Raw genomic sequence first — 288,358 nt, forward strand, 5'->3', positions numbered from 1 at the left:
AACAATTGTACATGTATATAGGGCACAGTACGACTTTTATTGATAATCAAAATCCATACGCATCTAGATATAGGGCATTGTACAATCTAAAATTATAATCAAAATTCATACCGTGAAGTAAGTTATAAGTGGCCTTGGCATGACAAAATGTAAGACAATCCAATGGTCTATTTAAATCTCGGAACTTTATTTCCACTTTTAGGACATGAAATTTCATACGATGTCATGTATGCATAATTTACATATCTGAATCACGAACTTGGTCGTATAGTGGTGAACTTCAGCTTTGTAGATAAGGCCATATCTGGATATTTTAATATGTTTTGTGTCAAGTAGAATATACTATCAGTACGCCTGAAAGAAAACACACTCAAAAAGTAAAATCACAATAATACTGAAATCCGAGGAAAATTCAAAACTTAAAGTCAATCAAATGGCAAAATCAATAGCTCAAACAAATCAAATAAATAGATAACATGTGTAATACTACTGACTTGGTACAGACATTTTCTTATGTAGAAAAAGTTGGGTTGAACCTAGTGTTATAGCTAGCTTAACCTCTCACTTGAACGACAGTCGCATCCAATTCCATTATATTGACAACGATGCATGAACAAAACAAACAGACATAATAGATAAAAATGTCAAAAATAGGGGTACATAAGTCAACATTGTGTTATAATCTTAATAAAAATAAAAACAAACAAATATTTAAAAGACTAGATGTGTCATACAGCTGTCAACATTCTGAGCATCAACATATTTTATGTTTAATTATATTGTAACCAGTATAGTATGAAACATTCAAATTCTCCCTCGCCCTGCTCGTCCAAATTTAAAGTATTTAATCTTTAAATTCAATAGGCTATACACAAGACAAACACATATATAGGATTAGTTGCTCGCAGCAACATCTTATATTCTCTTGCGATACAATATTTTATTTTTCTTTATTGTACATATTTCTTCGATTGAAACAATATATAAATACATGACATGTAACATTGTTCCTCTTTCGCATCGTTTCCTCCCCCGGCTAATACCTCCAACGCCTATACGTACAAAAAACATAACAGCAACTGCATATATATCTTTGTGACCAACTTCAATTCGACATAACCGCGAGCGCCTTCGATACTAATACATTTAAATGTTAAACTTTATACAGTACCATTAAACCCCACCCGTAAAAACCGCCAAAACGTTCCTCGTGCCTTATGCACCTAACATCAAATTTATAAATAGTACATACTGTTACAAAACCAGTATCCGAACTACTAGTTCCCACTTATAATTACTACAAATAGCAAACGGGAAAAACCCTATTTCAAACGAAATAAAATACAGATAATCATACAATGCTTTTGTTTTGAAATCAGTATTGATTTAGAACATACTCTAGATATATATATGAAATAAGGAGATGAGGTATAATTGGTCTGAACGTTGCTCAAATTATCTAATGTTTATAAAGAGTGATGTTTCTTTATCAAAGCTGTTGTTTAAATGCAGAAAATACGAAACATTTTTATAGAATTATTTTATTTCAAATTTGTTCTCACTCAAAACTTAAAAATAAAACAATAGCATGAATATGGTATGCTAAAGTCATAAGAAACCTCAAATTAAAAAAAAATAAAGCAAATGTTTTTTATAACTCAATGGATACTTTTCATTATAAAACTGATGTACATTTACTTTTTTCTGAAGAAAGTTCTTTAATTTGTTCATATTTAGAAGAATTGTACTTTATTTTAATTGCTTCCTTTCAGGAAGCAATTTCCCGACATATTTTCCGTATTCAAAGTGACCTCAGTGTGACCCATCTCGTAAAAAGATGGTGATCATAATACGCATGGATGTCCTTAAAATAAACTATAATTTGATTGTACATGTTAAACACGTGCTTAAAGGGGCACTAGCTGTCAAATTCATGGTCACCAATTTGACTCAAATTCTCATATTTGATTAATAACAATGTAAAACATTTATCCAATCTATCAAACGTTTAAAATAAACAGTTTACAGAGCATGAGGTAGATGATATGTAGGTTCGTTTCGTGTGTATTTAAATCCAGATGCCATCTAATTAACTATCGATTTGACCTCAGATGACCATATAAGCGATGTAAACACAAATAAAGATATGAATAGGTTAAACCAGCACGTGCAATTGGATTTTTATAGGTCTGTTTGATTTGAATTTAAAGATTAAAAATATAAGTTTCTCATTGTTTTTTAACCGTATAAGAATGATTTATGTAGATCGAATTAGTAATCAAATGATTTACCGTAGATTCACTTTCATTGTTGACATTTTTTCTTCTTTAAATAACCAGTTCACGTACAATGCATGCGTTGTCAGTCTCTAGCTAGGGGTTAAATTGAAGTTCACATGAATACCGCTTAGAATGATGATGACGTATTCACTTGCAAGTGAATCAGTCAAAAATTATGTATAATCGCTTATTTCAACAAAATTAAAGCAAATTGATTGCTAAAAGCAAATTATTATTTCATCATTCCAATTTAATTAATGATTAATCTAAAAAAAATCATGCTTTATTTTTTTATATATATCGTAGCTAGTGCTCCTTTAATATCCACCGTTTTTTTTTGTTTGTTGACAAACAGGTGACAATCGTTAAACTTCGGCTTCAAAACACGAACTTTAATTACCTGCCATATTTTCACAACAACACTGACCGATTGAACAAAAATTGACGATTACGCGAAATTTAAACGAAAAAATAACAAAATCGTGCACAGAAGATTTAGTTTATGATGTTTGTATGCATGAATTCAAGCTCATGAATTGGAATAACCTTTTTCACCGGTCACGCGTTTCTATATGACTTTAAAAAAAAAAAACCTTTGGCAGATACTCTGTTAAATACACAATTTTTATGCCCTGTTTATAGGGATTATGTTTTCTGGTCTGTGCGTCCGTTCGTTCGTCCTTTTGTTCGTTCGTCTTTCCCGTTTCTGTTTAAAATTTTTGGTCGAGGTAGTATTTGATGAAGGTGAAGTCCAATCAACTTGAAAGATAGTACACATGTTCCCTTTCATATTTAATGCCAAATTGGAGATTTTCAAAGAGTTTCACGGTCCACTGAACACAGAAAATGATAATATGGATGGGGTTCCCGTGTACTTTGAGCACATGCTTGTTACGAAATAATAGGACAATGCATTTTTGGCATACTATAATTCTTGAATTTCATATTTATCATAAAATATCCCAAAGGTTCCCACAAATTTGTTCCAAAATGTACGTATTTCAAAATCCTTTTTCGCAAGTAAACAATGTTTTACATGATATTACATGTATAGACTCCTATAAAGTAAGCACATTTTGCAAATCTTGCCAAGATACGATCATTTTGTACATTTTTCTGACGTAAAGGGTTTAGGTAAAGCTTGGCCGAAAACCAAGTCCTGTAACCAAAAAGTTGCCAACTTTAGTGGTGACACACAGATATTTTGAATCGATAATGTCGGCCTAAGTAGTTTATGGAAAAATTTAACACAAACTATACATAATAAGGCACGAGAACAGTTATTAAGTAGTGCATTTCTTTAAGACAATAAATTTAAATTAGAAATTCACACCTGCTCTTTCTTAAAAAGATTTTTACAGTGTAGTGTACCACCAGTCAGACAAATAATTTAAAAATTATCGAAACTTCTACTAGCTCTAACTTGACAATTCTGTGTTAAAAGGGTGTAAAAATCAGTTTGACAGCTTCAGATGTGATAAAATTTGACCTTTTTAAACTGGACCAACTCACTACTTAACATAAAGATTCAGCACCCAAATTTTGTAAACATTTAGTTACTTAATATTTCATGCATTTAATATCAAGAAATAAATTGGGAAAGTGTATCAAATAAAACATGCAAGTTATACACTGTTTACACTAGTGACTATATTCGACAACGAAGACCAAAGGACGATAACTGTGTCCTTGGACCATAAGGCGAACAGAACTACATAATTTATTGTGTGAAGTGCCAAACAAAATTTCATTTTTTGTGTGCAAAATAACATAACAACTGTTAAATCTGTATAATATTTTGACCTGACAAAGAAAAAAATATAAGGGGCAATTTAAGCCTATCGAGAACCTCCGCATTCGAGTTCAAACTTGTCTATCTTTTGTTTTGCTGAGTGTGGACTAGTTTGAATTCAACCATAAAGAAACGTCAAATGATTGTGATATTAATTATCATATCAATCGCGGTTTCTATTAAAAAAATAATATGTTTACGTTTTTATGTAAAAATATGATTACATATGTGTACATAAATTTTCAATGTAATGGCGACAATCAATTAATTTTGACTGTTCGCATCAAAGAAATTCTGAATGCTGGCATTATTAAATGTTATTTCAAAATGATGATCATTTCTTGCAATTACTCGTTCAAAAAGTACAATAAAGATGCAAAACGTCAATTTTTAGGAAAAAAGAGAATAGCCAAACAAGTATAAAATCAGAATTATGCACAAAGGAGGCTATCCTTTATTTTTCGATGAATTACTCAATGTGTGACTGTCACTACGAATTTCCTTATTCAACACTAAAATTGCATGAAAATATGTTTTATATATATATAAAAAGAAGATGGGGTATGACTGCCAATGAGACAATTCTTCACAAGAGACCAAATGACACAAACACTAACAACCTAAACAACCCTAGGTATACAGCCTTCACCAATTATCATAGTCCATACTGCATGTATGTTGATAAACAAGTAAGAAATCCATACTGGAGACAATCGTTCGATAAATTTTTATTCTGAACATACATAACCATGATAACTGGAATATTAAAACTTTTATTCTTTTCTTCCACGTGCAGTTTTTATTGTTAAAGTGTAAACATAGCCTTACAAAAAATCATTAAGCAAATATAAATACTAGCTACTAATCTCAACAGTAATTTCACGAAGGGTTCAAATCGGTTCATAGATTTTGATGCTTTAATAATTAGGTCAAATCACTAAAACTTTTACATATAACTAGTTTTGTAATTAATATTATTACAAAAAAGCTTATTTTTGGCACACTATACGTGTCGCATTTGTAATTATCCTTTAACTATAATTATTTGTGCTGTATTGTCAAAATTTTCAATAATTCTTCACATTGTTTTAGAATAATTAACATTGGCCTCCACCCATGATCTAGAAAATGCCTGTGTCTAGGGATTCAATATCATTTTTTGAATCTTTTGATTACAAAATATTTCTGATCGTAGGTTGTGTCCCATGTGTTTCTCAAGCTTTAGGTCATACAATGCACAAAACCATCGCATTTTGAAAATATATCCAACTGTGCCCGTTTTGAAGCATAATATGTATTCTCTTGTGAAGATCTTTCTTCATTCTAGTAGTAATTCTAGATTTTGAAACATATCCATTGAAGAATCAAACTATGACCTATTTAATATTTTATGATAGAGTTGAAATTCAAGCCCATATTCGATCAAAAGTGAAATTTGTCTTTTGACCATTTCGGTATCTGTTTTGGCATATATTTTAAACAAGCCCAAATTAAAATAAAAGCAGATTAGTAATTTTGCTAAATTTATCACTTATTTTCTTTGAAAAATAAGAGATTCAAGATTGATCTGAATTTTGATCATTTTGGAACTATGACCTACATTTTTCTCAAATTAAAAATCACGATTTTTCATGTTTCGAATGAACTGGTTTGACAATGTATAAATATGAACTGATATATTTCTGAAGGTTTGTCTAGGTGATAGTCTCTTCGTCTCACCATGAAGTGGATCATTCTTGCTTGCTGTGGTAGGATTCAAATTAATTAAATAATTATACTTCAATTAAATTTCTACGTTGAATTCATATTTCCCAAATGTGTTATATTTCTTAGAAATTTCAAAGCACCATATAACCATAGTCATCGAATATTCAAAACTTTTTGAGTTCCACATTATTTTGATTTAAACGTTTCAACTTTTTTTTATTTGTAGTTGCTGTTGCATTTGGCGCTGCGAGGTATGCATTACAATTAGCTAGGTTTTATGTGTATATGAATATTAAAATAAATTGTAAAGGCCGTACATAATGCTGCATGGCTTACTTAACTTTCTATGTTGACCAACAGCTTTATGTAAGTTAAACGTTAACATATCAGGTTATTTAAATAGTATTGCTTATATTTCGAAATATATTACACAATCATAAATTACGTAAAAGGGCTATAATTTTAAGTTGATATATCAGATGCATAAGAAAGACATTATTATCAAAATATTTTTTTTTTTTATTAAAACTAGTTCAAAAATAATTAATGGTGTTTCAATGTTTCTTTCGATTGAGCACAACACATGTACAATTACTTTCAAAATCCTCTAAAGCGGCCAAATGTAACAAATAACGTATTTAACATGTGGGAAAATGTAAAATGATTAAACTATATTAGATAGACTCGAAATATGCGATTTCCCTGAGTTTTGATTATTTTTAGGTTAAAACTCTTATTCGACGAGTTAAACAAAAAAGGAAAATACGCCTTACCTGTTTTAATTCAACTTTTTATAAATGCTTTTTTCTCAATCGATTTATGAATTTCGAACAGCGGTATACTTTTATTGCCTTTCTTTAAGTCGTGATGTGTCTGCTTTAAGAAATGTTAAAAATTGTACTAAATTTCGTTTATACTTAAAAAAAAAAAAAGCTTAAAGGAAGAAGCATCTGAAAATAAGGAGAGTAAAGACGTTGCAGAAGGAAAATAACCACCATAGCCACATTTAAGAGCGATGAATAGAAAACACACCAATTCATAAACACTTCACACAAATCTGAAAATAGAACTGCTGGATAGAAAAGGCGCTGTTAATTAAGTGATAAAAAAGGACTACAATCCAAATAAAGATTTACATATCATGCTTTTAATTTCTCAACAACAAAAACCGAACACGAGTAGAGCAGAGTAAAGAACGAAAGTAGACGTATTATAAACGGGGGAAAAGAAGCCAGAGTTATTCTTTATATTAAAGCATAGTTTTATTTGTAATTTTCAATGTTGACTCGAAATTGATATATAAAGAAAACACACCATATATTACGTTTTGTTGCAGTTTTCAAAATATTGATAGTCGAGCAGTAAATTGTTGCTTTATTTGTCCTATTCTGTGTAATTATAGTCGTCGTGCTGTTGAATGTCATGTTGACTCTGACTGCTCATGTCCTAACCATGGCGAAATTGCATCTTGTAACCAACATATGTGTCAATGTTCACATGATCACGGAGGTGGTGGGTAAGTTTACATTGTGCAATTCTCCTCTTGACAAATTAACAACAGCTGGACCTGTGATTTTACAGACTTGGTCGGATTACACTATATTACAAATTTGACACATCAAGTTGATGTTTGAAATGACATCAAATGGCCGGCAATATATATATAGATTAATCACGACTTTTATGTATTAAACACTGTTATCCTTTTTATTTTATGAATTAAGAAAGAAACATCATTTCGAATTTGAATTAAAGAAGTGCGCTATTATTTCAGAGAGGTTGTTGAAAGGACAATAATAGCTCCTAAGATAATCAAATATGTAAATAGTAATTAAGGTTTATTGAGCTTGATAGCAAGTAGTTTCCAATGCAAGACAACGCAAATTATATTCTTTATTTTACAAAACTGAAAATTTCAAAACATAAAGCCTCGGTCACACCTTACCGGATAAGACGAACGGACACCTAACGGATGAAATAAAAGTTGTCCGTTGACAAAATTGTTATCCGTTGGGCGTCCGTTGATGTACTGACAAACTAAAACGGACACCTAACGAATGCATAACGGACATGAAACGGATATGCAACGGACGAGAAACGCAGACGTAACGGACAGAACGGATGTCGAACGTACAACATCCAACGGACGAGTACCGCATAAAACGAACACCCTACGGAAGCGTACCGGATAAAACGGAAAAACAAGAAATACAAAAAAATTAAAGGCGACAATAATCATACATGTAAACCGCGTTAATGTTTAAAATGTTCTGTGTAACTGGTTTTGGTTTGTTCTTCAAAATGCCGCTAAATGGCAGTGTCTGCCCTGAATAACAGCTGCTTGATTGTGAAGATGTGCCCTTACTATAAGATCGATTATGGTCCGAGACCACAATTATTTTGTAGTGAATTTATTTTAGAACATAAATGAAAATTAAAAAAAATCTCACCTGCGCTTTCTCAACTTTTACAGTGTGTTGTACTACTTTTTGGAGAAGTTATATCACAATTATAGAAAACTTCATCGGCTCTAACTCAAAAGATGGACAATTTTATGTTTAGGGTGTCTTGATATCTTTTGACAGCTTCCGAAGTGCTAATTTTCAACCTTTTTCAGCTGGACTAAATCACTCCTTTTCTTTAAAATTCTAGACCCACTACTTGCAATTTGAGGCATTAAACATGGAGAAATAAATTTGGAAGGGATATAAAAATTAATGGCAAGTAACCCACTGTCAACACTAGGGACTATATTCGAAAATCAAGAGACGACAATTGTGGTATCGGACCTTATATGAATAATAAGAATTCATGAACCTTAAGAAATCTAATTGGCATTTATCCGTTTCAGATCCGTTCATCGTCCGTTTTGTCCGTTATTCGTCCGGTAGAAGTCCGTTTCACATTCGTTTAACATCCGTTTTATCCGTTAGACGTCCGTTAGACGTCCGTTGATGAATTTATCTTACAGACCCCCAACGGATGTTTAACGGACACGTAACAGATACAAAACGGAAACGAAACGGACGAGTACCGTACAAAACGGACATACTGCGGACGTCCAACGGACATTTTATCCGTAGGACGTCCGTTCAAAGTTTTGAACATGCTCAAAATTTTCAACCGGACAGAACGGACGTCGACAGATAAAACGTACTCTTAACGGACATGCAACGGATATGGACGGACGCCTAACAGATAATAACGGACGTTTAACGGACATGAACGGATTGAAAAAAAACTATCCGTTAGGATTGTACCACCTCTTGAAAAAGTTAAATAGCTTGACTTGGGATTTTAAAGATCAATGAATTGGTAATGTTATAAGAATTGTCATTCCTTTTGCCGAATGAATAAAACTAGTTACAAATTATTACACATTTGAATACTTTAAAATCACTCTAATTGTGGTGCAGATTGTTTAGAAGTCAACAAGATATGAAAAGAATATCAAATATCACAAAATGCTATTTTATTGAGCTTGATAACATGAAGACCGAAATCTCGGCAATGCAGTTTGATTGCTGATTTGACGGAACCCAAAATTTCAAAACGATAATATATTTATATTTATTTCTAAGCGTATGTGCTAAATGGTATTAAAAGAGGTGCAAAATATACTTGAGATACTTTCAAACTCATAGATCGATTATAAACTGATAACGACATGTCAAAAAAAGAAAGCCAAACAGACAAATATCATTACGAACGACACACCATTAAAAACCATAGACTTAGTATAACGAACCCAACCAAACCCGGGGTAATTTCAGGTGCTACGGAAGATATTTCAATTATATATATCTTATTTTGTGTAATTTCAGTCGACGTGCTGTTGAATGTAAGGTCGACGCTGACTGCACATGCCCTAACCATGGAGAAATTGCATCTTGTAACCAACATATGTGTCAATGCACACACGATCATGGAGGTGTCGGGTAAGTTTACATTTTGCTCTTTCAAAAAAAATAGATAATTAATAAATTGTTCAAATTGACATCAAATTGAATAAAATATCGATAGAGTTCCATGAATTATTAATGTAATTAGTATGTGTATTCCTTTTACACTATGGATTTAAAAAGACACCCATGTCCGCGCATTTCACCTTTGAAATTAAGGAAAGAATTATATTGTTTGTGGCAGATTATTTAAACAGACAATAACATCTCTTAAAACAATTTAAGAACACTAGAACACTACAGAACACTTTGCGAAGCTTAATGATATACATAAGTTTTTTTTCGCATTACATTTCAAGGTCTATTGTTGATTATAAGAGACACAATGTTTAAAACAATTTGACATACTACTGTCATTTTTCAAGTGAAGATACGTATGCTTTTTTATATTTCAAACAATTTATTTTATTATCCCATTACTCCCTCATTGTGTTACAATGTAGCGATGAAAATTGAAAATATTGATCAATTCATTAAAATAACATTACATTTCTGAAAAACAACCCGACTACCACATGTTGAGTACAGAGTATCATTCAAATATTTACCAGAGGGACATGCAAACTCATAAATCGAAAATACACTGAAAATGCAATGGCAAAACAAGAAATAGACAAACAGATAAACAATAGGATTCAAAACACAACATAGATAACTAAATACTGAGCAACACAAACCCCACCCAAAATCAGAGGATCATGGTTCTACCGTTTTTGTTTGTCAGAGGAATATCAAATGATCTAAACGTAGCGAACTTTTCTGTTGCTATCGATATCGTGTAGTTATAACCCATAATATTTCTCTTTCATAAGGAAAAGGGAAACTGTTGCCTGCACTAATGTAACAACTTGTACCACTCTTTGTGCCCCAAACGTTGGTGAATGTAAGCATGACAAATGCCACTGTCATCACGAGACTCCGTAAGTTATAATTATAGAGCCATAGATGCAGGTAAACACCAATTGTGTTATACACTTAAAGAGACGTGTAATGATTTTCATTGGGATAACTATCCGCTAAAGACTAAATGACAAAAATTTAAACAACTAAATTTAATCAGGTTAATATATATAAACTCCATAACGGAAAGACACAACGTCAACACTTCAAAACAGAAAAGCAACAACATCCTTCATGCACACAACAATAAACGAAAAACAATTACGACAGACAGCCAAACAACGACAAACTGCTCTAGGCCTGTGAAAAAGATACTAGTATACAAATGTATAGTAATTAGAACGTTTATTTATAACCATTTCAATTTAATTTAACAGTTTCGTGATGATTGCAAAATGAGTTAACATTTCTTAAACATTGATGTTATATAACATGTATACTGATAGACTTAAACAAAATACTAAATCAATCTGAATTTTCATCCTTATGAACTGCTAATCTTAATTGTGTGGTGAAGCCAAGTGATTTTAAAGTGAAATTTGGCAAAATTATACTTTTTTATTACAGACAAAGTGCAAACGAAACAAAATTTCAAAACGATAATATATTTATGTTTAATTCAAAGCGTATTTGCTAAAAGGTACTAAAAGAGAGGCAAAATATACTACAGATACTTTCAAACTCATAGAACGATTATAAACTGATAACGACATGTCAAAAAAAGAAAGCCAAACAGACAAATATCATTACGAACGACACAACATTAAAAACCAAAGACTTAGTATAACGAACCTAACCAAACTGGGTGGGGATTTCAGGTGCTACGGAAGATATTTCAATTAAATATATCTTATTTTGTGTAATTTCAGTCAACGTGCTGTTGAATGTAAGGTCGACGCTGACTGCACATGCCCTAACCATGGAGAAATTGCATCTTGTAACCAACATATGTGTCAATGCACACACGATCATGGAGGTGTCGGGTAAGTTTACATTTTGCTCTTTCAAAAAAAATAGATAATTAATAAATTGTTCAAATTGACATCAAATTGAATAAAATATCGATAGAGTTCCATGAATTATTAATGTAATTAGTATGTGTATTCCTTTAACACTATGGATTTAAAAAGACACCCATGTCCGCGCATTTCACCTTTGAAATTAAGGAAAGAATTATATTGTTTGTGGCAGATTATTTAAACAGACAATAACATCTCTTAAAACAATTTAAGAACACTAGAACACTACAGAAAACTTCGCGAAGCTTAATGATATACATAAGTTTTTTTTCGCATTATATTTCAAGGTCTATTGTTGATTATAAGAGACACAATGTTTAAAACAATTTGACATACTACTGTCATTTTTCAAGTGTAGATACGTATGCTTTTTTATATTTCAATTAATTTATTTTATTATCCCAGTAGTCCCTCTTTGTGTTAAAATGTAGCGATGAAAATTGAAAATATTGATCAATTCATTAAAATAACATTACATTTCTGAATAAAAAACCCGACTACCACATGTTGAGTACAGAGTATCATTCAAATATTTACCAGAGGGACATGCAAACTCATAAATCGAAAATACACTGATAATGCAATGGCAAAACAAGAAAAAGACAAACAGATAAACAATAGGATTCAAAACACAACATAGATAACTAAATACTGAGCAACACAAACCCCACCCAAAACCAGAGGATCCTGGTTCCACCGTTTTTGTTTGTCAGAGGAATATCAAATGATTTAAACGTAGCGAACTTTTCTGTTGCTATCGATATCGTGTAGTTATAACCCATAATATTTCTCTTTCATTAGGAAAAGGGAAACTGTTGCCTGCACTAATGTAACAACTTGTACCACTCTTTGTGCCCCAAACGTTGGTGAATGTAAGCATGACAAATGCCACTGTCATCACGAGACTCCGTAAGTTATAATTATAGAGCCATAGATGCAGGTAAACACCAATTGTGTTATACACTTAAAGAGACGTGTACTGATTTTCATTGGGATAACTATCCGCTGAAGACTAAATGACAAAAATTTAAACAACTAAATTTAATCAGGTTAATATATCTAAACTCCATAACGGAAAGACACAACGTCAACACTTCAAAACAGAAAAGCAACAACATCCTTCATGCACACAACAATAAACGAAAAACAATTACGACAGACAGCCAAACAACGACAAACTGCTTTAGGCCTGTGAAAAAGATACTAGTATACAAATGTATAGTAATTAGGACGTTTATTTATAACCATTTCAATTTAATTTAACAGTTTCGTGATGATTGCAAAATGAGTTAACATTTCTTAAACATTGATGTTATATAACATTTATACTGATAGACTTAAACAAAATACTAAATCAATCTGAATTTTCATCCTTATGAACTGCTAATCCTAATTGCGTGGTGAAGCCAAGTGATTTTAAAGTGAAATTTGGCAAAGTTATACTTTTTTATTACAGACAAAGTGCAAACGAAACAAAATTTCAAAACGATAATATATTTATGTTTAATTCTAAGCGTATTTGCTAAAAAGTACTAAAAGAGAGGCAAAATATACTAGAGATACTTTCAAACTCATAGAACGATTATAAACTGATAACGACATGTCAAAAAAAGAAAGCCAAACAGACAAATATCATTACGAACGACACAACATTAAAAACCAAAGACTTAGTATAACGAACCCAACCAAACCGGGTGGGGATTTCAGGTGCTACGGAAGATATTTCAATTAAATATATCTTATTTTGTGTAATTTCAGTCGACGTGCTGTTGAATGTAAGGTCGACGCTGACTGCACATGCCCTAACCATGGAGAAATTGCATCTTGTAACCAACATATGTGTCAATGCACACACGATCATGGAGGTGTCGGGTAAGTTTACATTTTGCTCTTTCAAAAAAAAATAGATAATTAATAAATTGTTCAAATTGACATCAAATTGAATAAAATATCGATAGAGTTCCATGAATTATTAATGTAATTAGTATGTGTATTCCTTTAACACTATGGATTTAAAAAGACACCCATGTCCGCGCATTTCACCTTTGAAATTAAGGAAAGAATTATATTGTTTGTGGCAGATTATTTAAACAGACAATAACATCTCTTAAAACAATTTAAGAACACTAGAACACTACAGAAAACTTCGCGAAGCTTAATGATATACATAAGTTTTTTTTCGCATTATATTTCAAGGTCTATTGTTGATTATAAGAGACACAATGTTTAAAACAATTTGACATACTACTGTAATTTTTCAAGTGTAGATACGTATGCTTTTTTATATTTCAATTAATTTATTTTATTATCCCAGTAGTCCCTCTTTGTGTTAAAATGTAGCGATGAAAATTGAAAATATTGATCAATTCATTAAAATAACATAACATTTCTGAAAAAAAACCGACTACCACATGTTGAGTACAGAGTATCATTCAAATATTTACCAGAGGGACATGCAAACTCATAAATCGAAAATACACTGATAATGCAATGGCAAAACAAGAAAAAGACAAACAGATAAACAATAGGATTCAAAACACAACATAGATAACTAAATACTGAGCAACACAAACCCCACCCAAAACCAGAGGATCCTGGTTCCACCGTTTTTGTTTGTCAGAGGAATATCAAATGATTTAAACGTAGCGAACTTTTCTGTTGCTATCGATATCGTGTAGTTATAACCCATAATATTTCTCTTTCATTAGGAAAAGGGAAACTGTTGCCTGCACTAATGTAACAACTTGTACCACTCTTTGTGCCCCAAACGTTGGTGAATGTAAGCATGACAAATGCCACTGCCATCACGAGACTCCGTAAGTTATAATTATAGAGCCATAGATGCAGGTAAACACCAATTGTGTTATACACTTAAAGAGACGTGTACTGATTTTCATTGGGATAACTATCCGCTAAAGACTAAATGACAAAATTTTAAACAACTAAATTTAATCAGGTTAAAATATCTAAACTCCATAACGGAAAGACACAACGTCAACACTTCAAAACAGAAAAGCAACAACATCCTTCATGCACACAACAATAAACGAAAAACAATTACGACAGACAGCCAAACAACGACAAACTGCTCTAGGCCTGTGAAAAAGATACTAGTATACAAATGTATAGTAATTAGAACATTTATTTATAACCATTTCAATTTAATTTAACAGTTTCGTGATGATTGCAAAATGAGTTAACATTTCTTAAACATTGATGTTATATAACATTTATACTGATAGACTTAAACAAAATACTAAATCAATCTGAATTTCCATCCTTATGAACTGCTAATCCTAATTGCGTGGTGAAGCCAAGTTAGTTTAAAGTGAAATTTGGCAAAATTATACTTTTTTATTACAGAAAAGTGCAAACGAAACAAAATTTCAAAACGATAATATATTTATGTTTAATTCTAAGCGTATTTGCTAAAAGGTACTAAAAGAGAGGCAAAATATACTAGAGATACTTTCAAACTCATAGACCGATTATAAACTGATAACGACATGTCAAAAAAAGAAAGCCAAACAGACAAATATCATAACGAACGACACACCATTAAAAACCATAGACTTAGTATAACGAACCCAACCAAACCCGGGGTAATTTCAGGTGCTACGGAAGATATTTCAATTAAATATATCTTATTTTGTGTAATTTCAGTCGACGTGCTGTTGAATGTAAGGTCGACACTGACTGCACATGCCCTAACCATGGAGAAATTGCATCTTGTAACCAACATATGTGTCAATGCACACACGATCATGGAGGTGTCGGGTAAGTTTACATTTTGCTCTTTCAAGAAAAATAGATAATTAATAAATTGTTCAAATTGACATCAAATTGAATAAAATATCGATAGAGTTCCATGAATTATTAATGTAATTAGTATGTGTATTCCTTTTACACTATGAATTTAAAAAGACACCCATGTCCGCGCATTTCACCTTTGAAATTAAGGAAAGAATTATATTGTTTGTGGCAGATTATTTAAACAGACAATAACATCTCTTAAAACAATTTAAGAACACTAGAACACTACAGAAAACTTTGCGAAGCTTAATGATATACATAAGTTTTTTTTCGCATTACATTTCAAGGTCTATTGTTGATTATAAGAGACACAATGTTTAAAACAATTTGACATACTATTGTCATTTTTCAAGTGTAGATACGTATGCTTTTTTATATTTCAATTAATTTATTTTATTATCCCAGTTGTCCCTCTTTGTGTTACAATGTAGCGATGAAAATTGAAAATATTGATCAATTCATTAAAATAACATTACATTTCTGAAAAAAAAACCGACTACCACATGTTGAGTACAGAGTATCATTCAAATATTTACCAGAGGGACATGCAAACTCATAAATCGAAAATACACTGATAATGCAATGGCAAAACAAGAAAAAGACAAACAGATAAACAATAGGATTCAAAACACAACATAGATAACTAAATACTGAGCAACACAAACCCCACCCAAAACCAGAGGATCCTGGTTCTACCGTTTTTGTTTGTCAGAGGAATATCAAATGATTTAAACGTAGCGAACTTTTCTGTTGCTATCGATATCGTGTAGTTATAACCCATAATATTTCTCTTTCATTAGGAAAAGGGAAACTGTTGCCTGCACTAATGTAACAACTTGTACCACTCTTTGTGCCCCAAACGTTGGTGAATGTAAGCATGACAAATGCCACTGTCATCACGAGACTCCGTAAGTTATAATTATAGAGCCATAGATGCAGGTAAACACCAATTGTGTTATACACTTAAAGAGACGTGTAATGATTTTCATTGGGATAACTATCCGCTAAAGACTAAATGACAAAAATTCAAACAACTAAATTTAATCAGGTTAATATATCTAAACTCCATAACGGAAAGACACAACGTCAACACTTCAAAACAGAAAAGCAACAACATCCTTCATGCACACAACAATAAACGAAAAACAATTACGACAGACAGCCAAACAACGACAAACTGCTCTAGGCCTGTGAAAAAGATACTAGTATAAAAATGTGGCGGCGTTAAGCATGCTTACTTTATAAGCGCTTAAGTTCACTTAACTTGGGCAGTGATTCACCAATAGAAGTAAGAAATAGTCACATCAGTTCAAATAAAAAACATAACAATTTAAACAAACTTCTCAAGTAACTAAATTTTCCCAGATCTAAATATCAATCAGCACACGGATATGGAGTAAAGACACAACATTCAGTTTGGATAAAGCATGACTTTATGCGGTTCCAAATTAAAACTATCGATAGGACCATTAGAGTTGAATAACTGGATAGCAATACATGTTAAGTTATGTGTTAATCTAAGATAATCAAATTGATTTTATAGTGCCTAGTATCTTATATCAACCAGTTATTCAACTACAGACCTAATCTCAACCAAACTACATAAACACTGATACGAAACAGCCATATAATTACATACCAAAAACCCAACCACTAATAAAACTATAAAATCATCTCAACCAGTTATAAATTACATAACGAAACTCAAAATTGTTTTTAATTTTACACTTAGGGCACACAGAGCTGCTTGTACGACTGCTACTGACTGCGTAAACTGTCCTCACGGAACTATAGCAGAATGTGACGCACACCATCAGTGCCAATGTAAACATGACAATGGTAATCCAGTAGGGTAAGTTCAGAAATAGATGTAATCCACATATATGTAATAAGAACGTTTATCTAAAGCCATTTCAATTTATTTTAACATTTTCCCGATGATTGCAAAAAGAGTTAACGTTTCTCAAACATTGATTTTATGTAACATTTATGCTCATAGACTTAAACAAAATACTAAATCAATCTGAATTTCCATCCTTATGAACTGCTAATCCTAATGCGTGTTGAAGTCAAGTGAGTTTTAATTATACAAATTAGGCAAAATTATACTTTTTTATTACAGACAAAGTGATAACGATGTAGCCAAAATAATTTCTCAAATACGAATGAAAATTGGTTTATTATGCAATATAGTTAATTTGATACACATATGTTTCATGAAATTGATTTGATATGAGGCAGTATTTAGAATTTAATCAAATATGGTGACACGTGTACGTGGTTTATGTTATACAAAAGTAAATGAAATAAAGAAAATCTTTTCCCATACTAAAACAATCGTAAATGCAAATGTCATTAGATGTGTATTACTTTTTTTGCACGTGTTATTCTACGTACTTAATTTGTAACTTTTGAGAAGGTAGTTTTGAAAAATAAAATAATGTTCGTGTAGGAATGTGATGAAGCCATATGAATTAAATATTTTGAATTTCTGAAATACTAATGAAAAAAAAAATAAACTATGCAATATAATTGATCTATAAAACATGCATTTAGTTATTGATATGATATAAATCAGTTTTCTAAAATTTAATAAGATAGGGTGGTTTGTGCTATCAAAGCAAATTAAAAGGGTTTCAATCCCAAAAATAAATCGTAAATACAAATGCCATTAGATATGCATTCAGTTTTTGACCCATGTTAGTTTCAATTTCGAATGTGTTACTTTTAACAAGAATATTCCTACTTAAACATAAAATTGGACTACATTTCGTATTGTTGCCTATACTTGCTTACATGCATTTCGTTTGAACTGTGGTGGACAGTTGTCTCTTTGGCAATCAAACCACATTTTTTTTTATTATATTAAAACAAATCAAAAATGCAAAGTTTGTAATTTGTTACATAACCTTTTTTTTATTTTGTAGGAAAAGACAAGTTATGTGTCATAATAATGCAGAGTGTGCCGCTCATTGTAGTCCTCATATTGGTACATGTAATAATAATACGTGTCATTGTCATCAGCATTAGTGCTGGACAAGTAAGTTTTTACGATTCACGTTGTGGCTTATGGTTTTCGCTTGCAATGCCATACTGATTCCGCTTGATCGTGGTTAATATGTAGCGTAGTTTGTAAAACGATTTTCAAAGGACAGTAGATTGTTTTATTTACTTTATCATCCAATAAAAGACCATTATATACATTACACGATGTAGTACGCAAGTGTGGGTAGTTATTTTAAACGTTTTCCTAAGGTAGATGCAAAGTGAATTTTAAATTTCCAATAGCTTTTTTTCTTTTCTTTTTTTTAGATGGAAAAGAGGGGTCGGGGCACTGTTTATCGTAAAGGAATTATTTCATTTACTGCAAATTATTTTTTTTGCGTTTTGCATATCGATTGAAAAATTGTAAAATAACTAATATAGAATGAAAAATATTGCTGTATATTGAAAAATTAACCATCCTTAATATCGATTTAATTTATATTTCAGAATAAAGACAAAGGAGATATCTAACAAATAAATATTTTTCTACATTTCGTTGTATAGGATATTTGTATATATGACATGAACGAGAGTTATTAATTTATGATGCATAAACATATTTGAGTTCGATATCGTTTTAATTTTTATTGATAATACCAAAAACAACTAGAATTGTAAAAAGAAACCATGAGACAATATCTATCAAAATGGGAATTGTGGATACACATTTCTTGTTTTAGGTGACTGAACATCTTACTTTTTGAATGGCCACACTGATTCTAACAATACGCAGACATTTTCAAAATGCTAAACGTTTTATATCGAGTTGATGGATTGACATTCCAACTGACAGTCAGTATTTAAATGGTTAATTATTGTGCACCGCTTCTGGTCAGATTTTTCTACTCTTTACACTACACTTCCACACTATCTTATTAAACAAAAGTTTTCCTATTTAATTAAATGGTCCTTTGGTAAAGCTGAATGCAAATATATTTGCTGCAACTCATTTAACACCTTCTTCTCTAATGAGAAAAGTAAATATGATAGATATACTTACTGGAGGTGTGATGAGATGATTGAAGCTGTTAATGTTCTCCTTGTTACTATTTATGTACGTTTCAGCAACAAAGTTTATCGACAGGTTGTAGGTATCCCCATGGGCACTTATTGTGCCCCTTTAATAGCAGACTTGTTTTTGTACTGTTACGAATCACAGTCTATGACTAAACTCAGTAAAGACCCGTATAAATTGCATTTAATTGATAAATTCAACAACACTTACCATTATCTTGATGATATTTTTCGTTAAATAATCAACAGTTTTCTCAATATACTTCTGAAATTTACCCCAAGGAATTTCCTTTAAATCAATCAAATTTAATCGGAAATAACTGTCCTTTCCTGGATTTAGATATTTCGATTTTAAACGAGAAACTCCACACTAAAATTTACGACTAAAGAGAGGATTTTTCGTTCCCTATTGTTAATTTTTCATTTTTAGATGGTGATGATCCTTTGGCACCATCTAACGGTGTTTATATTTCACAGCTCGTTCGCTATGCCAGTGTCTGTTGTGACGTTTTTGATTTTAACGAACGCAATCTATGTATTACTTGTAAATTATTAAACTAGGGATATCGTTACCATAAATTACTTAAAACCTTTACTAAATTTTTCCATAGATTTTGAAGTTTGGTTGTACCTGTAGAAAACTTATTTCAAACGGGATAGCACATCCTCATTTTTACGGGAATGTTGTTAACCGTGCCTGGAAATTTAAAAATGATCCATGTAAACTTGTCGCTCCTTTAGATAAACTTATTCTAAAAGGTTACCTATTCAACACTGTAATAAGATCATTCAATATTGTTTTTATTAGCATACATATTTATTTTGTTATCAGTAAATTAAATGCTAACTAAATATTTTAGTATGTTATATACATGTACATATTCATGGATCTACAATCTGTCGATACTGGTAATTTAGCATTGTACAAGGTCATGTTTTCTCTGGCTGTTTATGACGCTATTACACTAAATCCATTGGGTGTTGGATGTATCCGGATTGATAGTTTAGTCTTAGATGCTTGATTTTCTTATTAGTTGTTAGTGGCTTTGAACTAGCTGTCAGATAACTGCATGTCTCTCAGATCTGTTCATTGTGTCTTTTTGTGTCGGGATGTATAAGTACATGACCACGTCCACTTGTATTTTTTGTCTATATGATGAGTTAAGCCTTTTTCAACTGATTTTTATAGTTCGTTCTTATGTTGTACTGTAATACCACTGTCCCAGGTTAGGGGAGGGTTGGGATTCCGCTAACATGTTTAACCCCGACACATTATTTATGTATGTGGCTGTCCCAAGTTAGGAGCCTTTAATTCAGTGGTTATCGTTTGTTTATATGTTACATTTTTGTTTTTCGTTCATTTTTTATATAAATAAGGCCGTTAGTTTTCTCGTTTGAATTGTTTTACATTGTCTTATTGGGACCTTTTATAGCTGACTATGCAATATGGCCTTTGCTCATTGTTGAAGGCCGAACGGTGACCTATAGTTGTTAATGTCTGTGTCCTTTTGGTCTCTTGTGGACAGTTGTCTCATTGGCAAACATACCACATCTTCTTTTTTTATATTATGTACTCATATGAAGCAGACAAGAAACTCTTTGTAAAGTTCGTTATTGTACACTCAGATATATGGATGATGTCCTGTCACTCAATAATCGTAAACTATAATGTATAAAAATGTTCAACTTACCAATCGCCAACCTATCTCTCAGAAGTAACACACTCTTAACCTGTTCAGGAGTAACTATCAAGCCAAGGGTCCCAACAGGTAGGGTGCAAGTAATTCCTATGGAAATATTTTACGGACTCCATTTAGAATCAGGTGACCGTTTCTTTTTAATATCTGTGTCACAGATGACTACGGTAATATACCAAATGGTTAAAACAAAATCCCCTCCCCCTTACGTCGATTGTGACGTCACCAAATGTTCATAAACATAAGAAAATAAAGTATAATCACCATGAGCATCATAAAGGGTGTCACTAGTTGGACATAATTGGCTGACCCTTCTAAAGCACATGATCCCATTGCCAGTATATGAATATGACCAACCGAATCTGACTGTTTACCGGCTTTATAAAAACATGAGCAACACAACGGGTGTCACGTGTGGAGCATGAACTGCTTACCCATCCGGAATACATGAAATCACCCAGTTTTTGCCTCTGTTTGTTTTGTTTAGGCATCATAAAAATGAGAGTAAAACCAGGTTCAATCCAGCATTTTCTACATAAGAAAATGCCTGTACTAAATGAAACTTGTGATCTAGTATAGTTATCAAATAGTCCATTGAATAGCCGTCTTTATGATGATAATCTATTAATGTGCTCTGAATCAAAACGAGACTTGCATAATGCTTTTAATAAGCTACAAATCTATTTGAAAATTAGAGATGAGAAGTTTATCATTAAATGCTGTTTTGTAATCCAACCATTACATCTGACCGTATTAATAGCAACATCATTAAACGTAACATTGGTTTGCGTTCCGCAAGAATACAGAACGTCCTTGAATCTGGTAAGTAAACGCTAATGTTTTTTACGTCTTTCAATACATTATCTTGGCATTATCGTTGTGGCAATGTAGGTTATTTGCTAGCATTAGCAAATATCAAAAGTACCAGGATTATAATTTAGTACGCAAGAAGCGCGTTTCGTCTACATTAGACTCACCAGTGACGCTCATATCAAAACATTTATAAGCCAAACAAGTACAAATTTGAAGAGCATTGAGGATTCAAAATTCCTAAACGTTGTGCCAAATACGGTTAAGGTAATCTATGCCTGGAATAAGAAAATCCTTAGTTGTTCGAAAATATATAAGTTTGGTAAACAGGAAATTTATTAAAATATACACATTTTTGATATTCATGTCAACACCGAAGTGTTCATTTTTAATTAAGATTCCCATGCCACCTTAATCACTTTTTTAATTACTGTAGGTTAAAACGTTCAACTTGGCCTTTTTAACCTTTTTGGATTCGAGCGTCACTGATGAGTCTTTTGTAGACGAAACGTGCGTCTGACGTATATACTAAATTTAGTCCTGTTATCTATGATGAGTTTATTTCAGCCTTTAAACCGCGCAAGAAAATAATCCGATAATATCAGCAACACAGTATATAACAAAGTACTGGACATGACGGATGAGATTGGGGATGATATATTAGCTTTTGGATAAAAAGTTAAGAATTCGGATGACCAAGACGGGGCGACATAGAATAACAAATTGTTGCACTTAACAAAAACAAGAGACATATAAAGTTACCAAAACGAAGCACTCATTTCCGTCCATGTAGAAGATATAATAAATCATATCAAAAAAATTAAATCAATTTTCGTGGTCAAAATTAATACATGATGTTGCTGTTTACTATAGATAATTTCCAACTAGTCAACTGAAAAAAAAACGAATTAATATCGCATTACCGCCAACAATCCTTGGATTTGATAACACATTTAGTCATCTTGAAGACAGTGTAGGACAAAATCAGGTAATGAATTTTCGCTGAATGAATGCTAATGTGTTTCAACTAGATTTTCATCCCTTTTCTGGTGAAGATAAATCCAGAAAAGTTCGATAAAAGCACAAAATGTAAAAAATGTTTTATTATTTGAAAAACATACTATCTCTTTTTCAGTTGAAAAAAATAGGATATGGGTTTAACATACTAAATTTTAACCAGAAATCGGATGTTTTTTGTTGAAGTGATGCATTGATTTGTTCTTCCATGTATCTTTATACTTCCAAAAGAGGCTGAACGAGGGAGTTAAGATTTTAAAATATAGTTTATCTCATTTCATGTTCATGTGTCTCCTCAATTGTTCTAGACTCAATGTGGCTGGTTTAAAGCTTTTGATACTGTACACACAGTTTTAAAACCGTATGCTCACATCTAGACGCCAAGTATTTATGTATGTATTTTTACATTTTGCCGACAAGATTATCAAAGCTGTTGTTTATTTTTGATTGACTTCATCCATGTAAATAATTTAAAGGATTGCCAGTGTTTTTGATATTAAGCATCGAATTCGAAATACAAATAGAGAATATAAAGTAAAAATGTAAGAAAGCATTGTGAGTATGAAATTATCCTTAAACGGAAACGATGAACTATTATTTGGTAAGCCCATGGTCGTCGATTGGAACAAATAGATATACAAAAACAAAAAAAAAACAAAAAATACGACAGTTAACTTTAAACTGCGTCATGTTCAAATAAAATAGGAAAAGATTTATCAAGGATACAATCATGTTGTCTCATTTTGAAAATCTTGACATTTAAAGAATGGTGTCATTTCCGATTGTTTGGTTATCACAATTAAACTCTGAACAGTATTCCTCAAGATATTGGTTGGTTTAACAACATTGTATTGATGTGAAGTGATAAGTTGGCGTTAATATGTTAAAATTACCCCATCCTAGAAATCAAGACATAGAAACAGAGAAAATATAAACGTTAACATTTTCCAGTTTTCTTTTCCGTAGTGTAAAGCCAATGTTATATATATAAAGATCCCACCACTGCAAAAAGTGTGTGACGATATTTCTCCAATCGAGACATTTAAGTTTTGATATCCAAAGCGCGAGGCTAGCTAAACATTCTAAATAATTAAAATTCCATTTTTGAGAGTAGAGAAATATCGTAATACTCGCGTTATAGCGGTGGTTTCTCGAATGATTGTAATTCTTCCTTTTCAAAGATTTGCAGCAAGTTGTGTTCTTTAATTTTGACGTCATCAGGTATGGTCATTTTTTTTCATGACGTCACAACGAGAAATGCCAACAAAAAAATTTGAAAAATTGATGTAACAATCAAGGGAGTAGGTCAGGTAAGAACCGATTTTGGCCTCAATTTCAGGTTCATCTGACGAAAGATTTTGAGCACTTTTTAAACACTTAAGTGTCTATTTTATTTGAATCAATTAGTTTATGTGAAAGATTTCAACTGATTTAGACATACAAAACGCACGGATTCAAGTTGAAATATGAAAAATCTACCTAATATGCCGAAAAATGTAATTTTTCAGGTGTTTTTTGTCAAAAATGAAAGTGACCGCAATTGTGTTCATCCTCAACCTTTATTTATGTTATGTATTATCATAAAATACAACATGCATTTCAATATTAAGGATGAACACGAATGCGGCCACTTTCGTTTTATACAAAAACCGTATAAAATTTAACTAAAATGTTAGAATTGTGAAGATTTCAGTAATATAGCATGTCTTAATGGTGCTTATTAAGTACTGGATATATGTGCATTGTATTGTCAAGATCAGCCCAAATTTATGTAGCAGAAGCATTCTACTGTTTAATGAATAACTAAAAGTTTACATTTTAACAATTTTGTAAAACTGTTTGCTGTTGTTTTTTATTTGGTCGGGTTGTTGTCTCTTTGACACATTCCCCATTTCCATTCTCAATTTTATTTATTTTGGGGTCAAAAATGGGTCTTACTGGACCTACTCCTTTCAACTAGTGAGGGAAAATATTTTCCTCACACCGTTAAGGAAATGTGAAAACAGCACAACAATAAGAGAATACTAGCTCTTTTGTGTACAAGGTGTCATGTGCAATTAAAATAACTATTAACTAGTATGTTACATGCCATAGCCTTTATATAAAACAAACTGGTTTACAATTGGAAGGTTACTAGCCAGAATAACTGGTTTAAACCACTGTTTTCAATGCCTGTGCAAAGTTAAGAAAATGACAGTTGTTTATCATTCGTTCCTTATGAATTCTCTAGTTGGTGAACGCATCTTCCCCATAAAGGATACAACAGATACATTTCTATGTAGCAACATTCCAGCGCATGCATACTGGGTATATATCTCCCAATTGATACAAAATTCCCGGGATTGTATTTCCTTTCATGATTTCCTGGATAGTGGATTGCTGCTCAAGGAAGCTATGAAACCAAAAGTTCCAAATGATGAAGTTGAAGTCATTTCTTCGTAAGCTGGTTGGCCGTTACGGAATATCCGTTTCACAGATTATATCAGATATGTTCCTTATGTCGTAACTACAATCCCGTTCCCTTTTCACGAATATGACCTACCAAAGGAATCATTTACCGGGTTTGTAATAATATGAGCAACACGACTGGTGATACATGTAGAGCAGGATCTGCTTACCCTTAAGAACCACCTGAGATAAGTTTTCTTTTAGGGTTCTTGTTGCTGAGTCTAGTTTTCGATCTGTGAGATTGAATTTGATTTTGGTATCTTTCGCCCCTTTTCAAAGTCGATAAGTTTGACTATGACAGGTTTTTATCAGACTTTAAATTTGTCTTATGCTTAGTTCGTTTCTGTGTGTATTATATTTTAATTTGTGTCGTTGTTTTCTTCTTATATTGTATGCGTTTCCCTCAGTTTAAGTTTGTAACCCAGATTTTTTTGTATCGATTTCTGAGTTTCGGACACTGGTATACTACTGTTGCCTTTTTTACCCAAACATAGAGTATACACCAGCCGAAGGCCACCAATGGGTCTGCAATGTAGCGAGAAACTTCCTACTATTTTAAATGATCTTGGAGTTAAGCATTATTATTAATACTTGTTACAGTCATTTTCGAAATGTTGATAAAGTTACTTTGCGTTCATGGGGAAGAGTTTCACCAAACAAGGCCTTGTTTATTTATTCATAGATATGAGTATCTTCATCTACACTGCATTCACGGAATGTTTGTGTCTTTATAGTTTGAAAATTTAAAGCGACAGTAGTTTGTCAATGTTAAAATTTCGAAAATCGACCAAGAAAAAAACCCTATAATACTGGGATCACTTAGAAATGCATGCACTACATAAGGAGCATGACCAGGTGCGTCGAAAACCTACATAGAAATTTACAATCATAATTCAACTTACCGGCTTCAATAATGAACAAAAAGAAGCCCGTCAACAATGAAGTTGTGAGTTAGAACACCACAGTTGAAAGATGAGTTTTCTCCAGCTTCCTTCATCAAAAAAAAGTGGCAATAAAAAAGCAAATAGTATTGAAAGTAGCGTTAACACGAATAAATCAATTAACCCTTTTAATTGTTCATAGACGTGTTATATTTCATTTGCATTCTTGAATAAAATATGTTTTAAATTCGTGAATTAGAAAATAATTGATGTTCAATTTTAAAATGTGTGCCTCCTAGTATTCCGCCAAACAAAAATGGTTTTCTCAAATTCAAATTGTAGAATGTACCTGAAATTTGTATCTTTTTTACATAAAAATAATATAGTAGTCTGTATATTAATTGACATATAATCAAACTACAATTCGCTGAAATATGAAAGACTTTAAAGATAAACATGTTGTATAATTCTTTACATATTTTTGAATATGGTATGTTGGCTTTAATATAGCTGTTTTGTCTGTGCTATGATTTGATTACAGTTTTCATTTACTTATTTACCTCATATATGTTTTTATTTCAATAAAAAATAAAATATTCTTAAGCTTAACGTATGTGTAAAATTGGTTTTCCTCTTATAATCTGATAATAGCCTTTAGCATATGTACCACAACATTAAACGTGCCCAGAGTGAAGCTGAGGAAACGATAGGAATTGTTCATGTTTATTAAATTATTTCCAGATAAAGACAGCTGATATAACTATCACGATATAATTATCAAGTTTGAAGTTTGAAATACATTCAAGCTGCTAGGTAAATGTTGTATTTCAACGATATAGGAAATATCTGTGTGTTCTGTATAATATGGATCTGATGAGTTAAGCTCTTTCTACTGATTGTTCAGTTTGTTTTGATGTTGTACTGTTACACCACTGTGACCTAGGTTCGATGAAGGGTTTGGCGCAAGCAAAGTAGTTAAAGACAGTAAAATTCTGTATATGCCTGTCAAAGGATTGATTGCCTTTTGGTATGTATATTTCATTTTTCTATTCTTATATATATAAGTTAGTTGTACAAGGGACGGACATTTAATCAAGAAAAATCTTTTCACTTATATACATGACCAGATCGGTCATGGCTTCATTTAACATAAACAAGACACGTTCTGTACGAGACCTGAAATCGGAAAAACAATGCTTATATTTAAACAATATATGTATAGTGTCTTGAAATATGAAATTTATTTGAATGAGGCTTAGAAACCACAGGCACTTGTCTCAAAAAAAAAATTCCTGTATACCTTAATATAACACAAGGTACTTAACTAATTTTTTGAATAATGACACCCAGTCCCAAATTCCCGTTATTTTTTTTATTTCTCGGTTGTCAAACCTTCTTAAACTTAATATGCCGTAAATCTAAATTGATTTATCTACACAATGGTATATGACACGACTATCATTGTTGTCGGGATCATTAGTAGCAGGCCTCAGAAGTCGGTCAACGGGATGTATTTTTGCATTCGTCTCATTTTTTGGCAACACCTAGCCCGCATGTAAGTTTATACTGGTTTCTCATTGGTCAATCGTCTGTCTAAAAATAAATGTGGGAAATTTTGGTCAATTTATAACTCTACATTAGTGTCGTTGTGTACACGTGTGTTTCATAACAAACTGATTTGTGTTTGTTTCGCATAATTTGTAAAGAATTTACAATAAAAGTAATAATTCATAGTCAGAGGGGAGCTGACAGTTTTTATTTTAATAACTTTTTATAATAATTCAATCACTGCGGGCTGGGTGTTGCCAAAAATTGAGACGAATGCAAAAAACATCCCGTTGACCGACTTCTCAGGCCTGCTACTAATGATCCCGACAACAATGATAGTCGTGTCATATACCATTGTGTAGATAAATCAATTTAGATTTACGGCATATTAAGTTTAAGTAGGTTTGACAACCGAGAAATAAAAAAAATCACGGGATTTCGGGACTGGGTGTCATTTTTCAAAAAAAATAGTTAAGTACCTTGTGTTATATTAAGGTATACAGGATTTTTTTTTTGAGACAAGTGCCTGTGTTAGAAACGGGGTAAATGCGAGGTTCTACCGAGCATTTCCCCTGTTTCCTGTCGAATACAAATAAATTTAGTATTTCAAGACACTATACTTATATTGATTTATACTGAAATCGATAAAAAATTAAAAATTAAAATAAAATATGTAACAAATATTGTGAAAAAAAAGTTTGGAATTTCCCTCTTGGGGTTCCATTTTGGGGTATTTCCCTATGACCGTATTCCAGGCAGGAGGACATTGACATTTTCAGAAATTAGAAAGGGAAACTGAACTTTATTAATAACATGTAATAAAAATGGTATATAAATTACTAATTTGAAGACATAACAAGTTAAAATTCATAAAAGTTTTACCATTGTTTTACCAAAACGTTGACATGGTTGTGACGTGACGTTGTTGATGAAATACAGTAGTTCCGGTAAGAAAGCGGGGCTTATAGGTTAGTTGAGGTCATTGACGTATAAAGCTAACGTTTATACGTATAGTTTTATCTTTTTAGTAAAATAGCTGATTGCAGTATAAATTGTAATAATTGTGTATTGTCACATATTGACTATCAATTAAGGCAACAGTAGTATTCTGAAGTTTAAATCTTTTAAATCGATAAGAAAACAAACAAACAAAACCGGATGGAAAAGTATGAACTGCATGTGCATCCGTGTCGACAGATATAACGTCTCATAATATACATACATCACAACTAGGTGAATCTGCACACATTCAAATTGGGAATAGGACATACTTGGTTATATGACATGCACGGCACGGCATCTCACGTAAGACTGTGAATACGTGTTGAATCGCATCTTCAACCAAATAATGACTAGAACCTTTGCATTTATGTAGTGATTTAAAAAAAAACATTTATCGTGTTTTCTGGTGGAACAGTTTTATGTTAGGTACACACCCCTGATATTGAAGTCTGAATACTGTTATAATACACGAGAGTTATATGTCAATGTAGAAATAAGAAGTTTACAATTGAAAAGTTGAAATCATCATGTTTCTCATAGATTCTAGTTTTAAAGGCCCACGACTTTCCTTATGCCCGCGTCACACTGTCCCGATTTTTATATACGATGGACACCCGAATGCGAAAATTGTAAGTTCGTACGAAGTTGGCCCCGGTCTCGTTAAAATACCAAAAAGTGACCGAAGCAAGTACGATGAATAACGAAGTCTATACGATGGTGCCGAAATGATATACGATAGCAAAAGATGGACATGCGAAGGTTAACCGAAGACGGGTATTCAAGCTTCATATCTCAGTTTAAGCCTACACGATGGATCACGAATGCTACACGATGGATTACGAAGGCTACACGACGGATTACGATGATGGCGCGATGGCCATACGATGTCTAAAAGACTTAGTTTATTATCCCATCGCTTACTATATGTAAGTTGCGTGTAGAAAAAAAATGTTATGGACACTCTAGAACCGAAATGCTCAAAACTTGATATGGTGTTACTCGTTAAGAATATCTTAAGCGCTATTGACTTTAAAGTTCAAAGGACAAGGTAACAGTTTCAATACAAGGCAATATCACCCTTGTTGACACTCTAAAACCAATATGCTTCAAAAGATTTTAACCACATTTGGTATATTGTTCCTCCTTGTAATGATTTGACATTTTTTTTACGTTCAAGGCCAAAGGTCAAGGTCATGCAGATGGACTTGTTTTTTCTCCTTCAAATAGCATAATACACAAGAAATTGGTTGCTCATTTTTTGAACTGCTGGTTCTAAAGACAATACTAAAGGTATTTCCAGTTACTGAGTGTTTAGTTTAATTTGTAAAAAAAATAGTTTATGTATCAAATATGCATATTCAATTTACCATTTTCTGCATGTGTCATAAACAAATTTAGTGTTCATATTTGTCCCAAATATGTTACATACATGGGGGTGACATGCTCGGCATTGCCTTGTTTGAACTGAAAAAGGTGTGCACTAGTCTGAATAATCACCCATAGTTATGCCCATGTTTACTGATCTATCTTAAAGGTAAGGTAATGGGTTCGTTGATCCCTTTTATTCAAAAAGAGCTCTTTCAGGCCAGAATATCATAATAAGAAAGAAAAAAGGAAGGACGTGGGGAAAGCAACAAATGCGGCTAAATATGACATATATACATGTAGAAAACAAAATGGTTATGGAGTGAACATTCGTGTGACAACAACTCAGACGATACATAAAAAATCAGCAGAATAATAAAGAAAACGTCGGTTCCCTATATACGTGTACCTGCAGTGTTGGTGTACGAGGCGCGTGTATGATTTTCATTATGTTACTTGATATGAAAAATTGACAAAAAATAATAATTTACTTGTAAAAGTAAATCCAAAGCCTGTAATATCTGCTCTTCTTGTTCCATTTGAATTAATAGAAACAACGCTGTCGCCTTTCTTGTTCTCATAGAATCATATGATACAAGCTCCATGTTTTGTGAACGTCTTTCTTAACTGTCGTATAATTTAAAGACTGACCAGTGCATATCGCGCATAGCACTTTAAATGTATTTTAGCGCGAAAATTAACTTACATTAAGCTGGATTTATTGCTGTCGTAGTTCCATCTTGTCGCCTTCGTACTTTTATTCGATGGCAACACGACGGGATTACGAGGTCGTCACGAAGTAGTGTTGCCATCGTAAGACCTTCGGGTAGCTTCGTGATTCATTCGTTTAGACGTAATGTCAAAACTGCCCGATGGAAACGATGGAAACACGAATGCAATACGATGTTCAAAGATGCATTCCCGGTGACATTACGATGGTGAGGATGGTGATACGAACTCAATACGAACCCTCAACATCGGACGCACCTTCGGGGATTTTTTAACATGTTAAAAAATTTAGAACCCTTCCCGAAGTTGTCCTCGAAGGCTAGAAAAAGTGACCGATGGTTAAAGATGGTAAAAGATGGCACAACGAATAGCCCGATCTGGATACGATCAATCCCGATTTTGAAAATTTCCATAATCGTGTTTGCATCGGCGTAAAAATCGCGACAGTGTGACACGGGCATTATCGAGGGGGATCAGGATTTGAAGCAGACTTTCTATATATATCTTTATCTTACAAAAAAGTTGAAATGAATTCTGCTTCATGTGGGTACAAAATAAGTAGGTCATAAGAGGTGCACAATTAGTAACTATTTGAATATCAGCTGTCTTGAAACTTCAACCAAAAACATATGATATGCATCCAAATTTGGTAGCATCGTCGGTATTTTTTAAACAAATAATTTATATCTCTAATTTCCATCTTTGTAGTTAAAAATAACATAATTTTTATGAGACAATGTCTTCTATCTCTTTATTCAACACAGAAAATCGAAGTATGTAGCGTAGAAAATCTTAAGTTTGATATCACTTCAAAATTGTAAAAATTAAAAAAAATTAAAAAGAATAAAGAATTTGCAGTAGAACTTAAGAACTTTTAGATATCCATATCAAATTATCGACAACCCTGCTTGACTATTCCTTATCAAAATATTGCTGAAGGTCATCTCTTACTGTTCATTTCACAATATCACAATTTTCTCTGGATATATACTAACTGATAGTTAAGTCGTATATACAAAATGTTCATTAGTTGGTATTGGCTTTAAAACGGATCTATCTACGAGATATATAAAAAATGTAAAGTTTGATTTTTTTCTGTTCAATCAAAAATGAAAGTGAAATAGTGAAATAACAATTCATTTTTTGCAGCTAGAATGTTTCAATTTTGTCAAATTAGGCTAAGAAACATTGATAATTAGTAATTCACTTGCAAGTGAATGAGTCGACCTCTTTAAATCCGTATTCATGTGAACTTCAATTTAACCCCTAGCTAGTGATTGACAACGCATGCATTGGACGTGTACTGGTTATTTAAAGAAAAAGAATGTCAACAATGAAAGTGAAACTATGGTAAATCATTTGATTACTTATTCAATGCACATAAAATCATTCTTATAGTCGGAAACCCGGTTGAAATAGAACAAAAGAATCGAAGCTCTTTGTTAGAGAAGGCGATAAACGCTTACTGTAATGCTATAGTGACAAAAAAATAATAGTTAATAGAAACAAACAAAATTACAATTTTCTTCTCAATTACGAAGTGTTTTATTTTAAAAACACCATTTGCATAAGTTTTCAATTTATCTAGTACATAATTAAGCAGAACAATTAGATATCAAGTCGACGACATGGGTATCTTTCAAGTTGGATGCAGAAAATTCATAACCTCCGATTTTTTTGATTTTTTTTTATCACGAACGGAAAACATAATGATATCAATCTATTAGTTCAGGAATTTTCGTGTCTGCCCTTCTGTAATGTGACTCATGAAAATATTCCAAAAAAATTAGTAACAATTGTATCGATAAGAGAAAATCGAGTGCTTCTTTTTATAATAGGGCGTGTTTGAGTTGAATATTTTGTCTTGATATCGTTCAAAGCAAGAATATATCATACATCGTCTCGCTTCCGATTCTATCATTTTTATATATCAAAGCTACAGGTTGACTTTATAACATCAAAAAAATCACAGTACTAAAAGATGAAATATATGGGTCAAGTGAAATACCTATCTAATGAATCACAAAAACAAAGTAGGTGTGTTCAAATAGCTATTTTTTTACTGAAAGTACTTGACAGAGTCTTTCAAGTTGGATGATGAAAATGCATATCTTTGAAAAATTAAGATGTTTTGTGTGTGATAACTAGGGTTTATTGTCTTCAAGCACTAAACAAATCTAATCTGCTCCTCCACGAAATATTTAATTAGAATTTTTTAAAATGTTTATTTACTTTCGAAAATTCCTCCTGAAAACCGATCAGACAATATTTTTAAGTTATATCAATGCAGACAAGATCATTAACTGATGCTCATTAGCTAGTTGATACATTTGTCTTTTAAAATACAATTGACATATAAGGATCGTAATAGTGCAATGTGGATAAATTTATTGGTTTCCAAGAGCAAAATTGGCAGCGCGTCATCCCTACAATGGCTTCCATTTCTACGATTGTGGCTGAATACGGTTAAAAACAATGAGAAACATTTATTTTTAATCTATAAAATAAAATCAAACAGACCTATAAAAATCCAATTGCACCAGTTGGTTTAATCTATTCATATCTTTTTTTATGTTTACATCGCCTATATGGTCATGTGAGGTCAAATCGAAAGTTAATTAGATGGCGTCTGGACTAAAATTCACACGAAAGAACCTATATATTATCTACTCCATGCTCTGTAAACTGTTTATTTTAGATTTTTGCTAGTTTGAATTAATGTTTCACATTGTTATGAATCAAATATGAGAATTTGAGTCAAATCGGTGACCATGAATTTGACAGCTAGTGCCCCTTTTAACTAGCTTTCAGCAAAGTAACTGAAAATACTCTCAGATCTGTAGTGTCTTTAGTGTTTGCATTAGTCTTTTTTGTGCTTTATATCGATCTAAAGAGTACATATTTTGAATAGTTTGTTCTATCGTTTCCCTGTTACACTATTGTTGCATGTATGCAAATATGATGTAATTGACTTTGAACTGTCTGTCAGTAACTGTGAATACACTCATATATGTAATTATTGTATTTTTCGTTGAATGTATACATACCCTGCAACGTCCGGTCTCAGTCTCTGTTACTTGTTTTCTATGCTTTACGTCGATCTCAAGAGTTGATCCTTTTTCAATTTATTTTTATAATTTGATTAAATGTTGTGGTGTGACATCCCTGACCCAGGTGAGGCGAAGGGTTGGTCGCTCGCAAACATATCAACCCCCGCCATATTCTGTGTGTGCCTGTCCCAAGTCAGGAGCATGTCAATTATTGTCATTTGTTGTAGCACATATATCTTTTGTTGGTGTTTTATTTTGTACATATATCTGATTGTGAGTTATATTGATTTGAATTGTTTTGCATTAATCATGGCCTTTGCAAATCTGCTAAGCGATATGGGTCTTGCTTAATTCGGCTGTTGTACGGTGACCCACAATTGCTAACTTATATGTCATTTGATCTCTGGTGGAGAATTGTCTCATAACAATCCTGTGTTTCTGATGTGTCGTAGTTTTCCTGTTATATCTGATGCGTTTTCCTCAGTTTTAGTTTGTAACCCGGATTTGTTTTTCTCTCAATCGATTTATAAATTTTGAACAGCGGTATACTACTGTTGCCTTTATTTGTATTTGTAGTTGTTGATGTTTTTTCACACAATACAAACAATGAAAAATTCAACAAAAACCTTTATGGTACCAGGATAAAAGTTGGTACGCCAGATGCGAGCTTATTCTACATAACACTCTCCAACAACGCTCAAATCATAATTGAGAAAAAGGCTAAATCAAGTATGACGTTGATGAGCATTGACCAACCAATTAATGCAAAAGCGTTTGCCAAAATAAAATAGTTTTATGCATCTTAAAGAACCCGAATCATGTCAAATCAAACAAATACTGTATATATCAAAATATAGAAAACATTTATTGATAAGAAACGCATGTCTCTGTCGTTTGCATTCTGAAATAGAATATAAATCAATATTAAAGATACTTGTTTTCAAACTAAACTATAAAGGAGACTTGAATGTCTAATTTAGATTAAGTGTGATTCGTCGTATGTACATGTGTCAACAAACCTTTTGCATCGAGGGATTTTAAGTTTTAAATTAGAAATTTGATTCAAAGATTTTTATTAGCGAATAGATTTTTTATTTATTTAATTGTTTTTCTTGGTTCTGTAGTAATTTATTGTGTATTGTGGTAGAAATCGTCACTACTTGAATCTTTTTCTGTTTATTATCTATAGGATACCCATAAACGAAAACCCTTTTTGTGACAAATGTTGACTGTAAAATCTGAGATAAAAAAAAAAGGAATATTATTCAAACATTTGATCATTACTTAACGTTGAAATTACGACAATCGGCAATTTATTTCAACTTCTTCTTATATCTATTTCCAATAAATTAACTATAATTATAATGCTATATTAACACTAAAGCAAACAGTAACTCTGAATGCATTTCGCCTAAGTTGGTTTCACAATTGGATTATTTAAAAAAAATTCTAACCGTTTTATAACAATCCAGTTGCATCTATATGGCATTACAGCGAAACTTATAAACACTAACGTGAATCAATACCGTAAAAAAACTTACATGTAGTTCCCTAATGCTGATGACAATGACATTTGTTGTTATTGCATGTACCAATATGAGGATGGCAATGTGCTGCACACTCTGAATTATTATTGCACATAACTTGTCTTCTTCTACAAAACCAAACAAAACGTTTTCATAACAAGTTATAAACCTGGATACTTTTTTTTTATGTAGGAATGTTTGTTTTAGGTATAAAGCAATAACAAACGACATGTTACATGTTTGATATCCTTCATACAAGAAATACATTTGGTATTAAAAAAAATGCATTACTTTTCACAGACATCATTCCTTTTTAACATTTAACACACGGGTTCTTCAGTATGCAACACATGTTTGATATTTTGTTTTCATTGATAGAACAAATATTATAGTCATTGCAAATCATTTAATTCTAAATTCCAGTTTTGAGGTGTAAATTTATGAAAAACACTCTTGAAGACATAAACGTAACATGAAAAAATATTGTCTATGAGCTAATATACAAAAACGTTTTAGCCAATAAGAAGACTTTTACATCTAAAACAATATTATCAAATGATATGTTAGATCTCGAAGGATGAGAAAAATGGCGTTCAATCCCCGGCTGAGTCAGATAAAAAAAAACTTGAAAATCATAATTGCTCTTTCAGTGCTTATTATTAACGTTAAAACCGATCGGCTGTTATCCTTTGTTATGCTACCTTGATAAATAACCCGTTGAAAAGACCATTCAACGTACGGAGCAGGGTTGATATATATATACATACATACATACATATTTTTCCCTACAGAATATGCAATTAATTTACATCTGAACGTAAAACACTAGTCTACTTCCACAATTGGCGAACTCAGTACGAGAACAAGTGTAACTGGGGTAAGACAAAAAGGTTCACGAATAAGATATCAGAATGCAATTTAAAGTGTCATATTCTGTCAATGAATGAAATTCGAGCTCATGAGAGTTTCAAAGGATGGTTGGAAATATAATTGAATGACATGATACGTTTCAATAAGAGCGACGGCTTTCTCAATACTAACTTAGATCAAATATTTATGAAAGAATGTTGAAATTACATAAATAGATAAGAGAAGACGTGATATGAGTGCCAATGAGAAAACATTCCATCCAAGTCACAATTTGTAAATGTAAACTATTTTAGGCCATAGTACGGTCTTCAACACGGAGCCTTGATTCAAATAAAAAAACAAGCTTTAAAGGGTCCCAAAAATGACATTATAAAACCATATGTACAGAATAAAAACTACATCTATATCTTAACTTACCCTACTGGATGACCATTGTCATGTTTACATTGGCACTGATGGTGTGCGTCACATTCTGCTATTGTTCCGTGAGGACAGTTTACACAGTCAACAGCAGTCGTACAATGAGCTCTGTGTGCTCTACATTTTGAAATAAAACAATGTAAGATATGTAATGTATAACTGACTGCATCGTTAAAATCAGTTAATATTTTATGACTGGTTGCTATTAGTTATGTAGTTTTATAACTGGTTGAGATTATGTATGTAGTTTTATAACTGGTTGAGATTATGTATGTAGTTTTATAACTGGTTGAGATTATGTATGTAGTTTTATAACTGGTTGAGATTATGTATGTACTTGTATAACTGGTTAAGATTACATTGATAGTTTAATAATTGGTTGACATTAGTTACAAGTATAAAGAAATATTTCTATATCTTTTTCTGCTTCGGAACATAATTAGTTTTATGATTGTTTCATATGAGTTTATTGTACTTTATTTGAGATCAGTTGTGTATTTTAATAACCAGTTCAGATAAGTTGTCAGACACTTAAACATTGATTTTGTTTTCCAAAGTTGAATACATATCAAAACATAGATTGCTATCCGTTTGCTGATTTATATTTATTTCTAAGAAAACATAAAATGTTGAATTTTGATTTTAAAATAATTCTTAGTTACTTCAGGTATTTTTACCTCAGTACTCTACCTCTGTTTTTCATTTGATAAAGTTTAATTTGTTGAACTGACAGGATCTTTCCCTATTCCTAACTTCCTTTAAATGTTTGTTTTATTGTAACACTTATATATGACTGTCCAATATTAGTCACATTGACCACCTAATGATTCGCGGCCCAAAATCGATATGTGACTTTACCAAGTGTCAGTAGCATTTAAATCAGTTACTGCCATTGGTTGCTAGCTGTCATAATTGTATATTGTTATTTGCATAAATAATATCGTTGTCTCAATGGCAACCATAACATAACATTTTGTTTTATAACTCAATTATTGTGTAACATCATCTCTCTAAAATGCTAACTTACGGAGCCTCATGGTGACAGTGGCACTTGTCATGTTTACATTCACCAATGTTTGGGGCACAATGAGTGTCACAAGTTGTTACATTAGTACAGGCAACAGTATTTCTTTTCCTAAATGAAAGAATCATCGTATGAATTATATTTACACGATAGTAGCAACAGACAAGTTTCCTTTGTATACAATCATTTGAATTTCATCTACTTAGTGTCATAGAAAAGCAGGATAAAGTAAAAAAAAAAAAGTCCTCCATAAATATGAACATTCAACTAACCTTCTTTGTCTTAACATTACATTTTTAAAAACAATGAATATTTGTTGACATGATGAAATTTGTGTTTCAGATGATTTTTATTGTACACACTATTACAATACGCGTGTTTTGTGATTCATGAAGACACATTAAATATAAAATTAAGTATTGGCTGATAAATGAGGATTGTTTTACCCATGATTATGGTGGCAATGACAGTGTCCATGAGCACATTGGGCGGTCTCATCTGCTCCACAGGTGCAGTCTGCTTCAGTAGTGCAAGTTGGACCTTGTCTATAAGATACATTTAAGAATTTTGAATGGATACATAGGATTTTGTTTTCGTGGTGAAAAATTCTAAGGAACTGCGGTTAATTTCAGAATTGTTCGTTTGAGAAAAAATAGAATAATGTCACGAAAACTGTTGATCAAATAAATGCTGTCGTCACACTCATAAAATAACACTTATGTACGTTATATTTGATAATTAGTGCGTGTACGCTCAAAAATGGCAGTTGTTACCTTATAGTTCTTTTCTGTGTGTTTTGTATTGTCGTTTGTACTTGTTCACTTCAGTGTTTCTGTTGTTTCGTTGTTTTACTCTTATAGACGATGTGTTTCCTTCAGTATTTAGTTTGTATCCCGGATTTGTTTTGTTTCAATCGATTTATGACTTTCGAACAGCGGTATACAACTGTTGCCTTTATTTACTAGACAAAATGTATATGCAAAATTAATAGAATAAAAGATTTGTTAAAATGCTGACCCTCCAGTGTGGTGACAATGACATGTTCCATCATGATGGCAGGTTGCGGTCTCCCCTGTCGGACATGTACAGTCTGCTTCAGTGGTACACTGTGTAGTTTGTCTGTAACACAAAATAAGATTTGAGATTCGAACTTTTAGTTGAGGTCAAGTAGAAAACAATGCATATTATGTCTCTATCTATAAATAGGTTAACAAGTACATTAAAAAGCAATGGATATTATACTAAAAAAAAAGGACGTTGGGTAACCATTTATGACACAAAATTAGTACATGCACAGAAAATACACACAAAAAAGCAAGGGAACATCGCTTTTATTGCTTTTATTGCTGTCCTCATCTCAGAGTCGCAGGGAGAACTTCAACACAGAACACAAAACCTCTCATCTCATTGCAAGACGACCAAAAGCATTGGTTTCAGTGGAATTCTTCTTTCTCAACTCATTTGTACAGAGGGAAGAAAAATTGAACCGAAAACATTTTTGGGTATTTGTTTCTTTTTTTTGGGGCAATTTATTGGTGTATTTGGTTTTTTTTATTTGTTTTTTTTATTTGTTGTTTGTTTGTTGTTTTGTCTCATATCACGAAAATAATCAGTTGATAACTTCTATTCACTTACCCACTAACAAATGCAACAGCAATACCTACAACATAAGATGTAATTTTGACTTTTATTTCTAATTATTTTATTGATGACTGTCACAATTCAATGAATGATTTTTTTTACATGATTCTATTCATCTGTTTGACGTTCATTGGAAATAATTTCGTGTTGCATTCGTCGTCAAGAAATATATACTTAATGTCCTATAGAATCAGTTGAAATTTAATATACTCTTAGTGCGGCTCTACCATCATGTGTAGACATACTTCCGATAAGTAATTATTTGATGCCGTAAGCGGTAAAAGAAGTTCTGATTGATTGGTGAGGGATCGGTTGTAAAGTAATGAGGTAAGTCAGAAAAATTATCTTGAAACCATTAGGAAACACTTAAACATGCTATTAAAAAGACATAATGGATGCCAGGATTATCATTTTGAACGCAAGACAAGTGTTTCGTCAACAAAAGACTCATCAATGTCCCTCGAATAAAAAAAGTTAAAAGCCCAAATAAATACGAAATTGAAATGCATTGAGGAATTTTTGCCAAATACATATATGTAACATATTCTTGTCAGTAAAACCTTAAATATTTCGAAAATTTAGAGTTTTGTAAACAGTAAATGTAAACCAAGGAAACTCGTTGAACCATCTCCTGACTTGTTTTGCGGCGCAAGATATTTCTTCTTGTTAAGAAATTAAAGTGGGCTGAACCCCCCTTTACCATTTGGTTCAAAATTCAAAATTTCATTTTAATTGTCCTTGTATCAACGTAAATTATAAAACATAACTGCCAGAAAAAAAAGTAACAAATACTGTCATAAATTCCAACAATCTGTTGCACAATACAGAAACAACAATAAATTTAAAAATATATCTGATCATTAAGGCAACCATTTTCTCGCTTGTAATTTTGTTTTAAAAAAATATTGTTACAAGAATTGGATAACTAACGTATCTGCAATACTAGTATATAAATCTGTTTTTTTACACTACAGACGAGTAAAAAGTATTAATCGCATTGACAAGAGCAGTTACTAAAAACAGAAGTATAGAAAATACATACGATGAAATTTTAAAAGAATATTTTCTTACCAACAACAAGGAATATAGTTAGCTTCAACATTGTGGAATAAAGTCGGAGAATGAATTTCAAAACAAATACCTGACTTATATAGTACCACTCTCATTTGGTTGTGACCTCTTTTGACAGAATCGTGTGTGATCTTTGGTCGAAATTCATGTCTACAGAAATTTTCATACTTTGGTCTTCATTTCGTTCTTATATTATCAGAAATGAAAGATATAACAAGAACAATCAAACTCATAAAGTCGAATACAAATAAACAATGACAAGGCCAAATAAAAAAAACAGAAACACGATCAAAAGACAAACACCCGTATGCTAAACACGACATAGAAAACTAAAGATGAATGCAAATTATATTTAAAATCAAAATACGAAGCGAGTGTTTCTCCAATATAATGAAAAAGGTGAATTCTTTAAAAACGAATGTCGTTTATTTTTCACTCACCGGACCTCAAGGAACAATTGAGCTTTTCTCATTACATAGTGTCGTTCGTCTGTCATGTTATTTTGAAAGCGTTAACAGATTAAGATTTTTTTAAGCTAATGAGATCTACTTAATTTTTTTAAACTGTCAGACAACTTCTAATAGGATTTTATGCCCTTTATCTCGTTTTGTCGGGGTTTTTCTTCCTTTTTTTCTATTTTTCTTCAATTATGATACATAGAAAATTATATAGCCAGGGGATAAAAAACAATGATTGGGGATAACTGGTCAATTATAATACATAGACAAAATATAACAAGTGAAAAAAATGCAATTGTTAAGGGTATCTTTTCAATCATAATAGATAAACGAAAAATTTAAAAATAAAACTGATCAGCAAAACATATATATATACCACTTTGCCTCATTTTCTTATTAAGAAAAAAATCACATCCCTAATTAACTGGGCATTTAAAAAGTCAGAATGCGAGTACATATGTTCAAACTCTTTTATGTCATTTTAAGTAGCAATAAACAAAAGAACTATGTCAATTGGACATGCTTTGATACTATATATGCGCTTGAAGGTTTACTGGATAACATTTTTGTTCGCTTTGGAGATCCGTATATCGTCAAGATTTTGGAGATTCCGCATATCGTCAAGTTATTGGAATTCCAATGGGGACTAACTATGCACCGCTTATTTCTCACTATTTTTGTATTTTGTATTGTTATGAGTTACAATGTATGACCAAAATTAACAAAGACCTTTCGAAACAACATTTGATACAAAAATTTAACAATACTTTTAGATGTTTGGATGATATATTGGCTCTCAACAATGACGACTTCAGTATGTATACTAAATATATATATATTTTATCATCGGTATAAGGAAATAATTCGTAAATATAACTCAACTTGCAGACATCTTATACGTTCAGGTATTTCACATCCAATCTTTTATGGTAATATTCTTTACAAAGCACAAACATGTCAGTATTCACCTCAAAAGTTTACAAAACCTTTAAACAGACATGTTAAGAAGGGATATAGTTACGATACTGTTGTCAGGTCATTAAAGATTGCATGTTTTGGCTTTAATATTGATTCACTTATAGGGTCTTTGCATCGGAACTAAACACATTTATTTAAAAAAAACAGTTGTTGACACGATAAGTTATGTTCTTCTCATACATGTTATACTAGTATGATACTAAACCCCTAACAGGAGGGCTTGTGCCTGATATTCTTATGATGAAGACATAATCTTTCAATCAGTTTAATTGAGGTCCGTAGCTGGCATGTCAGTTAACTGCTAGTAGTCTGTTGTTATTTATGTATTATTGCCATTTAATTTATTAGGTCTTTCACCTTTCAGATGAAAGACCTATTGTTTTTGTTCTGATTATTAGGTCTTTCCACTTTTCCGTGGAAAGACCTATTGAATTTGTTCTGATTATTATTAGGTCTTTCCACCTTTCCGTGGAAAGACCTATTGAATTTGTTCTGATTATTAGGTCTTTCCACCTTTCCGTGGAAAGACCTATTGAATTTGTTCTGATTATTAGGTCTTTCCACCTTTCCGTGGAAAGACCTATTGAATTTGTTCTGATTATTATTAGGTCTTTCCACTTTTCTGTGGAAAGACCTATTGAATTTGTTCTGATTATTAGGTCTTTCCACCTTTCAGTGGAAAGACCTATTGAATTTGTTCTGATTATTATTATTAGGTCTTTCCACCTTTCCGTGGAAAGACCTATTGTATTTGTTCTGATTATTAGGTCTTTCCACCTTTCCGTGGAAAGACCTATTGTATTTGTTCTGATTATTATTATTTTTTTTTTTTTTTTTCTTCCGCCTAATTTTTTTTCTTGCGTAGTATTGAGGTTTCAAAAGATGTCGCTTAGATATTTGAAATATGATATCATAAATTTTATACGCTTTAAAAATTTACAACGACAAAATAAAATACTTTACGTTGTAAGAGTTATCTCCTCTAACACTGTTTTGCTTGTGGCCACTACTCTTTCGCAACCGTAAAAGATTACGACAAATTTATTTTACCAAATTGCTCGTTACATCTTCAGGATAAGGATATTCATTTGGACCGAAGCTTTACGGAGACTCCATATGAGAGTTATTCCCCCTTTTCCCTTAAATTAAGTGATATGCATTTCTAAATGGTAAACCATAAGTGATAAAGACATAGGGTCTTTAGATTTGGGGTCCTTGGTCGAAAATAATAAAAATGAGGTCAAGGTCAAAGGTCAAGGTCATATTCCATATTTTGATTTTGGCTTATTTTCATTTATTTTCAAATACCTTATGACATATCGACAAATAATTTTTCATAAATTGTTAGTTGCGACATGTCCTTACTTGTATATTTTGATTGAAAGGGTGCGCAGACAATAAATAGGAGTTTTTGCCCATCTTACATTTAGAATTACGCGTAAAGTGATATTACTAATAAACCAAACATATTAAAGACCTTGGGTCTTTTGATTTAAGGTCCTTGGTTTGTGAACTTGAAATTGAGGTCAAGGTCATAGGTTAATATGACGTTCTAGATTTTGACCTTTGCTTTAAATTCATATAAATACATCATACAGCCATAGGAACTAACATTTTAAACTGATTTTTAATATTTCAATATCAAAATAGATCTTTTCTAGTGGAAAGACCTACAATTGTTCTCTGAACAATTGGTTTTTAATTATTATTTTTTTTTTTTTTTTTCTTCCGCCTAATTTTTTTTCTTGCGTAGTATTGAGGTTTCAAAAGATGTCGCTTAGATATTTGAAATATGATATCATATAGTTTATATGCTTTAAAAATTTACAACTGCGTAACAAAATACTTTGCGTTGTAAGAGTTATCTCCCCAAACACTGTTTTTCTTGTGGCCACTACTCCTTCGCAACCGTAAAAGATTACGACAAATTTATTTTACCAAATTGCTCGTTACATCTTAAGGATTAGGATATTCATTTGGACCGAAGCTTTACGGAGACTCCATATGAGAGTTATTCCCCCTTTTTCATTTGATTCAAGTGATATGCATTTCTAACTAGTAAACCATAAGTGATAGAGACCTAGGGTCTTCAGATTTGAGGTCCTTGGTCCAAAAAAATGAAAATGAGGTAAAGGTCAAAGGTCAAGGTCATTTTCTAAATTTTGATTTTGACTTATTTTGACTTATTTTCAAATACCTTATGACATACCGACAAATAATTCTTCATAAATTGTAAGTTGTGACATGTCCTTACTTGTATATTTTGGTTGAAAGGGTGCGCAGACAATAAATTGGAGTTTTTGCCCATCTTACATTTAGAATAACGCGTAAAGTGATATTATTCGTAAACCAAACATATTATAGACCTAGGGTCCTTTGATTTAAGGTCCTTGGTTTGTGACCTTGAAATTGAGGTCAAGGTCATAGGTTAATAGGACGCTCTAGATTTTGACCTTTGCTTTAAATTCATATAAATACATCATAAAGCCATAGAAACTAACATTTTTAACTGATTTTTTCATATTTCAATATCAAAATAGATCTTTAATAGTGGAAAGACCTTCAATTGTTCTCTGAACAATTGGTTTTTAATTATTAGGTCTTTCCACCTTTCCGTGGAAAGACCTATTGAATTTGTTCTGATTATTATTATTATTATTTTTTTTTTTTTTTTTCTTCCGCCTAAATTTTTTTCTTGCGTAGCATTGATGTTTCAAAAGATGTCGCTTAGATATTTGAAATATGATGTCGTAAAGTTTATACGCTTTAAAAATTTACAACTGTGTAACAAAATACTTTACGTTGTAAGAGTTATCTCCCCAAACACTGTTTTTCTTGTGGCCACTACTCCTTCGCAACCGTTAAAGATTACGACAAATTTATTTTACCAAATTGCTCGTTACATCTTCAGGATTAGGATATTCATTTGGACCTAAGCTTTACGGAGACTCCATATGAGAGTTATTCCCCCTTTTTCCCTTAAATTAAGTGATATGCATTTCTAAATGGTAAACCATAAGTGATAAAGACATAGGGTCTTTAGATTTGGGGTCCTTGGTCGAAAATAATAAAAATGAGGTCAAGGTCAAAGGTCAAGGTCATATTCGAAATTTGATTTTGGCTTATTTTCATTTATTTTCAAATACCTTATGACATATCGACAAATAATTTTTCATAAATTGTTAGTTGCGACATGTCCTTACTTGTATATTTTGATTGAAAGGGTGCGCAGACAATAAATAGGAGTTTTTGCCCATCTTACATTTAGAATTACGCGTAAAGTGATATTACTAATAAACCAAACATATTAAAGACCTTGGGTCTTTTGATTTAAGGTCCTTGGTTTGTGAACTTGAAATTGAGGTCAAGGTCATAGGTTAATATGACGTTCTAGATTTTGACCTTTGCTTTAAATTCATATAAATACATCATACAGCCATAGGAACTAACATTTTAAACTGATTTTTAATTTTTCAATATCAAAATAGATCTTTTCTAGTGGAAAGACCTACAATTGTTAACAATTGGTTTTTAATTATTATTATTATTATTATTTTTTTATTTTTTTTTCTTCCGCCTAAATTTGATTCTTGCATAGTATTGATGTTTCAAAAGATGTCGCTTAGATATGTGGAATATGATGTCGTATAGTTTATACGCTTTAAAAATTTACAACTGCGTCACAAAATACTTTACGTTGTAGGAGTTATCTTCCCAAACACTGTTTTTCTTGTGGACACTACTCCTTCGCAACTGTAAAAGATTACGACAAATTTATTTTACCAAATTGCTCGTTACTACTTCAGGATTAGGATATTCATTTGGACCGAAGTTATCTGGAGACTCAATATGAGAGTTATTTCCCCTTATGCATTTGATATAAGTGATATGCGTTTCTAACTGGTAAACCATCAGTGATATAGGCCTAGGGTCTTAGGAGTAAAGTTCCTTGTTTCAAAAAAATGAAAATAAGGTCAAGGTCAAAGGTCAAGGTCATATTCTAAATTTTGATTTGGCTTATTTTCTCTATTTTCAACAACCGTGAAAGGTATTGACAAATTATTTTAAACTAAATTGTGAGTTGCGACATGTTGTAACTTAGAAATTTTGGTTGGAAGGGTGCGTAAACAATAAATGAGAGTTTTCACCCACCTTATATTTAAAATCATGCCTAAAGTGATATAACTCATTAACCATACATATTACAGACCTAGGATCTTTTTATTTGAGGTCCTTGGTTGGTGACCTTGAAATTGAGGTCAAGGTCAAAGGTTAATAGGACGTTCTAGATTTTGACCTTTGCTTTAAATTCATATTTATACATTATAAAGTCATAGGAACTGACATTTTAGATTGATTTTTAATATTTTGAAAAAAAAATAGATCTTGACTTGTGGAAAGACCTTCAATTGTTCTCTGAACGATTGGTTTTTAATTATTATTTTTTTTTTTTTTCTTCCGCCTAATTTTTTTTCTTGCGTAGTATTGATGTTTCAAAAGATGTCGCTTAGATATTTGGAATATGGTATCGTATAGTTTATACGCTTTAAAATTTACAACTGCGTAACAAAATACTTAACATTGTAAGAGTTATCTCCCCAAACACTGTTTTTCTTGTGGCCACTACTCCTTCGCAACCGTAAAAGATTACGACAAATTTATTTTACCAAATTGCTCGTTATATCTTAAGGATTAGGATATTCATTTGGACCGAAGCTTTACGGAGACTCCATATGAGAGTTATTCCCCCTTTTCCATTGAATTAAGTGATATGCATTTCTAAATGGTAAACCATAAGTGATAGAGACCTAGGGTCTTCAGATTTGAGGTCCTTGGTCCAAAAAAATGAAAATGAGGTCAAGGTCAAAGGTCAAGGTCATATTCTAAATTTTGATTTTGGCTTATTTTCACTTATTTCCAAAAACCGTATGACATATCGACAAATAATTTTTCATAAATTGTTAGTTGCGACATGTCCTTACTTGTATATTTTGGTTGAAAGGGTGCGCAGACAATAAATGGGAGTTTTTGCCCATCTTACATTTAGAATTATGCGTAAAGTGATATTACTCATTTACCAAACATATTAAAGACCTAGGGTCTTTTGATTTAAGGTCCTTGGTTTGTGATCTTAAAATTGAGGTCAAGGTCATAGGTTAATAGGATGTTCTAAATTTTCACCTTTGCTTTAAATTCACATTAATACATCATAAAGCCATAGGAATTAACATTTTAAACTGATTTTTCATATTTCAATATCAAAATAGATCTTTACTAGTGGAAAGACCTTCAATTGTTCTCTGAACAATTGGTTTTTAATTATTATTTTTTTTTTTTTTTTTCTTCCGCCTAAATTTTTTTCTTGCGTAGTATTGATGTTTCAAAAGATGTCGCTTAGATATTTAGAATATGATGTCGTATAGTTTATACGCTTTAAAAATTTACAACTGCGTAACAAAATACTTTACGTTGTAAGAGTTATCTCCCCAAACACTGTTTTTCTTGTGGCCACTACTCCTTCGCAACCGTAAAAGATTACGACAAATTTATTTTACCAAATTGCTCGTTACATCTTCAGGATTAGGATATTACTTTGAACCGAAGCTATCCGGAGACTCCATATGAGAGTTATTTCCCCTTATGCATTTGATATAAGTGATATGCGTTTCTTACTGGTAAACCATCAGTGATATAGGCCTAGGGTCTTTAGATTTGAGGTCCTTGGTCCAAAATAATGAAAATAAGGTCAAGGTCAAAGGTCAAGGTCATATTCTAAATTTTGATTTTGGCTTATTTTCTCTTATTTTCAACAACCATGAAAGATATTGACAAATTCTTTTTACTAAATTGTGAGTTGCGACATGTTGTAACTTATAAATTTTGGTTGGAAGGGTGCGTAAACAATAAATGAGAGTTTTCGCCCATCTTATATTTAAAATCATGCCTATAGTGATATGACTCATTAACCATACATATTACAGACATAGGGTCTTTTTGTTTGAGGTCCTTGGTTGGTGACCTTGAAATTGAGGTCAAGGTCAAAGGTTAATAGGACGTTCTAGATTTTGACCTTCGCTTTAAATTCATATTTATACATTATAAAGTCTTAGGAACTGACATTTCAGATTGATTTTTAATATTTTGATAATAAAATAGATCTTTACTTGTGGAAAGACCTTCAATTGTTCTTTGAACAATTGGTTTTTAATTATTATTATTAGGTCTTTCCACTTTTCCGTGGAAAGACCTATTGAATTTGTTCTGATTATTATTATTTTTTTTTTTTTTTTTCTTCCCCCTAAATTTTTTTCTTGCGTAGTATTGATGTTTCAAAAGATGTCGCTTAGATATTTGGAATATGATGTCGTATAGTTTATACGCTTTAAAAATTTACAACTGCGTAACAAAATACTTTACGTTGTAAGAGTTATCTCCCCAAACACTGTTTTTCTTGTGGCCACTACTCCTTCGCAACCGTAAAAGATTACGACAAATTTTTTTTACCAAATTGCTCGTTACTTCTTCAGGATTAGGATATTCATTTGAACCGAAGCTTTCCGGAGACTCCATATGAGAGTTATTTCCCCTTATGCATTTGATATAAGTGATATGCGTTTCTAACTGGTAAAACATCAGTGATATAGGCCTAGGGTCTTTGGATTTAAGTTATTTGGTCCAAAAAAATGAAAATAAGGTCAAGGTCAAAGGTCAAGGTCATATTCTTAATTTTGATTTTGGCTTATTTTCTCTTATTTTCAACAACCATGAATGATATTGACAAATTATTTTTACTAAATTGTGAGTTGCGACATGTTGTAACTCATAAATTTTGGTTGGAAGGGTGCGTAAACAATAAATGAGAGTTTTCGCCCATCTTATATTTAAAATTATGCCTAAAGTGATATAACTCATTACCCATACATATAACAGACCTAGGGTCTTTTTATTTGAGGTCCTTGGTTAGTGACCTTGAAATTGAGGTCAAGGTCAAAGGTTAATAGGACGTTCTAGATTTTGACCTTTGCATTTAATTCATATTTATACATTATAAAGTCATAGGAACTGACATTTTAGATTGATTTTTAATATTTTTATAATAAAATAGAACTTTACTTGTGGAAAGACCTTCAATTGTTCTTTGAACAATTGGTTTTTAATTATTATTATTATTTTTTTTTTTTTTCTTCCGCCTAATTTTTTTTCTTGCGTAGTATTGATGTTTCAAAAGATGTCGCTTAGATATTTGGAATATGGTATCGTATAGTTTATACGCTTTAAAAGTTACAACTGCGTAACAAAATACTTTACGTTGTAAGAGTTATCTCCCCAAACACTGTTTTTCTTGTGGCCACTACTCCTTCGCAACCTTTAAAGATAACGAAAAATTTATTTTACCAAATTGCTCCTTACATCTTCAGGATTAGGATATTCATTTGGACCCAAGCTTTACGGAGACTCCATATGAGAGTTATTCCCCCTTTTCCATTTAATTAAGTGATATGCATTTCTAAATGGTAAACCATAAGTGATAAAGACATAGGGTCTTTAGATTCGAGGTCCTTGGTCCAAAAAAATGAAAATGAGGTCAAGGTCAAAGGTCAAGGTCATATTCTAAATTTTGATTTTGGCTTATTTTCATTTATTTACAAATACCTTATGACATATCGACAAATAATTTTTCATAAATTGTTAGTTGCGACATGTCCTTACTTGTATATTTTGGTTGAAAGGGTGCGCAGACAATAAAAGGGAGTTTTTGCCCATCTTACATTTAGAATTACCATGAAGTGATATTACTAATAAACCAAACATATTGAAGACCTAGTGTCTTTTGATTTAAGGTCCTTGTTTTGTGAACTTGAAATTGAGGTCAAGGTCATAGGTTAAGATGACGTTCTAGATTTTGACCTTTGCTTTAAATTCATATAAATACATCATAAAGCCATAGGAACTAACATTTTAAACTGATTTTTCATATTTCAATATTAAAATAGATCTTACTAGTGGAAAGACCTACAATTGTTCTCTGAACAATTGGTTTTTAATTATTAGGTCTTTCCACCTTTCCGTGGAAAGACCTATTGAATTTGTTCTGATTATTATTATTATTATTTTTTTTTTTTTTCTTCCGCCTAATTTTTTTTCTTGGGTATTATTGATGTTTCAAAAGATGTCGCTTAGATATTTGGAATATGGTATCGTATAGTTTATACCCTTTAAAAATTTACAACTGCGTAACAAAATACTTTACGTTGTAAGAGTTATCTCCCCAAACACTGTTTTTCTTGTGGCCACTACTCCTTCGCACCCATTAAAGATTACGTCAAATTTATTTTACCAAATTGCTCGTTACATCTTCAGGATTAGGATATTCATTTGGACCGAAGCTTTACGGAGACTCCATATGAGAGTTATTCCCCCTTTTCCATTTAATTAAGTGATATGCATTTCTAAATGGTAAACGATAAGTGATAAAGACATAGGGTCTTTTGATTCGAGGTCCTTGGTCCAAAAAAATAAAAATGAGGTCAAGGTCAAAGGTCAAGGTCATATTCTAAATTTTGATTTTGGCTTATTTTCATTATTTTCAATACCTTTTGACATATCAACAAATAATTTTTAATAAATTGTTAGTTGCGACATGTCCTTACTTGTATATTTTGGTTGAAAGGGTGCGCAGACAATAAATGGGAGTTTTTGCCCATCTTACATTTAGAATTACGCGTAAAGTGATATTACTAATAAACCAAACATATTAAAGACCTTGGGTCTTTTGATTTAAGGTCCTTGGTTTGTGAACTTGAAATTGAGGTCAAGGTCATAGGTTAATATGACGTTCTAGATTTTGACCTTTGCTTTAAATTCATATAAATACATCATAAAGCCATAGGAACTAACATTTTAAACTGATTTTTAATATTTCAATATCAAAATAGATCTTTACTAGTGGAAAGACCTACAATTGTTCTCTGAACAATTGGTTTTTAATTATTTTTTTTTTTCTTCCGCCTAAATTTTTTTCTTGCGTAGTATTGATGTTTCAAAAGATGTCACTTAGATATTTGGAATATGATGTCGTATAGTTTATACGCTTTCAAAATTTACAACTGCGTAACAAAATACTTTACGTTGTAAGAGTTATCTCCCCAAACACTGTTATTCTTGTGGCCACTACTCCTTCGCAACCGTAAAAGATTACGACAAATTTATTTTACCAAATTGCTCGTTACGTCTTCAGGATTAGAATATTCATTTGGACCGAAGCTATCCGGAGACTCCATATGAGAGTTATTTCCCCTTATGCATTTGATATAAGTGATATGCGTTTCTTACTGGTAAACCATCAGTGATACAGGCCTAGGGTCTTTAGACTTGAGGTCCTTGGTCCAAAAAAAAGGAAATTAGGTCAAGGTCAAAGGTCAAGGTCATATTCTAAATCTTGATTTTGGCTTATTTTCTCTTATTTTCAACAACCGTGAAAGATATTGACAAATTCTTTTTACTAAATTGTGAGTTGCGACATGTTGTAACTTATATATTTTGGTTGGAAGGGTGTGTAAACAATAAATGAGAGTTTTCGCCCATCTTATATTTGAAATCATGCCTATAGTGATATAACTCATTAACCATACATATGACAAACCTAAGGTCTTTTTGTTTGAGGTCCTTGGTTGGTGACCTTGAAATTGAGGTCAAGGTCAAGGTTAATAGGACGTTCTAGATTTTGACCTTTGCTTTAAATTCATATTTATACATTATAAAGTCATAGGAACTGACATTTTAGATTGAATTTTAATATTTTGATAATAAAATAGATCTTTACTTGTGGAAAGACCTTCAATTGTTCTTTGAACAATTGGTTTTTAATTATTATTATTATTATTAGGTCTTTCCACTTTTCCGTGGAAAGACCTATTGAATTTGTTCTGATTATTATTATTTTTTTTTTTTTTTTTCTTCCGCCTAAATTTTTTTCTTGCGTAGTATTGATGTTTCAAAAGATGTCGCTTAGATATTTGGAATATGATGTCGTATAGTTTATACGCTTTAAAAATTTACAACTGCGTAACAAAATACTTTACGTTGTAAGAGTTATCTCCCCAAACACTGTTTTTCTTGTGGCCACTACTCCTTCGCAACCGTAAAAGATTACGACAATTTTTTTTTACCAAATTGCTCGTTACGTCTTCAGGATTAGGATATTCATTTGAACCGAAGCTTTCCGGAGACTCCATATGAGAGTTATTTCCCCTTATGCATTTGATATAAGTGATATGCGTTTCTAACTGGTAAACCATCAGTGATATAGGCCTAGGGTCTTTGGATTTAAGTTATTTGGTCCAAAAAAATGAAAATAAGGTCAAGGTCAAAGGTCAAGGTCATGTTCTTAATTTTGATTTTGGCTTATTTTCTGTTATTTTCAACAACCATGAAAGATATTGACAAATTATTTATACTAAATTGTGAGTTGCGACATGTTGTAACTCATAAATTTTGGTTGGAAGGGTGCGTAAACAATAAATGAGAGTTTTCGCCCATCTTATATTTAAAATTATGCCTAAAGTGATATAACTCATTAACCATACATATAACAGACCTAGGGTCTTTTTATTTGAGGTCATTGGTTAGTGACCTTGAAATTGAGGTCAAGGTCAAAGGTTAATAGGACGTTCTAGATTTTGACCTTTGCTTTTAATTCATATTTATACATTATAAGGTCATAGGAACTGACATTTTAGATTGATTTTTAATATTTTTATAATAAAATAGAACTTGACTTGTGGAAAGACCTTCAATTGTTCTTTGAACAATTGGTTTTTAATTATTTTTTTTTTTCTTCCGCCTAAATTTTTTTCTTGCGTAGTAATGATGTTTCAAAAGATGTCGCTTACATATTTGGAATATGATGTCGTATAGTTTATACGCTTTGAAAAATTTACAACTGCGTAACAAAATACTTTACGTTGTAAGAGTTATCTCCCCAAACACTGTTTTTCTTGTGGCCACTACTCCTTCGCAACCGTAAAAGATTACGACAAATTTATTTTACCAAATTGCTCGTTACATCTTAAGGATTAGGATATTCATTTGAATCGAAGCTTTACAGAGACTCCATATGAGAGTTATTCCCCTTTTTCATTTAAATTAAGTGATATGCATTTCTAAATGGTAAACCATAAGTGATAGAGACCAAGGGTCTTTAGATTTGAGGTCCTTAGTAAAAAAAAATGAAATTTAGGTCAAGGTCAAAGGTCAAGGTCAAATTCTAAATTTTGATTTTGGCTTATTTTCACTTATTTTCATTAACTTTATAAGATTTCGACAATTTTTTTTACTTAATTGTTAGTTGCGACATGTCGTAACTTAAGAATTTTGATTGGAAGGGTGCGTAGTCAATAAATGGGAGTTTTTGCCCCTCATATATTTAGAATTATGCGTAAAGTGATATTACTCATGAACCATACATTATACAGACCTAGGGTCTTTTGATTTGGGATCCTTGGTTTATGACCTTGAAATTGAGGTCAAGGTCATATGTTAATTTTGACCTTTGCTCGAAATTCATATTTTTATATCATAAAGCCATAGCAACTGACATTTTCAACTGAATCTTAATATTTTCATATCAAAATAGATCCTTATTGGTTGAAAGACCTTCAATTGTTCTTTGAACAATTGGTTTTTAATTTTCTTTTAATTTGTTGCATCTTCCGACATCGGACTCGGACTTCTCTTGAACTGAATTTTAATGTGCGTACTGTTATGCGTTTACTTTTCTACATTAGCTAGAGGTATAGGGGAGGGTTGATATCTCATAAACATGTTTAACCTAGCCGCAATTTTGCGCCTGTCCCAAGGCAGTAGCATCCGGCCTTTGTAAGTCTTGTATGGTTTTCAATTTTAGTTTCTTGTGTGTAATTCGGAGTTTAGTATGACGTACTTGTATACATATTTTTTTAAGGGACCAGCTGAAGACCGCCTCCGGGTGCAGGAGTTTCTCGCTACACTGAAGACCCATTGGTGGCCTTTGACTGTTGTCTGCTCCATAGTCAGGTGGTTGTCGCTTTGACACATTCCCCATTTCCTTTCTCAATTTTATTAAATGACGATTTTCCCAATTAACAAAAATGATCAACATGACAAAAAGATAAGGAGACAGAAATCGGTCATCGACTTCTTATTGAAGAAATTGTCCTTTAGTTATATATCCCCCTAATTTTCATGATTGCCTTTTATCTACAATAGAAAGTGAAAAAAATATATCAGTTTAAAAGTATGTCTGAGCACGGAAAGTAATGTTTTTTTTTTCACAAGTTTGAAAAAAGTAAGAAAAATCATTTGTGTATAAAATGTTCAGTTAAAATACAGAACACATTGTATTCAACATAAATGTGAATAAGTTACATCAAAATCCAGATCTTCAGATCTTATACTTTGGAACTGCTTTTTCTTTGTATATGTGTATGCTAGTAAGACGTACTATTAAAGAAATAATAAACTATTGCGATAAATTTGTGTTAAATTTTATCAATATACATGTATATACATGTAAGTGCATGTTTATTTAACATTTTTATATGTATTTTTTTTTATTATGTGTATATGTATGAATTTGTATTAAAGAACACAACTCTTGTCAACTTTCAACTATGAATATAAAAAGAAGATGTGATATGGTGGCCAATAACATTTATAGGTGACCTATAATTTTTGATGGCTTTATCATTTGGTCTCTTGTGGAGAATTGTCTCATTGGCAATTAAACCACATTTCCTTTTTAGCTCACCTGGCCCAAAGGGCCAAGTGAGCTTTTCTCATCACTTTGCGTCCGGCGTATGTCGTCGTCCGTCGTCGTCCTGCGTCCGGCGTTAACTTTTACAAAAATCTTCTCCTCTGAAACTACTAGGCCAAATAAAACCAAACTTGGCCACAATCATCATTGGGGTATCTAGTTTAAAAATTGTGTCCGGTGACCCGGTCAACCAACCAAGATGGCCGCCATGGCTAAAAATAGAACATAGGGGTAAAATGCAGTTTTTGGCTTATAACTCAAAAACCAAAGCATTTAGAGCAATTCTGACATGGGGTATAATTGTTTATCAGGTCAAGATCTATCTGCTCCGAAAATTTCAGATGAATCGAACAACCTGTTGTTGGGTTGCTACCCCTAAATTGGTAATTTTAAGAAAATTTTGCTGTTTTTGGTTATTATCTTGAAAAATATTATAGATAGAGATAAACTGTAAACAGCAATAATGTTCAGCAAAATAAGATTTACAAATAAGTAAACATGACCGAAATGGTCAAATGACCCCTTTAGGAGTTATTGCCCTTTATAGTCAATTTTTAACCATTTTTCGTAAATCTTAGTTATCTTTTACAAAAATCTTCTCCTCTGAAACTACTGCGCCATATTAAACCAAACTTGGCCACAATCATCATTGGGGTATCTAGTTTAAAAATTGTGTCCGTTGACCTGGTCAACCTACCAAGATGGCTGCCATGACTAAAAATAGAACATGGGATAAAATGCAGTTTTTGGCTTATAACTCAAAAACAAAAGCATTAAGAGCAAAACTGGCATGGGTTAAATTGTTTATCAGGTCAAGATCTATCTGCCCTGAAAATTTCAGACGAATCGATAGTCAATTTTTAACAATTTTCATAAAATTTGTAAATTTTTACTAACACTTTCAACTGAAACTACTGGGCCAATCATTATAGATGGGGATATATGTACGCAGCAAGAATGTTCAGTAAAGTTAGATCTACAAACATATCACCATCACCAAAACACAATTTTGTCACGAATCCATCTGTGTCCTTTGTTGAATATTCACATATACAAATGTACCAAGGTGAGCGACACAGGCTCTTTAGAGCCTCTAGTTTTATAATACCACAACTATCCACCAGATATCAATGATATAAAAGTTAACAACTATACGTCACTGTACTGCCTTGTACAATAGGAAAACCAATACAAAATAGTCGGGTAGAAAATGCCCAGAATTGACAAATGTTAAAACAATTCAAACGAGAAATATTTTAGGCATATTCATTGCGACCTCCATTAAAATAAAATCATATTAATAGAACCATTGCTTGATTTTCCTTTAAATGCGTCGTTTTGCAAACCTGTAAATTATATACTAGTATACAAATCTAAATAAAAAACGATAGTTGTCTCATTGGCAATCATACCACATCTTCTTTTTCATAAAGTATATGTTAACAAAACGCATTTGACCTACAGGTCTAACAACTGATGTTCTTCAATCCTGCTGCCTGCCATTGGCTATTACTAAAAAAACGGATCATCATATAGAAGAACATGGATCTTATTATTAATTAAATAATTACCAAACAGAAAGCAATAAACTTGCGGAATAGATGGTATACCGCAAAAAAGGTGCAAAATTTGTACATCATATCAGGATTTCGACTGTTAATGTCTCTTCAGTCATGTTAGGAATCAAAAACGGTATTTTGAACGCCATATAATTTAACTCAATTTTATGATAGACTCTTGAAGTTTGAAAGAGTCGAAATAGAATGAACGGATCATATAAACCCAAAGTCAAAAACAGTACGAGCCCATACGAAAAAGATATGAATATATGTCTCGGTTAATGTATAAGTAAAAGTCAGACCAATTCAGACTGGTCGAGTAAAAATCAGTACAGTCGAGTACAGATATAGGCCATTTCAGACTTTAATGGTTTGTAGTGAATAAGAATATCTTTATTTAGAGAGAGAAACATTTGGATTACACCAATGTTCAATAAGGCTATAATAATTACATTATTTAGAAATAAACAATGCATCAGTAATAATGATAAATAAAGATTATATACAATTTAAAATACAATAAACAATTATGATATGGCATTACAGTTCAAGTTTGATGGTACTGTTAAAAGTACATAGATTTATATATATGTTGAAATTCTGATACTGTATTTGATTTTTTGATTGAAGTAGGAAGAGCATTCCACAGTTTTGTTCCAGTGTCCGAGAAACTAGACTTATACAACTCTGTATTTGGTTTTGGAGTTATAAAATTATCTGAGGATGAAAATCTCGTATTATATTTTTGGTTTGCAGAAGCTGATAAAATAAGACTGAATATATATTCTGGAGCTAAGCCATGTTTTGCCTTATACATTAGTAATGATTTGTGATAAAGTATTCTTTGTGTGATTGGCACCATGTTACATTCGTGAAATAATTCTCCTGAAGGTTTGGTGTAATCATGTTCGTCTAAAATTATTCTTGCTGCCCTTTTTTGCAGTTTAAGCTAGTAAACTATCTAATAGAAAGCTATTACAGTTTCTCCATATTGAACAACAAAAATATAATTGGGGTAAAACATAAGCGTTATAGTACATTTGTCTAGCTTTGTGATTTAAATATTTCTTTATCCATTTTAGTAAAGCTAAAGAAGAGTGAACTTTTTTTTATTATATAATCGATATGAGAAGACCAAGATAGAGATGCATCAATAAAACACCTAGAACCTTTTCACGTGTACTTTCTATAATTTGCTGTCCATTTAAAGCAAGATTAACGTTTTCATTTGATGTAACGGAAAGCTTTTGTTTAGATCCAATGCATGTAGCTTTCGTTTTGGATACATGGAAAAATATCTCGGAAAACCGTATTAAGTTTTTGACTTCTGCAACTTTTGTTTTGTCCAATGCTTGATATGGTGCTATCATCAGCAAATAAATCGGTGTTATGATTGGGATTAGACAAGGAAGATCATTCATAAAAATTAAAAACAACACCGTTTTTTGTTTTGTTTTTGTACATCTGATAATGTATTTTAAATAGATACTTTCTGATATCTGTCAGCCAAATATGATATAAACCAGCGTAATTTGGTATATGAAAATTTGTATTTGTTTAATTTTTGAATAAGTAGTTCATGATTGAGAAGATCAAATTGTATACAAATTTTCAATGTTATATTTAACTGTGCCATTAAAGTGCGAGGTTTGGCATGCCTTAAAACCAGGTTCAACCCACCACTTTTATTCCCCTTTAAAAGTGTCCTGTACCAAGTCAGGAAGATGGCCATTGTTATAATATTGTTCGTTTCTGTGTGTGTGTTGCATTTTAACGTTGAGTCGTTTCTGTTTTCTCTTATTTTTGAGATAAGACGTGGCACGGTACTTGTCTATCCCATATTCATGTATTTGGTTTTGATGTTATATTTGTTATTCTCGTGGTGTATTGTCTGTTGCTTGGTCCGTTTCTGTGTGCTGTTGCGTTTCGGTGTTGTGTCGTTGTTCTCCTCTTATATTTAATGCGTTCCCCTCGGTTTTGGTTTGTTGCCCCGATTTTGTTTTTTGTCCATGGATTTATGAGTTTTGAACAGCGGTATACTACTGTTGCCTTTATTCATGATTGAGAAGATCAAATTGTATACAAAGCCATACACTCTCTTAATTGACGCATATATGCTGTTAATCGTGATTAAAGCTGTTTACATTTAATTAAGGAATTGCTAATTTTCCTGTCTATACAGAAATAAGGCCGTGTTCACACCAAACGCCACGTACAGTTAACATGTTTACAATTAGTTTATTAATATAATGTACACTGGAATCATATAGATGAATATTTTAATATTTTAGACGAAAAAGATTTTTTGACATTATATAAATTTAGAATATGTAACCATAAACTTCCAGTCGAACTTGGAAGATGGTACAATATAGAAAGGGAAAAAAGAAAGTGTAATTAATGTAAGGTATTGATAATGAATGTCATTACATTATTAATTGTTCACATTTTAGAGAAGAGAGAGAAGTACATTTATAAATTGAAATTTTAGTATAAGGTCCAATATTATATTACTTACTGAAATTATGTCGTCTGCAAATAGGACAGATCTCATAAATTTATGTAAGTTTATACGAATTATAAACAAGCGAGTGTGTCCTCCTGAATAAGTTCTTTTAGTCTTTGTTGTTGTTGTATATATTGTATATTTATGTTTATGCAGTTAATATACTGTTTATACATGCATGTCTTCTCTGTACCTATTTATTTGGTGATGAGAATAAAGATATAAATATATATATATATATAAACGAGTCTAAATTGAAAACTGCGTTCAAACCCATGATAGCGTTGGATAAAAACCGCAATTTATACGTGTGCATGTAAAACAAATTTCGTTGTAGAAAAACAGCACAAACAACCTTTTCTAAAAGACCAAAAAAGTGAATAAGTATATTTAAACAAAACTCATTTGACTAACAGGTCGAACAACTGATGTTCTTGAACCCTGCTGACTGCCATTGGCGATTGCAAAAAAAATTGATCACAAGATGTAACAAAATAGATCTTAATACAAATTTAATACTTAACATAAACCAAAAAACTTGTGGCCAAGATGTTATGCCACAAACATAAGGTGTCATAATTTTTTTAGTACACCAGATCCGGATTTAGACAATATATACATTAAAATTGTTCACATCTAAACACATTGTTTAATTAAACTGTCAATTGTTCTTGAACAATTGAGAGGTCTTTCCTTTTGTAATGTAAAATAAATGTTCAAATAGACGTAGAATGTATTGAAAAGCTTTAAAACACACTGAAAATCGTTTAAATAAGGTTAAAAACACTAAATTCGCTATCTGGGACATGACCTTTGTCAAGGTCATCAGTCCCCAATGTCATTGCCGAAGACCCCATGGGTCTAGGACCTTTGGTTATATAGTAAAAGCTGATTTTGTCTTTCCAGAAACCTAAAATAGGTGTTATGCCCCTTAAAAAAAGGTCAAATCTCTTCGGTCAAAATGTAACAAAGTTGCGCCATAATGACCCAAACATTTTCCACTATTCAAAACTTCTGTAAGTGTAATGGTTTCTGAGATTATATCATAACAAGGTGATAGGTCAAAGGTCAAGGTCAACATACAAATTTGACCTTGAGGTATTTTTCAAAGATACATGAATTGATGATGAATGGTGAAGATCCTAGATGTCTACGACTTACGGTTTCTGAGTTTTGGTGGTCAACCGACACCGGTTAATTTTCATAGGGGCATAACCCTACCAATGAGTCGTTGAATCTTTCCGATCCAAATGTAACGAAGAACCGTGGTCTGGTCCTGAACATATTTCAGCCTTCGCTTTTTTTCTACCTATTACGGTTACGGTGTTGGAACGATAACAAGGTTTTTGGGTTTCGGAGGGATTACTCCGAACCGACAAAATATTTCGACTCACAGGGTGAGTTCCAGATAGGTATTCATGACACCTATACAAAGTGTGAATATGAAAGCGACATGTCTTACGGTTAACGCGGCTAAATTTGTCAAAGTTTAACGGAAGAATAATAATAATAATAAACAAAAGAAATACAGTAAGGTCTTTCCCTTTTGTAAAAGGAAAGACCTTAATTACCTTTACACCCCAACTCTATTGTTATACTTCAGTTTCTATTTCTGAAACACGTGTGAATAAATAGATCTATTGTTACGAATAACAATGGATTTTGACCACCAGCTGTGACGAACAGGGTTTCTGGAAAGCTCTACTTTTTCATCCCGCGAACAAAGTCCATTGTTATTCGTAACAATAGAAATTGATTATTCTTTAAATAGCATGAACACAAGATATTCCTTGTAGTGTTCACTACAAATTGTTTCAAGATATTAAAAAAAAAAACACTTTAGGAAATTCCAATAGCGAATAAAAAAATCAAGCATATATTTTGATATAACATTGTAATATTTTTATTATTACTTTAGATATTTTGTCTCAACATAACATGGTGTTGAGATTACAATGGTATAATATAACGCATAATGAAGTAGTCATTACTTGATGGAGTAACCACTGTCATTGTCAGATTGATGACAATAACTTGAATTTATGTGGAATGCAGATAAAATTAAAGAAAATCTAATCCAAACGCCGCGAAACTGTCGACAGGACAAAAGTACTTGAAATTGACATTAGATAGCGGCGAAGGCAAGACAACAAATATTTTAATATTCAGGCAATATGTAACAAAGATAAAGGCTTATGACATTGTTGGTTTTCAGAACGAGTTATGTTTGTCAAGAAAGCTCGAATTTATTCGAAAAATACCTATATGGTCTGAATATTCATTTGGTCCGGCCGTTAATAACAAAACGAGTAAAAGCTCATATGGTCATGACCATACGCAAACGTACAAAATGTTCATATGGGCCGGAGCATTAACACTGACAATTTCAAGATGAACATATATGTAAAAGTTAGTATTGCAATGCTATTTTTTTTATAAAGATATAAGTAGATATTTGTTAGAAATATATGTTATTGTGTTTATATCCTGCCCATGTTCAATATGGTTAGATTGTAATGAAAACGGAATTCAAAGAATTGTAAAAAATATAAATAAGAACTAATTAGATGATACTGGATGCACCAATACATAGACATATTGTCAATGTATTAATAGCTAACATGGTTAAATTCAAATCTAAAACTTCTGATCACAAGTTGATTTTTGAGCATACATCTCTCAATAATAAAGCACCTTATTACCTTAAGAGATGTCCATAAAACCATAAACAGTAGATATTTAATATGTTCTGCATGGAATTGTCTAACTGTTACGAGCAATAATACATATTCGACTACAGCATCATTTAAATGTAACTGATTAATGCTTCGGAATAAATTACCATATGAAACAAAATCAGCGAAAATATGTTTAATTTCACCAAGGTTTCGTTTATGCCCTTGATTTATCTCTTTCTTATTTTATCGATTTGTTAGATATAAAAATCGATCAGCTACCGTCGTAAAAAATAGCTTTCAATGGAAACCTGTATTTCTGGTCGGATTTAACGAACTTATACATAATAGTTTTGAATTTAAGAAATATTGTTGTATTGACCAGATACGCGCATACATACAATCTGATATAAATATCTGATTTATCTTGATTTCGTATCAATTCACTCCAAGTCTTTCTGTTGATACGTTTGACCCTTCTCAACAAAAAAATAACTTTCTATTTTAATGTATAGTGAATTTCTATACATAGCTATCAGCGTTCGATCCATCGTCACCTCTTACATTACCCATTAATATTTTACTGGTTAATTAACGCAATCTGTTTGAAACTGCCAAATAATTTAGGAAGCACATATGAATATTTCCAACGTGCATTGAATGGTGGTTCCATACGTTCGCTTTACGTAATTGTCGAAATTGTTAATCAGAAATGACTGGAAATTAATCAAATCTAATTTCATTAATCATTACAGTATGTTATCTTCATCTCATGATCACACTATCCTCTGAATTCTATTCTCAAACACAGTGCAAATGTCATATATGACGCGTCATTACAAATTATGTTCTGCTCCTTTTTTTTCAATTAAATGTAACAGAAAATATTGAAGTAACAATGTTTAATCGTAATTGTTACTTTCTATGGAATAAATGTATATTTATCATAACTAAACACCGATATTGCTATCTGAAAAACAGACTGTCCCGCTCTCCTGGTACATGTCATCGTTACTTCGTGCTGATTATCTATATATGGAATTGAAGGCAAGCGTCATGCAATTTATCGTTGGATTTTTACCAAACAAGGCGTTAAAAGACGAACAATTGTCTAAAGTGTATACATAATTATTTGTCATAGTTTTGTCTTCAGTTGTTTTTGTTTTCATTTGATATGACCACATACAATAGTTTCTAACTATTCGTTTTATTTTCAAAATGTAGCATATTTCTGAACATAAAAAAACTTTTGTTGTAACTCATTAGAATATGAAAATAATAGACAACAACCGGCGTTTTGCATTTGCGCCGATTTTTTCTTTCATTTGCGCCGATTTTTGTTTTCATTTACGCCGATTTTATTACAGGTAAATAGATATAAGAAGATGTGATATGAGTGTCAATGAGAGAACTCTCCATCCAAGTCATGTTATTTTTCATTTATCATTATAGACCTCTTCCATTTTCCACTTGTACAAATATAATGAATTGTCAATCACAACATGTATATAATTTTTGTTCCCTGCTCATTACTGGGAGGTGGAAGAAGGCCTACAAGATACATCTCCAGACTTTTTTTCCTTGTTGACCGTATCCGTAGTTCTTTAGCATCTGTCTTTCGGACATCTGCCACATGGTTATGCTCGATCTGTGTTTTGACAATAGAATCCGTGGTAACTCTGGCTTTATACGATTTTATGGTACAGTAGTAAGATATGTAGTTATGTTTCAGAACACTGACCTTCTGATATGTATGGCCCTCGATGATTAAAGAATTGACTCCTCGGTCCGTTTCAGTGTGCACTATGTCCATCAAGTTACAACGAAGTTCCAGAATAATATGAAACAAAATTAACTTAAACATAGATGAAAAACAATTATAACCAGATTTTACCAAAGGCAGAGCACAGTACATGTACAATTTTTATCTTACCTGTAAATCTAATTAGTAGATATAGGAAGATGTGGTGTGAGTGCCAATGAGACAACTCTCCATCCAAATAACAATTTAAAAAGTAAACCATTATAGGTTAAATTATGGCCTTCAACACGGAGCCTTGGTTCACACCGAACAACAAGCTATCAAGGGCCCAAAAATTACTAGTGTAAAACCATTCAAACGGGAAAACCAACGGTCTAATCTATATAAACAAAACGAGAAACGAGAAACACGTATATATTACATAAACAAACGACAACTACTGTACATCAGATTCCTGACTTAGGACAGGTGCAAACATTTGCAGCGGGATTAAACGTTTTAATGGATCCAAACCTTCTCCCTTTTTCTGAAACAATAGCATAACATCACAACATAGAAAAACATACGATAAAATATCAATTGGCAGACTTAACTCAAGGAGCGAATATAAAATCGGCGCAAATGAAAAAATGAAATCGGCGCAAATGAAAGAATGAAAATTTTCAAAATCGGCGCAAATTCATACGCCCACAACAACAATACAAACAAATGCACAAATACACGGCTGATATTTCTACTTCTGTTGATACCAAGTTGCATGAAATGAACGAACATTTACATTAAATTCGGTTTTAAAAAAAAGTTTTTATATAGAGGGTAAATCCCGAGTGACGAATTATTATTACCGGACTCTGTAGACATCTTCCAATTACTATTATCAATTAAAGGAAATCATTTGATATCAAGGTATGTATATCCTGCGGAAACACCTTTAATTCATTGTCTGGATAAGCCTTTACTTAAGGTCCTTTTTGTAATATCATCTCTTCAGCTTTTGAAATAAGTTTGAATTTTTGAAATAAATTGTTCTCAACCATCCGTGTCTGAAGACATTAATAACCAAAATATGAATCTTGTGCAATAAAGTCGCTAACAGATATTCCTTCTGTCGCTAAGCCTTGTGAAATTCTGCTCAACTCTCTTTGGGTGAACGTCTACTCTTTTTGTTTTTTTCCTCGAAATATTCCTCACAGTAATGTCGCTACGCATTTACTATCAGTATCAGCATTTTGATAATAACCCGTAGTTTAAACAACATTATCATCTTTGGAGGTAAAGTTACCTAGATGACAACGAAGAGAACTTGATAAACATTCCCCTCGTTCAAGATAGAACGGTTGAAAAAGCAGCGAAGGGAGCAAAACATAATAAGAAAGCTAAGGAAAATACAAATATTGAATAGTTTTATTATTATCATGTTTTATCCAAATTAATCTTTGATTTTTCATCAATTTCAACAGCTATTTCCACTTCCATTGTCGAATGCATCTGTAAAGATAAAAACAAAATAATCGAATCAATAGATATTGGTACAGTTTATTGCTTATAATTAAATTTTTAAACTAAATAGTCGGTCAATGCTTAAGTGATTATAGGGCTCATTATAAGTGTCCCTTTGTTATCGTTCGCCTCTCCTTTACGTTAATCAACAAGGTACATGAACATTTCAAACTATTTCATCGTACTTATTCAATCCTTATTACAATTTGTTAAAGAAAAACAAACTTGGTAATTTAAAATGATTTTTGTTGTTGTTGTTGTTGTTGTGTATGACTGTATGTTTAACATCATATATATATATATATGTGACTGTATCTTACATTAATTTGTAGGATCCTTTACTATAGATAATTTAGCTGATCTGTAACAATAACATCTTCATGCCTTATATATCATGTACTGTAGTACGCCGCTAGATTAAAACTGACGTGGAAAGGTAACATATGGCCACCGAAAGCTCTTTTTTTGAGAGCCCAGGTGGTCGTGTGGTCTAGCGGGACGGCTGCAGTGCAGGCGATTTGGTGTCACGATATCACAGTAGCATGGGTTCGAATCCCGGCGAGGGAAGAACCAAAAATTTGCGAAAGCAAATTTACAGATCTAACATTGTTGGGTTGATGTTTAGACGAGTTGTATATATATATATATATATATTGTATCCCTTTATATATATATATATATATAAACGCCTAAAAAGTGTACATAACAACACCAATAACACAAAAAGGAACTATAAATGTAATTATTTATAAATATTTCGGATAACAGATATCCTTCGTCAGTCAGATTCTGATGTGAAATGAATCATCTTTGAGTCTCGTTAGATTGAACTTTTACTAAATCTTGAATTATATACAATAAAAAAAGTCAAACCGAACATCAGTTAAGACGCTTGCATCATTGCAAAAAAATGTTGAATATGAAATAGGTTATATGACTAATTACATCAGAGAGTTCAAATAAATGTTTTAAATAAAAATAATAATGTGCGATATGAACTAGCACAATTCTAAAGCTTTCACAGTGTCGATAATTATGATGTTACAAGAAAGATTGCGTCAATAAGAATTCCAAATAAACAGCATTGCACGGTCTTATTTCTAAATAAACAGCACTGAACGGTCTAAATTTCTAAATATTTCAGATTTGACAACTGTAGTGTAGTAACATATATATGTATATATATATATATATATAAAGGGATACAAGGTCAAAATACCATACTATATTGATATCTAGATAAGGCCATTGTAAAATACTAATACTTGTAAAAATATTGCACATGTTAAACATTGATATTGTGAATAAACAATACATACACTGACAGCTACAAAAAAAAACTAAACATTTTTACGTTACCTCTTTGCCAGCCGCCTGTCTTTTATAATTTGGTCTGATAAATGCTGTAATTGATAAGATTAATAAATCATAAGTAAACAAAACATATTTTCATTCAAAATTTTATTGTGTTGGAAAGATTGATTGAAGGCCTTGTTACTATCGAAGTTGCTTCTTTTGTAACTAAAATATTTTTAAGTTATCGTTGGGAAACATAAATAACCATTGGAACTGTAAATATCTCGGAGGAAGATTTCTTAACGCTTTGTTTTCAGTGGAAACCTAAGGATGTAATAGATACCGGTATTCCTTTTACTGTCATTGCATTTTTTGTTTGTTTTCGACAAACAAGTTTGTATATTCCTTTTGTATCTCCGCTACTCTGTAACTGAACATTTTTAACTAAACTCGAATATGATTTCAAAACTTTCTAATTGGATAATTAAGTAACATGCATTTCTCAAACAAATAAACTAATTTTGAAGAATAACATTTTCCAAAACAGTAATAGATAAGTGTTTGAGACATCTGACAATTACAATAAGGATATTTTGACGATTGACGATTAAAATTTAAAAAATTTGACGCTTACGGTAGCCGAAAATGACCATTTGACGCCTGACGGTCAAGTAAATTCCTACTTCTTTCTAGTATATAGTTCGGAATATCGTGACATATATTTATAACGTTAAGCATCGACTCATTGGTCGAGAAATAGGATAACTATTGTTCTAATCGAATTCAATAAATAACTACATTTCCTACCTGAAAGCACGGTTCCTACAAGAAGTGCAGCACATACAGTAGTGTTAGCGGCAAATATACTGACGTTTGTCATCAGTGCTCTCATCCCAATAGTCGATGCAATTCCAATAATCTAAAGTTTTAAGGAAAATCAGTTTTTTACATAAAGAAATGCCTGTACCAAGTTCGAATTTGACAGGTGTTTCCATTTGTTTTATGTGTATGAGCTTTTGATTTTATCATTTTATCATTGACTTTCAGTTTCCGTTTGGAATTTTCCTTGGAATTCGGTAGTTTTTTTTCATTTTACTTTTTTTTTATACTTTCAAGCTTGTTCGTCAATAGTGCTTCAATTAAAAATAACATTTTGATCCTAATCTATCGAAAATTAAAAATTCTGTATCGTTCCTCTAGTATCTGTAAACAATATTGACGTATGTTCTTGTAAGATGCTACAAACGGTTTCAAGTTAATACACTAACAAGAGGCTCTCAAGAGCCTGAATCGCTCACCTGAATTTTTGTGGTTTAATCTCTCATCAATGATTATTTTGGCTTTTCAATTTATTTAAATGTTCTTTAAATCGTCCTATTCTCTTCAAAAGCCAAAAAAAAAATCATTTTCTCCTATGTTCTATTTTAGCCATAGGAGCTATTTTTCTTGAAATACAAGGAAATGAAATATAAAATTTATACTAGATACTCTGAAACTCAGAAACTCATTTAGCCTAAGTTTGGCTGAAATTGATACAGCAGTTTCAAAGGAGAAGATTTTTTAAAGTAAGTCAACATGATGAACAAATTGTGAAAAAAGTCTTTAAAGGGCAATAACTCCTTAAGAGGTCAATTGACAATTTTGGTCAAATTGACTTATTTGTAGATCTTACTTTGCTGTTTACAGTTTATCTTTAACTATAATAATATTCAAGATAATGACCAAAAACTGCAAAATTTCCTTAAAATTACCAATAAAGTGGCAGCAACCCAACAATGGTTTGTTTGATTCATCTGAAAATTTCAGGGCTGATAGATCTTGATCTAATGAACATTTATACCCCCATGTTAGATTTGCTCTAAATGCTTTCGTTTTTGAGATATAGGCCAAAAACTGCATTTGACCCCTATGTTCTATTTTAAGTCACGGCGGCCATGTTTTTTGACGGATCAAAAATAGAAGCACACACTTTGTGCAGGATAATCTAAGGAACAATCATGCTAAGTTTCATCCAAATCCATTCAGTAGTTTCAGAGAATAAGATTTTTTAAAGTTAGCAAATATGATGAACAAATTGTGAAAAATTGCCATTAAAGGACAATAACCCCTTAAGGGGTCAATTGACAATTTTGGTCATTTAACTTATTTGTAGATCTTACTTTGCTGATCATTTTTGCTGTTTACAGTTTATCTTTATCTATAATAATATTCAAGATAATGACCAAAAACTACAAAATTTCATTAAAATTACCAATTAAGTGGCAGCAACCCAACAATGGTTTGTTTGATTCATCTGAAAATTTCAGGGCTGATAGATCTTGACCTAATGAACATTTTAACCCCATGTCAGATTTGCTCTAAATGCTTTCGTTTTTGAGATATAAGCCAAAAACTGCATTTGACCCCTATGTTCTATTTTAAGTAACGGCGGCCATGTTTTTTGACGGATCAAAAATCGAAGCGCACATTTTGTGCAGGATACTCTAAGGAACAATCATGCTAAGTTTCATTCAAATCCATTCAGTAGTTTCAGAGGAGAAGATGTTTGAAAAATTGTTAACGACGACAGACGACGACGACGTCGACGACGACGACGGACGCCAAGTGATAAGAAAAGCTCACATGGCCTTTTAGGCCAGGTGAGCTAAAAAGGCAGAACACCTACCCATGTTTATAATACCAAAAACTAAAGACAGGATAGAGAGTCAAAGACTGCTCCACGGCTCAAATAATTTATCTTTGAACGGCGTTTCAGCCAACAACAAAAAAGATTATGTTCTTTAACAGACAGTATTTTGATAATATCAATGTCACATAAAATTTGTCACTTTTTGTAACGTTGGTCAATTCATGTGACGCGCAGTTTATACTTTTTGGACCTTTTGGATTATAGCTCTTCATCTTTTATATAGGCTTTGGATTTCAAATATTTTGGCCACGAGCATCACTGAAGAGACATGTATTGTCGAAATGCGTATCTGGTGCAACAAAATTGGTACCGTTGATTTTATTATATTTGGCTAGTGATGTCTTAGTGTGTTGTCGTAAATTCATTAAAGGTGTCTGTTTTTATTCTGCGGTTTACATGCTGTAATGTACTATATGATTATCTATGTACTATTTATTTATCCGTGGCCTTGTGTCCTTGCCTCTGTTTGTACTGTATTCCTGTCACGTAGTGTTGTCATTTTAGCAGTATTTTTAACATTGTAATATAAACGGAAGGTTTGGCTAGCCATGAAACCAGGTTCAACCCTCCATTTATTATTCAGATGACCGGTAACAAATAAGAATACGGCAGTTTTTATCCACGGTCCATTTCTATGTATGTTAGCACTTTCTTTTGTTGTAATTTCAGTGTTCTGTTGTTCTGTTATTTTCCTCTGATCTTTGATGTGTTTCCTCCGGTTTAAGAGTGTGATCCGAACTTGTTCATGCTTAATCGAATTATGACTACGGAACAGCGGTTTACTACTGTAGCCTTTATTTATTATAGTTTCATTATGCATACAAAACATAAGACATTGTTTGGATTTTAATTGCTGGCACGTTATTCATATACGCTTTTGATAATACTACACTGAAGGCATTAGATTCATTATTTTCAATTGGAATACACAACTTCTAGAAAAGTCACTGTGTTGTATTTAAGCTGAGCTTCTTTCATAAGAACGATCGAGTGAGGGTCTCTTATCAGACTTGATTGTTCAGCATGTTTCAATTTTGAAAAGTCAAATAAGAAAATCAACTATTTATCCCTTCAAAATCTCGTTTAAAAAAACAAAAAAATGGCATTACGTCATATCGAACCGATATATGAGTGATTAGTTCTTCCTGATGAGGTTAACACAGTCGACAGGAGTTTAATTATGGGTATAATCCATACCATATTGAATGCTGTAATTCATCAAAAATGTAGGCATTAAAGTTTGTATTTGTTAATTCCAACTAAATAGTATTTTATAAAGAAAACAGATTCAGTAGCAATAGAGACATGAGATAGTTTACTTACCTCAGCCGCTAAATTTAATAATCCTGATGAAGTCCCTTCGCATTCAGGATATGTAACCTCAGCGGCTAACTGAAATCCTACAGGGCGGTAGCCAGTAAGAAAAAACCTATAAAAAAATGTTAACTAAGAACTAACAAGCTGCCATCATGGTCCTGATAGACTCTTAGGATTACAAATATTTCACATGCAGTATATATAATTTTTTTTTGCTGAATCTATTATCATGTATTAGTTATAAAACTTATCGTTTGCGGGTCCATTATAGTCAATCCTTGATCAAATTAATGTTTTTAAACATGTTCAGGGAATCATATATATATCTATATAAATGTAAATATGTGACAACTTTATGAAGAATGTTCTCCATCGAATAGCATATGGTTATGTAGGTCTAACACCATTATTTTATTTGCCTTTGTCTGATATATAGCCGCACAATGAAATAGCTGGAAAATTGCGTTATTTTTGTTCTTCCCTCAGCAGGATTTGCGCCTAGGCTTTTGTAACATCGTGGTAATACCACCTGTACTGTGGTCAGCGCACCAAACCACTCCGCCAACTGAACGAAATATAGATATATCCTGATACAATTTCCGCAGCACAGATATCGAATTTAATCTCGGAGAGTATTATTATGTCAAAAGGCTAAAACAATAACCAATCGTAAGTCCATGTCATCTTAGTAAGCAATTTAATCTTAAGTATACTGAAAAATTATCTTTAACGAATGTTTATAATATGAACAGATAAGACGTAACACCAATGGTAAACAAACTCATGCTGGTGGGAAACCGATCACAATGAACAAAAAAAATGCAAAACACAAATGTACAAATGTAAAATGTACTCACCCAAGAAATCCTGCACACACATACACGAGCCACAAACGATTTAGTTTTAAAATAAATGTATACACAACCATTCCAATACAACTTATCAAATATATCCCGATTGTTGTTCCTCTAAAAATATAAAATTTTGACTGTGTGTATTACAAAGCCATTATGATAATGAACAATGGCCTTTAGACTGTACTCGAACGATACATAGAGGTAAATCACAAACATGGACTTGAGGCTGTACTTGAACGATACATAGAGGTAAATCACAAACATGGACTTGAGGCTGTACTTGAACGATACATAGAGGTAAATCACAAACATGGACTTGAGGCTGTACTTGAACGATACATAGAGGTAAATCACAAACATGGACTTGAGGCTGTACTTGAACGATAAATAGAGGTAAATCACAAACATGGACTTGAGGCTGTACTTGAACGATACATAGAGGTAAATCACAAACATGGACTTTAGACTGTACTCGAACGATACATAGAGGTAAATCACAAACAATCAGTTCAAAAACAGACTAAACTCTACGATTCGCACCATATGGTATAAAACTATTTATTTGACTATTTTGTAAATATTTCTTTCCTATCAAAGTTATGATATTACCAATAGTAATTGAAAATGTATGCACGCGTCAGATTTATTTTCTTCGTTTTAATGTTTAATTCAATAGGTTTCCCCGTGTCGGTTTCAGCTTTTTTTTGGGAACAAAAATATTACTATATTTTTTGATGTTTTACAAAATTCAATGAAAAAAAAATATATAAATAAGGTGTGGTATGATTGCGATGGAATGAAATATTTAGCAATACAATTGTAGACAATGATTAATTTCCATAGTTTGTTTAGGATTGGAAACATATATAGTGTATGCATTGAAAAATTATTATTAGTTTGTCGAATCATGTACGTGTTCTAGAATTTGATGTTGTTGTTTTCAAAGCCCCGAAATATCGTAAATATCGTGAACCTAGATCCATCAAATTGGAAAACTGATATATTCAATTAAGGATTATGCCAGGAAACATTCGAGTTATTGATACTTATCATAATGAAATATCTAAATGCATCTATGAATACACGTGCTACGTCGATCTTTAAAGACCGAGCTAAGCACATGTCCTATCTCAATGACAAATATACGATTGTGCCCGCAGATAAAACTCCAAAAACAGCGTCGTCGTATATAAATCATATAACAGAAACTAGTTTATTAATGGAATAAGGTTTTCATAGTACACACCAAAGTGGAATTTCCGAAATCGAGAATAATAATAATAAGTATGTTCTATGTTCGTTTGGAGTTTCAACCAAAGATGAATAACTGGATCTTCTTTGATTGTATTTGATGTTTGAATTACATAAGTTTCCTTATGAATAACGCTATTTATATTGCTGGGTATTCCGAGTGTTCCATGACAACTCCTTCTAAACCTCAATTGTACCGGCAATCAAAGTCTGGCTTCAATTATTGTGAAACTATATAATCTAGGGGAGGCTTGAATCAGATGTGGATCTCAAATATTTTCAAAATTATGTTCGCGAAAATACAATCTGTGCTTCGTTCCTATGCAATAAAATAAAAATAATTAACTGTCCTATATCCTTTACACTGTTATTTCTCTTTCAAAATTTGAAAGACAATTGTAACGAAATTGTCCTGCTCTGTATCATAAGACAAAGTATAGTCAAACTAGTTACAAATCACACTGCATAGACAGCTGAACGATAAATCTCAAACACATCAAGAGAATGGATAACAACTGTTATATTTCTGACTTGGAATGGCATTTTCTTATTTAGAAAATGGTAGATTACACCTGGTTTGATAGCTAGCTAAATAAACCTCTCGCTATATTCCAGCCAGTGATTAGTCTTAAAATTCGAACTAAGTTTACAGACTTTTTTTTTAATTATTTCTGTAGCGAATACGTAATTTGAACAACAATAATGGTGATAAACTTACTTAAATGTTTTAGTCCGATCCAACCATAAACCAGATAATATAGAACCAACAACTCCCGATAAAATAATTGTAAGACCGATAAATCCTGCATCTTTCTGATGACTCTGTAAAAAATGCATAATGTTTTATTTAATTCAAAGCTTGCAAGTGAATAATTCATCATCAATGTTTCTTAGCTTTATTTGACAAAATTGAAACATAATGTCTGCTAAAAGCGATTATTTCACGTTCGTTAATGAATGAACAAAACAAATATTACTTTAGTTTTTTTATATATATATCTCGTTGCTATGGTGCCCGTTTAAGACATGAAACTTCGGAAGAACTATATGACCAAGACAAGCTCTTATATTAAAAGCAACATTTGTCTTAACCCAATTTTGGCTGATGATCAATTACCTTGAAGTAAAACAATATGATTGGATTCAGTAAGGTTGATATGGCATAGGAGCAACCCAAGTTCATTGCTGTAATATAGAAAGTAATATTATACTAAACATGCTCAACAAGGAAGTTGATTATAGTAGACTAATTTGAAATATTGACAAATCCACAGAACATCATAGAAAGAAGGAAAGGCTCTAGAACATGATTTTAAAATTGTTTAGTTTAGTCCAATGGTCGAAATTCAAATGTTTCGCCTATTGGACTTGGTTGCTGCATACAAGGAACCTATTGAACAAATTTGAAAACGTTAAGAGCGTAATCATGCGACAGTTGTTATTGAATAGATGTGTCACGGATGACCACGAATGTAGTCCAATTGTCATATTCACACATCCCGTCCAATTCTCGCAATTGTGAAATTCAACACCGACCTTTTACTTACTACGTGTATAAGCAAGATGACGGGTGTTACGTGTGACGTAGGATCTGCTCACCCTTTCAAAGCATCTGAGATTATCACGATTTAAGTTAGGTTGCATGTTGCTTAGTCTAACGTTTCTTATATAGTATATTGTATACGTGTTTATCTTTTCTGCAATCTACGTCTCTGCTATCTTCAGATTATTTTTTTGTATTTCTCTTAAGGTATCTTCTGTCACTGTTTTATTTTTTTTTTAAATTCAAATATAAAAGACAAAAGAATATTAAAACGGTAACGAATAAGCGAAAAGAAATAAAACGTGTTATTAATAATTATTATTAAATCTAACAAACGAAAAAACGTGGTTTGCGATTTCTTAATTTTTCTAAATGTCCTGAAACTCATTTTTATAATCAATTATTTCAATGTTTTAAACTTTCAGGCGAACGAAATAGAACGGAAAAAAATAGAAAATGCTAAACAGTTAATATCTTATTAAGGCACCAACCATTTATCAGATTAAATATATGTAAATAGATTGCATTTCAAAATCAAATCTGAACACAAAGCGATTAAAAAAACTGTCTCAACATTTTCCGATTAATTTTGTTATTCTATTCTTATGAAATAGCATTTCGCGATAAACAATTAGGCATTTCTTTCTCAACGAAAAATTTAAACTCCACCTCTCGAAAACAAAATGGTTGATGTCTTAGAGTAACATGTTCCGAAACTTGCCAAATGAAACACAAACCAAGCAAAAATCCCTGTTTTTAAGGAAATTGAGGAGTGATTTCCCATAATGCACCTGTTTCTTCGTTAAGTCTAGTACTTTCTTTTGAGCTTTACTTGGAGGTAATGGTGGTTTCTCTCGGAAAACTTAAGAATAAAGAGAAAATTACATTGATTTCCTTCTTAAACATTGGCAGATTAAAAGGAGACTTTATACAAAAAAAATCAAATCTTCATTCGTTAGTGTTCTTGCTTACACTTTCTTCGACATTGTATGATGTTTGTGTGTTAATCGTGATCTGTTTTAGCTATCTCATTCTCGTACTAGATTGGATTTACAAAGTATAAGAATCTGGCGTTTGTCCTATAACTGAATGAGTAAAATTGATGCTTCGGGAGTAGTTTAGGCATCGTCATCGTAATTTTCTTATTTCTTATTTTCAGTTTGTAAATGTTAACAAATAAAACTAAATTGAGATCAGTTTTTGTTTGTAGGATCTACGATTTACCTATAAAGTGTCCGTAATTTACAATTATACATATTGACTATTTGGAAAGAATATTTTGTGGTTATAGTGATATAGTATACTAGTTATTTGGTATGTATGCATCGAATTTTAAAATCCTGACTATAAGAGACTTTCAAATTTAATCATGGTTTTGACATAAATATAAATGTTGGGTTGCCGTCGCATCGACGTTTACCCTCTCATTCATTTTATTTATATCAGTTTGAAAAAAAAAGAGTTGATATCTTACCAATAATAAGTAAAAAGAAACACAATGTGGTAACAGCTGCACTTATGTAAAACATTAATGACAAGTTATGACCTATATAAGTAATATCTTTAGTGTATGGCACAACAATAGGTGGTAGCAAAAACCCTACAGCATTACCAATCTGAAAAAAATATATCAAAGTCAAAAACCCTACAGCATTATTAATATGAAAAAATATATCAAAGACAAAAAAACTTAGAGCATTACCAATCTGATAAAATATATCAAAGTAAAAAAAAATCTTTGACACACCCCATTTCCATTCTCAATTTTATTACAATATTACCAATCTGAAAAAATATATCAAAGTAAAAAAACTCTTTGACACATTCCCCATTTCCATTCTCAATTTTATTACAATATTACCAATCTGAAAAAAATATATCAAAGTTAAAAAATTTACAGCATTAACAATCTGAAAAAAATATAGTTAAGTGTAGTTTTCACATTTTCACGTTCCAGCTATGATAGTTTAAGATATTATATATTTAATAATAACTAGAAAACCATATGTGGTGCTATGTACCAATGAGGAAATCAAACCATTTAATTGAAAACTGACGGACAACCATATATTCAAAAGAATGCAGACTGGCAACCTTGTGGTAAAACAGGACGATTTGAAAAACAGCAAACCACAAAACAAAATAAAGAAACTTTAAGATTTGTGAATACGAAGCCAACCAAAAGGCAGTGTGAACCCAGGTGACTATTCGGAAGAGAAACGGTTCCTGTTATACTAATCAAACCCTTTGTTGATCATGGAAAGTAAATTTCGTTGTTTTGATCAATATAGTAAAGCGTCTACTAATTGTTTATTGTCATTACGGTATATCAAGAGAAATTTATCTAAATCAACCAACATCTCTTTCCCTTAAAAAAACTTTATATAATAGAATAACAAAGTATATTTGGTATTAATCCATGACACACAATCAGTATATGCACAGCAAAAGAAAAACACACAAACACAAAGAAAATGTAACAGTGTTTATGCTGCTGTTCTTTATCTCAAAGGCACACATTAACTTACCAGCTATCAATATAACAAAATATAATGTAGAAACACCAGCACTTATGTAAAACATTTTTGATAAGTTCTGGCCTATATCGTCAATAATGTTACTGTTTGGTACCATAATAGGAGGTATTACAAACCCCATAGCATGACCAATCTACAATAGAATTTCAAAAACAAATTCTCACTCCAACAATAATTTGAACCTGATTAAAGACAAGCATAAGATTGAGAACGGGATATTAATCGGGAAGCTCCTTATATATCTCCTGTATATCTTTTTGATGGCTCGTGCTGAAATAAATGTTTACAATTTTCGAAACAAAGAATCACAGTATTTTGGTCCGACTTTTGACAAATTGCACCAAGAAAACTCCTAAATGTTTACAACTTTCGAGCAAACGAATCACAGTATCTTGGTCCGACTTTTGACAAATTGCATGAAGAAAAACTCCTGTTGTGTGAATTTGGATTTAAACAGTGGACCTCTAGTCGTTTTCTTAACATAACCATATTCGTATTATCTAATCATCATATCGTTGCCATAGGATAACTTTAGGAATCAGCAATCAAATGAACAAATTGACCATGCTTTGATGATCTGTGCATTGCAATTTTTTGTTCATATGATCAATGCTTTTTTGTAGAAGATATTTTTCGAACAAGAGGGAGGTCAAATGTCTTGTTCTCTCCACTGGGTAATTAATTTTCAATGCAGATCCCCCTTGAGGGCGTTACATCCAATACCCATATTAGGGTGTGGCTTGTTTACTACAAGTTATGAAAACTCTTGAAACAACTCTTTGAGAATTTGTATGGGTATATAAAAAAAAGATGGCATGCCACCATTATCTATTTTACCAGTGACTGCATAAATTTCGAGTTGAAATTTAAGTTATTGGTTTCAAATTTTATTTCATCCTGAATATGTTTATAATTTTATGCCATTTGACTTTGGTATTTCGTGATTAATTGGTTATCAAAGGTACCAAGATTATAATTTAGTACGCCAGACGCGCGTTTCGTCTACATAAGACTCATCAGTGACGCTCACATAAAACTTCAATCTCAATCAGATAGACAGGAAGACGGATATGTTGGAAATATTGTAAATAAGAGGGGTAGGTTTGCATGGTGATGCATCGTTAAACAAATAGTATACTCAATCAATTTTAAGTGAGATCAATCGTACTCGACCTTTTACTTCAATGTAAAAAAAAATGTAAATTTTAAGAATACGAGAAAAAAAAATAATATCATTGCTAATTTCTCTGCAGACTAAGATTACCTGGATACCAAAAATCCCAATAGCCGTTGCTGTAGAAACTTCGTTAGGACCGAACCAAACTGCTGCTATTCTTGCTGGTAAACTGAGAGTGAAAACCTGAGCAATGGCGCACATAGTTTGTCCAAACATAAGAACTCCAAATCGGTCAGAGTTCACAGATGCTACCTTTATCCAAGCTCCAATAGCATTTAGAAATGCCCCACACAAAGTGGATACTCGTAATCCTTTTTTCTGTAGAAACCACATGGAGGGGAAAATAAGTGTAACATACGTCAACATATAAATCAAAGACAGCCAATCAAGTGACATGTCTCTTTTTAATTCATCTTCCGGTAAACTCGCGTTATAAAACGTTAATATGACGTCACCTATTATGTTGAGAGAAAGCCACTGAAAGGCATTGCTAGACAGATAGAATGAGAAGACAAATATAACGACCCATCGACGTTTATACAATCGTGATTCTGGTTGATCTTTTGAGTTGTCCACTTCTCCATTAAGTAGCATTGGCTTTTCTTGCAAACTCATCGTTACCTAAAACGAAAATAAATAAGTTTTAAAACAAATCTGTTTGTCATGTGCTGCCAATGATCGACAATGCTTGTCATATTATCATTTCCACACTCTTCATGTTTACCAAATCGACTTATATTATCGTATTAAAAGTTGTTCGACTTTTCAGTTGTAAATATAGCTCTGTATAACAAATCCTTAATCCAATGTCAACTGTACTTCGTTCTGTGTTGGATTTTCTACAAGACAGCTTGTTGTAAACCACATTTGCATATGTCTATTTCAAATCGGTTATTTTAAGTTATATTTTAATGTTTTGTCGTTAAGATAACTTACAAATGTATATGGCTGAACTTTTAATGTGTATGGGTGGCATTGTTTCATTGACGTAAAACTCATTTTTTTTCTTTTTTATCCTTTAACATGCTGCATGAATTATTATGTAAGTGATTTCTAACCATTTATACTCAAAACTTTTTCAAATAGTTTTTATTTGCATTTTAGTATTTTTTACATACACTTGTCGTCATTGGTGCTTCGTTTTATTTGAAAATGTACATTTGAAAAACCTTGTGATCGTTGTTTACTATAATTGAAGTTTATGCCAGTCCCGTAACACCTCATTACTGAAAAGAAGAGAATATAGACCTCCACCGGTACAAAAATTGTGCATAATTCGATTATATGGATAAATTGATTTTCAGCACTCTCAGTCTCGCGCATGTGAGGTAAAACAATTAAAAAAAATCAACGCATTTCAGTTTTGCGTTTCATCTTAAACAAGTTATTCACGTCAATATGTACAAGACCGGTGCAAACGTATCTAGTTGTCCTGTTTTGGGGTCAATGCATATCAGCACTTACGATACGGGTGGGATATTTTGTGACATACATATTTCGTTTTAATGTGTGTTCAAGTAAAAGTGTTTTAGGGCTATCTGAATAGGGAAACATGTCTGCATGTTTTTGTGTACGGCAGACAAAAAAAAGGTATCAGAAAAATCGATAATTAAAAACCGACAAAGAAACTCGAACACTACAATCACTTATTTCAACGTTGATGTTATATCTTTTATTTTGTTCTGCTGATTCAGTTAAAACACATATTGTATTGATAATGAATTGAAAATGGACAAACTTGCCATAAAATCTTTATTCAGTTGATATTATTATACAATTGCATTTGTAAAATAACGGGGGTTTTTTAAATTGTATTTTAAACAATTGTCGACAGCTCCTCCCAATTTTGCACCATGATACTAGAATAATAAAAAATATGTTTTTTTACTTCTTTTTTTTTGTACACAATTATTTTCTACAAATAACTGAATTTAATGTTGCAGAATATACATATCCATCTTATCTTGGGAGTATAGTTCCAGTGGCGGATCCAGAATTTTTCATAAGTTGGGACCCACTGACTGCCTAAGAGGGGCCTGCTTTTGTCAAGCCGCAGTGATTTCCTATATAATCAACAATTTTTTTTAATTGAAAAGGGGGGTCCTTGCCCCCTTAAATCCGTCTCTGAATTCATTTTCAAAATTATCCTCCTCTACCGCCCAATTCTATAATACCAAATGGTCACCCTTTTATCGGCAAATGTGCACATTTTTTTACTTACCTGGTTTATTTGATCCTTTGAAATTGACTTACACTAACTAGCCTTTGGTTATTAGCTTTTCCATAAAGTATGATTTGACTTTCGATGAAGAAGACGTTAGCTTGAACTGTGTGTTTCTTTCAAATCTACAAATTTAGAATGTTTTGAGTATACATCTTTTTACATTTTCTAGATCAACACGCGAAAAAAAAAATATTATAAGAGTATTCATAATTTTCACTCACCATTGTACTCTTGTAAAAAAAATACCCAAATTAATATCAATTATAACAGATGACCTGAAATGACCTCGAAAATGACCTGACTGTTTTATTGGCTATTATATACAAAACCTTATATAGAGTTCAACAGTATTAAAGGATAACTTGACCTAGATAAATGAAAGTTTCATGAAGTTCTCGGGTGATTAATGTATGATTATGCCTCTATAATATTTCTTATTCATCATTTTCTTATTGAAAATCGATGCCAATTTAATCAAAGTTCATAATTATATTAACTATTTCGAAAAATAATAATTTGTAATTAATTTACAAAGTACAGCAAATATTATATAACAGTTTATTTCAGTTTGACGCAGTTATGTAGTTTGTACTATCGTATTTGTAGCCTAGACATTATCAGTTCCAAGTGTATTCGAGGGCATTTCAGGTCATTGGTCATTATGAACTTGTATATATATGTTAGTAATTACAACAGACTAAGATAATATAATAGTATAGTAGAATAATTATTTCCGATGATACATCAAATCTGTTAATTTGAAGACGATTTTGCTGAAACTTAAGTTGCCAATATACCAAAGGAAAAGTAAACAAACTTGAAGATTCTGCATGTTAATATATTTGTTTTCACTCCAAAGAAGCGCTATACTACCAGTTCTGAAAAAATGACCACAGGGGTTTGTGGTTTTATCATTTGCATGTGTGTTTATATTTTTTATTTGAAAATATTTGTTTATATTTCAACTTAATACATTAACCTAGTTTTGCTAACTTAATGTGTTCAAAGTCTTTTCAATGCGATTTAACAACATTAGTAAAAAAAAATCACCTCTTCCAGTTTTTTACTCATATTGTAAAAAAGACGAAGAAATTTTTAAAATATTGGTCACTGTACAGCCTTCAACAATTAGTAAAACCCATTCCACATAGCTAGCTATAAACTGAGGCCCCGAAATGACAATCGTTAAACAATTCAAACACGAAAACTGACGGTATGATTTATGTCCAAAACAATGAACGATAATCACATATAAACGATAAACAAACGACAACCATTGAAATGGTCTTAGGACGTGTCTGAGACATGTCTTATGATGTAAAACAAAGCTGTCTTAGGACTGTCCTAACAACGATGGTCCTAGGACCATCTAGAACCATCCTAACACATTAATTTAATTGAAAATACATGTAGAGATTTGTATGACAAAGATTGAATTGTATGTAAAGAGAGGGAGGGTGACTCTTATATAGAAAACAATTAACGCAAAATTAAAGTATTTATTTTGTTTTACGGAATACTAATAAATACGTTATTAAATATGATGAAAGATATAAATGAATTTAATACGAAAACAAAAGTAAATGGTCACAAAACTTTGTGATATTCGTGCTGCAATTTTAGTACATAAACTAGTTTTGTCCTTAGGTCCACTCGATTTCATTACATGTATCGAATCAGGATTAGGTAAAAAAAAAAGAAGTAAAGTTTAACTTTTCCCATATTTGAATTATTTAAAATATGTTGCTTATGATGATAGTATTGTTTAGGTTTCAAAAAAGGCAGCACGAAATAATTTAATACATGTATAATATAATTAAATCTTTAACAACATTAAAACAATATTTTTTTCTTTATTAATTTTATCTAATGATAGTTTAATATTGTATTAGTATTTTTAGTTTTGAGTTTATGCCATATTTGTTGTTTTTAATACGTTTTAGGACGATGTTACCTTTAGGACTATCCTAAGACACCTAATTGTATATCCTAACTTTAGGACCAAATTTAGGACAGATCTTATTTTAGGAGACTTTCGTTAACCCGACTTAGGACTAAGACGTGTCCTAAGACCATCCTAAGACATGTCTTAGTCCTAGGACAGCTTCGTTGACATGGCCCCAGGTGCTGTGTCAATGAAAGTATCCTAGGATATGTCCTATAAAGATAGGTCTTAGGACATAATTTAGGATGGTCTTAGGACGTAACTGAGACATGTCTTAGGATGTAAAACAAAGCTGTCTTAGGACAGTCCTAACTACGATGGTCCTAGGACCATCCTAACACATTTATTTAATTAAAAATATATGTAGAGTTTTGTATGACATAGATTAAATTGTATTTTATAACCTATATGTAAAGAGAGGGAGGATGACTCTTATATAGAAAACAATTAACGCAAAATAAAAGTTAGTTTTTACGGAATACTAATAAATACGTTATTAAATATGATGAAAGATATAAATGAATTTAATACGAAAACAAAAGTAAATGGTCACAAAACTTTGTGATATTCGTGCTGCAATTTTAGTACATAAACTAGTTTTGTCCTTAGGTCCACTCGATTTCATTACATGTATCGAATCAGAATTAGGTAAAAAAAAAAAGAAGTAAACTTTTTCCAATATTTGAATTATATAAAATATCAGTGTTGATTATGCTGATAGTATTGTGTAGATATTTTTTATATGATTATATCTGAAAATACTTTAAGTGATGTAGAAAAGACTATTTGTAACACATATAATAATAGTTTAATGTGTGAATTAAAACAATGTAATTTATTAGTTAATTTTACTGAATATTATCCCTGGGTATTCAGTTGTAATCTAACAGGGAAACTTGATGAAATGCTGTACACCAAGTTTAATTGTTAAACAGCAATATGTGCAATAAAGAATCAATTAGAGTGTTAAAAATAAAAAAAAATAAAAAAAAGATAGTATTGTTTAGGCTTCATAAAAGGCAGCACGAAATAATTTATTATAATACATTTAAATCTTTAACAAACATTTAACAATATTTTTTTTTATTAATTTTATCTAATGATAGTTTAATATTGTATTTATAGTATTTTTAGTATTGAGTTTATGCGATATTTTCTGTTTTTATTACGTTTTAGAACGATGTAACCTTTAGGACTATCCTAAGACACCTAATTGTCTATCCTAACTTTAGGACCAAATTTAGGACGTATCTTATTTTAGGAGACTTTCGTTAACCCGACTTAGGACTAAGACGTGTCCTAAAACCGACAGCTTCGTTGACACTGCCCCAGGCTCCTGCATGATTTGGGACAAGCACATACATGCAGAATGTGAAGACCTTAAAACTAATCAGATGACTCAAACCCCTCCCCCTAACCAGGGTCAACTGTGAAACAGCACAACACAAGAACACACTTTACAAACCAATTAACGAAAAACAAAATAATAAACAGCAACAAACAACAACAATCACTCAAGTGCAGGCTCTTGACTTGGGACAGGCACTTGTAGAATGTGGAGGGGTTTGACAAGTTTAAAGGTGCACCAAACCACCCCTAACCTGGGACAGTATAGTTTACTTAGTATTTATTGTGTACTTTTTATTGTCCTGTTTCTTGGTCAAAGTCTATCAACATTGTATGTTTCGGTGAAATATACTGTAATATGGCATGCAATTAAGTCTCTTATCTATAATAGTGGACGTAATATTACCGATAGGTCATTTATAGTTTATGCTGAATAAGCAAATATTTCGATACGTATGTCACATATAAATTAAAGATAACATTGTATAACAAATAATCGTATGGGGTCCTGCAGAACCCTGTATCTCGCCTACGGTTGCTGCTGTCGGTGTTAAAGTGTAATGTTGACTTTAAAAGTGGGTCTATTTTTCAGTAAAATACTTTAAAAAAACAATTCATACTTTATTTCATTGGTCTTGGAGATTTTCTTCTGTCCAAGTTTAAAAACAATTAACGAAGGTTAACAAACATTTCATTTTAGATTTAAAAAAAAAATTCCCAGACTGTCTGTTAATGTTAACTGTAAATATCTAATCATTCCGTTTATAATCAGAAAATTGCTGAAAGTAAAAATACATTTTCAAAACTTTGCATCAGACATATCTCTAACTCACCAAAAAGCGACTGCTAAAGTTTCGTAAAATTCTATGAAGGTTTGACAAAATATTTGGCGTGTAACAAACTTTACCATCATTCTGTATCTACTTGTCAATTGTGAAATAAACTAAGTTCATATATCATTGAAATATGAAAAATTGAAAATAAATATTTTCAAAATTTTACAAACTTTATTTAGGACATTTTCAAGCCTCTGTCCTTTCATACAATCCCATGAAATTAACGATGTACAGAATAAAGAAATTACAATACGAAAATGATTTAAAATAAAAATAATATCCCCAATAGCTAACACATTTTTTTCTCTCCATAAAAAAATAATATTTACAAGGGCAATCATTTAAAAATAGTTGATCGGCACTGATTTTCGAAAATGTCAGAGTCATGAATGCATGCTGATATATTTGGTAAGCGTTTGCAGGGGCGGGTCCAGGTAAGGGCGTAATGGGCGTACGCCCCCCTTTAAAAAAAAATCGTTATAATCTGCTAGTATTGTATTGAATAATGGCAATTTATCATATTCATTAATTAAACACATACTCTGATTTCTTTTTATACTGATTCCCCAATCTGATGGAAGGGCAAGCTCGACTTCATTTCCAAACATCATGAAAGTTCTCTTCTTACTTGCTTTGACGAGCGTCACGTCAAGCTTCACCGAAGGAGCTCACTCATCCCTTAAGTTGATCAAGAATGATTCGAGAAGCACCATGAAGGAGGATCGCCTAAATGCTCTGCTTCTTTTATATGTTCACAGAGACATGAAACTTGATTTTGATAAAATTATTGACGATTACGCCATGAAAAATCCACGTAAAATGGTTCCATCCAATCATTTTAATATGCCATAGACAATTAATGGAGAGAACTCGGCATAAAAAATGTCACACCCCGACACTTTAACTATAAAATATACATGCTCCAAGTCAGGAACCGTTACATAAGTGCAATTCTCTATTATTTTATGTTTTTAAGCCAAAAAAAGGTCCAATTTTTTTTTATATTTTCTTCTACGCCACCCCTTTCTAATATCCTGGACACGCCCCTGGTTTGATCATAATCTATCTGGAATTGTACATGTGAGAGCGCTTACAAATTAAGAACAAAGAATATACACCTCACCACCAGAGACAATATGACCTACAAGTTACCAACTACTGGTCATTGTACCGCCTTCATCAATGCGTACAAGCCACGAAGGACGGACACACAGACGTACGAACGGTGCCCGGTATTTCTTTGTCCCCCGAAATTCGTCGAAATGACAGACAATTGTCGCCAAAATAAAACAGAGAACACTGCGAAACTCGAGATTGAAACATATCGACCTAGTTTAATATAATCTTACATTTATTGGATATATATTCTAACATACAGACAGGGGCAGATCCAGCCATTTTAAAAAGGTGAGTTCCCAACCCGGGACAAAGGGGGTTCCAACCATATGTCCCCATTCAAATGCATTGATCGAAAAAAGGGGGGTTCCAAACCCCCCGGGATCCCCCTCTACCTGGATCCGCCACTGACAGAGTTCTTACTTATTTTAGGATTATATTAACAAAACATCTAAAGTAACGATGCCATCCTTGTGTCACTGTAAAAATACATGGTTAAATCAACAGTAACGTGAAACCTTTTGTTTCATTGTATGTATAATTCCTGTTGTGATCTTTTGTATTGATGCTTGTGCATATGCCATAACACCAAAGTATATAAAGAACAATCACCTCGTCGCTGTTTCTTCTACAGTAGCCATAACTCAATATATTTATTTACATTTTCAACAATCGCCAATAATATTCTGATGATTTATATAATGTATACTTACCATGGTAGATGTTATACAAAAATTTCTCGCAATGTAGTTAAATATCACTCGACTTTTGTAATTAATCCATTTAAACGATCAAGCTAGGTCAATACACAATGTTATGCATTCATGTGGTAATTATAAATAAAATCAATACATACTATGCTATATGTATGCTATATGTTTATATTCCCCAACATGTGAGTGACAGCTGATATATTTTTTGGCATACCAGTACTTTAGTAAAGGGATTTGACCAAGATTTCACGGTTTGGTGAAAATGAAAATGTGATAGCGCGGGGAGGACATATTATCTCCTTTTAAATTTTGTTTTCCGAATTTTTGAATTTAAAAAAAAAATATTGAACAATTATATCGATAAGAAAAGAGAAGATATTTTTATTCCAATTAAAGGGTTCAAGAAGAGCAAAGTAATTTATTACAATGATTTTTTATACGGACGGGACGTATTATGGTATACAAATGTCCGGTGTCCGTCCGTCCGCCCGTTCGTCTGTCCGTCGTACCGTCCGTTTGTCTGTCTGTCCAGCGTAAACATGTCGAATCAAAACTTGAGAACGACTTATCCAAATTTCATTAAAACTTAAAATAGTTGTTTCTTATGATGGTCAAATGATCTGTATACTTTTTGGTGAAAATAAGATTAAAACTTTTTGAGTTGCGGCACTTTGTAACTAAAACAGGGGTGTTTTTTTTCACATGTCGCACCGTATCTCAAAAGTGATTCTTCATTATGGCTTAAAACTTTAAACACGTCTTAGTTATAATAATCTTAAGATCTGTATACTTTTTGGTGATGATTCAAAATTTCATTTTTGAGTTATTGAGAAACAGGGGGAGGTTTTTTTTACATGTCGCGCCATATCTCAAAAACGATTTATGATTATTTCTTAAAACTGTACACATGTGTTTGTTATATTAATCTAAAGATCTGTATACTTTTTGGTGATGATTCAAAATTGACTTTTGAGTTATTGAGTATTGTGTAAAAAAGGGGGAGGCTATTTTTTACTTGTTGTACCGTATTTCAAAAACAATATATGATTATTGCTTAGAATTTTACACAAGTCTTTTTTATATTAATCTAAAAATCTGTATACTTTTTGGTGATGATTCAATTTTTTTTTTTGAGTTTAGAGTATTTTGTAAAACAAGGGAGGGTTTTTTAACATGTCGCGCCGTATCTCATAAAATAACTTATGATTATTGCTTAAAACTTTACCACATTCTTTGTTATATTAATCAAAAGATCTGTATACTTTTTTGTTTTGATTCAAAATTTTATTTTAGTGATAATTTGTTTTAAAAAAAACCAGGGTCGGGTGTTTCACATGTCCCGCCGTGTCTTAAAAACAATATATGATTATTGCATAAAACTTCAACACAAGACGCCGGGAGTATCATGCGCGCATGGCGCAGCTGTTTATTATAATTGTTACAATAATGTTGATATATATCATAAATATCAATTTTACTATATCAATTCTTAGATGTTAATTAAATCCACATCGATATTTAATGTCAGCACAATTATTGCAACGACAGCAGACTCAAATAAGAGACTTCTGAAAAGGAGGAATTTTTGTATTAATTTTTACCTATTGCACATCTTTAAGAATGTTTGTAATGAAAACAAATGTTATGGATATGATCTCTTGTATGGAGTCATATTATAATTTTTAATTGATGATCACTATTATTGTTTACAGTTGTTTCTACCTATCAGCTATTATGGTTCAAGTTTTGCGGAGATAAAAATCGTAATTGAGGTGCAATAAATCCTATGATAAGATTAACGGTATCAATTGTTCTGCAACATATACTTTTCAAGTAAAAATGAAAAAAAGCTTATAATAAACATGTATTCTAAGCTATAAGTTGTACGAGTTCGGTATCTATTTATATCTATATTTTTGGTATCGGGTTATATGATCATCGCCAGTCTTCGGAGGTTACATCGGTAATTATTTAAATGGCATGTGGACTAAATACACACGCAATAATGATACATTTTATCTATTATACTATGCATTGTTCATTGATATAGGAAGATGTGGTGTGAGTGCCAATGAGACAACTCTCCATCCAAATAACAATTTGAAAAAAAGGTAAACCATTATAGGTCAATGTACGGCCTTCAACACGGAGCCTTGGCTCACACCGAACAACATGCCATAAAGGGCCCCAAAATTACTTGTGTAAAACCATTCAAACGGGAAAACCAACGGTCCAATCAATATAAAAAAAACGAACGAGAAATACATATATATTACATAAACAAACGACAACTACTGTACATCAGATTTACTATAATTTGTATATACGTTTTGCTTTGTTATGAATCAAATATGAGAATTTGAAGCAAATCAGTGAACATAATTTGACAGCTAAAGTCCGTTTAAATGAACACCATTTATATTTTAGCAACACAATTCATCTATATGGCATTCTTTCTTCATAGCAACTTCACAAGTTGTCCACATCGTCTGTTTGACATACCTATTTTATTATTTATATCAAGGTGGATCATTATCTTTACTCTGTATGTTAAATTACATAAACGTTTCTCTCAACATAATGTTGATATTGAAAGTACTGTAGACTAAACTTTCGGAACAAACAATAAAGTAATATTTTAGTTAAATGATGATGACAAAGCGCGAAAATGAACTGACAAGGTCGTGGCAACATATAAAAAAAACGTCCACAAGACAAACAACAACACGTGAAATACAACATAGAAAACTTAAGACTGAACACGAAGCCTCCCCAAAACCGGGGTTGATTTCAGGTACTCCGGAAGAGTAAGCACATATTTTAGTCAAGAAGGTTGCATTGTCATCTGGACGAATACCTTTACATTAAAGTGATACATCGTTGTTTAAAAATGATATCAGGGAGGGAAACTGAAAATGTTTACCGACCGTGCAAGCACTATATAGCATGTGAAGGTTAAAAATTCCATCGTCGAATGAAAAGTTTACTTTATGACCGAAATAAAATAGACTGTATCCTTGAATTTATTATGGGACATGTGAGTTTCCCACCAGCAACATTAATTTATATTTTCTTGGTCTATTTATGATCATCAGACGATTAAGAAAAACATATATTTTTCATTCTATTTTTACATGATTAAGTGTTGACTTAATAACCTTGCCTTTTAAGCATCATTTAAGTTAGATATAATGTCGGTTAAGTATATTCACTTATATTATATTGTTGCCAAAAAAATGTTCACGGTCTATAAATATATGTAGTATCATATTGTGGAAAAAAAAACATTTCAATATAGTTTCAATATTAACTAGACGTAGACATCATGATAGCCTTGAAATAAAAAGCACGATGAAGGTCTAGGTCGGGGTTTATAGAAATGAAAAAAAAATGAACTTAAAAATAAAAAATGGAGAATAACGTGAAAGATCAAAATACAAAGATAACGGCCCCTAAAACACTTCAAAGAACATTGAGCATCACGAATATATTAAACTTTTCATTTTAATGATATTGTCGCCTTCAGAAACATTACAGATAAAATGTCGTCTTTAAGGTTGTAGTTACAAAAACATGCATCAACACATCTTGATTTTTCTACATCTGTTTGTTTGAATTAACTTGGCATATATATTTTATGCATCTTTTCACAAGAAACCCCATCGAAAGATTATTTAGAATTGTTCACTTGAACATTATACATGATAATGGTTGTAAAACCAAAGTTTCTAAAAAGAATATCATAAACAGATACAACGAGGATATCTGGTCAAATTGCATCAGCTTGACAAAAATATGAATATTATTTAGGATATCATATGAACAGTTTTGTCCTTTTCTTTTTTCTTTTTTTTTTTTATTAAAGGTTGTAATATTTATTCCAGGAAAAACGGGTCTTGAGCACAAAAATCGGTGTTTTGACCCGGACACGATTTATCAATATCGCACTACAAAGGTGACTGGTCTTCCTCCATCTTGGATTTTGAAAATGCAGATGACAATTCGTCTAGATCTATGCAAATTTTGAGAGAAGAATGTAAATCAATTGCAAGACTGTTCATGCTACTATACAAAATTAGGTGTTTTATCATATTTGCTGCAAAGGAAAAATAACGAAAACGACCAAAATATCAATAACAGTCCACAAAACGCAAGATAAAAATCAAAGCAATTGAGCACCACAAACGCCTTCAAACATCACTGGGGATGATCTGGGATCCTCCGAACAGTAAGCAGATCTTGCTTTACATGTGGCACATGTCGTGTTGCCTTTGTATGTACAAACAAGGTCACATTGGAAGTCCTTTATGCATCATGATAGAAATTGTTAGCTCTTAATGTCGTATCAACCGGGAGATATATATTTCTATCGCCGGTGCTGATGATATTTTGCTACATAGAAATGCCGGAAAGTACATAGTTGGGAAGATGGAATCGGTATTTATTTTGTCGTAAAGCGGTAAAGCTCTGTTCTTAACCGAACCCCACGGTCACTTTCTAGAAACAAGTCAAGATATGAGACAGACTCACGTGTGTCTGTCGTATTTTTTGTTTTAAGTTCGATGAAATAGATGCATTAAATATAGTCAAAACTTTGCCTTTTTCATTGTAGGGCACAGTCTATAATACAGAACGTGAAGTTTAAGGATAATGCCAGCTTCTTTTCATTCTTCACAAGAAACACCTGTGTGAAGTATGTCTGAATGTATAGCTAGAAACAAACTCGGCGTGAACATATAGAAAGCCAGGCATGTAACGCTACATAACAGTGAAGAGCCATCTGATCAAAAGAGGCATAAGAAAAAACTTATCAATTTAGAGTAAACTTGACCTTATTCTTTTTTTTTAATTTCTCAATTTATAAACGAAAAATGTAATTAAAAGCGTATGTTATAAATCTTGTCTGTATATAAGCACCGACTGATGAACTGGTTATTACTTCAGGGACTAGCAGTTCGACAACAGAGGTTCAATGCAGTGCTAGAAAAATTAAAATAACATTTTATAAATGAGTTGTGTCCAGAGAATTTTCTGGATTCAACTCACCATGAACGCTAATACAAAAAATATTGAGAGCCAAGCACCCGAACACATGAGAAGTTATATGATTAAAACGTGCCTTTGAGAATTAACTTGTGTAGTTATCGGTTAACCGTGGGGATGACCAAATATCGAATACAAAAACGGTAACCAGTTAAAACGGAAAAGTCGCTAATCAAAATACAAAATAGAAATTTTAAACACATCAAACAAATCGGTAACAACTGCCATATTCCTGTCTTGGTACAGCCATTTTCTTATGTAGAAAATGATGGATTAAACTTGATTTTATAGTTAGCTTAATCTCTCACTTGTATGCAATCGCATGCTTTAACAGGTACACTATTTTTGTTATGCATATATATATGTTCATTTTGGTCTTCATTTTAGAGTGAAGTTTCATTGAAAGCCAATCAAGAATTTCACTTGTTGCGTAAATGAAACAGATGTTGAAAAAAAAATATGTCTATATGTATGTATCAAAACGTCTGCCCTCGAAATATGTTGGAAATAAGATCATTTCATTTGGTTTTTACGAACAAGTTTAACGTGTAGGGGGAGGGGGAGGGAACAAAGACATCATCATTTACAGATGCCTACTGAATGTATGTCATAATTCCCTCATACCTCACAGTTTATAGATTGTTTGATTGCTACGAATCTTCCAGTGGGAAGTGTTTATGTGTATTTAGGGTCAAAATAAGACTTTATAGTATGGAGGGTTCATGCAAGTTGTATAATTGTAAAGCTTTCTTTGAGATGGCCTATGTCCGTATGTACATGATAACATCTGTGAGTCATCTGTGAAAATACAGATGCAAATTTGTTTATAAAACTTTTTAATCCAAATACAGATCCGTGGTTAAATACTTGATAGCTATGTATATATGTTCCGGACCATATGAGTATTTGGACCATTCGCGTATGGTCATGACCATATGCGTATACTCATATGGTCCGACCATACGCGTATGGTCCGACCGTACGCGTATGGTCGGACCATATGAGTATTATACTCGTTTGGTTATTAACGGGCCGGACCATATGAGTATTATACTCGTTTGGTTATTAACGGGCCGGACCATATGAGTATTTGGACCATATAGGTATTTTTTCAAATATACAATAGAAATAATACAATAAACTTTATCTTAAAAACAAATTGTTTACTAAACAATGTATTAATTTTACATGTCAAAAGCTACATAAACATTAAATATTGATGCCACAGTCAGTTGATCTTAGTTTTCATCGCTAATTGTATTCGTGTATGCTTTTATATACTTAAAATGAAATTCACACGGTACCATACATGTAGTTTTTCTGAGATTGCTTGTTTTGGCTGCGTGCAGTGATATCGACTCGGAGAATTCCGATGTGTCTACGGTGTTTTTGAGAAACCTTAGATCTTCAATATCGTAAAATGAATTTCACAGATCAAATTAGATAAAGACAGTGGCTATTTCATGGCTCTTAAATGCTATTTTACCGTCTTATAATTCAGATTAAATAGAAGTATAGAAAAAAAAAAGAATAGAAAAAATAAAGAAACATACACTTTTAATATTTTACTTTTAAAATGTCTTAAAAAATATCATGATCCTTGCCGCGGCGTTTTACGTTTCCGCAAATTAGCATTACTTTTCCGCGAAAAAAAGATGACGTTTCCGGAAAAAAAAGTTTACGTTTCCGCAAATAAATATCTTACTTTTCCGGAAAAAAAGTAACTATTCCGGAAAAAATAAATTATTACTTTTCCGCGAATAATTAAGGATTACCTATTGATCGAAAGCAAAGCTATAATAAAAAATAAATATGCATTAAGTTAAAGGTCATCATAACATGTAAGTAAAAAACATCATTAAAATGTATGAAAACGTATGTTCAAACATATCTTGATATGAGTTCATAAGTCAGTTCTGGCAGAATATTTGAAGCCAACACGTCGTGCAAAGACCATAGGAGCACATTCACCGTTTACAAGTTCTGTGTTTTGTTTAGGAAGGAAGTCCATCTTCTCCTTTTCATACTTCCGAACGGGTGCTTTTACAGTTAGAGTTCTCATCTTTATGTAAGATGGTGTCTTCAGTTTCAATAACACATCGACAAAGACAAATATGGTAGGATGGTTAGCTTAAATCTGCTCGCACAGGTAGACACTAAAAGACTCGACACCATTCGTTTTTCTCTTTTCCTCGGGGTCAGGGGTGATGCCCAAATGCTTGGTGGAAATCTAATTGCCACCCATATGAAATTCCAATATATAATCGGTAGACCTCATGCACTTATCTTCAGATGGAGCATCGGCAATTAATTCAACAAAGCATTCTTTAATCATGTCAGTTGGCAAGTAAGCCAAACCAAAGATTTCTCAATGAAGTTTAACTCATCCTTACTCGAGTAAACTAGTTATATCTAGTAAATTGTAGCTATACTGAGATCAGAACATTTGTTTTATTAAATTTATTTTTTATTTTTTATCACATATGTACATTCAAATCTTTATAATTTACCAGGTAAATTTGCGGAAAAGTAATAAATGCAAATTGCGGAAACGTATACTTTAACTTTGCGGAAACGTAGAATTGGGACTTTGAATAATTAGCGGAAATGCAATACGCCCCCTTGCCGGTGATGTCATCTACTTTAAAGAATAAAATTCCTTGTACACTATATGTTCATTTAATTTTGGCATCTTTACAAATAGTAAGAAATATTAAATGTGCGAAACTGGTTTTTTTAAATAATTTTTTTTTAATATACCTAAAATGACATTTAAGTGACGTAACAATCAGAAGGGTCACACCTAATGAAGAGTTTAAAAGTATACGTGTTGATTACCCCGACCATACGCGTACGGTCCGACCATACGCGTATGGTCGGACCATATGAGTATATACCCATATGGTCATGACCATACGCGTATGGTCCAGATACTCATATGGTCCGGAACATATATATGCATTTATAGCAGGGTACCATGGTGTTAAGTTCAAGAAATGCATCGGTTTTATAATACTTACTTGTTAAAGGAAGGATAATATGCACACAAAGAGTATTCCGTTTTTCCTCCACTATATATGAACAACTTGTGTCTTTTAAAATTTTAAGTGACCTTATATATATAAATTTTAAATAGTATTTATTACAAATAATATATATCAACTTTAGTTAAATGGATTAGTGTGTAAGCCGTGTAAGCAGTTTAATCCGGTATGGATAAAATTATCCACTTATGATTGATGAGATGAAATGCTTCGTTTTTCGCAAACAAGAGGGGAACAAACAGGGAAAGTGGCATGTGTCTAAAAATGTACTTATCTATACACACACTAGTGATATAAATCGCTGATTGAAAGATTTAGAGGTTTAGCGCTATAATATCAGGATCAATGATCTCCCATGTTCTTCATTTGAAAATACCTGTACCAAATCAGGAATATGACAGTTGTTGTCCATTCGTTTCATGTGTTTTATCATTATTATTGTGCTTGGGGATTTTCCCTTTTTTAATTTCCTCAGGGTTCAGTATTTTTGTGATTTTACTCTTTAGGTAGATGAAATAAAAACCTAAATGTGGTTAAAAAAAAAGTCAGGTTTAATTCGAATAACAGTAAACTTGTTATTTAAAAAAAAATTAAAATCAAATATGATTTAGTACAGTTTCATTCATGTTCTAAGCATACAATATAACAACATCTTTTAAAACAGGTGATTTAACCAACAAAAAAATCTTCCTACAGAGATTATTAACTATCTTTGTAAAAAATAAAGATTAATAGAAAGACTTGAAACTAAGATATTTGTCTCTCCAAATCAATATATATAAAGGTTGTTTTGGGGGCAAATGCCAGAATGGCAGAATACATATGCAAGTTCAAACATACTAGGTTTTAATTGTTTTTCATCTATGAATTGCTTTTGATTTTGAAAACAATTATATAATACTGTAAATGAAATGTTGTGGGCTGGAATAAGACAATTGTCATTTTCATAATCTGACTAAATGTATATAGTTTTTGTTCCATTGTCCTTTGAAGGAAGAATTTAACGTTTTTAAAGAAGCACATTCAATAAATATTTCAATCTCAAAATGCGAAATATTTTGTTTCTACATGTTGGTGGATGCAGAGGATTTTCAAAGGATGATTTAGCGACTTTTTATTGAAGGGGCATTATAAATGTGCTTTTTTTTCTTATTTAAACAAAATAACTACATTGTCATTATATCAAATATGAAAATAGTATTTGGTATAGTTGCGAATAAAACGACAAATACTCGAGCAGGGACCATTCGTCTCAACTCAGTCGATTATGTCCCCTCATAGAACGAAAGTAGCGGAGTCTACCGAGGATTGCCGAATGTAGCAGGGACCAAATGACACAGAAATTAATTGTTTCTTAAAGTAATGTATTTATACATACGAAAACCTTATATTGAAACAGCAATATAATTGGGAACTAACACACGAATTATCAACATGGTCAAAATAAGTTCAGAAATATTTGAAAGGGTTCAGGGGAATCACTAGTGATTTTATCTTAAAACATGGATAAACAACAGATTGCATTTATTTTACAATTAAAATTCTAGTATTTTTACCAACCTAGCGATGACTTCCAATTCTGATATCTTCTGTCTCCTATGTACCGGGTCCTATTTCTTCCCGCATTATAGTTTGAAGTTGACATCATTGCCATTATATCAAATATAAAAATAGTATTTGGTATAATTGCGAATAAGACGACAAACACTAGAACAGGGACCATTCGTCCATCTCTTCATCATAATATTATGTCAAATATCGTCAATGTGTTTGTCTTCCCAGTATCTGTTCTTAATAGTTCGGGCTCTTGCAAAAATAATTTCTGGTAGGTTGTTCTAATCCTTAACCATTTCATATCAAACTTATTATTTCTAAGTGATCGTTTGGTTTTCCGAGTATAACGTTTTCACGAGGTTCCTCTAATACTCCATCTGGTGCCATATCTTTCCATAGTTTTAGCAGTGTACGTGCATCTTTATCATATATACCGTTCAGAATCTAGTATACATCTACCATGTCGCACCTAAGTCAACGGTATTTTAAAGTTGGAAATTATAAGTTTCAATCTTTCTGTGTATATTTTAAATTTCCGAGCTCTACGAGGTCGCCCTTTTATTTACTCGTTCTTTCTATTCTATGTTTCTTTTCCCCCTTGAATAGTGCAGATACCGAGTTGACATACATTGTTTTGGTCTGCGTCTTTGTTAGATTAATGTGTTTCTTTGAATTTGTTGTGTTATTTGTCTGAGTTATGATCTTTACACCGTTTTTGCTGCTGGATCCAAATTATTGTCAAATTAATCTACAATACCCGTATATGTTGTTCACACAGTTGTCAGTATAAAGAGGCTGTAAAAAATGTCAAGTGGGAGGTTAAGTAAGCTATACAAAACCAGTTTCAACCCACTATTTCATTTGTTACAAGTCAGGCATTTTTCAGTTGATATGTAATGGTCATTTTGGTAAATAACAGTTGATTTTGCTAGTTATTTTGTACTTCCCTTTTTTTAATTTTCCCTGAGATTTGGTATTTTTGTAATAGTGTATTGCATAATTTAGCGGCAGCCTTTCAACCTTAAATGTCTTTAATAACTGGATGAATGTATCCTCACCCAATACTTAAAAAGTCCTTATCAACATGACGAATATCCCGATTCGGTTAGCTTAGTTCAATGTCTTTCTTCCTATTTCGTATACCAACGCCAAATTGGAAACATACGTCTCGCAGTAAAATATATGTTCCCACTCTCTTTATATATCCCGGTTTCCGATTGGTCAAATCTTATGGGAAGGTCTAAATGTTTCTCGTTTTAATATCTGATCTTATTTCATTTCATACGTGAAGTCAAAAGAGCGTCTGAAAGACGTGGACATAATGGGGAAATTTGTGTCTAAAAAAGAAACTCGTAACTTAGACATACCACAAATAACACTTTTAGGTGTTTTTTTCACTGTGTCTTTTACCATTCTGACTAACTTGGTGATAAGTTCTATTCCGGCAAACACAAACTGGCAGTTTTAAAAAAAAAATAATTATCATATTTAATCATTTACTGCGAGTTTTGTGTTTCTAATCTGGTGTGGGTAGACAGACTAATTACGATTCACATACTTGGGTAAGCCTGCTACAGATTATTCCGACAACAAGGTAGGCTTGTTATACACCATTGTGTAGAAAAATCAATTTAGTAAGTTTACCGAACAATCGGCATATAACGGAATTTCGCGACCAGATGACATTTTTCAATAAGCGAGTTTTTCTCTGAGATAATTGCCTGTGTGGCCTAAACCGGTTTCAAAAGTCCTTTCTCTATATGCATATGCTTGCATTTTCTAATTGATATTTTTGAGTAAATGCTAACCTAGATAACCATGTGCCGTCATGGAAAGAATCGGTCCCAGCGCTCTTAAACTTAAGGGGCGGATTTTAAATCGAAAAATAAAAAAAGCAATGAATGAGGTCGTATAATTTGATATATGCCTTTTTGTGCTTCTTAGTTAGATATTTGTTTGTTTTATATGAATTAAGGTCATAACGAAATGTTGACTACACTGTCCCCCTTTTTTATATTTTTGTCTATTGTATCTGTTTGTTTTGTTCACGTATCGTTGTCAATATGATGGAATTTGATGGGACTGTCACACGAGTGAGAGAATAGGCTAGCTATAAAACCAGGTTCAATCCATCATTTTCTACATAAGAAAATGCATGTACCAAGTCAGGAATATGAAAGTTGTTATCATCGGCCATTCGTTTGATGATCTTCGATATGTTTGGGCTGTTGATTTTTGTGATTTTTTTTTAAGTGTTACTCTATTCGCCAATCTTGTTTGCAATCATGACTTTTGAATCTGTATGAGATTTAGGGTTGATCCTTGGTGCATATTTGCCTCATATAGACTTTTTCATACGTTGCTAAAATGTTTCCATGCTTATCTGTATTGAGTTGTGTTTATAAGCATATGAGTTCCTATGAAATACTACAGTTAGGTAATTTGGTCAATGGGATTTGCATACACCTTATCGCTAATCCCGCCTGCTTGAACTTTTGACGCATACAACAATCACTTTTCCATTGTGGCGTCAGATATTTTGTATTGTGACGGGAACCTGTGTGATATCCAGTAATGGCGGACAAATAGTGATAAGGTGTATTAAGGAGGATGTGACATTCTAATTACGGCTCTCGACTCGTCTCTGCTATATTATGTTGTCATTTCAATATTATATTTAACATTTCCATTAAAGTGCGAGGTTTGGCATGCCACAAAACCAGGTTCAACCCACCATTTTTTTCCTTTAAAAATGTCCTATACCAAGTCAGGAAGATGGTCATTGTCATATTATTGTTCGTTTCTGTGTGTGTTACATTTCAACGTTGCGTCGTTTGTTTTCTCTTACTTTTGAGTGTAAATTCCCATTGCGATAAGACGTGTCACGGTACTTGTCTATCCCAAATTCATGTATTTGGTTTTGATGTTATATTTGTTATTCTCGCGGGATTTTGTCTGATATTGGTCCGTTTAGTAGTAGTGCCCTTCGACTTCGTACTTTTTTTGGCCTTTTTAATTTTTTGGATTCGAGCGTCACTGATGAGTCTTTTGTAGACGAAATGCGCATCTGGCGTACATTTTAGTCCTTGTATCTTTGATGAGTTTACCTCTAAAAGAAGTCATTTGTAAGCAAAAACCATAGATAAAAAGGTGCAAACGTCACCAGTACCTGCTCAACTTGTAAATCCTGTCATATGACGTCCAGGCAGTTAAAATCGATAGGTTGCAACGGGATATTTTAACTTATAGGTCAAATACAAACTGAAAATGCAATAGCAAAAAAAAAACAACAACAAAAAAAACCCCACGATTAATGAAAAAAAACAAGAGTACACAAGACACATCATCAAAAATCAAAGACTAAGCAACACGAAACCCACCAGAGAACAGGGGTAATCAAGGATAAGCAGATCCTGCTCAACATGTGAGGACAAGTTTACTCTGAAAAGAATCCAATGCCAAGGGACTTATAAGGAAGACATGTTTACCTAACAAATTTTTTTTTTTGTGTTCCAAATATAATTGACCTGTCACTCATAGCAACTGATAAACATAAAAGGGCATTAGCTGTAAAACTCATGTTCACCGATTTGACTCAAATTCTCTTTTTTATTTATAGAATACTAAATAAGGCTACAGAGGTATATCGCTGTTTGAAATTCATAAATAAATTGGGAAAAATACAAATCCGGGTTACAAACTAAAACTGAGGGAAAGACATCAAATATAAGAGAACTACGACACAACAGCAGAGACATATGTCTCTGCTTAAATATAGATTCAAAATCAAATGTTTTACCCCTGTTTTATTTTCAAAGCTGACATTCTCATTCAGATCAAATTAGTTATAAAGCCAAACAAATACAAAGTTGAAGAGCATTGATCCAAAAATCAAAAAAGGTGTGCCAAATACGGCTAAGGTAATCTATGCCTGGGATAAAAAAAAAATCTTAGATCCTTAGTGTTTCGGAAAAATTCAAAATTTTGTAAATAGAAAATTTATAAAAATGACCACATAATTGATATTCATGTCAACACCGAAGTGATGACTACTGGGCTGGTGATACCTACTATATAATCAATATCTAGCTAAGGAGTTCCAAGTGAATACGGATTCAATGTATGAGGTTGAATCAATAGATGTTTTCTAGCTTATCTTAACAAAATTGAAACAAATTTACCTTAAAATCGAAAAAGATTTCTCACTATTTCACAAACAAAAATACCCCATATTTTTATATTTTGTTTATTTCGTATCTTATGCACTTCAGTGTGAACATTTAAAGTTTAAGTTGGTGGGATAAACCTTTGAAATGATTTCAAGGTCAAATGTCGTTGATATATGTTTATCAAGTTTTGGCAGCTTGATCCCAATTATTGCCGCATTGACCTATTATGTCGGTTTCGGTTGCTCACACACTTATGTCAATATAAAGGAACTGTAAACAACCCTCAAACATGTGGGAGGTTAAACTAGATACATAAAACGAAGTTGAATTCACCATTCTCTTCAGAAAATTACTGTATCAAGTCAGGCATATTACAGTAGATATGTACTAGTTACTTTGATTGGAAACAGTTGCTATTGTTACTTCCAAATTATCAATAGACTGCAAAAGATTCTAGATATGGCACAATATGTGGGACAGAACAAAAGTTCACTAGTTTTGCCTTCCATGGAGAAGCAGGAACTATTCTCAAAGGTAGCATCCAGTTTTCTTGCTTTATAAACTATAAAGTATTTAAATCCTGCTTTTAACATAAGGCAGGCATTCCAGTCTTTTAAAACTTCTAGTTCTAAACTTTACCGATTATTTATGTGCTGTCCTATATATAAGACATCTTTTATGACATATCTTAATGTTGGTATTTTTAAAAGCTGTAAATAGCTGATTCTATTGAATTGATTCATAACTTTATACTCTGGAAAATTTAGAGCGTCACATATGTGACCAGCCACAACATATCCAGGCTTATGGAGGTACAACTTAAAAAAAAAAACGTTGTCAACTTTATGTGACTAGGCACTTCCAGGCTTATGAGGGTACATTGTCTTAAATTAGCTTTTTGTATTTTATTTTTAATAATATTCTTGAACAAAACTCTAAGTCATGTTTTTATTATGAAATATTTTTTGTAATAACGATGAAACTTATCATTTCAAATACTGGCTTGATAATGAGACTGTTTGATGATAACTTTTTTTTTATCAAAGGCACCAATATATAAAAAACAATTTTGTTTTATTGGCAAATATTCAGTTTCAACTGTGTATTTGAATAAAATGTCAAAGAATTATATTTATAACAATACAAATATTTCTTAGTGCTATTTTAGAATATGTAATTCAAACTTGTTGAAAAGCTTATAGAATTACTTTTTTCAATATGTCTATTAACTCAGATTAATTATGCATGCCTACATAGTATGCGACTCAAACCAGTTTATAATTATATTCTCATATGTATATGCATTTAATGTGATGCATTTATTATGGATACATTTCAAACTGCATATATGAAAATCTATAGTGCAGAGAATTCAGATTTTTTTTTGTATCAATTTAAAATGTAGATTCAAATATTTTTCACTTCAAACTATGAAGTAAACCATTTTCAGACCTAATATATGATATATAGTTCAGTGCCCACAATAAAGAAGCCAGGTAAAGTGTTTAACTCTTCTTCACAAATACCTATTCAATTGAATCTCAAAATTATATTATTAATAACTAGCAGCTTTTTTCCTAACAATAAGGTTGTACCTCTAGAAGCCTGGATAGGTCATCGCCAATCACAATTATGGTATCTATATATATCCTTGAAGACTGTATACTGCCCTCTAAACATCTTCAGGTTTTTTTTCATTTATGTATACCCCACATAATCATTTAGCTGTATTTAGCAAAACTTTATGGAATTTTTGGTCCTCAATGCTACTTTGAACTTCATTTGGCCTGTTAAACCTATTTTTTATTCTATTGTCAGTGATGAGTCTTATGTAGACGAAATGTGCATCTGGCGCAAATACAATTTTAATCCTGGTATCTATGATGAGTTTGATCATTCATATAAAATGAAATACCAAAAAATTCAAGACCAAAGAGGACAAATACAAACAATGCTGAAGAATATAATACTTGATAGGTATTAGCTACTTGGCTTTGAAAGACTTGAGTATACTAAATCTACTTTAAACAAACTGTTGACTTAAGAGCCATGTCTTGTTCATAATTATGATAATCTCCATGGAAATGCAATGTGCTATGATAAAAACTGCATAGCAAATACCATGGACCTTTAACTAGTGCTTCCCCATAAATTGACCAAATCACAAATGATAAATTGTTGAGACTGCAGCTGAAAACAGCACAATCAAATAGTCTGTTATTTTTTCAACTTAGTTTAAAGGATGACAATAAGTGTGGTTTTCAGTAAGAAAAATCAACGTCATTCAGCTAATAACAGATTTTTATTAAATAAAAAAATATTTTTCACATGATATTAAGAAAATTAATCCCCTTCAAATGCCACCTGGCTTTCTGCTTGCACATAAATAGGCCCTTGTAGAAAATAAGCCTTTAACTTGACAATATAGGGCGAGCCAAAAATATCCATGGAAGTTGGACTCTCTGCTAATGTTCTAATTATTTCATATTTGGACTCTTTAGCTTCTTTAGACTTTTCTGTTGATCGATCAAGAAGATATTCGTTAAAACCTGGAAATTCACATAATCTTTTCTGTCCCCATGGTATCAAAGCTAGTGCTGAAAGGACACTGTGAGAACTGTGTCTAAGTTCTGGAAATGGTTGCCTAGCGATAGACATGATGATCTGAAGCATGTTGGGGTCCAGATGATCAAACCATTTCTCTGACAGCTTACAGTTGTCAGATGTTTGTTCTGGTACCTGTAATTAGAATAATAAAAAAATAATAAGTAAACTTAGAACACTTGGTTATTAATTACATGAGAAACACGACAGATACCACATGTGGAGCAGAATTTTTTTACCCTCCAGAGAACTTGAGATCATTCCCCCCTTTCTTCCCAATCTATGGCATTGTCAGTTGGAGTGTCCCATTGGTAGATATTTACTGATTCAAGAGAAAATGTCTATATCAAGTTAATAATTATTCAATAGCTATATAAAAAAAAAATAATAGAATTACTAATTGCATATGAAATGTATAAATCAATTCACTGATTTCTGAGGAAATGCAGAAATTAATACAATGAGAAAAGAGAAAATGTAGGTTACTAGTATCTGATCATATGAAAAAGTTCCTGATTTATGAGGAAATGTAGATATCAATTCACTGATTCAAAAAAAAAAGTAGAAAGCAAGTTACTGATTAAGAGCAAACGTAGAAATGAATTAACACTGTAAAAGTGGATGTGTGGAAAACCCCAAGAATAAATATGTTATTTATAAAAACACACATTCAAAAGGTTATTATCTCCCCTTTCAGTATTTGATTATCTCCCCATATGAAGTATACATGTCTGATATATTCACAACTTCATGTACAAAGAGGGTATATATATGATTGCATGGCCAAATCCTACCTTTTTCCCCCCGTATGTAGTAGTATATTCACACTTTTGCCATAATACTTACTGGAATATGAATTAGATTTGCAGTAGTATGAAGAGCAATTTCCCGTAGATCTGAAGGTGCCTGTTTCACCATCTTTCCTATTGTCTGTAACCCATCAATAAACATGTTTCCTGTAAAATACAATTTTAAATCATATTAAAAATGTACATGTATATCTCACTTGAATCTGTAATTTTGATTAATTGACAACAATGAAGAAGCACAACAATATAATACCTTATTTCTGTTTAAAAACAACTGCAAGAGCTAACTGGAACTATGATAAACCAATGCAAACACAAAAGAGAAGATTTAATATATGTGCTTCTCTTTTTATAATTTTTTAGGATAGTAAAAGTCTTGGTTTTGTGCACAAATTTAAAATCTTTGACATCTTTTATAACTCACCCTGTTCCTAAAAGTAATTTGATCAGACTGCTTTGATTGTGGTTGAAAATGGTTTTTGTATCAACCTGAGGAGTGAATCTGTTTTCAACTGATTTATAATAGTTTGTTCTTATTTTGTACTGTAACAGCCTTATCCCAGGTAAAGGGGAGGGTATGGCACCAACAACTTTATTAACCCCATCAAATTCTGTTTTAGCTTGCCCAAAGTCAGGAGCCTGTAGTTCAGTGGTTGTTGTTTGTTGCAGTATATCATATTTGTTTTTTGTTCATTGTTGTGTACATAAATCAGGGCATTAATTCTTGTTTGAATTATTTTACATTTGTCATTTCTGGGTATTTTTATGGCTGACAGCTGTGTGGTATGGGTTTTACTAATTGTAAAAGACTGTACAGTGACCTATAGATGTTAACCTCTGTGTTATTTGGTATCTGGTGGAGAGTTGTCTCATTGGCAATCATACCACATCTTAGTTTCATATTGTCAGATTTATTGCTGCAAAATAGTGTAGTGTTGATACTGTTAATATTTACCTAATTTCTCAAGAGCTAGTTTTCCCTCTATGGTTTTAGCTATTAATCCAATAGTCTGTACAGAAATACTGCATAAATTTTTATCTTCTGCAGTCAAGTTTCTTAACAGCAGATTAACAAATGTCTTGTTCCCATTAAACACTTCCTTAGGATAAAAATAGGCAACACCGCCAAAAAACTTGATTAAACCTGAAATTCATCAGCATATCAAATTAATCTACATTAAACGGTATGATAGCTATAATGTAATAGCTACATGTCTCTAAATCTTCAACAGAATGATCATCATATCATGAATACGCATGAAATATTTTCTGGTGGACCTTAACAAGTAAAAATAAATTATAAATTTTGATATTTTTGTGTCCCCTCTTTCAACTATCATTGCTTGAATTCCTCAGTTATTTCATGAATGTTTAACTCTTACAAAATGAGCATCAAATTCTTTAATATAATTAATTTAAAGTTAATATGAATAAGAATAACATCTAAATGAAATAATAATCAATGATTATGATTTAAAAGATATGATTGATATTTTTTTTATCAATTTTTCTTTTGATTGACAATGTATCACTAGTGGTATGCAACTACAAATAGTAACTTGTTTTTATTCAATATGAAAGTTTGTATTATCACCAAACAAGATACTCTGTGGGAAAATCTATTGTTTGCATACCTGGTAACAAGAGTCCTCCCATTAGATCTGTAGAAGATGTTGACAGTAGGGTCTCTATCTGTTTAATGATTCCTGCTCCATCTAGAAATACAATCCCATGCTCTACCATACCGAGGTCAGAAAGTAGTTCCAAACAATTTAACTGAGTAAGAATATCATCTTTATGGATCTCATTTAACAGCAGTTGTAGTAAGCCTGACTCCCGTGTCTTTTGCAGAGCTGATTCTGATATTTTACTGATATGAACTATTAACTATAACAAAAGCATAAAATTATGTTTTGGTTTTATTTCATGGATGTACAGAAGATTTTTAAATAAACTAGGGCCACAAAAAAAAATGTGTTTATGTTTCTGAAAGCAAATTCTTCATTATCTTGGCTGGTAATTATACAAGCAAACATTTTGATAAATTCATATTTTTGTGTGTACATAAATGGTAAAAAACACAAATACCCAAGACTATCATGACTATGTGCTAAAGAAGAACATTTAAGATGTTAGGCTTTATTCCTGCTTATCAATGATACAATGCTTCAGTCTTTAGTATTTAAGGGCATATCCAACAGTTTCAGGGGAGGTAATAACAAACGTAAACGTCGTCTATTGTTTCCCGTAATTTAAAGTTGTTTCAACGACGTCATAACGGAATCACCATTGGAATTGCTATGGCCGTCTGGAAAGGGAGGGTTCTTTCATCAAAGGAAAGAGCACGGCGGGAATCGACAAAAAACTCATACAGAATATTGACAGAAATTAGAGCTCAAATCTCTGAAGATATTTTTGTCCTCTTGGTCTATCATTTATATATAAAAGAAATGCAATTATCCTGATCATTATAGACCATACTCACTTAAGTTTCTGTCATATTGAAATTATCGTCAAAACATGCAGTAAGGAACAACGAGAACAAATGCGTAATGAATTATTATTGCACTAGAATGCAAATTGTAATTAATTCTTTACCAAACTGTTCCGAGATTTTGTCATTTAGAATAGAAAACTCAAAGTATGGTTTTACTTGAGAAAGATGAAAAAAAGGTTTCTTAAGAAAAATAAAATACAGCGTAAACTAACATTCATCAAGCTTTGCGTTGAAGTGCTATTAATGTACAGTAGCTTTTTAAATGAATACGACCTTTATCTCGTGAAATATGTAAAACATAAGATGACACTGTAATAATTAAAAAAAATAAAAAAAATAGGAAAACATTGTAATATATACACTGACATACAAGTAGAAAGTATCTGACGATTTTGGTGTTTAAGGTGTATGAGGAAACAAATATAATTTAGCAAAAGTCTAGTTCTAGTACGGCATACGTTTTACCGCTAGCAAACTCTTTATCATAATAATGTATCAATGATTTACTTCAGATCCACTTTCGCCTCGTCGTAAATATGCGTAATATATTTGCCACTGGAGCACGGGAGCAATCAATTTATCAATTTCATATAGTGATGCATAATCATTAGTTCTCAACTGATAATTGGCTCAAACAGTTTTTCAGTTTTGGTATTTTGTTTTTATTTATATTTTATTTCTAAACGAAAATTCTAGACTTTCTTTCCGCATTTTTTTCTTTCAATTCATTTGTTTGAATAATCAATAAAAAAAAATAGAAGTCAACATCAGTAGATACATTGTATGCAGCCAAACTAGGTGGAGGGCAGTAGAACAGAAACAATCTCCATTGTGTATATGCAATAACTCATATATTGAAGCGTAAAACAAAGGCAGTCAGGCTCACTTTTCGGCCCTTTCTTTATTCTCAAGTTATTGTTTTACTGATCTCTTTTGTTAAATAAAGCTTTTTTTCATCTACAACTGCAAAAGGCGCAGGATGTGTGTTAAAATCAACAATATGACTTATTTGAAGATTCATGTAACCTTTGTTGTTGTCTAGAGATTTTATTCGAAGTACGTATATCCTTTCAAACCCCAAGGGTGACTGGGGTATAGAAATTTGGTCACTTGGTCTTCTTCCGACCGGCAGTAAAACGCTTCCCGAAGTGGAGCGTTCGTTGGCTGTGCGGGATGTATCAAGTTCGCAGTCACGTGCGGTCAGAAGGCGGACGTTAAATCCGATACCTCGTGTAAAGAGAGTGCCACGCTCTTTGCACGTTAAGAACCCTCGCAACGACTCTTTGAGGGGTCCGTAGGTGGCTTGTTGCAAGGCAAAATTTCGATCCCTATCCAACATACCCTCATTTTCATGTGGCAGTTTAAATTTCCCCGACCATCATCCTGAATGGCCTCTTTTATGACCAGACCCTCCTATTGTATTAATTGTGAACTTGTTCTCGTCCTGAATATGCATAAAATATTTGCCACTGGACGTTAAGCAACCAACAATCAATCAATCAATATATATCCTTTCAACCATTTATTTAGATGTTTGTTTAACATATAGATAGAGCGAAACTCTCACTGCACTATGCTACGGATATACGACATTTTTATTTCTACTAAACGAGGCTGCAAATTTATGCATCCGAGCAGCTTAACAGCCGCACCCAATTTTAGCATAGATATACTATCAGACGGGAGAAGTCCAGAGATGTGAATATTTCCATACCCATATCAATCCTTTTGTTTTGAAAAAGATTTAAAGGTATACATTAATACGACAGCAACCCAATGACCCATATAATTCAAAACACTAAGAGTCAACATACAGATTTTTGTTATAGCTATAAAGAATAAAAAGCTCGAAACTGCAAAATGAATAAATAATACGGAGAAACTGAGTTTTTAGACAAGTGTTTGGTTACAAAATATCACGTGCTCTTTGATAATTCCGATAAAAGCAAAACGCTTCATTGTAAAGTAACGGTAAATAAATAATGATTATGGATGACGGACCGTCAAGTGGCATACTAAATCATGAATATTCAGAACAAAAAAAAATCAAATGGAAATATTATATGTAAATTAACCCTGCTTTGATACTATAGACCGAGACACAGAAACGGATTTTGTTTTAAAAGAGGGATGAAAGATACCATAGGGATTATTTAAATAGTCTGTAATTCAACGGTTTGTATGTTTCACAATTTTGACGAACACAATAGTAAAACTAACTGAATTATTATCTCATTCAGATACTGGTTCATTATAAATAAGAAGATGTGATACGAGTGCTATCGAGACAACTTCCCAACAAAGTCACAGTGTAAATACATTTGTCTGCACACCGTCGCACTGCCTTTGAAAAAATAGCGGGGAAACATAACGTTATTTTCGGAAAACGTCTTAATTTTTGGCGCAATTTCGGAGGCTTACGGGAGGGATTGAGTAAACAATATTATGTTTCTCACTTTTTCTCAAAAACGAGTATGGTGACAAATATTTTTCAAAACGTTATGACGTTCCATTTTTTTCAAAGAATAACATATCTTACTTTGGCCAAATCGACACCGTTAGAAATATTTAAGAAAATCAAAAATGTGCATTTCAAATGTTCATTTCTTGCCGTTGTTTTGGGTTCACCATGACGTTTTTGGCTTTATTTGAGTAAGAATTAATGCTTTAAATGGAAAAGTTAGATTTTTCTTACCATCTCATATTATTTAGCTTCCATTTGAGACCAATTATATAAGTTTATAATGATTAAAAGATCATGATTATTTTTTTTTAAATAAAAAACGTTTTTTACTCAAAAATTGTAAAAATATTCAATTTTCAGCAGCATTTTTTGCAAAAACGAAATCGACAACATATATTTTTTTTGGCAAAATTTTATTCTCTGTCAATTGAAGAATAAAATATTTGAAAGGGAAAAAATTATCACCGTCAGAAATAAACTGTTGGATATGCCCTTAATCAGGATGAATTTCTATATCATATTTACAGAGAAACCAGACAAAAATAAATTTTCAACAATCACATGTGAATATTCTTTCAAAGTTTATATAAAATTGCAAAAAACAAATGAGATTCTGTTTAAACAGATTCCACTGTACAATTTATATACAGTAAAACAATACCTCATAAACTCTGAATTTGACAGTATCATCTTTTTGAAGGACTTCTTGTAGAGATGATAACATTTCTGAAGAGTAGATAAAATCCAGACCATCGTTTGTTCTGCCTACAAAATACAAACATTCCTATGTTGTTATATACATGTATGATGTCCACAACAGATGTAAGGAATAATAATTTTCAGCTACACTGAATAGCATAAATTTTGGAAAGGATGTTAATGCCCCTGCTTCCTCAGGTACATGAAAGGATGCACACTAAAGAGAGATGTTGGTGTGATCTTGAATTTTAGAAAAAAGAATGGAAGCACATTTTAGAGAGATATTGGTGTGAACTTGAATTTTAGAAAAAAGAATGGAAGCACATCTTAGAGAGATATTGGTGTGAACTTGAATTTTAGAAAAAAGAATGGAAGCACATTTTAGAGAGATATTGGTGTGATCTTGTGTCTTAAAAAAAAGAATGAATGCACGTTATAGCATATATACAGAGATATTGGTGTGATCTTTAACTGGCACGTAGCTTCCTATATGCTAACACGCAGTTGCGTGCACATCGATTGGGCATGCAAAAAAAATAATGGCAAAATAAAAATTTATAAATTGAATGTTATATGTTGTCACTTTTTTAATTGATGAAATATCATTAAATAATGGCATTTGGTTTCAAATAAAATTTTATTGGAGATGATGGCAAAATCGGACACTAACTTGTATCTTTTACAAGATTTGAATTTGTAATACTCAGTCTAAGACATGTAGTTTTGGAGCACATTTTACAGTGAACGGTTCATCAGTTTGGAATGAGATGTACCCATCAGCATTAGAATTATCAGAACCATTCTATATCATTGAAAATATGCCGAGGCGATGTAGTCGGCAGACTACCGGAGCCAATCACCCTGCAAACACACCAACACAGTATTGGAAAGTCTCACTATTTTTTGCATTCATAGACCATATGATAAGGGAACTAGAGAGTGGAGTCTTGTCAAGTATTATCAGAAAATCGCTTCTTTGCGCTGTATCTGCTTCATTGTGTAGTAGACAATATAACAAGAACAAATCTCAACATTGTCTGAGACATACGAAACTGACCTGGCATGTAATTTTGACTAATTTAATTGGGAGGTCACTTGATGCCGAACATGTACGCGAGTGCTACCATGGAATAAAATTGAGAATGGAAATGGGGAATGTGTCAAAGAGACAACAACCCGACCAAATAAAAAACAACAGCAGAAGGTCACCAACAGGTCTTCTATGTAGTGAGAAATTCCCGCACCCGGAGGCGTCCTTCAGCTGGCCCCTAAACAAATATATACTAGTTCAGTGATAATGAACGCCATACTAATTTCCAAATTGTACACAAGAAACTAATATAAAAATAATACAAGACTAACAAAGGCCAGAGGCTCCTGACTTGGGACAGGCGCAAAAATGCGGCGGGGTTAAACATGTTTGAAATCTATCAGTGTACTACGTATGTTGAAAACAAATGTACGATCAACAATGAACAACGACATGCAGTTACTGTATATTCATCGGTATACTATTTCAGTGTGAATTTTGACAAAGTAATAGAGCAGTTTGATTCTGCCTAGACCCAAAGAGCAGATTTTTTACGATTTTGAGAAAATTCTGTATCACAAATATGTGTTGTTTATGTATTACTCTATTCAGAAGATTTATTTATAATAGTTTTACAATCATATATTTTTTATAGGTCCTGACTACATATAGCGCCTCTTTTAACTGTCCTATGACCGAAAACCAGAAGAAAAACATTTTTCTGCAGGAAAGGGTCCCAAAAAATTCTGCTTGCACATCGTTTCTTTCTAGCTAGGCCCCTGTTTAATCACGATAGTCTGATATAAAGAAAACATACTTATATTAAGTATTACATTCTGTGCATGTTTTGCCACCTGTAGGGAAGGACTAGCTATCAAATTGATCACTGTTTTGATGACATCTCTTGCTGAATCCCAATTCAGAAGTGTTTGGTCATCTTCTCCTGCAAGTTCTAGCTGAAAAAGAGATTTCATAAGAGTGTTGATTACAGAAAAATGTACATGATGATTCACAAGCATAAGCCTGAATGTATAGCCTAGGACTTATGTATGGTTTTATATATCTGATAATGGTATAAAGTACACACTAATACATTGCTGGTGGGGGACTTCCCCAGAAATATTTTTTTATAGTTAAAAATTGTATGGTATTAAATTTGATAACTTCATTATCATAAAAATATCTTATAACATGTATTATCTCAACTAGAAAAAGCTGATGTATTCCTATCAGCTTAAGTCATGTAAGTCACTCTAAAATCTATTCACTGAGCTTCAATACACCTTAATGTCACTATTTATTCCAATCCAGAAAAAAATGTTCTAAAATTGCACATGCTTCAGTTGATGCTATCTTGAACCTGTTTAAATAATGATCTGTGCATGAAATTTTTCAAAGAGTTCTGTTTAAATCATTATCATCATGATCAACACTTAAAACAAAGCATTTTTCATACTTTTGATCATAAGAATTTACAAATTTCAAAATGTTCACTTTTCACATGTTTCTACCCTCATCTATTACTAATGAATTTTGTTCTTGCGTCATTTGACCCAAACAGGAAGTTGTCTAGGCGACTGTTTTTCCTGGATAATCCAGGATTGAACAAAATAGTGAAAAATGTGTAAGCATATCAAATGGCCCCTTCATCCAACATTAGAAGGCATACTCATGATCTATATAAATAATCCTTACATACATGTATGTTTTCGTTTTACTAAACATAAAAGGTTGTTACCTGTCTTAAACATAAACACTGTATTGTTGTAGAAGGGTGCTTTAATCCTATATCAAAATCATTTTTGAATAGGTCCAACCCAACAGCAGGTGACCATGCTAGCAAAACATTTTTTAAAATACTGCAACATTCTTCAATGATTTCACTGAAAGAAAAAATAGTCACTAAACCTAACAATAAAATTGAATATGAAGCTATTGTAACTCTAATTTCAGATATTTTTTTGAAATGTTGTTATTGGTTTTGAACAAGCTGTTTATCATGTTTATAGTTTCACAACATTCTCAGATCTTTTTTGTTGTAAGGGATGCAATAACACACTGTCACATTTCATTCATCTACATGTACATTGTACTTAGGATGTTTTATGCCATGTATCGATATGATGAGTTACATTTAAGCCCTTTTCAAATTATTTTTATATAGTTTTTTGTCATGTTTATATATAGATTCTTACATTGATACCAGTGGATTATCGGATTTATCCAATCGAGATAGTTAAATTATCAATTTTAAAGTCCGAGCCGCCTCGGCGAGGACTTTAAAATTTATAATTTAACTATCGAGATTGGATAAATCCGATAATCCACGAGTAACTATGTAAGAATGTGTTTCTCTAATGATTAAAAAGACATTTCCTTATTTTGTTAATCGAAAATCCCCTTCGAGTGCCTTTCACATTGCACGAAGTTGTCAATTTCATTAACCATGTTAACACCTGTTATCATATTTTGATTCATCCAGTTAGCTAAAAAGGTCATGACCCTAAAAATCATCCAATGATCTTTTGAGATCACCAGCAACCACACGTTGATTAAATTTTTTTATACAACGGGTTCGGAAAGGGATAAATTTCCATAGAATTAGAGAAATATTGTTACAACACTGTCCAAGCTTATAAAAAGTGTGTGTCTATCAGTCTATAGTCAGAATTCTTTGAAATGTTTCCTTTTTTGGTTGATGAACAGATATAAGAAAGAAGATGTTATACATGTTATACAAAATGTATGAGGGCCAATGAGACAACTCTTGAACGAAGTAACTTTTTGTAAAATTTAACCATTACTGGTCAAAGAACTGACTTTAACACAGAGCCTTGGTTCTAACACAACAACAAACTTTAAATCTATATTATGATTATTGAGGTGAAATACTCGGAAGCAGTAAAAGGGATAAGAACACAATATACAAGTCTGGAAAACTGAGGATCCTGATCATCCTATACTAGAGAACATGATTCATTAAGTACAAAATGATGTACAAAAATTACTAGTCTAAAACCTTTCAAACAGGAAAACCAAGGTCTAATCTATATAAAAAACAAGAAACACATATGAACCACATCAACACACCATATCCACTGTCTGAACATCCAGTACCTGACTTTTAATGGGTACCAACTTTAACCATTCCTTAAACAAGAATGTGTCCTTAGTACACGGATGCCCCACTCGCATTATAATTTTCCATGTTCAAAATTCACCTTCACCAAAAACTTTAGCCTGAAGCAGGATGAAGGGACAAACGAACAGACTCACAGACCAGAAAACATAATGCCCCTCTACTATCGTAGATGGGACATCAAACATTTGTCAAAGTAGTCTAACATCATAGACACACTATAAAATATTAATTGAAATGGCTCTCCTCAACTGCTCAATAGTACATGTAACAATAGTAACACAAGTGATTTTTATCTTGTTGCATTTGTCATGAATAAAGTATCACTATCAATGCTCATCAATCAACTTGTTTTAAATAGCAAAAGAAAAAAAATGTATAGTTTGCGAAACTAACATGACTAATGTCTATTTTACATTGATAGTCGACCTTCCAATTGATGTAAGCATGTACTGTGGAGAACGGTCTATATTAGCATTAACTGTACATAGAGATAATATTGTTAAGATATAGAATGACTTGCAAAATTGTAGTAAAACATGAGGTACAAACCCGTCATCAGTGTTTAACAAGCCAAATAACTTCTGTACAGATGGAACTGAGACTACTGTGTGAAGGTTTATTGTTCTGACAGTTGATAAAGCTGCTTTCAACTCAACCAATGTTGATAATACATCTGTTGACAGTGTTGTTGTTTCCAAAGACTGACAAATGTCGTCTACATTTGCCGCCATTTTAACGATGAAAAGTCTAGAGTGTGTTGAACGTAAAAATATATTTCTCGGAACTCTCGGACTCTTTTATTAAATTTCACTGATCAAAACAATCAGCATGATCAGCATCAGCAGCCGGAGGTATATAATATACAAGGTTATAGATATTGTAACCCGGACTGTAACCTTGTATTTGTGCGCATGCGCGACCGGTACTGTGCGGATCCGGTAATTTCTACTTTCACTTTTTGAAAAAAAATCTTCTATGTGGAGATAGATTTGTACGCTTTTATTTACATTTATCTGCGAAAGAAAATACACGTCGTGCTCAGTTGTTGAAGTGGCTCTCTTCCCAGTACTTCAGAGCACACATAACGTCTAAAACGTAAAAAAAACATGTGAAAGGTATGCAAAATAATGCATTGTAGCAATGAAAACATACATGATCAACTTTAAATGCAAAATAACATTTAAAACTAGGAAAGGAGGCTAACCCCCCCCCCCCCTTCTTTTCCTTTTCCAACTAAAAAATGTGATTTGGTTCAAAAGAGTCCGACAATAAATTCTTTTTATGTGTATTTATCATGTCAGTGTGCATAGGAGGTGACCAAATGATTTCTTGCGGCGTCAAGAAAGTCTTAAAAATATTGTTATGGATCGTGCATGTATGAGGGGGGATAGGGCCTTTATCAGGACTCCAGGATCTGGTGTTTTTAGGCTCAGGGTTTCGGGATCTATTAAGAGATACAGGAATTCTTTTTTTGAATTACTAGTACTGGATGTCCGAATTTAAATTTATTTAAATTCGGGATTTCATGTTTAAGGGATCAGGACCCCTCCTACCCCTGGTCATGTATGAGGGTGATACTTGTAATCCCTGGGAAATCGGGAAATCACAAATAACCGTTAAAAAAAATTGGCAAATGACGTTTATAACAGTAATTTTTGGTGCATGACTATAAAAAAGTACACATTCCTTTAGGTGATATCAAAATCAATTAATTTTGACACTGTCAAGAGTGGATAAATATCGTATTGCAAAAGATTATGTGGTGAAATCTTTTTCTCTGTCTTCATGTCGTCACAATGGGAATTTCAAATAATAGCCTAGATAGATAGATTTGTGTTAGGACTTGAAACTTGAAACCTATATGGTGAAAAATGTAACAAATCTTGTAAAACGAGAGTGGTTTGATGTTGATGGTAATTTTTCATACATCTTATCAGGGGCGAATCCAGCCATTTAAAAAAGGGGGGGTCCAACTATAAGTCACCATTCCAATGCATTGATCGTTAAAAAAAGGGGGTTCCAACCCCCCTGAACCCACCCCTGGATCCGCCACTGCACCTTATCACTATGTGTCCACCATAACTGGATATCACACAGGTTGTAGTAAAATTTTGAAGTAAAAAAAAAACTGAAGCCACAAAGGAAAAATGATTGTCATGATTGTTGTATTCGTCATAAGTTCTATGCAGTCGGGTCAGCCAGGATTACCAATAATTAAGGTGTATTCAATATGATAGATAATTGCTATATATCTAGGACCTCACTTGATTTATCTCTTCTGTCACTTTATGATATTGATCGAGGGTGATGCGGCATGTGATACGGATTTTGCCATGTTATATACGCTTTATCATATATTTCACCAGACTTTATATATATGTCACCATACTTTATATATCTGTCACCACACTTTATATATATACATATTTATGTCACCAGACTTTATATATCTGTCACCACACTTTATATATATATGTCACCAGACTTTATATATCTGTCACCACACTTTTTATATCTGTCACCACATTTTATATATCCGTCACCACACTTCATATATCTGTCACCAGACTTTATATATTTGTCACCATAATATCTGTCACCACACTTTATATATCTGTCACCACACTTTATATATATATGTCACCAGACTCCGTCACAACACTTTATATATCTGTCACCACACTTAATATATATCTGTCACCACACTTAATATATATCTGTCACCACACTTTATATTCTGTCACCACACTTTATATATCTATCACCAGACATTATATATCTGTCACCACACTTTGTATATCTGTCATTACACTTGACATATCCATAACCACACTTTATATATCTATCACTACTTTATATATCTGTCACCACACTTTATATTCTGCCACCACACTTTATATATCTGCCACCACACTTTATATATCTGTCACTGAACTTTCTATATCTGTCACCACACTTTATATATCTGTCACCAAACTTTACATATCAGTCGTCACACTTTATATATCTGTCACCATACTTTATATATCTGTCACCACATTTTATATATCTGTCACCACTCTTTGTATCTCTATCACCATACTTTATATATCTGTCATTACACTTGACATATCCATCACCACAATTTATATATCTGTCACAAAACTTTATATATCTATCACCACATTTTATATATCTATCACCATACTTTATATATCTGTCACCACACTTTATATATCAATCAGCACACTTTATATATCTGTTACCACACTTTTTAAATCAATCAGCACACTTTATATATCTGTCACCACACTTTATATATCTATCACCATACTTTATATATCTTTCACCACACTTTATATATCTGCCACCACACTTTATATATCCATCATGTCACTGTATATCTATCAGCCCACTTTATATATCTGTCACCACACCTTATATATCTGTCACCACACTTAACATATCCATCACCACACTTTATATATCAATCACCTCACTAAAAATATCTATCACCTCTCTTTATATATCTATAATTACACTTTATATATCAATCAACACACTTTATATATCTATCACCGCTCTTTATATATCTGTCACCACACTTTATATATCTGTCACAACACACAATATATCTGTCACCAGACTTTATATATCTATCACCACACTTAACATATCCATCATCACCCTTCATATATCAATCACCTCACAATATATATTTATCACCTCACTTTATATATCTATCATTACACTTAATATATCTGTCACCAGACTTTATATATCTATCCCCACACTTTGCATATCTGTCACCATACTTTATATATCTATCACAACACTTTAAGTATCTGCATCAAACCTTATATACCTGTCACCAGACTTTATATATCTATCACCACACTTTATTTATCTGTTACCACACTTTATATATTTATCACCACACTTTATTTATCTGTTACCACACTTTATATATCTCACCACACTTTATATATGTGTCACAATATTTTATATATCTGTCACACCACTTTATATATCTGCCACCACACTTCATAAATCTTTCACCACACTTTTAACATCTGTGACCACACTATATATATCCATCACCACACTTTATGTATCCATCACCTCAATGTATATTTTTCTATCACCTCACTTTATATATCTATCACTACTTTATAAATCTATCACCACACTTTATATATATGTACCATTATTTATATATCTGTCACTACACTTAACATATTCATGATCACACTTTATATATCACTCGCCCCACTATATCTATATCTATCTACTCACTTTATATATCTGTCACAACACTCTATATATCTGTCACTAGACTTTATATATCTATCACCACACTTTATATATCTGTCACCACACTTAACATCTCCATCACCACACTATATATATAAATCACCTCACTATATATATCTATCACCTCACTTTATATATCTCTAACTACACTCTATATATATGTCACCAGACTTTATATATCTATTCCCACACTTTACATATCTTTCACGACTTTTTATATATCTATCACCACAATTTATGTATCTGTCACTCCACTTTATTTATCTGTTACCACACTTTATATATCTATCACCACACTATATAAATGTGTCACCATACTGTATATATATGTCACCACACCATATATGTCTGTCACCATACTTCATAAATCTTTCACCACACTTTTTATATCTGTCATCACACATTATATATACATCACCACACCTTATACACATCACCACACCTTATACACATCACCACATCTTATATATCTATCACCTCACTTTATATATCTATCACCATACTTCATAAACAAATCACCTCACTTTATATTTATCTGTCACTAAACTTTATACATCTATCACCACACTGTTCATTTGTCACTATTCTGTTCATCTGTCACTACACATTATACATCTATCACCTAACTGATCATATGTCACAACACTTCATATATCTATCAACACGCTGTATATATGTCACCACACTTTGTATATATATCACTTCATTCTATATAAGTAAGACCTCATTTTATTAATATACCACCTCTGTTTATATATCTATCACCTTATTCAATATATCTATCAATACAATGTACATCTTTCACTACATTTTATATCTCTATCACCTCACTTTATACATATATCACCACACTGTGTATCTGTCACCACAATGTGTATATCTGTCATCTCACTTTATATATCTTTCACCTTTATCTTTCTCCTTATTTATATATGTATGACATCACTGAAAATATTTTATTGACCTCACTGTTGATATTTTTTCACCATATTTTATATATGTATCCCCTCCACATATGTATCTTTTAACTAACTGCACTGTTTAAATCAATCACAAGACCATTGATATATATATATATATATAGACGTACTTATGAATATAATTATTTTCTGTGACTGTATCTTACATTAATTTGTAGGATCCTTTACTATAGATAATTTAGCTGATCTGTAAACAATCACATCTTCATGCCTTATATATCATGTACTGTAGTACGCCGCTAGATTAAAACTGACGTGGAAAGGTAACATATGCCCACCGAAAGCTCTTTTTTGAGAGCCCAGGTGGTCGTGTGGTCTAGCGGGACGGCTGCAGTGCAAATTTACAGATCTAACATTGTTGGGTTGATGTTTAGACGAGTTGTATATATATATATTAATTTGTAGGATCCTTTACTATAGATAATTTAGCTGATCTGTAACAATAACATCTGCATGCCTTATATATCATGTACTGTAGTACGCCGCTAGATTAAAACTGACGTGGAAAGGTAACATATGCCCACCGAAAGCTCTTTTTTTGAGAGCCCAGGTGGTCGTGTGGTCTAGCGGGACGGCTGCAGTGCAGGCAATTTGGTGTCACGATATCACAGTAGCATGGGTTCGAATCCCGGCGAGGGAAGAACCAAAAATTTGCGAAAGCAAATTTACAGATCTAACATTGTTGGGTTGATGTTTAGACGAGTTATATATATATATTAGAACGTCTGAGTCAGTGACAACTCTACAACAGATGTATCCATCGGATCGATATCAATGATGGTGATACATGGCTGTGTACATAATGTATATACAACTCGTCTAAACATCAACCCAACAATGTTAGATCTGTAAATAACATCTTCATGCCTTATATATCATGTACTGTAGTACACCGCTAGATTAAAACTGACGTGGAAAGGTAACACATGCCCACTGAAAGCTCTTTATTTGAGAGCCCAGGTGGTCGTGTGGTCTAGCGGGACGGCTGCAGTGCAGGCGATTTGGTGTCACGATATCACAGTAGCATGGGTTCGAATCCCGGCGAGGGAAGAACCAAAAATTTGCAAATTTTTGGTTATATTATCCTTTTGTTTATATATCATCACACTGTATATATCTTAATACTGTTCTGTGTATTCTTTACCTCACTGTATATACACATAACCCCACTATAACTAATTTCACACTTATCACCTATCTATATCTATTTATCACCATCTTATCATATTTATAGTAACACAATGATTATATCTATCATCATTCTGTATCTATTTTTCACCAGACTGTATACTATAACTTGTATATTCTATAAGTGAGAGAAATATACTGGTCAATGTATAATTTACTGTGAAAGGAGATATGCAGATATGCAATGTCTACTGAAAAATGTTTGTATAAGCGTGTATACTTATCATGTAGCGATTCTCAAATTCATTATTTATATTTTTTTTCTTCTTACAGAAATACCAAACGACATTTTGCAGGGATTTAGAGGTCGTTGCTGAAAATGAAAGAAAGAACATGGATACATCTAATTTTAAATGAAATAACAAGAATAGTTAAATGATTTACAACCAAGCAGCACTCAGTTATAGTGATGGTAAAGTATTTTTAGAAAATGATACTTGAAAAAAGATAACTCGAAAAAAAATATATATAGTGTGGAGTTTTATATATTCCTCCATTGCTACAGTCGCTGTATTCATCACCACACTCTCCATATATATCCCAACAGTCTCAATAGGTACCCCCATACTATGATTATCTATCACTACAGTCTCAATAGCTACCCCCATACTATGATTATCTATCACTACAGTCTCAATAGCTATCTCCATACTATAATTATCTATCACAACAGTCTCAATAGCTATCCCCATACTATGATTATCTATCACTACACTCTCCATTCCGATGCCAACAGTCATTATGTATATATCATAATAGTCTCTATGTATATATCAGGATAATACAAAAGCTTCCCCTTTACTTTATTTATCAATCACCTCACTTTATATATCAATCACCACACTCTCTATATATATCCCCATACTCTCTATATCTACCCCAATAGTCTCTCTGCATATCTCCACACAATAAACCCCTATCATCTTACTTTATTTCTCAATCACCACACACACACTCTCTATATATCTATCCCCAACTCTCTTTATCTACCCCAAAAGTCTATCTGTGTATCTTTCCATAATAAACACCTATCACCTCACTTTATTTATCACTAACCTTACTGTATATATCAATCACCACACTCTATATATATATCCCCAACTCCCTATATCTGCCCCAAAAATCTCTCAGTATATCTCCACACAAAAAACACCTGTCATCTTACTTTATTTATCAATCACCTCACTTTATGTATCAATCACCACACACACACTCTCTATATATCTATCCCCCACTCTCTTTATCTACCCCAAAAGTCTATCTGTGTATCTTTCCATAATAAACACCTATCACCTCACTTTATTTATCACTAACCTTACTGTATATATCAATCACCACACTCTATATATATATCCCCAACTCCCTATATCTGCCCCAAAAATCTCTCTGCATATCTCCACACAATAAACCCCTATCATCTTACTTTATTTCTCAATCACCACACACACACTCTCTATATATCTATCCCCAACTCTCTTTATCTACCCCAAAAGTCTATCTGTATATCTTCAAATAATAAACACATATCACCTCACTTCATTTATCAATCACCTCACTTTATATATCAATCACCAAACTTTCAATGTATATCCCAACAGTCTATGTTTATGACCACATCATAAATACCTGTCACCTCACTTTATTTATCAATCACCTCAGTTTATATATTAATCACCACACACTTTTTATATCTATCCCCATACTTTGGATATCTATCCCACAGTCTCTATGTTTATGACCAAATAACAAACACCAATCACTTTACTTTATTTATCCATCACCTCACTTTATATATAAATCACCACACACTTTTTATATCTATCCCCACAAAATAAACACCCATCATCTTACTTTATTTATCAATCACCTCACTTTATATATCAATCACCACTCACACACTCTCTATATCTATCCCCCACTCTTTTTGTCTACCCCAAAAGTCTCTCTGTATATCTTCACATAATAAACACCTATCACCACATTTTATTATCAATAACCTCACTTTATATAGCAATCAACACACTCTCTATATATATCCTCATAATCTCTGTGTCACTCACCACACTGTCAATATCTATACCCACAGTCTCTATGTTTATGACCACATTATCAACACCTATCACCTTACTTTATTTATCCATCACCTCACTTTATATATCAATCACCACACACTTTCTATATATATCCCCATACTCTCGATATGTATTCCCACAGTCTCTATGTTTCTGACCACATCATAAACACCTACCACCTTACTTTTTTAATCAATCACCTCACTTTATACATCAATCACCACACACTCTCTATATCTATCCCCAAACTCTCTATATCTACCCCCATAGTCTCTATGTTTATGACCAAATAACAAACACCAATCACTTTCCTTTATGTATCCATCATATAATTTTATATATCAATCACCACACACTTTCTATATATATCCCCATACTCTCGATATGTATTCCCACAGTCTCTATGTTTATGACCACATCATAAAAACCTACCACCTTACTTTTTTTAATCAATCACCTCACTTTATACATCAATCACCACACACTCTCTATATCTATCCCAAACTCTCTATATCTACCCCATAGTCTCTATGTTTATAACCAAATAACAAACACCAATCACTTTTCTTTATTTATCCATTGTCTAATTTTATATATCAATCACCACACACTCTCTATATCTATCCCCATACTCTCGATATGTATCCCCACAGTCTCTATGTTTATGACCACATTATAAATACCTATCACCTTACTTTATCTATCTATCACCTTACTTTATCTATCCATCACCTCACTTTATATATCAATCACCACACACTTTATATATATATCCCCATACTCTCAATATGTATCTCCACAGTCTTTATATTAATGACCACATCATAAACACCTATCACTTCATTTTATTTATCAATCACCTCACTTTATACATCAATCACCACACACTCTTTATATCTATAACCCACTCTCTATATCGACCCCAACAGTCTCTATGTATATTTCTACATATTAAACACCTTTACTTTATTGATCAATCACCTCACTGTATATTTTCACCTCAATTTATATTTTATTTCTATCACACCACTGGGTATATCTTTCAAAGCCCTATTTATATCATTTTAAAAGTAGATATGAGCATGATAATAATCCACCGTTTTGTACAGAAATCTGTTTATGTTTATTTAGATTTTAAACTTAAAATGACTCAATGTGACACCTCACTGTTATTATTTTTTTTCTTCAGAAAAATGAAACTAGATTTTTGAAAGATAGAACATAGAAGAAAAGGAAAAGGTAATCTTCATTGAAATTAAAAGTATTACTCATAGTTATCAAAGGTACCAGGATTATAATTTAGTACGCCAGACGCAAGTTTCGTCTACATAAGACTCATCAGTGACGCTCATATCAAAATAGTTAAAAACCAAACAAATACAAAGTTGAAGAGTATTAAGGATCCAAAATTCCAAAAAAATGTGTAAACAGGAAATTTATAAAAAATTACCAAATAATTGATATTCATATCAACACCAACACTTTACTCTTTACATATGTATGTAAAGAGTTAATTAGCAAAGTATTATACATATGATGTAAAGAGTTAATTAGCAAAGTATTATACATATGTATGTAAAGAGTTAATTAGCAAAGTATTATGCATATGTATGTAAAGAGTTAATAAGCAATTAAACAATCCTGGTTGAAATGAAATAATTTAAAAGAAATTATTTTTAAAGAATAGCTGCTCCAACATATCGTTCAATATTTTATGTAAATATCATGTCAGATATCTTTTCAATAAAAGGAGCAAATATGGTATACTAACTGTCAGTCAAAGATTCTAACATTCAAGATGAGTAAACCTTAAAAATATATTGTGTCAGTGTTATTGTACTTGTAACTAGGTCTACATGATACTTCTGCCGGCACACACATAACGTATATACCACCACATATTATATATCTAGTATAATTATGGCCACATATAATATATCTACCGCCACACATGATTAATCACCACACTACATAAATCATTCACCACAGTCTGTGTATTTATCACCACAATATTTTTGTCTATCACCACACTGTGGTCTATCACCACACTATTGTCTTTCACCACACTATGTTTGTCTATCACCACACTGTTGTCCATTACCACACTATTGTCTTTCACCGCACTATGTTTTTCTATCACCACACTATGTATGTCTATCACGACACTAAGTCTGTCTATCACCACACTATGTTTGTCTGTCACCATGTCTATCACCACACTTTGTTTGTCTATCACTTGAGTATGTTTGTCTATCACCACACTATTGTCTATCACCATGCTTTGTTTACCTATCACCACACTATGTATGTCTATCACTTCAGTATGTTTGTCTATCACAACACTATATATTTTAATCATCACAGTTTACATATTCACCAACACATTCTTATTACCAATACTTGATAAAAAGAAAAAGTTATGATGAAGCCTTGTTTTCTCTCACATTGTCATTTCATAAAACAAAAAGGTAAATCATTTGAGTCATGGTTCTGTGTAAAGTCATTAGTAAAGAAAAAAATAATTTTAACTTTTCATTTAAATGATTGGTCTCACAAAAGAATTGTATTTCTGCATTACAAATTTTACAATTTGATACAATCTTGGGATTATGTTCTGTTTTTGCACTGATGAAACACTCCTCTTTATTCTTAGATGGAAAATAAATAACAACTGTTTGAGGCATTGAAATTCTGTATTGTATTGGACTTATTATTTATTCAACTGAACCATATATTATTTTGTAGGTTAAAGATTTAGTGCCGGCCTCACAATTAAGAAAGAATACGAACAAGCATTCTTTACAGAACAGGGGAGACTATTTTACTGTGCTTAGATCTGTGTTTTTGTTATAATTAATTAATATTGTAATTTGTTCTTGGATAAATATCTGCAATGTGGAGGACAACTGAACTGTGTTCTTATATATTGAAGACGTGCAATGATTTAAAATGCATTTAAGATGAACTTTTTACTACTCGGAAAATGGTTATCATTAAAGTAACAAACATAGAATTCATTTACAGGAATACATTTTAAATTCTATGTATAAAATGTTATATCTAAAAGGTGAAAGTAAACAGATTCCTGGCTGTTTAAAATCAAATGAAAACAGTTTTATTGTGTAGTTAAGAATGTATATACGTTGTTCATGCATTTATGTATTGGAATATCTAGAATTGTACAATGTATTGAGTTTAGTGGATCTTTCGTTCTATGTTATTTAAGTTTTATTTTCATAAAATAAAAGTTCTAAAATTTAATCAATACTTTTACTTTGTATCAATGTGACAATTGTCCAGCAACAATCCTATATGATTGCTTTTCTGTATATATAATGAAATTCCTCATCTCTTTATTGACAAGAAATAAATATTGTGTCTATGATGATGATAAGAAAATGTAAACAGTCTTATGATATGGAGACTTGGAAAATCTTGAAATAATTATATATGAAGCTCATAAAATAGAGTCATTGGTTTCCGAAAATATTCAGATTATTCCAGAGGGAACATCTACAATCTTTTATATGCACATTTTATATGTTATCGACTGTTAGACATGCATAGGTACTCTAGTCAGGGTGAAATATATCCAAAAGACACTTATAGAGTAGGCTGTATGTGTTGAAATTCTCCATGAAAATTTATTCAGTAGGCTGCAAGTGTCAACCTTTGAGGACATCTACAATGCTTCATACACATTTGATATTTTACTAACTGCAAGGGATATATAGGTACATTGGTAAGGATGAAATCTTTCCACAAACATTTATACAGTAGGCTGCAAGTGTTGATATTTGAGAGGAAAAATCTACAATTCTTCATACATTTTTGGTATTTTCCCAACTGCAAGAGATATATAAAAGAGGAACGAAATATACAAGAGGAACAGTCAAACTCATAAATAGAAAATCTGAAGTACATTAGTAAGGATCAAATCTTTCCATAAACCTTTATGCAGTAGGCTGCAAGCGTTCATATTTGAGATAGATAATCTACCATCCTTCATACACATTTTGTATTTTACTAACTACAAGACATATAAAAAAACAAATATGAAATATTTCCAGGAAAATTATAAAGCTGTGGTTTGTGCTCATAGTTGAAGGCAGTATGGTGACCTTAAGTTGTTATTTTCTGTGTCGATTTGGTCTCTTGTGGAGAGTTGTCTCATTGACAATCATACCATATCTTCTTTTTTTTTATAATTAGGAAGATGTAAGTGTTGAGAAGGAACATCTACAATCCTTCATATATAGATATAACAAGATGTGATATGAGACAAATCTCAATTCAAGTCCCAAGTTGAAGAGTAACCAATTATAACATGTTTAAGTCAAAGTTCGGGCTTCAACACAGAGTTTTGGCGCACACCGAACGGCAAGCTATATAGGGCCCAAACTCATTAGTGTGAACCATTCAAATGGGAACACAAACGAATTTATCTAAATGAAAAAACGAGAAATACTTATGAACCACGTTAACAAACAACAACCACTGAACATCAGGTACCTAATGAGGACAGGCGAATAACAAATGCAGCGGAATTATTTTTTTTGATAGGTACCAAGCTTAACCCTTAACTTAACAACAGTGTTACATCACAACATAGAAAGACTCACTATGAAATATGAATTAAAATGGGTTAACTTAATCAAAAGACATATAACCACAAACTTGAATGTATACACTGAACGAATGAGTTTGATATATGCCACAATGATAATACAAAATCATTATAATAAGGGATTATATGTTAAACAATTTCACATGGATAACCATAACCTTTATTGTAAAGGATCACTGTTGGGAGTTTACCGACTACAGGAGCTATATAGATACTTGGGTATAACTGAAATCTATCAATGTACATTTATACAGTAGGCAGTATGTGCTTGAATTCCAAAAACAACACCTACAATCCTTTGAGTACATTTGATATAATACAAATTGCAGGATAATGGTCAGAATTTGTACAGTAGGCAGTATGAGCTTGAATTCGAGAAACAACACCTATAATCCTTTGAGTACATTTGATATAATACAAATTGCAGGATTATGGTCATAATTTGTGAATCTGCACAAACTATCGTATCGTTTATGTTGGCACCACCCACAAAACGTAAATCGTTAGTTCTTTATCTGTAATTTTATCTTCAAGTTGTCTTTGTGTTTACTTTTGTAGGACATGTATCTGCTCATTATATTACTCGTTGTAATTGTCACCATCTACTCTAAAACTCCTAACCGAAATGAAATAATCTTTTGGCATAATGTTAACTTTCTAATGGTGTAGTGCAATTTATATTGTAGTAGATTTTTGGGTCAGCATTGTATGTGGGTTCCATTACCGAAGCATGAACGTATTTTACAATTATAGGTTTATTTGAGAGATACACAGTGTTAAGGATTTGTATAGTGAGAAGGATTTTGCGGTTTATACACATTCTTGCCAATATTTATCCATAAATTCTGAAAACCCTTTATTACAATAATTTATACCTTCTCATAATCTTAACCATCTTACCATATAATCTTTAAGCATCTCATTCTTTTATCAGATTTTTATAGCGTATACTTTATGCACTTGGAGAAACACTTATATTCCCATGAAAAGCCTGAAATTAACAGATACGCAAGCTCAAAATATAATTGTAGTTATCTTTAAGGTAAATTCGTTTTGGCATGACTTATATCTCAATTATTATATAAATTAGGTTAAATCTTAAGTAGTTAATATACAGTTACACGAACGGCTGTTCTCTCAGTCGTATTGATTTAAATCAAGAAAGGATTTGTCTTCAGAATAACCGATATTGCTTCAATTTAATACGCCGTTTCAGACTGTGTTCCTTTTTGGAATAGCAGGTACACTTGTTCCAAGTTGGGGAGTAATTTTTAATCAATTATGCGACAGTTATATCAGTTGTCCATATAGTACTTAACCCTTTTTCACCATGGTATTGAAAAAGTCCAACATTATAGGTGTAAATCATATGTTAGCTGGTGTTCGCACATCAAACTTCAAGATCATTTAAGATCGACAGGTTATAGTTTTTAAAGTATCATCATTCATCGAAACATTTAACAGAGTGTTGTAAGCAATTAAGATATTTTCTTCATTCCATTGTAAAATATGTTATAAATCTGAACATCGGACAGACGCTAAATTGATTTTTAGTCAAACAAATGTGTTAATGCTATACCTCCATTTCTATGATTACTGATAGAATAACTGAATGCAAACAAACAGAAAAATATATTGAAAACTTCTTCAAATCTTGTATCTTGTATGTTTTAACAAATAACAAAGTTTATTCATATATATTTTTTAAAGTTTATTCACATGTATCATGACAAATGTACACGTATCAAGTTCAACTTCTAACTAATTTTACTACTGACTTATGTGCGTGAAAGATTCGTCGCTGGGCGTTGACCATTTATTCTAAAAACAGTTGTTGGCATGACACGTATTGAAAATGCCTGTACCAAGTCAGGAATATGGCAGTTCTTGTCCATTCGTTTTTGATGCGTTTTGTTATTTGATTTTGCCATGTGATTATGGACTTTACTAATTGATTTTCCTCTGAGTTCAGTATTTTTGTGATTTTACTTTTTATGTTCTTCTCATATATGTTATGATGGTATGATACTAAACCCCTTACGGGAAGGATTGTGCCTGATGTTCATATGATGAAATCATAATCATTCAGTCAGTTTAATCGAAGTCTGGAACTGGGATGTCAGTTAACTGCTAGTAGTCTGTGGTTATTTATGTATTATTGTCATTTTGTTTATTTTCTTTGGTTACATCTTCTGACATCAGACTCGGACTTCTCTTGAACTGAATTTTAATGTGCGTATTGTTATGCGTTTACTTTTCTACATTGGTTACAGATATAGGGGAGGGTTGAGATCTCACAAACATGTTTAACCCCGCCGCATTTTTGCGCCTGTCCCAAGTCAGGAGCGTCTGACCTTTGTTAGTCTTGTATTACTAGTATTTTAATTTTAGTTTCTTGTGTACGATTTGGAAATTAGTATGGCGTTCATTATCACTGGACTAGTATACATTTGTTATGGGGCCAGCTGAAGGACGCCTCCGGGTGCTGGAATTTCTCGCTACATTGAAGACCTGTTGGTGACCTTCTGGTGTTGTTTTTTATTTTGTCGGGTTGTTGTCTCTTTGACACATTCCCCATTTCCATTCTCAATTTTATGCAACAGGAATCAATCAATATATATACCATAAAAAAAATCAAGTACTCAGAAAACGTGGAAAAGTTGTTCCAGCGAATGATTTAGTAACAAACAAATATGGTAGTCGGAAGAGGTAATACTTAATTAAATTCCATAAGAGTGAAATTATCTTCATTCAATAGCAAGTTACCTCTGTTAAGTAATTTTATATCACAACCAGATCTGAGCTTAAATCATGCCTTGAACATTCAACGATCCGTGTATATGAGAGAGTCGACAATTTGCTTAAATAAAATGACTATCTTCAGTTAAAAACCAAATCCTCTAGATATTTGCGGCTTCTGGTTGGTACTCCACAACATATATATTTTTTTTATCTTTTTATCTTCATCTCTATTATTAACAAATATCAGTCTTTTTCAATAATTCTAAACCACCCACGGAGAAAGATATGTTTAGTGAAGATTTTTGGTGTGGTTTGTGTTGCTAAGTCTTTAGGTTTTTTATGTTTTTTTTAAACTGTTGTTTGTGTTTGTGATTTGGTCTTTTTCTTTTTTATCTCTGGCGTTGTCCCTTTATTTTCTACTTCTCAGTTTGTAAGTCCCTTTGGTATCGATCGCCTCTCTTAAGCTTAACTTCTGCGAGGTTTTGAATAACTGCATCTGCTGTATGTTCCCTTCAAATCGATTGATAGTTGTGACTTTTTGAATCGCTATACTACTTTTTCAATCAAATGGTAGAAGTTTTTTTTTTTATAAATAGCCATTTATTATCAGCAACTAATAATAGCATGTCCTCTTCGGTCAGGAAAATGATGAATACGGCATATATACGTGTAAAGAACTATGACGAAATCATCTTAGCTTTATATTTTCTCCATAAAACTGTATATTAATGTTCGGCAAATAAGTTAAAATGCATGACTGTAGTTTTTCGTATTTTTCGCCAGTGTCCATAGATTTGTTCGTGTGTTGTGAACAAAAGTGTATTATCAAGACATTTTCTTCATGAAAACTGTATATCAATGTTCGGCAAATAAAGTTAAAAACGCATGACTGTAGTTTTTTGTATTTTTTTCCAAATTACCCTTAGATTTGTTCGTGCACATGTGTTATGAACAAACGTGTATTATCAAAAGACAGCAAAGACCGTGTAGATTCCATTAACTACAAACAAGTTAAAAATATCTACCGGTACCTTTATGATTTTTTTGCTTTGAATAATTAAGACTTGATTTTCTCAATGCTAGTATGAAGAGATCAACTCTTTCGACTAATGTCTTTCTGGATTAGATATTTCACCTTATAATAAATTTCCAAGTATTACCCAAATCATGAAATAACGTCTTTTGAGTAACAAACAAGTTTTAACTAATTAACTGTGTAAATTCTTCAATGGTTTCAGTACATACAAATATACAAAAAAATACTGAGAACCACGGCTGATACAAACTGGTTCCTAGAATTCGGAACAATACCAACTGCCTATATCTCATAACCATAAACAAAACATATACAGACTGTATATGGGATTCACAGACAATAAAAAGACTAGATGTATCTTACAACCACAGAAATACAAAGACTGTTTTAAAAACCACAGACTATTTACATTCAGATAACTTTAAAGAACCAAAGACAATACATTCACGTACCTAACAATTAGACAATACTTAAGAATACATGCAGCGCTATAAAACCAGGTTAAATCCACCATTTTCTGCATTTGAGAATGCAGGTACGACATCAGGAATATAACCGTTGTTGTTTATTCATTTGATGTATTTCATCATTTGATTTTGCCATTTGATTGCTTTCCTTTTTGAATTTTCTTCGGAGTTCAGTATTTATTTATTTCACCTCCTATGCATTATGTTTGATGTGTTTGAGCTTTTGATTTTGCCTTTGATCAGGGACGTTCCATTTCTGCTTTTCCTAGGAGCTCTGTAATTTTTTATTTTACTTCATACAAATCAAGCATATTCTTTTTGCTCTGCATGTTCTTTTTTTGTGTCATGGAAGAATACCCATATCATGTGTTATTCTAATACATGAAGAAAATCTTGAAGTAATCTTTCAATTAAACATTGTTTCACACATGCTTAGGACTTAAAAACTTGAAATGTGGTATGATTATCAAGAAGATAACTAACCAATGGAGACTTTCAACAATGGCAAAACACATACCATATTGTATAATGTAGTTCAAAAGGAGAAAACCAACCATGTCATTAGTGTAGACAACACATACAGAAAGTGAGTAGGTTAAAATCAATCCAGTTTAGTCTGATGTATAATCATTCTGTAATTGCCAAAAGTGCATTTGATATAAAACATGTATAAGGCAATTTCCTATAAAAATTTTATTTCCAAGGGACATTACTCATGGTGAAATAGTGGATTTGAAATGAATTTCAATCTAACCCTAATACTTGCTAAGATAAACCTTCAATATAAATTTCGTAGCAATCCTATGAAAGATGTAGATTTGAAAAGGCTTTCCATGCAATTTTTCCTATAATTTATATTTCCAAGGGGAATAGCTCCTTCAATAATAATTGTTTGGCACTGAATATGACTCCCCTATAAAAGGAATACTAAACACTAACTTTCCTAGGAGCTACATTACGTTTAAGGGTTATCAAGTATAAAGGTATATTAAAACTGCTTCTGAATTTACTAGTTGTTACAGATACACATGTTAGAAAAAGGTTAAAAAAGATATGCATTTGTCACTTTACTAAGAGTATCCCATGTTACCAAAGAACCCCAAGCATGAGAAGGAGAATTGACATAAAGTATTTTTAAAAGAACATAATATAACAGGATTTTTTGTACATAACTCTTTAATACTAATTGAATATAACACAAATCTAAGTGCAGTACAAATAATCTCCTCTGTTCTGTAAACATTCTTGCCTCTAATTCTTTCTTAATTGTGTGGCAGGCACTAAATCTTGTTTAACCTAAAACATAACAATATGGTTCAGTTGGATAAATAATTATTCAAAACAATACAAAATTTAAAAGCCCTAAAAAGTTGTTATTTGTTTTCCATCTTAGGACAAATAGGAGTGTTTTATCCTTGCAATGGCAGAATCCCAAGACAATATCAAAATGTAAAACTTATAGAAATAAAATTCATTTGTGATACCAATCATTTAAATGAAAAGTTCAAATCATTTTTTTCTTGGGTAATTACTTTTCTTTGCTTTACAACTGTGATGATTAAAATATAATGTGTGGTGATAGACAACAATAGAGTGGTGAGAGACAAACATAGTGTGGTGATAGACAAACGTAGTGTGGTGATAGACAAAGATAGTGTGGTGATAGACAAACAGTGTGGTGATAGACAAACATAGTGTGGTGATAGACAAACATAGTGTGGTGATAGACAAACATAGTGTGGTGATAGACAATAGTGTGGTGATAAACAATAGTGTGGTGATAGACAAACATAATGTGGTGATAGATGTACACAGTGTGTTGATTGATTATGTGTGGCGGTAGATATATTATATGTGGTCATAATTATGTAATGTGTGGCAGTTGATACATAATATGTGGTGGTATATACATTATGTGTGTGCCAGCAGATGTATACTGTAGACAATGCTACAAGTGCAATAACACTGAAACAATATATTTATAAGGTTTACACATTTTGAATGTCACAATCATTGACCCACAGTTAGTATATCATATTTGCTACTTTTATTGAAAAGATACCTGACATGATATTTACATAAAATATTGCATGCCATGTTGGAGCGGTTATACTTTAAAAAACATTTCTTTTAAAATATTTCATTTCAACCAGGATTGTTTAATTGCTTATTAACTCTTTACATACATATGTATAATACTTTGCTACCTAACTCTTTACATACATATGTATAATACTTTGCTAATTAACTCTTAACATACATATGTATAATACTTTAAATTTCAATGAAGATTACCTTTTCCTTTTCTCCTATTTTCTATCTATCAAAAATCTTTTTTCACTTTTCTGAAGAAAAAAAATAATAACAATGATAGGTGTCACATTGAGTCATTTTAAGTTTAAAATCTAAATTAACATAAACAGATTTCTGTACAGAAACATGGATTATTATCGTACTCATATCCATTTTCAAGTTGGAATAAATAGGCATTTGAGAGATATACCCAGTGGTGTGAAAGACATAATGTATAAATTGAGGTGAAAATATTAACAGTGAACTGATAGATATTCTGAGTGAGGTGATACATATGAAATGAGCAATTGATTTACAAAGTGAGGTTATTGGTATTTCCAGTAAGGTGATATGGTATATTGTGTGGAGATATACATAGAGAATTTTGGGTAAATATAGAGAAAATGGAGATATATATAGAGAGTATGTGGTGATTGATATATGTAGTGATGTGATAGATAAATAAAGTAAGGTGATAGGTGTTTATAATGTGGTCATAAACATAGAAACTGTGGGGATAGATATGGAAAGTATGGGAATATATATAGAGAGTGTGTGGTGATTGATATATAAAGTGAGGTGATTGAAAAATAAAGTAAGGTGATAGTTGTTTATTGTGTGGAGATATATACAGAGAGACTTTTGAGGCAGATAAAGAGAGTTGGGGATATATATATAGAGTATGGTGATTGATACATAAAGTGAGGTGATTGATAAATAAAGTAAGGTGATAGTTGTTTATTGTGTGGAAATATATACAGAGAGACTTTTGAGGCAGATATAGAGAGTTGGGGATATATATATAGAATGTGGTGATTGATACATAAAGTGAGGTGATTGATAAATAATGTAAGGTAATCTAAGGTGTTTATTATGTGGAGATATACTGAGAGACTTTTGGGGTAGATATAGAGAGTATGGGGATATACATAGAGAGTGTGGTGATTGATATATAAAGTGAGGTGATTGATAAATAAAGTAAAGGGGAAGCTTTTGTATTATCCTGATATATACATAGAGACTATTATGATATATACATAATGACTGTTGGCATCTGAATGGAGAGTGTAGTGATAGATAATCATAGTATGGGGATAGCTATTGAGACTGTAGTGATAGATAATCATAGTATGGGTATAGCTATTGAGACTGTAGTGATAGATAATCATAGTATGGGGGTAGATATTGAGACTGTAGTGATAGATGGTCATAGTATTGGGGTACCTATTGAGACTGTTGGGATATATATGGAGAGTGTGGTGATGAATGCAGCGACTGTAGCAATGGAGGAATATATAAACCACCACACTGTATATATCTTTTTTTGAGTATAATTTTATAAAAATACTTTACCATCACTATTGCTGAGTGCTGCTTGGTTGTTAATTATTCAACTATTCTTGTTATTTCATTTAAAATTAGATGTACCCATTTCCTTTCTTCCTTTTTCACTAATGACCTCTAAATCCCTGCAAAATGTTGTTTGGTATTTCTGTAAGAAGAACACAAATATAAATAATCAATTTGATAATTGCTACATGATAAGTATGCAAGCTTATACAAACATATCTCAGTGGACATTGCATATCTGCATATCTCCTTCCACTGTAAATTATACAATGACCAGTACATTTCTCTGACTTATAGGAGATACAACAAGTTATAGTATACAGTCTTGTGAAAAAAAGATAAAGAATGATGATAGATATAATCATTGTGTTACTATAAATATGATATGATGGTGATATATAGATATAGATAGGTGATAAGTGTGGACTGGGGTTATGTGTATATACAGTGAGGTAAAGGATCCACTGAATAGTATAAAGACATATTACAGTGTGATGATATATAAACCAAAGGATGATATATATATATATATACATACTGTGTGGTGACATATATATATCAATGGTGTTGTGATTGATTGATTTAAGCAGTGTATTTAGTTAAAAGATACATATGTGGAGGGGATACATATATAAAATATGGTGAAAAATTATCAACAGTGAGGTAAAAAAAATATTTTCAGGGATGTCATATATATATAAAATGAGGAAATAGATATATAAATTAAGGTGAAAGATATATTAAGTGAGGTGATAGATATATAAGGTGTGGTAATGTGTATAAGGTGTGGTGATGTATATATAATGTGTGGTGACAGATATAAAAAGTGAGGTGAAAATGTATATAAAGTGTGGAGACAGATATATAAAGTGGGGTGACATATATATATAAAGTATGGTGACATATATATAAGGTTTGGTGATATAAAAAGTGTGCTGATAGATAAATAAAGTGTGGTGACAGATAAATAAGGTGTGGTGATAGATACATAAAGTCTGGTGACAGATATATAAGGTGTGGTGACAGATATATAAAGTGTAGTGACAGATAAATAAAGTGTGGTGATAGATATATAAAGTCTGGTGACAGATATATAAGGTGTGATCACAGATATATAAAGTGTGGTGACAGATATATAAAGTGTGGTGACAGATATTCTAAATGTAGGGATAGATATTTAAAGTCTGGTGACAGATATATAAAGTGTAGTGATAGATATATAAAGTGAGGTGATAGATATATATATAGTAACGTGATGGATATATAATGTCTGGTGATGGATATATAAGGTGTGGTGACAGATATATATAGAATGGTGATAGATATAAAAAGTATGGTGACAGATATTTAAGGTGTGGTGATAGATATAAAAAGTATGGTGACAGTTATAAAAGGTGTGGTGACAGATATATAAAGTATGGTGACAGATATATAAAGTCTGATGATGAATATGTTAAGTGTGGTGACAGATATATATAGTGAGGTGATTGATATATAAAGTCTGGTGACAGATATATACAGTAAGGTGATGGATATATAAAGTCTGGTGACAGATATATATAGTGAGGTGATTGATATATAAAGTGTGGTGATGGACATATAAAGTGTGGTGATGGACATGTTAAGTGTGGTGACAGATATATTAAGTCTGGTGACAGACATATAAAGTGTGGAGATGGATATATATAGTGAGGTTATTGATATATAAAGTGTGGTGATGGATATGTTAAGTGTATTGACAAAAATATAAAGTCTGGTGACAGATATATAAAGTATGGTGGCAGATATATATAGTGAGGTGATGGATATATAAAGTATGGTGACAGATATATAGTGAGGTGATGGATAAATAAAGTGTGGGATAGATTTATAGTCTTGTGACAGATATATAAAGAGTAGTGATAGATATATAAAGTGAGGTGATAGATATATATATAGTGAGGTGATGGATATATAAAGTGTGGTGATGGATATGTGAAGTGTAATGACAGATTTTTAAAGTATAGTGACAGATATATAAAGTATGGTGACAGATATATAAAGTGAGGTGAGAGATATATATATAGTAACGTGATGGATATATAATGTCTGGTGATGGATAAATAAGGTGTGGTGATAGATATATATAGAATGGTGATAGATATAAAAAGTCTGGTGACAGATATATAAGGTGTGGTGATAGATATAAAAAGTATGGTGACAGTTATATAAGGTGTGGTGACAGATATATAAAGTATGGTGACAGATATATAAAGTCTGATGATGAATATGTTAAGTGTGGTGACAGATATATATAGTGAGGTAATTGATATATAAAGTCTGGTGACAGATATATATAGTAAGTTGATGGATATATAAAGTCTGGTGACAGATATATATAGTGAGGTGATTGATATATAAAGTGTGATGATGGACATGTTAAGTGTGGTGACAGATATATTAAGTCAGGTGACAGACATATAAAGTGTGGTGATGGACATGTTTAATGTGGTGTCAGATATATTAAGTCTGGTGACAGACATATAAAGTGTGGAGATGGATATATATAGTGAGGTTATTGATATATAAAGTGTGGTGATGGATATGTTAAGTGTATTGACAAAAATATAAAGTCTGGTGACAGATATATAAAGTATGGTGGCAGATATATATAGTGAGGTGATGGATATATAAAGTATGGTGACAGATATATAGTGAGGTGATGGATATATAAAGTGTGGGATAGATTTATAGTCTTGTGACAGATATATAAAGAGTAGTGATAGATATATAAAGTGAGGTGATAGATATATATAGTGAGGTGATGGATATATAAAGTGTGGTGATGGATATGTGAAGTGTAATGACAGATTTTTAAAGTATAGTGACAGATATATAAAGTATGGTGACAGATATATATAGTGAGGTGATGGATATATAAAGTGTGGTGACATATATATAAAGTATGGTGACAGATATATATAGTGAGATGATTGATTTATAAAGTGATCAGGTTATAGATATATATAGTGAGGTGATTGATATATAAAGTGTGGTGATGGATTTGTTAATTGTATTGACAGAAATATTAAGTCTGGTGAAAGATATGTTAAGTATGGTGACAGATATATAAAGTATAGTGACAGATATATAAAGTATGGTGACAGATATATAAAGTATGGTGACAGATATATATAGTGAGGTGATGGATATATAAAGTGTTATGACAGATATATAAAGTATAGTGACAGATATATAAAGTATGGTGACAGATATATAAAGTGAGGTGATAGATATATATAGTGAGGTGATCGATATATAAAGTGTGGTGATGGACATGTAAAGTGTAGTGACAGATATATAAAGACTAGTGACAGACATATAAAGTGTGGTGATTGATATATATAGTGATTTTCCCTCTGGTTTATATGATCCGTTCATCCTATATTGACTCTTAAAATTCAAGAGTTATCAAAAAATGAGGGTACTTTTTCTAAAAATGAGGGTACTGTTGAAATGGCCTTCCAAATACCGTTTTGAAACATAACATCACTGAAGAGACATTTATTGTCGAAAACCGGATCTGGTGTACTAAGGAAATATTGACACCATATGTATGTGGCACAACATCTTGGCCACAAGTTAACAATTTTTTTTTCTGTTTAGTATTATATTTATATTAAGATCCATTTTGTTACATCATGTGATCAATTTTATTTGGCAATCGCCAATGGCAGTCAGCAGGGTTAAAGAACATCAGTTGTTCGACCTGTTAGTCAAATGCATTTTGTTTAAATATACTTTTTCACTGTTTTGGTCTTTTGGAAAATGTTGTTTGTGCTGTTTTTAGACCCTTCTACAACGAAATTTGTTTGACATGCACACCTATAAAAATTGTGGTTTTTATCCAACGCAATCATAGGTTTGAAGGTAGCTTTCAATTTAGACTCGTTTATATTTTTTGTTTGGGCATGTATCATATTTTCCCTCCGGTTTATATGATCCGTTCATCCTATATTGACTCTTAAAATTCAAGAGTTATTAAAAAAATTAGGGTATTTTTTCTAAAAATGAGGGAACTGTTGAAATGGCCTTCCAAATACAGTTTCGATCCCCAACATCACTGAAGAGACATTTATTGTCGAAATCCGGATCTGGTGTACTAAAGAAATATTGACACCATATGTTTGTAGCACAACATCTTGGCCACAAGTTAACAAAAAAAATTTCTGTTTAGTATTAAATTTATATTAAGATCCATTTTGTTACATCTTGTGATCAATTTAATTTGACAATCGCCAATGGCAGTCAGCAGGGTAAAAGAACATCAGTTGTTCGACCTGTTAGTTAAATGCGTTTTGTTTAAATATACTTTTTCACTTTTTTGGTGTTTTTGTTTGTTGTTTGTGCTGTTTTAAGCCCATTATACAACAAAATTTGTTTGACATACACACATATAAAAATTGCGGTTTGATAATGACAAAAATATAAAGTCTGGTGACAGATGTATAAAGTATGGTGACAGATATATAGTGAGGTGATGAATATATAAGGTGTGGGGATAGATATATAAAGTCTGGTGACAGATATATAAAGTATAGTGATAGATATATAAAGTGAGGTGACAGTTATATATAGTGAGGTGACAGATATATAAAGTGTGGTGACAGATATATAAAGTATGGTGACAGATATATAATGTATGGTGACAGATATATAAAGTATGGTGACAGATATATAAAGTATGGTGACAGATATATAAAGTATGGTGACAGATAAATAAAGTCTGGTGACAGATATATAAAGTATGTTGACAGATATATAAAGTATGGTGAGAGATAAATAAAGTCTGGTGACAGATATATATAGTTTGATGACAGTTATATATAGTGAGGTGACAGATATATAAAGTGTGGTGAAGGATATACATAGTGAGGTGACAGATATATAAATAGATATAGGAAGATGTGGTGTGAGTGCCAATGAGACAGCTCTCCATCCAAATAACAATTTAAAAAGTAAACCATTATAGGTTAAAGTACGGCCTTCAACACGGAGCCTCGGCTCACACCGAACAACAAGCTATAAAGGGCCCCAAAATTACTAGTGTAAAACCATTCAAACGGGAAAACCAACGGTCTAATCTATATAAACAAAACAAGAAAAGAGAAACACATATATATAACATAAACAAACGACAACTACTGTACATCAGATTCCTGACTTAGGACAGGTGCAAACATTTGCAGCGGGATTAAACGTTTTAATGGATCCAAACCTTCTCCCTTTTTCTAAAACAATAGCATAACATCACAACATAGAAAAACACACGATAAAATATCAATTTGCAGACTTAACTCAATAAAAAAACGTATGATTACACAATGAATATATAAAGTATTGTGACAGATATATAAAGTATGGTGACAGATATATAAAGTATAGTGACAGATAAATAAAGTATGGTGACAGATATATAGTGAGGTGATGAATATATAAAGTGTGGGGATAGATATATAGTCTGGTGACAGATATATAAAGAGAAGTGATAGATATATAAAGTGAGGTGATAGATATATATAGTGAGGTGATGGATATATAAAGTGTGCTGATGGATATGTTAAGTGTAATGACAGATATATAAAGTATGGTGACAGATATATAAAGTATGGTGACAGATAAATAAAGTCTGGTGACATATATATAAAGTATGGTGACAGATATATAGTGAGGTGATGAATATATAAAGTGTGGGGATAGATATATAGTCTGGTGACAGATATATAAAGAGTAGTGATAGATATATAAAGTGAGGTGATAGATATATATAGTGAGGTGATGGATATATAAAGTGTGGTGAAGGATATGTTAAGTGTAATGACAGATATATAAAGTATGGTGACAGATATATAAAGTATGGTGACAGATATATATAGTGAGGTGACATATATATTAAGTGTGGTGACATATATATAAAGTATGGTGGCAGATATATATAGTGAGGTGATTGATATATAAATAGATCAGGTGATAGATATATACAGCCAAGTGATTGATATATAAAGTGTGGTGATGGATATGTTAAGTGTATTGACAGAAATACTAAGTCTGGTGACAGATATATAAAGTATGGTGACAGAATATATATACAGCCTTTTACAGAGTGGTGATAAATACAGAATGGTGATAAATATATACAGCGGTTTTAAATATAAACATATGTTGATAGATTTATAGAGTGGTGATAAATATATAGCATGGTGATAGATATATACAGTGTTGTAAAAAGTGGTGATTAATACAGAATGGTGATAAATATATAGCATGGTGATAGAGATATACAGTGTTGTACAAAGTGGTGATTGATACAGAATGGTGATTATTATACAGTGTGTTGATAGATTTTTAGTGTTGATAAATATACAGAGTGATGTTAGATATATTCAGTTTCGAGATTTTAATATATTGGTAATATATAGTGTAGTGATAAATAAAGTGAGGTGATAGATATTTATATTGGTGATATATATAAAAACAGTAGGATGATAGATATATACACTGGTGATAGATGTTTGTAATGGTGATATATATATACAATGGTGATATATGTTTACATTGGTGATAAAAAATAAATATTTTTTTTACTATGAAGATTTTTTTAACTCGTTTTATGGCATTCCCGACCTGATGATTATTTTCATTTAATCTAGGTGTGGTTAGTTTGATCTTAGTTGTTCATTGGTCAATATTTGATTATGACGTCAAATTTTCAGGCTATTATCTGAAATTCCCATTGTGACGACATGAAGACAGAGAAACAGATTTCACCACATAATCTTTTGCAATACGATATTTATCCACTCTAGACAGTGTCAAAATTAATTGATTTTGATATCACCTAAAGGAATGTGTACTTTTTTATAGTCATGCACCAAAAATTACTGTTATAAACGTCATTTGCCAATTTTTTCTAACGGTTATTTGTGATTTCCCGATTTCCCAGGGATTATAAGTATCACCCTCATACATGACCAGGGGTAGGAGGGGTCCTGATCCCTTCAACAAGAAATCCCGAATTTAAATAAATTTAAATTCTGACATCCAGTACTAGTAATTCAAAAAAAGAATTCCTGTATCTCTTAATAGATCCCGAAACCCTGAGCCTAAAAACACCAGATCCTGGAGTCCTGATAAAGGCCCTATCCCCCCTCATACATGCACGATCCATAACAATATTTTTAAGACTTTCTTGACGCCGCAAGAAATCATTTGGTCACCTCCTATGCACACTGACATGATAAATACACATAAAAAGAATTTATTGTTGGACTCTTTTGAACCAAATCACATTTTTTAGTTGGAAAAGGAAAAGAAGGGGGGGGGGGGGGGGGGTTAGCCTCCTTTCCTAGTTTTAAATGTTATTTTGCATTTAAAGTTGATCATGTATGTTTTCATTGCTACAATGCATTATTTTGCAAACCTTTCACATGTTTTTTTTTACGTTTTAGACGTTATGTGTGCTCTGAAGTACTGGGAAGAAAGCCACTTCAACAACTGAGCACGACGTGTATTTTCTTTCGCAGATAAATGTAAATAAAAGCGTACAAATCTATCTCCACATAGGAGATTTTTTTCAAAAAGTGAAAGTAGAAATTACCGGATCCGCCCAGTACCGGTCGCGCATGCGCACAAATACAAGGTTATAGTCCGGGTTACAATATCTATAACCTTGTATATTATATACCTCGCAGCCGATTCAGATCAATAAACAGATAAGAGAGTTCCAGTAATACGCCATTTTTGATGCGAAAGAGAAAATTAAAGATGGAAGGGTGTAAATATTTAATGAAGAAGCAATTATAAAATGCCTAAGCGTAAAAATCTGTCTGGAGATGATGATCAATCGATTCCATTGCCTATCCAGGCTTTTTTCTGGCGTCAAACAAGGTGGGCGTATTAAATGTTAATTTCATTAATCATGTTAATCCACATATTCTTGCATTATTGAAAGTTTGCACTAAAAAAGATATAAACACAACAAAGAGTTCAAAATTGTATTCATTTGACTACTTAGACTAATTATCTATTTGACAACACATAAAAGTTCAGTTTAATATCTACTATCTAGTCCAAATAATTATGACGTCTTGAAAGGCTACGTCGAAGCAAGGCGCCAAAGAAAAAAAATATAATAGCCTTTCAAGACGTCATAATTATTTGGACTATTTAATATCATAAACACTTAAAATTCAAATCTTGTTTCCATTATCCATTAATTTTGCAGGCCTTAATCTTAGGCTACACGACTACTGGAAACCGATTTTATAATAAACTGTCATAATGATCGGGAATGTAACATGAAAGATTATTTCCGGATCTTTATTAAGTGGTGAACTTTAACTGTCTTAATAAATTTGGTATTGTTTTTCTCACTTGTTAGTAACTGCCTTTTTAATTGGATACATCTAATCGCTATTTATTCCATTCCAGATAAGTTCTAAAATTACACAACTTTTTCATCCAGTTGAAGCTATCTGGGACCCTGTTTAAACAATTCACCATGCATGATACTTTTTAATGAGACCTGTTTAAACTACCATAAGTACTTCAAACAAAATAGTTTTTTACTTCAATTTTAATTTCGAAAAAAGTGGATCATACTATATCAAAGTTTCTCGATGATCACTTTCTAAAATTTTTTCTCCCTCGGCTCACTACTGATGACCTCCATTTTTTGGCCGGTGACCCAAACAGGAAGTTGTATAAATGAGTGTTTTTCCTGGAATGGATTAAATAGCGATAAGGTGTATTAAGGGAAAGGGATGAATTAAAAATAAAATCAAAATGGCATTGAAATTTTTGTTCAAACTCGAAATTTTGACATTTCAAACCATAAAATCTCTTTGAGTTATCAATCATGTCAATTGTTTTCACTAATTGCGATAATTTACGGGTTCATTTCACAAAAAATTGATTCCTGATCCAATGACATGAAATTATTAAACATGATAGGGGTACGGGTAGCCTACAAAGACAAATTTGGCTACACATAGGTACATGTACAAAATGTATGCTCAGTTCTACCTATAAACAAATTCATAATATATATTTTATTGCCAATAGGCCCTTTCACTGTTTAACTGGACCCTTTTATGTTCCCTTATCGCTACACTAACAACATGTAAGGCCTAAATCATGTTGTTAGCTTTTGGTCTACATGATTTAATAATTCAGACATGACTTGTGGATCATGTCATATGTGTTTTACACTACAGTGTATATGTATTGTATTAATCATGATGACAGTAAATTAAATTTAACGAGAAATCAACGCATTTATATCCTTACTTACATGTAGTTCTAAAAGAAACATACTGGCTCAGTTTGTCCAGAATATGATAACACGCTCATATGGCATTTATCTCCAATGCCATCATATATACATAGGGTTACAATGTAGTTACTAGAAACTTATTTATTTTAGCTTTCATGGATATTGAGTCATGTGATCATGAGTTATAGACCTTTCAGTAGTGTGAAGTGATACTTATAGCACTGTCCATGCAATGACTTGAAAACATTTGACAATTTTTTTTTTAAATGTTTAAATAACTATGACTAAATGAAGATCCAGTTTGATTTTAAGATTTTAGATTGTATAATTGTTGACTTGTTGACAGCACTGTACCCTATTATATTAACTTGATTAATTTGAATGAACATAAATTTTCTTTTGCAGTCCATTTATAAGACCAAAGAGAGGAAAATTATGTGAAGCAGCTGTAGTTGTAAGTTCAATTACATACTTTTTGCAGGAAAATATATCATATACATGATACATGTACATTTAAATAATTATGTGAACATTTTAGTAGTCTTCGTGGTCTTTATGAAAAAAAAGATTTGGTATGATTGCAAATGAGACAACTTTCCGCAAGAGACCAATTGACACAGAAATTAGCAACTGTAGGTCACCATTAGGTCTTCAACAATGGGCAAAGCCAACACATATGGAGATATAAAAGGCCCAGTTTGTAGTGGATATAGCCATTAGAAAGTTGTGATGTCTAAAAAAAAATTAATACAGTACTGAATAGTAGCACATTTAGTATCATTTTTTTGTGTATACAAAAGGGGGTTTGCTTTACTGTGCTACATGTAGCTTATAATAAGAAAGAAACAGGAAAAAATGATTAAAAGAAAATAAACATAAGGCAGATTTTACAGTATTGTGTTCTGTCTCCTACTTTCATGTTGCTAACGTGACGGAGACAAAAATGAGTAACGTTAGCGACATTTGGACATGTCACATGAGCAACAACATCTTTAAAAGTTCAAATGTATGCACACAGTGATGTTTTATATATGCCTGGAGTAATAAAATTGTACAGTCTGGTTTAGAATTTCTAAATATACAGAATGTCATTTGCAGGTGTACTTTATATCAAATGAATACACAAGAAACCAATTCGTAATAGTAACATTAGCAACATCTACTATCATGACATTACGTTTTGTTGCGAACGTCTTTTTGATGGACGGAATACATTTAAGGTCCTCTTGTAACGATATTACATACAACTAACCTTCTTTGCTACCCCATCATGTGAAGAAACTGACTCCGAATCTATTTCTGCAAAGGGCGATATCGTAACTCCTATACAGGAGAGTTACAGATCTAAATATATGTTGCTCACGTGACACTGATTTGGACGGAAACCTCAAGTAGTAACGTTCGCAAAAAATAAAACAGCCAATGATATTGATTCCTCAAGTCCTTTGACCCCCTTACGTCATCCAAATTTAATATGATTGCTATTTTCAATTATTTATAAAACCCGGGATAAAAATAACTACAATGGCCTGTCTGAGAACCAAAAAGAAAATTGCGATCGTGACATACCACAATGGACGGAAAAGACGTGACGTTAGCAACAATATTATTAAATTACCTTTTTTAGCCTTTACCAATAAAAATCTGCCTTAAAGTTATGATTAAAACACAAAAGAAGACTTTTTATTAAAATATAAGTCCATGTTATTAGGCTCAACTTATAAATAATACTTCAAAATTCCACTCCAAATAAGCTGGATGTCAGTAAAGTAGGTCATGATGTCTATTCCATGTCCAATATTTTGAAATTGAAAACCCTCTAATTCTAACAAAAAACACAAACACAGAGTAATTTTTATTTTTATTTACTCAGAAAGACACATTTTATTCAATAACATAATTCATTACTCCATTACACAGTCTGTTTCACAGTTTCAGCAATTGCTTTTTTGATGGATACAAAAAAACAATAATTCCTTCTTATTGTAAAATCTGCCATAATTAGTTATTGAAAAATAAGCCATCATAGTAAGTCTTACATCAAGTAAGTTACATGTTCACAATTTGTTACCATGGCAGATTTGTTGAAAAAGCAGCATACATTTTTACACTAGATTGTATAAACTGTAATATATATTTGGTCTACAGATCATAAAATAAGGATTTGCATGTATTTATAGATGGATATGCTATGAGATAGTAAAATTGAAGCAATTAATGAAAAATTAAACTCACCAAGGTTTGAATGCACATTTGATTAATTCCAAAGTCTAGAGTGCAATCTAAGATCCTTGTGGTATTTGACTTTAAATTGACTGTTAATATATAACAGTCAACAAAGCATTATAATGTCAACAGACTGGAGGTGATACTGGAAAAAATTTGATAATTGGTAAATAATCAAATTTAATTTTGATATCAATCATGTCAATAAAAGAGAAGACAATTTGTTATAAAATTGATTGGCAATCATAACAACATTGGATTCAGGAATATATATACATAAATATATATATGGAAAAAGAATTAGATACAATACACATATACACAAAAGGTAATTCCATGAAAAAATACTTGAAAGTCATGAATAATTCATTCAAGCTTTAAATAGTTTATATGAAAATAGCCCCACATGCTTGACATGGTAGTGAATATTCATAGGGAAAATGTAAAAAAGTTCCATTTATTTTTCAGTCACTGGAACGTGTTGTTGTGCAGAATATCCTTCATGGAGCCTCCCCCAGTCTTTGTGAGGCTATTCAGAGTGTATCTAGATGGAAGGTTATACAAGCAGCATTTCCACATGTCATGCATGCATGCTCTTCACTCTTGGCTGCTTGCAAACAAAACCAAACAGGTTAGTTTACATATTTGTTCTTATTAATCACACATTTCTATATACCATGTATACTGTGGATTCATTAATTTTCGTTGGATACCAATTTTCGTGGATAATGTGGGTACAGTGGAACCATGAATTTATATAATCAACCAATTGCTAATTTTCTGACTTTGCCAAAACCATGAAAGGAAATATCCACAAATATGCAAGTTTTACTCAAATCACTAAAATTGGTACCCATGAAAATTAATTAATCCACAGTAAACAGTGTGAATGGTTATTCCACCAACAAATGTTTTGGATTTGGAAAGCAATTTCGAAAAATAATAATAATAACACATTTAGTTCATTGCAACCTTCACAGTATATAAAAATACACATTGATTGTTATAAAATTGTTTTTATGTCCACAGTCTAGTGTGTTTCGTTATACTGTATATGTATAGTCTACTAATGCTCCAGATTGATTCCTGTCAATGGATGTGCAATGAAGTTCCTGTACTATGTAGTTTTTTTCTGTAAGAGGAATTGTCCTCCCACCACTGCAAACAATTTTGGTAATTTTGAGATGACATAAAGTTGTGTTTTTTTTTTCAAACTGTCTAATTTATACTAGATTCACAGCACAAAGATGTAATATTGACAGTTGTACTGCATTTTAAATTAAAACAAATATAACATATTAATTTTGTACATGATAAAGAAAATTGATACAACATTGTACAATGGTATGTATACATGTATTAATTGCAAAAGTAAAATTAAAGTACATTTACTTTGTGTGCTTATATGTTACTTTTCAAAATGATTAAAATATTGTAACTAAAACAATTATCATATAATAGTCAAATTCAATAAATGATTCTATAATTAACAGAAAGAAGACTGGGTCCTAGTGAGTCCAAGTTATTGTACATCCTTCATTGGATAATACTGGATGCTGCCTCAGAATGTGAAGACCTAGAATCTGACCCATCCAGAGTTGAAAGTTCAGTACAGATGCACACACTTACCACAATACAGCTGTTTATTTATCTGTTTGCTCCACTTATTCACCTGTTGGAAATATCAGATTTTCAAACATTGAAGTTAGAAAATGGGCTTCAGCTTTGGCAGCCATTGTGGGACTATCGACAACCAGATATCACTTGCTTTGCTGCTCCAGTTAAACCCCAACGTAACATTCTGAAAGCACAGAGAAACATGTTTAAACTTAATACAAATGCTGCTAATATTTACATTGGGAAAGGTTCATCTCGAGATAATTTGGCCTTTCCCTTTGGTGACCCTGTAAGCAGACGGACCAGTTGTAATGATCAGTCACCTGGTGATGCTCCATTGGTTACCATGAGTGACATATGTCATTGGTCAATGACAGATTCACAGTCTGCCAACATGGAGGTCATTTGTGAATTTTGTAACACGGTTGTTCCCAGTGGGAATTCTGCCGGAAAGACATGTCAATGTGGGAAAAAGAATAGTGTTTATAGTATTTCATCAGATTTCAAAATGCCACCTTTTCAGAAGAAAGATTCTATTGATCGAGAATTCAATAAAAATAGACTGATCAGTGCTGTGATGAGTGGAACAAAGGCACCAGGGATGTCTGACATCCTTAGTGCAAGTTATTTTGATGTGGCTGTATTAAGATGTCTGTTTTGCCTTCATTGGTCCGAGGAGGGAATTTATTGGGCATTACGTTATATTCAACAGAGAATGTTAGAAGTATGTGATGAAAATACAAGACTTGACCTTTCTGAGAGGGAAAGAAGTTACTCCTTACCAATACCTGATATCCAAATTCTACAGAGAAATAGTACAATCACTCCAACATTTCAAAAGTTTCTAGAGTTAAAGAAACACAGGAGAGAAAAACATCTGCTTGATAAAGCTAAACAAGCTGCTGCCAAAACTCTTCAGACTATCCCAAGTGAATCAATTATCAATGATGGAAACCTAATAGATGATAGAAAACAACCTCCGTTAAAGAAAACTCGTGTAGATGAGTTAAAATTGAAATATGAAAAGTATATAGACTCAAGAAACCCTTCACCAGAAAAAGAAGTTCCTAGTGTCACAGATTCCTCCTCTAGTTCAGGGTCTGCTGCAGACAATGAAGGAAGCAGTTCAAAAAACCAAAGCTATAAGATCAACCCTGGTTTTCTGTCTGCAAGTCAGGGTACGTCTCATAGTGTTAAAATAAAACTGGCAGAAAATAAAAACCCCCCTCCTCATGCTCCTCATGACATGTCTGACCAGGAATCTGCTGAGAGTAGTAATGAATCATCTATCTCCTCCCATCAAGGAGACACATTCACAGCAAAGGAAAATAAAAATCCAATAATAATGGTGACAGAACATACCCCTAAACACAAAGAAAAAATGTTGGCTATGTTAGAAAAGAGTATGGAAGATGAACAGAATGACAGCAGTAAATTACTAAAGCCATCAGATAAAATACCACGAAGCATGACTGATTCAGATATAAGTTATCAAATTGAAGAAGATGTGGGTGAAGTATCGGGGTCAGTTTATTACATACAAGATAACGGACAATTGAATTACAAGATTGTTTTACGTGCTGTACATTTTATTTCAACCAATCAAAGAAGCCAGCGTGTTGCTGAAGTATTACTGAATATTATAAATTGTCTGCTGGATTTAGATATTATAGAGAGAAAAAGTGACATTCGGTCTAAACCAGGGGAGACAAATCCTTCTGATCCTACGGAGGAAAAAAAGACTCCCTCAAAATGTGATCTGGCAATGGGAAAAGTTACAGCTCATGGTTTAGCTATGGATAGTTTGATTAGGTAGGTTTTGGACAGCAAAATCTGAATTTAAGGAAGATTTGGTCTAATACAAAAAAATTTAAACCCTACATGTATATTTACCATTGTATATACTGGCTAAATAGTTACAAATTTACAATTAATAATTCAAAAGAACTAACAGTCACACAAAAAAACAAACAAATGATTAACAAATACAACAAAGATGGACTAGGTTGATTTAGAACATTTGTAGAATGTGAGAAATGCTTTCAATTTGAATTTTGGCAAGATTATAATACCTTTGGCTAAATATTTATGCATGTAACTTTAAGAAAAGAGTAATTATAGAACAATTACCACTTTAGACCAGTAGCAATTAATGATATGACATGATTTGTAGTTTTAGATTAATGGATTATAGTAACATTTACTTTTATGTATTTTTAGAAATTGAAGACCTCACATGTAAACAACATTTATTCATTGTATTTTCTTTTTATTTAGTATTTTCAAATCTCTTGGATGTCCCAATGGATGTGGTGATGGACTACATGGTAGCTATGGTGACCATTTGAGGGCCAAAGGTCATAACTGTCTACAGCGCCTGCAGCGAATTAATTCAGGATTGTTCAGAAGCTATTTAAGAGATACAGTTAAGAAAATGCCAGTTCAAGAAACAATAGATTTTCTTCATTCTTTCTTAGGATTCTGTATCGATCCTACGACTATACGTCAAGCTAGTCAAACACCAGGACAAGGTATGTAAGGTGGCCTCATCTAAAAGCTCAGCTCATTTAAAGCCAATCTAACAATAAAATTGAATGGAAATGGGGAATTTGATAAAGAGACAACAACCTAAGGCCCCTAATAGATTTTCCACAGAGTGAAAAAATCCTGCCCTCAAAGGTGGCCTTTAACAAAATTATGTTCTTGTTTAGTGAAAACAGACATCAGGACATACAAATGAATGTTATTTACCTATGATAAGGATTTTTAGTATTTTTGTAATTACATTTATTACAACTTTTTTCGTTACATCTTATTTTAGTACAACAATAGTCTCAATTGGTTCAGTGACAATAAAAAATCAAGCAGGGAAATACATTTTTATTTTCTGTAGCCTTGATGACATACATGTTTTCTTATCTTATATTAAAATAAGAAGATGTGATATGATTACCAGTGAGATCCACCAAAGACCAAATGCCATAGATGTAAGAAACTATAAGACATTGTATTGATCCTAATTATGAGCTCCAACCCATTTTATAAGAATTCAAAATATGTCCACATACTTTTCAGTTGTTGTAACTGCTTACATATTTGATCAAAATATTTTGCCTTCTGTGTCTAACTTGCATTTTCAAATTGATTGTTTTTGAGAATTTTGAATTTTTTAACAACCAGAAGAATTACAACCTTCTAAAAATAGAATTTGTCATATTTCTACTGTTCCTTTTCAGGCTTTTTCAAGTCCTCATCAACAGAGAGAATGTCATCCCAACAGAATGGTTTCCATAACAATTTTGGTCACAGTATTGGTGGATTGGGATATAGAGGTGTGGAGGGAGTACTGATAACCAACATACTCAAGCCTTTTATTTCTAAATGTGTAGAAAATACAAGGGAACTCTACAGCAGTGACAATATCGTAATTACTTTTTTTTTACTCTTCAATCCTTCACTTTTACATAAAAGTAGCAGGTTAAGTTTACCAATTTTGCCATGTACATATTTTTTGGTAAGATGTATAATTTAGAAACATGCTCCACAAATAAAGATAGAGTCATCTGAGCAATATTAATGACATACCTGCCAACTGTCACTATTTGCAGGGGATTTCCCCCATGAAAGCTCCAAGATGGAAATTTAGAAAGAGCAATTTTGTCCACAATCTTAAACAAAACAGTTAATTTTATAATTGCTTTAGGCTATTAAAAGTATGAAGAAGCCAAAACACAACATTTCATTGCATTTGAAGCCCCCTTTGAAGTTTTTTTGGGACCACAAGAGTCCTCTTGCATGTAAAACCCCCGTGGGCATTTTGAAAAGTTGGCAGATATGTAATGTCAATATTTCACTTATTTTTAAAAGGCATAAGGGTGATAAAATTCAAATTTAACTGATCAGCTGCTAGACAGAGTATCAGTACATAAAACGTGTATTAATTCATGTTGTTTGTGGAAAAATATGGTGACCTACAGATGTTAATTTCTAAGTCATTTGCACCATTGTGAAGATTTGTCTGATTGACAATCATACAGCATCTTTGTTTTATGTGTGCCATTTTATATTATAGAGTATGTTTTGTGATATACGTCAGTTTATAGCCTATGTAAAGGAGATCCATGGTGGAACATTTAGGAGAGTGGAACTGAGTGGACTTCTGGATTCATTGGATAAACTGAAGAAAAAAGAAAAAGAAAGGGAAGAAAAGATAAAGAAAGTTATACCTATGAGGTAGGTATAGGTTATTTTGTTAAGAGTTTATGTGACCCAAAAGAGAAGGATATTTTAAGTGTAAAAGAACACAAAAGATAATTGAAAATATGGTTAACTCTGTATATTTTTTAACCAATCAAACTAACTTTATAACAAGAATATTGAAAAAGAGATGACAACACCAACAAGGAAAACTAGTATAATGTAGTTTCTGACCATTATTTGTCTTGATTAAATCATATGTGTTACTTTTTGTAGGAGGACAACTTCTCAGACATCTGAAAGTGGTGATGAAAAAGAAAGTTCAAAGAATGCATCTCCTGCATCTGGGGAGGAGTCTGGAAAACCAAAGAAATCACTCTTCAAAAAGAAGATAAAAAAGGTAAACTTCTATTAAAATCAAAAAGAATATTGATTAAGATATATGATAAACTGGTCCGCTGTTTCATCTATAGCTTTGCACCGAAGGAACGGTTGGTGCCATTGTCACATTGGCATTAATTGGACGAGATTTACAAATTCAACGATTCGCTAATAAAATTGACCAATTATAGTGATAGGAAATAGACCTCAAATGTTAATACAGTGATGCCGCAAAATGAATAATTATCTGTTAATTAACCCCATGGTGGTAGCGCAGATAAATGACCAACGAGCGTGTTATTATGTTCTTGACAAACTGAGCCGGTATCTTTTATTCCTTAAAGAACTCAGTAGGGTATAAATTTGCTAATTTCTTGTTTGATTTCTTATCAGTATAACACATTATAAACATAGCATATGATGCACTAGTCTCGTCGAATTGTCAAATCCCGTGGTCAGAATTCTGACCACGGGATTTAGGCCATACCTGTTGTCAGTGTAGCAATAAGTAAACACAACAGGGGTCCAGTTTAGATATATGAATGCATAAACACTTACAGAAAAATGAAATAAATGTAATTATTGTAATATTAAAAAGAACAACGAAACTTATGACTAAAAAGCATGAGCATGTATTGAAAGAAAAAATAAGCAGTTTAAAATTTACCCTAAATTTAAGTTGTTTTTAAGTAAAACTAATTTTGAAGGAAGTATCTATGAAGTGTGATTAAGACATGGTCAAGTTATTGCTGTTTTGATTTCAAATAACAAATGACACCAAGCTTTAGAAAAAGTGTATCACTGACCAGTAAGTCATCATTATAAATCTATAGGGCTATGGGTAATCTCATTGTTCATACATCAAAATGATATAATGTTACATCAAAATGAAATAATGTTACATCATTGGTTGAATTTTCATTGTTTAGAACACTTTAATCAAATCACAACATTTTTGTGTACACTTTTGAAAATATTACCCAGAATGCATTAGGTTCTGAAACAGCAAATTCATGCAAAATGTTTCAGTCATTTGTTTTATATATAGAAAATAAAATATGTTTACAGTCATTGGCCTTACAAACGTTGTATGCTGCTAGTGATTCAGAATTAATGGATGAAATGAGACAGAATAAACAGGGATCTAATACAGATGATGACTCCATAAGTGGATCTGGAATAACAAGGAGAAGATTTAGCAAGTTTCATATTGGTAATCCTATCTATTATTTTACAAAGTTTTTTAACCAAACATTATTTAAATAATACATTTTTAGGACAAATTTTCAGTTTGCAAATCATGTAATTTTGCTGAGGGCTATTTCACAATTGGTCGAAGTTTAAAATGGTTTAAATCCCAGCTGTTCATATGTATAAAATATCATTTGAAATCTATAGAACATTTAGTAGATTTCATATTCAGCAAAGAAGGGTAAAAAATTAAAGTTCAAAATGTTAATGTAAGACAAAAGATATAATGTCAGAAAACTTAGAATTCTTAATTTTGGTATAAAAAATAAGAATTATATTTCAGGTTGGAAAAGAGCTGCTAAATCTGACCACGAAGAGGAAGCAATGAGTGATCCCCACCCCTTGGACAGGAGGGATAGTAAAAGTGACATACAGGTTCCTAGGGCAGTACTGAAAGGAAAAATGTCATTCAAAACAGCTAGTCATGCTGCCATATCTCTTATAAGTTCCAGTAAGAGAATACAAGGTGGACTGAAGAATCTTGGAAAAAGAATGAATAAAAGAGGGAGTACTGATGGTAAGAAAAAAGATTGAATAAATGAGTTGCAGGTCAATTTTGAATCATTAACTTTCAATATTGGTTTAAGATTGCCAACTGTAACATAGGCTATACAGCCCGACCAGTATTTTTGTTTAGCAGCTTTTTTGCTTTTGGTTTGTTTGAATTTTATTTAAGGACTATAAATTCATTGAGGAGATAATGATTTAAAAAAAAACACATGCTCTACTGTAACATGTGTAATAGGTCTTTTTCAGTTTTGTAACCTGCCCAGTTAGTATTTACATTAGATGAATGCAATCCATGTTTTCCTAGATATATTTTCAGAGTTTTTCTGTAAAATATAACATTTCATTCACATATTGAGCATGGTTTAAATTTAAGCTCTTTATGTTTATTGTTCTGCTGCATATAAACAGTGAAGCTCTTACACCGTCCAGAAAGATCAATTCCGCCATTAACAACTACTTTAGCCATACAACTTGATATATCAAGTAATACATATGTTACATATTTTTTCATGAATTTGAAAAAAGATCAATGTTTTTTGCAGGTTGGAAAAACAAAGACCAGGCTCAGAATGATGATACAGACCTTGATTTTGTTTTAACTAGAGAAAAGAAACTGGTCGACAAATTTCTGATTAAGTCAGGGATGTTAAGATTCTCATTTCTTCTGGAATGTTGTCATCCTGGTTCCATTCCTGATCCACAGCTTATTGCTGCTATGTTAGAGTTGGTGAGTATATAAGGGTTTTTGATTAGAAAATGTTTTTTTCTTAGATTGGACAAGGGGAGAAAGTGCATTCAATAAAAAAACCAATTGCACTTTTTTAAAACTTATCTATAATACTAAAATTACGAGGTCCAATTTGTAAGCCGTCATCACGTAAAAACAACGAATCAAAGAATTCAACTTTATATATAACTTATATAGTGCAAAGGTGTAGATTAAAAATTACACCACTCCAGGTCCTTTTATTTTCCAAGTAATTAATATTGCCAATAATTAAGAAGTTCCGTGTCGAGTCCGAGACCGATACCAATAGTATATTCATCTGTTACCTATTACTTTATCTGTATGTTCCGCATCTGACAGGCGCACCACCAAACGGTGTATTCAGGACTATGCTATTTACACGGGTCATAATCACAGGGTTGGCACTACTAGATTCAATCAACGATTGTCAAATTATCTATTGTAGTATGTTTAATTTGATCAGTAAGACTTTCTAAGATAACAATACGAATATTAATCACAGTTCCAGTTCGACGGGTTCAAACAGAAAGATTTGAAAGCAGAGAAAACTGTGTATCTTAATATAATCAGCATGACTTTATCAGATGACAATGATAGTACTGAAATAAGGCTTGCGCATAGTTATATACTTTTATTCAGTCACGGACCTGCGATATCACGGGTGTGTTCTAGTAGAATCTATAAAGATCAGTATATTTCTAGAAAATTGTTGTTACAGAAAAAACAAAAACATATTCATAACATTTTGTAGTTATTTTGACTTTATTATGCCATATGAATTTTTTTTTGCATAAAATCTAAAAAAAGACTGCGATTAGACAATGTCTGTTATAACTTCAGGATGCTCCTGTCATAGCCAGAGCTTCACTTCTGTTAGAGTGTGCACAATTTATCCATCGTTGTAACCATGGAGACTGGCCTAACTGGATGAGGTTGAATATTCCAAGTTTCCGTAATTCTGCATCAGCACTACAGAATAGAGGTCAGCCATCAGGATACCGTAGAACACTTACTTTACAGAAAGCTGCTGGTAGAATGTTTTACAGTTGGGCAGAGGTATGAAAATAACTATTTAAAAAAAAAAAGAATAATGGAGGCTGTGGTTTATTGGAGATTTATTACAAGTTGTTTCAAATATTCTCCAAAACCCCCTTAAAAAAACAGTCGTTTATAAATTCAACTATTCTAAAAAAAAAATCAGTTACATACCAGTTCCAGTAGGAATGGTAAAAAGTTGTATAAGTTCTGTAATATTGGGACAAACCATTATGAATCTCTAATAAAGTCTAAATTCTATTTATTACTGCAAATAGAAAGTCATTTTTCATAGGACCTTATATATGCTATTTGATTTTCTTATTCTGCAATCTATCAATATAGTTTATTTATATATACATATGAGACTACATCATAAAGTACATTCTCTAAACAACTAGAAAATATTCAATTAAAACAACTACTGTGAATGCAGAAATTTTCATGAAGGATTTAAATTCGTTTATTTCGTAGAAAGAATATACCCATGAAATTAAAAAACACATGTAAATATCACCTTCATAAAATATTGCTTCCATTTACTGGAAACCACAAAATTCAATCCCCATGAAATCTTATATAGAGACTAAACCACGAAATTTTAACCCCACAAAAATTGATGTTTCTACAGTATTAAAATAAGTGGATGTATATATAGTATGATTGCTTATGAAACAACCAATGACCAGGGATCAAAGGACAAAATGTACATACTAGTTGTGTTATATTTCTTCAGAACCTAGGCCTGATGATGGAGTATATACTAGCTAAAGAACACAAAGACAGACAGAAGATAATCAGTGATATACAAAGTGAGACCACCAGGAAAGAATTAAAGATATGTGATGAGGATGAAGATTTCTTAGATGAAGGTATAAATCCTGTCAAAAGATTAAGCATGCTAAAAAGAATTGTTACCTTGTAATGATACATTTTTTAATGAAATTAAATACTGTAAATTCAGAAATTATTAAATTGTGTTTACAACTCGTTGCATTTTTACAATAATAAAAACCTTGCAATAATTTCTGAATTTGCAGTAGTTTTTAAAGGCAGTGCTTTAAGGCCTGACTTTTAAGTCATGAGGTTCATCTTTTCATACTCAATCTATGCTGGGGGTCTTTTGGCCAGAAATAGATCCGGAAATGTTCGAATTTCTCCTCTTCTTTTTATGGTATGATATGGTTTTTGTTTCTTTCATTTACATTGGGGACTAAAGAAACGATCAGTGTGTATTGTTTGTTTTATAGAACTTGTTATTAGTGTGTATTTTGCATTATAAGCAGTCAACCTGACTACAAACTATCATTATTTGTATATTCCGTGTGGAAAGAGGTCGGGTCAATTTCCAAGTGTTATCTGACATCTAAAGATTCTTTAATTAGTTCAGACGTTGATATAACAATGAAAAGTCGACTGAACATGATTAATATTGCATCTTCTATAATTCAAAGCGGAATTCGGTTTATGAACGAGAAACCGTATATTTCGGTATTAGTTATGTATGTTATCTACGTATTATCCTGGTTCCCGGTACTACGTTCCGGGTATTAGCTATTTGATATATTTGATGTGTAACATTACAATCGGGTACCAGCCAATCTACGTGTGTATGTGTACATGATTTACCGCCAAAATGACCGACTTAAAAAATAGTCCATAAACGTTCCGTATAATGATATGCAAATTCATAATTAATCGTAACTTTTTTTTTATCTTTGTATAATTAATATAACAAAATGGATTCCACAAAATTGAAAATAGCATTATTTTACGAGGATTTCTCATATTTTTTTCACTTCGGGGCGCAGTAATACGTATGTTTTGAAGAAGCTCGACGAATTTGACAAAGTGAATTGAGAAGGAAACGGATAGATATACGTTCTTGCTATCAGGTAAAACAATTTAAATGTACAGAACAAACACATTTACTTCACACAAATAGTACAGGCTTAAGCTTTTTATTGTCTAGCTTATACACGACTGTAGTCAAGTGTTTAAACGACGGCGGTGACATACTGGGTCAAGTCTAAATATGTAAACATATCCACGTGCTATTAGGTAGAACGCATCGTAATGCAATATCTACAATTTTTCCTCCTTTATACATCGTTTAACCAGATATATTTCTCCTTTTTACATCGTTTAACCGGATTTATTTCTCTTTCAAATACACTTAAACACGGGTTGTATGTACGTATCTTTTCTAGTGTTTTCTTGTTGTTATTAAAGTTCATTTGTTGATGTTTAGAAATTTTTGAACGACTGAACACAGGAGTGAATGAATGCAACAATTATATATACTGAAGACTTGGGCTGTACAATGATAGTATACGTATATCATACTGATAATCATTCTAGCAGTAATTATGTTAGTTTAGGATGTAATGTCTAATGACAGGAATTCATGAGCTATGCCTCAGGCTTTCTGAAAAAATATCAATGACAATGTAAACAGGAACAAAACATTGACACGAATGATGCTCTCTTCTATGTTATATAGTTATTTAGGTATATGTGTTGCACAAGTTTCAATTAAACTTAAGTTATAAAACTTTTTTTCAGGGCACAAACCCACTTTAAAGAGACTTGTCTACTGCCATACCCATCCTATTTTCATGCACCATTTGCAAGCGAGAGACTGAATGGTTTGCAAAATTAAAAATCAGGACGGTGTCCAATTAAAACAAAAGAACTAAACTGGATGAATATTGTAGGAGAAATCTAGACATGCTAGAGGAAAGTTTTGATTTGTGAAATTGGTTTTCCTGAAAAGTCATTCATCCTAGCCTGCAGAAAGGAACTATAACTGTTCACCACCAACTGACGAGCTAATGTTGAGCTTCACATATGAAATTACTCAAATACCATCAATGTCTATGTTTTCAGCACAGATTTCACAATTTATGACACAGCTGTGCTTTTTTTTATACTGTTAAAGAGTTGTATACTAAATTTTATTTTTTTATCAATAAATATATATTATATTAATTGTGTCATCTAAGAACAAAGTCTTGTATTTTGCCAAAAGATGCATACTAGTGAATGAAAGTGGTGCAGTTCATTTTGCTTTGGTATATAGAATTGAATTACAATTGTTCATGTTATTGGAATGCATATAAAAATAAGGAGATGTGGTACAATGTATATGATATTTAGTGAGTTTATCAAGCAAAAGTGAATACGAAATAGGTATAAGCAGTTACAGGTACTACTGTACAATCTCAAACAAGGAGAAAAACTCATACCGTAAAGAGAATTTCATATTTACAAGTAAGTTTTGTTTTTGCGTTGAATAATTTTCTTCTATTGTTTTAATTGCAAATATGGGAAGTGGTTAAAATGCTAATGAGACAGCTGTTATGGCCACAGAGCCTTAATTGAAAACTTCTTTTTCATTCATACCGGTAGATTTTGCCTGGAGTTAGAAACATATCTGCCAACTTTTCAAAATGCACATGGGGGTTTTATGTGAAAGATGGTTCATATAGTCATACAAAACCTTCAAGGGGGGCTTCAAATCGAAGCAGGACAAGTCGCCCCACTGGCTAATCGGCCCACTTTTTAAAAAAACACCACAAACTGATTTATCAAATCACCCCACATGTGAAATTGGTTAAATCATGTTTAATATTACTCCTGCCAACTCGCCCCACATGTGAAATTGGTTAAATCATTTTAAATCAGGGTTCTCGCTAAGGATTTTTGAAGGCGAGTCCAGGGACTCGTCATTTTTGGCCACGGTGAGTCATGGTAACTGTGTTCAGTTTTTATACAAAATATTTCAATATTGATGTATTTGTGGACTCACCAGTTTTGAAAATGGTGAGTCCAGGACTCATGGACTCGCCTTAGCGAGAACCCTGTTTAATATAACTCCTGCCAACTCGCCCTACTTATAAAAAAACGGTAATTTTTAGATTAATATATATATATATATAATTAAAAATAAAAACTCGCACCACTTTAATGAAAACTAATCTACACAGAATACAAACAAACCGAAAATTAATTTAATTACTATTATTGATATATACTGAAGAATAAATGTAAGTTTTGAAGCTTAGTTATTTGCATAACAATTGAAAAGAAACCTGTTAATTGTATCATAATGCAATATAAGGAATTGAACTTATATTCAATGGGATAACATCTTTTTCCATACGTGGGGCGAGTTGGCATTACTAAATTCATCCTGGTTAATAATATATTTATCTAGATTTCACCGATTTCCATTAGGTGGGACCAGTTGGCAGGAGTAATATTAACAGAATTTAACTTATATACACATGATACAACGGGAGAACAACTTTTTACATAAGTGGGGCGAGTTGGCATTACTAAATTCTTCCTGGTTAATAATATATTTATCTAGATAGTATCGTTTTCTATTAGGTGGGGCGAGTTGGCAGGAGTAATATTTAAGGGATTTAACACAGTTCACAAGTAGGGCGATTTGGTAATCCAGGTTGGGGCAGGTTTTTTTTTAAAGTGGGGCGAGTTAGTGAAAAAGTGGGGCTATTTGCTAATGGGGCGATTGTCATGGATTCCCTTCAAATATATTCTAATGTGGTTTTTGGCTTCTTCTTGCATTAACAAGCTTATAGCCATTGTTGAATAAATTGTTTTCTTTAAATAGTCGACAAAATTGCTCTTACAAAATTTCCATTTGGGAGCCTCAAGCTCGATGGGGGAAATACTCTGCAAATACTGACAGTTGGCAGGTATGGTCATCAAAAAAGTTGACATGTTACTATGTACATTTACCATTATGTTACTTGATGTTCTTGCTATACACACAGTACAGAGACTAGTCAATCTTTGTGAACTATTTTTTATGGGAGTCATAGAATATGCCTATACAATCAATAATTAAAAATAGTCTATTTATATTGAAAAGGAAAAGTTCTTATATGTCTAAAGAAGAGGGACGAAAGTCACCAAAGGGACAGTCAAACTCATAAATTTAAAGCAAACTGACAAGGCCATGGCTAAAAATGCATTTCATGGCGAGGCACAGAAAATATACTGTAAACAGTAGACTATAGATATAGGTGAACTAAGGTACAAAAGAACTCTAAATCTTAAATTCTACATACCACCTCTGTTCTATGGAAGATAATGATATAACTGGACTAGAAATACACACAACCTGTAATTAACTGCCTTTACAGCGCTTTCGCGCTTTGATTTTTTTAAAGTTTGTAACTGACACATACAAAGACACCATGACAACTTTGTAACTGACACATACAAAGACACCATGATAAGTTTGTAACTGACACATACAAGGACACCATGATAAGTTTTTAACTGACACATACAAAGACACCATGACAACTTTGTAACTGACACATACAAAGACACCATGATAAGTTTGTAACTGAAGTTTTTAACTGACACATACAAAGACACCATGATAAGTTTGTAACTGACACATACAAAGACACCATGATAAGTTTGTAACTGACACATACAAAGACACCATGATAAGTTTGTAACTGACACATACAAAGACACCATGATAAGTTTGTAACTGACACATACAAAGACACCATGATAAGTTTGTAACTAACACATATATTTATTTCAGGAACAGTAAATGTTACTGGTTCGTCATGTCCATATGCTTTGAAAATGATGGCTTGTTTAGTTCTGCAAGAAATTACAACATTCTTAAGGGAAACTTTCAGAGATCTTCCAAAAGGTCGAAGTCCAAGACGTGATACTCCTTGTCCAGATCGATCTGCAGCTTCCAGAAGATGGAGCAGTATAGTCAGCAGTCCAATCCATTCCCAGAGTTCTGAGTCCAATATGGCTGATATGACTCATTCTGCTTCAGGTAACACAGATTTTCAGCTGTGTCAGGATAAGTATAACTATGGAATGCATAATGATAATGTTTTTTTCTGTAAAAACCATTCAAGTATACAGTAAAACTCTAAATTCACTTGCCATATAGGCATATTGTTTTACACAAACTTTAAATACGGAGGTGCAAATCATGTGGAAGACAATGAAGTGGCCAGAACATTGTTTTTGTTTATATTGATATAATTTGTCAGTGGTGGTTGTTTGTAAAATTATAAACCTGATTGATAAGTAACATTTTGTTTTCCAGTTATGAACTATGGGTTGACATTTCTAGAAATCAATTAGTTTGGTCAATTGAAATTAAGTAACGTCAGAAAAAAAAAATAATTGTTGTTTAAAAAATTACTTTCAATGAAAAAATGATGATTGAATAAAAAACATATTTTTCAGGAGTAACTGTTGGAAGTCCTGGGACTGGAGACAGAAAGATTAGCTTTGCTGTACTTGGTGAGAAGTCTGACTCTGTACACAGTAGTACCACATCCCTATCTGCCATTGATCCAGGCATGCCACCTCATACACCTAACGAAGAAAGGAAGGGGAGACGACTTGCTCAAGGCAGACCAAAGTTACTCAAACATTTCAGGCGAGGGTCTGGAGCTAACTCAAGCTTCAGACATAACAGAAGTTTTAGACTCAAAAGACAAGAAGGAGGAAGTAAGAAGAATTTTAAAGTTTGATAAAAATAATTATGATGACTGCTTTGAGTACATGTATTATTAATTTAGGAACATTGCAAGGTTTTTATCGAAGCTAAAATGTGATTGGATGAGTATTGTGAGCATATAGCAAGGAATATTTGACTTTCTTGTATTTTATGTGAGTTCATCAACCATTTTCTGACAGTCGTTGTGGTTTATTTCCAAGTGCTTGTCACCCTTTATAAACAGGTAATCTAACACTGCAAAATAGAATAATTGACAAAAACAATAGAATGGAACAAGCACAACAGTTTCAAGTTCTTCTTCAATTTAATCAGCTTTGTATACGAAGATTCAATTGTTTTTGTGGGAATCAATTTTTATGGATTTAGTAAATTTATTTTGTGGATATTCGATTTGATGGTTTTGTTTAAGTGTGCATACAATCCTATAGATAATTAGCAATTTATACCCATGTAATACACAAACATTGTTAACCGAAAAACATCAATAAACTTTATTAAAGTACAAATTAATGAATCCACAGTATTGTGTTTCTTGCTAGAGTTGTTCTTAATATTAAATGAAAATAAAATTGGACCCAGAATTGGAAACAGCAACATTATATGATTATCATATAATATTGTGGATATTATTTCAGGTATAAAAAGATTTGGTAGTATAAAGTCCCGTAAGGTCAGTAGTCAGTCATTGCAATCAGACAAAGTAATGGGGGGAGATGAGGATCATGACGATATAGAGTCTGTACTTAGTGATGAAAATGAACAAACTGATGTCCCGGAAACTGATGATTTCAGCATGTGTAGAAATATGCCATGGGTTAGGGTAAGCTAAATATGAAGTTATCAGTCAGTAACTAACTTTTGTGTGTTGTGCAAAAAATTATCAACCTGAGTTAGTAAACTTAAGGATTTATTAATTAGTATTCACAAAAATAAATTAATCCCAGTTCTCCCAACAGTTCAGCTGTACATGTAAATTTTAAATATTATAATTTGAATTAATTTAATCAGTTCTTATACGTCCTTGACTTTCAAATATTTGACTGAGAATTCCTAATGAAGGAAATCTAGAAAATGCTTCCGATACATGAAGTTTATAAAAGGTTTGTCTCTCATTTTAGTTCCAATAACTGGCTTATGATAGTCACTGTTTTAAAATTTAACTCCACTAAAAGATGAATGGCTGAGAATGATTTGATTATAGAATTATCTATCTAGTATTTTTTTTAAATTTTTTCCAGGTAGTAGTACAACTGGCCAATCTGTCTAACTTTATCTGTACCCACCAGAATTACTGTCACCCTGATTGTTACGAGAGACAAAGAAGGTCATGTTCTCGTATGATCACTGCCATGAAAAAAGTTTATACGTCCACAGAAAATGATAGCGAAGACCAAGATAAAGCTAAATTAGACAGCAAAGAAATATTCAGAGAGAGGCTGAGAAGGAGGGTACAAATTGTGTTAACTTTATTATATTATTTAAAGTTAGGTTAAGAGTAAATTACCAATTTTAAACAAATAATTAATAACTATGATATATTGGTAGATTAAATGAATATTTTTAAAGCAAAGAATAGATAATGGAAATGTGGAATGTGTCAAAGTGACAACCACCAAACCTAATAGCAGAAAAAAACAAGGGGTCTTTAACACAGCAAGAAAATCCTAGACCCAGAGGTTTTAGATGGACCCTATAAAATAATCTATACAGGTCCAGCAAAATGGACACCACACTAAACTCTGAAACATACAAATTTTGAAATCAAGCATGTATGATCATGATGATTGTTGTAAATTAAATTTTCCATATTTTTTAAGGAGTCAGTATTTCACAGTTCCTCACCAACCAGGAGAAGAGAAAGTACTCCATTATTAGAAAAGATAAAAACTGATGTATCTATGGGTAAAATGAAACTAACTTCTACATGGAAAAAGGAAGAAAAACTTAAGGAAGTCAAAGAAGATACACCTATCATGAAATATATCAACTCACAGGTACATTACTTAATATACATACATTTGGTAAGCAAGGGATAGTAATTGATGTACATTTATAAAGATTGAAACAACTATCCACCATAATTCAAGTGAAGTGGAAGTAAACAATTATAGGCCACTGTACAGCCTCCAACAAGGAGAAAAACCCATACTGTATAGTTGGCCATAAAATGACCAGTCGCCCAGATACGACAAATATAAAACAATTCAATTGAGAAGACTAACTGCCTAATTCATAACTTTTTTTTATGAGAAACAAATATGATAGACATGAGCCAATGACAACCACTCAATTACTGTCTACTGCTTTGGGACAGGCACATATAGAATGTTTTACTTTAAATTCTTTTAGTGAGATCTGTTATCCTGTAATGAGTTCACTCACAATCTAGTTATAGTGGTGATAACCTTGTGCCGCATTCACCTTAGCTTATGTGAGATTATTATCAAACATATGTAATTTTATTCCACTTCATCAATTAAAAGGATATGACCTCAGAGAGAAAGCAAAAACCTATTGAATTCGAATGTATTTTCTAGGCTCAGAAGTTAACCCAGTGTCCTATGGGAATACTAGCAAAAGCAGCTCCAATCCTGACAGATGATAATTTTTCTGACATTTTACCAGTAGCATGGGAGCTAATGATAGAAAATGACCAGGAACTGGCTGCTTCAGCAGGTACTTAACCACTTTTTAAAAAACTTTATATTTATTATACAACCTCCAAATTTTTTTTCATCTGCGTCGTCATCGTCCAAAGACACATTTAGTTTCCGGACAATAACTTTTAAGTTTTAGTGCATGGATCTCTATAAATTTTGAAAAGGATGTTCAATACCTCTAAAGAAAGTTTGGGATTGTTTTGAGGGTTGTGGTCCAAATAGTTTAGGAATAAGAGGACAAAAAGGTCCCAAATAAGCATTTTTCTTGGTTTTCACACAATAACTTAAGTATAAGTTTATAGAAATGTTTGAAATTTAAACATAAGATTAATGACCACAATAGGAAGGTTAGAATTGATTTTTGGAGTTTTGGTCTGAATAGTTGAGGAGTTAGGGGCCCAGCAATTAACTTTACTATGAGTGAATAGAAATCTATGACATTTAAACACAAGGTTACTAACCAATAAAGAAAGGTTGGGATTGATTTTTGGAGCGAATTTGAATTATTGGGGTTCCTTGATATACCTTGTATTTAGAATCTTAATATTTGGTCCAGTTTTCAAATTGGTCTACATTAAGGTCCAAAGGGTCCAAAATTAAATTAAGTTGCTTTTAAGAAAAATTGAATTCTTTGGGTTTTTTGATATGCTGAATCTGAACATGTACTTAGATTTTTAACTGGATTTTTGTGACAAAAATGTCAGTTATTGATTTGGGGATGTACTGCGGGCGGCTTGGCGGTAGTGCCGTTGGGCGGACGGCAATTAAACGTTGTCCGTGCATTTACTGGTGAACCGTTCAACCAAAGCTTTTAAAATTTTAATATGTTGTTACTGACAACTACATGAAGGTCAAGTTCAATAATGGCGATTTGACTTTTACCGTTCAGGAGTTATGGTTCTTGAAAGATTGTAAAATGTTTGATTTCAACAAAAATTGAATATATTGGGTTCTTTTATATGCTGAATCCAACCATATGTATTTAGATGTTTGATATTTGGGCCCAGTTATCAAATTGGTTTGCATCTCTAAAGGGTTCAAAATTAAACTTTATTAAATTTCTTCAAAAATTGTGTCAGAAACCTATGTTGTGTCAACTATTTAATCACAATCCAAATTCAGAGCTGTATCAAGCTTGAATGTTGTGTTCATACTCGCCTCAACTGTTCAGGGTTCAACTTCTGCGGTCGTTTAAAGCTGAGCCCTGCGAAGCACCTGGTTAACTATTGCTATCGTTTAAAGACAGTTTTCTATCTTATTGTTACGGTAAGAATTTTATAAATACAATACTTAAAAAATCTAAAGATGGCAAAATATAACTTGTCCTCACAAGATCACAAATTCAATATCTGTCTGGTAGTGGGACATACTGCATGCAGGGAAAATTCAGATAAATATTGCATTAATGAATCATTGTTGTAATTATATATTTTAAGTTCCTTCTTGCATGCACTTTATATTTGCTGATACAAAAAATAAATTGATAAAAGACACACATCTTTATGATTTGCAAATTCATTTCAGCATCTGTGTTCCTATTAACATCTGTAAAGGCTCCAGAAAAAGCACAGAGTCTGATAGTGAAACAGCTCCAGCATGAAGATGCTGCACAGAGAGTTAACGCTGTACTCAGGTCAGAGAAATCTCAGCTAGTTCATAAATACTGCGCAACTTAATGAGTACTTTTTTGTCTGTCTTTCTGATTTTTTTTGGATAAATTACAATAACTTTATTCTATCCATCAATATTTAAAGACCAGTCTTGTTGATGTCGCTAAATTTTACAGTTTCATAATGTTTAAAGAGAATCTTTGATACAATACACTTACGTCCACTCCATTGGCTTGTTTATGAATTTTTTATCACATGAACATCCAGTCATCGTCCATTTTCATAGCCTGCAATATGCCATTGTAACTAAGTTGAGGTTTATTGACAACTATATGATATTTCGTATCGGTTTCTGTCAGTTATTTATAAAAAACAAAACCTTATTTCTTAGCAATACTGATCAGTGTACTAAGTTATGCATGAACGTTAGTTGTCTTGTAAAATGTACAGATTATTTTTGTACATGTATAAATGGTATTTAATGCGTATTGTTATGCGTTTACTTTTCTTCATTGGTTAGAGGTATAGGGGGAGGGTTGAGATCTCACAAACATGTTTAACCCCGCCGCATTTTTGCGCCTGTCCCAAGTCAGGAGCCTCTGGCCTTTGTTAGTCTTGTATTATTTTAATTTTAGTTTCTTGTGTACAATTTGGAAATTAGTATGGCGTTCATTATCACTGAACTAGTATATATTTGTTTAGGGGCCAGCTGAAGGACGCCTCCGGGTGCGGGAATTTCTCACTACATTGAAGACCTGTTGGTGACCTTCTGCTGTTGTTTTTTTTTTTTTTTTTTGTCTCTTTGACACATTCCCCATTTCCATTCTTAATTTTATCTTGTAGATTTGGAACTCTATGGAAGTTTCGACATCAGGTATGGCCAAGAATGGAAGATGGAGCTAACCTTTTCTTTAAGGTATGTTAAATTCTTTTTCATTTGATTTCCTTAATCAAGTTCATTGTACATGTTGTATACATAAAAAAGAAGATGTGGTATGATTGCCAATGAGACAATTCTCCACAAGCGACCGAATGACACAGATATTAACAACTATAGGTCACAGTACAGCCTTCAACAATGAGCAAAGCCCATACTGCTGTAAAAGGCCTTGAAATGACAATGTAAAACAAGTGCAACGAGAAAACTAATGGCCTACTTAATGTACAAAAAATGAATGAAAAACAAATATGTAACACATTAACAAACAACAACCACTGAATTACAGGCTCCTGACTTGGGAAAGGCCCATACCTACATAATGTGGCGGGATTAAACATATCTAATAATCTTTTATTTGTGATAGATTTGATGCATCACCTTTAATGTCATGTTTTTCACTTTTAAATATAAATAAATTTATATTAGAATCAGTTGATCAGTGGAGGTAGCCTTCAGCAATATGTACACTTTTCTACAATGTTTTGTAAAGTGGCTTTATTTTAAGAAGTTTCAATTTAACGATTTTTGGGTCAAAATCTAGTGTCATATGATATTTTGACCCCCTGCATATTGAACCTTTGATTATATGAGAGATTAAAAAAATCCAGTTTGACACCAGTTATAAGCAAGGTTTATTTTTGCACTTTTCTAGTCCCGTATTTAAATTTTCGTAAAGATCAAATTTTAGGCGAGGAGATGTTATTTTAAAAGATTTCATCTTCTGCATCTCTTATATATGTATAGCTACAAGGAAGAAAGAACTTGTCAGATTAATCTATTTAGCCATCAAGAACATAGATTGAGCTTATAAAAATTGAACTCTATCTTTATTGTACTGCTGGTGTGTATGTCAATTTGTCACCTTAATAACTGTGGATTCATTTATTTTCGTGGGTATCAATTTTCGTGGTTTGAGAAAAACCTGCATATTTGTGGATATTTAATTTCGTGGTTTTGGCAAACTTTGCATACATTCCTTTAGAAAATGTGCAATTTGTTGAATATCTAAATTTGTGGTTTCCCTGTACCCACGGAATCCACGAAAAATTGGTATCCAACGAATAATAATGAATCCACAGTAACATCATTTATATTGTATAACTTCAGCTACCACCACCTAACATAGATTTTACACTTCCATCACCAACCATTGGGTTGCCAATGTAATCAGTCACCCCTGATAACATGATTTATGTTGTATAACTTCAGCTACCACCACCTAACATAGATTTTACACTTCCATCACCAACCATTGGGTAACCAATGCAATCAGTCACCCCTGATAACATCATTTATATTGTATAACCTCAGCTGCCACCACCTAACATAGATTTTACACTTCCGTCACCAACCATTGGGTTACCAATGCAATCAGTCACCCCTGATAACATCATTTATATTGTATAACTTCAGCTGCCACCACCTAACATAGATTTTACACTTCCATCACCAACCATTGGGTAACCAATGCAATCAGTCACCCCTGATAACATCATTTATATTGTATAACTTCAGCTACCACCACCTAACATAGATTTTACACTTCCATCACCAACCATTGGGTTACCAATGCAATCAGTCACCCCTGATAACATCATTTATATTGTATAACTTCAGCTGCCACCACCTAACATAGATTTTACACTTCCATCACCAACCATTGGGTAACCAATGCAATCAGTCACCCCTGATAACATCATTTATATTGTATAACTTCAGCTACCACCACCTAACATAGATTTTACATTTCCATCACCAACCATTGGGTAACCAATGCAATCAGTCACCACTTATATAACATCATTTATATTGTATAACTTCAGCTGCCACCACCTAACATAGATTTTACACATCCATAACCAACCATTGGGTAACCAATACAATCAGTCACCCCTGATAACATCATTTATATTGTATAACTTCAGCTACCACCACCTAACATAGATTTTACACTTCCATCACCAACCATTGGGTTACCAATGCAATCAGTCACCCCTGATAACATCATTTATATTGTATAACATTTGCCACCACCTAACATTGATTTTACACTTCCATCACCAACCATTGGGTAACCAATGCAATCAGTCACCCCTGATAACATCATTTATATTGTATAACTTCAGCTACCACCACCTAACATAGATTTTACACTTCCATCACCAACCATTGGGTAACCAATGCAATCAGTCACCCCTGATAACATCATTTATATTGTATAACTTCAGCTACCACCACCTAACATAGATTTTACACTTCCATCACCAACCATTGGGTAACCAATGCAATCAGTCACCCCTGATAACATCATTTATATTGTATAATTTCAGCTACCACCACCTAACATAGATTTTACACTTCCGTCACCAACCATTGGGTTACCAATGCAATCAGTTGTAGATCCTCCATGGACACCACATTTTAAAGCCAAAATAGAGGAAGTCACAGTTAACCAAGAAGAAACTGTAAGATTTTGTATTGACAAAGTTTTGATATTAACTTTTTATAAAGGCATTAATGCATTTTACAGAACCAATAAGCTCACTTCTAAAATGAATAAAATACAAAACATGTTTTTTAAAAACGCTATTCCATCATTAACCATTTGGAAATTTGGGTCTATGATGCTTCCTTCTTTTTTGTTTATATGATAATAGAACGAGATATGTGTTATATATTTAAATGCAACCGCAAAAGATATGAATTTTTCATGTGTATTGTCTTGATTGTAAGTATGTCTTATTCATCTTTGGCTATTCACATGTTTCAGCAAAATGAAAAAAATTATGATGAAAACATTTACACATTTTGAATCCTGGGATTATTTTTTTTTTATATTTTGACAGAAATCCTTAGTGACAGCAACAACAACAAGGAGAAAAGAGCAACAGGAAATGATAAGGAAAGCTCTTCAGGCAGAGGAGGAGAGAAAACGCATTGGAAGAGAGAATTTCCAGATGACAACAGTGCCAGTACCACAGCTAGCTGCTGACGAACCAGCTCTTCATCATGCTACTGATGAACATGAAGAAGGTATCACTTTTATTTCGTAAATTATGTAACAAATTTCTGAAAGTAAAATTTAAATTAATGTAACCTGACAAAATAATATTGCAAAGATGTATAATTCTGAATAGATGCAGGATATATGTTGTCCCCTAATTTTGAGTATATCAATGGAGAATTCTGCCAGACTTTTGATTTCTATAATTATATATGTGGAAACAGATCTTTTCTTTCTTACTAAACCCTATTCATTGCCTTGCAGCCCTTCTAATACCTACATCCATGTGTAAACCTGCTGCCATTGTTTTCGTATACACCCTAAACTCTAATTAAACTATGTGTACAGCATGATGAAATAAAAGGGTTATCATTAAGAATACTGTAAACCAAAGAATTTGCTAGCCTTATCACAAGTAGAAAAAATAACACAGATTAAATCTTCGCAAATATGTGAAATTCAGATCTTTTGATATATACCATGAAAATGAGAGGGTCGCAAAAATAAATCCCTAAGAAGTAGGTTTTAAAGAACTTAATGGGAAATACAGTACATGTATATGCAAAAATAATTTGGTTTACAGTATACATTTGTACATGTACGTGAAGAAAATGTAACCAACATCATGTTACTTTTCTTATATAAAAGCATAAATTTAAAAGACAAGAAATAACTATAAAATGATATTATAATTGATTCTGGTAAACTGAATGGTCAATTACTTTTATGCATGTAAACTGATCCTAACAACAACTGTTTATAATCAAAGTCATGTCTAACTGCTTGTGTTTTGTATGTTTTAACCTTTGTGTCAACTAATATGTGCTTGTCCTTTTAACCTTTAACCTTGCATCTTGCTTTAACATGTCTTTAGTGGCAGTGATACCTGAAGAGCTTAACTTGGCTGCACGACGTGTGTCCCTTGCTCCTGCTAATCGTGCAAACATGCAGGGTCGTAGCTTGTCCTGGAGGAATGGAAGCGTACATTGGTCACGTGGTATGGAAGGTAGGCATCCTGAAACAGCCCCAGTGAATAAGCTGTTGATTACTCGTAGTAAACTGCGTAATACATTTTGTAAAGTTGTTACAAAATTTAAACTGAATTATCACAAAGACCAGAATTCTATATCCTATTTTTTTCAAGTCACCACGCTATGTTAAGCCATTCATTTTGTACGGGGTTATATATGCTATCAAATAAATTTCATAGTTAGAACCTTTAAAGAAATGGTTGAATTTTTTACAAATATGCACAGGTTCGATTCACTTGGGATATAATAAGCTCAGTTCTGCTGGCTGTACAAAAATTATCTCCCTTTATGAATTTTTCTAATGAAATGTCATTTTCTTTATTATATTTGTGGACCTGTAATCTCAAACTTTGCAGGCATAGATTAAGAAGAGCCACACAATTTGATTTTGCAATGAAAAAAATGATTCTTACTGCAAATAGAGGATAAAGATTAGAGTTTTATTTTGTTTTTATTTTTATTTTTAGCCTTTACTGGCTAATGATGTATAAAAGTTGTTCAACATAACTTCTATTAAAAATAAATCAAGAGAGCTCAATCATTGTGTTCAATCTCAGAAATATTGATTTCAACAGGTTCTTAAATAAATTTTGATGAAATCGTCATTGATTTTGATATGGAGTCGTAAGAAAATAGGTATATATTATGCTGGACTGAGTGATAATAATTTTGGTATTAATGAGAATTGATTTTACAAACAGTGCATGTATATGATTTAAGAAACTAAAGTGAATATGCTTCCTACCTTTATATATTGCCATGTATTATCCTCTGTTCCCAGTCTGTTCCTAGTCTGTGTTTTGTCTTGTCTTATAAATGCTTTTGAATCATTAATGTGGATTCATTTATTTTTGTTGTGTACAAGTTTTTGTATATGGAAGAAAAATTATGTAATTGTGGATACTTGATTTTAGAACTTTAATTTTTTTTCAAGCAGATGAAAAATTAATACTTTGATATACTTAGATTAGTATTTTATCTCTATCATGAAATCTGGGAAAACTGGTACCTTTGATTAATTAAAACTCATACCTTTGATTAATTATGAATCAACAGTATACTGATTTTGAATACTATAAATGATGGATTTTGTAAAATGTATTCTGGACGTACGATGACCTATAGTTTTTGACTTCTATATCATTTGATCTCTTTTGGAGAGCTGTCTCAATTAAAACCATGCCACATCTTCTTATTTTTATATTGATACTACAACAAATTTTAATAACTCGTATTGACTTTGTATAATTTTATTTTAAATGACTCCCTACTATTTGAGCATCAACATTTTGGTATTTGGACATTTATTTTAAGCGTAAATGACTTCTTCCAAGTTCTTTTCTATAAATGAGTTATACTGGTGTACATGAGGTCAATTGATGTAAATGAGTTCATTGAACAATTCAAATCTTACTGGGAAGTAAAATATAACCATTGTGACATATTGGAAATGTATATGAATGAGGGAGGGTAGAAGGGGACCTGATCCCAAAATCCCGAGCTTAAAAACATGAAATCCTGAAATCTTGGGCGTAAAAAAACAAAATCCTGAGGTCCCGAAATTCGAAAAAAAAAATCAGATCAATCCTGAAATTCCGAACTTAAAAACACCCGATCCCGGAGTCCAGATAAAGGTCCTATCCCCCCTCATGAATAGGCATGAATACAAAAGGTCAAATGTCAAGATCACAGCAGGCTGCCACAATTAAAACTATTTCTGCATTACATTCAATGTTAAACAAACTAACAAAAATGGATAGAGTAGCTTTTGAAAATAGAAATTGAGTTTTTGACATTCTCTTTTAATTTATTTTGATGTTACTGGATACTAGAATTTTCTTGTGTTTTCACCTCTTACAATACATATAAGTTTCTAAAAGAAACAACCAAAAATACCAAGGACAATTATTACTGTGGATTCATTTATTTTCCTGGGTATCAATTTTCGTGGATAGAGAAAAAAAGACGTTTCGTGGTATACGTAAATTCGTGGATCGCTTATACAAAAAAATTAGATACGTTATTCGTAGATTTCTTTTTGATAACCTCCTTTTGATCAATAATAATAAAACAAAACAAAACAAAAACCGAATTCATTGAAAAAGTTTTGAATTGTCAAAATCCTCGCTTGGTCATTCTAGGTTAAAGTGTACATTGATAACGTCGATTACAATAATGAACAGAGACAACTAATTATTTGTAAAGTCTCGTCTGAATTCTATAAGGCATTCAAAACTTTATGATTGAAAGCTCATTACCCTAATCGATATAATAAACAGTGATACAAGGAAAAGGTGTGAAAATAAATGTTCCTGTCATAAACAATATTACCTACGGGCAATATCCCCGTACTTAATCCTATTGATTTTTAATCACTGTTAAACCAAACTATGACACGGTAATTAACAACTTGCAGTTATTTAGCATGAACAGTTTTAATCAATTTTAAAAAGTGAATTTTTACTGATATTCGATATATTCATTATAGATTTAATCAAAATACTTGTATCTTCTTTCAATAAAAAACACTTGTTATGTTACAATGTTTACCGCCAGTCAACACTATACTAGAACTGCATAACATAACCGGGAATAAACATCCGACTCCATACACATTTTTCGGGATTTATTCTTCGTTGAATTCTTAAATTCGTGGTTTGCTGTGACCCACAAAACCCACGAAAATTGGTATACCACGAATAAAAATGAATCCACAGTATACAGAAATTAATTACTCTTTATTGCTACTTTCACTTTTCATTGTTTCTCTCACCATGACAACTTCAAATTCTATGTACAACTTTCAGTAATTAATTTCTGTATAATAATTGTCCTGATGAAGCCTGCCTTGCAGGCCAAACATGTAGACCATAGCAAATAAAATTGTAGACCATTTGAAGTGTTGTTGTCAATTTGGAGTATTATTTAAAAGAGGGACGAAAGATACCAAAGGGACAGTCAAACTCGTAAATCTAAAACAAACTGACAACGCCATGGCTAAAAATGAAAAATAAAAACAGAAAAACAATAGTACACATGACACAACATAGAAAACTAAAGAATAAACAACATGAATGTTGCATTCATTTGCATAATTTGACAACCCTGCCTACCAAGGTATCCACTTCAGTGACTTTATCTATCGAAATAATTCACACAGGCGTTGGTTCACCAAACAGAGTTTATTAAAAAAAAAAAAGGTTGTTTAATATAAAAAATAATTCTTAATTTATGGTGCCAATGGTTAAAAGTATCATTTCAAAACAAATTGTGTTGATTTTCTGTCTTAATTCTAGGTGAAAAGAAGAAGAATTTAGATACATTTAGTCTCAATTTTTATTCAGTTCCAAAATGAGTATTTCAAACCAACAGTATAAAATAACTTTTTTACAAATATTATTAGGGTTTAACAGCAATAAATTTCATTTGATAAAAATCAAGTGTAATACGAAATGATAGTTCATCAACTGTTTTGTTTAAATAAAAGTACATAGTGTTCAGTGTGTGAAAGTGTAAATATTTGAAATATAATTAATTCAGTGTGTTTGACTGTGATTTATTATACAAAATTGAAAATTTTATGTCATTTACAAGAAGTTGAATCATTTGTTATTGTTTTATATTCAGGAGAGGAGGAGAGAACAGAACATGTACATCATGTGCAGATGGCTCAATCATTTTTCCCATCATGCATCTGTGCTTGTGTTTTACCAATTATTCACATGTTGGATGATGGAGATGTCAACAGTGAAGGCATATCAGGTAAAGTTTTATAGCAGAGAACTGTTTTTATTATACACCTTATTGCTATTTGTCTGACATAAATAGATATCACACAGGTTCCTGTAAAGTTTTGCATCATAATATAAAATATCTGACGCCACAATTGAAAACTGATTGTTGTATGACATCAATAGTTCAAGCGGTACCGATTTTCAGGTCAAGCGGGAATAGTGGTATGGTGTATTGATATAAATATTTGAATGGTAATTTGTAAGGAGATGTATATCTTTTCTTAGATAAATGAAATATTTCTAGGCAGAATGATTTTTATTAGAACACCATTTTGTCATATCTCTTGTTTTGAAATCAAATTAAGCCTAGCATAGTGTATGAAGAAGAGGCAAAGACCATTACTGTTCTTATATTTACAGTTTCTGAGGTATCAGAGAAGGTTATATGGAATGCCTTAGTAGATGATCCGGTCCTGTTTCTACGACATTTCCTGGAGAAGTTAACTGTGAAAGATAAAATGGACAAAGTAGAAGAGTTACTGTTCTTGTTACGAAAGTTGATCCTGCATTTTCAGGACCTTCCAGCACAGATGGCGCATTCTTTGTTCAATTATCTTGTAAGTCTTAAGCCTTGCATTCTACTTGTTTCAAAGCCTTGTACAAGTTATTTAAAATTTTGTATTGAGACAATGTAAAGTTAGTTGACATGTATTTGGGAGTGTTTTGAATTTATATAAATTACCATTTAGCAGCTTTTTTTTACAAAAAAACTTAGTAATGAAAATACTCCTAAGTCATACACATTTCAAAGTAAGTTTTTTTGTAAAAAGAGTTCCTGGTTCTTTTTTTTGTTCACAATGGAAATGAGCTCTTATATCGTATTTAAGATAACCAATCAAATTGCAAGATAAGTAGTGATATTTCACTCCAGTTCAATATATTTATCTATACTTATCTCTTATAGATTGGATATGTAATGTTTTATGTGAGGAGTCCATGTGCTGGAAGTCAAGAGGCAATTGGTGGAGCACTAGCTCTCATTTGGCAGGTATGTATTATTGATTCATTGATTGATGTTTAATGCCAATATCAGCACTATTGTGCTATTTCTTGGCTTTAAGTTTTTATGCCCCTGCTGTTTAGAAAGGAGCATTGAGATTAACCTTTGTCTGTCTGTTCATCCTTCTGTTTATCCTTACATCAGTATGTGCTAAAATTGGTTTCTATCGTGTAAGTCTAACTTAAGTAAGCTTTAACCTAATGTATTGAAACCTACTCACAATGCTTATTACTACAAATTAAGTTTGAATTTTGGTGGCGTTACTTTTAGTCTTCTAGTGTCATGTCACTTTACAAATGGAAAAAATGCTAATTTGTTTGTTTCCCATTATAACTTGAGATTGCCTCAACCAAGTGTTATGAATCTTGTTCACAATGCTAATTACCACAAAACACATATCAAGTTTGAATTTTGGTGGTGTCTCTTTTACCATTCTAAAGTTATGCTCTTTTCAAATAGATAAATTGCAGAATAGTTTTGATTCCATTATTCCCTAACATAAATTTCCCTGAACCAAATGGTATGACACTTATACACAATGCTTATTACAACAAAACACAGATCAAGTAGAATTTTCGCCATTGTTTCTTTTAAACATAATATGCAAGAAGGGCCATCATCTGTCATCTTTGTCCCATGGACTCATTTCCCAATTATTTATTTTATTTTATAGAAAAATTATTACATTTCTTTGTTTAAGTTAGTTGCAGTATCTGAACAGATAATTGGAATAACAGAAAAAATATTTATTTACAGCTTTCACTTGTTGTCTATTACAGGTAATACCTAGCGTTGAAGGAATCTACTTCAAAGATTTGAAACAGACACTTAAGAAAGAGCAGTGTGACGTTAGTATATTATGGCCTTTCTGATTCTACCTCTAATGTTAAGAGGCTTTGACAGGGGATTATTTTTGGTTTTAAATGTACATAGAGAAATACTTAGATCAATTTAGAAAAGTTAAATCATAATAGTTCCATGAAATAAGAAATACAAATTACCAATAGGGACAATCACAGAGACCAGCAAATCCTTTGCAAAATTAAAAAAAAAAAGGTTAAAAGCAAAGCACAAAAAAATAACCAGAGACAGAGCAACAAAAACCAAACCAAAAAAATACCAGAAGGGTATTACTAAGCAGATCATTCTCCACATGTGGCACCCACTGTTTTCTTTTTAAATCTTTCAGTTTAAAAAATGGTCGACCACTTGATTCATATTATTAAAGTATAAAGATTATTTAGAATTTATGTAAAAGTTGTTGCTGACAATTAGAGTGGAGAAATTTAATATCCGCAGTTTGATGAATACAAAAAGATTAATGTTGGCGATTTTTGCACATCAGCATTAGATTTTATAATGAATAATTTATTTCTGCTAGAAAAAAAAATTTCACACCACAAAAAAACAGCTGTGTCAGCTAAAAGTTTTCACATAAATTATACACAACATCTGCTAAAATTTTCAGGAAAATTAATTCAGCTCACCTAGATTTATTTGTATAAATAGCGTATGAAATTGCTTCAATTTAGTAAATATAATTGCATGAATAGCTGAACAGCACCAATAACTTATACATTATATTTCAGCCCTACTTGTTGATATCTGCTATGGTACCAAGTGCTAAGAAGATTATTGTTCATGGTCCAGACCAAACCAGTATTCCTACTCAGTTACCAATACATGAGGTTGGTATTAAAACTAAGGTTCTGAATCCTTTGGTCAAACAAGAATGAAGATGCCTGTTTAGACCCCTTAGGTATTTTTACTGTTAAATGCTTCATTATATTCAATGTCTGAACTTTTGGTATTAGGGGCAAATAAAGTAAATTGATTTGTATGTAATCCAAGAATGAAGTTTCAGTAAAATACTTAAACGGAATTTCTTGCCAGACGAATGTGCTGTTATGATAACTTGCTTTACATGTTTAATTATAGGACACCCAGTTTTCCCAGATTCTACAAGAAAGTTTGGAATTTTTCAATATTCCTGAGGAAGACTATCCATCTTACTTCCTGGTTGACAGTAAATCTAGTAAGTATTTGTTCATCTCTAATTATAGAATTACTAATCGCCGAATTCAAATATAGAAAAAAAATCAACAAGTGACTAAACAACACATTAATTCCCTTATTGGAATGTAGAGCATAAGTTAGTTATTAGTGTTGTTTGGTCAAGAGTTGAATATCTTAAGATACTTTAATTCTTACATTCTTTATAATGCATTAGCCATGTATGACAACCGAGGGGTAAAATACCAGATTGGAACCTGCCAGGCAGGGGTTCAAACTATAGAGTATGATGAGCTAGAAATAAGAGAAAAGATCTGATTTGACTAGGTTTGTTTATGTTCGGCCATGTTATAATTGATATTATAGATGGTGCTCTTATCATCTTCATTCTGCAGATAGTGTACCAGTGCAACTATACTGTGCTTTACGGTTCTTTTACTATTCTATTATTATTATTATAATTTCAACTGTCATCTTCAAACTTGAAGGGTTGATTGGATATTGTGCAAAAAATTGTTATTAAATCATAATATTCATTTATATAGTTATAAAGCTCATGTAGCAACTTTTGATATAAAATTCAAAGACAGTTATTCATATTCTACCTATATATTTTCTCATTACTTGGCGTCCAGTGTCGTGCATCCATTGTCATTGTTCGTGGTTGTCGTCCGTCATCGTCGTCCATCATCGTTAACTTTTACAAAAAAATCTTCTCCTATGAAACTGCTGGGCCAAATTTAACCAAACTTGTCTACAAGCATCATTGGGGTATCTAGTTTAAAAAATGTGTTCAGTGACTTGGCCAACTGACCAAGATGACCGCCATGGCTTAAAATAGAACATAGGGTAAAATGTAGATTTTGGCATATAACTCTGAAACCAAACCATGTAGAGCAAATTTGATAAGGGTGTAAATTGTTTGTCAAGTCAATAACAACTGCCCTGAAGTTTTTAGATGAATTAGTGGACAACTGGTTGTTGGGTTGCTGTCCCCATTGGTAATTTTTAAAGAAATTTTGCCATTTTGGTTATTATCTTGAATACTATTATAGATAGAAATAAACTGTACGCAGCAATAATATTCAGCAAAGTAAGATCTACAAATAAGTCAACATGACCAAAATGGTCAGTTGACCCCTTAAGGAGTTATTGCCAGTATAAAACAGTCAATTTTTAACAATTTTCATAAATTTAGTAATTTATCGTAAATTTTTACAAAATATTTTCCTCTGTAACTAAAGGGCCAAGTTTATTATCGATAGAGAAAATTGTAAGTAGCAAGAATGTTCAGTGAAGTAAGATCTACCAACACATCACCAGCACCAAAACACAATTTTGTCAAGATTCCATCTGTGTCCTTTGTTTAATATGCACATAGACCAAGGTGAGCCACACAGGCTCCTAAGAGCCTCCAGTTTAATCGTGCCATTGATTATTAATTTATATGCCTAGGTCCCTGTTTTGATGAAACAAATCAAGGTACTGTTTATTCATAAACTTTTTTCATGCATTTATTATAGTGATTTTTGAAGAATGAACAAAGTGCAAGTTTATTTAGGGCAATTTTAGGAAAAGCCATGTACCAGATATCAGAATGAAAGTTCTTATTCCTTCGATCCTCAAGGCATTGCATTACTAAAAACTTCAAAATAATTTCTGAAATATCAGTATAATTATATTTTTTATATACACTCAAAAGAGAGAAACGTATTGATGGTTAAAGGAAAATACACCATAGAACTCTACCCATTTAGTTGGATTCTTTGTTTTGAATTGCTTTCAGGAAATCAAAAGAAAAATAATGGTAAGGGGTCAAATAAATAATATTTAACATAACAGTTAAAAATGCAATAATACTTGTGTAATTTAATTCTGCTTGATTTTCTTCTATCTAATTCCTTATTTCAAATTAATACAAATTACCCCCCTTTTAACAAGAATAGAATGTGTTTTATTTACCAAGCATGTAGAACATGTCAATCAGGTGTGATACTGTTGAATAACCTCCCTCCTGTTTGCTGATGTTTAGACATGTGTTTTATTGATTATTTAGATGTGTCCACATGGAAAATTTGCTCATATGAGTCTAGATTTATATGAATCTCACATGAAATTCATACAGATTCAAGGCCAGTATGGCTCATTTAAGGTAATTTCAGGTGAGATTCATGTGAAATTCATGTGAGCAAAATTTGACTGTGTAGAGATGATGTTGAATGTCAGATTATTTTTTACTACTTGTTGCATTTTCCTATCATGTATTGTCCATGTATTGTTATATCTACTAAGAATGACAATTACTTTCCTTTTAAAACCATGACATTTTAAAAGTTGTGAAAAAGTATGGAATACCTACAATGTCTACAGTATAGGCACCAGTAAGCTAAAAAAAAAAAAGAAAGAGGGAAAAAAATACATGCAGCTTATGTACATTATAGATGTCAAAAAAAAGGAAAACTAGCTTGTTATGTTAATGGTTCACAATTTCTTTGTTGATACTGATCCATATCTTATAATAATGTTTTATTTTTACTTTCAGACCAGATACATAACCTGAACTCTTATGTGAGGGATTTCTACTTCTTCCGACGTAACTTTTATCCACAGCTGAGTCTGGTTAATATAAATCCTGATAAAGCCTTTCAGGATCTAGATAAACAGGTTAGAAGATTTTTGAAAAAATCTGTTTTTATATATATTCTTGACATAGTGTGATTTTTTTCTTATGAAAACAAAGGTAGCTGGTTCTCTCTTGGTACTATCAGTCAAGAGCCATAAAACAATTTGTCATTTTTATTGTGTCAATAGTTCCTAGGAATTCAACATCAACTAATATAGTTATAAAAGGGTCTTGTGTGACATTTTTTTATTAAAATTAAAAATGAGCAAACCAACAGCCTCATTTGTTACAGAACATCAAATGAAAAAGATTTATAACAGCGAATAACCAATAACCACTAAATAACAGACTTCTGACCTTATTGAAAGTATGAGCAAATATTATAGGAATCATCATGTCTGTCATATCATCATCTGTTCATTTGTCTTACTATAAGGTCCAAGGACACAGTTATCCTCCTTTGGTTTTCGTTGTCTACGAATATAGTCCCTAGTGTGAACACTGTATAACTTGCATTTTTTATATGTTACACTTTCCCAATTATTTCTTGATATAAATGCAGGAAATTTAAGTTTGGGGATGTAATTACATGTTAAAAAAATTTAAGTTCTGAATCTGTATGTTAAGTAGTGCTTTGGTCCAGTTAAAAAAGGGTCAAATTTTATTACGTCTGAAGCTGCCAATCTGAATTTTAGACCCCCTTTACACAGAATTGTCAATATTTTGAGTGAAGCTGGTAGAAGTTTCTATAGATTTGATATTATTTGTCCCACTAGTAGTACACTACACTGTAAAAATCTTTTTAAGATAGAGCAGGTGCAATTTTTTTATTTGACTTTATTGTTTAAAAGAAATGCACTTCAAAATAACTGTGTTCTCAGGCCTATTACTTTTCTGTTGTCTGTCATATACTTTTGCTTCTAGAACTTAAATTTACTGTTTAAATCTACGCAATACCATCTACAGTTATATACAGTGCATACATGTACATGTTCTGATGGATTTGGCAAATAGCATTCAAAATGGTAGCAATTATTTTACCAACATGTACAATTCTCATATTTGCAGATTCAGTTAAAATTAGAAAATACTTTTTTGATTTTTTATAGGCTTTTACCCTGAAATTTGTAGAAATAGGGAAGGTACTATTCACTACTGCTGTTCTTAAGAATACACCACCACATCAGGTAAGGAAAGAAGGTCACTGTGACTTCATTAATTGGTTTAAAGTAAGGAGAACTAAGTTTTGGTATTATTTGTTATATTGGGGGAAAAAAAGTGTTTAAAAAGTGTTGAATGCACAAAGTTAATATACTATTACTTTCATGGGTATCAATTTTCGTAGATTAGGGGAAATTGCATGTTGAACATTTAATTTTGTGGTTCAACTGTACCCATGAAATCCTAGAAAACTGGTATCCAAAGAATAATAATGAATTTACAGTATTTTGTTAACATTTTTCTTAACATACATAAATATGTCCACATATGTGATAAATTTTTTTTTTAAACTAAGACATTTGTCTATGTACAGTACTGTTTTGTAAGAAAATCAGTAATTAATAGGCAAACATAAAATACATTTCTACAAGAATTGAGTGTTAAATTATTTTTTAGTTACAAAACCATGTGTCTTTCCTTCATGAGGAGTTTTTGAAATTGCCATCTTTCCCAAGGAAAGCTCTTGAAGCTGAGTTTGGACTGTATGCAGGCAATTGGGGACAGGCAAGTTTAGATAAGATGTTATGAAATAGTTAAAAAGGAATAAATGAACAAAATGCACATTAAAAAAAAAATGACACAATGGTATAGGGAATATATTTCTTGCTGCCTTTTAGTTGTATGATTATAAAGGTAGAAAACAACAATGCAACATAAACAACAGAACAGAAATAACCAACATGTTTTATTTTATTGCTAATAAACTTGCACAAAGAACGAAATGGGTTTTTCCAGTTATCTGAAGATAATAGTCTTTACAATTTGACATTCATTTGAAAAACCTATGTGGTCTTCACCATACATAAAATATAACCTGTTTTGATGTGACAATATCATATGACATTAACATATGCAAAATATTTGAAAAAACAGTTTCTCGGTGAATAGAATAAAAAAAAAACTATGCTGAATCAATTTATCTAATCATGGACTTAATTATATCAGTATGAATATAAAATAATTGCTTCCCTTGATTTTAAATTATTTGGACTCTGTTGTTGTAAAGGAAAGTATTGTATACTGTCTATAAATTTCTTTTTTAAATGTTTGTAGGAACTTTATGGACTAGATACTCTCCACAAGTACTCATGGGTTAAGGTAAGATTTTTTCTTTTCTTTTAATTTTTGAATGAAAGGGCATTTACAAAGATGATACAGATATTTTGTTTCTGTGAATTATAAGATAGTATTATAAACATTTAAGGACTGGAAGATGCTTCCAGGTGCGGGAATTTCTTGCTACATTGAAGTCTTGTTCTTGACCTTCTGCTGTTGTTTTTTCTATAGTCGAGTTGTTGTCTCTTTGTCACATTCCCAATTTCCATTTTCTATTTTAAATAACAATCCTTCAGATGATCCTTAAACATTAGTCTATCAAACCTCAGTAACAACAGTACTTAAAGTTTAGAAAAGTCACTGATTTTACTCTTAGATTTATACCAGACTTAAACATTGAATATACAAATGACATTAAGTTATATGCATGTATGTTATATATCATTATACCCCCCCCCTTTAAAAAAGTGGAGGTATACCGTTTTACCTTTATCTGTCCATCAGCCAGTCAATCATCCATCCATCCATCTATCAGTCCGCCCGTCCTATAAATATCTTCGTCACATTTTTCTAGGAACTACAATACTAGGTTTTCTGAAATTTGGTTTCAGGGTTTATAAAAGTCAGCTATACTGTGTGATCCGTTTTCAGATTCTTCTCTCAACAACTTTCTATTTACCGAACACTTGTATCATTTTACAAACGATAGCCAAGTTTAAAACTTTGTCACATTTTTCTCAGGAACTACAATACAATCTGAAAATTGGTTTCAGGGTTTATATATGTGGGACTCAAATTTATGGTGGGTTCCAGATCTATGGCTGATTCCTAATCTATAGTAAATGTGAGTTATGCCATGTCATGATTTTTGTTGTTTCCTAATCTATGGCAAATTTTGTGCAAATGGAAAACACTGCAGTACATATACGACCAATGACAAACAAGAGGACATGTACAACAACGGGAGTTTGTCTATAGGCATTTGTGAAATAAACATTGATTTCAATAATGGTCAACCAAAACATTTCGTAAATGATGAGTTAATATAATTTTATACAGACTTAAAGATTGAAATGATGCGTAATTTTTTTTCATCTGGGCATGGTACCTGTTTAACCCATTCATTAAACCAACTAGTAACTAAGTGCCTTAACAAACAAGAAGGCAGGTTTAAAAAAAGAAAAAAGACAAATGAAAATGAACATAATGTTAATTCATCGTTAATAAAAAAAAATATTTGATGACAATTTAAATCAAATTGGTATCTGGTAATTTCATCTTTCACTTTACAAAATTTGCCAGCCGTAAAATACTTATAATAACTCCTTTTCTAAAATATCCAGTACTGAAAACAGCGGTGTCCTCATTCATCTCGGGCTTCCGGCGGTACAGCACATGTTGTCCTTCTTTTGGATAATAGGTCACATCTTCCTGAAAAACACCTGCAAATTGTTTTTTGAGGGAAAAACCTTCATCTGGAATGGTGTTCAAATCTATGGGTGGATATGCCACCTATTTTGCAGCAATGATGTAAAATCGCTTTATTCAATTGTGATGTTATGAAAAGATCTGCCATAGATTAGGAGAAAATAAAAATTTGCCATAGATTAGGAGAAAATAAAATTTGCCATAGATTAGGAGAAAATAAAAATCTGCCGTAGATTTGATTTGTTTGTAACTTCGCATTTGCCATAGATTAGAAATCTGCCACAGATTTGGAACCTGCCATAGATTTGGGTCTTACATATATGTTAGCTTAACCGTGTGATGCATTTTCAGAATCATCATTCGACAACTTCCTGTTTACTGAACACTTGTATCATTTTACACATGAAAGCAAAGTTACAATACAAGGAATTCTGAATTTTGTTTCAGGTTTTATATAGAGCAGCTATACTGTGTGATGCTTTTTCAGGTTTACTTCTTCAAAAACTTCCTGGTTACCCAAATATTTCGGCGGAGTGTCATCAGTGAGCAGTAACTCAGTTTCACTTGTTTGATAAAATTTAAAAAAAAAATATTCATATATATTTTTGTCATCAGTTGTTTATATTTCTTTTACAGTTGATGACCACCATGTTTGACTCAATGACCAGTACATTTGCATGGTCCAGTGACCTTCAGCTCTTCCTCAATGTCATCAATGGCTGTATCATTCTCCATTGTGAAGATTCAGCTATGTTGCGCTTCTGCTTGATGTCACTTATCAACACTTGTATACACTTCAAGTATATCTTCTCAATGAATGGGTAAAGTGGAATTCTTTGTTTTATATTTTTCCAATTTACTAAATATTATTTTATTTCTCAACAGAATCAAATGATGACCTGTGATTAATAATTAAGATAAATGATTTTATAACCTTGTAAATTTTAATTATGTAAATTTAGAAAAAATACAAATTTCGTGAAAACAGGCTATAACTAAAGGTATATGTTGAAAACACATGTAAGCATACAAAATTCTGGGAGTCTCTTTTAGCTTATCCAACTCACATCTTCCAATGCAATCATCCCCTACTGCAACACAATGTGATGGACATAGAAATATTGGCTGTCTATCTGTCAGATCTAATAAGTACTCCCAAGCCTACATTTCCTGTCAGATTTATAAAACTTTACATGAGTTATTCCATTGAAAATAGAAAAAATGCAGAAAATGTGGTATAAACCATCTCCTAAATTTCTATAAGGATTGTTATGAAAATGTTTTAAAGATAATCAAAAAATTATTGGAGTTATTTCCCTTGAAAAGATGAAATATATCCCTTAGCGTGGGGACATTGGAAAGGTGTTATTTAAAGTAAAAACTTATAAATATGAATTCTGAAGTTAAAAGTAAAATAGTTTACTGTCATAGTCATGAAATAGAAGTTCCTTCATGATATAAGTTTGTAATATGGAACAAATATTACAGTATTTGTACTTAAAGGAATAAAGGCCATAAACTATGTGTTCCAATAGGAACAGATATTATAGCATGTTTTATAGCAAAGCTTGTAGAGGAACTAGCTTCTGTAAGATGGAACAAATATACTTTGACTATTGTAATAGGACTCTTATAATTAAAGATATTTCCTTGTAGATTTATGTACATCATGCCTAGCCTGTTAAAGACCTACAGTAACAACCAGCCTAACCCAGTGTTGTGTTCAGCAATACAATTTGTATGCAAGACCTTTTACATCTTACACAGAAAACCATTTATTTTACAGGTAAAATTTGAAATATGTGATAGTTATGTTTCAAGTTCACATTTTTTTTCTCTCGAAAAATTAGAAAGATTAACCACTCTATTATGGGGTCCTTTTAATACCAGAAGTTAGAAAAGCAGCACAAATGGAATGTTAATTTTAAAACATAGATAATTTTGGAAATCAGTGAATTGCTGTAAGATTATGCCAACTTCTAATGATGAAAAAATTTTCCTTCAGTTTTGAGGCATCTAATTTTACAAATTTTACTTTTTAACTGATATATATATAATGGATGATTCTTTAGATAACAAATTTTGATATAATGAATATGTCATCTAGCAAAGGTTATGATTTGTGTCTGGCCTAATGTGATCTCCTTTCATATTGATTTTTTACCAGATGTTTGGTAGTATTGTGCCATTGTTGGATGAGTCTTCATCAGAGACTGGTATTGTGGACTGCAGAAAGGTTAGCATGTTGTTAGTGTAAAAAGTTTGATAAGCAGAGAAGTACTCTATCAGGTTCAAAAGAGTAGGTTTTTTTCAGGCCCTTAGATGGCCCATATTTCATGTTACAATATCAAATTAGAATTTATTAAGCAAAAGCACAATGATTCATAGCTAATACAGTGACTAGATAGGAAATACCTCTTTTGTTGATTTTTTTTTACATTCTATTACAGTAATGACATCACAAATAGCATTCATTTTGATTTTCAACAAAAATTCTATGAAAACGAGTAAAAAAATCAACGCTTTAAAACTTAACTTTCTCACATGTCTTTTCATCAACTAAAAACATTTTTCATCATAAAACATAAAACTTCAGGACTAAATATGGCCCTTACCAAAATTCAAGTTTGTCAAGTCAGCCATTTCAAAAGACATTTGCTTTGAAGCCATGGATTTTTCTAGAATTCCACAGGGTCCGGTTTTCGGACCCATTCCCAACGGCAAAAACCCTACATTTTTCCCAATTTTGGGAGTAAAATTCCCAAATGATCACAACATTTATTTTCATCTTTATTATTCATGACAGAGATGTTTATTTTATTCAACAGCTAGCTTTATGTCAAAAATCGTCAACAAGTAATGTGTAAATCCAAGTTGAAACATATATTGAATGACAAACAACATTTGACAAACAATGGCTGCCATAAATAAACAGGAAGTGTGGGAAAATGCTAAAACCAGATCGAATCCGGAAACGGACAAGTATATAATTCCGGGTTTGTCAATCAAATACAGTTAATAAAAAATGAAAAGAACCAAACATGTGACAGCTATCATAGCAACACTAAAATTGAAAAGTAAAAGATATATATAAAAGAAAATAGAAACAGGATATATTTTATACAGAACTCAAAATATTTTAGTTCACAAATTTTCATGTAAAAAAAAAACAAAAAAACAATCCTTTAAAAAGTTAGAACTCATTATTTTGATACTCAAATAAACTTTAATGCCATGTTGTTATACTTAAAAACAAATTTAATGAACTAAACACACTAAAACTAACATCTGGTATATTGGTTGTTTTTCCCAATTTCATTGAAAACTGCGCTAAAAAATTCCCAAAACTGGCCAGGGTCCTTTTTCCCAAAATACCCAGATCAACCCCTGGAAGCTATTGTTATGCCTTAAGCATAGAAATAATATGGATATGTATATGACATTTATATGTCAGAAAAGTTATTTGACGATATAAACAAGTAAATTTCATTTTATTTTCAATATGACATTTTTTTTTAAAGTATTTTTTACCCTTTCGAATTGGTATAATAATACTTTGATATTGTTATCTAAGAAATTTTCTGGATTTTTTTTTTTTAAATTGCATGATGCAAAATAGGATTTAGGTTTACCTAATAACATCAGAAAAAACATTGACACAAATAGATGTTTTGGCTGACTGTAGAATTTTTCAAGGGTTGGAATATAGTTTTACCCAAAACCTCCATTTCCATATGTTGTTTACAATTGTGTATTATATTGTTAATTTCAGATTCAACCAGATTGTTTGTTTGAGCTACTCATGTCATTAGGGAAAGACTGTCCTGATAACTTATGTGTTCTAGATTTAGTTCAAAGTGAAAAACCTTTGAAAGCTTTGGTAGGTATAATTCTAATTCTTTTAATTTTCCCTCATTTTCTTGATAGCATGCTAGCCTCGTCAAATCTCACTTTAAATTGAACTCAGGACGTTATTCTAGGACAAAGCAAACCACATTCATATATAGTAGGATGGTTTTTACTGCTGGATTTTATACATTTTTCATATACAAAAAGATAGGTTCAGTGTTGCATGGAAATCTATAAATGTTCATTTAAGATATCTTGTATAGATATGTGTTGTGGTAATCCAATGGATTTTTTTATAGCAGCATCTCCAAATTTTGAAATATCGGAAGGAGTAAATTATCAATTGAAAAGCCTATATGTTTTTTTTCCACACTTTCACTGATTCATCACTGAATTTGATTCATCAACAGATTTTTACTGGTTATGAGCAGCACAATAGGTACACTGGTGCAGGAACTACTCTTCCAGAGTACTCAATTTTCACCTTTTTTAAGTGGAGTATTCTTTTGTTCAATTGTTTGTATTCTTAATAAAAAAAGAAAAAGATGAAACCAAGGGGCAATCAAAAGCTGTAAGTTAAAATACACCAATACAATGGCCAATAGTGAAAATAATGAGAAGAAACACAATTTTCCACAAAACACCAAAAATTGATGATCATTATGAACTCGGCTAAAAAACATTATGAAAAGAAGAGGCAGAAAAAAACAAGGGGCAATCAAAAGCTGTAAGTTATAAAAAAACATCCAATTCAGTATTTTAAAATGGTTAACAGTGAAAATGAAAAGAGAAACAATTTCCCACAAAACAATTAACCTGATTATAGAACCCCACCAAAAACTAGGATGGTTCTGAGGAATGCTGGTTGTCTTTTTTCAATCAATGATTTGTATAGTTCCACATTTATATTATTAGTTTTGTGTTTTCTGTCAATGATTGATGTAAGAAACATGTGTGTATTGTGTATTTCAGGATTTCTGTTATGAGAATGACCCAGATAGACTTGCTATGATAGATGTGATAAATATGTGTGTTACAGTGATAGCATATGCTCCAGACTCCTTCAGGAGTGTTCAGATGCTGGTTTGTGTTTAACTTCTTTTGTGGTTCCATGAATACAAGATATATGTTAACAAGCATCTTTCAAATATTGCCATAATGATAATACTAATCATAATAAGACGAAAATATGATATCTTTCCATCAAACAATTAAATCTGTATATTTATCAATTTGATAATGATATTGAATTGTAAATAGTAAATATTGAAATAATATGTTGAATGTTCAATTAAAAAAGAGAAAAAATATTTAGGAAGACCTTTCTTCTTTTTAGATTTAAGTTCATGAATGTATAATTGTTGTGAAACACATTTTTGTTACAGAAAATATTGGAAGTATTAATACCAAGATACCTGAGTCACCTAAAGAAAGACACAAACCAGAGAGACAACCCACCAGCAGCCAGATCAGAAATCAATGTCATTTCTAACATAGCTATATCTATTAAGGCATTACTTTGCTGTAGTGAATTCTTTACCAGGTGAGAAAGAGGTTATGACCTTTAGTGAGCCCTTGGAATATCTTTATTTTTTTTTTGCTGGATGAACATACCTGCTAATTTTTTAAGTGTTTTTAATCTACTACTATATTGTTTGAATGAGTTTTTATGTGGAACTGCTTAAATACCCTTTTGACTCATTGCAATGACTGTATTGAGGTATTCAGTTTATGTTATAAAAAATTCCAAAATTCACGTTAACACCTCTCATGGGGGATACACCCCCCCCACCCCCCACCCCCCAAAAAATTGATGGGGATAGTTGGCAGATCTGGAAGAATAGAAAATTAATATGTCCATTTTTGGGGAAAGACGGCTTCAAGCCGTCAATCCCCTATGGGGTTGACCAGAGTGACACTCCCTCACATCATTCATTTTGTTTTTATACATGTTATAGTGTGGAAAAAACCCCAACAAATCTTACCTAGATTGAAGAGAAGGAGACCCAGAAATGAATAGTTGACTTTAAACACTTTTTTTACACATTTCCCTTCTGTTTCTCACGAAATTATCGTATCTTGAACTCTCCTTTACACTATTTACGTTTATTTTACAATCCGGAATAATTAGTATGACGAGATATTCTAAATATATCCAACCTACATTGTATTTTATAGTGACGTCATTCTTGGGAGAAGCAGGGATATCCTTCACCAGTTCACTGGTTATTTAAATCATTCTTAGAGATTGTGCACTAATTACAAATTTGTATTTGTTAAATCTAAACATAATATTGTTTACTGTAGATGATTTAAACATCAACATACAATACTTTAATTTGTAGGTCAACAACTTTCAAAATAAACAAAGATCGTGGGGTTACATGAGACAGGGGAAAGAACCGATTTTATTACTTTTTTCGGGTCTCACTTATCAGAGACAAGAAGCGTCAAAAAGCGACAAGAAGCGTCAAGAAGACTATTTAGCCACAAGAAAAAAATATTCTTCTTGTCGCTTCTTGTCGCTAAAATTCTTCTTGTCGCTAATTAGTGAGACCACTTTTTTCTGTAAAAATTCTGAGAATCTTCCTCCAATTCAGGAGCACCTCAATTGATGAGTAATTATCCACTAAAATAAAAGTTAATGTATTTAAACACTTCAAATGTGACATTTCATTGGATTAATAGTCTTCTATTAAAACTAAATTTTTGTGTACCTACATAATCATTGTAATGGTAAAAAAAAAATAATAAAAATTTGCATTTTGTAGTTTAAACATATTTATTATTTACAAATATTTCAAAATTAAGATTTGGAAACAAGCTTCACACAGTTTACATCACTCATATTGTTTTTTATTAGTACCTGTTTCCCTGTGATGAGAGTTGTAACTCAGAACTTTAAGAATGGAAATTTAAACTGAATAGATTTTTCAGTCCACACTTTCTAAAGAAAAAACTTAAAAATCCAAGAGTACTGTCACAAAAAATGGAAAATGGCCCTAGCCTGCAGTTCAGTGGTACACAATCAAGATTTCAAAAAATATTGTAGTTGTTGTGAAATGACAGAATTCAGTTGAGTTTTAGATAATTAGCTATCAACTTTTATCAAATGTTTAGATTTAGAAGATGCAGATCTCTTCCATTGGTCCAAATTGAATCCTAAACTTAGGAAATGAAATTACATAAACAACAATTGATTTCAATATTGTCAATCTTTCTACATGTTCTAGCTGTTCTCTTTTTCATTCTTCATATGAAAACTATCAAAAGATACCCCCCCCCCCCCTTCCCTTTCCAAAAACATAATTAAATAGAAACAAGGGCCGTCTTTCCCATCAGAGCTATTCAGCTCTTTGATTAAATTATGGATTTGTAAATTAAATCATGGATTAAAATGAATGAGGATGAAACTTCCTGCATTATCTGTCCTGTGCTTAAGAGATTTTATACATTATGACTGGAAAATTTGATTGCAAGCACAATTTTGAAAATAGCATTAGCTTACCAATTTTACTGCACTGAATGCACATTTTATGTCACCTGCAATGACAGTATTTGTTATTTCATTGATGAGAAAAAAATCACCAAAGCTATTTTACTATTATTACTTTATTAAGCTTTATCAATATTTCAAGGTAGAAAAACTGAACTATAAATGCTCACATTCAAGTTTATCTTTGAATTTTGCATTGATGCTGTTTAATGGGTATGACTTATACAAGACTTTTATGAAATCTGTATCTTTTTATTAGAAACTTACTGTTGATTTCAGAAACATGAGTCTTCCACAAAGACAGTTTGACTTGGAAAAGTCTTCAGCTAAGGTTCAAAGTAATCATTCACCACTAGGTGGCACTAGTTATTATGATGACAGAGAAGATTCGCATGCAAGGTATAGTTAATATATGTTTAATAAGTATGGGAGTTAATATTTTTGTGAGAACTTTCAATTAAATATGTATGATTATATTTAATGATAACAACATTTATTTATGAATACATAACATTTTTTCTTGATTGATTCAAATATTTTTTTATTGTCATAATGCATTAGCAATCTTATGCAGTTAGTTGCATTAGTTAATAAGTTAGCTCTGAATGTATATATACTTTGAAAATTGATCTTTGGGCTGTCTTAACTTTTTGCCTTGATTGTTCCTAATGAATGGATATGTTAATTTAAACAGCTTTGTTTATTAATTGAAAATAGTTAAATGGGCCTAATCCTGCATATTTTTTTGTGACTGATTTTGAAAGAGTTATAATTATTACTATATCACTATTTATAGCCGTCACATGGAGGAAGGAAGAAAGAAAACTTACGTCCATGACTTAGATGATACAGACATGAAAAATGATTTCCGTAAACCAAGAGACCTCCTCCTGAATGTCATAGCAGACTTCTACTCCACCTGTCAAGTCAGACTGAAAGAGTTACGTAGAATTCTGGCGGACCCCTCATACAGACCTACTGATCTCCTGGACTCAAAATCTCATAATGTGAGTATACTTCAGTGGCTAATCAAGGATAGGGTGTAGAGAGTGTATGCCTCTTGTATTGCCTTAAACCAAAAAAAGTTCTTAAGTTTCTCATGATTTATTTAAATTTTTAGCGTAGAAAAGATCAAAAAGTGGTATAGCTTCACTATTCTGGAATTATGCCCTCTTACAAAAATCCTGGATCAGCCCAGGTATTTTATTGTCATTACTGCATGTTCAACTTGCCAAAATTGCAAACTATTTTTATACCTCCAAATTTTTTGATAGCTGTTCGCACATGCAATGTATTTTGATCAAATGGGTACTCTCTATAAATTTGATAGCTGATGTCAATTTTTGTCATCTGACAAGAAAACTATGCATATTATGAGTTGGTGCAGGTTTTGACCCATCTGATCTATTTACATTTAACTTCAAATTTAATAATAAATAAGTATTTGCAATTTTAGGAGATCTATTTAAGGAAATATCTTAAATAACTATTGTAGACCAGCTAACAATCATAACAAATTGATTTCAAGAATTTCAGATGTTTAAAGATCTTTTAAATTGAGCAGTTTATGTCTCTAGCCTTCTTGTGTTTTTACCTTTTAGAATTTTAAATTATCCTTGTGCTGCTTGTGGCTTTTAACACCTACAATCAATCAATCAAAAAATTATTGTAGTAAACATTTTATGATAAAAAAAAAACACCCTGATTTATGTAACATTTTTATCAGAGACTTGCAGAAATAGCTAGACACCTTGTTCATGTTTATAGTACTATAAAATATATTTTTTTAATGATTTCAGAGACTAGCAGAAATTGCCAACACTTTGTTAAAGTTAGCTCCATATGATGCCGCAACTTTGGGTTGTACTGGTCTTCAGAGGTATTTATTATTTAATTGGTACCAGTTTTTAAAAGTAAACACTGAGTTTTTTACAAATTTTATGCAGTTAGTGAGATATATTATAGTTCATTGAAATTTCTTTAATAGCTGGCAAAATTATAATTGATCACCAAAACAAGGTCTTTATAAGATTTTTTTCTAAACTACCATTTTATTTCACTGAAAAGCTGTAGCTATACATAGATGTCACTCTTCACTCTTTTAGTATATTGCTATTAACCTACACAAACATAAAATTGAGAATAGAAACATGTACATATAAAATCAATATGAATGCCAAGAGAATTTATGTTTGTCACATTCAGTAAACTCATCATAAGATACCATGCTAAAAGTGTTGTACACTAGATGTGTGTTCTCCTACAAAACCCAAATCATTGACAGTTAAATCAAAATTTATGAAATATAAATCAAGTACAAAGTTGAAGAGCAATTAGGACCCAAAAAATCCTATTTCAATGGTATACACAGTCAACTTTTGTATTTACTGTGTTGGTGGGTTACTGTCTCATTGATTGTATACTCTATCATATCTATTCATTTCCACCCTATTTCTTTTTCTCCTATTGACAAGTGTTTTTGAAATCTATATGTTTAATGTATGTTTCAGGTATATGGTAGAAATTCTTCCTATAACTGACTGGAAGCAAGAAGCTGTTAGACCTGGATTAAACTTGATCTTGAGGAGGCTTGACAGATTATTTAACAAGATATCAAAGAAGTCTTCGTTGAGGGTAAGGGTAACTAGTTCTATATAAATGAGGGTTTAGTTTATACAGTATTTTTTTCAAATAAATTGAATTGGATTGGACAACAGTTAAAGTCTGTGTTAAAAGTAAAATTACAAAAATACTAAACTCCTAGGAAAATTTAAAACTGAAAATTCCTCTCTGTTTACTTACAAATTTATCCTATTTTTCTACCAGGAGGTATGTAACAAGCATATAAACAAACATGATGGTTGATTTAATATTTTTCTTTTAGAGACAAGCTGATTGGGATGCAGCAGCCAATTTACTGAAAGGTCAGTGGTCAAATTAAAATATAATGTTTAACAAAGCATTGATTATTTCTTAATAAATTATCTGCGTTTATGTCATACTATTGTATTTTATTAAGGAATTTGAAAAAAAGATTGATGCAAACATTTAGGTCTTATAGCTACTTATATGTGTGTATACGTTTCATTTTCTTATAATATAAAAAAGTGTGAAAAATACAAATTTTGGTGGTAATTTTGAATTTTTGCTTTTTGGCTATGACTTTTAGGCTTATTGCATTTCTAGACATATTTGTATGTTATGAAAAAGGCCAGTTGTTGCCAACCTTTATCCTCTTGGGAAATTGCCTTCATTTTTCATACCACTACACTTTGTATATATCTGTATATAATTGAGTTCAAAACTTTCCATAACAATTTTTATAAAAATCCAAATTATTTTTATAGTTGAAAAGGAAAAATTAATGTTGTCAGCATCAGGAAAAATTAGTTTACACAAAATTATTAAGAAATGGGCTCTTTATTTCTCGAAATTTTGTATTTATAATTTAACTCTGGCCAGGTTCTCAATTTGATAAAAAAAAAAAAAAAAAGCTACATCAGAAGTAAGAATTATTTTAAACAGTTATAAATGATTTTTTTCATATAACTTCCTGTTTTTATGTTGTGCACATTTAAATTATTTATTTTAGGCGTATTTCTTACACTGAGGAAATTTCAGTATATTGCACACCTCCCACACCTGAAGGTATAATGCATTGTGGGCATGCTGCATGGTCAAACTACCCTTCCCTGTGTGTCTGAAATTAGGCAGGTTTGCTGCATGTATGGTCAAATAATCCCTCATAATGTGTCTGAAATTAGGTAGGCATGCTGCATGATGGATATTAGGCCAAACTGGAAAGTGATTGTGTACTCTATATCCTCACCTTTCTTCAGAATGTTTGATCTGGTGTCTTAAAGAGTTATTTTTTTGATGCAATAGAAGAAGTAAAAAAATCATGAGTTAACAGTTGAGAAAATGTAAAATAAAATATCATATATATTTTTAAATTTCATGGAGAAATATTTAAACTATTTTCAATAGTTTGGCGTAAGTCAAATAGAGGAAAGATAATAATTACCCTTGAACAAATAAGATATGTGCACCATGGTGGATATAGGATGTTTTTTTTTCTGTCAAACAAATTGAATGACCACTTTATTATATTGTTGTCACTAAGTTGTGTTTTTAGTTGTGTATGAGTTGTGCATTTATGTAATCCTATGACATGAAGTGTTGTGTGTTTACCTGTTTAATTTTGTAAAATTACTGTGAAATATAGTGATGTTGTTTTTGTTTTGTTGATCCAATAATGTTATAAATAAAACAATACAATTTTCTTTTCACTGTAATAGAAAAGAAAGGATATGAGTATCCATCCAATACACACAAAAACACAAAAAATCAAATCACAGCAGTTTTATTGCTGTTTACATCTCATAGTCACACAAGTCCAAGTTACTATGTCATTCTTAAGGGTTTGACAGTTATAAATTACATTAATATCCAGTCAAAAACTGCATACTTTCCGCAATCATTATATTATTTATTAATGCCATTTCTTTTTGTGAGTACCAAAAAGAAGGATATCAATATAAATTTCAGGAGCTATTTTGCATATTTTGAAAGCACACTTAATAATTGAATTTGTCATCAGTTGGAAAACAATAGAAATAATGAAATATTGAAATGATGATGCAAATAAGATAATAAGAACCAATAAAAAAAATTGAATAGTTTTTTACTCTATTTTTTGTACAACATATACTATTTTAAAACAATAAATGAGTCTATATAAAACCATATTAAGAGCCTGTCACCAAAAGTTATACTACTTGGATTTAGGAGACTTAATAGAAATTTGTATTCATCAATTATATATTCCTTTCTTCAATTGAAATATATATATAATCATCCATTTAAGTTCTATAAGTTCGAAGATTTTAACATCTACAGTGCAATACACCCTGGTATATATGTCCATATAGAAGATCATCCTATTCAAAAGTTTTAATGAAATAAAACAGAATAAAAGAATAAAAAAACTTGCTGACATAAAGATAAGAATATAGAATTAACATTACAATATTAAACATTAATGTGTTTACAATTTTTTTGTACAGGTAAGTTCAAGTTTATTTTGATTATCAGAAAATGCATGACTGTAGAAGCAGTTCTCTTAAGTAAGGGACTTATACCTTAGATTCAGATTTTACAACTGTTTAAAAAAAAACACCACAAAAGACACAGTGGGTGAACATATTTATTGGAAAGAGTATTTTTTAACAGATGAATATTTTCTGTTCTAACAAATGATTCTATGTCACTTCAGACCCTGGTCAGTGCCCTACTAAGTATAGTGCTATGTGGACCAGGAGGTCCTATTTTTCCCGACAGTCTGACCATGCAGGGAAGTCAGCGTAGTGAACAGATTTGTCATACAACACCACCATCATTCTGTAGTGCTGTTATCAAACTGGTGGCCATGCAAATGCAGGCTCTGGGGGTAAGTTTTACCGAATTATTTTTTTTTATTGAGAAGTTATTAAAGAAACTATTTGACTAAATTTGACTGTTAATATGTTCCAAGAAATGGCTTGATAGGACTGTTAGAATATGTTTTTCAGGCAATTACTAGATTTTGGCATTTTTTTGTTATTCAAATCTTGACCAACTAAGCTGAAAGATTTTCACACCAAATGCCAACCTTTATTAAAATTAGGAGATGTGATATGATGTTGAGGATTGCGGGAACGTAATGCATTCCTATATGTGCCATCAACACTAATGATGTGACGTTGCATATGCATATTGTACTTATGATTCTAGGCTTGTTTGAATGAATATTGAACTGAACACTTGCATTTTATTGAGGGCAAAAACCAAAGCGAACACAACTTGAAGTACTAACACCTCAAAACCCAACAATGATTGTCATTGAGGCAACTATCCACATGTGTTCAAATAAATAAGATAAAAGCATTTATTCATACATGGTGAAATCATTTAAATCATTTTATATTTTCTTTTGTCTGATGTCTGTTTGATGAGTTTGTAATTAATTAATTCTGGGCATACCTAAACATATTTTTTTTACATTTCTCAAACTACATGTATGTTTTTCATATTTTGCAGGACCAGTTCAATTTAGAACAGGTTATAAGTACCGTGTCCACCTTCACAGTGTCTCCTGATAGATCTGTTAGTGTGATGGTTAACTTTATATTACCTCTGTGTATCAGGATGGGAGCAGGCAGGAGAGGTAATGTTTGTAGAGAAGAAATGTTCTACCCTCATTAACCAATATATGGACCAAAATGCTCCAAAAGTTTTCCATCTTTATTGAAAGTCCCTCCTTTTTTAGAAATCATTCATTTTGAATGTGATATAGTGCCATAGTAGTTACTGCCTTAAAATGAACCATTAGTTTACTGATAAATTAGGTTTTTGGTGCACAAGTCCTCAATGTCCTGGAAGACAAACAATGGAGATGACATTTATATTCCTAGTACTTTGGTACTGGTTTAAATTTCAATTAATAATAATAATCACAGGAGGTCACCAATATGTGACTTATTTGTATTGTGATGTAAGAATGGACACATTATTTTCACTGGAATTTGGGATCTGACATTTATTTTCTCTGGAATAGAAATAAAACAGCATTGACCATGTGCAATGTTTCATACATGTATGAATCTTTTTTTAAAACTATCTATAAATAATAATACACATGACAAAAAATAGAAAACTAAAGACTAAGCAACACAAATCCCACTTCAACACATAGGACTGCTATTATAAAGGGGCTATTTACTTTCGTTTGAAGTATGTTAGGGAAAGAAAATATATCACAAATTTACACATTGGCATAGAATTAATATTGTAGTAATGATGGCAATATACAATATACTTACAGAGACACCAAGACTGAGGCATTGTGATGTTAGTTATGCTTTGTCAATGATACTGAATATGCTGAGTCCTCCACCATTCCATGCTGCACAGACACAACATAATAATGCCAACCAGAAACCAGGTCATCACCATCATCTGTCCATGACTGAAAACCATAGGTGTAGCAGCTTCTCACATCATTTGGACAAACGAACAGATAATGAACTGGTTCTTCATGTGGCATTTCTAGGTAGGTACCAGAACATACTCTTCATTTGTATGTCTTCAATTGATATAGGAAGATGTGGTGTGAGTGCCAATGAGACAACTCTCCATCCAAATAACAATTTAAAAAGTAAACCATTATAGATTAAAGTACGGCCTTCAACACGGAGCCTTGGCTCAGCTCACACTGAACAACAAGCTATATAAAAGGGCACTTCAGCTTCTTTGACCATTAAAAAGAAACATGCCAAGAAATAGCCAATACACTGAAATTTTTAAACACCAATTATTCTTTCAATGGATCATCTGTTTGTCAACATGACTTGTTAGTTTTGTATTTTGTTTTTCCCAATTTGTTAGACAAATCCCTACACATATTGTTCACAAAAACAAGAAAAAGTACCGAGATTTCAGTGTTCATTTCAACAAAAAAATAGGAAGCATGAAACACATCTCCAATCAGTATTGGTTGATCTACTGTTTGATAAAGTATTCTTTACTTTATTTTAGGATTAGAGATATTGATGACCTGTTTTGACAAAGTCTTGTCTTCAGAATGGCATAAAGTAGCCAGATGTATCCAAGATATGGTTTCCAAAGGAAAAGGTATGCACTTGAATAAGGTTTGATATAGGGGTAAATTCAGTAAAAAATCTCCCATTGACTTTAATGCTAATCTGTGTATGAAATTAACTTTATACCTGATTTACCTCTTTAAAAATTGGAAACTTTCATATGACATTCATGAAAGTACAAATGTAGCCCTATCTTTTGCAACAATAAAAACAAAGGGTCATGCTGCATTTTTGGGCATTCACATGGCCTTGTTTACAAACAATGTAGATTCGCACTGAATTCCTATACTGACCCCCATTACTTTTCAACCCTGTAGTAAAAACTTTAAGTACATTCAGCATTTATTTTTTTTATTTTTTTTTCAACTCTAGTTTTAATCCATCTGCCAAAAAATATTTATTACAAACATTATCTACCAATCAGAAGAGCATATGACTCTAACGTTATACAGAAAGCTCTCCCCTAAATGGGCGGTCCCTGATGACGTATATTTATTTACTGAATTTACCCCTATATATAACAGCAAACTCTTTTTAGTATGAGTTCATGTATTTGTTCCTGAGACTCTAACCAATATCTGGAAACTTTACACAGAGTACCTGGATGAATAATATTCCTGTGGTGAAAAAAAAAGCATTCATGCACAAATTTTACACTAGTGATAAGTATGGTATCATTTTTCTGCAAAAATGGAAAGTAATTTACATTATAGAATAATCTTAAAAAGGTAGCCTTTGACCTTTCAAATGCTATTCTGTTTATTTTGACAAAGTGCATAATAGGTACAGACAACTGTGTATATTAAGAATAATTTTATTACCAAAAATCTTTTATAATACTCTGCATACAAGTCTACAGGAAAATTTTGTTTGTGTGTAACCCTAAAAATCTACAAAAGAAAGCATCCAAATAATAAAAATAAATTCACACTAAATCATGCATTTCTTTTTGTTTAAAAGTGCTTCATTAAATGAATAGGAATAACCTTATAATCCCCTTGTAAAAAATAAGTCAGAAGACATCAAAGAGACACCCAAGAAAAATAATTAATGCCAAGGCATTAAATAAGACCCCCAAATAAATAGAAAACTAAAGATGTAGCAACAGGAACCCCAAAATCCAACAGAGGTGATCTCAGATGTCCCAGAAGGGTTTGCAGATTTTATTTTAAATGAACTAACTAATTAGTTGGAGCTTTATAATGAAAAATGAAAATACATGAAAATGGTAAATGACAAAACTATTTTTTATTTCAGTATCTTTACCATTCTGGAAGTTCCTGGATTTCATTGTGACTTACAGACCATCTTTGTATCTAATGCTGCATCCATTTATACAATTCAAGGTGAGTTCAAATTAAAATTCAATACAATTGGTAGGCTTTGCAAGGTAGGTTGCTAGATGAAGAAATTTCATTGGTGAAAGTGTATGTTAATTTATTGAAATTTAATATTTATAGTAGTGAATTACATATTTAAAATGACTTATGAAAGACAAATAACATTAGTTAGGATAAGTATATTTTCAATATATGCATAATAGATGGTGATTAATCATTTTTTTTATTGGAATAATAGTGTATATATTTTTTACGAATTATTGCTAAGTCTTGTTTGCTCTGAAACAGCATACCCGTAGCCAGGGGGTTCGGGGGTTTGGGACGACCCCCCCTTGAAAACAAATAAGCACTGTTACAGTCAATGTTCTTTTCGAATTGTGACTGTTAAAGTCGAGTTTGTGAGTCCAACGAACCCCCCTCGGGAAATCCGGGCTACAGGCCTGAACAGAATGAAATGTGTCCTAAATTGACCAACATTAACTCCTACTGACCATTAGTTTGTGAAAAGCGCCTTAAAAACCAAGATTAACTTAAAATTTTCAAAGCTTTTTTTAATGATAATAATTTTTGTAGATGATGAAAGTGAACTGTGACATGGCACAGGAGTATTATTTACAGCAAACCATCAAAGACAAGCTACAGGGATATAGTTTCCAACACCCTAAATGTAGTGCTGGGGTGGTACTTATGTTAGCTGGGGAGTTACAACAGATAAAAGAAGATATAGCAGCTGTAGGGGCAGGTAAGGAGCTCACTATATTTGTTTTCTTAGATGTTTTTTTTTTGTCAAGATTTATTTAGTTAGAATTGAATGTTTCAGGTTATTTCATTAAAATAAATGGGGGGAGGGGAGGGGGGTGTATTAGTACAAAGAAAACTTTAATTCTTAGATATTGAAATTTGATCAATTATGGTTGTATTTACTTGAAGGTATATTGGTTGTACAAGGGTTTAGAAAGTCCTTTCTTACCCTCACACAATTATTTTAAATGAAATATCCCAAACTGATATGAATCCGAGGCTAACTCTCAAGTAAATTCTTTTCATGGTATAAATATCAAATACATCAAATTATTTTTAACCAGATTTTTGTGACAAAAATGTCGGTTATTGATTTGGGGATGTACGGTGGGCGGTAGGGCAGTGGGGTGGGCGGCAATCAAATGTTGTCCGTGCATTTACTCATGAACAGTTCAACCAAAGTTTTAAAATTTTAATATGTTGTTACTGAGAACTAAATGAAGGTTAAGTTCAAAAATGGCGATTTTGACTTTTACCATTCAGGAGTTGGTTCTTGAAAGATTGATCAATGGAGTTTCCAGTCGTGTCAGTGCATTTACGCATGAACTGTTCTATCAAAGCTTCCCAAATTTTAATATGTTGTTACTGATGACAAAATGGAGGTCAAGATCAATAATGGCGATTTTGACTTTTACCGTTCAGGAGTTATGGTTCTTGTAAGATTGAAAAATGGTGTTTCCAGTCGTGTCGTGCATTTACTCATGAATCATTCAATCTAAGCTTTTCAAATTTTAATATGTTGATACTGATGACAAAATGGAGGTCAAATTTGATATTGACGATTTTCTCTTTCACCATTCATCAGTAATGGTTCCTGTGATATTGCCAGGACACAAATAAATGTTAATAAATCTGGTTTGCTGTTGTTGTGACAGCCTCTTGTTTATTATGGTGTTTTCTAAAAAAAATTAAGAACACATTAAACTCACCAGATGGAAAAAATTCTTGGAATACAATGAAAGTAAATTTTTATTAAGGAAAACATACTTATTTAACAATTTGTTTTTACAGTCAAGTAATTTTTTTCCTATTTCAGTTGCAGGCGAATATAGATCAAGAACATGCACCATGACAACAGACAGATCCCAATCACAGTATCATGATCACAGGAGACATGCCAGTATTACTGATGTTAACACAGAAACAATCATATCTGCCACCAAACCATCACTAGCTAATATTGGCAAGAGGGCGAGCAAAGGTGAGGTTATAATATTGGCAAGAGGGCGAGCAAAGGTTAGGTTATAATATTGGCAAGAGGGCTAGCAAAGGTTAGGTTATAATATTGGCAAGAGGGTAATAGAGGTTAACTGTTACGAAATGTGGACAAATAAAAAAGGGTGTTCATTTTTTTAAAGGATCTTTCATAACAATATTTTACAGATGTTTTCATTTAATATTATTATCAAGTTAAACCCTACATCAATAGTTGAATATTATTATATTTTGAAATTTGTAATTTTCTAGACAGCAACTAATAATTACTAGGCATGCAATTTGAGGTGGAACCCAACACTTTCACTAAAATTAATTTGTCTCTTTTAATTTTCATAAAATTTTAACTAGAGTATTTACTTTGACCCTTTAACAAAATATAAAAAATTCAAAAATTGTTGAACCAACTGTTTTGTCAGAAAAATTGTATAGCAGTTTGACAAACACCAAATTTGATTATTGAGAAGCTTAATATTCCCTTTACAACACAACCTAATTAAAATGTTTAGCTGACTTTACAGAGTTATCTCCTTGTATTGTTAGGTAGCACCTTAAAAAGAAATTGTTTTACTTCAGCTACTATACTATCTCAGAGTTCATGTGCAAGTGCACCATTCAGAAATACAGTGCTGACTTCTAGTGTTGATAGTGCGAGTGCCAGTCCTGACATGGGAGACAAGAGAACTCGTAGAATTTCAGCCAGAGATGGCAGTAGTATTTTGGAGAAGTTTCAAAGGCCAACCATTGAGGATATATCTCCTGGAGGTTTGTTTTGTTTAACGTAAAACATGTGAATACAAATTTATTATCAGGTTTCAGAAATTTTTCATGAAAAATACCAATAATTAGTGTGAATTTTGATAAATTAAGTACATTTAGATTTGGAATAACAAAATCACTTTAATTTGTAAACTTTTTTTGCCATAATGTATGGTATTAAACTTTCATTTTTATACAAATATGGTGGTGGCCTTGCATTTGGTTTATAAATGAACTTGAGAGGAATCTATGTCTAGTTTATATTAAATCGGAATATTTGTATTTTTTAATCCTTTATTTTTATATATAAGAAAATACCAAAAACTAGTAAAACTGTGATTCATGTGATAAATTAATAAGAAAGCAAAAGTACAAACTATGTCATGAGGGACAGTAAAATGTTTGAAAGTTGGTTTTCCTAAAGCCCTCATGCTTTGTTTTAAATGTCCATTTCTAGACTTGTATGCATTTTTTCATCTAACTGATTGAGGGTAATTAACTTCATGTCATATGGTGCGAAAACATTGGTTATTTCTTATCCATGTTATTTCAGATGCAGCTGTTATATCAGACCCACCTAGACTAACGAGACAACCAACGATTTGTTTCCGTTCACCAGAGACCTCCAAACAGAGCAGTATTGATGAGGAGATCCCTGCCTCTGTGTTATATGAGAATGAAGAATATGTAGATATGCCTAATGGAGGAGGTAATCATAGTTTAAAAAACATTCACAAATTTTTCACCATTTTATACTATAGGGGTCGTTGTACTTTAGCAGTCAGGGGCGTTACTTAAACAAGTTTTTTTTTTTAATTACTTACATAAGTAATTTTTTATTTTAAAAATAATAAAATTACTTCATAGAGTTATTTAATTTTCAATAGAAACATAGACTAAATGTAGTTTTCATGATTTTAAACAACATTTTATATCATAAAATGAAGAATTTATCAGATTTGAGAGGAGTATAGAGATTACTTTAAAAATAATGACAAAAATATTACTTGAATAAGTTATTTTAAATATTTAAAAAAAAAAATAGCAATAACACTTATCTAAGGCACATATGTAATTGATTTAGGTTATAAATTATAAATAACTTCAGGTCTTAATTAATTCACAAGTATCTATCTATTTATATCAGTCTACCTTCAAGATTTTAGAGGAAAATTATAATTTAATGGTCCCAAGAAACCAATCTTTGACCCAGAAGCATCGGTATGAAAGATAAGTGCGTCGGAAAGTTAATTAGTGTTTCTGAAGAATTAGTTTTTATATATCTAGGGAAAAATAACCAGATAACTGTGAAAATTATTCAAAGCTAGTAAAATCTGTATTCTTGGACACCTATAAAAATAATATTCAGAAAAATAACTTATATAAGTTATATTTAAATTAGCCTCGTTTTCAACATTACTTGTATAGGTAATTTTAATTGTTACTTGTTTAAGTAATGCCCCTGACTGTTTAGGGAGAAAAGGTTTATCTAAGGTTTAAGGTTTGTTTTTGGTAATGGTTAGGGGTAGTTTTAAGGTAAGTTTAGTTTCGCTCCATAGTAATGGATGGGTCAGTGAAAAGAAAGCCAAATATCAACAAATCTTTTTAAAATTGCATTTAATTAGGAGGTTACTTTAATGATGCATGGTACATTTCATCTATTACTAATAGAAATAACTTTGAAAAATTAACTAAACAACCCTCTACTTTAAATTTAAGACTGGCAATGAATGTTGACCAGAAAAAAGAAGGTTTTTTTTGTCTCTTATGGTATTTATCTAGCCTTAATCTAAGTTATACACAGGGAAGTTTAGTTACATATAGAACCTAAAGGCAATTAAGGGTAAATTACTAATAATTAGAGAAGTTATGCATTTTGAATTTTTATTTTGTGCTATAAGGAGAATTTAAGATTATGAAACAGAAAAAGTGAAATTTTTCTAAAATGTTGTTGATGGTAAGATGTACCAGTGGTTATACTGGTTGGACTTATCTCACATTGATTAGTAATTTAGTATTTAAATTTCTGATTGTTCTTGGGAAAAAAAATAAGCACCATGCTGCAATCCTTTGACATTGTTCCTAAGAAAATTATTAAAGGGAAAAATTTTGTGTTCCAGTTCAAAAGTCTTAATGCAAGAGGACCGCATTGTTAAATATGTCATTATTATTATAATTATGAACTTTCATTGTTTTATATTTTAAAGATAATTATTATTTTTATGAACTTTCATGTTATATTATATTGTGATATATTATTATTATTACTTTTATTTTTCAAGGGGCAATTGGTCCAACCAATGATTTAGATCCAAGACCACATCGCTTGCAAAGACAGGACGCCAAGAGTCGTAAAACTTTTAAACGTAAGCGCACGGCCACAAAGACCACAAGTATGAGAAGATACTTACCTAAGAGCCATCATCACGACACCTATAGTGACGCAGAGAGTCAGAGCTTGGATACTTCTCCTACACACAGAATGTACTCCTACAGAAATGCTGAGCAGGATATAGCTAGACTCCAACAAGCAAGAGCTGCTCTGGGAAAAGCTCATTCACCAAGCTTGGCTAGATCTGAGGAAATGCTTCCAGAAACAGTAGAAATGAAGGTAATTACCATAAGGCCTGTATTAATTGATTTAAAATTTTATAATACTTACCAACCATCAGATTGCAGATAGGAAGGGTGTTACAGAATAGAGGATTCTACCACAGAAAAATTAATCAAAAAGATTAAGAATGGACAAAATTTGGGGTGCATAAATGATGTAATTTTTAAAATAAAAGTATTCAATGTATTTACTTAAATTATAGAATAGAACTTAAATTATCAATAATTTATATTGTTCTTAATGCCTTTAATAATTTGTTTTTCAGACCAACAGACAAAGATATATACAAAGATCTAAGTCACATGATGACCCACATGTTGACTCAGCTCCTGGAACAGTCAAAGGTCGTATTGCCAGACAAGGGGCTAGAATCGTCAGATCAAGGTCGCCATCCAACAGCCCAGTACGTTCACCTGTGAGGTCCCCTGTACAAAATGCTGCTATCTCACAAGCATATATATCACACTACGACTCTACAGACTCATTAAATACTAATGAGTTTTCTTCTCTGCTGAAAGAAACTGAAAGCACTGACTCGTCACCCACTGTTAGAGGTTGTTATACAAAGAGAGGATCTAGAGACACTGTTGTATAGAGGTTGTTATACAAAGAGGGGATCTAGAGACACTGTTGTGTGAATACAAATCAAAATTAATTTAAATGGAACAGCCCTATAAATTATCTTTAAAAAAAATGTTATATTAAAATATACTATTACAAAATGAATTTGTGAAACAAGAATTATTTTTTGGTTATATTTTTTTTAATAAGTTTATTTAGGGTGCAAAACAATACCCTGTGAAAACAATGGAATATGTTGTGTCTTATTTTTTTGTTTAGATTCTGATGCCTTTGAAAAAAAAAATGATTGTCAGAACAATTAATGATATGAATATTTATATTTAATTTATTCTGAAGGCAATATTTAAAAAGATTATGAACAGTTTTTGTATGTATTAAGTTCTAAGAGATCAAGTGACCTGAGGCCATTTAGAAATGACTGTGTGATTCAAGGATGACACCCTACTGGGGCCACATTAAATAAAGTCAAAAATGTTTATGAGTATACTGCTGATATATATGATGTGATACCCATATTAGATTTTTTTTAAATTTTTTTTTATAATTTACTAAAATTGTATTTCCAATCCGCATTCAAAACAGAATAATGGGATGCTAAAATATAGATATAAGAGAATACTGGTGAAAGGAATATAAAGGATGGAGAAAAATGTCTAAGAAATATAGAATACAGACATGGCAGAACACCTCCTAGACCTCTGTATAAGTACTGTAAACATGGAAATATGCACTGATTATTTCCTTTATTTTCATTAAATACACTAAAATGTCCCTTGTTCTAAAAGTTAACATAGATAAAAAAAAAATATACTTATATTAAGGATTTATTAATGTGTTATTGTTTGATATTCAAGTTACTAGTAATTTTATCCTTGCGAAAAATATATTGCATTGAAATTACAAAAATAATAACCAGCTGTTATAAATTTATTTTTATGTTTACATGTTTACAATACTTAGTAATTAGAAATAGTAACAAGCGACTGGTGCTTATTTAAGTTACACAAATCTTAGTAAATGCCTATATAGGTACTTTCCTTTAAAATTTTACTGAAAGTTATTACAACAATGCATAGACTTACTTACATGCTTGCTGATATCATGTATATATTTTTAACTGACATATTTAAAGTACAATCATAATTTATATTTTATTTTCATTTATTTATTGGTTGTTTATATTGTTACTTTTGTAGCTTTTAGGCTGTTATAGTTCAATAAAAGAGTGTGTATTTTATGAATTGTTTTCATCATGATTATCATATGAGTTGGATCAAACTTTGTTGTAACTACACAAGCGATAACATAAATGGTACCAATTTTTAATATATCAGATGTGCATTTGACAATTATAAATTGTTTCCTCAGTGATGCTGGAGGCCAAAATATTTGTAAATCCAAAACCTATTAGATACACACATTTTAAAAAGAGCTGACGATACCAAAATGTATACTGGTAGTCAAATTCGGACAAGGAGCCAGAACTTTGCATAGTTCCTTCAATTATAGACCCAACAATAAAAAGTGCATAAAGATATTTTGTCTCCACAATTTTGTCATTTTCAGGTTAAGCATTCTTAAGCTTTATCAATGTGCTTTATGCATGCTTTTCTAAGTTTTTACTAGTAATTGGCCTGTTGACTATTAGCAGACCAACTACCATCAAATTTACAGTTAGTCATCCAAGTCAAACTTTATTTTAGAAATTTTAAAATTGCTTGAAAATATGAGTTCTTCACACCTTTTGTATACGCCTCTGACGCATTAGATAATTAATTGTGTTGTTTTTCACTTTTGTATACATAACCTATTCGAATGCAATTAGTTTGTATCAAGGGTTTTGATTGGATGACAGTTAGCGTAAAATTCTCTATCTCCTTGTCTGTAACTAAGGTAGCCGACATTTTGAATTACTGAATGTATTGACATGTAATTTCTACAATAATAAACCATAAAACTCACATGTTGAACCTAAAAATCCTCTTTTTATCAAATTTTATTACATTATGAAGCAGCACAGAAGCCAGAAAATGCCCGTGTTTATGTTTGACGTCGGAAGCATACCTATGACGTCATCTAGTGTTGGGACCAAAGAAGATAACATATTTTCATGGAATTTTCTTTAATGAAGATTTTACACTGAAATAATGATTGAAATTTAATTATGAACTTGTTTTGCATTAGAATAGAGATAATAGAGATAACTGTATTGTATTTGAAGCTTTTCAGACGTCCATTGGTAAATTAAATTTCCAACAGTAAAACTACTGATGAATGTCCTTTTAGCTTCAAATACAATACAGTTATCTCTTAAATACCCTAATAACAAAACAAAGATCAAAATTACAGCTTGTTAATGTTGGTCGAGGTTTTGGGAAGTTGTTGCTTTAGGACATAGCAATTCACCTGAAAATATGTGTTTTTTTTTTTAACTTTTTTGTAATGCTCATTCTATAGTATGGGCATAAGATATAAATAAGTCAACAGAATAACAAAGAACAACTAAAATTAATTAACAACAGTACACACCATAACAAAATTTTGAACTGTGCATCACACCAATGTATCAAAGCTACAAAAAGTAATATCGCAGGCAAATTTCTTAAAAATGAACTCAAAATTAGGATTAAGTTTGTAATGGTGTTATTTGATGTATTTTCTAACAATTACAAGAATACTAATATAGTATTGTGTTAGTTATGGTGTAATTAATTATATTTATAACTAGAAGACCTTTAAACTTGACAAATTCAAAAGCTTGACATACAAAGGTACCAGGATTATAATTTAGTACGCCAAAACAACATATGATACTGTCACGGTGGATTAAAGCAGCTTGGCTTTAACGGCAGGTAAATATTTCCTTATTATTGACAAAATTTGGCAACCAACCCAAACAAGTATAATTAGTTAGTGTATCAAGAAATTAATTTGTGTAACGTATATCATTATTATAAAATATGAAAAAATAAAGAATCCAAACAAAATTTGTGAAATCGAACAAAGACCCCTTCAAAAAAGGTTTTGTAGTTGAAAGTAAATATGATCTAGAACAATGCAATCTTGTGTTTGAATGAATGAACGAATAAATATTTCATTTGCGAAAGCATTCTATGGCAGTACATAAACAAGTATATACAATGTGACGAAACAAGAGAGCAGCGAACAATACATAATATAATAAAGGTACACTTATTTCATAATAAATGATCTAATTTTCCAAGCATATGTGCTATAAAATAAGGTTTAATTGTCTATTTAAGGCGAATAACAGTTGTTTCCATTCTCTTGATGTGTTTGAGGCTTTCATTTTGCCATTTGAAAGAGACTTTCCGATTTGAGTTTTTCTTGGAACAATATTTTTGTTATGCAAAATAGACTTTTAAATGTGACCTATACTAGTACAAAGTAATAACCAGATTCTCAAAATATGTTTTCAAGCTGGTGACAGCTGATGCCATATAGTTTTTCTGCAAGAGTAGTTAACGGGTAATAGACGAGGTTATTGGCCTGACTACGAGTGCAGAACAAGATTCTCAAAATATGTTTTCAATATAGAACAAAGGTAACAAAAGAAAGGACTGGTAACAGCTGTTGTCATATATTTTTTCTGCAAGAGTAGTTAACGGGTAATAAACGAGGTTATTGGCCTGACTACGAGTGCAGAACAAGATTCTCAGAATATGTTTTCAATATAGAACAAAGGTAACAAAAGAAAGGGCTGATGACAGCTGTTGCCTTATAGATTTTCAGCAAGGGTAGTCCTCTTGACTTCCAGTGCAGAGAAGTATACAGCTGGTTGTGACCAAACCATTTGATTTGTTACTTCTTGTACATATCTTGTGCAATATTTTTGTAAGGTTAGAACTAAGTTTACTTTGCATTTAAAGTCATATGAAACGAGTGACTTTTTTTACGGAAACATATAGTAGAATCGTCAATTTAAATTTGACCCATACATTTCACCAACATCACAATGAAAAAACCTATATTGATAAGTTTGACATAAACTTATCGAGTCATCTTCTGGTTTGCTGATAATCTGTACATCTTTTTTTGGATCGATTTGATTTTTTTTGTTAAATAGTACATGAATTAAAATTAAAAATTGCATATCTATTTATCTCACTGCAAGCGCCTCTGAAACTTGCATACAACCTGACCAATGTGACCCAATAATTTGAAATAGCTTCCATAATGCCAGCTCGTTTATCGATAAACCAATATTGTAAGGCAATTCTTGATAATGTTTTGCCAATTATTAGAACGAAGAATTAGTCTTTTTTAAATCTTCCTGTTACTGGAAGGATTTAACTATGCTTCAACTCTCTACCTTCTGTTTTTTTGTAGAAGTATTATTTCATTACGATATATTTCTGATAATTTATTAGGGCAAACTTTCGAGAAAAAACTAACTGTTACTGTTAATTTAATTGTCCTTTAAATTAACGAGGGAGTCAGTATTGGGGTCAAGAGTGCAGTCATTTGTTTATAATGTCGATCCTAATAAAAATGTCAAATCTCAAAAATACAATGAAAATTCAAAACGGTAAGTCCCTAATCAGATGGTTAAATCAAAAGTTCAAAAACATCAAACGAAAAAAAAACTGTCATATTCCTGACTTGGTAATTGGTACAGGACATTTTAAGAAAAACATGGTGGGTTGAATCTGGTTTTATGGCTACCTTAACCTCTGGCTTATATGGCAATGTAAAAACTTTAGCTAAAATTACAACATTATGTGACAGGAGTACATTACAAATAAATGCAAGAACACTCATGACAGAGAAATACATTTTAAAAAATATAATAGTACATTTGGACATGTTAACCACAGAATGACAAAGGACAGCTAAAATTAATTAACAACAGTATACAGCATAACATAATAATGAACTGTGCGTCACACGAATGTATCAAGGCTACAAAAAGTAATGTCACAGGCAAATTTCAAAAAATTTAACTCAAAGTTAGGATTAAATTTGTAATGTTGTTATTTGATGTATTTTCTAACAATTACAAGTATACTAATATAGTATTGTGTTAGTTATGGTGTTACAGTAGTTAATTGTATTTATAACTAGAAGACCATTAAACTTGACAAATTCAAACGCTTGACTTTATGAACCATGTTGAAAACAACGTATGATACTGACAATAGATTTAAAAAACCTGTTTGTACAGCTTGTGTTTTATGGCATGTAAATATTTCCCTAATATAAATCACAAAAATACTGAACTCCAATGAAAATTCAAAACGGAAAGTCCCTAATCAGATGGTTAAATCAAAAGTTCAAAAACATCAAACGATAAACAACTGTCAAATTCCTGACTTGGTACAGGCATTTTCTTATGTTTACAATGATGGATATTATCGAGCAACTGTAATGCTTGTAACATTCTGAAATTATGCATCCATCCATATTGATAAATGATGGTTAGTGTACTGCACCCTTTTTGAATCAACGAAGAAGATTTTTGGATATACATTCACATAGAATTGAAATATCGAAGATTAATAATGGCATTTGTAAACTTTTACTGCATCTATGTACTGACTAAACTCTAGTGAAATAATAATCTAATATAATCCTTTAATATTTTCTGGTAACAGCACGAGTTACTTGTGCATACTTTATTTTATATATCAAGTAAATTTGTATAGTCTGGTCAGTTTAGTGCAGTTAGCGTTTGAAAAATAAAGATAACAATGACTTCGAAAATGAAGACAGAACTTTTTATTATAGTTTTCCATGCTACATAAACAAATTATTAATGAAAACATAATATAAGATATTTTACTGTACTTCAGGCCAAAATGTCGGATTTTGATTGCTTAATATGTGGGAGATAATTTACTCTATGTCATAGCTATGCACGTGACATTTGTTTTTCAAGTTTCCATTTCGGGCAGACCAATCAAAACTCAGCAATTTAAAGGACAATGCATTGAATTGACAAACACAATGCGGCCTTAGAGCTTTTTTATTGTCTGTTAACATAAAAGTAAATACATCTTGAAACATTATTGTTGTATTTATCATTACTGAAAGGGTGCAAACATTATGTAAATGACATCATGGTTAATAACATGTACTTTCAATCTACAATTTAAAAGACAATAGTTACAGTCCGTTCAGAATGATAAATTTGATAAATAACGGCAACAATAATATACCTTTGTTTAACAGATATAATTCAATTAAGCAAAAAGTAATCTGGGTTACAACCTAAAACCTAGGAAAACTAACACAGAGCTGAGGGGAGATGGAGCAGATTGTTACTCCTTGTTTTTTTCGGGATAACAATCTGCTCTACCACCCTCTCGGCTATCATATCATAAACAATGCTTATAATTTATAATTCAGTATATGGAGATATTTTCTATTTCTAAAAATTTTGGTGAAAAGGTTTATTTTATAACTACTTGTAACATGCTATATACCGGGTTTGTAATAACATGAGCAACACAAAGGTTGTGTGATACTTAGTCTTCCTTTTTATATTGTGTCTTGTCTACCTTTATTTGTCTGTTTGTCTTCTTCATTTTTAGCTAAGGCGTTGTTAGTTTATTTTCGATCTATGACGTTGACTCTCCCTCTGGTATCTTGCTTCCCTCTTGTGCAATTGTTAGTATCACACATTTATGATAACCTTTTTACAAAAATAAACTGAAATGTGTAATCACAACATATTTCTTATTATCCCTACATGCAAATTGTAGTAGCTATACTTAAATCAATTTTAAACAAATGGGCATGTTTTGTATTACTCATATGAATGAGCTTTACCAGTTTTTATTGTATTTTTAAATGTCCTGTTAAACGACGAACACTTAATAAAGGATAATCGTATCTAAACTGTGCATGCTTTAATACCTGCACTGTTTTCAAACACGATTAGGCCAATGTTTAGCTTTTCTTTGGTTCACACCCTTTTCTAGGCAAGTTTGATGGTCTTGGAAAAAGAAAAAATCACTAAAATTATTCAGTAATCTTCTATAAAAAGTACAATTTTTATTGGGATAATGAAATTTAGTCTTATAAAATAAAAAAATAAATTTTAGTAACCAGTTGCAGTTTAGTCAAAATAAAAACTTTCAATACTGATGTGAATTTTAAGTAAATTGATACAATCAACCATCAAGAATATGGTTTTATCAAAACAATGTTAGCCTGCGTGGAATATTAGATATACAGATGTATTATTTGTATATCTTTCTTGTTGACTAATAGGTTTGGAAATTCATCTTAACAACAAATAAAACAAATAATAATACATATATGGCATTTATATTCTAAGCAATTTCACAATTCTTTTTAAATTAACTTTTAACATATTATTGTGGTTGTAGTATATGTTGATCCTATTTTAAAACAGTTCCTGCAAATTCTTGCATGTAATATGCGACACATCTGTCTGAAAAATCGAATTGGCTTTCATACTTAAAGCAGCTTCAGCTTGCTAGAATGCACCATACTTTTCAAGATGAAAGCAACAATGATACTTGCAGTCGTAGTGATAGCCGCAATGTGTGGATCAGGTAATTTCTATGTTTTACACGAATTCTATGTTTTGCGTCATTTTTTGAAGTCGGCATTTACATGTAGATATTTAAAAAAACATTGGCAATTTATTGCTTGTATTCCAAAATGAAAAAAATAAGATAAACATCAAAAGAGATAGTTTGCTTGTCATGATACTCCATCCTAAACTGTTTTGTCATGCTGCAATATTTAATTTGAAATATTTTATATTTGTGATAAAGGATGTCTCGTTACAAAGTCTAATACGTATATTTAGAATTTAAAATCAATTATTTCAAAAATTTCCAAATTCTTTTTTTATTTTTTATATTGTTGCCTTTGAGTATATTTTTCAATGTTACTTTTATCTTCTAGGACAAGCTGGTGGGTATTCTGTAACCAACAGTTGTTACAGCAAAGGAGGTTACTGCACCCATTATACTTGTGATTATAAAGGATATATTTGCGATAGCACGACTAAATACTCCGATTGTCCTAATATCAAATGTTGCCTTCCAGGTAAGTGTCAATACTGTATAATTACATTGCATGTATGCTTCATTGGAATCCATTATTTTGGTTGGCTGACTACAATTGATAGGCATTTTAATATCATTTTGTATTTCCATCTAAAACACATGTATGTAAACTATATATATATGATTTAACATTCTTTCCTTGACAATTTTTAAAAGAATGCATAGGAAAAAAACGAAACTCTTGTTACAATTCTTGAAAATATATTGTTTAAATGACAACACTACGTGATTGATAAGATTACTGTACAGACAAACTCAAGAGCACTCAGCACAGAGAACCGCATACATAATAGTAGATTTCAACATGTAAACCACATCAAAATCAGAAAAGATATTATCAAACATTTTTGTATTGTCATGAAATATGTAGTTGTTACTTAAAATCAATCAAGATATATAAGATAAATGTTAACTTTTTCCGACTGACATCAATCTTAATAAAATGATTAAAAATAAACAAACCAACGAAAATCAAAAACAACGAAGCATACTGCCACCATAAGTTCTAAAAGAAAATCTTATATTAGACACAAGTCTGTTAGATATCAATTTTGATAACTTGACATTTATATGGTACTTATTTTGTTTTGCTTTCAATGCAAAACTATAGAATATGAGAAAACAACCATATTTCATTATGTATGATCCAATGACTTCCCTTAATAGATCTTTTTTTTTCTAAAAAATGATAATACAGAATGTAAATTTTTTTTCAAGATCAGGTCGGTCGATCGGGGAAAAAATTGCGAAATTACCATATTTATCGATCAAAACCAGAAGAAGAAAAATCAAAAAGGAAGATTTGACAAAAAATAAACATATATTTTTCTAACTCATCAATGTGTCATACATTAAATGGTTTTTAGATGGCGGTTTATTTGAAATATTACTTACAAAAAGGATATACAATGTATGGAAGACAATATAAATTGTATGTGCTGTTGAAATTGAATTCAGTTTTATCAATTTTCTAAATTTAGACTTTCTTTTATAGATCCACATTTCGTCAAGCCAAAACCAATTGCAAGAAGTTACAACCCCACCAAAGTGTACAATACTAACCCAGTATACAACAACAAAGGATATTGTAGCAATTATGACAGTTGCCGTGCTGGGTACTACTATTATAGCAAAAGCGCCTATAATTGCAATTCTTATAAAGGATGTTGTATCCCACGTAAGTATTTATATAATTATCAAATCACAACTTTGCCGTGGAGAACCATTGCATAAAAAAATTATGTTTATCATATGTTTGTAAATCTATTTAAATTATTATCCAATAAACTAGCTACATCAATCAAAATCATTACAACAACGATATGCGGATACCAGAGTGCGATTTCAAAATTGTATCGGACGAGCTGTTTATCATTAACCAATGAAAGGAGTTGATTTTAATTACTGTTTTGTTGATGAAGATTATCTAGCAAAAAATATCTCAAGAATTTGATGTGAAATATCGTTATTGAAAAGTTAAATCAGGAAAAAATAGATGCATCGTCTATGCTGTTATGAAAATCGGTATTGTCTTATATTTTGGGTTAAATGTGCATACTCTTACATAGTAATTTCTATATATCAATTTTCATCTTATAGGTAACCCACACGGTCAAGGATTTTGCGCTGAGTATGGCAGTTGTCCTGCAGATTATTATTTCTGTAACAACAAAGGCTACTATTACTATGACACCTCACGCTACGTAGATTGTCATGGTTACAAAGGATGTTGTCTTCCTAGTAAGTGTTACTATATTTCTAGATAAAACGATTACAATCGTCACGAACACAACTGAAAAATCTGCATCAACAGATCGAAGTCAACAATTTAACTTTCAAATAATTCTAAAAGCTGTTACATTAAACTATATGTACTTTAAATAATAGAGTGGAGCACGTCTAAACTACGGTAAATTCAATACACAAACTAGTAGTTATTGTAATAGAAAATATATGAAGACGATAAACATTAAAAAGGCATGTGTTTCATTTAATAATGGGACATAACTTCGCCGTGCAATAATATTGTTTTGAAATCCATTTTTAATATTATTTAATGTTTTACAGAATCAAAGGGAAACTTCAACGCCATTACATAATACTGAAAATAATTGAAACATTATATCTTGGAGGTGCAAAATGCATTTGAATGAATTACGTAAAGAAATATGTCGGTCTAGAATTTTATATATTCTTTTATGATAACAATGTCTTAATCCAAACAGTATGATATAGGTAAAAGAGATAAGTAATGTTTTGAAAGGTTTTAATCCAAAATACGTTCATCATTCAGTAGACTAATAAACTTCTTTAGAAGCTTGTACCGAAAAAGAGTGTTTCAATCTATCACACTTATTGTTTAATACAATCTGCTATAACACTGCTACAAAAAACCACCAACTTACGAAGTGTTGAACATAGTAGTATATGGAAGTATACTTAATGAAAATGATAAAAATAAGGAAATTAAAAAACACAGCTTTAAGCTACAATACAAAACAAGGCTAAAGGTTGTCTGTGTGCCTTTAAAAGTAATATCTGGTGAATGGATTTTACGAAGTACAGACTTTGAATAAGAACGGAATTCAAAGTAGCATTTTGTGTTCAATATTGTTATTTCTATCTTTTTATTAGTTTAACTCTCGAACATATATCATGCTTTAGATTATAAAATGTTCACAACTGCTTGTGACGACCCTACGTAAAACTTTGTTTTTATTTTTCAGATAAAGGGTATTGAATTTAATTCTTCGTGAGATCAGTTGAATTGAAAACAACATGTGATAATTATATACAATAAAAGTTTAGAAACAATTTATTTGTATCACGTTACACTATTTATTGTATCATGAGCAAACAAAGGCCACCAGTAAAACAAATGTACCGGTTTTGTATTTTATTTGTATTCCTGACGAGAAAGGATCAGAAATGTTCGTCCAATATAGACATTCAAGCCCATAATCTGCAAAAGAAAATGCCTGTACCAAGTCAAGACTATGACAGTTGTTAAGATTGTGATTTTGGCATATGGCTACCTACTTTTAGTTTTGAATATTCCTCGGCGTTCAGTATTTTTGTAATTTAAATTTGGTTTTTGATAATATGTTTGACTCTTTTTATACCACTTATTCAAAGTCAGTTGCTGGTAAATTGCTAGTCTACACACAAGGCATCGTAAAGAAGAAGGCATTTAGCTTCAGATTTGTGTCTACAGGACAATCTTTCAGAATGTATAAAAATCTTAATTATTTTTATTATGCTTTACACCATTCAAATTCTTTATTAACTTTGAGCCTTACGGCTCATCAGTATACAAAAAAAAACTAAATAGTTTCGACCTTTTCTCCATCTTAAATACAGACTGAAAGAATTGGTAAAACTTTGCGCCATTTAAAAAATAAATTTTCGATAATGTTCTTTAGCTTTCAAACAGAAAGATCATTCTTCTGTTTGTAAAAGCCACTCTGACTCTGACAAAGAATATTGAAACTGTCATAACTACGGTTCTTTCTTCTTTATCTGACAAAAGGATAAGAAAATAACAAAAAGGTCAAAAATGGGAAAATGGGAAAATAAAAAAAGGAAAAAAAGCAGATATACATTGTGAAAGGTTTAGTCATTTTTGTTTATGTTCGCCAGTCAAAACTTGTAAATAAAACATACACAAGGATAATACATCACATTTATGGTTGCCTGTTTTGTAGTTTCCTCTTTTAAACTTGAAAATAACTAGTGGACCCCCTCCCCCTCCAACCGGAAAAAACCGTAAATACACCACAGAAAACTTATACAAAGCAACTACCCTTGAAGATAAAAAGGAATGAACTTAAGGCGTTCATGAATGGTCAGCAGTTTCTCTTACGGTAATTTAACTTTTCATTTTGCCAGTAACAAACAGACATATAGGTGTTAAATCGCATTCGGTTATAGTTTAACAAGACTTAAGAATGGGACATAGATTGTATGTACTGAATAACTGTCCATCGTATAACTAACTCATCTGATTCAGGATATCATTTTCTATCTTTAATACGATTATGTCACAACGCCGTAAAAAGATGTAGATTCATGCCCTGTTTTGACTTATTATATAATAGATGTTTATAATTTGGAAACAACGTATTTTTTAGAACAAAAAGTACGATGACGTTCTCGCTAGGAAATTTCTTCTATTTGTTATCTTGACAAAACCAGTAATAAAATGTGTAAAATAACAAATATACCGAACTCCGAGAAACAATCGAAACGAAAAACACGTAATCAAATGGCAAAAGTTAGGCTCATTCACATCAAACGAAATGAAACAAACAGTCATATTCCTTGTGTAAAAATGGTGCATAAAACCTGGTTGTATGGCTAGCTTAACAGTTCACTTATTATAGAGTCGTATTAAATTTCATTATATTGACAATGGTATTGTTTGTGGCATTGTTAGGAGGGGACACAATCATAACTGTCTGGATAGTATTGCAACATAAAGGTTTTTGAATGAGTGTTCAAGGTTACCGCCATCTTATACAAACTGTCTAGTTATTTGCTTAAATAGGGAAATATTGAGACAGATGTTCAATGAATGTTTACGACTGTTGTAACGAAAAATAAGTGATTTGTTGCATTATGCAAAATGTTAAGACAATTACAAAATATTAATGTTTTTATTATAAATTCATCAAATTTTCCAGGTTTGTTACTAGTTACTAGTTACAAGATTACTAGTTGGTCAAGCCAAACTTCAAATTCAAAACTATTTATTTATGGAATGATAAAGTAGAGGTTTAAAGTATTATGTTATTACGAAATCCCTAACTGAAAGATTTTAAAACTATCATACCTGGATAATGTTTATTGGAATCTTAAACGTTACTTACCACAACGACATAGCACACAAAGGGGCAAAGGAACAACATTCTTCAAAAGAGTAAATTAACAAATTCCTTCAAAATTATAAATAAACTAAACGGAATGAAATTGTTTCTTTATCAAAATCATAATTCATTGAAAACATAAACATAAAACATAAGACTGAGCAATAAACTCCATAAAAATCAAGTGGTTATCTCAGGTGCCTCAATAAGATAGGCAGACTGTGCTCCCCTTTTACTGTATCAAGGATTTAATCACTGACAATTACCTAACTCTATCATTAACTATAGGTCATGTAAATTTTCTAACCTGAAATTTGATATCAAGATAAACATGATAAGGAATAGACAATATAAAAGTAAAGAGATGTGAATTAATTGCCATAGAGACATCTTATCAACAAAAGTATAACTGAGGTGAATGTAAGCTCTTAAAGTCAAACACATGGTCGTTAACAATGAGAAACAAAATGTATCGTAATGTCTGATATAATTTCGTCGACATGAAAGATATTAATCATTTCTATATCGAAACTACTATAATCGGTATGAACCTCACATAAATTTAAACATAAAAAGCGCAAAGAAGTACTAAAAATTTAAGCAACAGCAAGACGAATCTTTTATTGCATAACTAGCAGAGGTATCAGGTGATCCAAAAAGTTAGACAGATCCTGCTCTTAACATGACACCGGTTGTATTACTCATTTAAGTACAAACGCAGTGATAAGTCTATTTCGAAAGTTCATAATTAAGGACAAATGGAACTACGGTATAGCGGGTTATTGCCGCGGGTTTAAATCCTCTCTTATTTTCGCGGACAGAACAAAATCGCTAAAATAAATTCCGCCAATTTAAATGTCCACATGCTAAGGTATTGATATTAGTTTTGAATCCGCTATGAAATTTTACACCCGCAAACATAACCCGCTATACGGGATCTGTTTTCAGTGGTGAAACAGATGGTTAACTATGGACAACTTATTTGTGAACGTATCTGTATTTGTCAAATAGTCACCAATTTTCAAATATTTAGTGATAAGATATCATCTTAATACCCGAGGGTATCACCAGCCCAGTTTCAGCACTTCGGTGTTGACATGAATATCAAATTTATGGTCATTTTTATAATTTTACTGTTTGCACAAGTATGAATTATACCAGGTATAGATTACCTTAGCTATATTTGGGAAAACTTTTTGGGAATTTTGTATCAGCAATGCTCTTCAACTTAGTACTTGTTTGGCTTTCTAACTTTTTTGATCTGAACGTCACTGATGAGTCTCATGAAGACGAAACGCGCGTCTGGCGTATAACATTATAAGCCTGTATATTTGATAACTTTTTTTCGTTCGTCCAGAGAGGCCGCTGAATAAAGTCAGCCTCGTATTATAATTTATTTTAGATAAGAGTAATTTTTAAAGAATACGATTGATTCATCCTTGGCTACGTTGGCCATTCTTTTTGTATTGCAACAAACCAGAGTCAATTTCAATGGTTTTATTTGGGAAGAGGAATGTAACGTGTAGAAAGTTCAAATGTTGTTATTCGATTCATAGAAAGAGAGACTTATGTTTGTGCTGTTACACAGTTGCAAATCTTTGGAATGTTGAATAAGCCACATCTGGTCGATATCTCAAAATTAAGAAATTATGTCATTTTATAACGTATAAAAGGAATGTATTATGATATACTTTCTATTCATGCCGTCGTTTATCAGCACTTTGAACGCTTTTTTCGAATTTGATGCAATCAACATCAAGAAATGATCACATAACATATGGTTTGAACGATGAAGCCTCTGTCGATTTTGAAGTTGTGACATATAGGCCCAAACAGACTAACTGTAAGATTCAATGATTTATTTTCCGATATCGCACACTTATTACAGTATGCCTGAATAGATTGCCTCACATTTTTTTTATCCTTTTTATGGATGAATAAAAAGAAAGCTCCCTTTTGATTTGAAAAATATATCTTTGTTTGTCATTCAAAAGTAGTCTGACTGAAATGCTAAATTTTAAGTTAATATGCTGTAACCACACTCAAATATACTTGGATATATTTTCTAGAAATGTATAAAGATGTTATGAAAGACCTCTAGTATGCTTGGGTAACAATTATACCAAATGCATACTGTTATTGACTATGTTGAGTGTTGAATATGCTGTACCCAAACTCAAATATACTTGGATTAATATTTTAGAAATGTATATAGATGTTATGTAAGACGTCTGGTATGCTTGGATAACAATAATACCAAATTCATACTGTTATTGGCATTGTTGAATGTAGACATTTTAATAGTAATATTTAATGCAATTTGTATATGCATAAAGGTTGGTATGCAAAGGTTTTTTTTAAACCATTTGATAAAATGTCTACTAAATATTTTCTTGCAACAATATAATAGAATGCACAAGAAGGGCACAACATGCGCTCTTCATGCAGCGACTTTTAATTAACCAATGCTATATTGTTTAGAGTAAGCTCATTGTCATCAAAAACTTAACCAATGCATTGTGTAATTCTATAATTACATTCTAAAATATATGAAAGAGGGGCGAAAGATAGCAGAGGGACAGTCAAAGTCATAAATTGAAAATTTACTGACAACGCCATAGCTAAAAAAGAAAAAAAAATTACAGACAAATAATAGGACACAAGACACAACTAGGAAAACTAAAGAATAAGCAACACGAACCGAACCAAAAACTAATGTTATTACAAATCCGGTAAATAGTCTAATTCGGTCGGTCACATTCGTGAAAATGGATTGGTATTGTATTAACGACATAAGGAATGATGCGACATAGAAATAGAAAGTAAACAATTTGGGAGCTAACAATTCTCTTTTGTCGTAAGGTTTTCTTTTCAACCGACCCTCATTGTCAATTTCTAGATGTAAGTCAAGATAAGAGGAACACTAACTGAATCAGTAGTATCCTTTATCTCTAGATCGATTGGATGAAGAAGTGGTTATGAGTGCCCACGAGAAAACTTTTAATCTAAGTCACAATTTGTAAAAGTAAACAACTTTTTGTCAAAGTACGGTCTTGAACACAGAGCCTTGACTCACACCGAACAGCAAAATATAAATTGGCCCAAAAGAGGACTTGTGTTAAACAATTCAAACGAGAAAACCAACAGTCATATCTATATTAAAAACGAGAAACACTTATGAAACATATCAAAAATCGACAACTACTGAACATCAGATTCCTGACTTATGACAGATGCCAAAAAAATGGAGCGGGTTTGAACGTTTTTATAGGTACCAACATTCACCCTTATATGAATAATAGTGTAACATCACAACAAAGAATGACACGTGCACACTAGAAAATATCAATGAAATGGTTTGACTTTTCAAAAGACAAATTAACACAAGTGAGCATACACTAAACAAATATATATGTGAATACAAAAAATAGTAAATAAGGGGTGAATAAATTAATGAAACAGTAGTATGTCGCTGTGAGATGTTAATTCTGTCGCTAAATTGGAAACCTGCTGTTGTTTTTTCTATGGTCGGCTTGTTGTCTCTTTGACACATTCCCCATTTCCATTGTCAATTTTATTCAATTTCAGAAAACAACATTTACCTTGAAAAAAGTCGCCAAACAGAATAATTTTCACAGGTAAATGAAAATAATTTTGTGGTAAGTAATATAGTTTACATGGATAACGGAAATATTTTTTAAAAAATAAATAATGTTGTTGTTCTTAGTATGAGAAGAGACGTGAACATTTATAGTCATCTCTAATACTTACTAAAGCTGGTAAATATTTATACAAAAAAAAAGAGGACTAGAAATAACCCTAAAAAGGTAACCATTAAATAACAAAAAAGCATTATAAATAGTATCAGCTGGTCAAATTAACAAGAAAGTACGATTTGAGAGTACTTGCAGTTACTGACAGCTAGTTAAAAGCCGAAAAAATAATAATAAAGAATCATGCATCAGCAACTAAAATCAACTAAAACACATCCATAGGATTTAGTATATTACATGAATGTGGTGTTTGATTTCTGTAGTCAAAAAACGTAGAAAAAGGAGTACATACTGGTATTTCAGCCCTTTTTTATTGCTTTTATGTAAGTTGTGTTTTGAGTTAATTCAATGGCAACTAGTTCTGTGCTTTTATACCACCGTCCAGATTTACGGGGAGGTTTGAGCAAACATGGAAAAAAATCTGCATTGCGTGTTACAAGTCAGTAGATTGTAGTCAAGTGGTTGTCGTTGGTTCGTTCGTAAATTGTTTTGTTATAAATTACTCAGTTGTGCTCTTGCGTTTTAATTTTTTCACATTTTCTATGTCGGGACCTTTTAAACTGATAAAAAAGTGTGTTTTTTCTCTTTGTTGAAGGCCGGACAGTTTCTTGTAATTGCTAACAACCAACTTATCTAAACTTTAATGGATAGTTGTTTCATTATAATATACCACATCTTCTCATTCTTTAAATTACGTTTTTTTTCCAATTTGATTCTTTTAGATAAGGATTGAAAAAAGGACACGTTGTATCACATACATACAAGCTTCTTCTCGATTGTCACAGTTTAAAACTGTAAAATTGTCATACCTCATATAATCATATTTAATTCTGCGTAATAATACATGGTAGTGTTAATGTAATGTAAAATAACAAGATGAATATGATACTAGCCTAATTGAGCTTTATATGCATCAACTATTTAATTGTGTTCAAACACGATTTAGATTCCCGATAATTTAGTTTTCACTATTTTTGACTGTTTAGGCATTCAGTTTTAATCAACTACGTGGTTGAAGTATAACTTAATCCGGTTTTTAAACTTGTCTTGATAATTCATGTAAATAACAAGTGTTACACATCTGTCTGAAAATCTATCTACCTTTCCTATATAAAGCACTATCAACATTCAAAATTACAAAACAAAATTGCAAGATGAATTCAATTCAGATGATCGCCATGGTTTTAGTGTTTACCGCTGTTTCCGTTTCAGGTAAGTTAAAAAAAATGAACATACACTTCCTATATTTATTCTGCCTCTATGTTTGCATAGCAAACACTTTGTAGATGAGAAATATTGCAATAGAATTTTGGGTAGTAATTGTGCTCCATTATTATTCATTCTTTTATAATTGTTTTATTGAAAAGAACATAAACTGCGAGATATGGAAAAAAGATAAGGTTATTTTGGTTGTTTCAATTATTCATAAAGGTGAAATAATGAAATAATAAGTTCAATTTTGTCCAAATAAACATAAAAACATAGGTTGACATTTTACCTAATTATCTATAGATTGGTTGCGCATGTTTTAGTCGTGTTGAGCCATCAAGCTACTTTCTAACCTATAACATGAAATCAGACTGAACTAGATTAGATAAAACTGCACGAGGTCGTTATCTATCAATAATTCTGTGTATGTATATATCGGGTTATGTGACCATCGGCAGTTATAGGAGGTCAAATCGTTAGTTAATTAAACGGTGTCTAAACTAAAATACATTTGAAATTCGGATATATTTGATCGAGTACATGCGTGCATTATTTAAATATACGTCCTAGTATGTTATAATTCAAATATGGCAATTTATGTCAAATCAATAACATGAATTTGACAGACAATGTCATTTTAGATATTCTGTAATAACTTGCAGATAAACGTGAAGTAAATATAAATTGTAAGGTTTGAACCCATAACGCCAAACTATTTGATGCTATGTCGGAGAGCTTTTGTTTGAATGATTGTTAATTTTGTTTGCATGTCGTTCTTATATTAAGCTACCTGAACTTATAACAAATATTCATAAATTTGGCTCCTCAATGGTTTAGTCACGGTTAACACTTTACCAATTTACATACCACAATAGCTAGGTATCGTTGATATTTTTTTACAGCATGAATGTGTAATAAAAAAGATAATAATCAGTTATCATCCGATTATGATATACACAAAGTGAAACGAATGACACATTGCTAATATATTAAAAGGCTGTACCTACGTAATTTAATATTGACATCAAAATGCAAGGACTTATGAATTCGCAATATCACTACAGTCGTAGTTTTGGTTTTTAACTAATCGAAACGTAAGATTATGGTGGTATAACTTGTTATCAACTGTTTGTTTTAATAAAAGTATCAAAAGAGGTAGGTATATTTTTTTCAAAATATAGAAGAAATATTCTATCTTTCCTTATCTTTAGATTTTAATACAGCTTTCTTACTGTATGATGTTTTGTTCAATATTTAGTTTTATACCTGTTGTGGATAGTATATAGCTCAAGCAGTTTTCCGTTCTTATTGAGGACATATTATTAAGTTGTTGGATGATTAACGTCCAGTGGCAAATATTTCATGCATATTCAGGACAAGAGGACATAGTGATAAGTCCTGGTTTTTTTTTCGATAATTTTAGAACATTTTCCCGGTATTATCATACTCTTTTGACCAACGGCTCGAAAACATTATTTTATTTTACAGCTGGCTATTACAAAAACTTGATGCCAATATGCTACGATAAAGGCGGATATTGCGAAAGAGGATATGAATGTCGTAAAGGATACACCTGTGACGTAAATAACTCATATGGATGCAAAAATGATAAATGTTGTATTCGTGGTAAGTATAAGAATAACACGTTTGTAAAATGGATGTAAAAGATACCAAAATGAACATTTAAAATCAGAAGTCGAAAACAACTTAACAAAGAAATCACAAAAGACGAAAATCGACCAAAAGATAAACAACAGTAAACAAAACACAACATCGAAAATATAGAAAAAAATTAAGTTATTAATTTTCACTCAAATGCTGTCTTGTTGTGTTTGGTAACTATTTGAAAAGAACTTTTTTTGTTTGATTAAGATAAAATATGAATGCATTTTTCAGATAAATCGTATGACACTTACAAACCAGAATATAACTCATACTGGGATCATCAATAAAGAATTCAGGTAAATTATACAAAAATGAAATAAATTAAATGTTGAAGTTTGTGTACATATACAGTCTACAGATGGATAATGAGATAGCGTCAAATACGAACACAATTCTGATTCACTTTAATGATTCTATACAAACAAAAACAAAAATCACTAAAATACTGAATTTAGAGGCAAATCAATTCGGAGAGTCCATAATCACATAGCAAAATCAAAACACAAAGCGCACCAAAAACGAACGGACGAGAACTGTCATATTCCTGACTTGGTACAGGCATTTTCAAATGTAGAAAATGGAGAATTAAACCTAGTTCTATAGCGCTAACCCTCTCACTTTAATGACAGTCTCATCCAATTCCGTTATATTTACATTGATGCGTTAAATAATGTCAACTTGTTTCTGATAGACATTTTGTAATTTCAATATATTTTTTTATTTGTTATATATAAATCAAATATGAGGGAATTAGGATCAAATCAATGAAAAGGAATTTGGAAGATAATACCCCTTTCATTAATATCATAAAATGTAATGCTACAGCATGTATAATTTAAAGATTAATTTAAACTTATTTGCATTTTTATTTATTCAAACAATACATATATTTCAGGTGCGTAATATTTTTCTCTTTTTACTGTTATTTATTTAAAACAATTTCTCCATTTTTTAGGCTACGGATGATAAAGAAATGTGTTCTAAGAGGACACCTGCAGATGAAGTTGATTAAAACTATGATTTCAAATAAAATATTTTATAAAAATAATCAATCATTTGAATATATTATATATAATCTAAGTATCGACATATTAAAACACAGAATGCATGATGTTTAATCGAAGGCAATAGTTTGCATTCTTTTTTGGTTGGACAAAACATTTGCATCGCATGCAACAAACGTTGCATGATTCATTTCCATATTCATCACAGTTGTAAATGCGTCGGAAAAAAAGTTACTGAAAATAAAAGCTACTCACTTAATACGAAAAAAGGAGATCAGCAACCAAGGATAAAAATCCAACAAAAAATTTTAATATAAGAAGTCAACATACTTATGCAGCAAAAGATTAGTGTCGTTACGATATGTACAGTTTAAAATGAATAAAACAAATAGGCGGGACTTACCGAAGGGTATTTCAAAATTAATCTGTCCAAAAGAAACAAACAAATACAAGTGCAAAAAAAACCCCCGAAAGACGACTTAAAGACAAACAACCGTGTGCTTAACATTTCATATTCAAAAATTGATTATTACGGATCCTACCAAATCGGTGGTTATCTCGGGGTGTCCGGTGAAAAGGATGAAAAGATCCACATAAAACATGTTGCACTCGCATTATTACTCATGGTAAAGAGCATTCTGTGACAATTCTCAGGCAAAGATTGTAAACCACAAACATGAGGTACTATAATTTTTTTTCACCATATCCAGATTTCAACAATTAATGTCTCTTTAGTGATGTTATGGATCGAAAACAGTATTTGGAAGGCCATGCACACGTATACAATTTGCGGTTTTTATCCAACGCAAACATTGGTCTTCAACAAATGAGAGGTGTATGTCATTGTGTACTTTAGTTGTGATTTAAATTTAATAGAAAATATCAAAGATTTTGCATCATCATCAAATTCTAAAAATAACAAATACACACTATAATAGCTTACTTTACAGTCGGAGTCCGACTTATTGTTTGAAGCCGTATTTGGATGATTAGTACTTTATAGCCTCATAATACGGTATCTTGGTGACAGTTGTCACATTTGCAATCACTCTATATAGCTCAGCAAATGAATAGAAATAGAGACCGGTTTCAAAATGGTCTCTTCACGCTAATTTGAAAATGACGTTTTGGGGCTGACAAAACGTATACACAGGAACATACAGTATAAATTATCCTGCTTTGAGAATTAAACAAACCTTTACATATTCAAATGACACAATATCTGGTCTCGGAACCTGGTTCAATACTCGACAGTAGAGCTAAGCCCCATCAGAATACAACGGACATGTATTAGTTTATTAGATAGTAAAATTTTGCATCGTGGGATATCGTTATTTCTTCAAATATGGCGAGGAATATTTCTATTGCAATGAATTCATTAAAATTATTTTTAAATAAAAAAATGCAAATGACTTAGAAATACATGACTTCATGAATTTCAAACATTATTGCTATGCATCGTAAATCAGCTATGAACAAACGATCTGAGAGGTACATTCATTGCTGATTTTCTACTCATTAGGCTGGTCAGCACTGAAGTCTGAACAAATTATTGTTGATTGTTTTACATCTGGTTGCGCTGACGCACAGATAATTTATTTGCCTGACTGCTACACTACAGCCTATACAAATTAAAACTCTTGAATAAAAAAAAGAAGAAGATTGAACAAGGAAATAATCAAAAGTTTAACGAGTGAAATCAGAACAAGGGATATAAAGACACACGAATCCATTCAACAACAGTAGGATCTAAGGTGCTGCAGAACATGTACGGATCTTACTCAAATAGTGACACATTTCGGGTTGCTAATGGCAAGTTAAATTTGAGTGATAAGTGATAATTCATATTTGAAGAACCAACAATTGAAGTTAATAGGACGGGATGAGTTATCGACCATTGTAGTATATCGCGGCTATCAGTGACACCGATATGACGGTGTCAATAAGAATTTGAACGGATGAATTCAACTTACTACTTTCAATTTCATTCTTTCAGAGAGCAACTCTCCCTAAAATAAATAATGGTATACAAGATACGCAAGCCATTGTGTGTCTTTTTATATGATATCAGAAGGACATCTTCAGAAATTGTATACTTCAACTTTAATCCATATTTGTCATCATTGGAACTGTATAATTATCATACCTTTGTCATCCTATGCTTCTACTACATTCCATTTCTCAGATGCATACAAATGTTGTAGTGAAAGCATATTGTTAAATATATAAATTTTATTAAACAATAAATTGCCTGATGAATAACACAACCTTCTGGAAATTTTGGTCCCTGGATGCTCTTCAACTTTGAACTTGTTTTGCTTTATGCATATTTTGATATGAGCGTCACTGATGAGTCTTATGTAGACGAGATGCACGTCTGGCGAACTACATTTTAATCCTGGTACCTTTGATAACTATCTACATATTATATAAAAAAAAAAAAAGATATGGTATGATTGCCAATGAGACAACTCTCCACAAGAGACCATGCTTATCAGAAAAGAGTCATTTACGTTTACAGCTGAATCCTAAATCAGTCTTATCTCCTTTCCGGTTTTGTTTAAACGACGAATGTGCTGTTGTTAGCTGTGTGTTATTGTGATATCATAGTTCGTTTCTGTGTGTGTTACATTTCAATGTGCTGTTTCTGTTATGTCGTAGGTCTCCTCTAATATTTGATGTGTTTCCATCATTTTAAGTTTGTAACCCGGATTTAGCTTTTTTCTCAATCGATTTATGAATTTCGAACAACGGTATACTACTGTTGCCTTAATTTATTATTACCAAACTGCTTTTTTGGTGGTAATTCTATTGATTTGACATAGCAAGCGTAAAAGGATACAGTCATAGAAGAGAGGCGAAGGGAAGAAAGGGACTTTCAAACTCATTTTTACTCAAGTAGAAAAAAAATGACAATGGCATGGCATTAAAAAAACCCGATACGCATACAAACAGCAGTACACAAAACAACAACCAAAGATTGAACAACACAAACCCCACCAAATACTTTGTTGTGATTATAGCTTGCGTAACTTCGATTCATCGTTATAAAAATTTGACAAACAGAAAGTCCAAAGATATTTAAATTTAAAGTATTTTATTCTATCTTAATTATATTTTTCAAATGTTCGATGTGTTTTTTATACATCCTACATGTTTTGTTAGATATAACTAAATTTTATTTCCTATAAGACCAGCATGTTTTGAAAATTTACCACTGAATATTTATACTTTAATATGTGAAAGAGAATTTTTGCATGCAATACAAATTTAGCCATATTGAATGCAATATCTTGACACTGAAATATAACCTAGTGCCATTTTTGAAGCAGAGAAGTTGAATTTTATTTTTATTCATGCAACTATGTAAATATGCACAATAAGGGCGTAGCATGCGCTCTTCATGTAATTACTGTAAATTAATTAATATGAAAAAGAAGATGTGGTATGATTGCCAATGAGACAACTATCCTCAAAAGACCAAAATGACACAAACAGTAACAACTATAGGTCTGCTATAAAAGGCCCCGATAAAACAATGTAAAACAATTCAAACGAGAAAACTAACGGCCTTATTTATGTAAAAAAATGAACGAAAAACAAATATGTAACACATAAACAAACGACAACCACTGAATTACAGGCTCCTGACTTGGAACAGGCACATATATAAATAGTGTGGCGGGGTTAAACATGTTAGCGGGATCCCAACCCTCCACTAACCTGGGACAGTGGTATAACAATACAACACAAGAACGAACTATAAAAATCAGTTGAAAAAGGCTTAACTTATAAGATAAACAAAAAATACAAGTGGACGTAGCCGGGTACTTATAAATCCCGACACAAAAAGACACAATGAACGGATCTGAGAGTACTTGCAGTTATCTGACAGCTAGTTCAAAGCCACTAACAACTAATAAAAAAATCATGCATCTAAGACTAACCAATCAATCCGTGCACATCCAACATCCAATGGATTTAGTGTAAAGACGTCATAAACAGCCAGAAAAAACATGACCGTGTGCAATGCCACGTTACAGGTAGCGACAGATTGTAGATCCATGAATATGTATATGTATATAACATACTAGTAATATTTAGTTAGCTTTTAATCTACTGATAACAAAATCAATATTTATACCAATAAAAACAATGTTCAATGATCTTATAACAATACAATACAATAAAATATGCTTTATTTCAAAATCACTCAGTCACATTGACATGTGAAACAAGAGGTAAATTACAAAAAACAATCACATAAAATTAAAGAAAGAAATAAAACAACTTATATAAAACTGTTGAATAGGTAACCTTTTAGAATAAGTTTATTTAAAGGATCGACAAGTTTACATGGATCATTTCTAAATTTCCGGGCACGGTTAACTACATTTCCGTAAAAATGAGGATGTGCTATCCCGTTTGAAACAAGTTTTCTACAGGTACAACAAATCTTCAAACCAAATCTTTATATATATGGAAAAAATTAGTAAAGGTTTTAAGTAATTTATGGTAACGATATCCCTGGTTAAATAATTTACCAGTAATACATAGGTTGCGTTCGTTAAAATGAAAAACGTCACGACAGACACGGGCAAAACGAACAAGTTGTGAAATATAAACACCGTAAGATGGTGCCAAACGAACATCACCATCTAGAAATGGAAAATTAACAATAGGGAACGAAAAATCGTCTCTTTTGTCGTAAATTTTAGTGTGTAGTTTCCCGTTTAAAACCGTTATATCTAAATCCAGGAAAGTACAGTTATTACCGAATAAATTTGATTTATTTAAAGTAAGTTCCTTGGGGTAAATTTCAGCAGTATATTGAGAAAATTCTTGATTATTTAACGAAAAAATATCATCAGGATAACGGTAAGAATTATTCAATTTACCAGTTAAATGCAATTTCGACGGGTCTTTGCTGAGTTTTGTCATAAACTGTGATTCGTAACAGTACAAAAACAAGTCTGCTATTAAAGGAGCACAATTAGTGCCCATGGGGATACCTACAACCTGTCGATAAATGTTGTTGCCGAAACGTACGTAATATCAAGGAGAAAATTAAGCCTGTTATTTTAAAATTAAACTACTATACTGACTATAGAAACATTGTGTAATATTTTAATTACATCTTTGCCTGAATGTCATTTTTGATCCCTGTAGTTTGAGAAAAACATACTCTTATTTTTGTGCCTTTTTTCTATTGTTTTTATGTTACTTGTGTTGGTGCTTCATATGGATATTTTTCGTACCCATGATCAAAACCTTAGCGTACTCTATAGACCAACTGCATTGTCTGAAGAAACATTATTGGCTGAAATGACATACATAGAAGAAGTACGAAATTGCACAAATATAAATCTTATACACATGAGGAGTACACACATTCTTTATATGCCAGTCACGACCAGGAGCCTGTAGTATAGTACACGTGGTTGTCGCTGGTTCGTTCGTAAACCATTTTGTTATAAATAAGATCATTGTTTTTTTTAATTGAATCATTTCACAATGTGCATGTCGGGGACTTTTGTAGCCGAATAAACAGTGAGTATTTTACTCATTGTTGAAGATCAGACAGTTGCATACATTTGCTTACAGCCAACTTATTTGAACTATAGTGGATAGTTGTCTCATTAGGAATCATACTACATCTCTTTCTTTTTGTATTATTTTTTTTCGCATGAATTTTATTTTTCTATAAACGATTTACAAAAGAGTTCGTGCGAATAAGATTAGAAAAAACAAATACGTTGTAGAACATGCATATTTTTAAGCGTAATTCCACTTGTAAAAATTGACATCACAAAATTATTGAACCCTAAGAAAAATTCGAAAGTTCCTAATTAAATGGCAAAATCAAAAGCTCAAACACATCAAAAGAATTGACAACAACTGTCATAGTCCTGACTGCTACAGGTATGTTCATGTGTGGCACGTTGGATTAACCCTGATTTTATACCTAGGTTAAACAATTGTTGGCATGAAACGGGTTATGTTCTTCTCATATATGTTATGATGGTATGATATTAAACCCCTAACAGGACGGATTGTGCCTGATATTTATATGGTGCATACATAATCTTTCAAACAGTTTATTTGAAGTCTGGAGCTGGCATGTCAGTTAACTGCTAGTAGTCTGTTGGTTTATGAATTGTTGTCTTTTTGTTTATTTTTGTTTGGTTACATCGTAAGAGATCAGACCCGGACTTCTCGTGAACTGAATTTTAATGTGCGTATTGTTATGCGTTTACTCTTCTATTTTTGCTAGATGTATAGGGGGAGGGTTCAGATCTCATTAACATGTTTAAAAGAGGGACGAAAGATACCAAAGGGACAGTCAAACTCATAAATCTAAAACAAACTGACAACGCCATGGCTAAAAATGAAAAAGACAAACAAAAAAACAATAGTACACATGACACAACATAGAAAACTAAAGAATAAACAACACGAACCCCACCAAAAACTAGGGGTGATCTCAGGTGCTCCGGAAGGGTAAGCAGATCCTGCTCCACATGCGGCACCCGTCGTGTTGCTTATGTGATTAAAAATCCGGTAAATAGTCTAATTCGGTAGGTCAAATTCATGAAAGGGAAGTGGATTGTAGTTACGACGTAAGGAACATATCCGATATCATTTGTGAAACGGTTATTCCATAACGGTCAACCAACTCGTGATGGCGTCCGTAAAATGTACGAAGGGATGATTTCAACTTCACCATTTGGAACTCTTGATTTAATAGCTTCCTTGTGAGCAGTCACCCTCTATCAAGAAAATCATGATAGGAAATGCAAGCACGGGAATATCGTATCAATTGAGAGATATATACCCCGTATGCAGGTGCTGCTGGAATGTTGCTACTTAGAAATGGAAAGTTCACAATTGGAAAGCTGAAATCATCTCTTTTGTCGTAAAGTTTTGTCTTCAACCGACCCTCATTGTCAATTTCTAGATGTAAGTCAAGATATGAAGCTGACTTAACTGTATCTGTAGTATCCTTTATCTCCAATTCGATGGGATAGATGCGTTCCACATAGTCAACAAATTTTGAATTGTTTAGTGAAAGAACGTCATCTATATAGCGGAAAGTAGAGTTAAAGGATATTGCTAACTTCTTATCTTTCTTCCTAAGAAGTTCCTGCATGAAGTCAGCCTCATAATAATAAAGAAACAAGTCAGCAAGTAGAGGGGCACAGTTTGTTCCCATTGGGATGCCGACAGTCTGTTGAAAAACACGTCCTCCGAACGTAACAAATATGTTGTCAATCAAGAAATCAAGCATCTTGATAATATCGGTTTCAGAGAATTTTTTGTTAGAATCAGAGTGATTCTTTACAAAGTAGGATTTATCCCTCCCTAAGACAAGATACTTGTATCTACGTTGGCCATTCTTTTTTATGAAGCAAAGTAATACCAACTCTTTTAATTTGTCTTTAAGTTTGGAATGTGGAATACTTGTGTAAAGAGTAGAGAAGTCAAATGTTTTAATACTGTTACAAGATGAAAGAGAGTTAGATTGTATGTACTCTAAAAGATCTTTGGAATTTTTAAGTATCCACATCTGCTTCACGCCACCTCTAGAATAGGCAGTTTCACAATAACTTTGAAGTCCGTTTTTAATCCCACCGCATTTTGCGCCTCTCCCAAGTCAGGAGCCTCTGCCCTTTGTTAGTCTTGTATTATTTTTGTCTTGTGTACAATTTGGAGTTTGGTATGGCGTTCATGATCACTGAACAAGTATTTATAATTGTTTATGGGCCTATCAAGGACGCATCCGGTTGCGGGAATTTTTCGCTGCATTGAAGACCTGTTGGTGACCTTCGGCTGTTGTTTGTTCTATGGTCGGGTTGTTGTCTCTTGGCAAAAAGTAAAATCACAAAAATACTTAACTTAGAGGAAAATCAATTCGGAAAGTCCATAATCACATGGCAAAATCAAATAACAAAACGCATCAAAAACGAATGGACAAGAACTGTCATTTTCCTGACTTGGTACAGGCATTTTCAAGTGTAGAAAATGCTGGATTAAACCTGGTTCTAAAGCGCTAAACCTCTCACTTTAATGACAGTTATGGCTCATTCCTCATTTCAATTCTTAATTTTATTCAATACTTTAATAAGATGAAACAATATAAAAAAGAAGATGTGGTATGATTGCCAATGAGACAACTATCCACAAAAGACCAAAATGACACAAACATTAACAACTAGAGGTCACCGTACGGCCTTCAACAATGAGCAAAGCCCATACCGCAGTCAGCTATAAAAGGCCCCGATAAGAAAATGTAAAACAATCCAAACGAAAAAACTGACGGCCTTATTTATGTAAAAAATTAACGAAAAACAAATATGTAACACATTATAAACAAACGACAACCACTGAATTACAGGCTCCTGACTTGGGACAGGCACATACATAAATAATGTGTCATGGTTAAACATGTTAGCGCGATCCCAACCTCCCCCTAACCTGGGACAGTGGTATAACAGAACAACATAAGAACGAACTATAAAAATCAGTTGAAAAAGGCTTAATTCATCAGATAGACAGAAATACCAGTGGACGTTGCCGGGTACTTATACATCCCGACACAAAAAGACACAATAAACAGACCTGAGAGTACACGCAGTTATCTGACAGCTAGTTCAAAGCCACTAACAACTAATAAAAAAATTATGCATCTAAGACTAAACAATCAATCCGTACACATCCAACATACAATGGATTTAGTGTAAAGACGACATAAACAGCCAGAGAAAAACATGACCTTGTGCAATGCCAACGCCAGTATCAAGAATCTAAACTACAAGACGATCTCGTGTTATTTGTGAAGTTAAAACTAATAGTGACCAACATGGTCTTGGTACCTTCTGATGAACTTAAAAAAGGACGAGAATTTATTGATATACCTTTGGTTCATCAACTTTCTGCCAAGACACTGGTGACGTTTTACAAAATATTAGTAATTACTGCACACTCTTGAATACCGAATACATTTGAAATATATATCCAATGTGCGGTAAAAATTGGTATATTGCTACTTGCTAGGTTGGGGAAATGGAAAATTTCAAAAATAAAATCGTCTCGTTTGTCATAGGTTCAAATAGTTCAAAACTGTAAATTTGTCATACGTTATATAATAATATTTCTTTCGATGTAATTACATATATAGTGTGTTGTATTGTTAATGTCATCTGCAATAAACCCATGCATTTAAAATTAACCTAATTTAGCATTTAAACATGTCATATGCATCAACACTTTAATTGTATTCAAAGACGATTTCGATTCTGCAGATTTTTTTTTATTATCATTTTAGATAGTTTGAACTTCAAGTTTTAAATACTGCTTAGTTGTGATGTAGTTTAATACAGTTTAATATTTCATTATTATTCATGCAAATAACAAGTTGCACATATGTCCGAAAATCTATTTTTTCTTTCATATATAAGAGAGCATCACCCTTCAAAGTTACACAACAAAATTTTAAGATGAAGTCAATTCAGATGATCGTTGTAGTTTTAGTGTTGACTGTTGTTTGTGTTACAGGTAAATTAATTATTTTTCATAGACTTTCCGAATTCGTTTGGCCTTCACTATTTTATTGCTATAATTGTTTGGCTTTATTACTATTTTGATCTGCGTGTCACTGATAAGTCTTATGTACACAAAAACGTGCTTCTTGCGTATTAAATTATAATCCTGGTACCTTTTTGTAAAGGAGAAATATTGAAACATAAACTTTGTTAATATATTTGCTCCATTTTAATTTTTTTTTTTTTAAATTTTCGATTTCAATAATTTTTTTGTATAATTTGAAGATGACGAATAAGTACATTTTTTCATTATTTTATCATACAGCTGGCTATTACAAAAACTTGATGCCAATATGCTACGACAAAGGTGGATATTGCGAAAGGGGCTATGAATGTCGCAAAGGATTCACCTGTGACGTAAATCAACCATATGGATGCAAAGGCGCTAAATGTTGTATTCGTGGTACGTATAAGCAGTCAGCATTTTGGTGTTTACATGAATATCAATTATGAGGTCATTTTATTAATTTTCTGTTTACAAAAGTATGATTTTGTTCTAAATATTAAGGGTCTTATTATCCCAGACATGGATTACCTATGCCGTATTTGGCACTACTTTGTGTCTTTAAGGATTCTAAATGCTTCACAACTCTGCATATGTTTGGCTTAACAACTATATCTGCGCGTTGCTGATGAGCCTTACGTACCCGAAACGCGCGTCTGGCGTATGCAATTATAATCCTGGTATGTTCGATAACTAAGAAATGTAAAGAATACCAAATTGACACTCAAAATCAAAAGTCGAATCAAAAAGAAAAACGACCAAAAACAAACAACACTATATAAAACACAATATCAAAAATATAAAAAAGAAATAAGGCATCATTATCACACAACGGTTGTTTCATAAAAGTCATGTTTGGTATAAACTATCTCAAAAGAACAATGTTAATTTGATTCAAATCTAACATTTATGCTTATCTTGCAGATAAATCGTACAACACTTACGAACCAGTATACAACTCACATAGATGGGGTGAAAAATAATAAACAAGTAAGGAAATTTATAAAAAAAATTAAATGAATTACTTGATGAAGTTTATGTACGTAATAATCTACAACATGAAATCAAATAGATCTATACAAACCGTCATTGTAAGATTGCATATGATCGTCTGTCTATTTATTTAATAAAAGTTAATATGACTATCGGCAGTCTTCAGGTAATGGATAATAAGTTGGCTTCTTCTCTCAAATACGATCAAAATCGTGATACATTTTCATGAATATAAACAATGTTTAATTGTTTCTCATAGACTTATTTTAATTTCAATATAGTTTTTGATTTGTTATAAATCAAACATGAGAATTTGGATCAAATCCATGAACAACAATTTGATAGGTAATACACATTTTTTAATATTATACATCTTAACGCTACAGCATGGATACAGATTTTTTGTAAACGTATCTGCATTTTTTATTTATTCAAGCAATACAAATATTTCGAATGCGTAGTATTTCTCGTTTTACTGTTATTCTTTTAAAAGGAATTCTTCATTTTCAGGATCCAGATTATAAAGACATATGTCCTAAGAGGACATATTTGGATGAAGTAGCAACCAACCTATGATTTTGAATAAAACATTTTAAAAATAATCAAGTATTCGAACATATTCAAAAACCAGTTGTTGGCATGACACGGGTTATGTTCTTCTCATATATGTAATGATGGTATGCTACTAAACCCCTAACGGGAAAGATTGTGCCTGATGTTCATATGATGAAATCATAATCTTTCAGTCAGTTTTATTGAAGTCTGGAGCTTGCATGTCAGTTAACTGCTAGTAGTCGGTTGTTATTTATGTAATATTGTCATTTTGTTTATTTTCTTTGGTTACATCTTCTGACATCAGACTCGGACTTCTCTTGAACTGAATTTTAATGTGCGTATTGTTATGCGTTTACTTTTCTACATTGGCTAGAGGTATAGGGGAGGGTTGAGATCTCACAAACATGTTTAACCCCGCCGCATTTTTGCGCCTGTCCCAAGTCAGGAGCATCTGGCCTTTGTTGGTCTTGTACTATTTAAATTTCTGTTTCCTGTGTACAATTTGGAAATTAGTTTGGCGTTCATAATCACTGTTATAGTATATATTTCTTTAGGGACCAGCTGTAGGACGCCTCCGGGTGCGGGAATTTCTCGCTACATTGAAGAGCTGTTGGTGACCTTCTGCTGTTATTTTTACTATGGTCGGGTTGTTGTCTCTTTGCCACATTCCCCAATTTCATTCTCAATTTTATATCATATAATTTGAATATAGTCATTTTCTTTGATGATTAGCAATATTTTGCATTCAGTATTGGTTCGACCAATACATTTGCATTGCATGATTTATTACCACTATTACCATAGATGTAAATGCGTCGGGAAAATAATAACACTGAAGCTAATCACTCGATGCGAAACAAAAGGAGATTAGCAATCTAAAATACACGAAAATGTGATTGTAAAAAGTCAACATACTTACCCAGCAAAAGGTTGGTTCCTGTACGATATGTACAGCTTATAATTAATAAAATTCAAAAGAAGCGGGATTCATCGATGAGTCAATCAAAATTAATCTATCATAAAGAAACACACAAAACTATTGCAAAAACACAACCCCGAAATACAATACAAAGAAAAACAACCGTTTACCTAACACTCCGTAGTATTCGAAGATCGATTAACACGTATCATACAAAAAAACGGGGTAATCTCAGGTGTACGATAGGGTTATGAGATCCACCTAAAATATGTTGCATCCACATAATTGCTAATGGTTAGAAGCATTCTGTGATGATTCTCATTCGATAATGTCACTATCTATCAAAAGAGAAGGCATTGTAACAGCGACACATTTGGTCATAACTTTTCTCCGCAGTCAACCATATTAGGATGTCACACATAGAACATTAACGGTTCAGTTTTCTCAGTATCAAGTCTTTTATGGTGTGTTTTGTAGACTGCAAGTTTTTGTTCTTGTTTTTGGTCTTTTTTTTGTCGATTTATGAATTTTTATGTTTGTTGTATATACTTCTTTACATGCTACATGCATTTAAAATCCTGGATAAGAGGAATCCATGTACGATGCTAATAAGTTAAAACATTGATGTGAACAATTAACTCGAAGCTTGAGCTTAATATAACTGTCACGAGACATTGCCTTATTTGTTTGGAAAAACGATATTTTGGTATCGATTATGAGTTTTATATTAATATAAATAAGAAGGTGCGGTATATATGAGTGATAATAAGAGTACTCGCCATACAAGTCACAATGTATACAAATTTTACAAATTTTATAAGTCATAGTACCGGTCACACTGAACAGCTAGCTATAAAGGTTCCCAAAATTACTAGGATTAACCATTTTGTTAGGAAAACCAACGGTTTAAACATCTAATAGTATATCAAAAACAAGAAACGAAAAAATCCTATGAACAACACCAAGAAATGACAACTACTGAACAAAAGACAACTGACTTAAAAATGCAGCGGGTTTTTAAAACGTTTATAAACAGACACAAACCTTAATTTTTACCTGCGACAATAGTATAGTAAAGCGACATTAAGTAAGTTTTCAAGAAATTTCCAAAGTCAAATTGACATGCCATTAATGAAAGGAAATATGATGGCAATCCAACAACAAAATCAACCAAATGACACTATTACCTTTTAAGATATGTTGAGCTTTATGTCGTCCACACTCGCAAAATAAAAAACAATACATATTACAAATGTAGTTTGATTATTGTTGATATAGTTATCAAAAGTACCAGGTAAAACGCCAGACGCGATTTCCGAATACATAAGACTCATCAGCGCCGCTCAGATCCAAAAAGTTAGAAAGGCAAATAAGTACAAAGTTGAAGAACATTGAGGACCTACAATTCCAAAAAGGTGTGACAAATACGGCTTAGGTAATCTATGTCTGGGAAACGTAATCCTTGTATTTCGAAAAATTCATACTTTTGTAAACAAAATAAAAAAAAGGTGACCATAATTAATTTCCATGTCAACACACAAGTGCTGACTACTGGGATGGTGATACCCTCGATGAGAAAACGTTCACAAGTAGTGGCATCAACTCTCTGGTGAAAATAGTTTTCAAAGGTACCAGGCTTATAAAATAATACGCCACCCGCGTGTTAAGCCTTACATGGACACTTAGTAGTTTATATCCTCACCACATGGTCTTATGAAAGCAGTTGTCACATTGGCAACCATACCATATAGGTCTTAAAAGGAATAAAAAAAATGGAACAGTTTCAAACTTGTCTCTTCATCCTAATTTGAAAATATTGTGTATAGCTCAATCAAAATCACAGTAGCATGGGTTCGAATCCCGGCGAGGGAAGAACCAAAAATTTGCGAAAGCAAATTTACAGATCTAACATTGTTGGGTTGGTGTTTAGACGAGTTGTATATACATTATGTACACAGCCATGTATCACCATCATTGATGGCGATCCGATGGATACATCTGTTGTAGAGTTGTCACTGACTCAGACATGCTCAATCAAAATGTATACACATGAACATACAATACAAATTAACCTGATGTTGTACTAGACTATCCTTTGCTTATCCAGCCACACGAAACAAAATGTAGCCTGAGATTCTCGATCACTGCCATCGTGAAAAACGCATTATTACTCGTTATATAAACGAATATAACAAATGGAAGTTTTAACGACCTTGACTGGCTATACAGCCCTTGCACGGTCGGTTATATATAAACAAATGCAATACTAGTATGTTATTGTAGAAATTTGACAATACGATATTATGCGATCGTATAAAGTTTTTTTTTTAATTGTATCTTAGTTAACCTTTCAAATGTTCGATGGGTGTTTAATATATCTTACGTCTCCTTATTATGTGAGATAAAACTAAGTTTTATTAGCTTTAAGACAGAATTGTTTCGAAGATTCAACACTGAATATATATCTTAATACGTGAATGACAGTTTACAAATCGAGATTTGTTATTAGTATCAAGGAATAAAATACACGTTTAAGTTTAAAAAAATTTCCAAGTATAAACCAAGCTACATGCATACATATATCACATGGCATGATAGTTTAGACTCAGAGGATCTTTTTAACCCCGCTCGAGGTTCTTACATCAATAAAAAAAAATCTCCAATTAGTTTGTTTACTTGACGAACAATTATCAATGTACCTACGAAGTACTCACGATGATACGGTTTGGTTGAGTAAATTGCAGATAGCATTTCAAACATTAAGCCAAAAAAATAAATCAATAAAAATTCTACAAATTGAATGCATTTCCATGGAAGTCCCTAATCCTAGTTTTGCTTCGTGCATCCTTTATACATTAAGTATTACTGATAGATTGTGGTAGAAAACTACGAAGTGCTCAATTTGCAACAAACAAAAAATTAAACAATATATTTTTTGGTATGATTTGCATAAAAATATATTTCACCTTCTGCGACATTTTTAAGTTTTACGGAAAAAAAGCTGTTTCTTTTTAAATTTTTAAATGATTTTTTTTTATGTTTTACCATAATTAAGTCTTCATATGTCTGATTGAAGTTTTTTTTTCACATATCATGCACTTAATACAGTATTCGTGGACTGATTTAAACAAAATTGGATAATTTCATAGATTGATAACTGGATTTTACTTTCATTAACAATTTTACAAGAAACAAAGTACATGGTGTACCAAAACTGAAATATGCCTGAAATTATTAACTAGAATTTCATATAGTTGTTGGAATTAAGAAAAGATAATTATCCTACGATTTTGTATATTTCTTTATTTGTCATTTCAGGAAAAGTTTTTTTTTAATGTGAAATGAATAAAAGTATATTTTTGAATAGTCGTGTACAAACTTAAGTATGCTGGTATAACATTACTACACAATGCATTCCGTTGTGATTAAAGAATTGCATGCTTACTTTTGATGTAGGAATGTTTTTGTTATACGAAGAATTATGGAACTTTTAACAGTTATTTTTTAAGATATATTGACATTTCTTCATTAATTCACATGCAGTTTTTTATGCAGTTCATTTGATATCTTGTGATAAGCTCGTGCTTCGTAAATAAACCTCTCTTATATCATAGCAAATTTAAAATTTACAATATAGTTATATCATGCGCCGTTTACGCAGTTGATTATGTAATCAATAAAACCTGGGTTTTGAGAGATTCATTTGCTTGTTACAGAAATGTTATATCATATATGCTTAATTTCATAAGTTTTTTCTTACTTGTTTGATCCCCGTGCTGAAAAAACCTGTTTTAAATAAAGAATATTAGTAATTTCGCATTTGATTTGTTTATACTTTAAATTATCGACACTCGGGTTAGTGTAAATTGGATTTGAATATTGGAAAAAATTTATGTTAACATGATAGGACCAGTGTTGTCCCCATGATGTAGAACAATACATTGGACTTTCTAAAGCTTTTAAATAGTCCTCCTTATGTTAATAAAAAAGAAATATCAAAAGATGTAACATACGTCTCTTTCGTTAAATGTTATAATAAACATAGGTACATATACCCCAATTTTTGAAGGGATATATCGCGCTTTGTTTGAAAATATTCTGATTTAAACAAAAATCTTATGTGCATCTGTGTGTTCCTCTTCTTATCCACTTGGTTTTTATATTAGCTACAATTCATACAGGATCTTTTTAAGAATGATTTCTAGTCCCAAATATAGATAGTTATCAAAAGTACCAGGATTATAATTTCATACGCCAGACGCGCGTTATAGAACGTGTCCCCCCACACACACAGAAATTTTGGTAACTCTGTTGAACGTGTCAACCCAATTGGTCTTGAAATATATCGTGCCTTTTATCCAAACATTGATTGAGAATTGGACTTGTTTGTTTGCTTTTTGGCCTTGAATGTTTGTCCCTAATATTTGATTAACTGTGCATTTGCATTCAAAAATCGCAGGTCAAATTTATTCGTTCATAGTGTATTAATTTACGGTTTTTGAATGAGTTAAGCCTGCCAATTGATTTTTTTTCGTGTGTTTTTCTAGGTTGTGATGTTGTGCTATTGTTTCAGAAAAAGGGAGAAGATATGGTAGCATTAAAACGTTTAATCCCCCTGCAAATGTTTGCACCTGTCCTTAGTCAGGAATCTGATGTCAGTATTTGTCGTTTGTTTATACGTGTTTCTTGTTTTTCGTTTTTTTTTTATCTTCATTAGACCGTTAATTTTCCCGTTCGAATGGTTTTACACTAGTAATTTTGGGGCCCTGCATAGCATGTTATTCGGTGTGAGTCAAGGCTCCGTGTAGAAGGCCGTACATTGACCTATAATGAAATCATAATCTTTCAGTCAGTTTAATTGAAGTCTGGAGCTGGCATGTCAGTTAACTGCTAGTAGTCTGTTGTTATTTATGTATTATTGTCATTTTGTTTATTTTCTTTGGTTACATCTTCTGACATCAGACTCGGACTTCTCTTGGACTGAATTTTAATGTGCGTATTGTTATGCGTTTATTTTTCTACATTGGTTAGAGGTATAGGGGGAGGGTTGAGATCTCACAAACATGTTTAACCCCGCCGCATTTTTGCGCCTGTCCAAAGTCAGGAGCCTCTGGCCTTTGTTAGTCTGGTATTATTTTTATATTAGTTTCTTGTGTACAATTTGGAAATTAGTATGGCGTTCATTATCACTGAACTAGTATATATTTGTTTAGGGGCCAGCTGAAGGACGCCTCCGGGTGCTGGAATTTCTCGCTACATTGAAGACCTGTTGGTGACCTTCTGCTGTTGTTTTTTATTTGGTCGGGTTGTTGTCTCTTTGACACATTCCCCATTTCCATTCTCAATTTTATTTACTTTTTTAAAATTGTTATTTGGATGGAGAGTTGTCTCATTGGCACTCACACCACATCTTCCTCTATCTATTTACAATGATTTTTACGACATTGATTGAGAAATGCAACAAAAGATGACTGCAGCTTGACAATTATTAATTTTTCAATTCTATGACAGCAAAATTTTGTCTGTATATAGGGTCAATATTTCATAGATAATGTTAGTTTTATATATTGATAGAGGTTAGCTGCTATTGAATCAATTTTCTTACTGGTCAAGTTGAGATATTCTCTTAAAACATTTTAAGGTTTCGATCATGATTTGATTTGTAGTTATAAAATATCAGTGTCAAACATGACCATTATAATATTCCAATTGTCGGTGCCAAACTCCAGTCATCTTTATATGCTTCAGTTTCGTATTTGATTTAACCTTCTTACTTTTCATATAAGTCTTATGAAGACGAAACGCACGTATGGACTACCAAATTATCAGCACAAAAATGTCCATATACTTCCGGATAACATACGATTTACACCGCTTTTAATGACGTTAGCTTTGACCAATCGCTAATTAACGTTGTGCTGTTAAATTAGGTGTTTTGATTTTTTTCAATGGTTTTGTTTTTAACTTTTAAGCTTACATCTTTCCTGTTTTGATATCACTGGTAAGGGTTCTATAAGCAAGTTTGGTAAAATGAAAACATCGAGTGAGAACAATTTGTCGTTTTTTCTTTTTTTTTAAATGCTTAAACTGAAAATTTGTCATACGTTTTACAAGCATATTTCTTCATATGTTAAATGAATGATAATGACTTATATTGCTAATGTAATGTAAAATAAAAACCTTTAATATAATGTTATCCTAACTTGATATTCATACGCATCGAAACTTAAATTGTGTTCAAACACGATTTCGATACTAAATAGTTTTATTTTCATTCTATTATCATGTTTTACCTTCCGATTTCAACACATAGCATGCTGTTTTATAGTTTAATCCAATCTTCTACATGTCTTTTTAATTCATGCATATAACGAGATACACATCTGTCAAAAAATCTATTTTGCTTTCATATTTAAAGCAGCATCGACATTCAAGAATACACTGCAAACATTCAAGATGAAGTCAATCCAGATGATCGTAGCTATTCTAGTAATTACCGCTGTGTGCGTTTCAGGTAAGTTTAATACCCAGTTCCTATATTCTTTATGGTTCCATATTTACAAGGCAAGAATTTTGTATATGATTCGGACGTTTGGTTTTATTCTGTTATTTTGTCCCTTCAATGAGAAATTAAAAATATATGTTTAATAATAATTTTGCTCAAATCAAATTTTAAATTCTTTTCAAATATTACAAAGTAACTGCTATATGAACAAAACAGTAATTATACTTTGGTAACAGTGGTTACAAGGTTTCCATTGAAAAAGCCAAATCTAAATGAACATTAACATCATATTATATCATCTAAACGTATATGATAAATTTTTATTACTGGAAGACTATTTTAAAATATTTAGGCTTACATAGTAAGTCAAAAAAGAAAAACACCGAACTCCAATGAAAAGTCAAATCGGATTTGAATTCCTTATCATACTCCTTTCTTTTCTCTCTCTTTTGTCTTTTACAGAGAGTAGCATATCATTTTGATGACTATTTAAACGGCAAAATATTTATCTTAATATTCTGAACATCCCTTTATATCTGCGTTAAAAGTTTTTTCCGAAATTAAAACTAGAGGTTTTATTACATTAAGGATATTTTCATATTGTGCTTGAATACAGCTACTTGAATAAGAAAATCAATTTGATTTGAAAATCTAGGCAAGAGAGGGTTTAGTTACATCAAATAAATTAACGGTACCAATTATTTTACTGCACCAAATGCCCATTTTGACAATAGATATGTCTATAAATGTGTAAAAATATAGACAAACTAACAGTTATCATCCGTCAGTCAACCCATACGCAATCTACCTTTATCATGATTAAATGCAACTTCACTCTCAACTAAACACTATCACAATTCATTTACACTAAACTTTGTTTCCGAATCACTTGCTTGTACAATCTAACACAGCAAATCTTGATATCTTTTTTACAAAAAATTAAAACCGATCAAAAAGTTTCATGTTTGCGGTAACCAAACGCTGTTGTAAAAAGTAGATATTGCGTCGACAATATTTAAACTAAAAATGTATGTATAATTTCTATGAAAACATAAGGCAACGTTTTTCCGATCAGTCGCCTGTTCGTTCAACACTTTTCCCTCGTCGTGAGTGTATCAAGCGGATTCCAGTTTATAAATCAGTGTTTTATAACCTAGAAAAAAAACCTGGTTGTATCGGAATATTAGTTCTCCAGTTTTTATTCAAACCTCCGTCGGAAAGAGATGTCAATTGGGCTTTAATATGTAGCTGTGTCAATGTATTGGCAGTTAAATAATCCATCGGATGTATCCGGGTCCGAACCAATTCAAATGATAAAATCAAAGCATTTCTATTGATCTTTTAATAATATTCTTCTATGAAAATGCAATCTATAAAACAGTACAAAAAATGTCAGTAAACTGTTCATACTCAGAAAATAGTTGATTTTAAAAGTCATAATCGGTGATAGTCTTTTTTCAGACAATTTGTTAAAACGTAGCTTTTTTGTATATTATGTTGTTAAAAATAATGCATATTGATGTATACGAACAACGTGTAATCCGTATAAAAAGTAAATATGAGAAAATTTGGGGGTTGCTTTGTGTTTCAACAGAGAAAATAAAAATCTAGAACATAATACCATAAATCTAATTCATTTAACAACCAAAAAATACTCATTTAACGCGAAAGACATACATCACATTGATGGTTTTATATCTCATCTTGTTGGAATTTTGGCTGTTTAAATATCCCGAGACAGAACGGCATGGTGCAGTGTATTTAGGTTTGCAGTCATATCATAAAGCTTTCATTTTGATTAGAAACGTTATTGAGCTGGCTATATGAAGCTTTTTATAATTAGGAGATAACTGTATTGTATTTTAAGCTCCGACGGCATCAATTGGGGATTTGATGGTCGCAAATTAAGTTTACTGGCGACGCGTTAGCGTTACACGATATCGCGGGTGTGTTCTAGTATCTTTTGAGACAACCTTTTTTTTTTTGTATTGCTCGTTCTGTTGTCCGATAATAAAATTAACGGTACTAATTTTGATGCACCAGATGCGCATTTCGAAAATACATGTCTCTTCAGTGATGCTCGTGGCCAAAATAGTTGAAATCCAAAGCTTATATAAAAGATGAAGAGCTATAATCCGAAAGGTCCAAAAAGTATAGCCAAATCCGTGAAAGGTATCAGAGTTTTGCATGAGGGAGATACATTCCTTAATTTATAATAATTTCTAATATTTTGTAACAGCAAATTTTAATAACACAAAAAAAATCCGTATTTTCATGCATTATAATAACAACCTTATTTTATCTTACAGCTGGCTATTACAAAAACTTGATGCCAGTATGTTACGATAAAGATGGTTATTGTGAAATTGGCGATGCATGTCGCAAAGGATACACCTGTGACGTAAATCAACCATATGGATGCAAAGGCGCTAAATGTTGTATTCGTGGTACGTATTGATATTAAACGTTTATTAGAATTTTAAAGCACACAACTAATTTTTTTAAAAAGTCAGGTTTGTTGACTTCTTCAATATGCATTTGATATTGATTTAATTTTAATTCTCATCTTGTAGATCGGGCATACAACACTTATGCACCACAAGATTATAACAGACATCGTCGCTGGTAGAAATAAGAAACCAGTAAGGTAATGTATACAAAAGTCTAAAATTAGTACTTCAAGCAATGGTTATTTTAAGTGTCACAAAGTTCAAATCCTTGGTACACACGGAACATACTTATGCTGTTCCTCATTATTATTTTAAACACTGCATAGTCTGAAGGTTTCCTGCTTAAATCTTTGGAAGAACTAACTTAAATTATTAAGTCATCTTTAAACGCCTAATGCATTGACAGTGAGTAACTATAAATTGTACACTGGTAGTTGTTTTATTCATTTTACCTAGAAAACATATAAACGAATGAAAATATACATATGAGCTTATTGTAGACTTGTACTTAATATAAATCAAGCTTTCAATTCCCAAAAGCTGAAATACTGTAAATTTACGAGTAAAGGGGTCATTATTCATATAATGTTGTGAGGCACGACAAGTATGATTAATATGGTAAAAATTATAGAAAAACTGTTTACAAAACTTTGGATGTTTCCAAAACATTCAGGATTTCTTACCTCAGCAATGGACCACCTTAGCTTGAATTTGTAAAACCTTCCTGAATTGGGGTCGTCAATATTCATTTACCACGTACTTTATTTGGTCTATTATTTTTTTTTCTATTCCAGTGTCAATGATTAGTCTTTTGTTGACAAAACGTGAGTCTAGCGTACAAAATTCAAATCAAAATATATATGATGAGGTTATTTACGATGCAATTTGTGACAAATTTCAGTTAAATATCTTAGAATTATAGCTTATCTGTTTTGTAGATTATTTAGGTAATAGGACAACTTGTATATCAATATTCCACGGTAATGGTAAATCAAGGGGACTTATATTCATGAATCAACACTTGTGTTTAATTTGATAAAATGTAATTCTATAGCAAGGATGAGGATTAATTGTCCTCTATTTTGTTTATTGTATCCTACACCATCAATATATATCAACAAAATAATATTTGAACTGTTCGCCATTAATTATTTCTATCAATTATTTTTTTTAGGGTACTGTTACTAGAGACAGATGTTCAAAGAAGATATCTTCAAACGCAGTCTATGACAAACTATGATTTCAAATAAAAGATTTAAAAAATAAAAAAAATGTTCCACCTTATGATATATTTTATATGTCGACATATAAATCTGTGGCATAATTCTGTATGATTATATGATATATTTTGCAACAAATTATTCTTCAACCAAAGATACGTTTTTGAAACCTATATATTATTTAAAGTGAATAAAAGTTATTAATAAATTGAAAAAAAGACAGAATATACTAAGGAACAATCTAAAGGCATATGTCGAAGAGACACCAACAACGGAAAACGGCAAACAACCGCCTACAAAACACTATAGGTACAAAAGAGAATCATAAGATACCAAAGAATCATAAGATACATAAGGATTATTCAAACTCATAAGTCGCAAATATACTGACAAATCAATGTCTAAAAAAGACAATACAGACTAAATAAAGGACACAAAGCACGATATAGAAAACCAAGAACTGAGAAAAAGAACCCCAGCAAAACAAGGGGTGATCTCATGTGCTCTGGAGGGGTTAGCAGGTTTTCGGTCTTATCAGGGCCTCGTCATTGGTATTCTTGAAAACGCGTCAAATACTTTCAAGGGAATAAAGAAGAATGATACAACATACTATAACACGAACGAAATAAGACGTTAAGACGTTAAGACAACACAGTCTACAAATTACTTCCCAGAAAATTGAGCACTGCTCAATACAGAGCTCGAAAAAAACGTAGATTATCTGGTCAACTAGAGGCAACGAATGTGTTGATCAAAACAAGTTAACATGCAGTAATTGTCAAAAGTGACAGACAGGGTATAATGTAGGGTATTTTGTTTTAGATTTAAGAAGATATAAGATGATGTGGTTTGGGTGTTAATGAGACACTCTATATCCAAGTCATAATGTATTAAAGTAAACCATTATAGGTCAAATTCACGTCTTTAACACGGAACGTTGGCTCACCCCGAACAGTACAAGATAGAGGGCACAAGAAATTACTACTGAAAAAAACATTCAAACGGGATAACTATCTAATCTATATAAAGAAGGATATTTTTGCTAAACATGTATTTATTAGTTAATATTAAATACTACAAAAACCAATAACGAATGTCCTCGGTTTTATTGCAGTCTACTCTAAAACAAAAGTGCTATTCTTCGGATACATTAAGTCTTCTTTATACCAATAACATGCAATTTATGCTTACAAAAAGAGAGACTAAAGATACCAGAGAGACAGTTAAACTCATAAAACAAAAATATAAACTGACAACGCCATGGCTAAAAATGAAAAAGACAAACAGACAAACAATAGTAAACATGACACAACATATAAAACTAAAGAATAAGCAACAAAAAAAAAACAAAAAAGGGGCTGATCTTTGGTGCTCCGGAAGGGTAAACAGATTCTGCTCCACATATTACATCTGTCTTGTTGCTCGTGTTATAACAAATCCGGTAAATAGCCAAACTCGGTAGGTCACATTCATGAAAGGGAATGGCATTGTAGTTACGACTTGAGCAACATATCCGATATCAGCTGTGAAACAGTTATTTCACAACGGTCAACCAGCTCATGACGGCGTCCTTACAAAAGTGGGACGAAAGATACCAAAGGGACAGTCAAACTCATAAATCTAAAACAAACTGTCAACGCCATGGCTTAAAATGAAAAAGACAAGCAGACAAACAGACAAACAATAGTACACATGACACAACATAGAAAACTAAAGAATAGACAACACGAACCCCACCAAAAACTAGGGGTTGACATTGATTGAAATGCTTACTTTTCAACAATTCAGATTATGTGCATACATGAAAAACTATCTTTTAAAAAATATAAGGATTAACTGAATTATCTTAAAATATTTGCATCGATTATGTTATTTTATTTATTATATTCAGTTTATTGTGCATTCATATCACTCCTAGTGTGTTATTTCATTGATTATATTCAGTTTATTGTGCATTCTTATCGCTCCTAGTCTGTTATTTCATCATCAATTAAAACTCTTTTATTCGTAAATAACTGCTATTTCTTTCTAAATATGTTCAAATATAAGTGTAATAGTTTAGTTATACAGCTTTTTCTGTTATTTTTACATGTCCTTGTAAGTAAAATTCCATTTATAAAATGAAATCTGTAAAGCTCATAATTTAAATATATGGGTTTTATCTGGATCAATATCAAAGTCTAGAATTCAGACTTTAACGATTATTTGATTCTTGGATTTACAGGCAAAAAGAATAGTTTATGATAAGTATTTTATATGAGATTCTGACAATAAGTAGCCATAACGCCTTTTTTTAAAAGTTTTATTTAAAAATATTGCAGTCAGTACTTTTGAATAAATAGCTATGTAATTTTGCAAAATGGGTTGAATTTTTTCACTGATTATTAGTTATCTGATGGAAATATACCACACGAAATATTTTGACACCCACAAAAAAAACTGATCTTTACCGTAGACTACTGAAATTTACTACAAATAAAAATGTGTGCATGCAATAACTGAATAAAATCCGTATTGTACGGAAGGTAACTCTTGCTATTCAGTTCATTGGAAAAACTTTTCTTAGAACATGTAGGACAAATGTGTAGCAAACGAACGTTGAAATAAATATAACAAAGTTCCCCTTTTATAACAATATTTTCTTATAAAGTAAGCTTTTGTAATTTTTTTTTATATGTTTCCGGTAAAATGCCAGCTAAAAAAATCATAAACTTTAAACGAAAATCTTATAATGTATCATTGATTTTAATTTTGAGATTGTAAATTAAAAAAATCTTTGTAGAAACTGTATGTCAGTACTCAAAGACATTTATGAACTGTTCTAAGATTTTGTTATTTCGATTTGCCACCACGCGATAACTGTATATGCTATTGAATTTGTACAATTTTCATCGGATCGATTAGAATGATAACCCATACTAAAGGTGATATTATCAGATTATTACATGGCATTTTTCATATCGCATGTCTTATCAGCTCTAGGTTAAATATCAGCCCAAGAGCCGCATGGCTCGAGGGCTGATATTGACCGAGGGCTGATAATACATGCGATATGAAAAATGACATGTTATGATCTTTTTATCATATGCTTCAACAGTAGAGAAAAATAACAGATTCATATATTGATCCTTTTACGTGCATGGTCCCGAAAATAAGTTGAAAGAGTAAAAGGTTCATGGACGTCTGACCCAAAATTTGATACATTCAATATGAAATCTTTCTATCATATGCATCAAAAGAAAAAAAAACCAACATTTTAATATAGACGAATCGACAAAAAATTAAGTCAACAATATATATAATGAACATTGTTTGGAAAGGTCAACTTTTTTAAAGTGACTTTCTAAATTATGTTTCAGTGAGAAAAACTTTAAAAATGCGTTTATCTAATAATTGGTTTTTCTTTGTTTTTTTTTAATTTAATTTTATTATTTTACACAATACACTTTCCAGTATTCAAATAATTGTTTTGTACACTACTTTGTAATGTTTTTCACTGAAAACGTAGCATTGAGGTGTATTTTCCGGAATTTGCCGAGTATCACCGGAATGCCATGTGATAACGTTACGGAAAGGCATGTGATAACAATCGAAGCATGTGATAAACTTCCATATCAGCCCGCAAAGCACCAATTCGAAAAATTTGGAAAATACTTTAATTTAATGCTATTATCATACGGTAAAAATCATATGTTATTTAGTCTCAGTATATGATAAACATATGTAAACGGCATTTCCTCAGAAATTGGATCGATTTCAATTATATTGTACTAATTCAAACAAACAGGTAACAGTATGATTTCCGTATCATTGATACTAGCCAAGTCGAGATAAAATGAAGCATTTGAATAATAAGATGATAAAAACAACACTAAGGTGTATCTGATATAAACGACTAATATCACATAAACATGATAATTGCGCATTAATTTAGGTTGGCATAATTTGTTGGAACATTATTAGTTACATAGTGTGTTAGTGACCTAACATGAGATATACAGGGTAAGTAAATTCCATATGGGGTGAGAGCGAAGCTCAAACCCCATATGGAATTTACTTACATTGTATATTTCATATTAGGTCACTAGCACACTATGTAACGAATTTATCTTACCACTATCTTCATTTGTTGAATTTAGACTAAAGTTGTCTTATTTGCTATCATAACACATCTTCTAATTTCTGTATTAAATTGTTCAAGTGTTCGATTTTAAGAAACGTCTGCAATTGGTCTGCACTAAACAACTATTGTTAACGATAAATATTTATTATCAACAACCTTGATATCAACCATATTAAACAGAATTTTGATAGTTATAAATAATCAAATAGTGCCCAAGTCGTAAATCCACAACTAACCGTGTATTGAAATAAGCCCCGCCTCCCTTCTAACCTATTAATGAATATACACGGTCTCCACGAGTTCGCTTTTAACCAATCATATGCCTAGAAATGTATAGGAGGTAAGATAATAAGGAATATATATGTCACTTATGTTGATATACTTATATTTTCTTTTACAGTGTTAATTATCATGCTACCTGTGTCCCAGTTTAACGATATTTATGTACACACCGATAGCTGTTGATAGTAGATGTCGTTGTAGGATTATACACGTAAATGAAGGTATTAAGGAAGAACTAATTTGTTTTCTTATTTGATGTCAGAAAAATGATTAAAAATATCCAAACACAAAATCCATTTAAATATCGAATACATGTACCACAATTAAAATTGTAAATTTTAAATGTTTTGACTTTCCCTATCTTTTGCCACTTCAGTATGTATATTAAAGAAATTTATCCTGTTGAACTTACTTTAAATAAAGCTAATTCTAACAATGACCACTGCCCTTTCCTCGGTCGTGATATCTATATCACTATCGGAAAACTGAATACTAAAATTTATGATATAAGAGATGATTTTGCATTTCCTATCGTTAATTATCCATTTTTAGGTGGTGACGTTCCCTTGTCACCATCTACGGTGCTTATATATCTCAACTTGTGCGTTTCGCTCGTGTATGTAACAAGGTTTTAGATTTTAACGAAAGAAATTTATGTATTACTGAAAGATTACTCCAGGGTTTTCGATATCACAAACTAGTCAAAACATTTACTAAATTTTATCATCGGTATAAGAACATCATTCGTAAATATAGCTCAACATGCAGACTTCTTATACGTTCAGGTATTTCACATCCAATTTTTTTATGGAAATATTCTTTATAAAGCAAAAAGGTGTCAGTATTCACCGCAGAAACTAACAAAACCTTTGAATAGACTTATTAAGAAGAGATATAGTTACGATACTATTGTCTAGTCATTTAACGATTGCACATTTTGGCGTTAATAATGAGTCACTGATAGGGTCTTTGCATCGGAACTAAACACATTTATCCAAAACAGTTGTTACCATGACACGGGTTATGTTCTTCTCATATATGTTATGATGGTATGATACTAAACCCCTAACGGGAAGGATTGTGCCTGATGTTCATATGATGAAATCATAATCTTTCAGTCAGTTTAATTGAAGCCTGGAGCTGGCATGTCAGTGAACTGCTAGTAGTCTGTTGTTATTTATGTATTATTGTCATTTTGTTTATTTTTTTGGTTACATTTTCTGACATCAGACTCGGACCTCTCTTGAACTGAATTGTAATGTGCGTATTGTTATGCGTTTACTTTTCTGCATTGGCTAGAGCCATAGGGGGAGGATTGAGATGTCATAAGCATGTTTAACCCCGCCGCATTTTTGCGCCTGTCCCAAGTCAGGAGCCTCTTGCCTTTGTTATTCTTGTATTATTTCAATTTTAGTTTCTTGTGTACAATTTGGAAATGAGTATGGCGTTCATTATCACTGAACTAGTATATATTTGTTTGGGGGCCAGCTGAAGGACTCCTCCGGGTGCGGGAATTTTTTGATACATTAAAGACCTGTTGGTGACCTTCTGCTGTATTTTCTTTGGTCAGGTTGTTGTCTCTTTGACCATTCCATTCTCAATTTAATTTTGCATTTGGAGTACATACTATAGCATCAGTTTTTGTTTATTACATTGTGTTGTCTCTTTATAATCGATTTGAGATTTGAACATCTTTAAACTACTGATGCATTAATGTGAACTGGGAGAGAAGATAGTCGAAACATTTATCTAGTATCCTGTGGTGAAATGATGACTCTTAAGTTAAGACGATTGATTGTAAGATATGAAATATCAAGAAGGAATAAAACAATCATAAATGACTATTCTAAATTGAAAAAGACAACAGAAAATAATAATAATATACAAATGTATGTGGGTATCATACTGTATGGACTTTCAAATTTTACTTAGAATATAATATAGAATGTATACAAAAGAGAGGTGTAAAATACCAGAGGGACAGTCAAACTCATAGATTAAAAAATGAAACTGACAACGTCATTACTAAAAAACAAACAGATAACTAATAGTATTCCAGACAAGACATAGAAAATTAATGACTAAGCAACACGTATGTTGACATTGACAATTATCTTGTCTTGTTATACCTTTACATATTGAAGTCTAAGTTGTACTGCTGCTATTGTAGACACTTAAATCTTATCAGTTTGAATGCAAAAGCATATTGAGTTTGGGAAGTACCCACCACTTTGTACATCAAACTGTTAACTTAATCCAGCGTACCCTCTTTTTTGGCTGTCATACAGTGCCAATAGAAGTAGATGTTTTATTGAAGTGCTGCATCTTGAATATGCATGGTTTTTGTTCCCACCAGATATCCCACAATAAGTGTCATGATGAAATATAAATATTAATTCTAAATTCCCAAATGTAACAATTCATGTATAAAGTGAGACTAGTTTCCAGGCTGAGGTGTACAACCTTCTTATTTCTAAAGGCTTGAAACTGTATTGGGCAACGGGTTTACTATGTGGTCATGCATAAAATGGCATAATTGAATGAAACTGTTGATGATCAATCTTAATTTCTTCATTTGTAAAGACGTCGGAGAGTTAATATTTATAAATCGACGGAAGCTGATAAAGAAAAATCAACTTCTTATATGTACTATCTGGGAAAACAGGCTGATAGTTTGTATGTTAAACTTTGTTTCTAATTAAAAAAAAATAATAAGCTACGTGCGTCCGAAGACATTTTCTGGATTTACCAGAACGTATATTGATTTTAATCTGATTGAATTACTTTTCTGCACGTAACTAAGAAGTTATATGTGCTAATGTAATGTTGTAATAGATTACATATTGTTTTAATCTTTTCATATGCTTCTAAAACATGAAATCCATGTTCCGAAATTACAATTTACATATTTGATCAGGTCTATATTTGCTTTCATTTGGTTTTTACACTAGTATTTGTTCAACAAAATAGGATTCAAAAGTGTTGTAAAACATTTGTATTGGATAGTTTGGTATTATATTCGCATGACTACTGAAACTGTACATCCTATTTACATGTTCAACACGAACATTTAATCCGAGTCATACAAACGTTGCTTAATTTGTTAATGTATTGTAAAAATAACAATTAATAAAATATTATCCGACTTCGAAATATATATGCTTCAGGTTCCAAATTGTGTTATAACGCGATAAATGAAATCCATAATTCATTTTTCAATTTAAAAGGAATTTTGTTCTTAACTTTTCACATGATTGAGATTACCTTTTTTTGTTTAATCCAATTCTAAACATTTCATGATAATCGTAGCATACAATATGCAACACATCTGTCTGAAAAATCTATTTTACTTTCATCCTTAAAATATGATCAGCACTCAAGTCTACACAACTGCAAGATGAAGTCAATCCATGTGATATGTGCGGTTTTCTTGATTGCCGCCCGGTGTGATGCGGGTAAGGTATATGTAAACAACATTTCCTATATCTATTTTATTTTCAATTTGTTATGTTAGAATAGAAAGTCATCGATATATATATATATATATCTCCAATAAATGTTGGGCACAAAATCTTGGATAGAGATCATGAATTAAAGTAAGACCTAACATAAAACGAATAGAATATGGAAGTAACTCTGTTGAATTTTGTCTCGTTGGCGAGCAAGCAACATCACCTAATTCTTTATTTCATGTTTTGTAGCTGCTCACTTAAACTTTATGTTCTTTTTCATATTTAAGTAATTTTATTTATCAATACATTTTCTTAATGTTTTTAATGCTGGTATGTAACGCCTCATATCGAGTTGATTGTCGGCTATGGAATATCTGTTTCATGACAACGGGTATTTTCCAAATGCGTATCCACAATCCCACCCTCCTTATCACAACATGTGACATACCTTATAGGACTTTTCACAGTTTTGTACTCATATGAGAAATCCACCGTATACCACATGTGTAACAGAATCGGCCTTCCAATTCCGGAGCATCATAGATCAACCCCCGGTTTTATGTGGGGTTCGTCATGATCAGTGTAAGCTTACTTTGTTTTTTGTGTTATTTTCTTTGTTGCCATGGCGTTGTAAGCTTGATTTTGTCTTATGAGTTTGAAGGTCCCGTTACAATCTTTTCACACTCTTATGTTGTCTACTACAGTGGCACATGGAAAAACGTTTTACCTTATGTAACTTAACATACTATAACATATGTTGATTATCATTGTCTCGAGTTATAACATTTATTTGTACAAAGCTAAGAAACTTGTAGAATTTCTGTCATGTTATAAGCAGAGTTTGATTGAATTTACGTTTCAGAAAGCTATGTTTTAAAAAAACATTATCAACGTCATGAACAAAGCAATATACGTGCAGTGACTGTTTATCACAAATTGATATAAGGTCAATGAAATTTGACTGCAAAATAGCACAGTTGCAGTATACGTAGATACAAGGATATAAATTGTGTACGCCTGACACGCGTTTTGTCTACATAAACTCATCAGTAATGCTCATTTTAATAAAATTAAAAAAGGCCAATATATATATATATATTCATGCCTTATATATCATGTACTGTAGTACGCCGCTAGATTAAAACTGACGAGGAAAGGTAACACACGGCCGGCGAAAGCTCTATTTTGTAGAGCCCAGGTGGTCGTGTGGTCTAGCGGGACGGCTGCAGTGCAGGCGATTTGGTGTCACGATATCACAGTAGCATTGGTTCGAATCCCGGCGAGGAAAGAACCAAAAATTTGCGAAAGCAAATTTACAGATCTAACATTGTTGGGTTGATGTTTAGACGAGTTGATATAAATTCCGATAAATCAACACCACTGCAATGAGTGTATTACAATATGTCTCTTCTTGAGACAATAATAAAAACATATCTAAAATGCGAAAGTTACAGAGAAATATGCAAGATCCAAAGCCGAAAGAGACGAAATATCGTATAGCACGTAATACGGTAGTAAAAAGGCCGTGTTCTTCATATCGGACGTCATTAAGCACGGTAACCTTTTTTACAAAGTCACGAAAAAAAGTCGTAAGGCAGACGGTCAAAATATCTATTGTTTTTAAGAACGTAATGTAAGCAGAACCTTCCTCATTCTCTTTGTGTTTTATTTGTTATTCTAATAGTGATAAATGGTGATTATAAAAAAGTAAAATCATAAAAATACTGAATTCCGAGGAAATTCAAAACGAAAAGTCCCTAATCAAATGACAAAATCAAATGATAAAACACATCAAACGAATGAACAACAACTGTCATATTCCTGACTTGGTACAGGCATTTTCAAATGTAGAAAATGGTAGATTGAACCTAGTTTTTATAGCGCTAAACCACTCACGTGTACGACAGTCGCATCAAATTCCATTATATTGACAATTATGCGTGACTAAAATGTCCCAAAAAGAAGTTCAACAACGTGAACCCCTATAAAACTGGGGGTGATCTCAAGTGCTCTGGAAAATAAGCAGATCTTACTCCACATGTATCACCTGTCATGTTGCTTATGTTATAACAAAGCCGGTAAATATTTTCGGTTGGTCACACTCTTCACAAGGGAACAGGATTGTAGTTAGTTACAACATGAAAAACACATCCGATACATGTATCACGGGTAATCCATAACGGTCAACCAACTCATGATGGTGTCTGTAAAATTCAAAGAGAGATGTTTTCATCTTTTCTTTTGGGAACTCTTGGTTTAAAGATGAAAAGGTCATGATTTGGAAGCTGCAATCATCTCTTTCGTCGTAAAGGTTTGTTTTTCAACCGACCCTTATTGTCAATTTCTAGATATAGTCCTTAAAAACAATGAAATCAGATTTCTAAAGAACTGGCGTTTTATGCGATTCAATATTATCGAGAAAGGCCCTTTGTAATATTTCAGTTATCTTTGATATATTCATAATTATAAATCAACTGTTAACAAAACTTTGAATTTTTGAAAAACTACGGATTTTCTACTTCAGGGATATATTACCTTAGCTGTATTTGGCAAAACATTTAGGAATGTTTGGTCCTCAATGCTCTTCAACTTCGTATTTTTTTTTGCCTTTTAAACATTGTTTTATTCAAGCGTCACTGATGAGTCTTTTGTAGACGAAACGCGCGTCTGGTGTATATACTAAATTAAGTCCTGGTATCTATGATGAGTTTATTTACTACCACTTGGTCGATGCCACTGCTGGTGGAGTTTTATTTCCCCCAGGGTATCACAAGCCTAGTAGTCAGCACTTTTGTGCTGACACGAATTATCATTGATATGGTTATATTTATAAATTTACTGTTTACAAAATTTGGATTTTTTTTAATACTACGACTTTTCTACCTCAGGCATAGATTACCTTAGCTGTATTTAGCAAAACTGTTAGGAATTTTGGTCCTCAATGCTCTTCAACTTCGTACTTTATTTGGCATTTTAAACTTTTTCGGATTCGAGCGTCACTGATGAGTCTTTTTTAGACGAAACGCGCGTCTGGCGTATATACTGAATTAAATCCTGGTATCTATGATGAGTTTATTTACTACCACTTGGTCGATGCCACTGCTGGTGGAGTTTTATTTCCCCCAGGGTATCACAAGCCTAGTAGTCAGCACTTTTGTGCTGACATGAATTATCATTGATATGGTTATATTTATAAATTAACTGTTTACAAAATTTTGATTTTTTTTAACTACTAAGGCTTTTCTACCTCAGGCATAGATTGCCTTAGCTGTATTTCGCAAAACTTTTAGGAATTTTGGTCCTCAATGCTTTTCAACTTCGTACTTTATTAGGCATTTTAAACTTTTTTGGATTCGATCGTCACTGATGAGTCTTCTTTAGACGAAACGCGCGTCTGGCGTATATACTGAATTAAGTCCTGGTATCTATGATGTATTTTCTATCACATTTTTTGTCAGACTTTTGTCGAAATTCTAGTTCATAGCAATGCTAATGTGTTGAATCTGGTTAAAGCATATTGCATCACATATAATCACCACATAGGTCCGAGACCACCATTGTCGTCCCTTGATTTTCGTTGTTCACAAATATAGTCCCTAGTGTTGACAGTGGGTTACTTGCCATTAATTTTTATACCCCTTCCAAATTTATTTCTCCATGTTCAATGCCTCAAATTGCAAGTAGGGGGATGAAATTACACTGTAAAAAAATTTGGGTCCTGAATTTTAAAGGAAAGTAGTGATTTGGTCCAGCTGAAAAAGGTTGAAAATGAGCACTTCGGAAGCTGTCAAAAGATTTCAAGACGCCCTAAACATAAAATTGTCCATATTTTGAGTTAGAGGCGATGAAGTTTTCTATAAATTTGATATGATTTGTCCCAAAAGTAGTACAACACACTGTAAAAGTTTCTTTGAGAAAGCGCAGGTGGGATTTTTTTAATTTTCATTTATGTTCTAAAAGAAATGCACTACGAATTAATTGTGTTCTCGGACCACATGCTGCGACATGTAACACCTTGCATATATATCTTTATTTCTATACGTTTTATTTAACAAGGAATTATTGCGCTTAATTTAGTATGTTATACTAAACGATGTGTGATGCAATTTATTTTTTGAAATGACTCATCAAAATCATCAATTCAAGCCTCTTAAAATAAAACGTAGCAAAAATTTATCACTATTGCCTTTGCCTTAGGAAAAAAGGATTCGATACATGTCATGTCATTTGATCGCAAATACAAAATATAAACAAGCATATAAAAATAAATGAGACAAATAAAATTCCCTACATGATTATTTAAGTATTAAACAATGCAATTGAGAACATTCACAGCCTAATTCATAACAAAAATAATTTGCGAACAAACTTGAAACTAGATTGCCAATTAGACAACTCTTTTCCACCAAAAATAGAATTAAAGAACTATATATAATAGGTCATCGTACGTTCAACTTCAAGAATTTGGAAAATCCATACCGCACAGTCAACTATTAAAGGCTCCGAAAAAACAAAACGTAAAACAACCCCGACGAGCTTAACTAACGACCTGCTTTATATACAAATCAATGAACGAAAACATTTATGATAACCAGTGAAAACGACAGTCAATGAATTATAGGCTCCTGAATTGGGACAGACTGTCAGACACACCCAGAATGTGGTGGTGTTAAGCCAGTTGGTAGGTTTACCTCAAACTGGGACTGTTGTGTAACAGTACAACATATGATCAAACTATAAAAACCAGTTGAAAAGGCTTAACTTATTAGATCGACACAAAGTAGAGGAACATGTATTTATAGAACCCAACAGCAAAAAAATCCACAGATGTACTTAATTTTAATTTGAATTGATAGTTGTCTCATTTGCAATCACACCAAATATCCTTATTTTTGTACTAAGAACATATATATTGTAGCCACTCACAGCTAGTTCACAGCCTATAACAACGATTAAAAAAAAAACAAAAAAAGCTCATTTTAAGACTAAACCCTTATTTTATCTGATTTTAAAGGTTATTCTGTTTCGAACGAACTAAAATGCTACGCAGATGGCGGATATTGTGAAAGTGTAATTTACAAATGTCGGGAAGGATACAGTTGCGACAAAAAGTTTTTGTATGGCTGTTCAAATGACGAAAGCTGCTGTCTTCCAGGTATATATTGATATTACATGTTTTTAAATAGTTATTTAGAGTACGTTAGAGATAAGTTGTGATTGGTAGGAAAGAGTAAAACATCAGAGACATCTGCTTTTCATACTATAGATCATGAACAATTTTTGTCTACTAAACGTATTAATCATATTTTATACGAAAATGATAAAATTCTCATTTATCATAAAGAGTCGTCAGAAATTTTTCTTTTCATAAAGTTTACTTATTTATATTTAGGAGACAAAAACATTAAAGAGACAGAAATCCTCCGAGTATCATAAAATTCGAAGAAAATTAAATTTATCATAATGAATTAAATTGTAAACCTGTTACAGAAGTGTAAATGAGGTAAGAAATAATTGATAAAATAAAAGCTACAGGATATGACATTTTCACATAAAATTGAGTATGGAAATGGGGAGTGTTTCAAAGAGACAACAACCCGACCATAGAAAAAACAAAAGCAGAAGGTCACCAATATTTCTTCAATGTGGCGAGAAATCCTCACACCAGAAGGCGTCCTTTAGCTGGCCCCTAAACAAATATAAACAAGTTCAGTGATACACACACTTATGAATATTGTACAATCAGTTATATTATATCCTATAACATGTTTAGTTTAAAAAGCAATTGAAAGGTGCATTTATCCAGATCATCTAAAAGTTACTTTGATTTCCGCACTTTCTTTTTATATAAAAAAAAAACTCCCAAGAAAGGAAAGCAAATGCTCATGATGCATTATTTTTCCAAACTTCGTGAAAGAGCAAAATATGACCAATTCTTGATACATTTTCATTCTGTACTGTCGGCAATTAAATCTGGTTTTAGTTTCCAAAAAGAATCTACAATTATTATCAAGTGAAAGTTGTTTTTGAAATAGAAAATAACGTTTACAAAATTTATTGAAACTTTTAAAGGGGCACTAAATATATAGCTAGCTGTCAGATTCATATTCATCAATTCTAATCAAATTATCATATTTGATTCATAACAATGTAAATCATTTATCAAAACTATTAAAAGTATAAATAAAACAATAAACAAGACACAGCCATGAAAATACGTAGCTTCGTTTCGTGTGTATTTGAGTCTAGACGCCATCTAATTATTTATCGAGTTGACCTCTATAGTCATCCGATGACTATATAAGCTATGTTAACATAAATATAGATATAAATAGATAAAGCAAACACGTGCTGTGGAATTATTCTTGATCATTTAATTTCATATTACAAACAAAAAATACATGTTTACAATCGTTTTTATCTATATTAGAATGTTCACTGTGGATCGATTCAGTCAATCAAATGATTTACCTTTGTTTCACTTTCAATGTTGGCGTTATCTTCCTTTAAAACATTTTACACATACAATTCACGTGTTATCCATCTCCAGCTAAGGGGTTAAATTAAAGTTCACATGCATACGGATTCAATGGGGTCGAAGTACTCACGTGCAAGTGAATAATTCTTAATCAATGTTTTATTGCTTATTTTGACAAAATTAAACCTTATTGCATTGGCGACTAAAAATGACCTATTATTTCGCTATTTGTATTTCATTACTGATTAAGCCAAAAAAATAATATATTACATGTAGGTTTTTCATATAACTCGTAGCTAATGCCCCTTTAACAGTGGATAAAAATCAGATGTTTAAATGTTTAAATTACCACAGGGTAAAATTCTTGGTCCAGATCTTTTGAATGCCTTATACATTCCATATATCTTTTTGTACAAAAAGAATATATGTTAGAGTGATCAGGATGTAGATAAGGTATCTTAAATCTATAACACACCCCAAGGGTGACTGGGGTATAGAAATATGGTCACTTGGTCTTCTCCCGACCGGCAGTAAAACGCTTGCTGAAGTGGGGCGTCCGTTTGGCTGTGCGGGATGTATCAAGTTCGCAGTCACGTCCGGTCAGAAGGGGGACGTTAAATCCGATGCCTCGTGTAAAGAGAGTGCCACGCTCTTTGCACGTTAAGAACCCTTGCAACAACTCTTTGAGGGGTCCGTAGGTGACCTGTTGCAAGGCGAAATTTCTGTCCCTATCCAATAAACCCTCATTTTTCAGTGGCAGTCCAAATTTCCCCGACCATCATTCTAGATGGCCTCTATTACAACAACCTACCTATTGTATTAATTGTGAACTTGTTCTCGTCCTGAATATGCATGAAATATTTGCCACTGGACGTTAAGCAACCAACAATCAATCAATCAATCAATTAAATCTATAACCTGGTTTGGGGGAGGGGAGGGGAGGAGGGAAATTGATGAAGGCTAATTCTGACAAATTCCATTCTATACATTGGGAAAAAAATTAAAAAAAATGAAATTTTATTAAAACGATAAACTATGGAGCCACGTTAGAATAGGAATTGACTCTAAACAGTTATTTATCTGAAATGTGTAGGAAAAGTATCAAGGCAGACTAACAACATCTATTTTTTTCTTTCAATAAGACTTCAACTGTTGTCAAGTAATTTGTATTATTGTGGAGAACAAAAAAATACAATTTAAAAAAACAATTAAACCAATGTCCACAAAGACTCTGATAGTTCATGCAAAAAATTACAAGAAAGATAAAAACAGCTTTCTTTAAAAATAAGTAAAATAAAAACTAATTAAATAGAAATATTTGATATAGTTCATATATAATGTTCAAATAAAACTTGAGAGATAAATGGGGAATGTGTGAAAGAGATGACAACCCGACTAAAGAACAGAATACAGCCGAAGGCAACCAATGCGTCTTCAGCAAAATGAGAAAATCCCACACCCGGAGGCTGGCTTTAGCTGGCACCAAAACAAAAATGACTTATGATTAAAAAAAAACACACTAAAGGATCTACATTGTTTAATCAATATTAAAATTCAAAATAATGATTTTAGATAACAGTGGAACAAAGCAGTACTCCCGAAAGACAGAAGTACCAGGTATGGCTTGAAATCATTTCATTATAATGTTACACAAATCTGAAATAAGTTCCCTAAGAGTTTAAGCAATGAAACATTTTTTCCATTTGATTAAACTGGTACGAATATGTGTCCAAACAAGTCATGCCAATACATTGCATGCATATATATATATACATTGTATATATATATATTTCGATGTTTATGCTTTTTATTTTTGTGTGATTGCTTCATTTGCAATTGTTTATTATTGCTATTATTTGCTGTTTTTAATATACTAACTTACGTTTTGTTTTAAAAGATACTTTATTTTTCATTGACATTTATAAAATTATGACTGTTTTCCATTTGAAAAGTTTAAGTAGTTAACTGAATATCGACTTTAAACAACACTTTGAGTTGAATCGATAAAATGAATCGTCCAACTATCACAAAGGAGAATCGAGCAATCGGAAAAATATTTGAATACTAAATATAATATTGCACTAACGAATGTCGTATACAAGAAAATTTTCATTAAGACAACAAAGGATCTTCAGGAATTTATGAATTATTTCAATAAATGTAAACGTATTTACATGGACTGTAACACTTTTTGTTTATCAAGTCAAAGCAAAGATAATGACTGAAAAAATCGAATTCATGTCAATAAACTATAAAATTTACACCAACTAAAATACAAAAGGTTTATATGTATATTGATTATTAATCAGTCAAACCAATATATAAAATGAATGAATGCATGTTGTTATTTTCTCTCATTCATATACTACTATTGTTGTTTCTTGCAACTATTTTATCTGTGTTAAGTTTGGTATTCAAATCTCAGAATTGAATATAACAAAAAAGAAAAAGTATGGGGGCTTGAAACAGAACATTATTGTGCAAAGTGAACATGATTGTCTGTTCACATGTATCGTAGCACTATGAAAACACTAAACAAAGCAGAAAGAATATTAAGGTAACATTTGAATTAAAAATAAGAACTCACAACAACAAACCCTATTTTATCGATGTTCATAATAACCTTAGTCTGTCAGACATCAGTATTCTCATTCTTGTCGAGCTTAAAAGCAGAATGCTCGACATAGTTATAGGAATCCGACAGCGTCGGTAGCTGCGTTCATGATAACTAAATAATTCAAAGCTTTGTACTATGAAAGATGGCGAACCTGTAGCCTTCATTTTGTTTTATATAGATACCTTATGTTATGTTGTTTTTTGTTATATGTCCACTGCCAGTAACCTCATTCTCATGATTTAGTGACTATACTTGAAAAGGATGATAAGATTTGTTTGTAATGTTCATTACGAGTAATAGGATAACTGTATGTAATAGGTACGTATGTGCGAGGTCTTTGTTTTTTTTTATTTTAAATTTCAAGCGATAGGTCAACTATATCTGGTGTTTGAATTGATTGTAGATGTATATGTCTGTCTAACAGATTCAATCTTACCTTGACCTATTTTTCCGAATTCATTGTTAAATGTTAAGTTTTCATGGGTTGCAGATACCATATGCAATATGTTTACTGTATGCATGATGCATAGATTGATTGTCAGCTGTACATGTCTGTCTGGCATAGTTAATCTGACCTTTACCTTCATTTCAGGGTTCATCGATCAATGTAACGTTGTCTTGGTTAATTTTGTATCTAAGAAACTATCAACTCTATGTGATGCATTGGATAAATTTAAGGTGCACTTGTATTTCCATTTTGGATTATCTTACCTTGACTCATATTCTTGAATAATATTATGTTTATGTGATATTTGCAGACAAGTTTTCAAGTTTATAACTATCAATATGAAATTAATGATCAGTAAAGCAGGCGAAATATTTCAGCGTGTGCTCTCTTGTTGTATTTCGTTTTTCATATTGACATTCGGGCTTCACATTTGAAGTCACTTCTCACATTTCGTTCCAATTTAACTTACAAAATAACCCAATTTGAGATATTGTCATTAAAGAATTGAGTAATAATTTTGGATACAACTGTTGTTCAAACATATTTTGATCTGTCACTGTGCGTTAAATGGCCGTAGTATGTCAAATATGACAATTTTGACATGTTCATGATGTCAAAATGACACTACACGTGGACAAAAGTATCTATACTGACCGACTTTAGAAACGCAACACTAGATTATTTTAGTGTTGTTTTTGAATGAATGTGTCACCGTCAAAAGCGATAACTGCCTATCACAAACGCCAAAATGATTATCAGAAAGGTCAACAAATTCTGTCTGACATGTTTTAGGTTCTGTTTTACACCTTCTGAATTTGCATTTGTTCAACCCATTATTTGGTTTTGGCAATTATGCGGTTGGAACTAGAGGGCTTTAAAGGTTTACCTTCAGTCGATTCTTTGGCAATTCAGTTTCTGGGAAATATTTATGGCATGAACCTGTACGCAATGGCACTCGGCAATTTGAATATCAGTTGACGTTGCGGCTGTAAACATGGCTAGCAAATGATGAACTGTGTATTCAAATTCTGTTGACGTTTCATTGTCACTACACGTTGATTTGTTCATTGATGGCCAGAAACAAATCTGGTCTACTTGTATCGTTGTCGGAAGGACAGTAAGACGAGTTTCTGAAGTCATAAAGTATGGTTGCAGCACGTTTATGTTTTCATGTTTGCAGTATTCTTAAGGAATAATTCAGTTTTTAATTTCTCAGTCTTGGAAAAATGGAGATGCAACATTTTTAAACTGAATTAAGTGAGACAAAGGATTGAAAGAACTGTTTCACAAAGCAAAATAACCTGAAACAATCTTTCTTGTGCCCAAATTTCGCTTTAAGAAATTCGTGGGACTTCAAAATATCGGTATGTTCAATAACCACAGGTAAGTCAGATTTTGATTTTTTTGTAAGGAGAAAGAAGTATGATAAGCATGAACAGAAGTAATAAGACAATCAAACAAGATTTGGTAATAAAATCAACAAAATGAGTGTTGTGTTTCTAAAGTCGTTCAGTATATTATAAAACATATAATTGCTCTTATCACATTTTTTCCTTCAACGAAATATAAATTCATTGGTCAGAATCAGAATGTCATGATTAATTAATTAACTGTAGTTGTGGTATTCCTCCGCAAAGTGGGCACTAAAAGTAGAGCCAATCTATTAAGAGTACCTTCGGAGAGAAAAAAAAACAATTCCCTTTTCAAAAGCTGCAGGAAACACTTAGTACGTAGAACGTTATCAGTTTGCTTCAATGCTAATTTGTGACAAACTTATCAAGGATTTAAGCGGTAAGTAATATTTCCAGCATTACATTTGGTTTTGAATAATCGAAAAAAATAAATTTGTTTTCTTTTTCAGCTTATAAGCCTTACCAGTCTTACAAGCCTAGCCAGTCTTATAAGCCTTACCAGTCTTACAAGCCTAACCAGTCTTACAAGCCTAACCAGACTTACAAGCCTTACCAGTCTTACAAGCCTTACAAGCCTAACTCACGTTGGAACTCATATGGAAAATAAATAACGATTTCAAGATTAAAGATTAATGAAGTTTTAGTTCATTATAGTGCTTACCAGTTTTAATTGTTAATATCAAAATGAAATAAATATGGTTTGACTTCCAAAGCGACAACTACATTAGATAAACGAGCAAATCCCGTATTGCATAGTCAGTTATAAAGGTCTGGATATGACTTTTGTAAAAACAAGAAAGAAAACTAGCGGCATGATTTATGTAACAATTAAATATGATATACAGTTACATAGGACAACCACCGAATAACACGTTCATGACGTTGGACAGGCATGTAGAGAACGCTGAGGAGTTAAACACGTAATCATCTTGAACAAACCTGGTATAGTGGTTTAAAAGTATTTATGGAAAAACAATACAAAGCAATTGAACAGGGCTTCACTCATCACCCTATTAAGTTTATAAATGATCACAGATTTAGGAAATTATATGCGCTTTTGGTTTAATTAATCATGAAATGTGCAGCATATGCAAACCTTTTTGTTATAACAGTAAGGAGTTGTGGTTTGTTGAACAGTGAGGTATTTATCCACGAGAGTTCAAAAAGAGTAAATAGAAGCTATTATAGAGATTTTTGTTTAATTGGTTTACAAAAAAATAGTTGTGAATCATTATATTATCCTGCAAGTTGTGTATAGCGTGAGGTTAAGGCCAATGTCTTAATCGAGATGAAATTGGATGTGAAGGATATGCCAATGATAAAATGGCCAAAACGAATAAAGAAGAAAAAAGAGATCTTCATTATTACTTTTCACCAATAATGAAGTTTCTATAGTTATAAGAAGATGTGGTATGAGTGCCAATGCATGACACATCTCTCCATCAAAGTCACAATTGATAAAAGTTAGATATTTTAAATGAGTTAAACCGTGATCTCCTGTCAATAAAAATTCCTAAAACGAAAAAATCCTAATGATATCAGGAAAACAAATACTGCTTATATGCTTATATGCTTCCTATATTGGGACAAACACAAGAACACATGAAAATATGGAGGGGTTAGAATAGTGTGCAAACATCTTATACGTTCATGTATTTCACAGCAAAATTTTTATGGTTACCTTCTTTTTAAAACACAAACACGTCGTCATCCACCTCAAAAGCTAAAAAGAACCCTTTAAATAGACTTGGAGTGATTTAGATTGAAATTCATATGATGAAGATATAATCTTTCAATCAGTTTAATTGAGATTTTGAGCTGGTATGTCAGTTACTGCTAGTAGTCCTTTGTTAATTTATGTATCATTGTCATTATGTTAAGTTTCTTTTGTTGCCTATTCGGACATTAGACTCGGACTTCTTTTAAACGTATAGTTTTACTATGCGTATTGGTTTTTTTTGTACTTTAGATAGAGGTATAGGATGATTTCAAAAACATGTTTACACTCCCCTTTGTTAGTCTTGTAAGATTTTTTATTTTAGTTTCTTTTATATTTCGTTTAGTTTAGTTTGACGACCATGATCACTGAACTAATATACGTTTTTGTAAAAGCTAAAGCACGCCTCAGGGTGCAAGATTTTCTCGCTGCAATGCAAACCCATTGTGGCATTCGGTTGTTATCTGCTCTTTGATCGGGTTGTTCTCTCTTTGACACATTCCCCATTTCCATTGTCAATTTTCTAATAGGACCGATTATAAGGCGGACATGCTCTCATGACTGACTAACTAGTCGGTTGAATAGCAGACTTTTTCACATGAATGGAGACATTTTTACAGGTCTGTTCTGGTCAAACTGTACTATCCACATGTCTGATCTCATCAAGGTAAATTGTCCACAGGGTTAGGGCTTGTTTATTGAACCTTTCCTATGATCTATCTTTGGAATAATTTAGGATTATGTTAGGAAAAAGTAAAATTACAAAAATACTGAACTCAGAGGAAAATCAATTTGGAAAGTCCATAATCACATGGCAAAATCAAAAAACAAAACGCATCAAAAACGAATGGACAAGAACTGTCATATTCCTGACTTGGTACAGGCATTTTCAAATGTAGAAAATGGTGGATTTGATAAGGAAATGATAAGACCTAACTTTAGCATGCACATCAAAGTTATCTTATGATTATTTTAACTGGGATATGTCCTTACCTCTGTCTTAAGTTCAAACTTAAAAAAAAAATTATTTAAGGTTTAAGAATGCATCAGATTTCACCCGTAGTAAATTTTATGAGATTAAAAAATTGGAATTATAATTTTAAAGATGTTAAATATTATTATCTAATTATTGTTCATTCTTTTATATGATAATTGAAAAAAAATGACTATTCGTTAATCGTTCAAACTAATAACGATATTCAGTGATAATCATCGTACATTTTTTAGTGAGTTTAATTCAAAGTATCACGATTTAATACATATTTTGCACCGTCTAAAGGCAAATCTCATGCATCGATCATATAAATAAGGAGTACACAAAAAATAAGTAACAAAAAATACAGAACTCCGAGGAAAGTTCAAAACGGAAAGTCCCTAATCAAATGGCAAAATAAAAAGCTCAAACACATCAAACGTATGGATAACAAGTGTCAAATTCCAATGCTTGTACCGGCATTTTCTTATGTAGAAACTGGTGGATTGAACCTGGTTTAATAGCTAGCTAAACCTCTCACGTGTATAACAGTCGCATCAAATTCAATTAAATTGACAACGATGCATGAACAAAACAAACAAAAATAATACGTAAAAATTACAGCAGTCAACATTGCGTTATAATATTAACCACTAAAAAAAACAAACAAACAGGTAACAAATAAGCACAAAATGTCATATTGACCAAGCATATTAGCAAAAAGTAAAAAATGCACAAATTAACCATAGTACAATAACACAATGACGGGATTCATAAGTATAAAACAACGTCATACATGAAACAAAGAAAGATACAGAGACAAAGCAAATAGCAAAATTGAAAGACAAGAAACAAAAACATTTTACAATAGTACTAGATAAGGATGTATAAGTACAGATCCACACTATCTGTATTGATTTAATACCAAAAGGCGTATAGAAAAACCACATCAGCAAAACTGAAGACAAGAATACGGGAAATATCACAAATAATAATGACAGGATGTACATGTACCACAAATATCTTAATCACAATAAAAACAAACAATATTTAACAACGAAGCACATAAAATCATATGTCAAATTTAACAACCTCATTCATTGCTTTCTTATTTTTGAATTCTATTTATGCATGTTAAATCCACCAATAAACGATTGCAAGATCTTAAGTACTGGGACCGATTGGTTAGATTACCATTGACTTTCACGTAGAATCGCATAGTTGACGTCAGAATGTAAACATCACACAGGTAGATATATAAAATGATTTTGTCGTTCAAAGTAGGACAATGATATGTCTATAGTTCTTTAGGTATTTCCGCTGCAATGTAAATTAGAAGTTAATATTTCCTTCTTGTCGCTTATCTATATGCTTATTGAGTACTTCTTCTAAAAAAAGAACCACGTCATTATGTATCAAAGTAATATAAAAAATCACACGGCTAAAGATAAGTAAGAAAGAAAGTGAATATGTAGGATTACCAGTGCGTTATTTATCCCGAGTTCCTTAATCAGGCATTCAATGCAGTCTTTCTTGCAAACAAAAACAATATTGTTTGAGGCTTTGTCAGCTGGAACAACAACGCATTTGTCATGGAGGCAAGAAAACTCCTGTGACTTGATGGTCTTTAAAGATGGAAGGAGCTTTGGTGCTCATTGACCCTTTAAGCTAACTACTCTTATCTGAATCAATGACCTCACTGATTTTACCCACTCCGAAAGAGTGTCAACCTCAATCTTTTCTCTTTTTTCCCAGTCTTTTGCATAACCTTCAACAGACTCCATTAGTAGTTTGAAATTCTGTTTCGAATTGGTTGGCTGTAGCTCTCTGTATTTCGGACAATTGGACAAAAGTAGTTATTGACTATGTTAAGGTCTCCAGAATTTTACATGGCCAGCAGGATTATACACGAAATAGAAATGTGAACAGGCACAATCAGGTGGTTTACCTTTGAGGTCATCAATATTAAGGTTCTACAACACTTTTTTTGTGATTAAAATTTTAGATGAAACAGGGTTGGTTTAGGAATACGATAATATAGGAGAAGAGTGATTCCTTAAGTAAGAAGGAATGTTGCTTTTTTCTCTTTTATGGTGAAGAATATTGCTTGCACCAATGCCCTTGTTTGTGAACTTCAAATTAAAAAAAATGAACGTTTTTGTAGTTCCTCCGAATGTTCAAAAACGGGTCTGAATAATCTATGGTTAGCAATATCCATCACCATGGCAACTATTTCATATGTCGTAGATCGACTATCTGTAGTTTGGCATTCTTCACACGCTTTCAATAGAGAGTTTAGTCTAGAAAGCGGAAGTGAGTACAGTCTAGAGCGAATGTAATGAATTCCAAGAAGTGTATTGATATGATCGCCAAGGTCATCTATAGAAACATCATGCATATCAGGTGGATTTTAGCAACGATGCCCATGGCTCCTTAGCCGACGAGGAGAACTATTGAATAAATCAATCACATTCACTGAACTATAGATAGTGCTACTCAAGTCACCTACAGTAGCGATTTTATCGTTTCATCCATAAGGTGTTGGAGTACCTAATTCTCTGATACAGTGCTCTTCTCTTTGTCTGCGCAACGGTGTACTTAATGTTGGATTATTGGTGTGGTGATACTTTTTTTTCTGATATGCAAACTTTAATGGAATTTCCTGATTGGTCAATTTTGTGAAATGTTAGTAAACGAATTGTTGGTTATGAATATCGTTCACACTTGACCTATGTTCATTCATTCGGGTGTTTAAACTGCTCTTTGTTTCGCCTTCATAAATCAAACCACAAAAAGTACACTCAATTCCGTAAACAAGATTAGAGGACTTACAATCCAAATCATAATAACTACGTGTATTATAAGTTTTGTTAGTTAAACTACGGGTAAAACACGTGTTTCTTATTAACACGTTTTACAATTATATCTAGAATTACACTTAGATATAACACAGTGTTGTTCGTTTTCATTGAAATGTAAAACGTTTCCCTTTTAACTGCTTTTATTTATTTTGGTTTTGACCATTTTTCAAAGTTTATAGTCTATATTTTAAACTATGATCATTTATTGAATGAGACATATTTATTTATGACGTCCCTCTATTTCCATATATTAAGTTTTTAAAATATGAATAAAAGAAGTATCATATATGTACTATTGTATAAGTAATATCTTGTGGATAAGGGCATAATATAAGAGTTAAAAATATTAAGTCATATTCATTTAATAAAAATTTAAATACAGCAAAAAAAGGATCACTTTCTTAAGCGCCTGTGTAAAGAAGTGATTATTAAACTAAAATATAGAATTAATTTCATCAAATACTTCTATGGTATTATACCTAAGTGGTATTTTGCTACAAATTAGTAATACTGCTCCTTTGATTAAACATATACAGGAGGGGTTCGTTTTTGTGTACAAATTATTATTATAAAATATATCCTAAAGTAAGGACCACCCAAAGACCATCATTAGACATCTAAGTTGATGTCACAAAGCTAGAAGGATTTCTATTCGACTTTTCCTAAGTTAAACATGTTTGATAAACCCACTTAGCACCTATATGTGTCCTAAGATGGTCGAAGAATTTTACCTAGTCATAAGAGCGTTTCGATGAACAGACCCCTGGTTTAGGCAAATTGTCTGGTTCTGTACTTCTTGCCAGATAAAGATATTATTCACTTGCAGGTCTGCTAAAATTTCTGACGTCAAATTAGAGAGCAATTACATAAAAAGACTATTCTGGGATGACTTTGAATTTCGTACTTTATTTGGCTTTTTTAAAACTTTTTTGGATTCGAGCGTCACTGATGAGTCTTTTGTAGACGAAACGCGCTTATGGCGTATATATAAAATTTTGACCTGGTATCTATGATGTCTGAGTTTATTTGACGTTTGAACCTAAGCGTAGAACTGTCTCCTTGGCGATAATACCACAACTTCTTATTTAAATATTTTCTACAGGTTAGGACTGCACCCTTCTGTACCGTTGGAAATGAAAAATAAACGATAATTAACGAAGTCTCATATCTTTTGGTGTAAATGTATATATACACATGGGGAAAAGTATTGCAACACCAAATTGAAATTCAAATTAAAAAAAACATTTTTTATTTTTTTGTTAAATAATTTGTTGAAATAGACAAATGATAGAGCTAGTTAAACATTATTCAAATATCACCTGAGTTTAATCAATAAGTATCGACTCTATGAGTTCTTATCTGCACATGCAGCTACTGTACTCGTAAACACGAAAACATATGTTTTTATCCTCATTGTTTTCAATACTTTAAATAACCAAGTTTATAAATTTATGTTATTGACACCTTGTAATTGGTCATCCACATCTCATAACTGCAGCAAGATGGCAGATTTCCAGCATGAGGGAAGCAGGTATGTCGCTGTGATAATTGCACGTATTGTTGGTCATCACCATTCCACTATAAGTCGTTTTGAGAATAAAAATCAGGCAGGAAACGATGTTAAAGACCTCCCGAGGTCAAGAAAACCCCCTATAACATCTGCTAGGGAAAAGAAAACATAATGAAGGATGTTCAGAAGGAAACCCATTGCATACAATACAATCCGAAAAAGAGAGGGATGGGCATACAGGAGCCTTTTAACAAGAACTGTTCACGATCGACTCCTAGCTACTGGTTATCGTGCGATAAGAACATTTCGGGGACCTTCGTTTACGAACAGACACACCGTTGTCCGTATCCAATGTAGTGAAGAGCTCGCCAAACTTGAAAATTAGCATCGTAAAGGAAGATCCATTGTTCAAATGGAATTCGGTTCATCTTCATTGGCACGATCGTAGCCCGGATTTGAACCATATCGAGCATATATTGGACATTATTGGGCGTAAAGTGCATGAAAGAACACCCCAGTTAAAAAAAGTCATGAAATAAACAATACACATCGTCAAAAATGGTTGCTGCTAGCATAGCAACAAATTAGTCGACTTAAAGCAGGAATTCGAAGACGTTAAGATGCGGTTATCCGTTTGAATGGAGACTGCGCACCAAGTACTAATTCTTTGGCGTATAACGATCAACCATGATGTTAACAATCATCTAAAGATTAATTTTGAAATGTCTGACATTGTAAAGTTTGACTACAGTAAAAGTTGTAAAATGCTTTTTTTTTTTGTACAAAAAACACTTCATTTTGTTATAAAAATTTTGGTTAGATAAAACTTTTTTTTTCATACATGTTTTCTTCATTTTGAAGCCAATGTTATCATTAACTACGTTTCAATATTTTATCATATTCCATTCAAATTAAGAGACTGATTTTTAAAGTTTTAATAAATCTAGGTGTTGCAGTATTTTTTTCCATGTGTATATTTATTTACCTCTGCGGAACTGAAATATCCAAATTTTGGAAAGCGAATTATTGTAAGTTATGATAGATTTATTCAAAGTCAGTTTCCCTATGTAAATTAACGAAGATTACTTAGATGATTCAGAAAAAAACAAGAAGTAATTGTAACAGGATGATGTTACGAAGTCTCCCACACAAAGCTCCAATAACTCACATTCCTATGGTCCAATATTCATTTAATTGTCCCATACACAAATACATATGGTTTAGTGGTGGGGATCTTGACCGTTTACAAGTTTTGATAATAGAGGGGGTGGGGTGACCCCCTAGAGACTTCCCTTTTATTTCATTTTATTTGTTTTATTGTCCACTACAATAATATATATAGTTCAGGTGGGGTGACCCCATAGGAACTTCCCTTCTATTTCATTTCATTTGTTTTATTGTTCCCTACAAGAGTATATATGGCTTAGGGGTGGGAATCTGGACCGTTTACAAGGTAATAGCACATTCTCAAATTGAACGGGGTGGAGGTGACCCACATGGACTTCCATTTTATATCATTGAATTTGTTTTATAGTCCCATTCAAGAATATATATGGTTTAGGGGGAGGATCTGGGCCGATTACAAGATAAAAGCACGTTCTCAATTTTATTTCATTTCATTTTTTTTATTGTCCCCTACAAGAATATATTTGGTTTAGGGGTGTGGATATGGGCCGTTTACAAGATAATAGCACATTCTCAAATTGAACGGGGTTTGGGGTGACCCCCAGGGACTTTCCTTTTACATCATTAAATTTTGTTTTATCGTCCCATTCAAAAATATATATGGTTTGGGGGTTAGGATTTTGACAATTTACAAGATAATAGCATATTCTCAAATTGAATGGGATGGGGGTGACCCCCTAGGGACATCCCTTTTATTTCATTTCATTTGTTTTGCAACTGCAACCACTCATCGGTACATTGTGGCATAGGTCTTCTGTAATGTGCTTTCCTAGTTGCATGGTGTCAATCTGATAAATCTGGGGTTTGTCAGCTGAATTTCGACAGTTTGCTTGTGAGTAGTGCTGTTCCAGCACTGTCATAATTCATGGCAAAATGAGCGCTCAGAAACATGTTTTACCTCGCCAACTTTTGTAGTGATATGGCGTTTGTCGCTGTACATCAAATTGGATTTTTTGCGTTTTTGCTCTGTATTTTAATTATGCCGTAGGTTTCTCGTTCACTGTGTGATGTCTAAGCATTTAATAGATGACCATGCGATTTTAGACTTTGATCCTAGTTGCTGAAGTTGTGTATCGTTGTATTTTACACTTTACTATTGTGTTGGTTTTTTTTTTATGTTCGATTGATTTTCTACGTGACTCGGTTTTTGTTTAGTTTAGTTTAGTTTAAACATATTTATTTATAGTGGATTGGGAAACAAGTTTTGCAACTTATATTAATCCTTTTCCACTTTGCGGGTGCGAGTGCTGCCTTGTAGCGGCATTAGCATACTCTTTTTCGAAATCTACAAGGGTGTCTTTAACGTGCAAGAGATATGGCTCTCTTAACACGGGTCAGCCATTTATCGTCCCCTTCCGACAGACTATCATCGTTTCCTTAAGACCATACTCGCAAATGGTGTCAAGGGAGAGCCGAAAATTGAGTTCCTGAAATTTTCATCCCGAACGGGAATCGAACAAGGAACCTTTGTGTTAGTAGTCCGATGCGCTAACCACTACACCACGGCTCTCAGTTTTTGTTCATCCCGCCATCGGATTTTAAACCTATAACATTTGAGCATTCCTGGTGCAGGTGTGTCCTGAGATGCGATTCGGACACAAAATGTTTTTAAAAAGTAAAATCACAAAAATACTGAACTAAGAGGAAAATCAATTTGGAAAGTCCATAATCACATGGCAAAATCAAAAAAAAAAAAAAAAAACGTATCAAAAACGAATGGACAAGAACTGTCATATTCCTGACTTGGTACAGGCATTTTCAAATGTAGAAAATGGTGGATTAAACCTGGTTCTATAGCGCTAACCCTCTCACTTTAATAACAGTCTCATCAAATTCCGCTACATTTACATGATGCGTTAAATAAACAGTCACAATTAATAAAATAGTCAAAATATGGGTACATCAGTCATCATCGTATATAACTATTTTAAAAGGAACAATTTAACAGGACACAAAAACATCTACTATCTACGAACACATGGATTGATTTGAGTGTCTGACGTCAGAAAATTTATTTACGTCACATAAATTTGTCGTTCAATGTGCATACAAACAATTTTAAAATTTACATAGGCAATGTACGCATACAGGGTTAAAAAATCAAAAGTATGTAAGAATAAATTACAGAAATAGACCGAGATTCAAACTAGTCCAAAAGTTATACATAGAATTTATGAGAATCCAAAACTTTTAAAAGGAACAATTTAACAGGACACAAAAACATCTACTATATACGAACACATTTAAAGTGTTGTTTCTGTTTATATTATTTATTTGAGCTTTATTTTTCCACAAAGTGTATTTATTCAATACCAGTATATTCTAGAAACGACAATATATGGTAATGTTTTCCTTTCACCTTTATGATTGTAACAAAGACACATAATAAACAGTCCATAAGTGAAAATAGGTCCCTTTAATTAATCGTTTTGATCGAATGGGTATTGTTGTTATTTCTAGCACCTAAAATGGGAATAACTTCCATTATGTTAAGTTCTGTAGACTTTTGTTAGATAAAAATAATGTCGATGGATGCAGTAACGGTTTCGAAGTTTATTTCATTACAAGTTGTAGATCGCAAAGGTGGGAAAATGCAACACTAGTACACTGCATATTAATAGTCATCAGTTATAGATTGAGCAAAAACAAACCATGGATCACAAACCAAAACCGAGGAAAACAAATCAACTATACGAAGGAGACAACGAATCAACAGAAACACTGCACTACAATAAAAACAAATGCCAACATACATAGAAACATTTGTTTTGATTGACATTGACATTTGACCTTGACACTAATCAATGTGTGGTGCCAAGAAGACCAATATTGTAGGACTAAAGTCTTTACAGTTTTTTAGCTTATGTTTTCATTTCATATTTGACGGAGGATTCGGTTGAAGTATTAAAAAACTTCATTAGGACTTTATAACGTGTTGTTTCCATTTTTAAGATAAGAAATCTCAAGAATTCATTGAATAGTTGCTGTTAAAAGTAAAATATCAAGAAGACCGAACTCCAAGGTATATTCTTATAGAAAAAGCGCTGATCAAGTGGCAAAATCAAAAGCTCAAACACATTAAACAAATAGAAAAAAATTGTAATAACCACGTGCACCATTAAAAGAGAGGCAAAATACCACACTGATTCCCAACTGACATTCACAATAATATTTCGAAAAAAACCGATGAAGCCATGTCTAATTAAGGAATAAACACCCAGACAAAAATAGTACAAAAACTGAAAAGAAATAAATACTGAGCATCACGAACCCCCCAAAAACGTGAGTAGATCTCAGTAGCTATGGAAGAGTAAGCAGATGTAGTTCCACATTTTCAACCTTATGTTGGTCATTTAAGTACAAACCCAGCGATAAGTCTAACTAGGCAGGTCACCTTCGGGCAACACAGGACGGGATGGTAATTGTGACAATAAAACGTTTCCGTTTCTGTCTGTAAAACAGATATCCCATACCGGATAAATGAATATCCGAACTCGTAAGTCTAAAACACACTGACAATATTATGGCAAGAAAAGAAAAACGTTCAAAGGACATATAACAGTATACAAAACAACACAACATAGAAAACTTTAGACTGAACACCAAAATCCAAAATGGTCTCATACACTCTGGAATTGCAAGTCTTGCTCTGTAGTTGGCACCGGTATGTTGTTCATGAACTCGGATATAGATTTCGATTGGTGGGTCTCATTTGAGGTGAAGATGGCGGGTTTACGAGAACGACAATTGAACATATCCGCAGTCCTATGTGAAACAGATATCTACAAATGTCAACTAACTAATAATGTCGACCGTTCATATAAGGAATGGTTCAACTTCACCGCATGCAACTATTGGTTCATAGTTATGGTAAGGAATAACCAGATTGTGATTTTGAGCAACTTTGGTTGCAGCTATGTAAGTCATCGAAATTGCATGTTTTGTATTCCTATTTTCATTTACCTGAATGCTAACCACTGTATCGATCTTATTTATTAAACTAGTTATATCCAGATTTCGTTGTCACAAAAATAATTTCTTCCGTTGTTCATGTTTTGTAGAATAATACGATTAATATGTTGTAATCCTTTCATAAAACGTGCATGCATGAACTCTTAAATTGTGTTCAAATGTGATTATTGAACTCAGTGATTTTTGTCTTCAGTCGGTGTATTTTTCTTATTTAAATCTTACCGCAACTGTGTGGTTGTTGGGTAGTCTGATCCAGTTTAAAGCAAATTTTGCGTATAATTCGTGCCACATCTGTCTGCAAAAATGTATTTTATTTTCATATTTAAGGTCGCAAGAACATCTAAGTTTACAGAATATTTACAAGATGATGTCAATCCAGTTGATACTCGCAGTCGTAGTGGTTGCCGCTGTGTGCGGATCAGGTATGTTTTACACATTTCTTTTACATTTTATACCTTAAAGTAACATAATTATGAATACATTGTTGTATATAAAACATTGTAATTTTGAGTCTGATTAGGGATTTTTGATTTCTTAAAATGCCATTAACCCTTCTTCGCTCATGCTTTATTGTTTGTATAAACCGAACAGTGCTGAAATATTTATGAAATGCCTCGAAATACTTAAACATATGTTTTTTATGTGATTTTATGTGATTTAGTTTGTTGTTTAATGTCTGTTAATTAGGTTAGAATAAGTAATGATTGCATGTATGATATTACTTCCAATGAAGATTCTGTATGAAAAATCAATATTTTTTTTATTTTTTCTTCTCACTGGTTTAATAACCCGATCGAATCAAATATGAAAGAAATGTGTATATATATTATCAATTTTTATTTTAGTTGAACTTTGTTATAAAATGCTTTACTTTTTTAATGCCTGTAAATACAGGTTTGTAGATTAAAAATACAATGGTAATCGCGAATAAGATACCATCGAGATATGCAGATCATTCATTAATGATTTTCAACATCACATTCACAAAATATATTGGCACTTAAAAATAAAGCCGGCAGTTTTTCGTTATTGCAGGGCAATTTAAATGTTAAGCTAAAAGTCTCGTAAATTTCTTTATATCACTTTGTAGTGAAACTTGATTCTATTTTACACTAATAAGTTGTAATAAAATATGTTAAATACAACCATGTGTTATTTTATTTCGTGCATGTTAAATGTAGCAAGCCATTAACAGACATTAAGAATCAATCAAACAAAACGATTTATAAACATATCATACATCCTACTCCGTTCATGCTTGTTTACCAAACAGAGTTGAAACATCTATGAAGTAGGTCGAAATATTTGAGGTTAAAATGTCTCTATGGGTTTTTTTCATTGAGTAAATGTCTGTTAATTGTGTTTCAGTTTAGAAACTTCCAATGTAAATTCCGTATTAGAAAGGCTATAAAATAGTTCCCACTCGTTTGAATACCTAATAAAAACAAATCCAAATTTGATGAAAAAGATATAAATACAAATTTAACTAATGTATATTCAACCAAAATACAGAATCAGGAAGCAATAGATTACTTTCACAGTAGAGAAACTATATTTTGAATACATTTATTTCAGTTTGTCTAATTTTTAGGGGAGTTATATTTTAAAAGACACAACGGAGAGAATTTTGTCACATTTATAAAGTATGTAAAATCTCCTTTTAAAAACATGTAAACTCTTTGCATATTCATTTTAAACCAATAATTACGAAAAGACACAAATGACTGATATACTGTAAACTTGTTTTTTTTATATCGACCCAAAAGTAGAGATATAATGATTTCACAACATCCTATGTTATTTCAATATACTTGACATAAAAAGGCGTCACTATTTAAATCCGGCTTTTAATGAAGCCTAAAATGTTCACTCTTTTGATTTTGATGTGTCGGTATGTTTTTGTCGTGTTTACACAATAATTGTTTTTCTTTTATTATGAATTTTAGTTTCTCTAATTCTTTGAAAATTTATCCCTTTCCGAACCCATTGTATAAAATAATTTAATTAACGTGTGGTTGATGGTGATCTCAAAAGATCATTGGAAGATTTTAAGGGTCATGACCTTTTTAGCTAACTGGATTAATCAAAATATGATAACAGGTGTTAATGAAAATGACAACTTCGTGCAATGTGAAAGGCACTCGAAGGGGATTTTCGGTAATCAAAAAAAGAAAATGTCTTTTTAATCATTAGAGAAACAGATTCTTACATAGTTACTCGTGGATTATCGGATTTATCCAATCTCGGTAGTTAAATTATAAATTTTAAAGTCCTTGCAGAGGCGGCTCGGACTTTAAAATTGATAATTTAACTATCTCGATTGGATAAATCCGAGAATCCACTGGTATCAATGTAAGAAGCTATATGTCTCTTTGCCATATACCTATAACACTATGACAAACATCATGTCTGTTTTATTTTATAGATTCCGATAAATATTATGACACAAAGCCGGATAACTATGGTGCAAAGCCGGGTTATTATGATACGAAGCCAGCTTATATTGACACGCAACCAGAGTGCTACAAAAAAGATGGATATTGCGAACATTTCACTTGTCGCAAAGGATACGTGTGTGACCTGAATAACTCTTATGGCTGTCCAAAAGACGCAAAATGTTGTCTTCCAGGTAAGAATTGATATGATTAATAAGTTTGTAATAAGTGGAAGTCATTACACTACTTATGTCTGTCAAAAACGTTAACTTTGATTACTCATAGATTAATGTTTGTTTTCTTTATACTTTCATATTCTCTTGTAGATGAATCGTACAACTCTTACCAAAAAACTTATGGAGATCACGAGGACTACCAAAAACCTTATGGAGATCACGTGGACTACCAAAAACCTTACGGAGATAACTAGAACGATTATTACAAAGCTTAAAAGGTATGTCTACACGGATATATAAAATTAATATAAAAGTGCTACATGTACAAATGTACAGCTTTCTTTCTTAACTTTTTATATACAAACAAACATGATTCGAAAAGTACCTTTCCAAGTTTTTGATCTGATAAATCGAGAATTTTCTTTATTTGCTTTCTAAAGATTTTTTTTAATACCAATAACATCATACTTGCGTGTATCATACACTTTTATACTTGCACTCGTTCTGTTTGAGTAGATGTTAATTGTGTGTATAATTTTTCGCCATATATGAGACCTTTTTATGAAATCAAATTAATAACAATAACACAATAAACAACAATTTAAAATCCTCTTTTCTAGATTGCAGTATAAATACAATAATAGTGTATTGTCTTGCCATATCAACGATATAAGGTTTTTGCCCTACACGTGGCATTTCCCTTTTCTAAACTTCACCTCTATATCGCTGATATGTCAAGTAATTACACTATAAGTGTCTATGCAATACGTTGAAAAGAGGCAAAAGATAATAAAAAAAAAGTCGAAAAAAATATAGTCAAACATTAATGTGGTCTTTATTGTACAGATAAAACCAAGTCAAACAATTAGTAAACTTAGTTGTATACTGTGGATTCATTTATTTTCGTGGGTACCAATTTTCATGGTTTGAAGAAAACTTATATATTCGTGGATATTTAATTGTGTGGTTTAGGCAAAGTATACACTCATTCCTTTAGAAAACTTATAATTCGTTGAACATTTGAATTCGTGGTTCTCCTATACCCACGAAATCCACAAAAATTGGTATCCAACGAATATCAATGAATCCACAGTATACAGCGTGTAAAAGTGGTGTTGATTATAGACTGTGATTTCAAATTAAAGATATTATACTTTGTAATTCGCCTTTTTGATTTTATATCATTTCTTAACTTTCAAACTTTAAAGCAGCAACATTTATCAAGATTAAAGTTTTGTCTGCTATTAAAATCAGAAAATGAAGGATCATTGCCAATGAGACAAATCTCCACATGAGATCGAATGAAAAATGCAGAGATAAACAATTATTAATCGCTGTAAAGTCTTCCACAATAAATAAAGCTCATACCGCATAGTTAGTTATAAAAGGCCCCGAAAAAATTAAAATCACAAAAATACTGAACTTAGAGGAAAATCAAATCGGAAAGTCCATAATCAGATGGCAAAATCAAATGACAAAACGTATCAAAAACGAATGGACAGGAACTGTCATATTCCTGACTTGGTACAGGTATTTTCAAATGTTGACAATGGTGGATTAAACCTGGTTCTATAGCACTTACCCTCTCACTTTAATGACAGTCTCATCAAATTCCGTTATATTTTCATTGATGCGTTATATGACATGACAAATGTAAAAATGAAAAAAAAATCATAAAAGAAATCTAACGTCCGCATTAATGCTCTTATTATGAACGGAAAAAAAAATGCTAGACAGTAACAAATGACAACCAATGAATATATGCCCGTTTATGATTAATTACTTTAGATGTATACATTAAATATTGTCTAATATATTTTTATTCGTTTCATAGAACCGAAAACGTATGGAGGAATATCGTCTTGAAGATCAGATGCAAGTGAAATCAAAAGATATAATTCTTCCAAATAAACTTATTTAGAAATATCGATTTGTCTGAGTTCCGTCCCTTTATCAGCATTTAAAGCTCATTTTTTTTTATTTTGGTGAAAGTATATAACTCATTTAGCGCTCCTTACTGATTCACCCAGAATGTACACTAAGCAAAGTACAGTTTACTATTTTTTGAAAATAACAAATAACTACAATAAGGTTCCAATCAATCAAACAAAATTCATAACCAAAAAAAACGTTTTGGCAATGTAAAAATGTGACGGCAACGTACAATATAATTACAAAACAGACAACTCATGTAATCGAGCATCTACAATGTTATACAGGACTATGTACATCATTTAACATTTCAAAAGAGAGATGTTTAGGAAAAACGTCTACAACAGTTCACAAACTCCTACTTTTAAAAGTAAAAACTGAGCAATATAAATCTCACCAAATACTGGGGATGATCTCAGGTAAGTCGATCATTTTCCACATTTGACACTCGTTATGTTGCTGATATTGATACTAATCATGTGATAAGTCTAATTCGGTTATTTCTAATTTAAACTTTTAGATAAATTAAACCCATTTCAAAGATCTTCTATCAGCACATAACTCAAAATTTACAGGAAAAAATAAATTATAAACACGATTTTTTTTACGGTGCGGTAGGATTGCCAATGTGACTATTATTCAATATAGATCCTATGGTGTTGTTGTTAGCAGCTATTTGACATTTTATGGTCTTGACAAATAGGCAAAACTCAAACAACGTTCCGAAAAAAAACCCAACTATGAAACGATTCAACGGCTAAGAATGTTAAAGGAATAAACGAAAAACAAATATGACTGACAGCAACTAACGACTTCCACTGAATTACATAATCCATTGAAAATGTTTTTAAAAAAAAAGCTCGACTCTGCCCTTATTTTTGATAGTAGTTTTTTTGCACAACAAAATAACAAACTATGAGTCATATTACATGCTGAAATGATTACACTTTCACCTTGTTGACCTTTTACTGTTTAATAATACTTCATACAACACACCTGATCGAAATCATATATTGCTATTAAAAAATTGCTTTTAATTTGAAAAAATAAAATGTTATGGTTTAACTTCAATCAGGAATCAATTCCATATTTGTTTTGTACATTATCATTGTGTATGCAATACACCCTTTAATAAGTGAAATACGCACTGAGAAATCGCTTTGTGTTTTATAAGAATGACAAAGCGGTGAAATAATTTGTCGTTATTGATGTCTTTTCTCTTTCGGCATCCTCCATATGTGTTTATTCATATATCTTCTAAAAAACATTCTGATGACCACTTATGTACCCCTTAACTTAAAGCTGATGGATCTGGTGTTTGCTTAATTTTATTCATATTTGGTTTAAAGATTAAACATATTCGATATAAAAAATACAAGTAAAAAAAGAAATAATACTATTTGTTCTCACTCAGATTTGATTGAAAAGTCTGATTTTCTCTTCTTCCTTAATTTCAAGTTGTATTTAAGTAGATTTATAATAATAAAGAATTTTAGAATGAAGTCTTTAAAAAGGTGTTTTCGTTTCGTTTCAATTCATAACTTTTCTTTTTGACATTTTTGTATCTTGTTTTGTATAAAAAGATATGTGGATCATTTGTAAAAGATAAACAATTTGTTCAAAAGCTATGAAAAAAATGATAAAAAGTTGAAATATGTATTTAAATTCATTAATAGAAACAACATTACGTATCCAATTCCTATATTATATATTCGTCCTTGACGTTATGCAACGAGTCATTTCCCTATATCACACTTCCACTCTAAGTCTTAAAATGCCTGAAGGTATAATACAATATTGCATACAATACATTTACTGCTTCATCAAAAATGTCGTGCAAAATATACATGTAGAAACGTACATTTACTTTATATGGTATGGCAAAGGAATGTAAAAGGCAAATGTTGATAACAGAATTATTCATAACTGGGTCATTGATGAAGGTTAAACCGCAGAGGACTGCACATATCAAATACTAGTAATAGATTTTGAATATGTGTATAGAAATATCAGGAAAAAAGTCTTGAAGTTTTTGTAAAAGTTTCTTAAAGCGGCGCATATAAACAATAAGATAATCAAACACTACATTAAGTCAAGTATTTTCATGTTTGCCATTTAGGTGCCATTTCAAACTTTCCACGAAACTGAGCTCAACCTAATGCGTTCCTCATTTTGAATTCAATGGTCAAAATAAACCACTCAAAGCTGAATCTGGAATCAACACAAATGTTTTAGACATAAATGTAAATCTAATGCATTTCTATTTAATAGTGGTCACGCGATGAACAGGTCGTATTTGGTTCAGTGACCTAATCATTGTAAATACAAAGGAATCATCTATCAACCCACCATTTTTTTCTTAAAATGCCCTGTACCAAGTCAAGAAAATGGCAGTTGTTATCTTATAGTTTGTTTCTGTATGCGTTGCATTGTCTCATGGATTTTTTGTTGCTCTTCAGAGTTTCTGTTGTTTCGTTATTTTACTCTTATAGTTGATGTGTTTATCTAAGTTTTAGTTTGTAACCCTGATTTGTTTTCTCTAAATCGATTGATGACTTTTCGAACAGCGGTTTACTAATGTTGCCCTTATCAATTTTTATATATTTTTATTTGAACGAGCACAGCTAACAAATTTGAGTAGGGAAAGTACTGAGCAATACAGGTTATACGTTAATCCGGAAGTAACCCAACATCAAAGGAGACAAACGAACAGTCGAAATACACTTTTGAAATATACAATTTCATCTATTCAACTTCCCGCACTTCAAATCGTTATACATCTTCATACTACTTGTTGGTTGTATTATTTCAAACATATCCCTTTGAATAATTAACAACTTTGATAGTGTGTATCTCTATGTTTTGATGTTTCACTATAGTTTCAGATAAGGAATCAGGTTTGGTTTCATTAAAACGCTTAATCCCGCTGCAATTGTTTGCACCGGTCCTAAGTCAGGGATCAGATGTTCAGTAGTTGTCGTTTGATGATGTGGTTGATAAGTATTTCTCGTTTCTTGGGTTTTTGTTTTATAGATAAGACCGTTAGATTTCCTGTTTGAATGATTTTACACTAGTATTTGTTTGGGGCCCTTTATAGTTTGCTGTTCGGTTAGAGCCATAGGTCTGTGTCAAAGACCGTACCTTGACCTATAATATTTATAAAAAAGAAGATGTGGTATGATTGCCAATGTGAAGACTGTCAAGATGAGACCAAAATGACACAGATATTCACAACTTTAAGTCACCAGACGGCCTTCAACAATGAGCAAAGCCTATACAGCATAGTCGCCTTTAAAAGGCCCGGATATGAAAATGGTTCGCTTTTATAAGTTATGACTTGGATGGAGAGTTGTCTCATTGTCACTCATACCACGTATTCATATATTAAATGACATTCAGTATAGGATATATAAACACTTGATTTTATGAATAAGATAGAAATATTAGAGAAAGATTGAGAATAGATCGAAGGTTGTCAGGAATTTGTCGATATCAACATAAGGAGATGTGGAATGATTGCTATGAGACAACTGCCACCTACAGCTAAACAATGTTTTTTAGCAATTATAGGCAATCGTATAGCCTTCAACCATACGAAAAATCCATACCGTTTAGTTGGCTGTTACAGGCTCCATCCGACATGAAATGT

The 288,358-nt window shown here is 32.0% G+C and overlaps 7 protein-coding genes and 5 long non-coding RNA genes across 16 annotated transcripts in view; 8 read left to right on the forward strand and 4 right to left on the reverse strand.

The window, feature by feature from the left end:
* Positions 1 to 5,779: 5,779 nt before the first annotated feature.
* LOC134706022 (low-density lipoprotein receptor-related protein 8-like) lies at positions 5,780 to 10,664 on the forward strand. Its single transcript, XM_063564732.1, has 5 exons — positions 5,780 to 5,819; positions 6,005 to 6,029; positions 7,181 to 7,294; positions 9,603 to 9,716; positions 10,553 to 10,664. The coding sequence occupies exons 1-5, from the start codon at positions 5,792 to 5,794 to the stop codon at positions 10,662 to 10,664; spliced, it is 393 nt and encodes a 130-aa protein (XP_063420802.1). The 5' UTR covers positions 5,780 to 5,791.
* Positions 10,665 to 11,515: 851 nt separating this feature from the next.
* Positions 11,516 to 18,512, forward strand: LOC134705435 (uncharacterized). Its single transcript, XM_063564162.1, has 8 exons — positions 11,516 to 11,623; positions 12,461 to 12,568; positions 13,418 to 13,531; positions 14,368 to 14,475; positions 15,323 to 15,436; positions 16,273 to 16,380; positions 17,205 to 17,324; positions 18,400 to 18,512. Exons 1-8 carry the CDS (start codon positions 11,589 to 11,591, stop codon positions 18,500 to 18,502), a joined length of 810 nt encoding a protein of 269 aa, XP_063420232.1. The 5' UTR covers positions 11,516 to 11,588; the 3' UTR covers positions 18,503 to 18,512.
* Positions 18,513 to 34,922: 16,410 nt separating this feature from the next.
* Positions 34,923 to 40,755, reverse strand: LOC134705436 (tumor necrosis factor receptor superfamily member 6-like). The gene is made up of 8 exons (XM_063564163.1): positions 40,631 to 40,755; positions 39,554 to 39,578; positions 38,936 to 39,037; positions 38,365 to 38,463; positions 37,922 to 38,029; positions 36,892 to 37,011; positions 35,620 to 35,732; positions 34,923 to 34,979 (listed from the first exon to the last, which is right to left on the reverse strand). The coding sequence occupies exons 1-7, from the start codon at positions 40,659 to 40,661 to the stop codon at positions 35,630 to 35,632; spliced, it is 588 nt and encodes a 195-aa protein (XP_063420233.1). The 5' UTR covers positions 40,662 to 40,755; the 3' UTR covers positions 34,923 to 34,979; positions 35,620 to 35,629.
* A 23,992-nt stretch (positions 40,756 to 64,747) lies between these two features.
* On the reverse strand, positions 64,748 to 85,869 carry LOC134708084 (heme transporter FLVCR2-like). 3 transcript variants are annotated; one of them, XM_063568383.1, is made up of 12 exons: positions 85,710 to 85,869; positions 79,750 to 79,874; positions 77,616 to 78,149; positions 76,343 to 76,484; positions 74,536 to 74,676; positions 73,389 to 73,456; positions 72,990 to 73,093; positions 71,021 to 71,131; positions 70,170 to 70,275; positions 66,965 to 67,076; positions 66,221 to 66,264; positions 64,748 to 64,849 (listed from the first exon to the last, which is right to left on the reverse strand). In XM_063568383.1, the coding sequence occupies exons 3-12, from the start codon at positions 78,141 to 78,143 to the stop codon at positions 64,775 to 64,777; spliced, it is 1,431 nt and encodes a 476-aa protein (XP_063424453.1). In that variant the 5' UTR covers positions 78,144 to 78,149; positions 79,750 to 79,874; positions 85,710 to 85,869; the 3' UTR covers positions 64,748 to 64,774. The 3 variants fall into 3 exon arrangements, with proteins under 3 accessions (XP_063424453.1, XP_063424454.1, XP_063424452.1); XM_063568384.1 differs by lacking the exon at positions 76,343 to 76,484 and adding an exon at positions 75,289 to 75,430 and having other exon boundaries at positions 79,782 to 79,874; positions 85,710 to 85,861; XM_063568382.1 differs by lacking the exon at positions 76,343 to 76,484 and adding an exon at positions 75,289 to 75,430 and having other exon boundaries at positions 85,710 to 85,860.
* A 15,933-nt stretch (positions 85,870 to 101,802) lies between these two features.
* Positions 101,803 to 113,535, reverse strand: LOC134708085 (26S proteasome non-ATPase regulatory subunit 5-like). The gene is made up of 8 exons (XM_063568385.1): positions 113,314 to 113,535; positions 111,361 to 111,505; positions 110,440 to 110,578; positions 108,555 to 108,658; positions 104,567 to 104,819; positions 103,888 to 104,076; positions 102,970 to 103,079; positions 101,803 to 102,258 (listed from the first exon to the last, which is right to left on the reverse strand). Exons 1-8 carry the CDS (start codon positions 113,493 to 113,495, stop codon positions 101,863 to 101,865), a joined length of 1,518 nt encoding a protein of 505 aa, XP_063424455.1. The 5' UTR covers positions 113,496 to 113,535; the 3' UTR covers positions 101,803 to 101,862.
* A 205-nt stretch (positions 113,536 to 113,740) lies between these two features.
* Positions 113,741 to 124,558, forward strand: LOC134708086 (uncharacterized). Its single transcript, XR_010105802.1, has 4 exons — positions 113,741 to 113,879; positions 119,499 to 119,637; positions 122,487 to 122,536; positions 124,043 to 124,558. It is a non-coding gene; the product is annotated as an uncharacterized LOC134708086 (long non-coding RNA).
* A 6,807-nt stretch (positions 124,559 to 131,365) lies between these two features.
* Positions 131,366 to 141,489, reverse strand: LOC134708087 (uncharacterized). The gene is made up of 4 exons (XR_010105803.1): positions 141,271 to 141,489; positions 133,815 to 133,953; positions 132,465 to 132,514; positions 131,366 to 131,465 (listed from the first exon to the last, which is right to left on the reverse strand). It is a non-coding gene; the product is annotated as an uncharacterized LOC134708087 (long non-coding RNA).
* A 54-nt stretch (positions 141,490 to 141,543) lies between these two features.
* On the forward strand, positions 141,544 to 207,543 carry LOC134708088 (protein unc-80-like). 3 transcript variants are annotated; one of them, XM_063568386.1, is made up of 58 exons: positions 141,544 to 141,737; positions 143,530 to 143,578; positions 145,819 to 145,981; positions 146,844 to 148,779; positions 149,245 to 149,498; positions 150,204 to 150,391; positions 151,040 to 151,200; positions 151,441 to 151,564; positions 152,614 to 152,758; positions 153,080 to 153,313; positions 153,849 to 154,033; positions 154,895 to 155,110; positions 155,826 to 155,961; positions 160,683 to 160,931; positions 161,354 to 161,620; positions 162,266 to 162,450; positions 162,869 to 163,078; positions 163,448 to 163,624; positions 164,168 to 164,306; positions 165,815 to 165,923; positions 166,744 to 166,816; positions 169,171 to 169,305; positions 169,687 to 169,873; positions 170,719 to 170,850; positions 174,503 to 174,637; positions 175,030 to 175,226; positions 175,574 to 175,657; positions 176,449 to 176,517; positions 177,259 to 177,357; positions 177,608 to 177,704; positions 179,469 to 179,489; positions 180,225 to 180,346; positions 181,415 to 181,492; positions 181,923 to 182,030; positions 182,580 to 182,624; positions 184,647 to 184,831; positions 185,667 to 185,796; positions 186,178 to 186,246; positions 187,783 to 187,890; positions 188,832 to 188,942; positions 189,245 to 189,402; positions 191,635 to 191,754; positions 192,152 to 192,362; positions 193,155 to 193,234; positions 193,866 to 193,989; positions 194,240 to 194,279; positions 194,948 to 195,003; positions 196,631 to 196,804; positions 197,434 to 197,560; positions 198,218 to 198,445; positions 198,931 to 199,026; positions 200,253 to 200,341; positions 200,909 to 201,077; positions 202,173 to 202,337; positions 202,928 to 203,116; positions 203,664 to 203,819; positions 205,393 to 205,721; positions 205,990 to 207,543. In XM_063568386.1, the coding sequence occupies exons 1-58, from the start codon at positions 141,655 to 141,657 to the stop codon at positions 206,317 to 206,319; spliced, it is 10,236 nt and encodes a 3,411-aa protein (XP_063424456.1). In that variant the 5' UTR covers positions 141,544 to 141,654; the 3' UTR covers positions 206,320 to 207,543. The 3 variants fall into 3 exon arrangements, with proteins under 3 accessions (XP_063424456.1, XP_063424457.1, XP_063424458.1); XM_063568387.1 differs by lacking the exon at positions 179,469 to 179,489; XM_063568388.1 differs by lacking the exon at positions 170,719 to 170,850.
* On the forward strand, positions 156,139 to 158,675 carry LOC134708090 (uncharacterized). Its single transcript, XR_010105804.1, has 2 exons — positions 156,139 to 156,984; positions 157,655 to 158,675. It is a non-coding gene; the product is annotated as an uncharacterized LOC134708090 (long non-coding RNA).
* A 7,827-nt stretch (positions 207,544 to 215,370) lies between the features above and the next one.
* On the forward strand, positions 215,371 to 217,124 carry LOC134705437 (uncharacterized). Its single transcript, XR_010105564.1, has 3 exons — positions 215,371 to 215,549; positions 215,972 to 216,112; positions 217,099 to 217,124. It is a non-coding gene; the product is annotated as an uncharacterized LOC134705437 (long non-coding RNA).
* Positions 217,125 to 265,053: 47,929 nt separating this feature from the next.
* On the forward strand, positions 265,054 to 268,605 carry LOC134705438 (uncharacterized). The gene is made up of 2 exons (XR_010105565.1): positions 265,054 to 265,088; positions 268,398 to 268,605. It is a non-coding gene; the product is annotated as an uncharacterized LOC134705438 (long non-coding RNA).
* Positions 268,606 to 280,430: 11,825 nt separating this feature from the next.
* LOC134706023 (uncharacterized) overlaps positions 280,431 to 288,358 on the forward strand; it is a 15,503-nt gene continuing 7,575 nt past the window's right edge. Inside the window, exons 1-3 of the mRNA XM_063564733.1 lie at positions 280,431 to 280,588; positions 282,592 to 282,795; positions 282,928 to 283,030. Coding sequence (XP_063420803.1) covers positions 280,531 to 280,588; positions 282,592 to 282,795; positions 282,928 to 283,030 — 365 coding nt within the window. The 5' untranslated portion in view covers positions 280,431 to 280,530. The remainder of the gene's footprint in view (positions 280,589 to 282,591; positions 282,796 to 282,927; positions 283,031 to 288,358) is intronic.

The sequence above is a fragment of the Mytilus trossulus genome, chromosome 2 (genome assembly GCF_036588685.1).
Source record: "Mytilus trossulus isolate FHL-02 chromosome 2, PNRI_Mtr1.1.1.hap1, whole genome shotgun sequence".
Taxonomy (NCBI): domain Eukaryota; kingdom Metazoa; phylum Mollusca; class Bivalvia; order Mytilida; family Mytilidae; genus Mytilus; species Mytilus trossulus.

Coding starts and splice junctions, on each gene's coding strand:
- LOC134705435 (XM_063564162.1), top strand. CDS start 11,589: ATGTGTCAATGCACACACGATCATGGAGGTGTCGG. Junction 12,569..13,417: donor CACTGTCATCACGAGACTCC/GTAAGTTATAAT, acceptor GTGTAATTTCAG/TCGACGTGCTGTTGAATGTA. Junction 15,437..16,272: donor CACGATCATGGAGGTGTCGG/GTAAGTTTACAT, acceptor CTCTTTCATTAG/GAAAAGGGAAACTGTTGCCT.
- LOC134708088 (XM_063568386.1), top strand. CDS start 141,655: ATGCCTAAGCGTAAAAATCTGTCTGGAGATGATGATCAATCGATTCCA. Junction 194,280..194,947: donor AGCAGCCAATTTACTGAAAG/GTCAGTGGTCAA, acceptor TATTTATTTTAG/GCGTATTTCTTACACTGAGG. Junction 197,561..198,217: donor GATGGGAGCAGGCAGGAGAG/GTAATGTTTGTA, acceptor ATATACTTACAG/AGACACCAAGACTGAGGCAT.
- LOC134708085 (XM_063568385.1), bottom strand. CDS start 113,495: ATGGCGGCAAATGTAGACGACATTTGTCAGTCTTTGGAAACAACAACA. Junction 104,077..104,566: donor GGGAGGACTCTTGTTACCAG/GTATGCAAACAA, acceptor GATGAATTTCAG/GTTTAATCAAGTTTTTTGGC. Junction 102,259..102,969: donor CAAATCTAATTCATATTCCA/GTAAGTATTATG, acceptor TTCTAATTACAG/GTACCAGAACAAACATCTGA.
- LOC134705436 (XM_063564163.1), bottom strand. CDS start 40,661: ATGTTGAAGCTAACTATATTCCTTGTTGTTG. Junction 39,038..39,553: donor GCTGTTGCATTTGTTAGTGG/GTAAGTGAATAG, acceptor TTTGTGTTACAG/ACAAACTACACAGTGTACCA. Junction 37,012..37,921: donor CACTGTCACCATGAGGCTCC/GTAAGTTAGCAT, acceptor TTCAAAATGTAG/AGCACACAGAGCTCATTGTA.
- LOC134706022 (XM_063564732.1), top strand. CDS start 5,792: ATGAAGTGGATCATTCTTGCTTGCTGTG. Junction 5,820..6,004: donor GATCATTCTTGCTTGCTGTG/GTAGGATTCAAA, acceptor TTTTATTTGTAG/TTGCTGTTGCATTTGGCGCT. Junction 6,030..7,180: donor GTTGCATTTGGCGCTGCGAG/GTATGCATTACA, acceptor GTGTAATTATAG/TCGTCGTGCTGTTGAATGTC.
- LOC134708084 (XM_063568383.1), bottom strand. CDS start 78,143: ATGAGTTTGCAAGAAAAGCCAATGCTACTTAATGGAGAAGTGGACAAC. Junction 71,132..72,989: donor GATCGGACTAAAACATTTAA/GTAAGTTTATCA, acceptor TTATATTTTTAG/AGGAACAACAATCGGGATAT. Junction 66,265..66,964: donor TGTAGGAACCGTGCTTTCAG/GTAGGAAATGTA, acceptor TATCAATTACAG/CATTTATCAGACCAAATTAT.